This window comes from Lithobates pipiens, unplaced genomic scaffold (genome assembly GCF_037356315.1).
Source record: "Lithobates pipiens isolate NorthernLeopardFrog02 unplaced genomic scaffold, aLitPip1_a1.2 Scaffold_8, whole genome shotgun sequence".
Classification (NCBI taxonomy): Eukaryota; Metazoa; Chordata; class Amphibia; order Anura; family Ranidae; genus Lithobates; species Lithobates pipiens.
The window spans coordinates 565,101,382-565,389,739 of NW_027507903.1; the positions used below are offsets into that span (position 1 = coordinate 565,101,382).

Here is a 288,358-nt window from a genome sequence, read left to right on the forward strand (position 1 = left end):
CAGGTAGGGGGGGTTTTAGTCACTTTGGGTATGTCTTTATCATACCATGGGACTATTTCCCTGGGATGGAGTCTGGCCCTCCTTCCTCGGTTCAGGATTCTGACTTGGCTGTTAGGTCTCTGAATGAAGCATGACTCGATCGTATCCAATGGGACCAGTGTCTTGTGTCTGGCATGGTTTCTCCACAGTTGACGATGTTATTGCCATGGTGCATGGGCCTTATCCGCTTACTCCATCACGTCCATCAGGTATCCAGCATTTCGCACTGCTGCTTGTAGTCTTTTTTGGCACTTGCCCTCTCACTACTCATTCACATGTGTAAATGTATATGACCCCAGTGCTAAAACATTAATTGTATATCTATTAGTAAATACCTTCAAACGGTAAATGGCAAAAATGGTGCCCAACATGGGTAGAGCCCCTTTTCCTTCTGTCTAAACTACCCGACCTTGTCAGTATTTCTTATTAATGTCTGATGGTCCATTTTGCCCTAGCCCCCAATGGTGGCCAGGTCCCTGTAAGGCAACAAAACAACCTGTAGGGAACAAAACGTCCATTAGGTAAGAGTGTCTCTGCAAGCTTGTGTTCTTCTGTGGGGGCACTAAGCTTCCCTCGATACACACAGACTCGTGGGGTATGAGACCATATTACTTTTCTTTAGTATGAGAGTGTCCCCTTTACCGTCACACCTGTTAACCCCCATCTCCCCACACAGTGTGTCTCTCATGATCACATTCGGTTCCCGGATGTATTTGGTAAGTCTGCATTGTGATCCAATAAGAGTTTCTAGTTCAGGAGTTCCATTGTGGGTCATATGGAGTTTATGTGGGGGGGAGGTTTTTCTTTGTGTCCACCACAAGGGCCGGTTCCAGGTGTTCGTTGCACCTGGCAAGAGTATAGGGGGGGTAGTTTCAGTAACAGTTACCCATTCTTGCCTCCATCTCTATTCCCCGATGTCCAATCACCTCCCACAGGCTACTACCCACCTCAAGTGTCAAATCAGTGGTTCAAGTGTAAACTAAGCAGCAAGGATTATGATGAGTTTTTATCCGGGGGAGTCGCCACCTAGTATAGGTGGCCCTAAGTTGGTACACAGAGGAGTATAACAAGAGGGTATAACAAGAGGAGCACTGGGGGATGAGGCACTAGTGGCTGTATTTGAATGTGTACAATCTCACCCCTGCGGTAGCTGTCACTAGGTTTCCCTTGCTTCTTCTGGCGATGTGATGCGGAATCTACGTCGGCTTGTCTGTGGTCTCAGTGAACGGGTTCTCCACTGACTTGACCTACCCGGGTGGGGGATGAAGCGCGTTGAGCGTAGGGTGAAAGACTGAGAATGCTTCTTGAATGTCACTGCTATGGGGAAGCCCCATCTATATGTAATGCCGGAGTGCTGAGCAATTTCCAGAACATGCTTCAGCATTGCCCTTTGTGGCAGAGTGGCTCTTGAAAGATCCGGCAAGATCTAGATGACAGATCCATCAAATTCAGTGTCTCTTACCTCCCATGCCTTTTGGAGGGTGATTTCCTTATGTGCATATTGATGAACCCGACAGATCACATCTCTCGGGCGATTCAGGTCTGCAGATCATGGCCCCAGAGCTCTGTGGATCCGATCTAAAGAAATAGTAGCTGGGAAGTTGTCTCCTGCTATGTTATTAAATATGTCTAGGGTGGTTGCTGCCAGGTCTTCTGTCCCAGTGCCCAGTTTGGGTAAGCCCCCAAGTCGCAGGTTGTTCCTCCTGCTGCGATCCTCAATTTCTTCCAGGTGCATTTGCTGAGTGAGCACAGATGCTGCTTGTGTGGCCCGGGTGTCTTCTACTTGCTTCAATCTCCTCTCCAGTGCTGTCACTGTGGCTCCTTCTGTACACATCCACTCTGTCAGAGAGGTGATGCCCGTGCATACTGCCACAATGTCTTTGCAATGGGAAGCTTCTAGCCTGCTGGCCAGGGATTCTATATCGGCTCTCGTAGGCAGGGCTTTCAGCAGCGCCCACAGCTCCGCATCCGCCTGTAGGGCGGGAGGTGTAGGGTGCAGGTATACCGAGTTCTGGGAGTCGAGGCAGAACACCGCCGGTGTATCAGGCTCTCCCTCCAGGGTGTGTGAAGCCATGGGCGAGGTCTGTGAGTCGCATAGCAGTGAACTCATGCCATGCCTTGTGGTGTTCGCCATCTTAGGTGCCGGAGACAACTACTGTGAGCTGGGGAAATATCTTTGAATTTCTCCGGTTGCGTGTGGTCTGGAAAGTGACTTCTTTCTATTTTTCCCCCTTCGCTTCCTAGCAGAGTACATGCCGTTTTTTCAGAAATAGATGACTGAAATTAGGGCTGGAAAGGCCAGGATGGGCCTGGAGCTCCACAGAAACACGTCCTTACTCGGCCATGTCCAGACCACGCCCCCAATGAAAGTAGTCTAGGGGTGTAATTGGTGCGGATGGGTAGAGAAGGAACATAAAAATCAAAGCGCTCATTAATGCGCCCTCTCTCTTAGCCTCATGACCGGGTTCAAGCATGGACACGTAAGGTCTGACTGGGTATTGTCACCACCATTCTTTGTTTAGTTTGAGGTAACTTTCTTTCCTTTATATATAAGTAACATTCCTTTTTTACATCGCAACATCCTTTTTTTGTATCACTTACTTACTTTGTATTTTATTAATAACATCATTGCTTTAAGAGTTTTATAAGCTACGTTATATTTGGTAATATCTGATTATTCTAATGTTTCTCTTCTGTATAAATAAATTGGATAGGTTATCCTTTTTGCAAGTTATCATTTGTTACTGATTTTATTGGTTATAGCTGCAAACACAGTGGTTGATTCTTATATAGACAAGGTTGTACTCGTTATTGACTTATTTGACGTATTATTAGGCACATACAGGACCGTCTTTAATTTTGATTGGGCCCTGGGAAAACATTTTCTTGGGCCCCCCTCCATTCTGAGACATACAAAAAAATAGCAGGTAGACTCAAAATCAGTTTACTGCAGCAGATCACCCAGCGATTGCAACTGTTTGCCAGAAGTTACAGCCTATCCTTACCGCTCACTGGCTGGTTGCTAGAGGTTGCAACACATACTTTCTGCTTGCCGATTGGTTGCTAGAGGTGAATGCACATTATTACCGCACACTGATAGGTTGCTAGGGGTTACATCACATCATTACCACTTACTGATTGATTGCTAGAGATTAAAGCAGATCACTACTGTTCGCTGATTGATTGCTACAGATTAATGCACATCATTATCACTCACTGAACAGTGGAGCAATCCCAAATAAAAAAATGGCACATTAATACGCATACTACAGGAGAGGGTCAGAGACTACGGACATACTGTAGGAGACAACCAGAGACTGCGACATACTGCAGGAGACAACCAGAGACTGCGGACATACTGCAGGAGACAATCAGAGTTATTTATTACTTATAAAATGACATGATTATCCAATCCTTTCTCCCTTTTAAAAAAAAATATATTTTGTATGTCATTTTATATGTAATAAATAACTTATTTTATATAAGTTTTATGTTGTTGTGTATCAGTACCGAGATAGTCCACCATACCCAACTGGGCAGGAATTATTTGTAGGGTTAGCCTCAGCAACTACCCTTCTAGTCCCACCAGGGCCGTCTTTAAGGCAGGGCAAAAGGGGCAGCTGCCCTGGGCCCTATCATTGTTGTGGGGCCCAAAGCAGCTGCCTCATACTTGCCAACTATCCCAGTTTACATTCCCCTGTCCCTTGAGGTTTTAGTCCTGATATCTCAGTGTGAAGTGCTGCTACTAATGCTGCCCAGCTCTGCCCTATTGTTGTGTACAGATGACTCACTCGCAGACCCTGTGTTTACATGTAAATAACCGGCATTCATATGTAAATAGCTGAGGCCAACGGCATTGATATGTAAATAAGGCAGCATTCATATGTATATCATGCCCCCTGCAGTGAGGACAAGTTGTGCTGTAATCTACAGCAACCAGTGAGCAGTATTACTGTACAGTAATCTCTAGCAGCCAATCAACAAGCAGAAATCATGTGCTGTAACCTCTAACAACTAATCAGTGAGCCTTAAGGAGTGCTGTAACCTCTAGCAACCAGTCAGTAAGCAGTAATGATATGCTGTAACCTCTGGCAACCAATCGCAATCGTTGCCTGATCTGATACAGTAAACTGATTTTAAGTCTAGCTGCTATTTATTGTATGTCTCAGAGAAGGTGGAGAGCGAAATTGCATGGGGGGAGGGGGGGCCCTAAGAAAATTTTTGCCCAGGGCCCAATCAATATTAAAGATGGCCCTGAGTCCCACACTCCCCTGTTTCCCTCCCTTTAGATTGTAAAGTTCTGCACAACCTGTTGGCACTATATAAATCAATAATATTAATGAAAAAACTACAAGTACTGTTTTCCGCTGCGATCATGCTCCTCAGCACACAGTTCATTCAGTTTTCCTCTAGTTTTGTAATAGAAAGCACAAACGCGTATACAGGCAGATCGCAAGAGGAAGACAGGAGCCTGACATTGCACCTTCAATCTGCAGATCGCATGTGCAATGCTCTGCACAGGTTGCAGTTAAAAAAAAAAAGCTAATTTTATTTACCTGAAAAAATACGTCCATTTGTTTTTTTATTTGGAAGGTAAACTTACCCTTTAAGATCTTTGATTCAGTCATGTGACTGTTGTTTTATAATCTCATTGGAGCTGACAACATAACTTAAAAATAAAAATGATGTGAATATATATATATATATATATATATATATATATATATATATATATATATATAAAAGAGTAAATTATCAGCACTATATATGTACCTCAAATAATCAGGATTGTTATCCTCGTGAAATTGTCAGTGCAGCCCTGCTCACACCATGTGCTCCATGTACACAGAACCTCACTGGGCGAATACATACAAAAGATTTAAATAGATGAGGTTTGATCAAGAAGTAAAATGGTACCACATCCCAGGATATGAATTTTTTAAAGATACAGGGAAGAAACAAACAGGGGACTGGAGGGCAACCAACCCCCGGACATTGCAGCGTGTACAGTTACACAGAGAAACTGAAAAAATGCAAAATAATCAATAAATTTATTGAATGCATCTCAAAAATTTGAAACACATATTTCTATTTTAGACTAAGTGTCTGCTCTGACCAACCTCAGTTGATCAAGGCAGATCTGAACTGAGGTTGGTCAGAGCAGACACTTAGTCTAAAATAGAAATATGTGTTTCAAAGTTTTGAGATGCATTCAATAAATTTATTGATTATTTTGTATTTTTTCAGTTTCTCTGTGTAACTGTACACGCTGCAATGTCCTGAAGAAGCTCAGGAGAGCGAAACGTGTAGAGAAAAATGCAGCATATATAATGTACAAGTTCAGTAACGTGTGTAGTTTTGTATGACTCTGCACCAGTTCTTGTACTTTAGGACTTGTTACATATATTTATATATTTTCCTTTTCCGGAAATGTTTTATGTATTTGTACTCTTAATAAAATTATATTGATTTTATTTTTTGCATGTGATTATCTTGCCTTCATATCGGGTACCGTCTTAAAAGTCCCGGGGGTTGGTTACCCTCCAGTCCCCTGTTTGTTTCTTCCCTGTATCTTTAAAAAACTCACTGGGCGAATGACAGCCCGATGGGTGTACCTTCCCCACCCCACAGGCTGCATGGGGCGGGTCAGAGCGTCAGTGGAGCTCCCGGCCCCGCCCCTCTCTGCTGGCTAGCGTGGGAATACAGCCTTCTGTGCACTCTGCAAAGCTGTCATTGGGGGCCCCAATTCACAGGTAGTGTGGGGCCCCCAACAAAGATTGGGCCCAGGGCAGGTGCCCCGTTTGCCCTGCGCTAAAGATGGCCCTGGGCGCATAAGTGAGGCAGGTAAAAATCACCATGATACCCTCAGCCTCCGTAAGCCTCCATCTGATCTTATCTAGGTCATGGCATATTAAGGTATATTTAGACACCAGGTGATCTATATGGACCATCAGCACAGCCTTGAACCCCTCTATGGCCTTTTAGATAGGCCTCGTAATAGTGTCCAGAGCTGTCTTCAAGAGCGGAGGGGAACTAGGGGCCTCCAGAGCTGGAGAGGGAGACACCATGTCTGAGGAGAGCACCGCTGGACTCTGCTCCTTCCTCTGCCCACATTGTGCTCTGGAAGCAGAAGATGGCGCCGGGAGAGCACGTGACCCACCCCTTCCCAGAGCACTGGGTCTTTGGGTCTTGGGACGACTTACCCCATCCTTTTGCAGACATGATCGCTGTCACATGGGGATACAGGAGGCTAGGAAGAGCAGATGGATACCACAGCTGCATGATTTGGGTCAGTATTCAGGGTAAATAGGAGTCCACATGTCTTTCCCGATTCACAAATCCCAGCCATGCCCCCTACACTAAGCGTGACGCAGGTCTTGTCACTTCTCCATTGTCCCTCCTTCTGAAGTTCAAAAGTTGGGAGGTATGTAGTAGGGTTGGCATAGTTAAATTTGGAGTTGGAGTCTTAAGGTGTTTGGAATTATTGGGCAGAAGTGCTGTCGCTAAGCAGATTGTCCAATTGTAGGCTATCACTAAGGGCGGCCAGCTATGGATCAAAATTCGACTGGTTCAGCAGACCTGATGGAGGCTACAAGTGGCCATTTTAAAACACATTATGAAAATATGGTCTACTGTTGTTACCATCATGAAGCTTGTCTAACAAATCTCCAGCTTAATCTTCTTCAGAAATTGACACTTCTGGGAATGTCAATCTCTTATTCCCTTGCAATTATTCATTGATTTGTCCCAGACCCCTACATCACTACAGGACACAATAGGGATGTAAGGACCAGCGGAGGAACCTCTGAGCAGACCAGGGAGGGACCAGGTATCTGGCACTTGTTTTTTTAATTACCTTCGGATGGAGATTTCTTTTCAGTGGAGTGGTGTTCGGTGACATAGGTCATAGAATAGGTATCTACTTATACTAGTAAAAGCTTTTAACCGCAAGCATTGTTTGTCAAAAGTCAATTTAAACGCTCCAGCAGTTTCAGGAAACTTTATGAGATACAGATGTACATCATGCAAACATCTTGTGGTAAAGTTGAGATTTCACACGAGCACCAAAAACGGGAAGTAAAAAATGTCCGTGACAATATGCAAATCAAGAGGAAATAAAGCAGACAACATTAGATAACAAAGAAGGAACAAACTGTGTGACTGTATGGATGTTGTACACACTTCCCGTGTCATCTGAATCCCTGTGCTGTGGATAGGGATGAGCCGAACACCCCCCGGTTCGGTTTGCACCAGAACTTTCGAACGGACCCCAAATTTGTACGAACGTTAGAACCCCATTGAAGTCTATGGGACTCGAACGTTCGAAATTAAAAGTGCTAATTTTAACGGCTAATATGCAAGATGCTGTCCTAAAAAGGGTTTGGGGACCTGGCTCCTGCCCCAGGGGACATGGGTCAATGCCTAAAATGTTTTTAAAAATGGCCGTTTTGGCGGGAACACTGATTTTAATGACGATTAAAGTGAAAAAAAAGTGAAATATTCCTTTAAATATGGTGCCTGGGGGGTGTCTGTAGTATGCCTGTGAAGTGCCACGTGTTTCCCGTGTTTAGAACAGTCCCTGCACAAAATGACATTAAACGGAAATAACATCATTTAAAACTGCTTGCGGTTTTAATGTTATATCTGGTTCCTGCAATATGGTTGAAAATCATTGAGAAAAATGGCATGGGTAGCCCTCCTTGCCCATTACCAGCCCCTTTGGGTCTTGTACGCATATTAACCACTTCAGCCCCGGACCAATAAACAGCCTAAGGACCAGAGGTCTTTTTACAATTCCGCACTGCACTGCTTTAACTGGTAATTGCGCGGTCATGCAATGTTGTACCCAAACGAAATTTGCGTCCTTTTCTTCCCACAAATAGAGATTTCTTTTGATGGTATTTGATTGCCTCTGCGATTTTTATTTTGCGATATAAATGGAAAAAGACCGAAAATTTTTAGAAAAAATTATATTTTCTACTTTTTGTTATAAGAAAAATCTAATAAATTCAATTTTAGTCAAACATTTAGGGCAAAATGTATTCAGCCACATGTCTTTAGTAAAAAAAAATGTCAATAAGCGTATATTTATTGGTTTGCGCAAAAGCGTCTACAAACTAGAGTACATTTTCTGGAATTTACACAGCTTTTAATTTACGACTGCCTATCTCATTTCTTGAGGTGCTAAAATGGCAGGGCAGTACAAACCCCACCAAATGACCCCATTTTGGAAAGTAGACACCCAAAGGAAGTTGTGGAGAGGCATGTTGAGCCCATTGAATATTTTTTTTTTTTTGTCCCAAGTGATTGAATAATGACACAAAAAAAAAAGTTTACAAAAAGTTGTCACTAAATGATATATTGCTCACACATGCAATAGTTATATGTGGAATTGCACCCCAAAATATATTCTGCTGCTTCTCCTGAGTACGGGGATATGACATATGTGGGACTTTTTGGGAGTCTAGCCGCGTACGGTTGTCACGGTCCCTACCGTGTATTTTGGACAGCCAGGTGTAGTCACGCCTCAAGTGGCTCTGGGTGGTATTGAACTCATGACTGCCAGTAGTTGTTCCCGTTACCTTACCTCTGAGCCTACATCTCTGCAACATGGACTCCAATCTAGGTAAGCCCTTACATAATGAACTGACCAACAGGGAGTCCGCAGAGATGTACAGGATGCTCACCTCCCTTGCTCTACAAATCTCCAGCTTGGGCCAGACCATTGCTGAGCTGCAGCAAGAAGTCCGTTTGTTTAGAGGCACAGTACACCCAACCCTGGAACCTGCATGTCCAGAACCGTTTGTTTTGATGCCTGAGAAGTTTGATGGTAATCGTGCATCCTTCTTTTGTTTTAAGATGGATTGTGAGCTGTTGTTTGCCCTTAAGCCTAGGACCTATGCCACTGACTTTATTAAGATTCGTGCTTCCATCAACCTGCTCACTGGACAATGCAAAACATGGGCTCATCAGCTTTTACAGGAAAGGAGTCCAGTCTTGGATAGCTGGGAGGCATTCATGTTTGCTCTGGATTCTTACATTCGTGTTTCTAAGACCAGAGTTCCCAAGTCTACTCTTTGCTCACGTGGCCTGCGGGAATCCAAGGACAGAAGTACCCGGTACAGATACGACTCCATGCCATCACAGTATGTTCCAAGTCATGAAGCTGAAGTCCTTACCCCACAAAGCCTAGACGCTCCTAAGGTCACACGCACACCTTCCCTGGGAGACGTAGAACCCATGGAGATAGGGGCCATCCGGCTCAAGCTATCCCAAGGTGAAAGAGAGCGGAGGAGAGACTGTGGTCTTTGTTTTTACTGTGGGGGGAGAGGGCATCTTATATCTCTCTGTCCAATTCGCCCACCTCGGTCTAAGGTTCTCCAAGTGGGTACTTCTAGGATCCTTCCTGCTGTCCCTGAATCTCTGCCTGCTATCCAGCTCGAAGTGTCGGTGCCTGTTTCTCCTGTTGAAGTGCCGGTGTCCCCGCTTGAAGTTCCTGTGCCGGTGACCCCGCTTGAAGTTCCTGTGCCGGTGACCCCGCTTGAAGTTCCTGTGCCGGTGACCCCGCTTGAAGTTCCTGTGCCGGTGACCCCGCTATCTCCTGACTGTACGTATGCCTCAAATGGCACCATAGTCCGTAAGCAGGACCTGAAGACTTTCGAAAGAGCCTTGCGAGCGACGAAAGTCTACCCAACTGGAACTTCTAAAACTAAGAAAGCCCAAAAGAAATAGGATGTTCCATGCTCTGAGGGCATTCCTAAGGGGAGGGAACTGTCACGGTCCCTACCGTGTATTTTGGACAGCCAGGTGTAGTCACGCCTCAAGTGGCTCTGGGTGGTATTGAACTCATGACTGCCAGTAGTTGTTCCCGTTACCTTACCTCTGAGCCTACATCTCTGCAACATGGACTCCAATCTAGGTAAGCCCTTACAACGGTACCCCGAAAACCAATCACTGCCTTCAGGATTTCTAAGGGTGCAAATTTTTGATTTCACTCCTCACTACCTATCACAGTTTCGAAGGCCATAAAATGCCAAAATAACACAAAACCCCCCCAAATGACCCCATTTTGGAAAGTAGACACCCCAAGGAAGTTGTGGAGAGGCATGTTGAGCCCATTGAATATTTTTTTTTGTGCCAAGTGATTGAATAATGACACAAAAAAAAATAAAAAAAAAGTTTACAAAAAGTTGTCACTAAATTATATATTGCTCACACATGCCATAGTTATATGTGGAATTGCACCCCAAAATATATTCTCCTGCTTCTCCTGAGTACGGGGATACCACATATGTGAGACTTTTTGGGAGTCTAGCTGCATACGGCACCCCGAAAACCAATCACTGCCTTCAGGATTTCTAAGAGTGCAAATTTTTGATTTCACTCCTCACTACCTATCACAGTTTCGAAGGCCATAAAATGCCAAAATAACACAAAACCCCCCCAAATGACCCCATTTTGGAAAGTAGACACCCCAAGGAAGTTGTGGAGAGGCATGTTGAGCCCATTGAATATTTTTTTTGTCCCAAGTGATTGAATAATGACACCCCAAAATGAATTCTGCTGCTTCTCCTGAGTACGAGGATACAACAAGACCGGGCCACCGCCTGTAAAAGAGCTATAAGAAGGCGCGGTGGCCCGGCAGAAGAACCGAAGAGGGGGACAAGACCCTCGAAGTCGGAAGAAGAGGCCGGCGGCGAGGAAGAAAGCCGGACTCCTCCGCTAGCAAAAGAGCTACAAGAAGATAGCGGAGGAGTCCGGCGAGAAGACCCCCGAAGACGGAAGACCCCCGGAGCTGTGCAATTAAGTATTTTATCTCGTGTTTTGTGTTTTGTTTTGTGTACCCTGGCCGGCCGGGTAGCGTGCTCGAACAAGGGTCTGTTGTGGACTTGGGGGGGAACCCCACGCCGATTTTTTTTCGGCGTTGGGGTTCCTCTTTAAGTCCGTACCAGGCGGCGGGGCCAGCGACGTCTCCTTCACGGGCCTCGCCTACCTGGAGACGCGCTCGAAATGAGCGGACGTGTGTGGGCGAGTCCGTTCATTTCGAAAGTACGGCGGACTTAGTACGGCGAACTTAGTACGCCGTATTAGTCCGCTGAAAAAGTGCCGTGTGTGGGCAAGTAGCCCGTTCGGAAATTCCGACGGACAGTCTGGCGGAAGTCCGCCAGACTAAGTACGTCGGACAGACGGCTACGTGTGTACGCGGCTTTAGGGTGCAAATTTTTGATTTCACTCCTCACTACCTATCACAGTTTCGAAGGCCATAAAATGCCAAAATAACACAAACCCCCCCCCCCCCAAATGACCCCATTTTGGAAAGTAGACACCCCAAGCTATTTACTGAGAGGCATGTTGAGTCCATGAAATATTTTATATTTTGCCACAAGTTGCAGGAATTTAAAAAAAATTTTTTTTTTGCACAAAGTTGTCACTAAATGATATATTGCTCACACATGCTATGAGCATAAGTCAAATTACACCCCAAAATAAATTCTGCTGCTTCTCCCGAGTACGGGGATACCACATGTGGGGGACTTTTTGGGAGCCTAGCCACGTACGGGACCCCGAAAACCAAGCACTGCCTTCCGGATTTAAATATAAAATGCTACCAAAAAAACTGTTAGCGATCGCAGGGATCAGGCCTGACTCTGCGATCGCTGCAGTTATGTGTTTAGTGTTTTGTAAGTGACAGTGATCGATCGATACTGCAATTGGGTGGGCTGGGCAGAGGGGCAAAACGCAGGTGCTAGCAGGTATCTGGGCTGATCCCGCTAACAATGCGTTTTTCTTTGGAACCCTAAACTGCTGGGGATGCTAGTATAGATCTGATCAGATCAGATATTGATCTGTTCAGATTCGATACCACTACGGGAGGTTTATGCTTTGCGTGTGGGTGTTAGCGGTACTGGCACTAACCTAGCGCTGCCTGAGGCGACGCAGACCCTGACCCTAAAACCTAATTGATATCACCCGCCGGATGATCAGGGGGTTAAACCTTTATTGGGTAATAAATGGTGGGTGCCCTGATGCTATAAAAAGCAAACTAACCAGAGTCACCCGTAACACTTATACGGTGATCACTGGTGAAAGGGTTAACTAGGGGCAATCAGGGGGTTCAAATTTTTATTAGGTAGTATATGGGGGTCCCTGGCGCTATATAAAAACCTGACGGGGAACCTAAATAACTAACTGGCTAACCAGCGTCGCCAGTGACACTTATACTGTGATCGCTGGTGAAAGGGTTAACTAGGGGCAATCAGGGGGTTAAAACCATTATTGGGTAGTATATGGGGGTACCTAACGCTATAAAAACCTGGCGGTGAACCTAAAAAAATAACTAGCTACCTAACGACACTAGTGACACTAATGCAGCGATCAGAAAAACGATCACTTAGTGACACTGGCAAAAGGGGGTGAAAGGGTTAACTAGGGGCAATCAGGGGGTTAAAACCATTATTGGGTAGTATATCGGGGTACCTAGCGCTATAAAAACCTGGCGGTGAACCTAAAAAAATAACTAGCTACCTAGCGGCACTAGTGACACTAATGCAGCGATCAGAAAAATGATCGCTTAGTGACACTGGCAAAAGGGGGTGAAAGGGTTAACTAGGGGCAATCAGGGGGTTAAAACCATTATAGGGTAGTATATGGGGGTACCTAGCGCTATAAAAACCTGATGGTGAACCTAAAAAAAAACTAGCTACCTAGCAACACTAGCGACACTAATGCAGCAATCAGAAAAATGATCGCTTATTGACACTGGCAAAAGGGGGTGAAAGGGTTAACTAGGGGCAATCAGGGGTTTAAAACCATTATTGGGTAGTATATCGGGGTACCTAGCGCTATAAAAACCTGGCGGTGAACCTAAAAAAATAACTAGCTACCTTGCGACACTAGCGACACTAATGCAGCGATCAGAAAAATGATCGCTTAGTGACACTGGCAAAAGGGGGTGAAAGGGTTAACTAGGGGCAATCAGGGGGTTCAAACCATTATTGGGTAGTATATCGGGGTACCTAGCGATATAAAAACCTGGCGGTGAACCTATAAAAATAACTAGCTACCTAGTGACACTAGCGACACTAATGCAGCGATCAGAAAAATGATCGCTTAGTGACACTGGCAAAAGGGGGTGAAAGGGTTAACTCTAGGGGCAATCAAGAGGTTAAACCTTTATTGGGGGGTGGTAGGGGGCTACCCTGGACCTAACACTAACTGCATGACAGATTTTACTGTTACAACTGACACTGAATGCAGTGATCAGTAAATAAATGATCACTGCAATCAGTGACACTGTGACTGGGGGGGGGGGGGGGGGGGCGGGGGGCGATCGGGGGGGGGATCGGGGGGGTTTGTGTGCCTGTGTGTGCCTACATGTCAGTGTAGTGTTGGTGCACACTTACTTTGTCTTCTCCTCGTAGTCCGGTCAAAAAGACCGCCCCGAGGAGAATGACATCACTTCCTCCCTGCCTGTGTATACAATTTACAGTGGGAGGAAGCTTCTCATTCGCCAGGAGCGATCGAGAGGGGGTGGCCAGAAACCAACGGCCATCCCCTCATCTCGGATCACTCCTGAAGCGAACCGGACCGCCGTATCCAGCGGGAGGGGGTCCGATCGGACCCCCCACCCGCTGGAAGGCAGGCGCGTACATGTACATGCTTGTGCCTGCCGGTGCCATTGTAATGACGTACATTGGCAATACGGCGGTCCTTAAGTGGTTAAGGGGAACCCCGTACCCATATTAAAAAAAGGAAATGCGTGTGACCCCCAGGCCCTATATACTCAGAACAGCAGTATACAGGCGGTGCAAACAAGACAGGGACTGTGTAGGTTTGTTGTGTTAAGTTGAATCTGTTTGTAATTTTCAACTGGTACATTTTTAAAGTGTAGCTCCAGTCACAAAAACTATTTTTAAGCTTTTTGGAAAACATAGGGAAGGGTTATCACCCCTGTATAATTTGTTTTGTCGTACATCTTTTTTCATCTCACTTGCTGTTGTCTCCTTCCGTTTGCAAGTAGGAGATGTTTGTAAGTTGGATGTTTGAAAGTAGGGGCCTGCCCTATATGCTCTGCAGAAATGGCGGAACAAGGTGTTGGTTTTGCCACAACATTGTAAGCCCTCAAAGTGACTCTTGGTGGGCGCTGGAGCGCCCTGCTGTGAACGATTATATCAAGAATTGTAATTACATGCCATTGTTGAACAGTGGTAGAAAAATTGACCTTTGGTGGTTGTGGTGCTGGTGCCACAACACTATAAGTCCTCACCGTTACTCTGGGTGGGCACAGGAAGGGGCCCTCCTGTGAAATATTATATCAAGAATTGTAATTACATGTCCCTGTTAAACAGGGGCAGAAAAATTGGGTCTTAGGCACTGGTGCTGGTGCCACCACACTGCAACCTCTCCCATATACTCTAGTTTTATTGCAGGAATTAGCCCTGCTGCAAAGCATTGCACCAAAAATTGTAATTAAACGCCCCTGTTAAACAGGGGCAGAAAAATTGGGCCTTAGGCACTGGTGCTGGTGCCACGACACTGCAACCTCTCCCATATACTCTAGTTTTATTGCAGGAATTAGCCCTGCTGCAAAGCATTGCATCAAAAATTGTAATTAAACGCCCCTGTTAAACAGGGGCAGAAAAATTGGGCTGATGGCACTGGTGCTGGTGCCACCACACTGCAACCTCTCCCATATACTCTAGTTTTATTGCAGGAATTAGCCCTGCTGCAAAGCATTGCATCAAAATTGTAATTAAACGCCCCTGTTAAACAGGGGCAGAAAAATTGGGCTGATGCCATCACCCAGAACCAGAAATGTTCTTCTAACATATCAGCGGAGGAGGAAGAGGATAGACAATCAACATAACAGGACAGTCACTCAGCATCAGCATAGGCAGTCTTGAAGGGATGTGATATTTCAAAAAAAATTATTCGGTTACATCAGCTTCAGGTGCTTGGTAGCTGTGGGTTATCCAAGACTGATTCATCTTGATGAAGGTCAGTCGATCAACTGATTCGGTGGACAGGCGCACCCTGTGATCGGTAACAAAGCCACCAGCAGCACTGAAGGTGCGTTCCGAAAGAACGCTGGATGCAGGACAGGCCAGTAGCTCAATTGCATACTGTGCAAGCTCTGGCCAGTGATCCATCCTCAAGACCCAGTAAGCCAGAGGATTTTCGGTGGGAAAGGTGTCCAAGTCTGACCTTGCCCCTAGGTATTCCTGCACCATGTAAATCAGACGCTGGCGATGGTTGCTGGAACCGATCATACCTTGGGGCTGCGGACTAAAAAATTGTCTGAAAGCATCAGTCAGACGGCCACCTTCTCCACCGTTCCTTCTGACCGATGCCTCAGCAACACGTTGTCCAGGACCAGGAGTTTGTAACCTCCCAGTCTCTGGGAACGCGTTGCACAGACCTTTCTGCAAGGCCTACCGGAGATGTCTCATCCTCTGCTCCCTCTGCGATGGCAAGATAAGGTCGACAACCTTACCCTTGTACCGTGGATCAAGGAGAGTGGCCAGCCAGTAATGGTCCCTCTCCTTGATCCAAAGAATACGAGGATCCTTCCGCAGGCTTTGCAGGATCAGGGAGGCCATGCAGCGTAGGTTAGCTGAGGCATTCGGTCCGGAGTCCTCTGGGTCACTAAGGACAACATGATCCGCAGCTACCTCCTCCCAGCCACGTACAAGTCCACGTGTTTCTTGGGACTCTAAATCATCCCTGCAAGACTGCTGCTGATGCTGAGTGCCAGCCTCCACCTCCATGCTGACACAATCATCCTCCTCCTCCTCTTCCTCCTCCTCATCCTCTTCCTGTGTGATGGGTGGCACAGCAGGAACACTGTCTGGATAAAGGGGGCCTTGAGAGGCAAGGAAGTCCTCCTCTTCCTGCCTCTGTTCTGCCTCAAGTGCCCTGTCCATTATTCCACGCAGCGTATGCTCCAAGAGGTGGACAAGAGGTACAGTGTCACTGATGCATGCACTGCTCACCATCCTTGTGGCCTCCTCAAACGGTGACAGGACAGTGCATGCATCCCTGATCATGCCCCACTAGCGTGGTGAGAAAAAACCGAGCTCCCCTGACCCTGTCCTGGTGCCGTAGTCGCACAGGTACTCATTGATGGCCCTCTGCTGCGCGTGCAGCCGCTGCAGCATGGCCAACGTTGAGTTACACCTGGTGGGCATGTCACATATAAGGCGGTTCTTGGGCAGGTTCAACTCCTTTTGGAGCTCAGACAGCCGAGCACAGGCATTAAATGATCGGCGGAAATGCACACAGACTTTCCTGGCCTGCTTCAGGACATCCTGTAAGCCCGGGTACCTGCCCAAGAACCGCTGCACCACCAGGTTAAGGACGTGAGCTACACAGGGCACATGGGTCAGTTGTCCCTGTCGGAGGGCGGAGAGGAGGTTGGTGCCATTGTCGCAAACCTCCATTCCTGGCTTAAGCTGGCGTGGCGTCAACCACCTCTCGGCCTGCCCCTGCAGAGCTGACAAAACATCCGCCCCAGTGTGGCTCCTGTCCCCCAAACAAACCAGCGCAAGCACGGCATGGCATCGTTTTGCCTGCGTACTTGCGTAGCCCCTGGAACGCCTACGGAGCACCGCTCATTCTGAGGACAGAGCACTGGAAAAAGCCATGGAGGAAGAAGAAGAGGAGGGGGTGGAGGAGAGAGGTGTGTCACAACCAATAGTAGCATTTTGGAGGCGTGGTGGCGGAACAACCTCCAACACTACTGCACCTTGTCCTGCATCCTTCCCAGCTGCCAGAAGAGTGACCCAATGGGCCGTGAAAGACAGGTAACGTCCCTGTCCATGCCTGCTGGACCATGAGTCAGCGGTAATATGCACCTTACCGCTGACCGCCCTGTCCAGCGAGGCAAGGACATTGCCTTCCACAGGCCGGTATAGAGCCGGAATCGCCTTCCGTGAGAAAAAGTGGCGTTTGGGGACCTGCCACTGAGGAACCGCACATTGTACAAACTCACGGAAGGGGGCTGAGTCTACCAACTGAAAAGGCAGCAGTTGAAGTGCTAGCAATTTAGCCAAGCTAGCATTCAACTGCTGGGCATGTGGATAGCTGGGAGTGAACTTCTTTCGCCGGTCCAGCAGCTGGGGCAGGGACATTTGCCTGCTATAATCGGACGTGGGTGTACTGCTAGCAGAGTGCCCGGAAGCACTTGGCTGTGACACGCTTAATTCTACACCTTCATTCCTCTCAGAGCAGGTTTCAGAGAGGACTGAAGGTCTAGTGGGGTTGGAGATGCCAGCTGATGAGGAGCAAGGAGAGGTCCGCTTTGTTCTTTGGTGTGGGTCTTTGAGGTACGCTTGCCAACGAGCTGCATGGCAGGTCAACATATGTCTGGTCAAGCATGTGGTGCCCAAGCGGCTGATGTTTTGGCCACGCGAGATACGCTTGAGACATATGTTGCAAATAGCAGCGGTGCGATCTGATGCACTCGTCTCAAAAAAGGCCCATACCAAAGAACTTTTAGAATAACGCGCAGAGGCAGCGCCCTGCACAGGCGGAGCTCTGCGGTGTGATTCAGTCGGTGTGCTGCCCCTAAGCTGGCCCCCGGAGGACATCCTGCCTCGTTGGACATGTGCCTCCTCCTCCTCCTCCTCCTGCTCTCTCCTACCAGGCACTCATGTGGAGTCAGTGCCCTCATCATCCCCTCCCTCTTCATCGCTGTAGCAAACCTGGCAGTATGCTGCAGCTTGTGGAACATGACTGCCAGATTGCTGTCCTTCTTGAGCATCCCCTCTCTCTGCATTCACGCTACTGCCTTCCTCTAGCTGAGTGTCATCATCAGAGCCTACAAAACACTGGGCATCCTCCTGGAGCATGTACCCATCACTGCTCAAAGAGTTCAGGAGACTCCTCAGGAGGACGAGGTGGGTCTAGGGAAGGAGTCACTGATGATGACATTGAGACGAGGGAAGACGATGCGTTGGCAGCTGCTTTGCTAGTACCCTGAGACTGGGTGAGAGGAGGATGAGGAGGGCTTGGTCATCCACTCTACCAAGTTGTTGGCATGTTGGCTCAACATGTCCAGCTGCCGAAAAGAAGGACAAGCGTGTCCCATGGCCACGTGCTGATGACAATGCACCGCGTCCACGATCAGCACTGTTGTCTCTAGACACAGAGCCTGCTTGCCCTCTTTTATTGTCTCGCGCCTGTCTGCCTCTCCTTGCTGGCCTTCCAGACATGGTAATGGCCTGAAGGGAGTTGGGTAAAACAGCAGTTGGGTAGTGTATATTGTGCTGGAGGCACACAACACCCACTAACTCCTGCAGATGCCTTTATTATAGAACACCAGCAATAAAGGGTAGATAAAGGGGTATACTGTACTGGAGGCACACAACACCCACTAAGCCCTGCAGATGGCTCTATTAGAGAACAGCAATAAAGGGTAGATACAGGTGTATATTGTGCTGGTGGCACACAACACCCACTAACTCCTGCAGATGCCTTTATTATAGAACACCAGAGATAAAGGGGTACTGTATTTTTTGGCGTATAAGACTACCTTTTACACTTAAAAAAAATGCCCAAAAATCGGGGGTCGTCTTATACGCCGGGTATACAGGTATACAATGCTGCCTGATGAATGTCAGCCCCCCTAATACTGTATGTGGCTTCAGCTACAAACAGTATACGCCGTTGAGCCAATCCCGGCGAGCGATGTATTCTATTAATGAATACAGAGCCTGCTTGGATTTGAGTAACAACCTCTGCCAATCTGAGCAGGTTACATAGAGTAGCCTGCTCGGATTGGCTTAGAGAGAGAGAGAGGCAAGGGCTGATGATGCTACAGCCTCTGCCAATCCAAGCAGGCGTTGTATTCATTAAAATAATACACTGCTCACCATACTTCCCTGGGTAAATCCATTCACTGATCTCCTACTACTATACATCCTGCTATTTGCCTTTGAGGTCCCAGGCACCCAAGAGGGACAGGTAAATCTGGGACATATGACAGGGGGGTTATTAAATGCATTTTGGTGGACAATTCCCATAGACTGTAACCCAAAAGTGGTATAGGTTTGGTTAGTGAAAAATTCTACTTTTCAGAGTTGTGGCATTCAATAGATCTCTGTTTGTGTTTATTATTGTTTGATTTACTTTATGACATATCACAGCATGGCGGATGAGTAGTTAGCATTCTTGCTTTGTGTTTTTTAATGGCTGTAATGTTTTTTTTAAATGGTGTTGCCTCAGAAGGGGGGTAGTCTTATACCGCGAGTATTGCCCAAAACCTATGTTTTCACTTGAAAAATAGGGGGTCGTATTATACGCCCAGTCGCCTTATATGCCGGCAAATACGGTATACTGTACTGGAGGCACACAACACCCACTAAGCCCTGCAGATGGCTCTATTAGAGAACAGCAATAAAGGGTAGATAAAGGTGTATATTGTGCTGGAGGCACTCAACACCCACTAACTCCTGCAGATGCCTTTATTATAGAACACCAGCAATAAAGGGTAAATACAGATGTATACTGTGCTGTGCTGGAGACACGTACATCTTCCAATAACTCCTGCAGATGGCAGATGGCTCAAATAGAGAAGAGCTATGTAGGTGGATATAGCGGTGTGTACTGGGTACAGAGCACGCAGACAGCACGCACAAGCTCCTAACACTGACTGCAAGCTCTATTATAAAAGATAGATATATCGCTAGCTATATAGGTGAGGTGAATATAGCGGTGTATACTGCGGTCAGGGCACGCAGACAACAACCACTACAGAAGAGCAAGATCAAAAAATCGGCCGATAACAATGGGTGTATACTGTGTTGAAGGTACACAGAACACCCACTAACTGCTTCAGACGGCAACAAATATAAGGCGCGCTGGCGGCCTTATATAGTGTGGGGCGTGTACTACACTGCCTGAGCTATGATTGGCCACAGGCATCCTGCCTGTGGCCAATCATGGCTCTCCTCGCTGCCGGCGCTGTGATTGGCCAAGCATGCGGGGTCACAGTGCATGCTTGGCCAATCGTGAGCCAGCAATGCACTGCGCCATCGCAGTGCATTGTGGGCCGTGAGCGCCACACGAATTTGGCGCGAACGGCCCATAACGTTCGGAATTCGCCGATCGGGCGAACAGCCGATGTTCGAGTCGAACATACGTTCGAACACGAAGCTCATCCCTAGCTGTAGATAAGAAGACAGTAAGAGTGATTGTATAGCTTAGCAAAAAGACAATGGGCAGGGCTGACACCATTCCATTCACAAAAATGCTGTGTGTTGTCAGCCCACAACAGGGTTTAAAGGATAAGTTTGCCTTTTGACAAAAAATAATAAATGTACGTTTTTTTGGAGGTACAAAAATTTGCATTTTTTATTTTCTTTTGGAACCCTGTAAAGCATTGGACCAGCGATCAGCAGATCCCTAATGCCATTCAGGTCTCCTGCAGATCTGTCAGTGTATCAGCTTGCTCATACCTTGTACAAGAAAAGCGATACATTCTGACAGGAAGACTCAATGAACTACCGCAGCACCATGGTAGTTCATTGAAAACTACAAGGCAACAGCTGCAAAGGCTACCGAACCATGTCGTTTTCCATTCACAGAGGGCGGTGAATAAGTGACGCGGCTGGATGGGTGGAGCCCCGGACAGGCGCATCTTTTTGGAATTGTGGCAGTAGACACAGGGAGAACATCACCGGTCTGCTATCACAGCTGGGATGGGGGGGGGGGGGGGGTGGGATGTGGGGCCACTGCATTCAGTTACATCCTGAATATATCCCTGGCTCCAGAGCGCGGTTGCTATGCATATTTCCATTTCCGGCCCTTACCATATATATATATATATATATATATATATATATATATAAAGTGACTTGTATGTGCGTGACCATGCCCCGATGATGTCTTTGTGTGATGAAACGCGTTTGGTGGAGTCTAGTCATGTGACATCACCATGCTTGATAATCAGCCATCTTACTGGTTGGAAATATTCCTAGTGATACGAGAACTTACATGCGTTTTTAACTATGTTTGTGAGTATTTTGGCTTCTTTTAAAATAAATATTTTCATCAGTAATACTGCGCAGTGAAGTCTCTTCTTGCCTATCCCTATATGTTTATGCCGTGAGATCTTGTCCGTATTGGATCGTGTTAGTCCTTAAGAAACCTTTTATCCTACATGTGCGGAGGGCTGGAGCTGACTATTTTCAAATGCATTTGACTGCTTTTGGTTAAAGCGAAGTTCCACCCAAAAGTGGAACTTTTTCTTATCTGATCCCCCCTCCTCTGATAATATTTGGCACCTTTCGTGGGGGGCGTATACCTGACAGGTACCCTGTCCCCACTTCCGATAGACCAGGCTGTGGTGAAGTACGTCAGCAGCTCGGTCCCCCTCCTCCTCCTTCTGCCGGGCCAGTAAGAGAGCGTATCACGCTTTGCGCATGCACATTAGGGACCCGACTGTGAAGCTGAAAGTCTACATTGCTGGGTTCCCTTACCAAACCAAAGCAGCGGCAGCACCCGACAGCTGATGGAAATATCAGCTACGATGCCGACATCACTGAACTCCAGGACAGGTAAGTGTACCAATGTTAAAAGTCAGCAGCTACAGTATGTGTAGCTGCTGACTTTTAATTTTTAAAGGGGTGGGCGGACTGCCGCTTTAAGTAGTCCAATTGTTAGGGTAAGGGTCAGTGTGTACTTCTGCTCTTGGTGACAGATCCTTTTTAGTACCCTTTGTGTGAACCTGCACTTACTGGACCCTTATATGAGACCTCTTCATCTTCTACTTTACATGGACTATAATTAGTGTATAATAGCTGCATTTATATTTTATTGTTGTTGTTTTCTATACCAGGAAAATTGTACTAGCAGCTTTACCATACTACTTTTGATATTTTGTGAATTAATGAGCACGGGGGGAATTGTTAGTTTTTATGGGTGTAACATGTTATGAAAAGTGAACTTATCCTTTAAGAGCTAAATGCATTTCTGGCAACAGGTATTTTCTGTGCTTGCAGGGAAAAAAAATAAAACATGACATTTTAAATGTGTTTTCAGAGATGTGTTTGCAGAGATGTACTGCATATGTGATTTTTTTATTTTGCCGTGACAAGTACTTTTAAAATTTTCCGCGAATTAAATGTAATTTTTAAAGCTCATCAGAGATCAGCTTAACCACTTAAAGACAAGCCTTTTTCTGACACTTGTTGTTTACAATTTAAAATCAGGATTTTTTGCTAGAAAATTACTTAGAACCCTCAAACAATATATATGGATATATTTTTCTAGCAGAGACCCTAGAGAATAAAAAGGTGATCGGTTTTGCTCAAGCAACACAGACAGTTCTTAATGCATAAAATTAAATACATACGTGTTGCGCTACAATGTACTATTACTAAAGTGTTGCTTTAGTAATAGTTAAGGATGATAATGATCAGGGATGATAATGACCAGGGATGCCTGAAAAAACTACATAAAATTCTACTGTGATTTTTTTAGGTTAGTTCAATGCTGCCTGTTGATTTTGCTAAATCAGCACATTGTTATACTGTTCTTTATGCATCATGAAGCAATTTTGTATTAGACCAATATATAAAAAGCTGCATATAAGAATATATTGTCAAGATATTAGACAGTCATAAATTTTATAGGGGAGAAATAGAAGCATATTACCTGGTGGTTGAGCAGACAATGTACAAAAAAAATGTGTGCTCCTTGAGGGCTGTTACATATGGTGAAAAGGTATGACATTATCTGGGAAAAAGAGGCAAATTGGAAGTAGCCAATACTCCAGGTACAGCCAAGAATGAAAGTTTGGGCCAAGGCTTTGAATGTCAGTAACCTAAGAAGATGGAGAACCAATTGGGAAATACGTTGATATGTGTTTTACGTACACTTTATCATTGCTCATAACAGGTCTAAACCTAATCACTAAAATATCATGTAAGCAGTAAATCCCCAAATAACTTTACATTTAAATCAGTTAAATATATTACAGGTGCATTTAAATGAAAGTTGTTCAAAGTCTACAATTAAATGGATTAAAATTTTTATTTGAGATTTTAAAGAAAAAGTTGCTTTTAGCTTTCATCAAAACAATATCTGGTGTTGTTGCCATGAAGGTCCATGTTTAGGTCCTTCCTGCTATAAGGTGCCACCTGTATCCCAGTTGTGCTAAATACAGTCCAGAATAACTCCAGAGAGAAAACTGAAATGGTGAACCAACCGGTGAAAAAATGTTATATTCTGACAAGTGTTGTTCAATGGGTGAAAAATAGTAGATGATCCTCCACCATAGACATATAAAGAGGCTTACCAGAATGATTGGACACAGATGGGCATGTACCCAGATCCAGTCTGGAGATGCCCGAGAACATCCGAGTGCCTACTACAGCCATTGTGAGCGGCGGATGCAACGAGGCAACATCTAAAGAGAAGAACAGAAGAACAGAAGAACAGAAGGCGGCAACGACAGCAGCGACAGAAGACCGGGCCACCGCCTGTAAAAGAGCTATAAGAAGGGGCGGTGGCCCGGCAGAAGAACCGAAGAGGGGGACAAGACCCCCGAAGTCGGAAGAAGAGGGCGGCGGCGAGGAAGAAATCCGGGCTCCTCGGCTAGTAAAAGAGCTAGCAGAAGATAGCGGAGGAGTCCGGCGAGAAGACCCCCGAAGACGGAAGACCCCCGGAGCTGTGCAATAAACTATTTTAACCCTTGTGTGTTGTGTTTTTTTGTACTTTATTTTACAGGTGAATGGGTAGGGGTACATTGCACCCCATACTCATTCACATAGGGTGCGGGGCCGGTATCCGGGGGCCCCCTTATTAAAGGGGGCTCCCGGATTTCGATAAGCCCCCCGCCCGCAGACCCCGACAACCAACGGCCAGGGTTGTCGGGAAGAGGCCCTTGTCCTCATCAACATGGGGACAAGGTGCTTTGGGGTGAGGGGGCCACCCCCCCATGTTGAGGGCACGCGGTCTGGTATGGCTCAGCTCGCCTGCTCGTCCCCCCCTTTCCTGGCCGGCCGGGTAGTGTGCTCGGACAAGGGTCTGATGTGGACCAGGGGGGGACCCCCACGCCGATTTTTTCGGTGTTGGGGTTCCCCTTAAGTCCATACCAGGTGGCGGGGCCAATGATGTCTACTTAGCGGGCCCCGCCTACCTGGAGACGTGCTCAAAATGAGCGGACTTTCCTCCGCGTGTGTGGGCGAGTCCGTTCATTTCAAAAGTACGGCGGAAAGTATGGCAGACTTAGTACGCCGTATTAGTCCGCTGAAAAAGTGCCGTGTGTGGGCAAGTAGCCCGTTTGGAAAGTCCGGCGGGAAATCCGTCGGACTAAGTCGGCTACGTGTGTATGTGGCATTACTCTGGAAAATGCTGACCCGGGTATCGAACGAAGGTCATTGTGCAAACTTATCACTCAAACCAACTTGCTAGGAGCTACACAGTTCTTAAGGTTGAAAGCTTTTTAAAAATTTTCTTGCAGAGCCTTAGGTAGTATCAGAGCTCATTTCGGATCTTGCTCCAAAATGTACCTATATTTATTTAAAATGTGTATAATTTCTCTAAAACTATGATTAAATGTAGTAATATACCGACATCCCCTGATGATTTGAGGTCTCTTCTTATCTATAGGCAATAACAGGATAACGGTTGTAGACCTGCAAAATTAGGTTCTTGGGGTACCATTTTTCTTTGAATTTATTGACCAAATCTTGTTCTGTTCCTTATAATCATCCAACCTACTACAATTATTTTTAAGTCTACAAAACTGTTCGGTAGGGGTTTTCTTCTTCCAATTGGGGTAATGGGAGCTACCAAAGTGCAAATAAGAATTACCCCCCCCCCCTCCATTGGTTTAAAATGGTTCTTGGTGATAATTTTGCCTTGATCATGGGTAAGCTCTAGATCAGTGATGGCAAACCTTGGCACCCCAGATGTTTTGGAACTACATTTCCCATGATGCTCTTGCACTCTGCAGTGTAGTTGAGCATCATGGGAAATGTAGTTCCAAAACATCTGGGGTGCCAAGGTTCGCCATCACTGCTCTAGATCAAGAAACACCAAAGTTGAGGGGTCCAGTACATGTGTGAATTTTGGACTGTTGGGATTTTTGTTGCAGCATTGGACAAATGCTGCAAGGGTCTTCACATTTTACAGAGCCTGTAGTTCTGGGAAGCAGGAGAGGTAGCATTTATTTTCTTCCTATTTTAATTACAGGTTTGCTTTAAAGTAGAACTTCAGCAAAATTAAGAGAGAATCAAAGAGCTTATTAAAAACAATTTTTTTTTTTTTTAAGAACAGCAGTACTCAACCCACTTCCTCTATACCTAGGTCGTCCTGGACCTGCGCCTGCCTGTGACTGGACAATGAAAGAAGAAACAGCACAGTAATGAGCTTATCTTCTGTCATTCGGCTTTCTCCTCCTAATAGTATGCTTCCTGTGAACACATGAACTGATTGGCTCCTTGTGTACTACTACTAAGCAGGGTATCTTAAACTCGAATTGTACACCCTAATGTAATATGCTTTTATTGTATCTTGTGTTTATCTTTTCACAATGGTCTTTGGTCTTTTTATTTGTTTTGTAATAAAGTTTGGCATTCACTTTTTACATGTGTGCTACTCATAATTCTGCCTTAAGAGTCCCACTAGGTTATATATTTATTGCATTGGTTATCACTAGAGGGATTACTAGCAGGAGGAAGGATTCCTCTATGTAGATCCTTAGTTATCACAAAGGGGATCACCAGCAGGAGGAAGGAGTTCCAGATATCCCTATATAGATATTTAGTTAGACCTCACTTAGAATACTGTGTCGAGTTCTTGAGACTTAATTCATAAATAGATATTGATAATATAGAACAAATTCAAAGACAGAGAGCAAAAATTGTCAAAGGCCTGAGGGATAAAACATATCAGGAGAGACTTCAGGAACTTAATATGTACAGTCTTGAGAAAATATATATTGCTCTTCTGTAATAAAGCTTTCAGTCAGTTGTAGGAGATTGTGCGTGTTGTCTGCGTGCCCTGACCGCACTATACACCATTATATCCACCTATAGAGCTAGCTATATTGCTCTTCTGTAATAGAGCTTTCAGTCAGCTGTAGGAGATTGTGGGTGTTATCTGCGTGCCCTGACCGCAGTATACACCATTATCCACCTATATAGCTCTTCTCTAATTGAGCCATCTGCCATCTGCAGGAGTCAGTTGGTGTTGTGTGCCTCCAGCACAGCACAGTATACACCAGTATCTACCCTTTAATTCCTGTTCTATAATAAAGGCATCTGCAGGAGTTAGTGGGTGTTGTGTGCCTCCAGCACAATATACACTACCCAATTGCTGGTTTTCCTATCTCTCTTCAGGCCATTACCATGTCTGGAAGGCCAGCAAGGAGAGGCAGACAGGCACGAGCTGATGAAAGAGGGCAAGCAGGCTCTGTGTCTAGAGACAACAGTGCTGGTCGTGGACGCGGTGCATCGTCATCATCAGCACGTGGCCATGGGACCATGGGCATCATGCCGAAGACTTGGCAGAGTGGATGACCAAGCCCTCTTCATCCTCCTCATCCTCTCTTACCCAGGCTCAGGGTACTAGCAAAGCAGCTGCCAACGCATCGTCTTCCCTCGTCTCAATGTCATCATCAGTGACTCCTTCCCTAGACCCACCACGTCCTCCTGAGGAGTCCCCTGAACTCTTTGAGCACAGTGTTGGGTACATGCTCCAGGAGGATGCCCAGTGTTTTGTAGGCTCTGATGATGATACTCAGCTAGAGGAAGGCATGAGCGCAGAGAGAGGGGATACTCAAGAAGGACAGCAATCTGGCAGTCATGTTCCACAAGCTGCAGCATACTGCCAGGTTTGCTCCAGCGATGAAGAGGGAGGGGATGATGAGGGCACTGACTCCACGTGGGGCCTGGTAGGAGAGAGGAGGAGGAGGAGGCACATGTCCAACGAGGCAGGATGCCCTCCGGGGGCCAGCTTAGGGGCAGCACACCGACTGAATCACACCGCAGAGCTCCGCCTGTGCAGGGCGCTGCCTCTGCGCGTTATTCTAAAAGTTCTTTGGTGTATGCCTTTTTTGAGACCAGTGCATTAGATCGCACCGCTTCTATTTGCAACATATGTCTCAAGCGTATCTCGCGTGGCCAAAACATCAGCCGCCTTGGGCACCACATGCTTGACCAGACATATGTTGACCTGCCATGCAGCTCATTGGCAAGCGTACCTCAAAGACCCACATCAAAGAACAAAGCGGATCTCTCCTTGCTCCTCATCAGCTGGGATCTCCAACCCCACTAGACCTTCAGTCCTCTCTGAAACCTGCTCTGAGAGGAATGAAGGTGTAGAATTAGGTGTGTCACAGCCAAGTGCTTCCTGGCACTCTGTTAGCAGTACAACCACGTCCGATTATAGCAGGCAAATTTCCCTGCCCCAGCTGCTGGACCGTCAAAAGACGTTCACTCCCAGCCATCCACATGCCCAGCGGTTGAATGCTAGCTTGGCTAAATTGCTAGAACTTCAACTGCTGCCTTTTCACTTGGTAGACTCGGCCCTCTTCCGTGAGTTTGTACAATGTGCGGTTCCTCAGTGGCAGGTCCCCAAACGCCACTTTTTCTCACGGAAGGTGATTCCGGCTCTCTACCGGCATGTGGAAGGCAATGTCCTTGCCTCGCTGGACAGGGCAGTCAGCGGTAAGGTGCATATTACCGCTGACTCATGGTCCAGCAGGCATGGACAGGGACGTTACCTGTCTTTCACGGCCCATTGGGTCACTCTTCTGGGAAGGATGCAGGACAAGGTGCAGTAGTGTTGGAGGTTGTTCCGCCACCACGCCTCCAAATGCTACTACTGGTTGTGACACACCTCTCTCCTCCACCCCCTCCTCTTCTTCTTCCTCCATGGCCTCTTCCAGTGCTCTGTCCTAAGAACCAGCGGTGCTCCGTAGGCGTTCAAGGGGCTACGCAAGTACGCAGGCAAAACAATGCCATGCCGTGCTGGCGCTGGTTTGTTTGGGGGATAGGAGCCACATTGGGGCAGATATTTTGTCAGCTCTGCAGGGGCAGGCCAAGAGGTGGTTGATGCCATGCCAGCTTAAGCCAGGAATGGTGGTTTGTGACAATGGCACCAACCTCCTCTCCGCCCTCCGACAGGGACAACTGACCCATGTACCCTGTGTGGCTCACGTCCTTAACCTGGTGGTGCAGCGGTTCTTGAGCAGGTACCCGGGCTTACAGGATGTCCTGAAGCAGGCCAGGAAAGTCTGTGTGCATTTCTACAGATCATTTAATGCCTGTGCTCGGCTGGCTGAGCTCCAAAAGGAGTTGAACCTGCCCAAGAACCGCCTTATATGTGACATGCCCACCAAGTGGAACTCAAGCAGAGGGCCATCAATGAGTACCTGTGCGACTACGGCACCAGCACAGGGTCAGGGAAGCTCGGTTTTTTCTCACCACGCCAGTGGGGCATGATCAGGGATGCATGCACTGTCCTGTCACCATTTGAGGAGGCCACAAGGATGGTGAGCAGTGACAGTGCATGCATCAGTGACCCTGTACCTCTTGTCCACCTGTTGGAGCATACGCTGCGTGGAATAATGAACAGGGCACTTGAGGCAGAACAGAGGCAGGAAGAGGAGGACTTCCTTGCCTCTCAAGGCCCCCTTTATCCAGACAGTGTTCCTGCTGTCCCACCAATCACACAGGAAGAGGACGAGGAGGAGGAGGAGGATGATTGTGTCAGCATGGAGATGGAGGCTGGCACTCAGCATCAGCAGCAGCAGTCTTGTAGGGATGATTTACAGTCCCAAGAAACCCGTGGACTTGTACGTGGCTGGGAGGAGGTAGCTGCAGATCATGTTGCCCTTAGTGACCCAGAGGACTCCGGACCGAATGCCTCAGCTAACCTATGCTGCATGGCCTCCCTGATCCTGCAAAGCCTGCGGACGGATCCTCGTTTTCTTTGGATCAAGGAGAGGGACCATTACTGGCTGGCAACTCTCCTTGATCCACGGTACAAGGGTATCGCAGAGGGAGCAGAGGATGAGACATCTCCGGGAGGCCTTGCAGAAAGGTCTGTGCAACGCGTTCCCAGAGACTGGGAGGTTACAAACTCCTGGTCCTGGACAACGTGTTGCTGAGGCATCGGTCAGAAGGAGCGGTGGAGAAGGTGGCCGTCTGACCGATGCGTTCAGACAGTTTTTTAGTCCGCAATTTTTTTGGACACCTTTCCCACCGAAAATCCTCTGGCTTACTGGGTCTTGAGGATGGATCACTGGCCAGAGCTTGCACAGTATGCAATTGAGCTACTGGCCTGTCCTGCATTCAGTATTCTTTCCAAACGCACCTTCAGTGCTGCTGGTGGCTTTGTTACCGATCACAGGGTGCGCCTGTCCAGCGACTCGGTTGATCGACTGACCTTCATAAAGATAAATCAGTCTTGGATCACCCATAGCTACCAAGCACCTGAAGCTGATGTAACCGAATAATTTTTTTTTTTAAATATCACATCCCTTCAAGACTGCCTATGCTGATGCTGAGTGACTGTCCTGTTATGTTAATTGTCTATCCTCTTCCTCCTCCGCTGATATGTTGGAAGAACATTTTTGGTTCTGGGTGATGCCACCAACCCAATTTTTCAGCTCCTGTTTAACAGGGGCGTTTAATTACAATTTTTGATGCAATGCTTTGCAGCAGGGCTCATTCCTGCACCACAACTAGAGTATATGGGAGAGGTTGCAGTGTCGTGGCACCAGCACCAGTGCCTAAGGCCCAATTTTTCAGCCCCTGTTTAACAGGGGCATTTAATTACAAATTTTGATGCAATGCTTTGCAGCCAGGCTCATTCCTGCACTACACCAAGAGTGTTAGAGTATATGGGAGAGGTTGCAGTGTTGTGGCACCAGCACCAGTGCCTAAGGCCCAATTTTTCAGCCCCGGTTTAACAGGGGCATGTAATTACAATTCTTGATATAATATTTCACAGCAGGGCCCGTTCCTGTGCCCACCGAGAGTAACTGTGAGGACTTACAATGTTGTGGCAACACCAACACCTTGTTCCGCCATTTCTGCAGAGCATATAGGGCAGGCCCCTACTTTCAAACATCCAACTTACAAACGTCTCCTACTTGCAAACAGAAGGAGACAACAGGAATTGAGATGAAAAAAGACGGACGGCAAAACAAATTATACAGGGGTTATAACCCTTCTCTATGTTTTCCAAAAAGCTTAAAAATAGATTTTTTGACTGGTGCTACACTTTAAAAATGTACCAGTTCAAAATTACAAACAGATTCTACTTAACACAACAAACCTACACAGTCCCTGTCTTGTTTGCACCGCCTGTATACTGCTGTTCTGAGTTTATAGGGCCTGGGGGCCCAACGTCTTTCCTTTTTTTAATATGGGTACGGGGTTCCCCTTAATATCCGTACAAGACCCAAAGGGGCTGGTAATGGGCAGGGGGGGCTACCCATGCCATTTTTCTCAATGATTTTCATCCATATTGCCGGAACCAGATATTACGTGACTTTTTTTTCGGTTAAATGTCATTTTGTGCAGAGACTGTTCTAAACACGGGAAACACGTTGCACTTCACAGGCATACTATAGACACCCCCCCCAGGCACGATATTTAAAGGAATATTTCACTTTTTTTTTCACTTTAATCGTCATTAAAATCAGTGCTCCCGCCAAAACTGCAATTTTTTAAAACATTTTTAGGCATTGATCCATGTCCCCTGGGGCAGGAGCCAGGTCCCCAAACCCTTTTTAGGGCAGTATCTTGCATATTAGCCAGTAAAATTAGCACTTTTTATTTCGAACGTTTGACTCCCATAGACTTCAATGGGGTTGTAAAGTTTGCACGAATTTGCGGTCCGTTCTGATGCGAACCGAACCAGGGGGGTGTTCGGCTCATCCCTAATCCTTACCATATATTTATTGTATCCATATGTGATAGAGCCTAATCTGTGTGGAGGTGCATAATGTTTCTGTCCCAACAAAGAAAATGTTCACTATTTTCTGGTGTTTTACTTCTAGTGAAAATCGTCTTTTTTTTTGCAAATAGGAAACATCATAATATTTCAGTAGTTTATAATTATGTAGGTGAGCTCTAAACACAAAGGCAGAAATATGCATTATCATGCAAAGTACCAGCAAATTATTTTTTATTAGACCCACCCACCACAAGGCTTCCTGTTTGGATGCCAGCACCTACAACCAGAGCCTAGGGACGTTTCATCTTTGGGCTGCGATGTTTTAAAGGTCAGCAGCTACATAGGTGCTGATGTTTATTTGTTACCATGTAGAACTCCCTATGTATATTGATTTTTTATTTTTTTTATTTTACTATTTTTTATATTTTCTGAATTGTTATAAATTTAGTATTGCAGATACCTTGCCACTGGTGCCAGTTTCACCTCCCTCCATCATCAATTTCTCATGGGAATTTCCACCGTATCCACCATAGTGCACGATACCTGTGTTATTATATGGGAAGAACTGAAAACAGCTGTCATGCCCGAAACCAACATCCAGTCTGTGGGAGGAAATAGCGGAAGAATTTTGGGAGAAGACCAACTTCCCAAACTGCATTGGGGCGTTAGATGGGAAACACATTCGGCTCATCAAGCCACCAAAATCCGGTTTCCGCTTTTTTAACTACAACAAATACTTTTCCATTGTCCTCCTGGGACTCAGCGATGCTAATATGAAGTTAATCGCTGTGGATGTTGGAGCATATGGGAGTTCTGAGATTCCAGAATTTTCAGAAATTCAAAAATGGGCCAGCGGTTTGAATATGGCGAATTTAAGGTGCCACAGTCAAGGCCTCTACCTGGTACTGCTGGACCGGATCTTCCGTTTGTAGTGCTCAGAGATGAAGCATTTGCCTTATCAACCCACCTGCTCAGGCCCTATACCAGGCATGGTCTTACTGCCAGGAGGAAAATTTTTCATTATCGACTCAGCAGAGCTCGGAGAATGGTTGAGTGCGCATTTGGGATTTGCACTGTGTTTTGATGACAGCCATGCATCTGGAAGTCGATCATGCGGTCAATGTGGTTATGGCATGTTGTGTTCTCCACAATTTTTTGAGGGGTAAGGAGATTGTGACCACCGAATCCCCTGTTTCCGAAGAACCCATGGGTCGTGTTACTGGCTCTCGTCCCAGAAATCAGGCCCTAAAAGTACGTGAACATTTTACAGATTACTTTCTGACTGAAGATGGACAGCTCCCATGGCAATATGACTATGTCTAAATTTGTCTTTATTACCGGTGTTGCATGAACCTTACATCTCAAAGTTTTCATGTTCTTTATCATAGTTTTCATGTTCTACATCTCAGTTTTCACGTTTGCTTTAAATAAAGTAGTCGACAATTTTCTACAATTTAAATTTTTTTATTTCTATGTTTTGCTATGCAAAGGGTCTAAAAAAAATAGACAAACCCTAGAAAACATTGAATGCATGCAAGTATAGAAAACTGTTTTTATTTCCTTTGGAATATATAACATTTTCTTTTAGTTTCAAGTATAAATTGACTCAGTGTAACAGATAATGAGTCCCCAAAATCCCCCCCCCCCCCTAAAAAAAAAAAAAAAATACCATATTCCTGAAGTGCTGTTAAACATTTTTTGACTTTACAGCTGGACACTGAGTGCAGTAAACAGCTCAGAAATATTTGGCTAGTTGGAGAAAGTGCAAAAGATGTCTCCATATACACTGCACTGTGTAGATGGGATAATCTCCCACTGGGCCAAGTTTCAGTATCTAGTCGGCCCCGCTGGCTCTCAACCTAAACAATGGTAGCACCCAATCAGTACAGTTCAGTGTAGATGGAAGAATCTGGGGTTGGCTTTAAACATTAGTTCGTGTAGGTAACAATTACAATAACATTAAATAACATTAAATTAACACAACAAGAGAAATAACACTGTCATATGACTGCCATATGAATAACAAATTAGAAGGACAAAACTATAAGTTTTCATACACTGGATAATTAGGGTTACGCAGGGAAGAGTGGCTTTGTTCACTGCCAACATCTATGGGTGATCCTGAACGGGAAGATGAGGGTGAAGACACTGGGTGTGGCTGCACATGCATCCTTTGATAACCAGGATTAGATGGGTAAGGTGTATACAGCGGTGGGGGTCCTGCATAAGGGTTAAGGGCAGGTGTGGTGTCATGGCACTGCTGACTGGGCATTGGTCTACTGAAAGAGCCACTAGGTGAATTAAAACCCATAGCCCATGGCTGAAATTTTGGATATGGGCGTTGCTCTTTGCAAGCGGACACGATATACGTTAAATAGGCATGTATATCACCCCTGACCTCAGTGCACTTATCTGGAGGAATCTCCCTGATTACACAAAGCAACATTCTCAAGAACATAACATCTGGGTCTGAGATGTTGAGGAATTCATCATCTTTGGCCTGGTTTTGTGATTGTGAATAAAAGTGGTGTTGCGCTCCGGCTAAATAAATGTGATATACTAAAATAAACTAGCTAGTACCTTAGTAGCAGCAGGAAAGTAAGAGATAAATGTTAAACTACGTGTTTAAATAAACTCAGACAATGTGCGTAACCTCTTGGGTGCAATACATCAAATAGTGCTTTTGACAAAAAAACAAACTTACCGTATATACTCGAGTATAGGCCGACCCGAATATAAGCCGAGGCCCCCAATTTACCCCCAAAAAAACTGGCAAACTTATTGACTCGTGTATAAGCCGAGGGTAAGACATGCCTGTCCATCCCTGTGTGTGTGTCCGTCCATCCCTGTGTGTCCGTCCATCCCTGTGTGTCCGTCCATCCATCCCTGTGTGTGTGTGTGTCCATCCATCCATCCATCCCTGTGTGTGTGTGTCTCCATCCATCCATCCATCCATCCCTGTGTGTGTGTGTCTCCATCCATCCATCCATCCCTGTGTGTGTGTGTATCCATCCGTGTGTGTGTGTGTGTGTGTGTGTGTGTGTGTGTGTGTGTGTGTGTGTGTGTGTGTGTGTGTGTGTGTGTCCAGCCTACCTGTGTCCCGAGCCTTTGTCCCGAGCCTCCGTCCCGTGCCTTGCCTCCGTCCCGTGCCCTCTTCGTCGGCGCCTCGGCGGCCATTGTAAAATTCAAAAGCTGCGCCGCCGCCTTCGCCTGTGATAGGCGGAACACTGAATTTCCCAGCAGCCTGTGTTCCGCCTATCACGTACATCGTATCATCCTCGTCCGTAGTACGAGGATGATACGATGTCCGTGATAGGCGGAACACAGGCTGCTGGGAAATTCAGTGTTCCGCCTATCACAGGCGAAGGCGGAGCCGGAGGCGCGGCTTTTGAATTATAGAATGGCCGCTGTCTGTCTGCTCGACACGCTGATCGAGCGGGCAGACAGCGATGACTCGAGTATAAGCCGAGGGGGGCACTTTCAGCCTCAAAAAAGAGGCTGAAAATCTCGGCTTATACTCGAGTATATACGGTAAATCAGGTGATATACAAAATCCTCCATATAGAATCCAAAATATCAGTGAATCAACGTGCAATCCACATAAATTAGTAAATTATATAGTGTAAAGAACAAAAATAAAAATACCTATATTAGTAGAAATAATGCTAAAAATAACGAATGAGATGAGATTTATAAGTGCTAAAAGTGCAACTTGAGGGGGTGCAGTAGACAATGGTGATTAATCAGAAAAAATGCACAAAGTGCTAATAATAATATTTGGACTCCAAGCACAGTGAAGATGTGCTCTAAAACACGGCTCCAATGTAGCTATTAAAATAAAAGTTCACTATAATCATGCAAAAAAATGTCCATTCAGTGGTAAGCAGAGCGATATTCTGCGTGCCCGGAGAAAAACGGGGAGTGAGTTCCACCAGTGCTCCTGTGCGTATTGTATCCTCACAATAGGTGCAGTAATTACCTTACCTTACTGCTGTAAGGTAAACAGCATTCCCAAAACAACACTTGTTATCCGCTGGTGTGGGTTCAATAAATAGCACAACTCTGGACACTCATTCCACCGTAGGCACGATGTATCATGCAGAGGAAACAAGGGGAACACTCCAATGGTGAAGTATGTATTTACAATTTTATTTAGATACAAAACGAAGCTTGGGTACTCACATTTAAAACGAATAAAAATAAGCACAGTAAAAACGAACGAGCGCCACGTTCGTACTTCCGGACGTCACTTCCGGTGTCCTCACTAACCAATTGCGTTCCTACGCGTATCGTCATGTGACTTCATCAGGGAATCCTCAATTAAAAGTCCCGGGGGTTGGTTACCCTCCAGCTCCTCTTTCCTCTTCCCCTATCTTTAAAAGTTTATATTCTGGGATGTGGTACCATTTTACTTTGATCAACTTCATCTATTAAATCTTTTTTTTATTCATTTCAATGAGCAATGGGCAGGGGTCGTGGAGGAGCGGTGTCAAAGATGCTGCTTGCAGGACTTTTTTTTCCGTCCTGCAAGCACACGGCCCCAGTGTGAAAGCACTCAGGTTTTTACACTGGGGTGGCTTGAGAGGCGTTTTTCAGCCACTTTACAGGGCTAAAACCCCTGAAAAGAACCCCAGTGTAAAAGGGGTGTGACCAGTGTGTTGGTCTATCACATAAAATCCCAATAAAATATCTTTGCGTTTATGGTTGTAACATGACAAAATGTGGAAAATGTCAAGGGGTAGGAATACTACCCCTTGACATTTATAGCACTGACCCCCGAAGGAGCTGCTGGTTTGATTGGGATTACTACTACCTTCTTGACCTCTTGTACGTCTATGAGTATAGATTCACTTAGTGTCCTTCAACTGAGCCTCCAGGCTCCTTCTAAGAAAGCCAGCCTTATGCGTGGCCTTCTTCCGAAGAGTCCTCCCCTGGTTGCTTCTCCAGTTGCTGGGCCTCTCCACAGATGAGATGGCACCGGACCACCTTTGAATCCTCCTCCCAGTTACTTTTGCCTAGGGCTAGCCAGCCCCGAGACTTGGAACTGGATGGATCCGCACCTCAGGCCATGAGGGCCACGGGGGCTGGTCAGGAGGACCAGGACCAAGCAGACAGAAAGATCCTCTGGACCGGAAACCCAGAAGCACGTGATGTCAGTACCTTAAGTACCCTCTCCCAGAATGCACAGCAAGATGACACTCCCACTGGGCTGGTCTGAGAAAGAATGGCACTCAATACGCCTAGCTAAACTGCGTTCTCACACTTGCCAGTGGTGACAGCAACACCGGTGGCCAAGCAGAACCCAGTGCAATCCAGCTAGACTGGTACTAAAACCATAATTTGGTGTAATTAACCCTAAAACCCAACTGTGGCTTTAGGAATTTTAAATAGAAAAAACACATAGCGCATGCTCTTTAGGAACCGGTGCTACATATATAAAAAAAAAATATATTATATATATATATATATATATATATATATATATATATATATATACACACTAAAATATTGCCCAACTGAACTTTTAGTTTAAATCAAATGAATATATACCAGGTGCATCAAAACAAAAGCCATACTGTTGATTTTCTTTACAAAGCATCCACATTATGTGAAGGAAAACCTCTTCCTTGCCAGCATGGTGCACAGAAGCACCATTGCTTTCTGTGTGTAAGCAGTGGCCTTTATTTTGTGGTCCAACACACTAGAACTAGAGCTCTCCAATCAGCAGGGAGCATGTGCATATGGGGTGTGTTGGACTTCTTTGGCTGCTTTCTAACTGCAAGACTTTGTACGCTTTTTGTTTTAATGTACATGGAATGCATTTAGCTGATTTAAATAGAGAGTTGAATTGGGATTTTAGTGGAACAATTTAGGTCTGGCATAGTAGCCGGATGTAATCTGTGGCCTCATCATGGAATCTTTTATCCCATATCCACTTCCAGGGCCGCTGATAAGCCAGTACAACTGGCCCTGATGTACCGGGGCCAGCCAGCAGGGGGGCCCGGCAATCAGAGAATAAAAGAATGCAGAGTAAAAAAAAAAAAAAAGTATTTTCTTCTTTCTGGGTGCCTCCGTATTCATGTTCTTGTGGATGTGTGGTGGATGTGAGGTACTATTTTTTTCTATTTCAGGCACTTGTCACTTCCACAGCCGCTCCACAACTGGCTCAAGTCCTGCTCTGCATATTCCGTTCCCATGCGGAGTGATTCATCTCCCTCTGCTCAAGGCAGGGGCAGACATATAGGGGTCACCATTGAGCCTGGGCCCCATGCAGAAGGGGGCCCGTGTGGCCCCCTCATGCCTGAATTGTTAGAGAGGTGGCTGCCTGATCCTCAGCGGATGTGTAAATCGGCGATACAAGAACTTGATCTCACTGTTTACAGTAAGACCCCTTTCACACCAGGGCGTTTTGCAGGCGCTATAGTGTTAGAAATAGTGCCTGCAATCCGCCCCTAAAAAAGCTGCACCATTGTTTGTAATGTGAAAGCCCCGAGGGCTTTCACACTACAGCGGTGCGCTGGCAGGACATCAGGGAAAAGTCCTGCCAGCAGCTTCTTTGGAGCGGTGAAGGAGCGGTGTGTTTACCGCTCCTCCACCGCTGCTCCCCATTGAAATCAATGGGACAGCGCTGTAATACCGCCGGCAAAACGCCGCTGTTGCGGCGTATTGCCGGCGGTTTTAACCCTTTCTCGGCTAGCGGGGGGTAAAAGCGCTCTGGTAGCGGCCAAAATGCGCTGCAAATCCAGCGGTAAAACACAGCTAAAAATAGCAGCGTTTTACCGCCCACGCTATGGGTCGGTGTGGTGTGAAAGGGGTCTGACACTGAAAGTGAAAGCAAAGGAAGAGATGCCTTGCAGTGTGTGCTGTGTAGAGATGGACGAACTTCCGACGGGACGTTTTGCAAACGCGAACCGCGAACGCGGCCGAAAGTTTGCGAACCGCAAAGTTCACGGCGGGCCCCATTGACTTCAATGACAAGCGAACTTTGAAAACCTACAGGTCATATTTCCAGCCACAAAATAATTACTAGCTGTGCACACATAGTCCCACCACATTGCCACTGACATAACACATGTATGAAGTGAATCTGGGATCGACAACTACAAGCATTCTTTTTTTATATGTGAAATTTTGACAATTCAAGACTCAGGAGCGCATGAAGGCAATGGAGGAGAGGAAAGGTCAGGGTAGGCTATGACGAGGGTGCAGGAGATGATCACCAGCACCGTGATAGAGTGCACTGACACCAGCACCGTGATATAGAGCACTGACACCAGCACCGTGATAGAGTGCACTGACACCAGCACAGTGATATAGAGCACTGACACCAGCACTGTGATATAGAACACTGACACCAGCACTGTGATAGAGTGAACTGACACCAGCACCGTGATATAGAGCACTGACACCAACACTGTGATATAGAACACTGACACCAGCACCGTGATATAGAGCACTGACACCAGCACTGAGATAGAGTGCACTGACACCAGCACTGTGATATAGAACACTGACACCAGCACTGTGATATAGAGCACTGACACCAGCACTGTGATATAGAACACTGACACCAGCACTGTGATAGAGTGAACTGACACCAGCACCGTGATATAGAGCACTGACACCAGCACTGAGATAGAGTGCACTGACACCAGCACTGTGATATAGAACACTGACACCAGCACCGTGATATAGAGCACTGACACCAGCACCATGATAGAGTGCACTGACACCAGCACCGTGATATAGAGCACTGACACCAGCACTGTGATATAGAACACTGACACCAGCACCAGGATATAGAGAACTGACACCAGCACCGTGATAGAGTGCACTGACACCAGCACCGTGATAGAGTGCACTGACACCAGCACAGTGATATAGAACACTGACACCAGCACCGTGATATAGAGCACTCACACCAGCACCATGATATAGAACACTGACACCAACAATGTGATATAGAGCACTGACACCAGCACCGTGATATAGAGCACTGACACCAGCACCGTGATAGAGAGCACTGAGACCAGCACTGAGATAGAGTGCACTGACACCAGCACCGTGATATAGAGCACTGACACCAGCACCGTGATAGAGTGCACTAACACCAGCACCGTGATATAGAGCACTGACACCAGCACTGTGATATAGAACACTGGCACCAGCACTGTGATATAGAGCACTGACACCAGCACCGTGATAGAGTGCACTGACACCAGCACCGTGATATAGAACACTGACACCAGCACCGTGATATAGAGCACTGACACCAGCACCGTGATATAGAACACTGACACCAGCACTGTGATATAGAGCACTGACACCAGCACCGTGATAGAGTGTTCTGACACCAGCACTGTGATATAGAACACTGACACCAGCACCATGATAGAGTGCACTGACACCAACACCGTGATATAGAGCACTGACACTAGCACTGTGATATAGAGCACTGACACTATCACCGTGATATAGAACACTGACACCAGCACCATGCTAGAGTGCACTGACACCAGCACCTTGATATAGAGCAATGACACCAGCACTGTGATATAGAACACTGACACCAGCACCGTGATATAGAGCACTGACACCAGCACCGTGATAGAGTGCACTGACACCACCACCGTGATAGAGTGCACTGACACCAGCACCATGATAGAGTGCACTGACACCAGCACCGTGATAGAGTGCACTGACACCAGCAACGTGATAGAGTGCACTGACACCAGCACCGTGATATAGAGCACTGACACCAGCACTGTGATAGAGTGAACTGACACCAGCACCGTGATATAGAGCACTGACACCAACACTGTGATATAGAACACTGACACCAGCACCGTGATATAGAGCACTGACACCAGCACTGAGATAGAGTGCACTGACACCAGCACTGTGATATAGAACACTGACACCAGCACCGTGATATAGAGCACTGACACCAGCACCATGATAGAGTGCACTGACACCAGCACCGTGATATAGAGCACTGACACCAGCACTGTGATATAGAACACTGACACCAGCACCAGGATATAGAGAACTGACACCAGCACCGTGATAGAGTGCACTGACACCAGCACCGTGATAGAGTGCACTGACACCAGCACCGTGATATAGAGCACTGACACCAGCACCGTGATAGAGTGCACTGACACCAGCACAGTGATATAGAACACTGACACCAGCACCGTGATATAGAGCACTCACACCAGCACCATGATATAGAACACTGACACCAACAACGTGATATAGAGCACTGACACCAGCACCGTGACATAGAGCACTGACACCAGCACCGTGATAGAGAGCACTGAGACCAGCACTGAGATAGAGTGCACTGACACCAGCACCGTGATATAGAGCACTGACACCAGCACCATGATAGAGTGCACTGACACCAGCACCGTGATATAGAGCACTGACACCAGCACTGTGATATAGAACACTGACACCAGCACTGTGATATAGAGCACTGACACCAGCACCGTGATAGAGTGCACTGACACCAGCACCGTGATATAGAACACTGACACCAGCACCGTGATATAGAGCACTGACACCAGCACCGTGATATAGAGCACTGACACCAGCACCGTGATATAGAGCACTGACACCAGCACTGTGATATAGAACACTGACACCAGCACTGTGATATAGAGCACTGACACCAGCACCGTGATAGAGTGCACTGACACCAGCACTGTGATATAGAACACTGACACCAGCACCATGATAGAGTGCACTGACACCAGCACCGTGATATAGAGCACTGACACCAGCACTGTGATATAGAACACTGACACCAGCACCGTGATATAGAGCACTGACACTAGCACCGTGATATAGAACACTGACACCAGCACCATGCTAGAGTGCACTGACACCAGCACCGTGATATAGAGCAATGACACCAGCACTGTGATATAGAACACTGACACCAGCACCGTGATAGAGTGCACTGACACCAGCAACGTGATAGAGTGCACTGACACCAGCACCGTGATATAGAGCACTGACACCAGCACCGTGATAGAGTGCACTGACACCAGCACAGTGATATAGAACACTGACACCAGCACCGTGATATAGAACACTCACATCAGCACCATGATATAGAACACTGACACCAACACCGTGATATAGAGCACTGACACCAGCACCGTGATATAGAGCACTGACACCAGCACCGTGATAGAGAGCACTGAGACCAGCACTGAGATAAAGTGCACTGACACCAGCACCGTGATATAGAGCACTGACACCAGCACTGTGATATAGAACACTGACACCAGCACTGTGATATAGAGCACTGACACCAGCACCGTGATAGAGTGCACTGACACCAGCACCGTGATATAGAACACTGACACCAGCACCGTGATATAGAGCACTGACACCAGCACTGTGATATAGAACACTGACACCAGCACTGTGATATAGAACACTGACACCAGCACTGTGATATAGAGCACTGACACCAGCACCGTGATAGAGTGCACTGACACCAGCACTGTGATATAGAACACTGACACCAGCACCATGATAGAGTGCACTGACACCAGCACCGTGATATAGAGCACTGACACCAGCACTGTGATATAGAACACTGACACCAGCACCGTGATATAGAGCACTGACACTAGCACCGTGATATAGAACACTGACACCAGCACCATGCTAGAGTGCACTGACACCAGCACCGTGATATAGAGCAATGACACCAGCACTGTGATATAGAACACTGACACCAGCACCGTGATATAGAGCACTGACACCAGCACCGTGATAGAGTGCACTGACACCACCACCGTGATAGAGTGCACTGACACCAGCACCATGATAGAGTGCACTGACACCAGCACCGTGATAGAGTGCACTGACACCAGCAACGTGATATAGAGCACTAACACCAGCACCGAGATAGAGAGCACTGAAAGCAGCACTGATACCAGCAACTCACTGATGGGCCCCAAAAATATGACACCACTCAACCTCTTCAAGCAGGCGGGTACGAGCATATAGTACGGTGTGCTTTTTTTGTACAAGGAAGTGAGCCAAATGTAGAAAAAGGGTCTGTGTGCCCGATTAAATAAATTGTTTATAGAGATATACATGGTCTACTGGTCACATGTGTTGAATTCCTCCGCAATCCATGCCTCATTCATTTTCAGAAATGTGAGGTAGTCAACACTGTCGTAAGCTAGGCGAGTGCGCTTATCGGTCACGATCCCCCCTGCTGCGCTGAACGTCCTTTCAGACAGGACACTGGACGAGGGGCAAGCCAACAGTTCCATTGCAAATTGGGCAAGCTCTGGCCAAAGGTCAAGCCTGCCCACCCAGTAGTCCAGGGGTTCATCACTCCTCAGAGCGTCCTCTTCTTGCAGGCGCTGTTGGATTGGTACCCGCAACTCTTTCTCTGGGAGTGGGAATTTCACCTCTGCCAGCGCACGCAAAAGCAGAATGCAGCCTTTCTGGAAGCAAGGCCTGGAAGTGCTCCATTCTGCCAGCCCTCTGTGACGGTGGTAACATTTGCACTATTTTGTGTTTGTACCGGGGGTCTAAGTACGTTGCCACCCAGTACTGGTCCTTGACCTTTATGCTTTTTATACGGGGGTCCCTGTTAAAACACTGGAGCATGAAGGCCCCCATTTGCACTAAACTGGAAGCGGTGTGGTGGCCAGGCTCCTGCTCATCATCCAGGATAATGTCATCCTCCTCGTTCTCCTCTCCCCATCCACGCACAACAACAGGGATCCCAGAAAGGTTTAAAGCATGCTCTTCTTGCTCTTCCTTATCCGCCCCGGCACCATCCTCCTCTGACTCCTCTTCAGACTCCTGTTGTTCACTTGTCTCAGATAGAGTAGCCCCCCCTGGGAATTCATCCAGCATTGCGACTTCCTCATCTTCCCGCTCCTGCTCCTCCACCGCTTGATCAATGACACGACACGACGCAATGCACACTCCATAAAGAAGGCATAAGGTACCATGTCACTGATGGCGCCATGGCTGCAACTGACCACTGATCTCATCAAATGGCCACAGAAGTTTGCATGTGTCGCGCATGAGCAGCCACTGGCGCGGTGAGAAAAACCCCAGCTCCCCTGAACCTGTTCTGCTGCAGAGGTAGACGTGAACTGCACGTTTCTGTTGGAGCAGCCTATCAAGCATATAGAAGGTTGAGTTCCATCGCGTCGGGCAATCGCAAATAAGATTTCTGACCGGCAGATTGTGTCGCCGCTGAATGTCAGCAAGGCGAGCCATGGCCCTGTAAGATCTTCTGAAATGGGCCGAGATTTTCCTTGCCTGCCGCAAGATGTCCTGGACCCCAAGGTATTTGACAACGAATTGCTGCACGACCAAGTTTAAAACGTGTGCCATGCATGGCACGTGCGTAATTTTGCCCTGTTTCAACGCGATAAGCAGATTGGCACCGTTGTCACACACCACTTTACCAACTGTCAAATTGAGCGGTGTTAGACACTGATCTGCCTGTGAACGCAAAGCTGAAAGGAGTGCCGGGCCAGTGTGGCTCTTGGCTTCCAGGCACAACAGACGCAGCACGGCATGGCAACGTCTCACCTGGCATGCCGAATAGGTTCTGGGGAGCTTGGGCGGCGCAGCGGAAGAGACCCTAGCAGTGGAAAAGTCAGCCGAGGAGGAGAGGGAGGAGGATGGAGTAGGAGGAGGAGGAGAAGAAGAGCCAGGCCTGCATGCAATCCGTGGCAGTAAAACCAAATCTACACGGGTGCCACGGGTTACATGCTTGACGGGCGCCAGAAGGTTCACCCAGTGGGCAGTAAAAGTGATATACCTTCCCTGCCCGTGTTTGCTAGACCACGTGTCTGTGGTCAGATGTATCTTGGCACCGACACTGTGTGCCAGAGATACATTCACTTGCCGCTGAACATGGCCATATAGCTCTGGGATGCCCTTCTGTGAGAAATACTTCCTTCCTGGGACCTTCCATTGTGGTGTTCCAATGGCCACAAATTTTCAAAAGGCCTCCGAGTCCACCAGTTTATATGGCAGTAGTTGGCGGGCTATGAGTTCTGACAAGCCAGCCGTGAACCGTTGGGCAAGAGGGTTATCCGGCATCATCATTTTTTTACGCTCGAACATTTGGCCCACGGAAGCCTGCCTTTTTGCAGAAAAACGTGAGGATGGCGTGATGGAAGGTGGAGTGGAGGACAATTGTGAGGAGAGAGGAGAAGGAGAAGTAGAAGACGAGGCTGGACGGTGAGAGCCTGGAGTGTGGCTTTGTGTGTTCTGTTGCTCCCACTGGGCTCGGTGATGGCAGCTCATGTGCCTTCTTAAGGCGGTCATCCCTAGGTGAGTGTTGGGCTTACCGTGACTTATGCGTTGACTGCAAAGATTGCAGATGGCAACACTATTGTCATTAGCAGACACGTTAAAAAAAGCCCACACTGCGGAGCCATGTGCCGGCATCCTGGGAACGCCAGATGTGACCGTACATGGTTGATGCCTCGCTCCTGATACATTCGCATTCTGCTTTGTCCCTCCTGTGCAATCTAAGTTCTGCCCGCTTCTCCTCCCTATCTGCTGGTCCATATCTCCCTCTGAACTCCCCTCCTATTCCTCTCTTGTGGGCACCCACGTGACATCACTAGACACATCATCATCGACGTCACCTTCCCCACCGCTATAATTAGAGATCTCGGAGTAGGCAGCAACAGCGGGGACAAACCTCCTCCTTGGTCTGATCTGGGTACTGTCGTCAGACTGCTGAGCGGTGGTTGTTGCTACCTCCTCTTCCTGATCCAATGCCAAGAGTGGCTGCGCATCGGAAATGTCTTGGTATGGATCAGAAAATAATTCCTGTGACTCAAGGGGAAGGTATATGGTGGTGGTGGTGGTCTTTGGGGTGCACATAGCAGAGAGTGAAGAAGAGGGTGCAGATCGAGAGGATGAGGAGGGTGCAGAAGAGTAAGGCTGAGTGAGCCACTCAACCAAGTCTTGTGCGTCCTTTGACGTAATCGCACGCACCTTCTGCAATTTTCTACTTTGGCTCAAGTCTGTTGCTCCTGCCCTACCCCTACCACCCCTGCGGAAGGGCCTGCCTCTTCCTCTGCCTGTCATTTTTTAAATGACCCTGTGACAAAAGTCTCTAGAGAAGTGCAGCATGTATGTGGAAGAAGGTATATAACACTCTGATTCAATCTGTTGTTTTTGGGGGCCACTGGTCTATCACACCAGTTATAATACTTTTTTTTATTGCGTTTGTCGCTCTCTGTAGTTTCGCTGCAGAACCGCTCAGCAGTCACAATGCTGCACAGTGGAAATGAACTATACTATGCTTTCTATATGTGCAAGTATTTTATACGTGTATTACACACCTATATACCTATATACTGCACACCAAATAGGACACCTATACCAGTCCTTACAAGGGCCTTTGTGGACCAAGCAGCTAGTGATGTGCAGTCTGTACCTCAGTCCCTAAACTGATAAAGGACTGCTGCAGAATAGGGCAGCAATCTGCAGCAGTGCACCACAACCCTATATATTATACAGATATACCAGTCCTTACAAGGACCTTTGTGAACCGAGTAGCTAGTGATGTGCAGACTGTACCTCAGTCCCTACACTGATAAAGGACCACTGCAGAATCTGCAGAATAGGGCAGCGGTCAGCAGCAGTGCACCAGCACCCTATATATTGTACAGCTATACCAGTCCTTACAAGGACCTTTGTGAACCGAGTAGCTACAGACTGCACATCACTAGCTACACTATATATTGTACAGCTATACAAGTCCTTACAAGGACCTTTGTGAACCGAGTAGCTAGTGATGTGCAGACTGTACCTCAGTCCCTACACTGATAAAGGACCACTGCAGAATCTGCAGAATAGGGCAGCGGTCAGCAGCAGTGCACCAGCACCCTATATATTGTACAGCTATACCAGTCCTTACAAGGACCTTTGTGAACCGAGTAGCTACAGACTGCACATCACTAGCTACACTATATATTGTACAGCTATACAAGTCCTTACAAGGACCTTTGTGAACCGAGTAGCTAGTGATGTGCAGACTGTACCTCAGTCCCTACACTGATAAAGGACTGCTGCAGAATAGGGCAGCATTCAAGTATAATATTATTTTTATATTTGGAAGAAAGTATATTATACGTGTACAACCCTATATACTGTACTACACCTATACCATACCAGTCCTTAAAAGGACCTTTGTGGACCTAATAGTAACAGCTAGTGATTAGACTGACTGTCCCTGCTGCACTGACAAAAGACAAGCTGCTCCAATCACAAGCACAGCAGTGCACTGAACCCTATATACTGTACACCAATACCGGGCGAACAGCTGCAATAGTTCGCCGATCAGGCGAATCGCGAACACGCAAAATTTGCCGCGAAACGACCGCCGGGCGAACAGTTCGGCCATCCCTACTCCTAATATTCTAAAGCAGAGCATTTTAAAGTCTGGGTTGCAGTCAAGCTGAAGTGTTCTAAAATAACAGAAATTTATGTTTCTTGAAATCATTATATGTGTTACTTGTCCAAACTTTTAAGTGATTGTATTAAAATGTAAAATAAATAATAATAATATCTCCCTGTGCAAGGTACTAATAAATATCAACAAAGTATAACATAAATATATAACTAAGTACAAATATGAGTGAAATATAAGTGAACAGAGCTGCACATCTTCAAGCTTCAGAAAAAGCCATAGATGTTTCTTTAATGCCTCGTACACACGATCAAACAATCCGGTGGAAAAGTCCGGCGGACTAAGAAAGTATTTTTGCACTCCAATCTGTCCGGACTCGCATTTTGGCGGACAGTACGGCCGTGTGTGTGCCAGTCCGCCGTACTTTTGAAATGAATGGACTTTTCCCGCCCGGAGAAAAGTCCGCTCATTTTGAGCGCGTCTCCAGGTAGCCTGGGCCAGAGAGGGAGGCGTCGCTGGCCCCGTCACCTGGTATGGACTTAAAGGGGAATTCTTACACCGAAAAATCGTCGGTCTTCTGTCGCCACTGCCGCTGTCTTCTGTTCTTCTCTTCTTCTCTTCTGGAGATGTTGCCTCGTCGCTGTCTCCGGTCACAATGTCAGGGACGCGGCGTGCGGCGACTTATATAGGGACATCACCGGATGATGTCTCCGCCCATTATGATGTCACAGTCCCAGAGGATGCTGGGACTGTGACATCATAATGGGCGGGGACATCATCCGGTGATGTCCCTATATAAGTCGCCGCACGCCGCGTCCCTGCCATTGTGACTGGAGACAGCGACGAGGCAACATCTCCAGAAGAGAAGAAGAGAAGAACAGAAGATGGTGGCAGAGTCAGCGGCGACAGAAGTCCGGGCCACCGCGCCTTCTTCTAGCTCTTTTGCAAGCAGTGGCCCGGACTTCTGAAGAACCGAAGAGGGGGACAAGACCCTGAAGAGGGGGACAAGACCCCCGAAGTCGGAAGAAGAGGGCGGCGGCGAAGAAGAAAGCCGGGCTCCTCCGCTAGTGAAAGAGCTAGCAAAAGAGCAGAAGATAGCAGAGGAGTCCGGCGAGAAGACCCCCGAAGATGGAAGAAGATCCCCAGAGCTGTGCAATAAACTAACTTAACCCTTGTGTGTTGTGTTTTTTTTTTACTTTTTTCACAGGTGAATGGGTAGGGGTACATTGTACCCCATACTCATTCACATAGGGTGGGGGACCGGGATCCGGGGGCCCCCTTATTAAAGGGGCTTACAGATTCCGATAAGCCCCCCACCTGAAGACCCCGACAACCAACGGCCAGGGTTGTCGGGAAGAGACCCTTGTCCTCATCAACATGGGGACAAGGTGCTTTGGGGTGGGGGGGCGGGCGTACTTAGTCCGCCGCAAAAGTGCCGTGTGTGGGCAGGTAGCTCGTTCGGAAAGTCCGGCCAACAGTCCGATGGAAAGTCCGCCAGACTAAGTCCACCGGATAATCTGCTACATGTGTACGCGGCATAACCGCTTCAGCCCCAGAAGATTTTACCCCCTTCCTGACCAGAGCACTTTTTGCAATTCGTCACTGCGTCGCTTTAACTGACAATTGCGCAGTCGTGCGACGTCGTACCCAAACAAAATGACGTCCCTTTTTTCCCACAAATAGAGCTGTCTTTTAGTGATATTTTATCACCTCTGTGGTTTTTATTTTTTGCGTTATAAACAAAAAAAAGCAACAATTTTGAAAAAACGCAATATGTTTTACTTTTTGTTATACTAAATATCCCCCAAAAATATATAAAAAACTATTTTTTCTTCAGTTTAGGCTGATACGTATTCTACATATTTTTGGTTAAAAAAAAACGCAATAAGCGTATATTGATTGGTTTGCACAAAAGTTTTAGCGTCTACAAAATAGGGGATAGTTTTATGGCATTTTTATTATAAATGTTGTTTTTACTACTAAAGGCGGTGATCTGTGATTTTTATCGGGACTGCGACAGTATGGCAGACACATCAGACAATTTTGACACATTTTTAGGACCATTGCCATTTATACAGCAATCAGTGCTATAAAGATGCATTGATTACTGTAAAAATGTCACTGGCAGGGATAGGGTTAACACTAGGGGGTGATCAAGGAGTTAATTGTGTTCCCTAGTGTGTTTTCTAACTGAAGGTGGGAGGGGACTGTGTAGGAGATGGAGATGACAGATCGCTGTTCATACTCTTTATGAACAGACGATCTGTCTCTTCTCCCCTCAGAGAACCAGAAACGGTGTGTTTACACACACAGATCCCGGTTCTCTGTGTGTCAGCAGCGATCGCAGGAGCCCGGTGGTGATTGTGACCACTGGGCACTCGCATCGGCACCGGGGGCAAGCAGCGGGCGTGTGCACGCCCCTAGTGGCCACAGGGTGAAGCGACGTTACATAACGTCAGTTCGCCCAGCCGTACCATTTTGCTGCAGTACAACTGCGGCGGCTGGTCGGCAAGTGGTTAAATTAGGAAAACTGTACCACGCTCAAATAAATACAAAAATTACATATGTGTTAATCAGTCCTAAAAAGTCCCAAAAAATGTTCTTATAACAGGTGACAAAAGTGTTGAGAATCCTGTCTTGAAAGAGAAGTGACTCCCAGAAGAAAACAGTGCTCTTCCTCTTCTCCCAGATAGAAACACTTTGCATAGGGTAAGTATATCCCAAATAAGTAGCAAATATATTCGATCCATCAATGAAGTTTTAAGCCTCTGACGTGTCTCAGAAAGTCCTTCCCAACGCATTTGTTCGGTGTCATCTGACGTCAGCAGGGGTCATATGTCCGGACACGTCTCACTCATTATATATACCCCTCTTATTGCCCACAGAATCTTTCTCAATCAAATTCAAATCGGAACCATCCTTTCATTAAAAACCAACCTTTCATTAAAACACAATTAGTGACTTCTATATGTATAATTAGCAAATATATTATTTATAATTAGCACAATTTATGAAAAGATTCTAATATATATGCTCAAAGCCTTCAGTCACCATAAAGAACCAACACACATAGATCTCAATTGAGACATCTAGTTGTCATAAATATGTAAAGCTAGTAAAAAAATATATAAAAATCTAATATATAAACCACTCAATAATTATATCAAGGTCTTACTCCCTATGAGAAAAAGCATTAAGGCTCTGTTCACACTATTGTGATGCGGCAATTCAACTGCAGGTTCCCTCATCACATGTCTCTGGCAGGCAGTTCAGGTCGCAGTGGAAACTGACAAATTGTGTAGGAATCGGATAGCATGGGTATGAACACCCTTGTGATCCGATTCCAGTGCGAACCAAAAAAAGGGTCCTGCACCATTCTGGTGCGAATGCGATGCAAATTCAGCCTTTAATCTGTATATGGCTGAATTCACATTACGCAGACATTGCATGTGATCTGCACAGCAGTGCGGTGCCAATCACATGCAATGTCTAACATCGCACCAGTGTGAACCCAGGCTCAATGTTTATTTTTATTTTTTTGTATATTATCTTTTTTTATTATTATAAATTCTTTAAAGAAATATTTTTATAAGTCAATTCAAAACATTTAACGTGAAAGTTCTAGTACCCCTATCCCTCCCTTCCCCAAAAAAACAAAACATTAAGGGTTTATAAAAATGTTCCAAGTTGACTGAGTTAATGATAATACCAAAATCTGATAAAAAAAATTTGAAATTAGAAATAAAACAATTTAAACTAATATCCACGTTCAAGCCAGCTGGACATAAAGTATCCAACTCAAAGATCCACTTGGTTTCGTGGAAATAACGGAAAATTCCTATTAAAATACTTACCGTAATTTTCCTTTCCTGATGGACTCCATGGCAGCAACGTGTGGGTTAAGTCCCGCCTCCACTACCCTATAGGACACTACTCCCATAAATCTTTGCTCCCTGCCCATGGCCGTGTTCGATAACTAGCCTACTCCAGCCATTTTGGGAGGGAACTCCTGCTGCCATGGAGTCCATCAGGAAAGGAAAATTACGGTAAGTATTTTGATAGGAATTTTCCGTTTTCCTGACAGACTCCATGGCAGCAACGTGTGGGAAATAACTCGCCAAACACACTTGGGTGGGCAAAAAAAATGCTGAACAAAAATTTATTTAACACTGTCCACCGACAGCACCTTTAAACCAAAATCAACAGAAGATAAACTGGCAGGTTCAACACAATAGTGAGCCATAAATGTATGAATGGATGACCAAGAGGCAGCCTTGCAGATAACCTCAGGAGCCACATGACGTGAAGCTGCCCAAGAAGTAGAGAGACTTCTCGTGGAATGTGCCGTAACCGCCTCAAGAGGAGCCAAGCCCTTCTCATTATAAGCCCACTGGATCGCCTGAACCACCCACGTGGAGATGGATCTGACCGAAGCCCTAAGGCCTTTGCTTTTACCATGAAAAAGAACAAAAAGATAATCTGATTGCCGGAAAGAAGCTGTCGCCTCCAGGTATCGTTTCAGGATAACTCCCATGTCGAGAGGATGAAGATCCTGACTCCCAGCAGAATTAAAGGTAGGAAGGGTAATGTCCTGATTTTCGTGAAAGACTGAGGTAACCTTTGGGTTCGAACCCAGCATTGGCACTAGGACCACTCTGTCAGGGAAGAATGTGAGGAAAGGTTCCTTTGATCCTAAAGACTGAATCTCAGAGACTCTTTTTGCTGAGGATATGGCTACCAAAAAAGATGTCATTAGGGACAATTCTTTGACTGAAAGTGTTCTGTCCAGATGAGAGAAGAAGTCGAGAACTAGCGGTAAATCCCACTTGGGGAACCTAGGTTTCCTCTGTGGTCTAAGTCTAATTGCTCCTTTAAAAAATTGCTGAACCAAGGGATGTTTAGCCCAGGATACTCCAGAAAAGGCCGAAATTGCTGAGACTTGCACACGAAGAGCGCTGACAGAAAGGGGAATGTCTAGTCAGGACTGTAAGAAACCCAGAACATCCTGAACCGTCAAATTACCACTGGAGCAAGACCTGGAAGACATGTGACTTGTGAATCTAGACCAAATCCTCTCATACACCTGGTTGGTACTTTTCCTCCTTGCACTCATGAGAGTAGGAATGGCCTCCTTTGGACAACCCAGAGCCTCTAACCTTCCCCTCTCAAAAACCAGACCCTCAGACATAGATGGGCCGGGCAGGGATGGAGCTTCGAGCCCTGGGATAGAAGATCGGGTCTGAGAGGTAAGGGAATCGGATCTCTGACACTGAGGAGCATTAAAAGCGGAAACCATGGCCTGTTGGGCCAATAAGGTATTACAGCTATCACCTCTACTGCTTCTGTTTTGAGTCTCCGCAGGAACTGTAGAATAATAGGAGTTGGAGGAAAGGCGTAAGCTTTGTTGAACCACCATCGATCCGTCAGAGCATCCACTCCGTAGGCCTGAGGATCCCGAAACCTGGAATAATACCTTGCCAGTTTCTTGTTGCAAGGGGAGGCAAATAGGTCGACCTCTGGGGAGAACCACAACGTTAGAATCCACCTGAAAACTTCTTCGTGAAGGGACCATTCGTTGTTGTCCAGACTGACCCGAGACAGAAAATCCGCTTGGACGTTCTGCGTTCCTGGAACATAAGTTGCTGTAATGTTGACCAGGTTCTTCTGAGCCCAGGACATGATTGGCTCTACCTCCTGAAGAAGGGACAGACTCCGAGTACCTCCTTGTCTCCTTATATATGCCACTGCTGTTGTGTTGTCTAGTCTGAGTAGGACCGAGGTTCCTGAGACCAGATGACGAAAGGCTAGGAGCGCCTGGAAGGCTGCCCTCAATTCTAGAATATTCGACACCATCCTCCTGGAAGGAAAGTCCCAGGTGCCTTGTGCTACTTCCGTCAAACAGTGGGCGCCCCAGCCCCTGTTGCTGGCATCTGAAGTTATTGTTACCCATGAGATGGGGAGAATGGAATGACAATTGAATAGGTTCTCCTTCCGAAGCCACCAGAGCAGAGAGATTCTCATTGAAGATGTGATCCGGATAGGTTGAGTCTTGTTGCCTAGCCATTGGTGAAAAAACCCTTTTTGGAACGGTCTCATCTTCCATTGGGCCCACTTCACCATTGGAATCGTGGCCACCATGGTGCCAATAATTCTCAGGCACTGAAGAGCCGGAAGATGGGAGGCTGAGATGGCCGGACGAATTCTGTCTCAAATTACCACTACTTTCTCTTCGGGTAATGAGATGGTACCCTTCACTGTGTTGAAGAGTGCGCCTAGGAACACAAGAGACTGGGAAGGAATTAACTGACTCTTTTCTAGATTCAGGATCCAACCGAACTCTTGAAGAGTGGAGATAAACTGACCCTTGTGCAATAACAGACGGTCTCTGTCCTGGGCTAGCAGCAGAAGATCGTCCAAATAGTGGTGAAGACGAATTCCCTTGGTTCTCAATAGAGCCACTACGGCCAACAACACCTTTGAGAACACTCGGGGGGACGTTGAAAGTCCGAACGGGAGACATACGAACTGGAGATGTAGTTTTCCTACTGAAAATCGCAGAAACTGCTGAAAATCTTCTGCCACAGGGACATGAAAGTAAGCATCCTTTAGGTCTATTGAAATCATCCAGTCGCCTGACTGGACTGACTGTTGTATTGTTGACAAGGTTTCCATCTTGAACCTTTCCTTCTTGATAAAACGATTCAGATGTGTAAGGTCTATGACTGGTCTCCAAGAACCATTTTTCTTTTGGACCATAAAAAGAGGAGAATAAATTCCTCTCCCTCGTTGATCGTCTGGCACGGGTACGGCAGCGCCTTGAGCCAATAAAGATCTCACGTAGGCCAACAAGATCTGCCTTTTTTCTTCTGTGGCTGGAAATGAAGTGGGAACATACTTTAGTCTTGGGGACCTGCTGAAGGTCCAAGAATGGCCTGAAGAGACCGTTCTGACGGTCCAGAAGTCCTGGATTGAGGCCGCCCAGACATGCCGAAAATGTAGAAGACGAGCCCCCACCTGGCCTATCTGAGTGGGCCCAAATTAAAAAAGATTTGGTTGGTTCCCTCTCTCCTGTCGCACTGCTCTTGGCGGATTTCTTGAAGGATGACTGCCTTGATTTCCATGATCTGGAATATTCCCGACCCGGTCTATAGCTACGGGCCTCCCTGGCCTGCTCTTGATACTGCTTTTTAGGAAAAAATCTCCTCTGGCTTTTTAAACGTCTATCCTGAGGAAGAAACCCCCGACTTACCACCAGTGGCCCGGGTTATGACATTATCCAATTTATTCACAAAAAGGGAAGAACCCTCGAAAGGGATACGGCACCACACCTGTTTAGATGCTGGATCAGCCAGCCAGGGACGGAGCCAAAGGGCCCGTTTGGCGGTTACAGCTGAAAGCATGACCCGGGACACTAGGCGGATGATGTCAATCGAAGCCTCCCCCAGAAAAGCCGAAGCAAGCCGTAACTCCTGGATAGGAGAGTTTTTAGCGACTTCATCCGAAATGTTTCTGAGGGTATCATCCACACCGTCCGTCCAGACTTCCATGGCTTTGGACATTGCCGCTAAAGCCAATGCTGGCTTGCATGCCATACCAGCAGTGAGGTAGACTCTCTTTAAATCGGAATCAATCCGCCTATCTAAGGCATCCTTGAATGAAACTGTATCCTCCAATGGAAGGGTCACATGTTTTACTAGTCTCATCACCGCTGCATCCACGAGTGGAGCTGATTCCAGATACTTGACCTCATCCTCCTTAAAGGGATATAACCTTAGGACTTTTGAGAGCATACTATTCTTTTTCTCAACTTTACTCCATTCATCCGTGATGACCTCACCAAGTTCAGACAGGAATGGAAAGTTAAGACGCTCCCTTTTAAGTTGCTTGAAATACTTCCTTTGTGTGGAAGGATTAGCCACCTCATCTTCCCAGTTCAAAGCCTCTCTGATGGCCTTTACCAAGGGGGAAAGTAAGGCAAAGTCAAACCCCACACAGGGACTATCTTCCTCAGATTCACTGTCTGAAGCAGCAGCTGAATGGTGGCTTGTTAAAGAGGACTCCCAGAGCTCTTGAGCATGCGACTCCCTGACTGGTGACTGAGGTGATTCTGACTGAGGAACAGGGGTCTGATTGGCCCCGATCCCCTTGAGGGATTCTTTCACCACTTTTTCCACAAGGGATCTTAGTTGCTGGTCCGTACCCCCTCTCTCACTAGAGGCTTTGGAAAAGCAGAGGTCACACAGGGATTTCCCAATAGGAACTTGCGATCTGCATCCCCAGCAAATATTAATAACAGAGTGGCTGGAATGAGCCCTGGAGGAGCGAGATCGATCCTCGCTACGGCGCACAGATCTTGAGGGTGAGCCGTGATGTTTAGACTTAGAATATGAGTGCCGGTGGTAAGACTTAGAAGAATCGCTTCCTCTGTGCGTTGAGCTGCGTTGCTGTTCTGATCTAGATGGGCTAAGACAGAGATAGAAGAGACATACAGATAAGGAAAGATAACACACTGACTAATACCGGACCCCCCCCCCCCCTTACTTCCCCCCCAGACAGTACCTATTATGAGAGGGTTGGCCACATACAGGCGGAGGTGAGTCCATATCTCTAGGGGTTTCCATAAATGCTGCAAAGACATATAAGTAAGGCTGAGGGCACCATACACACACACACACGCCCACCCCCTTCTTCCCAGAAGGCCACCTACCTCCACAGCAGAAAACCTGGACAAGGGGAAGTCACTTAATAACCTGCAAGCATTCCCAAAGCTTGCAGGCTATTTTCTAAGTTTAAATAAGGCGCCTTAATGACGTCATCACCGCGTCCTGTGCACCGCTACTGCGCCTGCGCGAATAGCGTCATTTTGCCGCTATCGTGCATGCGCGAACCAAGCCTCGATCCTGTGCCATACGCGCGCATGCGCAGAACGAACGTATCAACGAAAACCAGGAAGTGAGCGGCGGCTGGAACGCAGGCTAATCCGACCGCCATGCCTATACCCACATACATAGGCACAGAAAAACGAACGGAAAATGAAGGAGAAAAGGCAAGGAACAAACACAAACTGCTGCCATGAAAAAGAGGAACAATCTTACCGCTCCCACACGATCGTCTCCAGGCCGAAGGTAAGCACAATACATACCGGACTTCTCAGGGCAAAATAGGTCACCTGCTATTTAGCTGGGCTATCCGACCGAATGCGCAGCCTGCCTGCCAGTGGCTAGGCTCCTGGCTTTCCTCCAGCGCTTATATCCAAATGCCCACTCCATACCCTGCTAGTAGCTAGGGCTTAACGGAGTTATGCGACAATTCCATCCACAGTCGCTCTTCGGCCAAACCAACAACGGAATCATGTGGGAGCAATCTTCAGGTAGAAAGACCGTAATGGGTCCTACGGAGGAGGACAAAAAAAGAACACGGCCATGGGCAGGGAGCAAAGATTTATGGGAGTAGTGTCCTATAGGGTAGTGGAGGCGGGACTTAACCCACACGTTGCTGCCATGGAGTCTGTCAGGAAAACTTGTTTCATATTGAATCCCCTCTAAGCTCATTCAATCCTATCAATACCACAGAATGTTAGAAAACTCTGATCTTTATTGTGGTTTAACCTGAAATGGTTGGATACACTGTGTTTAGGGAATCCCTTTAAAATATTCTTAATATGTTCATTTATTCTAGCAGGTGATAATTATTCTGGCAGATGATAAACCTTTTTATTTTATATTCCTTCCTCTATTAGATTTAAACAAAGTCGTTTTCCTTACCCTGTTTTTTACTGTTTTGCATGCTTTACACCTTCCACAAGAGAAAAAAACACTTTGATTCATTTTTTTTTTTTTTGGGGAGGATCAGGTATATTACAAGCTATTTTATTCCTTAGGTTGGAAACTCTCAGATAAATACATTTTGGTCTTGCAGGAAGGAGATCAGCAAGGGTTTTATCCATAAGGAGGATGGGCCAGTGCTTTTTAATTATACCTTCAATAGATGTATAATCTCTATTAAAATCAGTTAAAAAGGCTATAGCAAATGATTTGTTTTTATCTCCGTTACTATCCTCTAAAGTCTCTATTCATCCTATAAACTGTGTCTTTAACAGATTGCAACATATTATTCCTGTAGCCTTTCTCCCTAAACCTATTCAATAATACCTCTAATTGCTGGTGAAAGGCATTGATATTACTACAATTATGCGCATGAGTTGACCATTTGGGATTCCTCCAAACCACTTAGGGTGGTGGCAGCTCCCAGTGGGGATGTAGCTATTGTGGTTTGTATCCTTAAAAAAGGTCTTTGCTACTATTTTGTCTCCCTCTTTGGTCAACACGAAATCCAAAAATGTACTGTTTTTCGATTTCATCCACCTGAAAACACCAATCTGTGCTGATTGCTATTGATATCTTAAAAAAAAATTCTTTGAGACTCTCCTCTGATCCTTTCCATAAACTGACAATGTCATCTATTAACCTCTTATAGAAGGTCAATTCGGGTTGGGTTTTGCCACAAAAATCTCTCTCTCTCCTCCCATTTTCCCAACATAATGTTAGCTACACTGGGGGCATACTTTGCTCCCACAGCCACTCCTTTCACCTGAATAAAGAAGGAACCACTTGTCCCTTTATCACATATCAGGTGTGACCATAACTGGGTGGACAGCAACAGAGGAACCCAGATATATGTAAATGAAAATATTATGATCTATTAAGATAAGTGAAGATAACCACCTCCAATACAATACAGTGCACAACCAACCAAATACAGAGACCCAATAATAATAATAATAATAATAATAATAATAATCAGACAGATATATATATATATATATATATATATATATATATAAGTAAGGCTGACCGCAGGTCAGCCTGTATTTGTGGGAGGAGTCAGGCTGCATAAAGCCTGCCCTCCTCTGCCTCCTCCTTTTGTGGATGCTGGCTCTCGTATCGGCTCGTTCGGCTCCACGAGAGGACATCTGCTTGTTTCTCCCTCTCCTGGCGTGCTGCCGGGGGAGGGGGAGGTTCGTCTGCTTGGCAGCTCCGGTCTTTTCGAGGGAGCCGCTTCTCCCGCCCGCCTCCTTCTCCTGGTGTTTCTGCCGGGGGAAGGGGGAGGTCTGTCTGCCTGATGGCTCCGAGGGAGCCGCTTCTCCCACCCCCCTCCTCCTGGTGTGCCTAGGGGCTGCGGGGTGGGGGGGCTTCTCCCGCCCGCCTCCTTTCTCCCGGTGTTTTGCTTCTGCCGGGGGGGGGGGGGGGTCGTCCGCTGGGGGACTGCGGAGAGCCGCTTCTCCCGCCTGCCTCCTTCTCCCGGTGTTCCGTCGGGGGAGGGGGGGATGCTTCGCCTGCAGATGGGGGGGTTTGTCCGTGGGTGGCTGCGGGGGAGCCGCTTCTCCCGGTGTTCTGGAGGGGGGAGCATGCGTTAGCCTGTCTTGGGAGACAGATGGGGACAGGGAACAAACAGGACAAGTAGAGGATGGATGGATAAGGCTGCAGGGCAAGGGTAAGGGTAACAGGATCACAGGAGGGACAAGGTTCAGGTGCAGGGTTCAGGGTTCACGTATACAGACAGGATCAGGTTCAGATACAGTTACAAAGCTGTCAGGTTCAGGTCAGGGCACAAGGAAGATACCAAGGCAAGGTCTGTGTGCTTGTCGGGTATTTATACACATCTCCTGCAATCAGGTTTAGGTGACGCCTGATTGCAGGAGATGATGTTGGCTCCACACTGTACCACCAGCAGGGGAAAGCTCCCCTGACAGTTCCAGACTGGCAGAAGACACCTGCTGGCGGACATCAGTACTGCACACCAAATGTCAGACAGTGCCATTAGTGGGTGGAACCTTTCCTAACAGTACCCTCCTCAAAGGAGTGGCCTCCGGATGCTCCAACTAGCCAGGCAGTGGGCAAAGGCATATTTAATTGGGCGAGAAGAAAGTCCAAGGCATCAAGCTGGGCAGCGGGCAGAGTCAAATCAAGCTGGGCATGTGGAAGGTCCATGGTTTTAAATCAGGCAACTGGCAAAGTCACACCAAGCTGGACATGAAGAAAGTTCAAAGCATCAAGCTGGGCAGTGGGCTGAGTCACATCAAGCTGGGCATTTGGAAGGTCCATGGCTTTAAACCAGGCAACGGACAGAGGTAACTCAGGTTGGGCAGCGGGCAACTACATATCAAGCTGGGCAGTGAGCAGTGGTTCATCAAGTCGAGCAGCGAGCACAGACATATCAGGCTGGGCAATGGGCACGTCAAGCTGGGAAGCAGGCATAGACATAACAAGTTTAGCAGCGGGCACAGGCACATCAAGCTGGGCAGTAGGCACACCAAACTGGGTAGCAGGCACAGGAACCTCAAGCTGGGCGACAGACAGAGGCACATCAGGCTGGGTGGCAGACAAAGGCATGTCAGGCTGGGTGGCAGACAGAGGCATGTCAGGCTTTGCAGCAGACAGAGGTACGTCAGGCTGGGCAGTAAGCACATCAAACTGGGCAGCAGGCTCGTCAGGCTGGGCAGCAGGCACATTAGGCTGGGCAGCAGGCAGAGGCACATCAGGCTGGGCAGCAGATAGAAGCACATCAGGCTGGGCAGCAGACAGAGGCACATCAGGTGTTGTAGCAGGCTCCGGGTCATCTAGCAGGGCAGCAGGCTCTGGGTCATATAGCAGTGCAACAGGCTCCGGGTCATCTGGCAGGACGGCAGGCTCCGGGTCATCTGGCAGGACGGCAGGCTCCGGGTCATCTGCCAGGGCGGCAAGCTCCAAGTCATCTGGTAGGGTGGCAGGCTCTGGGTCATCTGGGAGGGCAGCAGGCTCAGGGTCATCTGGCAGGGCAGAAGGCTCCGGGTCATCTGGCTGGGCAGCAAGCACCATATCAACAGGCTGGGTAATGTGCACCGGCCCAGTAGGCTGGGTACCGAGCATTGGCTCAGCAAGCTGGGTGACGGGCACCGACCCAGCAGGCCCGGAAACGGGCACCGGAACTTCAGGCTGGGACATTGGCACCAGAACTTTAGGCTGGGACATTGGCACCAGAACTTTAGGCTGGGACACTGGCACCAGAACTTCAGGCTGGGACATAGGCACCGGAACTTCAGGCTGGGACACAGGCACCAGAACTTCAGACTGGGACACTGGCAACAGAACTTCAGTCTGGTACACGGGCATCAGAACTTCAGGCTGGGACACAGGCACCAGAACCTCAGGCTGGGACACAGGCACCAGAACTTAAGGCTGGGACACAGGCACCAGAACCTCAGGCTGGGACACAGGCACCAGAACTTGGCTGGTGAGGAGGCAGGTTGGGTTACTGGCAAGATTGTGTGAGTTGGAAAGAACTTCAGTTTCTTCTTCGGCTTAGTTACTGAAGTTGTGTAAATAATTGCAGGACTGTAGGTAAGGGGTGAAGCAGACTGGAGAGGAGGGTTGGAATATGGCAGGGAAGAGGGAACAGAGGCTAGTGGAAGTTTTTGTGGGGTTGTTGTGGGCAGCAGAGAAGAGGCAGGTGGATTAAAGGCAGGATAGGTGAGGGAATTAGAAACAGGGTATTGGTATTTGGTGGGAAGCAGAGTGTATTGGGCTAAAACTGAGGTTGCTATGGATGATGGGGGAGAAGACATTTGGGTAGGCAGGTGTCTGGTAGCAGAATAGGTTTGTTGTGGGCTGGCTGAGGCTGATTGTAATATATGAGACCATGCTTGAAGCACTGGTTTTACAAAGAACAGCTCACATGCTGCCTGTCTAATAAGGGTCTTTACTGAGTTAATACATTCTATAAGCATTTGTTGAGGACAAGCTGAATAACGCTCAAAAAAGTCTGCAGAATCATCCTCTAACAGCCACACCAGAGACTCCACCTGATCAATACTGAAAGGGGGAGAAAAATCATCGTGGCCCTTTGGAACACAGGACAGGGCTAGCTCAACACACCTTTAGATTAAAGGCTGCACATCCCCAAACAGTATACAGCCCTGATCAACCAGGGAGTGAGCCAAACGAATGATCTCTAGCAGCTGGTCACTAGTCCACTCTTTCAGTGTCTGGCGGAGATATTCGCCACTCTCTGACACCAGCATATCATAATAAGTAATCACATCAGTATTCATCTCAGCAAAGCCAACAGAACCGAGTTGGTTCCTCTGTGCAGCCACTTCTGGTCAGGGATGGCCTTGGTATACTGTCACGTATCAGGTGTGACCAATATTCTGTGGACAGCAACAGAGGAACCCAGACGTATAAAAGTGAAAATATGATTTATTAAGATAAGAGAAACATAAACACAACCATATATATATATATATATATATATATATATATATATATATATATATATATATATACAGTGGTGTGAAAAAGTGTTTGCCCCCTTCCTCATTTCCTGTTCCTTTGCATGTTTGTCACACTTAAGTGTTTCGGAACATCAAACCAATTTAAACAATAGTCAAGGACAACACAAGTAAACACAAAATGCAATTTGTAAATGAAGGTGTTTATTATTAAAGGTGAAAAAAAATCCAAACCATCATGGCCCTGTGTGAAAAAGTGATTGCCCCCTAAACCTAATAACTGGTTGGGCCACCCTTAGCAGCAACAACTGCAACCAAGCGTTTGCGATAACGTGCAATGAGGCTTTTACAGCGTCCTGGAGGAATTTTGGCCCACTCATCTTTGCAGAATTGTCCTAATTCAGTTACATTAAAGGGTTTTCGAGCATGAGCGGCATTTTTCAGGTCATACCACAACATCTCAATAGGATTCAGGTCAGGACTTTGGCTAGGCCACTCCAAAGTCTTCATTTTGTTTTTCTTCAGCCATTCGGTGGTGGACTTGCTGGTGTGTTTAGGATCATTGTCCTGCTGCAGAACCCAAGTTCGTTTCAGCTTGAGTACACGAACAGATGGTCGGACATTCTCCTTCAGGATCTCTTGGTAGACAGCAGAATTCATAGTTCCTTTTATCACGGCGAGTCTTCCAGGTCCTGAAGCAGCAAAACAGCCCCAGACCATCACACTACCACCACCATATTTTACTGTTGGTATAATGTTCTTTTTATGAAATGCAGTGTTCCTTCTACGCCAGATATACTTGGACACACACCTTCCAAAGAGTTCCACTTTTGTCTCATCGGTCCACAGAATGTTGTCCCAAAAGTCTTGGGGATCATCAAGATGTGTTGTGGAGAAATTGAGACGAGCTTTGATGTTCTTTTTGCTCAGCAGTGGTTTTCTCCTTGGAACTCTGCCATGCAGGCCATTTTTGCCCAGTCTTTTCCTGATGGTGGAGGCATGAACGCTGACCTTAACTGAGGCAAGTGAGGCCTGCAGTTCCTTGGACGTTGTTGTGGGGTCTTTTGTGACCTCTTGGATGAGTCGTCGCTGCGCTCTTGGGGTAATTTTGGGCGGCCGGCCACTCCTGGGAAGGTTCACCACTGTTCCATGTCTTCGCCATTTGTGGATAATGGCTCTCACTGTGGTTCGCTGGATTCCCAAAGCTTTGGAAATGGCTTTATAACCCTTTCCAGACTGATAGATCTCAATTACTTTCTTTCTCAATTGTTCCTGAATTTCTTTGGGTCTCGGCATGATGTGTAGCTTTTAAGGATCTTCTGGTGGACCTTACTGTGTCAAGCAGCTCCTATTTAAGTGATGCCTTGATTGTGAACAGGTGTGGCAATAATCAGGCCTGGGTGTGGCTAGAGAAATTGAACTCAGGTGTGGACAACCACAGTTATAGTATGTTTTAACAAGGGGGGCAATCACTTTTTCACACAGGGCCATGATGGTTTGGATTTTTTTTCACCTTTAATAATAAACACCTTCATTTACAAATTGCATTTTGTGTTTACTTGTGTTGTCCTTGACTATTGTTTAAATTGGTTTGATGTTCCGAAACACTTAAGTGTGACAAACATGCAAAGGAACAGGAAATGAGGAAGGGGGCAAACACTTTTTCACACCACTGTATATATATATAAAAAAATGGGGAATACCGGAATCATAAACATAGCCAGGCCTGGGTCATCAACGGGAGGTCAGCAGATGGGTACAGGGAACAAACAGGACAAGGAGAGGATGGATGGAAAAGGCTGCAGGGCAAGGGTAAGGGTAACAGGATCACAGGAGGGACAAGGTTCAGGTGCAGGGTTCAGGGTTCAGGTATACAGACAGGATCAGGTTCAGATACAGGTACAGAGCTCTCAGGTTCAGGTCAGAGCGCAAGGAAGATACCAAGGCAAGGTCTGTGTGCTTGCCAGGTATTTATACACATCTCCTGAAATCAGGCTCAGGTGACACCTGATCGCAGGAGATGATGTTGGCTCCACACTGTACCACCCAGCAGGGGAAAGCTCCCCTGACAGTTCCAGACTGCCAGAAGACACCTTCTGGTGGACATCAGTACTGCACGTCAAATGTCAGACAGTGAAATTAGCGGGTGGAACCTTTCCTGACACCCTGCCAAGTCTAAAGCTTTCACCAAAAATTTATTTTGTGCTGATCTTAGATCTTATTTACTGTCCAAGGCCATTTTAACAGCAGCCAATGCATCTAATTGTATTATGCTGGAGTAAAGTGACTCAATGTCAATGGTTCCTTCAGTATATTCATCAAATGTTTACTATTGCTTAAATGTGAAGGATATTTTTGAGTTAGTGGCTGTAAAAAGTAATCTATGCTTTACCCAATCCAGGAAAAAATTAAATTTATCCTACTATGGTCTCGCTGGGGGTTTCTCTTTGTTCTTGTGTATGTTTGTTAATTGGTAAATTATAGGTACCTTGGGTGCCTCAGGAATAAGATACTTAGCCTCTTTTTTATTTAATATGCCTTTCCTTTTCACTTTACTATCCAGTTTGACTAGTCTGGCTTTATATATTTTTGTGGGATTGCCAGGAGGGTTGTTTTTTACGTTGTGTTATTTACTCATCTATTCAGTTCCATGTTATAATCATCTTTATACCAAACCCTCAATACCTTTTAAAATGTCTCCTTTTTTATGACATGGTGTAGACTCAAGCATTTTATTATCTTGTTCAAACATTACATCTTTATGTAAACAAATAACAAACATGTCATACTTACCTACTGTGCAGTGGTTTTGCACGGAGCAGCCCTACTCCTCCTCTTCTTGGGTCCCCTGCTGGCGTTCTGGGCCCCTTCCCCTTGCCGAGTGTCCCCATAGCCACTTGTTGTGAGGTCAGTCGTGCATGCTCGCTTCTGATCCGGCTCTCTGCATTCATAAGACACAGAACGTGGCTCAGATCCCACCACCCCCTCTCACTGGCTGTGATTGGCAGCAGCGGAAGCTGACCTGATGGCTTCTGCTGCTGCATCTCAGCCAATCAGGAGGGAGAAACCTGGGAGAGCTTCTGGTCTCATGCACATTGCTGAATTGAGATCAGGCTTAGGTAAGTATTAGGGGGGCTGTGGAGGGAGCTGTACACTGCTGAAGGTTTTTAACCTTCATGCATAGAATGGATGAAGATAAAAACCTTCAGTCTTTACAACCACTTTAAAAACTTCTAAAAACTGATTGGGAGGATTGCTAGGAGTGAACGTTAAACTATTTTTTGACCCACTGTTTTTATATTCAGAACTTTCTGTTTCTATGATTTGTGGTATTCCAGCAAAAAATTGTTTATTTAGTTTCCTTACAAATTTCTGTGTATCAATAAAAACCTTTAATTTGTTAACACCTTTATCTGGGGCTTATTCAGTCCCAGATCTAGAACCTTCAACTCTATTCTGTAAATTCGATATTGCTTAACCGCTTCCCGACCGCCTCACGCCGATATACGTCAGCAGAAGGGCACATACAGTCAAAATCACATACCTGTACGTTGCCCTTTAAGAGGCGGCGGGGCACGCGTGCGCCCGCGGGTCCCGCAGACTCGATCGCCACAGGGATACCCACGATCGCCTCACAGATAGGAAGAATGGGAAGATGCCATTGTAAACAGCATCTCCCTGTTCTGCCTAGCAACAAGTGACACTGATCTCTGCTACCTGTGATTGGAGCAGAGATCAGTGATTTGTAAAACATAGCCATGCCCCCCACAGTTAGCAACACGCCCCTAGGACACACTTAACCTCTACACTGCCAGTGTCATTTACACAGGAATCAGTGCATTTGTATAGCACTGATTGCTGTATAAATTACAATGGTCCCAAAAATGTGTCAAAAATGTCTGATGTGTCCGCCATAATGTTTCAGTCATGATAAAAATCGCTGATCACCGCCATTTAAAAAAAAAAATATATATATATATTAATAAAAATGCCATAAAACTACCCCCTATTTTGCAACCGCTAACTTTTGCGCAAACCAATCAATGATCGCTTATTGCGAATTTATTTACCAAAAATATGTAGTAGAATATGTATCGGCCTAAACGGAGGAAAAAATATGTTTTTTTATATATATTTTTGGGGGATATTTATTATAGCAAAAAAGTAAAAAATAATGCGTTTATTTCAAAATTGTCTCTCTTTTTTTGTTTATAACACAAAAAATAAAAACCGCACGGGTGATCAAATAACACCAAAAGAAAGCTCTATTTGTGGGGAAAAAAGGACGTCAATTTTGTTTGGATACAACGTCGCATGACCGCGCAATTGTTAGTTAAAGCGATGCAGTGCCGAATCGCAAAAAGTGCTCTGGTCAGGAAGGGGGTAAATTCTTCCAGGGCTGAAGTGGTTAAATTATAAATCCCTTGGCCTAATATATATATATATTTTTATTTCTTAAGCCCTCCTTGGCTCCCTCTATATCATTTTTTTGCTGATCCCTTGTTGGCCACTGGGGGGCATATGGGTAATTCCAATGTTGTCTTCCCCTTCTCTCTTTGTACATAGGTCTCCCCCTGGTTGGGTTCCATAGACCCCTCCTGTTGTAAACAGGGGAATCCCCATGTCCCCTCCATCGAAAATCCCAGATACTTAGGCCTTCATTGGTGGACCGAATATATGCTACTTATCTTGGATATACTTACCTTATACAATTTGGCCTTCCTAGAGAGAAGAGGTCATATATTTCTGGTGAGAGCGGAGTGTTTCTATCTAGTATATGAGGAAGAGCAATGTTTGTCTTCTGAGTGTCCCTTCTCTTTCAAGACACGATTCTCAACATTTTTCTTACTTTATGTTATATGATTTGCAGCAAGAGCATTTTTTTTTTAATTTTTATGAATTTAACACATATGTAATTTTGGTATTTTTTGTATTTAATTGAGAGCAGTACAGTCTTCCTATTTAAAATGTAAAATGTTTATAATTTGAGGGGTCCTGTTTGACAATTGTCAAAGATTGGAGCTTAAAGTGGAGTTCCACCCAAAAGTGGAACTTCAGCTTATCTGTCTCCCCCCCTTCCACATGGGAGTGGGTAGCTGTTTTTGGCAGGTACCTGTAGTGATATAGTTTTGTAGTGGGTATATAATTAATTAGTAGTTATTATAATCTTGATGTAAGTACTCTTCCGCAGCAACCCAATTCTTCCAGAGAGATGCACTTTTTGACTTCCAACACAGAACAAAGTCTTGCAACAGATGATAAAATCCAACAATAAATCTGAAAACACTAGTAAATATTCAGAGTCCCATGTTTCCTAGACCTTGGTGCCTTCATAATCACACACTGAGAGAGAATAGACTGAACGCAAGGTTATATTCAGCTGCAGTGATAAACTGCCCTAATTTGCATTCTTGCATATTAACATAGCCCAGAGTCACTATCTGTCCCCTTTGATATGGGGATTAAATCTTGTCTGTCCACTTCCCCTTTGATCAACAAGTCCCATTTGATATGTGTAATTGAGTTGGCTTAGACAACTCAATTATTGTCAACTGAAATCTGACCTGGTCAGTCTTGTACTGTGTGTGTACATACATATAATAATTAATAATAATATAAAATCCCACATATATCGGCCAACATATTACAACGGTACTGGGTACTTAGCCTGCTGGCAAGATTTTCCACGCATCCAGACGGCAGCTTTGTTGTTGTTTTTCTTTTTTTGTACCCCTCTTCTTTGTGGGCTTGTACATGCATGTATTTCTAAATTTTATATATTTTTTAATAAACTTATTTTTTTACTGGATTTAATCTACTCTATGAGGAGGCCTTTTGCTTTTTTCTTTTCCCCTTTCTTATTTTTGATACACCTACTACGATGTGAGTACTTCCTACGTTGGAGTTTAAGCTGAGGATATCCTACATTGGACACCCCGTTTATACAGAGTACGGAAGGTGGCTTGGCGGAGTGAAGGTTCACACCATCCCTTTGAGAGGATTGCTGTTCATTACAGCTTGACGTCTGACTGACTCACCACTAAGGTGTGTGGGTCCACACCTTCGGGTAAGAGTACCCATTGCTTATCTCTGTTTATCCAGTACGCTGTATTACCTGCATGAGGAGCTTTGGAAGGGTGTCGCTATGATGGTACCTTCAGTGTTCCATTTTACATTTACTGGAAGTTGGACACTCCTGTCAATTTGGATCACTCCTTACTGAAGAGGAACTATTTGTTGCTTTAGGGGACGATTATTTTCTTACGTGTCATAGGATAATTTTTAGTTTTTTGTTTTTCACATTATTTGTTTGATCTACGTGGTACAGTTCTATTATTTATCCACATATATTGTGGGGATCTTTACACATTGTTCACGTGGATCTCTGTATTGTTTATCTATACATATTGCATTTGTGTTATTTTTATTATGCTTGGCTTATGCTATGCCACTGTGCAAAAATGTTTTCACCTTTTTCACAAGTAGGTGATTTTTTTCACTTTTAGCACTGCATTTTTTGTTTTTTTGTTTTCTATGCAATTGTATCATTGTTGATGCTGGCTGCTTTATACATTGTTTCTATTTGGTAGCGCAATTATATATATATTGGGGATATTATAACAGTACCCTGTCCCCACTTCTGTCAGACCTCGCCGCGGCGAGGTCCGTCAGAAGTTCTGCCCACTCCTCTTCACTCCTCCTTCCCCTGCTGCCAGGCCAGTAAGAGTGCAGCTACAAGCTTCCTAGCCGGGTTCCCTTACCGGTAATGGCGGTGGTAGCACCCGACAGCCAATGGAAACATTGGCTGCAGTGCTGACATCGCTGGATTCCAGGACAGGTAATCCTATGTGTCCGTACAGTAGTCTAAAGGCATTTTTTAAACTAGCGTTTAGATGGAGAAAAAAAAACTATTTTGCAATGTTGAGTGTGTTTTTATGGCAGAAAAAAATAAATGAAAAATGCTCCTAAACGCTAGCGTTCTTTCTGCCAAGAGCACTGCGTTTTTTTAGGCTAGTGTGCATGGAGCCTCAAAACCTCAGTTTTCGTGAAGATGTAAGGTGTTGGCTCACTTACTAGGTCCAACCTCCATGTGCATGTCAATCTCTCTACGCTCTACTTTATACTCTCTACTCTACTTTATAACCCTTACATTTATTTTTTAACTCTTCTCTTGTACATAAACTTTCAAAATGTTTCATTATGAGTAGAGGTAGTTGTTTTTCTTATAAGATATCCACCCCAGGGATTGCATTGGTTGCATGGGTTTATTTACTAAAGGCGTATAGGCTGTTCACTTAACTAAGTTCATTTTTTAATTAACTTAGTGAAGGAGATAAAGATGTGTGACTGTTATTTACAAGCAAAAATCCTACTTTCCTTATTCCTGTACATGATTGGGTAGTCAAAGTGACACAGTATCTGTCTTGTCATAAAAATTCAGCCGGGTGCCACAGCAAATGGGATATATGTCACCAAAGTACTGACAGCCTCAGAGTCACTTTCCTTACACCGACCTCCTTGGAACATTGGGGCGATTCCACCCTTCATTCCACCCATGCCGGGCTGATTCCACCTGTTCTCCTTGGTCTTTTCTGTTTTAGTTGTGTTATTTTGGACTGGTGCTTTACATCTGTCCTTCGATTAGTGGTACCATCAACCCATTTACGGAATTGATCTTGCAGTTATTTGTGCATGATGTATACAAGCCCTCTGTTAACTCTTAGCTCTAGCAAAATGGTTGTACTTCTGCGGTCTATTCTCTATATATGCTTTGGAATTGTCCTCACCTTGAGATAGTTAACTTTCTTTGTTGGAAACCCCAATAAAAAAAAAAAAAGTGACACAGTGAACACAGTTTCACTTGGGCATTCACTGAGCTAAGTGAAAATTCACTCTGCTAAGTGAGCATGCTGTACTATACATGTAAATCAACTCCAAAAGTCCTCCATTGTAATAATGTCAATTATTATGTAGCTCTGAAAAGCATAAAGTAGGCCTAAATATGGCTGTCCCAAAGTATATATTTAATTACAAAAATTATACAAATGTTTTTTTCTTATAAAATAGACAAACATTAATAACTATATTCACATCCAACTGGTGATTTTTTTTACTTGTGTATCTAAAAAATTATTAAAACAATTATACACGTAGCAGTGTTTTGGAAATGAGGTTGATTAGAAAATATACAATTCGTATATGGTTCTTAGCCAGCACTTACAGAATTGTCGTATATAAAAGTTTTGTGTTTTTTTTGCATTAACAGTTGTGTTTTTGATCCCTGTAAAGAATTGTTGCTGGTCCTTCTTTCACAATTCCATCATATATTATCTCCAAATGTCCTGGTAATTTACAAAGTCCTCAGTCTTTTCATTTACACTGATTTATTTTCAGATTTAACAAAAACATTTCTTCAGAGCTCATACTGATTTTCCACAACCCAAGCTGATTTCCCCCCCGGATTTGATACCTCCGAGGCTTGACTCTGCAATAAAGTAAAATATTTTATCATTATTATCAGTTGTGAAAATACTAGCAGTGCAGACATGATTCATTTTCGGAATTTGTTTATATATTCAGATTCATTATCAATGCATTGTGTATGGGTTGGATGGGCATGGATCCATCAGAATCATAACATAATGGAATGGAACAAAGTACATTTTGGATTTGTTTCTTATGTTTTGATTCAGAGATTCTGATGGATTCACCTACATCCAACCCAAACACAATAAGTAGGAAACATCAACTTATTTTACTTTTATACCTTACTGCGTTTATTGCAATATGTTCCCATTTCATATGTAGTATGTTGTTATAATAATGAAAAATGTTAATGCAACATAAAAATGAAATGGATCCAAATCAGAATGAAACAAATAAATGAGTTTTTTCATTATAATTTATTTTGTAGAAGTTGAAATTCGTTACTATTGTGATTCGGAGACCTGGATACCTCTAAATCTGAGTAACGAAAATTTCGTCCAAAGTTTGATTCGTAACGAAAACGAATCACTCATGTCTAGCAGAAGGAAGGATTGTGATGACGGAATGGATGTGGCTCATGAAGATTATAGATGAGTGGAGTGATTTGGCAAAAAAACATATTTTACTGTGGAATTACTGATTTCGCTAATGGTGAAATTATACAGAATTGGAAGCTCAATTTGGCTCATTGAGCTGTTTAGCAGAAATTTGTTTTAACAAAAAAAAATCATTATTTTTTTTAATTTAGAAAGTGTTGGCTTTCGTGTGTGTGTGTGTGTTGGGGGGGTTACGCTGGGGCAGAAGGCCAGGGGGACTGCATTTAGGGTAGTTCAGTTTATTCTATTTAGTGCTCTTTGTATTTGTAATTTCTTTTACTTTTTCTGTATTTGATCATTATTGGGCACTAGGTTTTTAATGTTCATGTTTTCTTTTATGAAGCTAATGAGGGGAACAAGAACAGGTCCAGAATAGTTAAAAAGAGATTCTTACACCCTCAGGAACCAGTTAAAGACCACTGCACCATCCAAAACGACCAAAAACACCTTCCTTCCCTATAAAATGACTCCAGTGCTTTAGACAAGATTGGCAAAGTTTTTTGGAAATCACCTGATTTCAGAAAAATGGGAACTTTGTTTTATTCATCCCTATTGATAGTCTTTTGAAAGATGACAGGACATTTGGAGAAAATAATCATTAGTATGCTTTTGAGTGTATGTAAACTATGAACTTCTCTTATTTGCCCAGTTTTGTACTGTAAAACATTGCATTGAAAGCATTTTGTTACACCTGTTCGATACGTGCAAAAAAGTACCTGTTGATCAATCGGAAATCCTATGAGCTCTGCACAGTTCATAGTCTGCAGTCTTATTATGGAGAGGTGGAGGGACAGGTGTTCTTTAGTCCTACGGTAACAATGCTTCTTCTCCATAGATTTGGTACACTGAGTAAGTATTGTCACCTTAGGACAGGAACTGGCAGGATACCAGGTGAAAATAAAGGGTAAAAAAAAAAACTAAAAAAGAAACCTAAAAAAGAAATTGAATGCAGCCACCTCATCTATTGACTGGTAAGCTTTAATATTTTCTTGGTTTTAGATACATTTTATCATATCTCTATTAGTCTGTTTGCAATTTTTGTAGTGTATGCTGAACACTAAAACATATGAAGGTCAGAACTTACAGACTTTATAGTCATAGGCATTGTACTGCCAGATGTGGCTTCCGAGTCTGACTTCTTGGAATGGAATCTTCGGAATCCTCTTCTATACTCTTCTCTTACCTGGACATGTAACAAGGAAACTGTTATTTAGCAGAGAACTATGGAATAGCACCATAGACACAAAGCTTGGTAAATAAATTTATGTCACATGACCTGGTGGTTGAGCAGACAGTGTACACAGAAGATATATAATCCCTGGAGGCTATTGCAGATGGTGAAGATGTAGGACATGACCAGGGAGCCCGACCCAAACTGGAAGATCCCAATAATCCAGGTACAGCCCAATATGAACAGCTGAGAGAAAGCCTTAAATGTCAGAAGACTGTGGGGGGAAAGTAATGTACATAAGTTGAAAAAACCATAATGCAAATGTGTCTCAAATTAAAGTTCAACTCCATCCATCCAATTTTTTTTTCCTTAATAGAGTGGGGAGGGTTTAGAACCAGTCTTTTTTATTGCTGTATGTGTCAATGATTTCTTCTCACTTATAGTCCCTGTGACATTCTGTCATTCCCCATGAGAGGCATAAAGAGCAAAAACAATTTGAGGTTCTAGTCCTTTTACAGCCTTTTTAAAACTTTGCAATGTAATTAGGTTTTAAGCTCAACACTTGACTATTTACATTCCAAGCTCAGATGCTTTCATTTCTTTCAGCTTTAGATGAGATAATACCTGTATAAAATGAGGATGGGACATGTAAACAACTTTATTTTCAATGCATATATTGTGTGATGATAAAGTTAATTCCAATACTGCCACTGTAACTATTCTTGCCTCAACCTTTACAAAGAGTTTGCAGCTGGACAAAAATCTAAGTGCCAGGAAACTGATAAAGATTATCACTGGGTTGGTTAACTATGCATTTAACCCTATAAACACACACACATTCAGTAGTGCCAAAACAAAGAAAACATGGGTCCGTCCAAAACCCAGGTTAAGGTGGAAAAACCCAAAAATGGGTCTTTAAGTTTAGCCAAACTTGGAGATACAATAATGTATAAACATATAATAAAAACACAATGTTTTATTACAAAGTTTAAAATGTTACATTAAAAACCCAATATACATCCAATGCCATATTGCTACGTATTTTTTACAATAATAACCAATCGGCATCTTTTATAAGTGTGTAGGCTCGACATCGCTTTTTCGCATAACTTCCTTCCTCAGGATCCACTCTTGCACAAACAGAATAGTTTGTAAAAAAGGATCACCCCCTTGTATCAGTATTTTGTTGAACCACCTTTTACTTTAATTACAGCCTTTATTCTGTTGGGATATGTCTCTTCTAAATTGCACATGTAGACTTTGCAATATTAGCCCACTATTCTTTGCAGAACTGCTCAAGTTTATTTAAATTTGATGGTGACTGTTTATGGACTGCAGTCTTCAAGTCATTCCACAGATTTTTAATGGGGTTTAAGTCCGGGCTCTGACTAGGTCATGCAAGGACATTCACCTTTTTTTTCTCCTTCAACCCCTGTGTAGTCAATTTTGCTGTGTGCTTTAGGTCATGTTGGAAGGTAAACCTTCTTTCCATTAACAACTTTCTGGCAGAGGGCAGCATATTTTCCTGAAAAATGTGATGGTATTTTGCCCCATCCATTTTTTCTTCTATCATTACAAGCATATACGGACCCCCGTTTTCCTCATTTTGGCAATGTTTCATTGGGATGGTGCCCGAGTGGGGATGGTATGTAGAGCTCATTTCACAAATTAGATTTTCAACAAATACAACAGCTACTATCACATAATTTAAAGACAACAAAGAAAATGCAGCGCACAAAACAAAAAATATAAATGCATTTAAAGTAACACATTCATGTGTAAAAGTCCAAAACAGGTACTGAAAGTTCAGTGAATCCACAACAGATCTCCCGCCACCTCATTCAGCAGAGATAAGGATAGTAGGGATCCCATCACCATCACCCAACATGACAGACCCTTACCATCAGTGCAACGATAATGCACAGGATAGAAAAGCTACTTTGCTCCACTACTCCTCACAAGCAGTACACTGGAACCAGAAATATCTCCAATCATGAACAGGTATTAAGATTCCCATGCAGTTCAGCAGTCATGTGGATATAGAAAAATAACAACGCTCATTGCGCAGATATCTTAAAAAACGATGCCCAATTTATTAGGAAAAAACAATTCCACTCACATTTAAGTTGATTAAAATAGGCAAAACAACTGAAGCGTCCAGCGCTTCAGTGATAGTCGCTGTAGTGCAGTCTGTCCAGGTCCCACATTAAGCCAGGCTCTGCCCAACGTTTCGTCACTTCAAAGTGCATCATCAGACCCCTGGTCACTTCAAAGTGCATCATCAGACCCCTGGTCACTTCAAAGTGCATCATCAGACCCCTGGTCACTTCAAAGTGCATCATCAGACCCCTGGTCACTTCAAAGTGCATCATCAGGCCCCTGATGATGCACTTTGAAGTGACAAAACGTTGGGCAGAGCCTGGCTTAACGTGGGACCTGGACAGACTGCACTACAGCGACTATCACTGAAGCGCTGTTCATGATTAGACAGATTTCTGGTTCCAGTGTACTGCTTGTGAGGAGTAGTGGAGTAAAGTGGCTTTTCTATCCTGTGCATTATCGTTGCACTGATGGTAAGGGTCTGTCTTGTTGGGTGATGGTGATGGAACCCCTACTATTCTTATCTCTGCTGAATGAGGTGGAAGGAGATCTGATGTGGATTCACTGAACTTTCAGTACCTGTTTTGGACTTTTACACAAGAATGCGTTACTTTAAATGCGTTTATATTTTTGTTTTGTGCACCGCATTTTCTTTGTTTACATTGTGCATATTGTTCCCTGCAATATAGTTCGAGCTGCCATTTTATTTATTTTATTTTATTTTTTATTTATATATTTTTTTTGAGTTAGCGCAACAATCTTTATTTGTATAATTTAAAGGAAACAAGCACCATTTAAAAAATCTGGTGTAGTGATTCTGACCTTTAAGAAATACTTGTGACACTCAATGCCACATCAGACAGGAAGGTAAGAAAGTTAACAATATGGCAGATTTCTTTGAAGAGGCGAAGATTCTTTCATTTTTTATTACATATTTAAAAAAAATTAGATTAATGATTTTTTAAAATCATGTTAATGAAAAAAATTTAAGAAAAACTGTTTTTACAGATATTACAGAAATTTTAAAGATATTATAAAATAGACAATTGCAACATTAAAATAAAATAGAATAACAGTAAAAAATGCTTATACAAAATTTGGCTGGTCTTTGGTTCCAGCAGAATCCAACCCCCCATAGAGTAGGTCTATGTATTAAGGTATCAGCTTTCATGAATGACCTTTAGCGATCCATCACAATTTTGGTGGAAAACGCTGAAAATTGCAGCAGCTTTGTGTTGACCCTTCAAAGGGTGTTTATGGAAATGAAATAAGCAATCAAAGGGTCTGAGTGGTATGCTGAAGGGTGTGCTGATGGGTATTGAAGTGTTTTTATAATACTTTAGATACACTCCATTAAAGCAGAGTTCCAACTACAATAAATAATGACATTTTTTTAACCTTTCACAAGCATTTCAAATGGCATTGTAACACTCACATCTTCTGTAAAATTTGTCCCCCGATTTCCGCTTTCATCTGCAAAAAGAAGTTTAATAACGGTATTCTGGCCGTTTTCATTTTGCTTGCGGGCGTGTGAAGCCCACAAGCATCCTGTTCCAATCCTGTTCCAATCCTGTTGCGGGATATGGTGCAGCATGCACCGCCTATTCTCTCCCCGATCTCGCGCATGCGCATTCTGTCATCACAGCACCGTCAACTACTCATTGCCATCACAACGGGTGTCAGCGCCAGAAGTGCCTGCGCCGTTGTAATGGCAACAAAGCCCTCGGCAAAAAGAAGTAAAAAAAAATTTCTCCAAATATTTTTTTTTGTTTTTTATATTATTTCATGCACATCAATGATTTTTTATTTTTTGGGGTGGAACTCCACTTTAATGCCAGTTATTCTGATTTTAACAATATTTCTAGATATAAAGGTTTCACAATGTGACAACTAATGTATTATTGAATAAAATGATATCTCAGTTTGATAGACATCAAACCTGTATAGATCTTATTTATAGTCTTCTCTGGAGGTAATGTGTCCCACCCACCTTCTGCACCTCATAATATAACCATATTTGGTGTGTAACTGATAGCTATTTTCTAATATCTGTGCAAATGCTATTTATGAGTGTGGTTTTTATCATAGCAGGATTTATGGAATATAAGTAGATTTTAGCAGGATGAAAAACACCAGACCAAGATGTGTGTTAAAAAAAAATACTGCATCTTAAAGCCTTTTCTGGTAGCAGAAGAACATGCTCGCTATACATTTTAAGGTTGCCATTGGTTTCTGAACTGCACCACTCAACATTCTGGGTGAATTGTGCAGTACATATTTGTAGTATTATACCGTCAGAACGGTCCTTCGGTCTTTTTTTATTTACACCCTATTAGTGATACTCAGAAGTGTCTCTTGATGCCTCCCTGTGACAATACTGACATTGATATTAACAGTAGGCAGGTAGCAGGAGAGCTGTCAGCATAGTCAGGGACCAGTGCTGTGGATATGATTTGTTAGGGAAGAGGGGGGCGGAAGTGCACCAAATTACCAATGTAAACAATAACTTTTTTCTAGCTTACTACAGTAATCTGTTCTCGGCAGTTCACCAGATTTTTATCATTAAGCAAAGACTAAAAGACCAAATGAACAAACACTTACAATTTATCTACAAAATTAACTACCAGAGAGGGATAGGGAATAGTAAAGAAATCTCTAGGCTCAAACAACATATTAAGGATTAAGGCATAGGTAAGACATCATTGCAACCCTGGCCAGCATATTCCAGAAACAGTTTAATGTACATCATCTGCCACCATAGCAGCCGTCGGGCATCATCTAACCAACAAGATGAGACTTTCTGGAACTTACAGGAACAACCTCTTTTAGTATAAGTGGCTTGGTACAGAGGCAGATTAGAATTAATTAAACGCATTCAAAAGGACCTTGTGGGAGGAGAGATTTGTTTCCAACACATAGTGATTGTCTTAGGGGCATAAAATAACAGGAGGTTGACAAGGGTCCTTTACGCCACCATAGCAGCCAAGGATTCTACCAGACCCAGTAAACAATATTGTGGTTCAAGGGGAATTGCAATTTGCCTCACATGACTTATCACTTCCAATACACCTTGCCAATACTGTACTTAAGTGAAAGAGATATTCAGAAAGAGTCCACTTGTGTAATGTATCTTCAATCAATAAATCAAGTGACGATGTGATCCCTTCACCATTGAGCAAGTTGAACTCTCACCTCAACAAGTGGACCTCTGATAAATCAGATAGGTCAAAAACGCATGTTCCCATCAAGGGTAGATCATAAGATTACAGCAGACCAAGCGGAAGCATTTCCAGGTAAGGTTCTCCTCCGTATCATCAGATCAATGTGATATCATATAAAAAAGAACAGGCAAATCTAGTGCTCTCCGTTGATGTAAATGTATTAAACAAATAAATAAAAAACAAATACCACTCACATTTGAAGGCACTGATCTCCAGTGCTGAGTGCTCAGATAAAAAGTACCATGACCGCTGATGAAGTCCCGCCTACTTTCTGGGACGCAACGCGTACGGACCACGTGACCTGCGTCGTGACGTCATCCGCCAGCTGACACACTGATCCATGCATGGTACTTTTTATCTGAGCACTCAGCACTGGAGATCAGTGCCTTCAAATGTGAGTGGTATTTGTTTTTTATTTATTTGTTTAATAAATTTACATCAACGGAGAGCACTAGATTTGCCTGTTCTTTTTTATATGATATCACATTGATCTGATGATACGGAGGAGAACCTTACCTGGAAATGCTTCCGCTTGGTCTGCTATAATCTTATGATCTACCCTTGAGGGGAACATGCGTTTTTGACCTATCTGATTTATCAGAGGTCCACTTGTTGAGGTGAGAGTTCAACTTGCTCAATGGTGAAGGGATCACATCGTCACTTGATTTATTGATTGAAGATACATTACACAAGTGGACTCTTTCTGAATATCTCTTTCACTATATGGACTTTTTATTTTATTTTTTTTCACTTTATGATATTTACTGTATTATTTTGTATTTGCGCTGTACTGATATATTTTTTGAATTTTGAAATGTGGGATTTGGTAATTTGACCTACAGTATTCTAGCTGCACTTTTATATTTCTTTTCACTGTATTTGTTGTGTTTCTTAGCGCTGGTTGATTTTTCACTTTATAATACTGTACTTAACCAGACAGGTACAAAAGATGTAAAAAAAACACGCACTGTTCTGGTGCAAGCAGTACCAGCGTTCTGAGGAAAGAGATGAAATCATCTTACGGAGTCTGTACGGGGTGTAGTAAGCTCTGTGTAAGATTTTAAATTGAATCATGTTATCCCTAGTGGAGAAAAAATTAGAAAAGGGAAAGTCCCAGATCTCTTTTCAGTCTTCATCGTCCAGTCCAGGAATATCCACAGTCCATTTCTGCCATAATAAGGATAGCTCGGGGCCGGACCTCTGCAATCTTTAATGATCTCTATGCCTGTGTTATCAGGTGCAATAAAATTTTCTGTGTTTAATTTGCCTCAACAGTCTCTCTAATGGGTCCCCTCTCGCCCATCACAACAGTTACACCACTGTTCACACTTTTAAATTTATGAAACAAAGTTATTAAAAAAGTAATGAGGGTATGGAATGTGCAATATTGCAAAGCAGTCAATCAAATTTTAGTTTGGAGATATCAGAAAAAAGTTGCATTTTTGTTGGCTGCTGTGTGTTGCTACACTTTGCACATTGTACTTTCCCTAACCTATATATGCCATACCTACCGGGTGTGTTTTAAAGTTGAAATATTTTTATTGAGAGATGCCAGCTTCTTCTTAAGGAGCACAAATGTAAGAACCAAGAGGATAACATTTATCTAAGGAAACACATTGAAAGAAAAAAGTTAGCCAAAGATTTTTTTTACAATGGTCAGATCATCTTCTATCTAGATGGAACTTACACTGATCAAAATTCTGCCAATTCAGCAGGGACTGTTTGAATTTCAATCAGCGGGTGGGCTACCATGCTTGACAGTAGTTGTTTCTTTAATCAACTTCTGCTGAAGTGATATGTTCGAAATGTTTTATTGATTAACGGCTGCAGTCAATCAGCCAATGTATGGGGGGGGGGGGGGATTTCTCCGCCCACCTAAAGCTGGCTATACACTAGTAGATTTTCAAATGAAAATTTGGACAATGCTGTCTGAAAGAACTTCAAAATTTTGTTTGCTTTTAACAGTTGATTCTGGAATATATATAATTTCCCAAACAAAAATCACATACACTGTTAGAAATGTGTTTGTTCGAGAAATATTTTCCATCCTGTTCCTTCAAATTTTATCACTGCAGTCAAAAATAATCTTTTACTTGACCCAACTAACAATTATAAAATTAAATGAATGCTTTTAAAGCGAATAATTTTGAACAAAATTCTACTAGTGTATAGCCAGCTTTACAGTGTATGGCCAGCTCTACTATTTGTATCCTGCTTGCTTGCATGTTTTTTAGATCATAAATCCTCCCCCTTGAGCTGACACTTATCTGGGGGGATAACCGCCCACTGAATAAAATACTCCAACTTGGCTGATACCTCACAGGAGATATACAGAGGCTGTTGGAAATTCATAGATACAAAATGTTTTTTAGTTGTTCCTTCTAAAATCAGTGGTATTAAAAACAACCACCAAGTATGTAGGACAACCCAAAATGTAGCGATAAGAATACAGTCAGTACAAGGAGTCTCATTTTATATACTCACAGTAATAAGCACACACACTGGACCAAGGAAACTCCAGATGAGATCTTTTTTAAGCCAACAGCTAGAAGGAACACATAAGTATAGTTTGCAGGTTACTATGTGTAAATCTATATATTTTTAAACATGTTTACAAGGAGGAGAATCTCAGAAAGGTGATCTTTAAAAAGAGAAGCTCTGTTAATATGTTATGCTATGTTAATAATTGAATACAATAAAATATCAGGTAATCAGTGAAAAAAAGAATCTCAGGGAAGGTTCCTGAAGAAAGAGAGAAGATACTCAGAAAGCACAACAGCTGAACAGAGGGGGCATCTTAGGAAGCATAGTTGGTACAGTGTAGAATATCTGGAAGGTGAAATAATGGAGAGAGGAGAATCACGGGAAGAGTTAATAATGGAGAGAGAAGAATTTCATGGTTTATTAGCAGATAGAGAAGAACCTTGGAAAGGCTGATTACTGAAAGAAGAGAATCCTCTGAAACGCTAATTAGTTGGAGAGCACAATTTTGGAAAAAGTCATTGGTGGAGTGGAACATTCTCAGGAAGGGTAATTGGTAAAGAGAGCAGAATGTTGAGTAAATGATGGAGAAGTGAGAATTTTAGGAAGGGTAGTTAGTGCAGAGGATGGTAAGAGGCACAACTTTGGAAGGAATAAAGATTGTTCCCACAGTGGGATGAACAATCTGTGAACAGAGGGATGACTGCAGAGAAAATCAAAGAGATGATATACTCTGGAAGGATGATTTGGAAAGTTATCAGAAATGAAACAAGGGATTAGTCTTTTCTATACTGCCATACACAACTTACTAATTTTCTGTTCCATATGAGCCAGGTCGCATTGCTGCAGAGATAATAATGATGATGACAGGAATTCCAAATCCCGCTATACAAGTGTATGGGAAAAGTTGGCGTTGAGATGTCATGTAATTCATGGCCTGCAGGTTTCGGACTGTCATGAAGAGTAGAGCGCTCTCCAGAGACATCCAGCAGAAAGCACAGAGGAAGGAGAACTGGAGGAGACCCGCAATCACTGCACAAAGGACCTGAAATGCATGAAGCAATAGTAGAGACACAGAGAATACGTCCATTTCCCTATGAGTGAGCTCACATACACATGGGAATTTGATATACTTCAATTTATACTGTATAATACTGTATAATTCATGTTATTTTATTGATGTATAATTTAATAAAAGTTATGTAGGTAGGCCATGTAGATATAATACGTGGGCAAGCGCATCCCCGTCCTTTCAATTGTAACTTTATTTCTTGACTACTTTATTTCTGGTGGACTTGAGAGCAGGGCCGTCTTTAGCGCAGGGCTCAATCTTTGTTGGGGGGCCCATGCTACCCGTGAATTGGGGCTCCGATGACAGCTTTGCAGAGGGCACAGGAGGTTTTCCCACGCTAGCCAGCAGAGAGGGGAAACTGGAATTTGCGTTAATGCATTTCGCCCTACCACAAGGTGTCATCAAGGTCCTTGATGACACCCTTTATGAGGGCGAAATGCATTGAGACAATTTCCGGTTTCAAATCCATACGACGTCACTTCCTTGATGACACCCTGTGGGAGGGCGAAATGCATTGATGCAATTTCCTGTTTCAACGTCACTTCCGGTTTTCGGTGGAATGCACGTCAGCAGTGGTGTTTCTCATTGTAATCCTTTTATAAATCTATGCCTATGTCTATGTAGATTTATGCTTTAAACCTACATTTTGTAAGTTCCTTTTTTATCTGCGCAATAAATAATTTTACCAAGCAGTCCTTTATGTAGTTTTGGGAACTATGATCCATGCTTGATTGTCATGAGTATTGGAGATTTCCCTGGTATCCTGACGTGAATAGCCATCCCTGACCAACACTCTGAAATTACCCCTAGACTGAAAAGCTGGGGGTCTATTCCATCTGGTGAGTGGGGACACAGGAGGGAGTGTGGTGCACTTGGAGTTTGGAGCACGATTGCACTTTATGAATTGGAGCACATCATTCACTAATATATGGACATTCACTTACTTATGAATTGTTTTCACTGTATTATTTATTATTTTTTGATACATCATTGCACTATTGCAAGTACTGTAATATATTCATTTTATTTTATTTGTCGAGTGTGCAGAACTTTGTGTACAGCAGCTGCAAACTTTATTCATATTTTATTTGATTTAACATATTCATATTTTTTACTTCTGGAGCTATTATCAGGCAGCTCAGGAGGGTGCACAACCAAGCTTGACTCTTACAGTAAAAGTGAATATTTACATATACATTCACCTGCCTATATCTCCAGTTCTACTAATTGTTTTGGTATGTGGTTTTCACTGAAGGTCGCCTATGTTTATTCAATTGCCTATCGAATGCATAGGGTTTATTGCTCAGGTCTATCAGGTTAAGCAAGAGATATCACAAATTTACCTGATTCCCAGTCTGCTGCAAGCCAAACAAAGCAAGTAGTTGTCCAAGGAAGAGGCACCCGCACAGAGCTGTCAGGATGGAGGTGTGAGGACTCTTTATAGACTGACACAGGATGAATGTGAGGAATGATAGGCAGAGACAGATAAGAGACACACTCAGGCCAATGCGAGAGATCAGAATTAAGCCATAATCCTCCTGTAGATGAGATAAATTAAACTTTCAAAGGGTTGTCCACCTGTAGAGGATTTGATATTTCTTAATAGGATATTTGCACAATTTGTGTGGCAAAATGTTGGCCATTGTTAGCCATTACATACTGAGGTTCTGCTTCCTACTTTGCAGTGCTGTACAATAATTGTACAATAATTGTGCTTTACTGCTCCTTCTCATAGTGTGTCAGCTGACCTATTGAAGGCAAAGCGTTCCCTGTCTGAAAAATATCTTTTCTCAACAGTTCTTAAAGCCTAAATTTGGCTAAAATCAAAAAAATTTAATTCAGCACAAGGAACATGCATTAACTTACAGTTAGTACAACATGTCCCTTGTGCTGAGTCTTCTCCTTTTAGGAAAAATGTCCTAATACCCACCCGCGCCAATCACCCCCACTGCCATAATCTTCAGGTGCATCGGTAGTATATACAACTAAAGGGCTGTCAAGATCTCTCTTCAAAAGAGTTTGACTTTGCCCATCGTTTCCTGCCAGTTCCGCCATTCATAAAAGAATTAGAATTAGAAGCTTCTATGAATGAATGACACAGGATCACTAAATGGAGGGGGGCAAGCTATCAATCATCTGCTTTTTGATTTTAGCTAAACATAGGCTTTAAGAATAAAGGCAAAGGGGTTGCAAACTGTGAGCTTATTCATTATTATTATCCATTAATAATTAACCTACAAACATATATATATATATATATATTTATAGTTAACAAGAATAACATGAGAACTGGTTATTTATCAATGGCTTCGTTGGAGCCAAAGTGCTTGGGGGATTGTTCTTACAAGAGAACCTGCCATTTTGCTCTGATAGGGTAAAATTACAAAATCTCCCCAATGTTTCACAATCCTTATTTAGCGACATCACAATTTATATCACCTGGATGTCACCGGGTGCCATAAGGACAGCAAAGGTGGACAGGTGGTTGCAGGCACAAAGAGTGTTGTTCACTCTGTCAGATTTCCTTGTCTTGCATCCACGGCTTGACCAAGTCTTCAGCTCCATGTCCAGGTACACACATTGTAAAATAAAAGAAGGTGGAACAACCTATTGGGGAAAATATAGTAGGTATAATGCAGATATTTAAAGGTGCTTTACTTCTACACCCATCTAAATGACATACCTTAAACAAAATACCACTAATTCCAATGAGTACTGATGGCATTGTTTGTTTACCTGTTTCATTCTTAGCTACTCTGTTGAACAAAATCATGCTAATGTCAGCAATCAATAGCCCAAACTCAAAATACACTGTCTCTCCTGCTCTTTTGAGCTTCTGCGCAGTTTCAATCGAAGAATCGAGAAAAGCAAACAGCTTCTGTTCTGCTCTTTAGAAAATCCATAATGCTGTATAATCAATTTTATTGATGCACCGTGTATTGGTTATAAAAAAATGAATTTAAATAATTACTCCAAAAACTATCAAAGATTAGTGTCAAGTATAAACTTAAAATAAACTTAACCCCAAACTTGTATAGTTTCCCTTTAAAGATAAGCTTGAAGCCTAAGGCCTCCTTCACATGGGCTTTCTGATCAGGTCCGCCTGTCAGTTTTTCAGGCAGACCTCACTGGACGCTCCATTCACTTCTATGGAGCTGCGGATGTCAGCTGTGACATGTCCGCTGACACCCACTGCTATCTAATCCTCTCCGTGAAATCCAGATAGATGGTGACCCTATTTTCCATCTGTCTGGTGGACAGGCAGTCCATTTTCATCTGCTCTCCCCACAGAGGAATATAAAAATGTGTTTTGTTTTTGTCTGTGTCCTCATTACAAAAATGTCTCACCAATTCGTGTACTGACAGGATCTTCTTTAAGGTGGGAGTAAACTACCATGTCTGACTTTTACCTTTAGGTAAGCCTATAAAAAGGGTTATCTATAGGTAGTGTAACTATCTCCTAAACATGCACCGTTTAGGGGGTATTTACTGTAGATGCAGCCGGTGAGGTCACCAGCACATGCGCTCTGAAGGAACAGCCACCCAAGCAATTCCTTCAGAGTCCTGTGCCGTAAATAGTGGCTCCTGCACATGCGTGGGATGATGTCATCGGGGCTCCGGCCAGTCACACAGCCAGGGTCCGTGAACCCAGAAGGAAGAATGGGTGAAGATGGGAGTGCCTGCAGCAGTGGTAGCTCAGCTCTGAAAGGGCTTAGTTTTAAGGTAAGGTTTTAAGGTAAGATGCATACTAGCACATCTTGGCTTTACCTTTCAGGGTACAAAAAAGAAAAGGCCCAGCAGTTTACTACCGCTTTAAGCAATGCAATTTGCTAAGGGATAGAGACTTACTTTCCTGCTTGTCAAAAAGGAAATAAAATGTTTTGGCTGGTGTTGAACCTAAATTAAGGGGCTTAAAGCAAATTAAAGGGCTTATCAAGCTTAAAGCAAAACTCCAACTTTAGCTTTTTTATTTTTTTTAAAGCTGTTGTTAATATATAAAAAAACACTCTAAGGCCTCATGCACACGGACGTTTTTACAGCCGCTTTTTTGAGCTTTTTTTGCAGCTTAAAAACGGCTGTCCATGTTAGTCTATGGCTTCATGCCCACCTAGGCGTTTTTGAGCTGCAAATGGCATAGGCGTTTTTAAGCTGTAAAAAAAACCCAGGACCAGTGCGTTCCGTGGCGTGGAGCTAGAGCTGTAAAAACGCGAATCGCGGGAAAACGCGCAAAAACGCGCATAAAAGCGCAACATATTTTCTTTGTTTTCTGAGTGCTATAGCCAAGAGATGTGTTTCTTAAAAAACGCTACTTAACGCTAACGCTAAAAAACGCGCAAAAACGCGCAAAAACGCCAATGCAAAACGCGGTAAAAATCACGTTTTTAACAACAATTTTTCCAGGCATCGGAGCTAGCTTTGCAGCCAGTTTTTTAAAACGTCCGTGTGCATGAGCACTAATACTTCACACTGGCAACATTTTTCAGATATGTTTTTGTCTTTCAAAGGCCAAATATACACTCCTGTTGGTAAATAACCATGAAAGGTATTTTGCAAAGAACTATTAAGGCCTCATGCACACGAGACGCAGATGAAACCTCTGTTAAAAAAAAGCTGAAACGCGCGTTTAGAAACGCGCGTTTTGCCGCGTTTGCATGTCGCGTTTAGACACGTTTAGACGCGTTTAGACGCGTTTAGACGCGTTTGCGTTTAGACGCGTTTATAAAGATAACATCATGTAGACCCTCCCCAAGCTCTCAAAGCATTTTTTTTAACTATTTCTGCTATTTTGATCAGAGTGAGCAGCAGCAGCATAGAGAGTAGTTGTACACTTGCATTTGCCGTGTCACTTGCCACGGCACCTGCCACAAGTTGTGGATTGTCCACTTGCCACGTCACTTGCCACAAGTTGGGGATTGTCCACTTGCCACATCACCTGCCACGTCACCTGCCACAAATTGTGGATTGTCCACTTGCCACGTCACTTGCCACATCACCTGCCACGTCACTTGCCACGAGATGTGGATTGTCCACTTTCCACGTCATCTGCCATGCCACCTGCCACAAGCTGTGGATTGTCCACTTGCCACGTCACCAGCCACATCACCTGCCACAAGTTGTGGATTGTCTACTTGCCGCGTCACTTGCCACATCACCTGCCACGTCACTTGCCACGTCACCTGCCACAAGTTGTGGATTGTTCACTTGCCACGTCACCTGCCACGTCACCTGCCACAAGTTGTGGATTGTCCACTTGCCACGTCACTTGCCGCAAGCTGTGGATTGTCCACTTGCCACATCACTTGCCACGTCACCTGCCACATCACTTGCCACGTCACCTGCCACAAGTTTTGTATTGTCCACTTGCCACGTCACTTGCCACGTCAGCTGCCACGTCACTTGCCACGAGATGTGGATTGTCCACTTTCCACGTCATCTGCCATGCCACCTGCCACAAGCTGTGGATTGTCCACTTGACACATCACCAGCCACATCACCTGCCACAAGTTGTGGATTGTCCACTTGCCACGTGACTTGCCACATCACCTGCCACGTGACTTGCCACATCACCTGCCACAAGTTGTGGATTGTCTACTTGCCGCGTCACTTGCCACTTCACCTGCCACGTCACCTGCCACAAGTTGTGGATTGTCCACTTGCCACGTCACTTGCCACAAGCTGTGGATTGTCCACTTGCCACATCACTTGCCACGTCACCTGCCACGTCACTTGCCACGTCACCTGCCACAAGTTTTGGATTGTCCACTTGCCACGTCAGCTGCCACGTCACTTGCCACATCACCTGCCACGTCACCTGCCACAAGTTGTGGATTGTCCACTTGCCACGTCACTTGCCACATCACCTGCCACGTCACTTGCCACGAGATGTGGATTGTCCACTTGCCACGTCACTTGCCACGTCACCTGCCACGTCACTTGCCACGTCACTTGCCACAAGATGTGGATTGTCCACTTGTCACATCACCTGCCACATCACTTGCCACATCACCTGCCACAAGTTGTGGATTGTCCACTTGCCACGTCACTTGCCACATCACCTGCCACGTCACTTGCCACAAGATGTGGATTGTCCACTTTCCACGTCACCTGCCATGCCATCTGCCACAAGTTGTGGATTGTCCACTTACCACGTCACCAGCCACATCACCTGCCACAAGTTGTGGATTGTCCACTTGCCACACCACTTTCCACGTCACCAGCCACATCACCTGCCACAAGTTGTGGATTGTCCACCTGCCACGTCCCTTGCCACGTCCCCTGCCACGTCACCTGCCACAAGTGGATTGTCCACTTGCCACATCACTTGCCACATCACCTGCCACAAGTTGTGGATTGTCCACTTGCCACGTCACCTGACACAAGTTGTGGATTGTCCACTCGCCACGTCACTTGCCACATCCCCTGCCACAAGTGGATTGTCCACTTGCCACATCACTTGCCCCATCACCTGCCACAAGTTGTGGATTGTCCACTTGCCACGTCACCTGACACAAGTTGTGGATTGTCCACTCGCCACGTCACTTGCCACATCACCTTCCACAAGTGGATTGTCCACTTGCCACGTCACTTGCCACGTCCCCTGCCACAAGTGGATTGTCCACTTGCCACGTCACATGCCAGTCACCTGCCACAAGTTGTTGATTTTCCACTTGCCACGTCACCTGCCAAGTCACTTGCCGCGTCACCTGCCAGGTCACTTGCCACGTCACCTGCCACAAGTTGTCTATTGTCCACTTGCCACGTCACATGCCAGTCACCTGCCACAAGTTGTTGATTTTCCACTTGCCACGTCACCTGCCAAGTCACTTGCCGCGTCACCTGCCAGGTCACTTGCCACGTCACCTGCCACAAGTTGTCTATTGTCCACTTTCCACGTCACTTGCCACTTCACCTGCCACGTCACTTGCCACAAGTTGTGGATTGTCCACTTGCCACATCACTTGCCACCTGCCATGTCACTTGCCACAAGTTGTGGATTGTCCACTTGCCACGTCACTTGCCACAAGTTGTGGATTGTCCACTTGCAATTGCAATTGTTTAAAATATTTTTCTAATGGTTTTTCATCATTTGCAATCATTTTTGAGATTTTTAATGTAAAAAAAAAGGTCACCTTTAAAAACGCATATAAACGCAAACGCGGCTAAACGCGGTAGCGGCGTTTTGCCGCGTTTTACCGCGTTTTGCCGCGTTTTGCGTCTGAAACGCAGAAATTTTTGTTTCTGAACGCATTTTTTTGCTTCTGGAAAAACGAGATTAAACGCAACTGCATATAAACGGAAAAAAACGAGACTGTGTGCATGGACACATAGGATAACATTGAATGAGTTCAGGTGCAGTTGAAAAAACTGTCCAACTGCATCTGAACGCGCGTTTAACTGCGTCTCGTGTGCATGAGGCTTAAGACTATCTGGAATTGGCTCTAGAGAACCTTGCCTTAGAGATATTAAAAAGCCTATTTTACACACCTTGATAAATTGTGTGACTATGTGAATGTATTTTTCTGGGTAGGTTTTATGATGTCGCATGTTCATAAATATTTTTTTCAGTGTTGTTCTGAAATTACATATTAGACAAATTAAATATATGCAGTTCATTCACAGGAAATGAGGCAGTTCACTTTGCAAAGTAATCCTCACTGTGCAAGGAAATATTCCCTTAGCTTGTGGTGACAATTCACATGGCAAAGAATTCTCAATCACAATCAAGAAGAACTAAAAAATACCTGTAATTTTACTTGCATATAATTGGATAATAGAAGTCATTAGAGCTTTACCTCATTCACTAAGCTCTGGAGAATTCCTTTTAGTAAATCAACCCAAATTCCGAGAAAATTGTGTTGGCACCAGGACACATATCACTGTATATCACTTTTTTTTAAAACATAAGTGGTTGACTTAATTATGAATTAGTTGCAAAGTACATTAAAAAAGATGTTTGGGATTTTTTTTTCAGAATCATACTTACCCAGCTGGATGCAACATTATTCCAATGATGCATCTGTCCCCTGCCGGCTCTAACACTGAGAACCGAGTGATCTAACACTGCAGATTGCTTGGTTCTCGGGGCTCCCAGAGCAGAAAGCTGGTGACTGTCAGTCACTGCTCTCCCCACCACTCACTGGAGCGATGAGCTGTGGAGAGTGCAGGATTGGCATGTGGGCGGATCCCGACTTCATTCTCGCGATCTTGCCCGAGCCCGGACCGGTGTCCCCCCCTGTACTGCGCAGGCGCAGTGCTTACGCAGTATGTACCACAACGGAGCCACCAAAAATAGCCGAAGATGAATACCAGTGAGTCAGCTGTACATGGCGCCTGTAACAGGGCCTCTCGCAAGCTTGCTTCACTCACCACGCTTCGGGCACAGCCTCGTTGCGCTCGGCATATTTTTATTATAAATCTATGTCCACTTGGATGGTGGGGCTTGAACCTGGACTTAGGGCAGAATGTAGTGCTCAGGTGCCGGGTAGAGCTGATGATCAGCTGTTTATCTTTGGAGATTTTCGGCGGCTCCGCAGTCGTTCGTACTTCGCAAGTGATGTGCCTGCACAGTATGGGGGGCATTATCCACCGGGGGGACCTTTTTTGGCAAGACGCCCGCTCTGTGGTGTCAGCAGACAGTGGACTTCAGCCTGTTGTCTGCTGAAAGTAGGTCACAGGAGTGCAGGACGAACAGCACTCCTGTGATCCATAGGAAGATTAGAGTCAAATGAGCTTTATGCCGCATACACATGACTGGACTGGAAGTCCGTCGTAACTCCATCAAAAGTTAGTCGGGAAGACCGTCGGACCTAGTCTGCCGGAAAGTCCGGTCGTGTGTATGCGGCATTAGCTGTACTTCTCCTTTAAAGGTGGCCATACATTATACAATTTTACATTTTACGTTTGTTTGGAAGTCCGTCGTAACTCTGTTAAAATACAGTCGGGAAGACTGTCGGACCTAGTCTGCCGGAAAGTCCAGTCGTGTGTATGCGGCATTAGCTGTACTTATCCTTTAAAGGTGGCCATACATTATACAATTTTACATTATACAGATTTACTAAAACCATTTATTATAGGTCAAACCTAAACACTCAATTTGTATGCAGGCAGGTCCTTACACTACATAGTTGAAGATAAATTTAAAGGAAATTGAATAAGAACATTGTATAATGTATGGTCAGCCAAAGTATTATAAAATAGAGTGGGAATATACAAGGCTAATTTATCAAAGAGACAAGAGAACAGTAGGGTAATAAAGGAATTTGTTCACCAAAGGCAAATGAGCCTCACTGTGCAAGGGATTTTTTCCTTAGCTTAATGAATGAGGTGAAGCATTATTGACTTCCAACATCCAATCATGTTTTTTTATTTTCTTGGCATGCCATTGGGTGTAATTTGCAAAGTGAATTTTCACTAAGCTAAGGGAAAATCCCCCTGCAAAGTGAAAATTCCCTTGCAAAGTGAATAACCTACAGTATTTTCCTTTATTAAATAAACCTCCAAAGAGCACAAAGTGTGAGAGCCTACAATAAGTCAAATTGACCAGTAGTGGGGGCTAGTTAAAGAAGTGGGGGGCTAGTTAAAAGAAATGTAAAAAAAGGTGGGAGAGGAGGAAAAGAGATATCAATGGAAAGAAGAATTGAAGGTATAGGTTGTAGATTGTCTATATAAATTGTTTATTGAAGAGAGTGCATAGCTTCTTTAGATAATGAGGGCCATATGGTCTTCCAAGGAAGCTAATGCTTTCCAGGTCAATGTGCATTTTTTTTATTATTTACATAAAAACAGACTTGACTTCTTACTACTTTTTAAAAATAGCACAAAAGCGTCAGAGGTGAGTGAACATTTAAAAATGTACCTTTATGCTTTGTGAACAGTTGAGTTTAAAAATTATATCTGTTTGAACTGGCATTGGAGGTCCAATGTACCCCCAATGCTATTTCACCAGTTCACAAAGGTAGCTTGCTTCTGTATGATTTTGTATAAGCCACCTGCCCCCCCTGGAAGGCAGATGCTAATAACTAATAACACCAGGGTGTAATGTTTAGAATTTTTGCCTCAATTTCCATAAAAGATTTTAGCCGACTGCTGGCTCGTATACCTTGTGGAATCAGAAAACCAGGATAATTAAACCTAGTAAGCATTTTATCATCCTCTCAAAGGGGTCCTGGTTGTTTCTGCCACCAAAACAAACTTATGACACCAGCAAATATGTTGACACTAAAACGCCATAAGAAAAATAATTAATACAAAAAAAAAACTCCAAATAGTTCTATTGTATTCTAGCTACAGTGATATCTGCAGATATGCTTGTAGAACCAGTTGGTGGTGCTCCAATAGTGAGAGGATACTCGATATAGAACATATTAATAAATTATCCGTTTGATGCCTTTTTTGTACTGACCTTTAGTTGTTTCAGGTAGAAGATCACTGGGGGTTCCAGGTGTGCTACATTGGGACTAGTGATGGCTCCACTTATAATGGGGGAATTGATATCCCCCCTATCTTTGTCACTTCCTCCTACAGCCCCAAGAAGGCTGGCGTTCAACTTAGATTCCAATCCTTTATAGGAAATGAAGATTGCTCCATCTAGGAAGAAATATGTACATGTGATAAAGATGTCTATATTGTTCACCAAAGGCATATTTAGCCTATACCCTTTAACACAGATGTGTATCTTTTTATACAGTAATACCATCTGACACATGGACCCTTATTGAACAATGTGAAAAAGATGTAGTAAACGGCGCACTCTATTCCTTTAACAAAGCATATATAAATAATATAGAAGTGCAATGATAATACACAACCACTAGGTGTCCCTAGCGAATTAACAAGCACACAGTCAATGTGCAAATTAGCAATATAGACATCAACATATAATACCACCACATATCCCCAGTGTGAATAAATTGTATGGATTAAACTTTTAGTACAATGTCCAGTACAGTTTAGTACAGTGTCAATATATTGTGAATAGAGCAATGTCCATACAACTTCCATCACATAATTTCCAATGGTGCATATGGCTCAGTTGATCCAACAATAGATGACTAGAGATCTTCCACCAACACTGGTCACAGCTTACTGACCAGATCTATATGACTCCCATTACAGGAGTCACATACAGCAAAATTGTCTCAATTGATTCCCAATGCTTGTTCAGCAAAGGAAGCCTCCAAGGCCAATTGGGATCAAACACCACCAAACCTTCTGGCATTGGTAAGGCATAGGTAAGAAAGAGGCATACTCGCATGGTGAAGTACGTAAATTTATTTAAAAAAATGCTAAAAACACAATACAAATGCATACAAATGTAAAAAAGAAAGTGGAAACAAGGATGCCGATTAGCGCTCCACCTGCGTTCCACTGTGGGCGGAAGTGACATATCATGCTAGACCAGGGTGTGGTCTATCATGGTCTAGAGATTTGGCATCTCCCCCTACTATGTTTTAAATAGTTTAAATGTTTTTAGGTTTTCTGGTTTTAAATGTTTTCAAAAATGGATGTGGATTTTTTACTGTTGTGGGAGATTTTTTTTTAATAACAATCTATAATATGTAATTTAATATAAAAGTGTGATGCTGGTTTTGTTTAGAAGGGTTTCTTTTGAGCTATGCAGTAAAAGGTAATTTTTGTACAACAGTAATGGACTCCTGCCACTTGAATATTGCTCTTTGCATTATTACATAAAATTGTAACTCACCCCTGTCTCCGTTAACATGTGTACAAGGAACCTGCATGGTGTTCTCCAGCACAGTTAAGGTTATGGAAGTTCCACCTCCACTACATATGTCTATGGCAGCCTTCATGTGAACCTCTGGAAGAAAGACAAAGAATTATGGAGAGACCATAAAATCACAATAATGTAAATCTAACCTAATGCTTAATCTGATGTCTGATTATTAAAAAATGATTTGCCCATCAAAAAATGAAAATAAGCTTTTACAACTGACTGTGTCCTCTCTGAGGGATTTCCCCTTGCTTCCAGTTCTGTCTTACACCCATAAAAACAGCCAGGAACTAAAGAAATATTTTCTCATTTCCCCTTCTGTCTAAAACTTGCCAAGTAGACAAGAAATGTGGGTAAATCTCAAAAAAGGGGGCAAAGACAGAAATAAAAAGTTGACAGCATTTGTAACCCTTAATACTTTATAAAAACCATGAAAATATTTGGCTAGAATTTTAAGGGCTTTAAAGTGGTTGTAAACCCTTACAAACCACTTTGACCTACAAGTAAGCCTAGATTAAGGCTTACCTGTAGGTCCAAGAAATATCTCCTAAACCTATATGGTTTAGGAGATATTTACCTGAAGACAGCCACCACTGTCTACGGCACATGCACCGTAGACAGCAGCACGCAGGTGCACTGGGCAAGCCGCAGATCGCGGCGATATGCCGCAGATCGCGGCGATATGCCGCGAGTGTTGGCTCCTGTGCGCATGCGCGGGAGTGACGTCATCGCTGCTCCGGCGAATCACAGCGCCGGAGCAGCGAGACCCACCAAGAAGATGGACACTCGGAACTACAGGGGACAGCGGTGACATCGCTGGCTCCTGTGTCAGGTAAGTGACACATAATGGACTACTATGCGATGCATAGTAGTCCATTATGCTTTACCTTTGCAGGGAATCAAAGAGGAAGTAAACCCATCAGGGTTTACTTACTCTTTAACCCTTAATAATAATTGAAACTATTCTATACCTAAAGTATATCTAAAGCTAAACCTTATCTAAATAAATTATCACAGCACATGCTTTCATTTTATAAAATGAGCATTGTAACAGCAATGATGACAATAATTTTTTTGACAATCCAATATAAGTTTATTTAAAAAATCCCCTTATATGTTGTGACTGCTGCCTGTCTGTTGGCTATCTCTTTCAACAACTTTCTGGATTCCCTGCATACTTTGCAGCTTCTCCTCTGTTGTTTAGTTTCAGTTCCTAAGGACTGCATATCCCATGGTACATGCAAGCAGTGGTTTTGCCTCCTAGTTCAGAAGGCAGGCTCTGTGAAATGTGTGACACAGCATTGCCTACTCACAGGACATAGAGACTACCTGTCGCAAAATGTAAAGGTACAGTAAATGTGTGGGGATATTCACAGAGTAAGATTACAAGCTACCAAATTGTTCAGATTATTATCTGTAGGCTAGAACTAAAATACAATGTGGAAAAAAAAAATATGACTTTACATTTTGACTTCTCCATGAAAAGGAAATTCTCTCATACAGTTATTATTGATACAGTGAGATAGGTAAGAGGAGAAAGAGCAGAGTCACAGATGCCACGGGAGGGGAGTTTTTGTGGGTCGTCAACTATATCAAAAGCAACAGAGAAGTCTGAGAGTAAGAGTACATAGTAGTGAGCATTGATTTTTGCAGTTAGTAAGTCAGAATTGTGAGGTTAGGTTTTAGGAGCAATTGTGGGCAAAATTCAGACTTAAATGGGTCGAAAAGGTTGTTATCAGTTAGGTGGTAGCTCAGATGGTTGTAGACTAGGCGTTCTATGAGTTTGGAGGTAAACTGGGAAAGGAGATGGGTCTTAGGTTGTTAAAACTGGTGGGTCCAGCAAGGACTTTTTAAGTATGGGAATGACTAATGAATGTTTTAGTGGGTTGAGGATGATGTCATTAGAGAGGGAGAAATTGAAGATGTGAGCTAGGGGTGTAGAACAGTGCAAGAGGGTAATCATAGTAGTTGTGAAAAAACAGGGTCCAGGGGCCAGGTGGTTAATTGTGCATTAGAAAAAAAGATACCTATGGTAACAGATACCTAAAAAAAGATACCTATGGTAACAGCGTTAAAAGAAGTATTGAATGTGGAAGGAAGAACTGTAAGGAAGAACACTGTAAGTAATAGTTTTCAATGCTTGACTTTTGTGTGCTTTACCTGCATTTGTTTAGGTTGGTGACAGGCTTTCAGTGATTGCCCATGGTTATGTATGTGCAATACCAAATGATAAATGGTGTAAGAAGCTGTATGATGTAAAAGTATTGAGTGTATGATATTATAAAGCATATTTGCTATGTATACAGTGGTATCAGCAACCATTTTAATAGACGTTTGAAGCCATTTTGTCCATCCACTTACCCAGCTCGGGCGTACTGATATTTTGATTCTTAGGGTGTTTTGAGAATGTTGTCAACAGTGAGGTCTCCACACTCTCCACTATGGAGGACACAGCTGAACGTAGCTCAGAAGCAGTCATATTGTTCAAGATCGTGTGGTTAAGAATCTCTGTGAAATCATTAGCAACTTGCTATGAAAATAAAACATGAAAGGCAATGAAAGACATACAGGAACAGAAGTCTACAGAAATCTACATATACATATAAAGAAAGCATTTGCCCAACCAGGTCACTATATTCTTAAGCAGCCCATAGATGATTAATTTTTTGTTAAAACGAAAACACAATGACCCAATTCCCCCATCCACACATTCAAGGTGAATAGGGAAATCCTCCCACTGTGCCTTTGTATTCTGACTTCGCCACCATCAGAATACACTGATCAGCATTGCTGGGTATAGTGAGCAGCACTGATCGAGCAGCAAAAATGTGACAAGACGGTTGTGCAGAAGTAGATCAACTTCTATGCAACCACCGTGTGCATACATGGATTGAAATTCGACCAGTCTCTGTCAAATCGGACAAATTTTGATCCATGTATGGCCAGTTTTATGTCTTTATTCACCTTGACCAGAGTAAAACAGAAAAAAATCAGTACAGCTAATAGGCAAAGAATGGAATCAGAAGGAATAGGAGACCGTTTTCTTTACGGTCTTATTTCCCAGAGTGTCACCAGAAAGATACCTGTGTGAAATGTCCTCTATTTCCCTGCTCTTGAAACTAATCTTTTGTCAGTGAGGACCCCCATAAAACAAGGTAATGTAGTGACCTTCTAAGATGACAGTGGTGCCATCACAAAAGGGGATACCTTACTTGCAAAGGCTAAAATTACAGATGAACTATATCAGCTGAACTGCAATGAGATGGTTAACACTACCAAGGTGGAAAAACATTCAAACTGCATTCACACATGGCACAGACAACTGGAATAACATGTACCAGAGAGAGTTGAACAGTAATTTATCTCAAGTAAGCAACTAATTTGGCAAAATGTAGAGGGTATTACGCACAGAAAATGGAGCTGAATATACAGGCGTTAACACACAGGCAATTCTCAGAAAGCATGCCATAATATGTCAAACTACAGTACCATACAACCTAGAACAAAATGGGGTTGTGGAAAGAATGAACCGTATTCTGTGAGAATGGAAGAACCATGCTGTTTGATGCAGATATACCTACCACATATTAGGGGGAGGCAATTATGTCTGCATGCTATCTCCAAAATCAAGAACACTCCATATGAACTGTGGAATGGAAAAGCCCTGAATTTGAACTAAAACAATTTGGAAGCAAAGCCTATCTGCATATCCTAAAAGAAAAACACACAAAATGGGATGCTTGCACAAAGGAAGTTGTACTTATGGAGTTCAATGAATCTCAAAAGGGATACAGAATTCTACACCAAGACATAACCAAAGTAACCCTCAGTAAAAGTGTAATTGTTGATGAAACTTTGAACTGTGCTCAAAATATCATGAACTAGTACAAACCCTTTCAACTGAGGGAAATTCCGCATCAGTGTCATAAGTGGCTTCAATCAGGAAATCCACCAGAAGCAATAAAGGTATCCCAGCCAAATGTCTGTCCTATGTTTCCCCCGTAGCATTAAAACCAGAACCAGATTTATGAGATGAGATACAAAAACTACAACCCATAAGAAACAAATGTGGATCAGATGCTTTGACAAAACTGCTCACAAGAAACAGATTTAAAGAACTAAGATCCAAAATGGGACTAACATAAGAAGCAGTTGTTGAGTGGGGGTGTTGGAATACAATGTTCATGTATTTTTGTACAACTACATCACAGTATTCACTATTCAGTAGAGATTTATTCTTCAGCCAGAAGTTTGTAGCTGCTCTATGGTAAACTCTTTTCTCTGAATAAAGTTTCCTGTTGGCGGAAGCAGGAGAATTACACATGTGGACTGTTTGTTCTTCAGGGGGGGGGGGTGGCGCTCGCTCGTCCCCCCCTTTCCTGGCCAGCCGGGTAGCGTGCTTGGACAAGGGTCTGATGTGGACCTGGGGGGACCCCCATGCTGACTTTTTCGGCGTTGGGGTTCCCCTTTAAGTTCATACCAGGTGGCGGGGCCAGTGACGTCTCCTTCGTGGGCCCCGCCTACCTGGAGACCCGCTCGAAATGAGCGGACTTTTCTCTGGGCGGGAAAAGTCTGTTCATTTCAAAAGTACGGCGGACTGGCATACGCACGGCCGGATTGTCCGCCGAAATGTGAGTCCGGCGGGAAGATTGAAGTGCAAAACTACTTTCTAAGTCCGCCGTACTTTCGGGTCAAAAAAGTCTGCCGGAGGCTACACACGGGGGGATTGTCCGGCGGACTTGAGTTTGCCGGACTTTTCCACCCGATTGTTTGATCGTGTGTACGCGGCATAAGAAGCAGACAGATTCCTCAGGCCCAGCACTGACACAGTGAGTTGTATTACCCTGCATTGCTGCGAGCATGGAGCTCCAGAGAACAAAATCGTTCAACCAATCCCTCCAGGCTCGTATACTGACCCCAGCAAGACCTGTGATAAAGATTGTCTGTGGGGCAAACAGAACACAGACAGACTGAATTCCTCTCTGCCAGCACAAGTCGTATGGTACTTACAGTGACTCTCATAGGGAGAAAATAATCTGTGATGTCTGAGTGTTCTGTCCATCCATCCATCATCTTTAACATAAATGTTGCTGGTGTCATAATAAAAGAATGCCCTGTACACACAGTCGGAAATTCAGATGGAAAAGGTCTGATCGGATTATATTGTTGGAAAATCCCATCGTGTGTGGACTTTTTCAGTCGGAAATTTAGACGAAAAAAATTTGAAAGCAGGATCTAAAATTTTCAGACAAAAAAATCCGATCAGACTTTTTCCGCTCATTTGTAGAGAATTCCGATCGGACAAAGTGCCACGTATATACTCAGAACAAATTACGAGACCAATCCTATTGGCTACTAGACTCTATGTAGTCCCGTCGTACACAACGAACGTTACCACGTTCTGAATGATCGGATTTTCCGAAAAACATTGTCCGACCCTGAGTGTATGCAACACAAGTTTCAGACTAAATCCTTCGGAAAAAATCAGACGGATTTTGTGGTCGGAATGTCAGACCGTGTGTACAAGGCAAAAGAATGTATTGAAAATGACAAGATATTGTCTGGTGGCATTCTACTAAACCTATGCTTACCACACTTTAGTAACAAGGGCTCTTGAATGTAGTACTCTCCTGATCCCTCCCTTGTGTACATAGTGTCCTCCTAATCCCTCCCCTGTGTACATAGTGCACGCCTGATCCCTCCCCTGTGTACGTAGTACAAGCCTGATCCCTCCCTTGTGTACATAGTGTCCTCCTGATCTCTCCCCTGTGTACGTAGTGCACGCCTGATTCCTTCCCTGTGTACGTAGTGCACGCCTGATCCCTCCCCTGTATACATAGTGCACGCCTGATCCCTCCCCTGTATACATAGTGCACGCCTGATCCCTCCCCTGTATACATAGTGCACGCCTGATCCCTCCCCTGTGTATGTAGTACACGCCTAATCTCTCCCCTGTGTAGGTAGTGCACGCCTAATCCCTACCCTGTGTACGTAGTGCCCTCCTGATCCCTCCCCTGTGTATATCGTGCCCTCCTGATCCCTCCTCTGTGTACGTAGTGCCCCCCTGACCTCTCCCCTGTGTACACAGTGCACACCTGATCCCTCTCCTGTGTACGTAGTGCACACCTGATCCCTCCCCTGTGTACGTAGTGCCCTATTGATCCCTCCCCTGTGTACATCGTGCCCTCCTGATCCCTCCTCTGTGTACGTATTGCCCTCCCGATCCCTCCCCTGTGTACGTAGTGCCCTATTGATCCCTCCCCTGTGTACATCGTGCCCTCCTGATCCCTCCTCTGTGTACATCGTGCTCTCCTGAACCCTCCCCTGTGTATGTAGTGCCCTCCTGATCCCTCTCCTGTGTACGTAGTGCTCTCCTGATCCCTCCCCTTTGTACGTAGTGCACACCTGATCCCTCCCCTGTGTACGTATTTCCCCTCCTGATCCCTCTCGTGTGTACGAAATGCATGTCTGATCCCTCCCCTGTGTACGTAGTGCACACCTGATCCCTCCTCTGTGTACGTAGTGCCCTCCTGATCCCTCCCCTGTGTATGTATTGCCCTCCTGATCCCTCCCCTGTGTACATATTGCCCTCCTGTTCCTTCCCCTGTGTACGTATTGTCCGCCTGATCCCTCCCCTGTGTACGTAGTGCATGCCTGATCCCTCCCTTGTATACATAGTGCACGCCTGATCCCTCTCCTGTGTACGTAGTGCACATAGTGCACGCCTGTTCCCTCCCCTGTGTACGTAGTGCACGCCTGATCCCTCCCTTGTATACATAGTGCACGCCTGATCCCTCTCCTGTGTACGCCTGATCCCTCTCCTGTGTACGTAGTGTACACTTGATCCCTCCCCTGTGTACATAATGCACGCCTGATCCCTCCCTGTGTATGTAGTGCACGCCTGATTCCTCCCCTGTGTACATAGTGCACGCCTGATCCCTTCCCTGTGTACGTAGTGCACGCCTGAGCCCTCCCCTGTGTACGTATTGCCCTCCCGATCCTTTCCCTGTGTACGTAGTGCCCTCTTGATCCCTCCCCTGTGTACGTAATGGATGCCTGATCCCTCCCCTGTGTATGTAGTGCATGCCTGATTCCTCCCCTGTGTATGCAGTGCGCGCCTGATCCCTCCCCTGTGTACGTAGTGCACGCCTGGTCCCTCCCCTGTGTACATCATGCCCTCCTGATCCCTTCTCTGTGTACATCGTGCCCTCCTAAACCTACCCCTGTGTACATAGTGCCCTCCTGATCCCTCCTCTGTGTACGTAGTGCACGCCTGATCCCTCCCCTGTGTACGTAGTGCATGCCTGATCCCTCCCCTGTGTACGTAGTGCACGTCTTGTCCCTCCCCTATATACATAGTGCACGACTGATCCCTCCCCTGTGTACGTAGTGCACGCCTGATCCCTTCCCTGTGTACGTAGTACAAGCCTGATTACTCCCCTGTGTACGTAGTGCATGCCTGATCCCTCCCCTGTGTACATAGTGCCCTCTTGATCCCTCCCCTGTGTACATAGTGCCCTCCTGATCCCTCCACTGTGTACACAGTGCTCTCCTGATCCCTCCACTGTGTACGCAGTGCCCTCCTGATCTCTTCATTGTGTACGCAGTGCCCTCCTGATCCCTCCACTGTGTACACAGTGCCCTCCTGATCTCTTCATTGTGTACGCAGTGCCCTCCTGATCCCTCCACTGTGTACGCAGTGCCCTCCTGATCCCTCCCCTGTGTACGCGGTGTCCTCCTGATCCCTCCACTGTGTACGCAGTGCCCTCCTGATCTCCCTGATCTCTTCATTGTGTACGCAGTGCCCTCCTGATCCCTCCACTGTGTACGCAGTGCCCTCCTGATCTCTTCATTGTCTACGCGGTGCCCTCCTTATCCCTCCACTGTGTACACAGTGCCCTCCTGATCCCTCCACTGTGTACACAGTGCCCTCCTTATCTCTGCATTGTGTACGCAGTGCCCTCCTGATCCTTCCACCATGTACATAGTGCACTTCTAATATCTGCATTGTGTACCTAGCGCACAACTCATGATCTCTGCATTGTATGCATAGTGTACTCCTGACCTCTTTACTCTGTACATAGCGCATTCCTGAGCCCTTCAATCTGCATGTAACGCATTCCTGAACTGTGCGTAATGGACTCCAGAATCTTTCTGCACTTTGTATAACACACACTTCCATAGTTCGTGCAAAACCATTTGTAATGGAATTTCTTCATTCTTTTTGAGTGTCCCTCATTCTGAAGTTCAAAAGTTGGGAGGTATGCACTATGGTCACTGGTAAAGCACTTCCTCCTGTGCTTTACAATTGAATACTGAGCTCCTGGTCCACTCAGTCTTTACAGTCCCTTCCCTTTCTGATGTGTGCTTCATCCAGTGTGCATTATCTGCAATTCAATACTGAATAAGTTTATGGTGATGTTTTTAACATGATAAACATTTTAGTGTGATAAAGCAAACTTAAAGATAACATTAGATCTGTTGTCAATGTTTGACTTTCAATATACTTTATGACTATTACGGCCAAAATTTTATTTTCTTACCTGCACAGTAATATTAGTGTCATTTCTTTGACATGAATTTTCTTGAATACGTGCATTTTGCCTCAACAAATTGCAAAATGCATTCTATAGTAAAAAAAAAAAACATAAATGTCATATTATCACATATCTTGGTGGTCGTAATGAAGCAAGGAATGGTAAGTATAAAACGAGTATAAAGTGGGCATGGGTGGCTTTACATCTGAATGGGAAATAAGCATATAGTGTATTGTTTTATTTATCTTCCATCCAGCAGTCATACACACGCATTCACCTTCTTAGTGTTTCAGAAACCCACCGTTACGTTTTTTGGGTTGGAGGAAACCAATGAATACTCCATATGAATCCAGCATCACAAATCACAAAAGACTTAAGGCACTGCACCAGAATGGCCCATGGTCATCTTAGGCTTCATTCACACTTATGCAGATGTGATGGTGCATTTGCATTTTGGTGCTAGGAGTTCAGGGCAGCCCATTTATTTAAAAAATTGCACCAAAGAGGTGCAAGCACTGTTTTTTAATTCAACCCACACCAAAACACATGGGTACTTTGTTACGTTTTGGAGTGTGATTTTTGCTCACAAGTTAGCAAGGTGTGCCTGGGGTGCCATTAAAAATGAATTTCTCCGCCATGTCTGCTGGCGTGCAAGAATTAATCACACCGCCAAGTGGAAAAGAGATGTGCATTTTTGTGTGTTTCGGGAACGCGCACAATTTTGCATGTTATTGCATCACATAAATATTAACTTAGCCTTACAGTTTCATTCAGAATCAATACACACCTGGTTCATGGACTTCTTACATTCCTCTAGCTCATTGCTATTCTGTGAATGGCATCCCTTGTAATCTGAGAAAATAAAAGAGAATCTAAAGGTGAGCTAAACTCTCCCAAAAGAGTACTTCATACCTTTTAGTGTGGAACTATAGCCGTACTGAGAAAAATTGCTGACAGGTAAGCTTTTATTGCAGAAGAGGTTCTGTATGTTTCTTCTGCAGTAAAAGCTCATCTTCCGTCTGCCACATCCTCTTCTGCTAAATGAACAAAGGAGTTATGTCACCCCACAGTGGTTCATCAAATTGGCCAAAGCCATCGAACCTAGAAGACTGGGCAAAGATGTCAGCTGCAAAAGAAGCTTGCTGACAGGGGCGGACTGACCATTGGGGCACTCGGGCACTGCCCGAGGGCCCCATGCCACTAAGGGGCCCCATCAGGGTTGCCAGCCTCAATAAAACCAGGGACAGTATGTAAAAATCTGTAAAAAAAATCCCAAGATTATAGCTGCCCTGACCTATCCAGTACCTTTTCATTGTGTTATGTATATTCTGTGTATACTTTGTGTGTATATTGTGTGCGTGTATACTGTATGTTTGTGTGTGTATATACTGTGTGGCCCCATAATCTATTGTCTGGGGGCCCCATAATCTCCTATTGCCTGGGAGCCCCCCATAATCTCCTATTGCTTGGGAGCCCCCCATAATCTCCTATTGCCCAGGGGCCCCATAATCTTTTCCTTTTGCCCGGGGGCCCCATAATATCCTATTGCCCAGGGGCCCCATGAGTTGTCAGTCCGCCCTTGCTTGCTGATGTCACATTGCTGGAGTGGAGGTAAGTACAGCAGATATTTTGAAGTAAAACAAGATCATATCTACATAGCCAGGTGCTGGCACAGGAACCCTTTAAGGACAATAAATCTCGAGCAGTACAGTTCAGGTTTACTGGTGCTCAAACCATCGATCCTTGAGGGGCTCCTCCGCCGTCAGCATCCACAGCTGAAGTTGAGGATTGGTGAGAGGATTGTCAACCCAGTAAACATGCTCTACAGCGAAACTGAAACTTTAGCCCAATGCAGTTTGCCCTTCGGTTCCTTAGATATTGGGGGTGATTTACTAAGCGCAAATAACGATAATAAATACCCGCATATGTAAACTGCAACTGGCGCTAAGGTAACTGCGGTTTTCTCATTGATAATAGCGATCGTCCAGTATAACTGGTTAATTTCATCTCACTGGATGTGTCTAGTTAGGCAACTAGTAGGTGTACGCACTGATGCAGGAAGCAATATACATTGGCCCTGAAGTGAATATGTACACAGGAAGTAGGTGGGTGTTTTGAGGCAAAATAATTTAGACATACACACATTAACACCACCCCATGTAAAAATAAATCAAAAATTATCTTAATTTGCAAATGAGGATCATCTCTTCCTCTGAGACCAGTGAGTGGGACATGGTGGTGGGAAGAAATTAGCAGCAGTACAAGCAACTTCCTGGAGGGGCGTGATGTCATTCCTGTGTGCTGGCCCCCACTTCCGGGAACCAGATATGCAACGCGGGTACATACCTCCGTGCACACAGCAGTTGCACATCTCACATACACAGCGGTCACGCAGCTAGATGCGCCAAATGCATCTAGGTGCGTGACCGTTGTGTATGTGAGATGCGCAACTGTTGTGTGCGCAGAGGTATGTACCCAATTTTTATGGAAATTAATAGTAAAGTGGATGCAGATTTCCAGGACTGGACTAACAAATGTTTATAGTGAAAAGCAACTGGTGTTTTCTATTAAACAAGGTCTAAATGGGCCATTGACATGCATCACAGTTGAACTTAGGAATGTGTCTTTGCAAAGTTAAACTAAATGAAATCCTTTCTTATTTTTGCTTGGGGATAGAGTGCAGAGGAATGAGAAGTCTTGTCAGTTTTTGGGGATGTCTGCACCCCTGATAGGATGAAGACACCTCCCAAATTTTGCCAGTTTCTCCTTCAAATTTATTCACTTCCTGTCACATAGCCAAACAGGAAGTGAGGGTAAAACCCTACCAATGTCTTTCCTTGGGGACACAAAGGTCAATCTAAATAGTTTGCCCATTAGGGAAATTGCACTCTAGCATTTTGCTCTGTACACCCCAAATTATTAGGTATCTTGGGGTTTATTTACTAAAGGCAAATCCACTTTGCACTACAAATGCACTTGGAAGTGCAGTTGCTGGAGATCCGAGGGGGATATGCAAGTATAATAAAAAAAACTGTTTGCTTCTACATGATTGGATGATAAAATCAGCAGTGCTTCCCCTCAGATTTACAGCGATTGCAATTTGCCTAATGGGGACACTAATTAGCTTGACCTGTGTGTCCCCAAGGAAAGACATTGGTAGGGTTTTACTTTCACTTTCTGTTTCGCTATGTGACAGGAAGTGAAGCCAATTTTCAGAAAAGGGACACAAACCCCAATCTAAAAAAGACAACAGGGGTTCTAACACTCACTTGGTTTTCCTCAAATGCCCACAACTAATATAGGATCGTCTTGAGCTAGATTTTAGCTCAGTGCTCAAAATCAGTGGTTCTCAACCATGTCTTCAAGTACCCCCAACAGGTCATGTTTGCAGGTTTTCCTTCATCTTGCACAGGTGCTTTAAATCAGAGTCAATGGTTTGGTATTTAGACAGCTATTTAGCTAAGATAAATTCACAAAACATGTCCAGACGGGGGTACTTGAGGTCTGAGGCTGAGAACCACATCGCTAAAATGGAAAACTGAATATTTACCTCTCTGTAATTTCCCTTTCCTGGTGCCTATCCATGGCAGCATACGCATGCATATGTTGCATGGAAATTGTTTGGGGGGGGGGGGGGGGAAGAGTGTAAAATGCATTACTTGGATTGGGCATGCATCTGCAAAACAATTTATTAACAAAACACATAAAACATAAAAATTTGCTACAAATTTTATTGGTCAATAAAACAGGACTTGGAAAAGAGCAAGGAAAGCAAAAAACACATGTATGTTAATTTGAGACACTAACAGAATATGGTTTTGAGGTCTGACTGTTTTTCAGAGGAAATTAACAGGAGTTAAAAGGACTGCGCCCACAAACGGACAGTCTCTTAAGGATTTAAACATTTAGTAGTCACAAAAGCTTGAGGAAGCTTTTGCTAAATAATGCAGCAGACAATTAAATAAAAGTGAAACTAACAGCCTACAAACAACACAGATTGACAACAAAAATATTTCAGTGAAAAATATCCCCGTCCTCCGGCGTCTTCCCCCTCCTCCAGATCGGTGGTTGGGAATTGGAGGAGGGGGAGACGCCACACTGGAGTCTCTCTGGTAATAACAGCTGGAAACTTGAAGGGGGGAAAAGACGATCTGGGAACTGGAACACCCGACTGAAACCCGGGACCGGAGGGTGGTCAGTACCCTCATGTAGGTCTACAGCCATCCAGATCAGAGGGAGATCATGGTGAATGTGGACGGCAGCATTTGGATACTGTTGTTACGCCTGTTACCCCTGGAGGGGTGAGGTGCTCTGGTGAGTACAAACACAAGAGGGAGAAGCTTATTAAAGAGGGGAGCACTGAATAGTCACCTTTTTTCTGCTGGTTTTTGCACAGATTACTCACAGACTGTGTGTTTTTGCACAGAATACACTAGACTGTGTTTTTACTGTTCAGGACTCATAATTAATTATTACTATTTTTTGAAGTTTGCCACTTGGGACTTTTGGGACTTTATATGACACGTTTGTGTTCTATGATGCTTTTGGTACATTATTGGTCACTTTATATTATTTTTTATATATAATGAATTGTTTATTTATATGCAGATTGCACTTTATAGATAGTGCGGTATATATATACTTATCTGTATATGCCCTGATTGCGTTTTAGTTAATATTGATTTCACTCACTTTTCCCCGGTGCACATGCACTTGCATACATGATATACACCAGTTACATGTGAACAGTGCAATTTTCCCCTTTTAAAGTTACTTAAACCCCACGTGAAAAATACCACCCCAAACCCAAAAAAATTGTGCCCCTCCCACACACTAACAATCCCCTAGCCAAACACACAACAAGCCAGCCCATGAAAGGGGAGTGGATGCTTGGGGGCAGGAGGGGCTCGGGCACCCCAAAAGTCAACCACCTTGTTCCCATATTCAGGGGGACAAGGGCCTCTTCCACACAACCCTAGGCTGGGGTTGTGGGGGGGCTGCAGACAGGGGACTTTATGGAATGTGGAAAACCCCTTTAAACTAGTGGGTACAAGGTGCTTTGTGGTTGGTATTGGGCTGAGCCCAACATGTCCCAAGAGCAGCCAGCTATGTTGAGTGCATTTGGCCTTAAATGGTTCAGGAGGGGGTTGGGTGATCGCTTTCCTCGCCCCTTTCCTAGCTGGCCTTGTTGTATGCTCTGAAAAAGGATGTGGTTTGGATTGGTCAAGGCAACTCACAGCCTTTTGAGAATAGAGTGGAGTGTGGAGTTCCCCTTTAAAAGCAAAAGTTAGCCCATGAAAATCCAAGGGCTTAGAGGGGGGAAACAAGAGCATTGTAGAATGGAGTGTGGAGTTCCCCTTTAAAAGCAAAAGTTAGCCCATGGAAATCCAAGGGATTAGAGGGGGGAGACAAGAGCATTGGAGAATGGAGTGTGGAGTTTCCCTTTAAAAGCAAAAGCTAGCCCAAGGAAATCATATGCATTAGAGGGGGAAAGTTAAATGCCCTTTTAGAAGGAGCTAGTGGAGCGAGAGTCTTTTTACATAATTTTAACAACGTGCATGTCACATGTTGGCAACGTAGCATGCTAACATGACCTGTGTTCAAATTTTCTTTAAAAAAATACATACAAGGTGAACTAGCGTTAAAAAAATGTCAAGTTTAGAGGTGTGCCCATTCAACCCATGCAATTGCATGTACGTTGTTTAACATTTACTAAGATTTTAGCCACGCAGTGAACAAGCGCATGTGAATGAGCACAACAGCCGCTTGCGCATGCGCACTGCTTAGATTGATTTCACGCAAAATGTACTTGCGGCAGGCTTTCTCTGAAAAAGTTACTTTCTCATTCTATTTTGGGCATACTTGTTACTTGGGCAGTTGTTACTAAACTTCCTCACGTCACCCCATAATATTGGCACCTTTATCTTCTGTCAATATTGATTTGGAGATGTCGTGCGCCATGTCCATAGTGGTGCACAGATTGCATTCTCCCAATCGCTGAGATCGCTATAGTAAATGGGGGATTTGTGCTCTGTTACTGGAGCACCATTTCGTAAATATTGAAATGTGCATTACGCCTCGCCGTGCACCTCTAGTGATGGCACGCGGCTTTCGGAAATCACCACCACAGTCTCGCTCACCTAGCAAACCAATGAGCATTGCCATACCACCTATCCAGGATTTTTCCCATTGACCCATAACCACTTTAACTTTTCATCAAACTTGCTTTTTTCACTATTGTTTCAACATTTTCTGCAAGTTATTTCTACCAAAGCCCCTCCTCAAAATGATGCCCTCCGGAACTGGAAGCAGCCAGAAGCCACCCAATATGACCATCAGTGCACCCAAGAAAGCCGGCAGAAATAACTACTCTTTTTTTCAAACTATCCCATTCTGACTCATAGTATTTTGTATAGATTTTGTCAATTTCTACCTTCCTGGAATAGTGAAATCCTGGTGGCAGACTTGGATCTAGCAGAGTCACTCCAGGGCCTGAAAGCAGCATAGCTTCCAGGGGTTTATACTATCCGTGTTCAGGCTGTTCTTATGACACACTATAGGTGACTCTGTTATAGGTTAAGCTGAGTAGTAAAACCTGAGCCCAGTTATTTTTGGCACTAATCCCCGCATACAAATTTGGTATAGAAGTACTCTGTATAGGAATTGGCATTATCTCATTCTGGTCACAGATTGTGTCATCTTGCCTTACTTGACTGATTTATTTCTAATACAAAGAGTGTTTATCTAATCTGGTGTTGTCCATTCTATTGAGAGGTGTGCCAGACCAGTATGGGCTAACATGAGAAGGAAACAAAATTCAGAGGGTCCATTAAACCAACGTTTCCTTAGGGGGTGTGTTAAAAAATACAGCTTTCCCTTTCTTTGTTCATGTGTTGCCTTCCTAGGAACAAGTGCAATCAAGCAGGTAATGAACATCACCATTTTACAGCGGGGCCTGCACTGCAACATCCCACTGCACATTGGCACAACTGTTTGCAGTATAACTTGAGAGCATGACAATGCCACAGTTGATTTGAGTAAGCATTGTCACCCTAGGAAAGGAAGTGGCAGGAGATACACCTTGGTAGTAGCATCACCAGATATAATTTAATTGAAAGCAGGAAATAATAAAAATACATTTTTAGAATTTACAGTAGCATGTGCAGCAAAATACACTATATTGGCAAAAGTATTGGGACAGCTGCCTTCACACGCACATGAGCTTTAATGGCATCCCAGTCTTAGTCCGTAGGGTTCAAGATTGAGTTGGCCCCGCCCTTTGCAGCTATACCAGCATCAACTCTTCTAGAAAGGCTGTCCACAAGGTTTAGGAGTGTGTCTATGGGAATGTTTGACCATTCTTCCAGAAGTGCATTTGTGAGGTCAGGCACTGATGTTGGTCGAGAAGGCCTGACTCACAGTCTCCGCTTCAATTCACCCCAAAGGTGTTCTATCGGGTTGAGATCAGGACTCTCACCTGACACATTTTCCAGTTGTCACAAAAAAAGGAGTAGGGAAATATGTCTGTAGATATGCCTGTGCTGATGACAACTGTCCAAGAGAGAATTCCCTCTGGCTTTGAGAGAAATTAATACAGCCAGAACATCTAAACAATGGTGAGCTGCAGTACAATACATTTTGGTTCTTAGGTGTAAATGTGCTTTAAGAAGTTAATGCTGTACTTCACCTTGTCTTGATAAAGGGCTTTTTGATTTGCTTTAGCCCCGTCATCAAAATTTGACTGGTTCTACTGTCTTGTTGCTTCCCAAGACTTACTCTACATATTTAATGTAATGGAAATAAAGGATAATGATGGCGTTATACTTTGAGCTACCACCATGGCATATTACAGAAGAAGAGGTAATGAACTGCTCACCTGTCTGTGTTGTCTGTGGCTGCTGTGGGGACGTTGAGGGTTTTTGAGAAGTGACATGTAAAGTTGATGACCTTGATGTAAAGACTGCTGTTGTTTTCATCTCTACGCTTGGTGTCGTTTGTGTTGTTTTCATCTCTACGCTTGGTGTCGTTTGTGTTGTTTGCGCAGAGGTGAGGGTTGGGCCTGATGAACAAAGGTTTTTTACTAGTCATTTGAGAATTGCAATTAAAAGGTCTATTGATGCAAGTTATCCATATTATGAACTTTTAAAAAGACCATGTAGTGGTTTTGTATATATTCCCTTTATTAATTATGAGCAGGGCAAAATATAACATTTAAATTTGGTTATCAGGCAGGTAACTAAGAAATATTTTAAATTACTATTTTGTAATTTCATATGCAGTCAGCAGGTGGCGTGTTTGGTTTATTTTTACATGATTTCCAGAGTTTCCTTATTGTCTCTCAAGCTGAAATTTAGATACACAAGCTTCTTTCTATGTCCTTATATACAGTATTACTTTCTATGAGTTTTTCAAACAGAGGGGGAGGGAGGGGATATTTTTGCCACAATTTTTAGACACTATGGGGTTTATTTACTAAAGCTTAAGAGTGCAAAATCAGGCTCTCATCTGCACAGAAACCATCAGCTTCTTTGCTCAGCTTGACCAATTAAGCTTTTGCAATAAAACCTGGAAGCTGATTTGTTTCTATGCAGACGTGATCCTGATTTTTCACCCCCCACTTTAGTAAATAAACCCCTATGTGCCCCACAGAAGTGTATTTGGGGCAGGATTGCACATTTTTTGGCCCCATAGCTGTATTATGAAAGGGCCTTAAAACTAGCACATCACACTTTTTCAAGGCACTGTACAGGCATACCCCACCCCCCACCCCACCCCAAGTACACAATGGGGTTTATTTACTAAAGCTGGAAAGTGCAAAATCAGGCTCACGTCTGCATAGAAACCAATGAGCTTCCAGGTTTTATTACAAAGCTTAATTGAACACGCTGGGGTTAGAAGCTCATTGGTTTCTATGCAGAAGTGAGTCTGATTTTGCACTTTCCAGCTTCAGTAAATAAACCCCAATGTGTACTTAAAAGTGGGGTATGCCTGTAGGTGACACAGTTCCCACTCAGACAATGCTTTGATTTACCAGAGATCCCACCCAGCTCAGACTGTCCAGCCCAGTCTGCCAGCCTGGGTACACAAAGTGCATTACACATTATCATAAGCATGAGCACATAACCATCCCACAATGGTTAGATAACGAGGTAGAGTTGACACAAGGCTAATCACATCATGGGAACCTCAAAGAGGTAGCCAAATTAGTCAACAGACAGAAACATTAGGTGACTTAATTAACAATAGGAATTCGCACCTAGGAGGTTCACAATGGGAAAGACAAAAACTTGTGTAATCTGTCATCAGAAGGCAAACACTGCTCCACCAGTCTGATACAGGGGAATTAATTTATCTTCATAGATCTCTTGAGGGATATTGTTGACAAATATTTCTGTCCCAAGTCGAGGGTTTTCTCCAACCCAGTCTGCAGCAGGGCCTCCATATTCCCTCTGACCTTTAACCTGTACAATATTAATATTACATCTTTCCATCCACTGAACAAGGGATGCTTTATTGTCCTTATCAGAGAATTAATCCAAGCCTCACTCCCAGTGTTCATCACATTGTCCATCGTTAGAGAATGATCTGCTCTCTACATGGGCCATAATCAGTGGGTAGGCGGCTTGCCCCTTGTCCCCTCCAAAAGTTCCTGTCCCTGGTTGGGTCTGTCATACATATTAGGATATATTTATAAACATTAACATAGCAATTCATCAAGTGAAAGTGCATGTGCATTTGTTTTATGTGACTTGGGGAAAAAAACAAAAATGATGAAAACAAACAATGCTGAAATCAGACCTGAAACGTTGAATGGGGGCGCACTGGACCCCCTGCTGTGAGCCGATTCGTGCTGCAGTGTGAACCCAGTCAAGTGTAGAGATCAGTATACTTGGCACATACGGGTTTTGGTGCATCTATTACAGTGCCTTACTTGGAACACCCCAATGAAAAATAGGTAAACCTTATTTCTAAGAACTGCTCACCTAACTGTGTTGTTGGTTCGTTTGTGACCAATGGGGTTCCCTCTGTTGGCTGTTTAGTGGTGATAGTTAAATCTAAAAAGAAAGACTTATATTAATTTGGGTAATATAAACGAAAGATAACAAAGTGAGGACTTGAAGTGTATCCCCAGATAAAACTTTTTTCTTAGTTTTAGAAGGAGTGTGAAAAGATTAGAAGCCCTGTCAGGTTTTTACTGTTATCCAAAGTTTCATTAGAGAGATGTATCCTCACTACCTATCCTGGTAACATTTATCAGATAGGAAGTATGGGGAATTCAGACAGACAGAAATAAAAATGTTTATCTTCAACAGGAGGAAGGCTACAACCCCTGTCTGATTTTTATTTAATTTGTAAGTAGAATGGTGAAGTAAAAAAAAGTGATAAAATCTGTGCTTGAGGTGAAATAGTTCATAAACAGTAGCTATGCACCATGCCTCGATACCAGGCACTGAACATAAATCCAACAGTGTAGCGCTTACCTGAAGAAAAGTTGTTTCACCATTATGGGAAAAAATAATAATTGCTTCATACATTTGTAGTAACAAGTATCATAGATACGCCCCTTTTTAACTAATGACACCACCAAGCTTCTAATTCACTCTCTGGTTGTTGCTTGCATTGCACTCCTCCCATTATCGCCTCCAGGATATCTCCAGAGCTTCACCCATCCTTTGGAACTCCCTACCCCAATAAACCTGACTGTCCCCTAATCTATCCATCTTTAGACGATTCCTGAAAACCCTTCTCTTTAACCTCCCTTGACGATATTCCTGAGTCTGGCTCGGGGTGAAATTTCAGAACCAAAAGCGGTAATCCCGAGCCAGACTCGGAATCGCATCGCAGGATCCAGGAAGAGCTTACTTACCTTGTCCCCTGGTTCCTGCGATGTCCCCCCGCAGTGTGAGAGGCTCGTCCTCCGCTCGATTCATCACTGGGCCGGGCTCCGTTCCCTGCGAGTGTTGTGACGTACGAGGATGGAGAACGGTGCCAAATTCAAAAAGTGAAACACACACTAAACATACAGTATAATGTAATCTTACAGATTACATTACTGGATGAAATTACTTCACATCCCTTTTGTCCCTAGTGGTTTGTCCTGTGCCCTGCATGTAGTTTTATATTATAAAAACTGTTATTTCTGCCTGGAAACTGGAGATTGTCCATAGCAACCAAAATCATCCCTTTATATGAAAAGTAGTAAATTAGAGTCACTCGCACAATTGAGCGATAGAGTTTTGTGGGGAGAGCCGTCATCAAACACTGAAAGTAATGACAGCGACAATTCTGCAACTGAGTAAATTTCAGTGCTTTTGATTTGATTACATTATTGAATTTTTTTAATTATTATTATATTATTATTTGGTATAATTATCTATAGTTATTATATTATAATTTATGATTTCGTTTTTCAAACTTTATCATACCCGAAATGTCTACTAGACTCTGGTTTGGACAGATTTAAGTGAGTTAAGTGAGTTATTACTAAGAATTACAGGACTACAACATAAAACGCCAAATTTCCATGCAAAATAATTGTACCGCTTTCAGCACCAAAAATCTGAAATAATCATACCGCCAGGCAGGTTAAAGAAGCCTATCATGCTTATAATTTAATACACTGTTTTACTTCCTCCATCAGCTCATCCCCCATCCCTCCCTTTTTTATCAATTGAGCCTCCCTTTTTAGATTGTAAGCTCTAACGAGCAGGGCCCTCTGATTCCTCTTGTACTAAATTGTAAAGTAACTGTAATGTCTGCCTTCATTTTGTTAAGCCCTGCACAACCTGTTGGCACAATATAAATCCTGTATTATAATAATAATAATAATACTCACGAATAAACAGTACATATCACAGTGATTATATTACAAACAAAAAAAATGTGACTTCAGATAAAAATAATAAAGAAAATGTCACTAGAAGTCCACAAGAGAAAAGGCTAATGTGAGGAGTCAAGTTTTCAGACCCAATTAATTTAAAATAAGGTCAGCGCTATATTCTAATAAAAGTGTATTAGCCGCTAGCAATAAAAGTCTAATATACAATACCTTTTATGAACAATAAAAATAAATTTGCAGGGCTTATGAAAATAAAAAACACAAATATTTGTACAAAAATAGTTCCACTTTGACCAACTATTCCATTATATTATTAGATAGTGTATTATGATGTCAACCTGGAAAATCTAATTCTAATTTCACAGGTATTGGCATCCCAAATAAATGGATTGGCAACTCAGCAAAAGTACTGTATATGCTGCATCACACTAGGACTCAGCATAAATGCATCAGTTAACAATTATCAGGTCCTCAATCCATCCTTTCCATCTAAGGAGATTTATTCCAGCAACACCAGCCAGCTCAAAAGTAAAATATAAACTAATATAGTGTAGTAATTAGGGATGGCCGAACTGTTCGCCCGGCGAATTTTGTGTGTTCGCGATTCGCCCGTTCAGCGGACTATTGCCGATGTTCGCCCGGCGGACTTATGTGTTTACAGTGTGAAAGAACTTTGACCCATGATGACACATCCATCATGGGGTACAGGACAGCCAATGGAGACATTTCAGCACATGGACAATTGGACATTCCCCTAACTTATAAATAGACCTGATCTGGCTGCCATTTTACATTCTTTCTTGTGTCATTATAGGGAGAGGTTGCTGTGTGGAGCAGGGAGAGACTGCAGTGACACAAATCGCTAGCTATTAGGTCCACAAAAGTCCTTTTAAGGACTGGTATGGTATAGGTGTAGTACAGGATATAGGGTTGAGTGCACTGCTGTGCTAGTAATTGTTGCAGCAGCCTGTCTTTTGTCAGTGCAGGGAGGGACATGACACTGTGTGCAGCAGGGACAGTCAGTTTAATTACTAGCTGTTACTATTAGGTCCATGAAGGTCCTTTTAAGGACTGGTATTGGTGTACAGTATATAGAGTTCAGGGCACTGCTGTGCTTGTGATTGGAGCAGCCTGTCTTTTGTCAGTGCAGCAGGGACAGTCAGTTTAATCACTAGATGTTACTATTAGGTCCACAAAGGTCCTTTTAAGGACTGGTATGGTATAGGTGTAGTACAGTATATAGGGTTGTACACATATAATATACTTTCTTCCTATTATAGAAAGAATATTATACTTGACTGCTGCCCTATTCTGCAGCAGTCTTTTATCAGTGTAGGGACTGAGGTACAGTCTGCACATCACTAGCTACTCGGTTCACAAAGGTCCTTGTAAGGACTGGTATAGCTGTACAATATATAGGGTGCTGGTGCACTACTGCTGACCTATTCTGCAGCAGTCTTTTATTAGTGTAGGGACTGAGGTACAGTCTGCACATCACTAGCTACTTGGTTCACAAAGGTCCTTGTAAGGACTGGTATAGCTGTACAATATATAGGGTGCTGGTGCACTACTGCTGACCTATTCTGCAGCAGTCCTTTATCAGTGTAGGGACTGAGGTACAGTCTGCACATCACTAGCTACTTGGTTCACAAAGGTCCTTGTAAAGACTGGTATAGCTGTACAATATATAGGGTGCTGGTGCACTACTGCTGACCTATTCTGCAGCAGTCCTTTATCAGTGTAGGGACTGAGGTACAGTCTGCACATCACTAGCTACTCGGTTCACAAAGGACCTTGTAAGGACTGGTATAGCTGTACAATATATAGGGTGCTGGTGACTACTGCTGACCTATTCTGCAGCAGTCCTTTATCAGTGTAGGGACTGAGGTACAGTCTGCACATCACTAGCTACTCGGTTCACAAAGGTCCTTGTAAGGACTGGTATAGCTGTACAATATATAGGGTGCTGGTGCACTACTGCAGACCTATTCTGCAGCAGTCCTTTAACAGTATAGGGCAGTGATGGCGAACCTATGGCACGCGTGCCACAGCTGGCACCCAGAGCCATCTCTGTGGGCACGCGAAAGGGTCCTGGTTCACGGTGGGGAGAACATGGCAGCAAACAGCGGCGAGGTACAGGAAATTAACTGCACGAGTGAGTGGGTGGCTCCGCAGCCTCCGCGCGGAAGGCTACAGACCTGAGAGCGCGTGAGGGAGAGAAGCAGGCAGCGGCGAGGTGTGGGAAACTGTCTGCACGAGTGAGTGGGCGGCCCCACATTCTCTGCGTGGTAGGCTACAGGCCTGACAGCACGCACGGGAGGGAGAGAAGAGCTTCACTGCTTCATTGTATGGCTGAAGAGGGGCGCAGCATCCCTGGCGCCTTCCAGAACTTGAACTCCTCAAACCTCCTTCAACAGTGAGGCCCGGAGAACAGACTGACTGTGGGCCTAGTAGACAAGGACAGGCGAGAGGCACAGGCTGTGAGGGAGCCGCTGGATGGAACAGGGATGGAGACAGGTACCGGGCACAATTATACACTGAATACCTGCAGACGAAGACTGGGGCAGGGAGGCAGAGCAGGGATTGCAGATAAGGACATAGCTAGAGGTCTCCCCTTCTCTCAGCTCTCCACTTTTTCAGCCCCCGTGTCCCCCCCTCTCTCTCTGTGTCCTCTCTCTGTCCCCTCTCTCTCTCTCTCTCTCTCTGTCCCTCTCTCTCTCTCTCTGTCCCCCCCTCTCTCTCTCTCTGTGTCCCCCTCTCTCTCTCTCTCTTTGTGTCCCCCCTCTCTCTCTGCCCCCCCTCTCTGTCTCCTCTTTCTCTGTGCCCTCCCCTTTATCTCTGTCCCATATCTTTATCTCTGTCCCATATCTCTCTCTCTGCCCCCCCTCTCTCTCAGCATCTCTCACACTCCTCCCCCTCTGTGTGCCCCCATCTTTCTGCCCCCCTCTCTCTCTGCCCCCCTGTGTGTCGCCTATCTCTATCTATCTGTCCCCCCTCACTCTCTGTCACCTTTCTCTCTCTATGTGTTCTCTCTCTCTCTCTGCCCCCTCTCTCTCTCAGCATCTCTCACACCCCTCCCCCTCTGTCTCCCCTCTGCCTCTCCGTCCCCCCTCTCTCTCTGCCCCCCATGTGTCCCCCCTCTCTGTGTGTGCCCCCTATCTCTATCTATCTGTCCCCCCCTCACTCTCTGTCACCTTTCTCTCTCTATGTGTGCTCTCTCTCTCTCTGTCCCCTCTCTCTCTTTCACTGTGCCCTCCCCTTTATCTCTGTCCCATCTCTCTCTCTGCCCCCTCTCTCTCTCAGCATCTCTCACACCCCCCGCCCTCTCTGTCCCCCCTCTCTCTCTGCCCCCCTCTCTGTGTGTGCCCCCATCTCTATCTATCTATCTGTCCCCCCTCACTCTCTGTCACCTTTCTCTCTCTATGTGTCCTCTCTCTTTCTCTCTCTATGTGTCCTCTCTCTCTCTCTCGCTCTCTCACAAACCCCTATCTCACAACCCCCTCTCTCTCACACACAACCCCCTCTCTCTCTTACACACACCCCCATATCTCTCACACACCCACTTTTTTTTTTCAGCACCCCTCTCTCGTGAATTGCCGTGTTAGCACTTTACAACACAAAACCAACTTATTTATTTCAGTTTGGACACTCAGACTCAAAAAGGTTCGCCATCACTGGTATAGGGACTGAGGTACAGTCTGCACAATACTAGCTACTCGGTTCACAAAGGTCCTTGTAAGGACTGGTATAGCTGTACAATATATAGGGTGCTGGTGACTACTGCTGACCTATTCTGCAGCAGTCCTTTATCAGTGTAGGGACTGAGGTACAGTCTGCACAATACTAGCTACTCGGTTCACAAAGGTCCTTGTAAGGACTGGTATAGCTGTACAATATATAGGGTGCTGGTGACTACTGCTGACCTATTCTGCAGCAGTCCTTTACCAGTGTAGGGACTGAGGTATAGTCTGCACATCACTAGCTACTCGGTTCACAAAGGTCCTTGTAAGGACTGGTATAGATGTACAATATATAGGGTGCTCTATATCACGGTGCTGGTGTCAGTGCTCTATATCGCGGTGCTGGTGTCAGTGCACTCTATCACGGTGCTGGTGTCAGTGCTCTATATCACGGTGCTGGTGTCAGTGCTCTATATCACGGTGCTGGTGTCAGTGCACTCTATCATGGTGCTGGTGTCAGTGCTCTATATCACGGTGCTGGTGTCAGTGCACTCTATCACGGTGCTGGTGTCAGTGCACTCTATCACGGTGCTGGTGTCAATTCTCTATATCCTGGTGCTGGTGTCAGTGTTCTATATCACAGTGCTGGTGTCAGTGCTCTATATCACGGTGCTGGTGTCCGTGCACTCTATCACGGTGCTGGTGTCAGTGTTCTATATCACAGTGCTGGTGTCAGTGCACTCTATATCACAGTGCTGGTGTCAGTGCTCTATATCACGGTGCTGGTGTCAGTGTTCTATATCACAGTGCTGGTGTCAGTGCTCTATATCACGGTGCTGGTGTCAGTGCACTCTATCACAGTGCTGGTGTCAGTGCTCTATATCACGGTGCTGGTGTCAGTGCACTCTATCACAGTGCTGGTGTCAGTGTTCTATATCACAGTGCTGGTGTCAGTGCACTCTATCACGGTGCTGGTGTCAGTGTTCTATATCACGGTGCTGGTGATCATCTTCTGCACCCTCTTCATAGCCTACCCTGACCTTTCCTCAACTATACAACTGAATCCTATGCTTAGAGAGATCTCTCTTGTGGCTTTTCATCCCTCTTTTCCTCCTTGTGTCTGGAGCACCACTGACTCAGTTTTGTAGACTGGAAGGGGTTGGAAAGTATAATCTCTTCTGTGTACCACACAAGTTACTCCATATTTATTACTTCAATAATAAACCTACAGCTCAATGAGAAACGAATGTGCCACAGGCTGTAGATATAATAAGAGGTGATCCTTAAGCCTGAAATTTATTTTAAGGGGTTCTCCATGGTAATAGGATTAAGAAAGGCTGTTGTAAGCGGACTAGTCATGACAACTGTTCGCCAACATATACATTTACTGTTAGCTTTTGTATGTGATATACTGTAACATGCTTACCTATGCATTCTTCATCTAGTTTAAGCAGTTTGAGGCACACTGATAAACTTTTGGAATTACACAAATCATCTTTACAATAACAATTGTTGCTTTGGCAAGTCGCACCTACAGGGCAATCCGTATCATTTGCGCATTTATCTGCATGAAAACAAAATATATGAGTGCAATTAGTTTTTTCTCTTTAAACATTTGAAACAGAGTACCATCCCTTCTGCATGACACCTTGTTGAAACTCACTAGCCTTCATATTTCAATAGTTTTTATCGTTAAGAAAGAAAGGCTTTTTGTTGTACAGTAAACAACAATCTGGAGAAAATAAAAGAAATAAAAAAATGATGAAAACAATGTTGACAGTAGAGATGTGCACAACGACATTAGTTTTGTGTCATTTTGGTTTAGTTTGTTAAATAAATCTTTTTGTTTCTTCATAATCATTATGTAAAAATGATATGTAGGGATGCGCCAATACCATTTTTTTTAACAGCGTGTACGAGTGCTGATACTTTTATTCAAGTACTCGCCGATACCAATTACCAATACGTACCTACCTGTACAAACGTTAAGTCCTGCATTATTTTTTGTCTTTATTGATCCGGGGCCACAGGTACAAGGAGCACTGCTTCCTACTTTAGGACAGATGCCTGCTGGTTAAAAAGAACAGGACAGTCAGTGTGATCCATTTACCAGCAGAATGCCTTGGATGTATAGTATAGTGATATAATATGACTATATACAGCATACTGTGTGTATGGGAGTGTGTACTTCTGTGCATATCATTGCAACATTAATATATTATATCTCCAAATTAGCAGAATAACCTAACTTACAGGTAACAAAAAAATTTAATATTTTATATTATAGGTAAGGGGCATGTTTTAAATGTAGCTCCCTGCTCCTAATGAGCAGACGCTATTGTTTTTGCAAATTTAAGTTGTCCGAAGCTGCAGTTTGGCTCAGGCTAATTATTTCAAATTTCTTGTTTCTGTACCAGTTCAGCTGGGTTGTGCTAGTTTCCACTTGGCCGTAGGTGTCGCTGTCACCACCGGCAAGTGTTGGAAATGCAACAGGCTGAATGCATTGAATACTTCTTTTACTCGGAAGTAGCCCAGTGGGAGTGGTCCACCCGCTGTGCATTCTGGCTGGTGGTATTTAAGGTACTGATGCCATTTTTGAGTTGTCTCTTTTCCGGGGTTTGTTATCCCGACCTCATGGCCCTCCTGACCTGGGGTGTGTGTTGCCTGTTCCTGTGTCTCGGGGCCAGCTAGCCCGAGGCTTTGTAACTTAAAGGATAGGCCCAAAAGTCTTGGAGCCTACTGATCCAGGGGTGGTCCTGTGCTGTCTTGCCTGCGGGGAGAAGCCAAGCGACTGGAGGATCCAGGGGAGGACTTTTTCAGGAGAAGACTGAGCAACAAGCCTCTCTGGAAGAGCCTGGAGACTCAGTTGGAGGACGCAACCCGGGTCACCTACCACACAGTATCGCAGGATCGGCTGAAGGAAACTGGTACTGTGTGACAATTCTTTATTTTTAAATTGACAAGTCTGTGGCAGAGACTTTGTTGGAGCATCTCACCGGCTGCTAGGTCAGTGAGAGAGGCCTATCTGGTGATTGCTAGATCCAGTCTGTGGAAGCTGTTTGTCCTCTGGATCAAGAAAATACCTCTAACCCGCAATTTACCAGGTACCTGAACTCCCCTTAATCCTCTATCCCTCTATTGAAAAACTTTTTGTTTATCTCAAATAAATCTTGGAAAAGGGACTAAGTGTCGGAGCTAACATTCTTTGATTCACTTTACAATGGGACCCCAAGACGGAGGTAACGCTAAGCCCAAAAAAAAAAACAACAGCTCCTTCGGGGTCAGTGCTACAAAAAAAAAGAAGAAAATATTGGATTTTTATTGTATTTTTGCACAATTTATTGAGATTATATTTGAATATCCTGTTGGCCTTCAAGGCTTACTCCACAGGAGACATGATATCCAGTGTTATTGAAATAAAGGTACTGATTGAGTTTTACTTTCATTTCCTATATCATATTACAGTAAATTAATTAATAAACTGCTTACCCATCACTGTTTTCTGTGGGGACTTTGAGGTTTCCAAAGAAGTAATGAGTAAGGTTGGTGATATTGATGTATGGATTGCTGTTTTCTTCTCCACATTTGGTGTAATTTGTACTACAGAGGCAGGAGTCGGGCCTGATAAAGAAGGTTTTTTTTTACTGCTAACTTGAGAATTACAGTTAAAAGTTTTTTTTAATGTTAGAGGTTAGCTCCTGAAAATTATCCCTGTTTTATAAAGGTATTATTTTAAAGGAATAGTATAGCAGTTTTTTTTTATATAGTCCCTATTATATATTATGTACCGGACTAAACATACACATACTTTTTTTACTATTTTTTTTACTATTTTTACAATTTTTTTTTGTATTTTTTTAGCTGCGTTAATAGTAAATGTGGTATATGAATAGTTTATGTTTTCATATGCAGCCAGCAGGTGGAGCTTTTGGTTCATTTTCACATGCTTTTCAGGATCATCTGATTTGCTTCTAATGTGAAATTTACATATATAAGTGAATGAATCAAAATATTGACATCTCCCTCCTCTTTCCTTACATATGTGTCTGTATGATGTGCCAATCAGAGACAATGAGGTTTATTTACTAAAACTGGAGAGTGCAAAAAAAAGACAAAGATGTTATACTTACCTGCTCTGTGCAGTGGTTTTGTACAGAGCAGCTCGGATCTTCTGATTCTCTCCTTTTCGGGTCCCCTGCCAGCACTCCTGGCTCCTCCCCCTTAAGTAGTGCCCCCTTGGCCTGGGGGCACTGCTGCATGCTCGCTCCCGAGTCACTGCTCTATGCGTCCATAAGACACTTAAAGCCCCCCGCCCCCCGCTCTCTTCTCATGGGCTGTGATTGATAAAAATAGGTGAAGAGGATGCACTAGTCAATTGATTATGGAAACTGATGCACCTAAGACTCCCTGAATACCGGGAGATAAAAATTATAGAAAAGAAATAAAATGCGCTGTCTCAAAAATACTCAATGAGCTAAAACCAAAGCTCACAAACACAAATATTGGTGCTCTTTAAAAAACGTGCACAACTGTCACTAGTACCTTGAAACATGTGATGCAACACAACATCAATTAAAAATGAACACAATGTGAGCAAACATAAGTTGCAAAAGTGACATGTGTAATACCATGGGTGAGTATACATCAAAGATGATAAAATATAAGGCTCCATGCACACTGGAGCTGATAAACTGCAGTTTATTGGAGTTTGGGCGTTTTTTGTAAAAGACCATAAACTCCACTCTATGTGAGGCTATGTGTCCATGCACACATGGAAGTTTTTTAGATTTAAAGTGGTTGTAAACCCTTACAACACACTTTGACCTACAGGTAAGCCTAGATTAAGGCTTACCTGTAGGTCCAAAAAATATCTCCTAAACCTACACGGTTTAGGAGAGATTTACCAAAAGACAGGCACTGCTGTCTACGACGCATGCGCCGTAGACAGCGGCGCGCAGGCGCACTGAGCGCGGCATCGTCAACGACGAAGATGCCGCGTGTGTCGGCTCCCGTGCGAATGCGCGTAAGTGATGTCATCGCGGCTTCGCCGAATGACAGCAGCGGAGCAGCGAGACCCCACCGAGAAGATGGATGCGCCGGACTACAAGGGACAGCGATGCATAGTAGTCCATTATGCTTTGCCTTTGCAGGGAATGAAAGAGGAAGTAAACTCATCAGGGTTTACTTCCTCTTTAATGAGCAGTGGAGTTTATGGGCTTTTTTCTGAACGCCAGAAATTCACATTCAAAGTGCAGTTTTTCACCGCCAAAAAACGACAAACGCCGATAAACGCTCATAAACGCTTATAAACGCTCATTAACACGTGTTAATTAGTGTTTGGCATTCTATTTTTTCAATGCATTATGGGAGTTTGGAATGCACTGTGGGATTTTTGGAGTGTCCTCTGTGTATTTTTATTGAAAATGCCCATAAACGCGAGTACAAAACAATGTTAAAAGCAGGTTTTTCAACCAGCGTTTTCTGCCAGCAATCTGGCGTCCAGAAAAAGCTTTTTTTTGAGCTTCAGTGTGCATAGAGTCTAAGTGAATATCTGAAACAAAAAAAATGGGCCAAATAGGACTCTATTGAAGGTTGATAAAAGTCCAAAATAATGTAGAGTGCTGCACGGATGCTATTCCAAAACCTTCAAAGTGCTGCATGCAACACCAACGCGCTCAAATAATAAATGGACGCTTACCAGACCTCAAAGATCAATGGGCCTATACACTGCTCTCAGCTGAGAGACTTCGATCTGTATCACCATCTATGTGGAACTCCGGATGGTCAAAGACTCCCGGCTCACAGATAGGAGTGAAAATGAAAAGGAGGACCGATAGTGCATTATCTTTTTAAAACCGTACATTTATTTAAAAAAATAATCGCACTTACAGAATTTAAGTCTGCAAGTAAGGCTAGCCAGGAAGCGGGAGATTGCAGGTGGCGTTGTGTGCACAGCAGCTGAACAGAAGTCTACAACAGGACAACAGATGCTTCAATCAAACTGTGCTCCTGGGACCTGAAAGCACCCTTTTAAAGATTACAGATCAACAACCTTCATAAAAATAAGGAATTGCTTTTTTTTCCAGGAGGAACATTTTTGCACTGGTCACATCACGAGATTCTGTGCTAGATTCAAGCAGTCTGTAAGTGCGATTCTTTTTTAATAAATGTAAGTTTTTAAAACGATAGTACACTATTGGTCCTTCTTTTCATTTTCACTCCTATCTGTGGGTTGGGAGCCTTTGACCATCCAGAGTTCCACATAGACGGTGATACAGATCGAATTCTCTCAGCTGAGAGCAGTGTACATGCCCATTGACCTTTGAGGTTTGGTGAGCGGCCATTTATCATTTGAGCGCGTTGTTGATGCATGCAGCACTTTGAAGGTTTTGGAATAGTATCTGTGTAGCACTCTATGTTATTTGGGACTGTTTCATCAACATTCAATAGAGTTTTATTTGGGACATTTTTTTGTTTTTGGATATTCATTAATATTTTATCCTCTTTTGATGTATACTCACCCATGTTATTGCACGTCACCTTTGCAACTTATGTTTGCTCACATTGTGTTCATTTTTGATTGATGTTGTGTTGCATCACATTTTTAAAGATACTAGTGACAGTTGTGCATGGTTTTTAAAGAGCACCGTTTGTGAGCTTTGATTTTAGCTCATTAAGTATTTTTGAGACACTGGCTGTGATCGACAGCAGTGTGAACCTATGGGCTCCCGCTGCTGTCTCAGCCAATGAAGAAGTAGAATCCCCATACAGCCGAAGCTATCGTGAACATCACCTGAACTGTATTTTAAACAACAATCATGTTTCCTTGATGGATTTGCAGCAAGCTGGAATCAGGTCACGGCCTCCAGGTACGCTCAGCTGAGGATGCGGAGACCACACCTGTACGCAGAGTACAAGCAGCAGCAGACAATAGGAAATCCAAGACACAAACTGGGGTCAGGGCGGGTAACAAAAAGGCATACACGGTAAACGAAGCAGGGGTCGGTACTAGGGTTGCCACCTGTCCAGGATTCACCCGTACAGTTCAGATTTTGAATCATGTGTCCGGGTTTGAGGTGGACTGAAGCCCGGACACATTGTTCAGACTGGGCTGTGGCTTCTCAAGTAACCAAGATAGTTACACACAAATCTGTTGCCATCCGGGAGCTGTTTGGGGATAGGTTTGGCATCACTGGGAAGCAGGGTGATGATATCAATAGAAAATTGGCCACAATTGCTGTTCACTGCGGCACACTATACGCACCACTTTACTACTTTCCTTGGGGCACCCAAAGGTGTCCCAGGTTGCTAAAGTGTTCGGGTTTGACTTGAAGGAAAGGTGGCAACCCTAGTCGGTACATGGGTAGTCAGACAAAGTATACACAAGAGACAAGCGAACGAGAGCTCAGAGAACTGTGAAGTTGCTGAGGTAATGAGGGTTACACTGAGCATGTCTTATATAGGCAAGCAAACTAGGAGGTGTGTCAGGAAGTGATAGAAGGGAAGGAAATAAAGGCCCAGGGGAGAAACAAAAACAATAAAACCATCACTTTAAAAAACAATATACATTAATGGAGTTTTAGAGAGCTCTGTCTGCTAAGAACTTGTAAATGATTTTTTCCAGTTTTTTGTTTTACTCATCTGTTGTGCTTGTGTTACTTTAGATATCTATATACTGTTTTTTTTTTTTTTTTTGAGGCCTTACTTTAACAAGATTGTCTTTTGTCTCTCAAGAGAACTGTATTTCCCTGTTGTTGCCTTTCGTTAGTATGCTAAAATCAAATGTTGTGCATTGTAATTAAGTTAATAGTTGTGCATATGTGACTGCCCCTTTGTCTTCTGGGAGCAGCTGAATAGGTGGAGGTCAGATAAAAAAATGGGCGTCTCAGTGGGGTCATATGGCTTTGGTAGGCTAAACTGTGCGATAGGTAAAATTTAGTGATGGAAATTTACTTCCACTTTAATCCCCACCACACCGGATGTTTATAGCAGCGGTGGTGGGGGGTGCAGTTTGGAATAGGAATATTTCAACTAAAAAAGGGGCCAGCAGCACAAAGGACACATCAGATAGTAAATCATGTCCCTTGTGCTGATTTTTTTAAGCAAACAAATAAAGCTTTAACCACTTCCCACACGGTCAATAGCATATTGACGTCCAGGAAGTGGTTCTGTTATCCTGACTGGGCGTCATATGACTTCCAGCAGGATAACATGCTGGCGCTCGCCCACGAGGGTGATCGCAAGTGCAGCGTGTCAGTCTGACACGCAGCATCTCCTATTGTGATAAGAAGCCTTTGTCAGAGGCATGAACCAGGAAGTGCTAGTAAATGGCATTCCTCGGTTCACGCTGACAGGGAGAGCCGATCGGAGCCGATCGGCAGCTCTCCCTGTTGGAGGGGGCGTCTGTGCTGATAATCAGCACATTGATTATCAGCACAGCCCCATCAGATGTGGAAAAAAGGTACCCAGTCAGTGCCCCCTCAGGATCGGCTATCAGTGCCCAAAAAAGTGGCGATCAGTGCCAATTAGTGCCCACCACAGTGCCAGTCAGTGCCCATCAGTACCTCATCGTCAGTGCTGCCCATCAGTGCCACCTGTCAGTGCCAATCAGTACCGCATAGCAGTGCCAATCAGTGCTGCCTGTCGGTGCCCACAGTCGCCTGTCAGTGCCCATCAGTGCCGCCTATCAGTGCTGCATATCAGTGCCGCCTATAAGTGGCCATCAGTGCTGCATATCAGTACCGCCTATCAGTGCCCATCAATTCTACATATCAGTGCCTCCTCATCAGTGCCCATCAGTGCCACCTTATCAGTGCCAACTCATCAGTGCCCATCAGTGCCGCCTCATCAGTGCCGCCTCATCTGTGCCCATCAGTGCTTCCTCATCTGTGCCCGTCAGTGAAGGAAAAAACAAAATTTTATAACTGAAACAAAGAAAAACTTTTTTTTTTTTTTCAAACATTTCGGTCTTTTTAAGTTTGTTTAACAAAAATTAAAAACCCCAGTGGTGATCAAATACCACCAAAAGAAAGCTCTATTTGTGGGGAAAAAAATGATAAAAATTTAGTTTGGGCACAAATTCAAAGTGCAACAGCACTGAAAGCTGAAAATTGTGCTGGGCAGGAAGGGACGAAAGTGCATGGTATTGAAGTGGTATTGAAATTGCAAATAGGTGTTTAAGCCAAACATCAAGCATAAACAAATACACAGTTAAAATAAATTTATAAGAGCTGTTTGACCAGCCAAAGAATTTGCATTTCTGATAAACTACCCTTGCAATTTACGCACCCCTGCTAGACAGCAGAGCCAGGATAGTGACCCTATTTTTCTCTATATATAATACCCTGGTCATATCTCCAAACTCAGCTTGTGACTGGATAGTGAAGGTGCAGCAGAAGCACTTGAATGGTGGTTTCCCCATATCTTTAATACAAAAAAAGTCTGGTATTCAGAGAAGAGGATCCCAGCACAGTATTACTATAAAACCAAGGGGTTAGATTTTTAGTACGGAAGGGTTAGTGTGAAAGTTGCAGGACGTTTTGGTGGTAGGGTTGCAAGGAGGAATAATGTTAAGGTTACAGGGAGGTTAGTGTAAAGGGAAGGATATTATTATTATACATATTATATTATACAGTATTATACAGTATTTGAATGGTACCAACAAATTGAGCAGCACTTTAGAAAATGAAAGCATTCAATACAGTTACAATTGAATTCAATACAAGAGGAATCAGAGGGTCCTAAAGGTTAGTGTTAGAGTTACAGGGAGGGTTAGTGCAAAGATTAGAGGGAGGGAGCGTACAGTGCCTTAAAAAAGTATTCATACTCCTTGAAATGTTACAAGTAAAAAATTATTTTATTGGGATTTTATGTGATTGACCTTGGAGTCAGCACACACTTCAGAAAGAGCAGCAACGCCCGGAGTGGATTCAATACTTTTTAGAAGCATTTCAGTGGAACTGGATAGGTGGGGACAGCGCCGTTCTTTATATATATTTTTGCATATGTGATTGACCAACACAAAGTTGCACATAATTGTGAAGGAAAATGATAAATGGTTTTCAACGTTTTGTACAAATAAATATGTGTAAAGTGTGGTGTGCTTTTGTATTCAGCCCCCTAAATCAATACTTTGTAGAACCCCCTTTTGCTGCAATTACAGCTGCAAGACTTTTGGGGGATGTCTCTACCAGCTTTGCACATCTAGAGAGAGACATTATTGCCCATTCTTCTTTGCAAAATAGCTCAAGCTCCATCAGATTGGATGGAAAGCGTCTGTGAAGAACAATTTTCAAGTCTTGCCACAAATTCTCAATTGGATTTAGGTGTGCATTATGGATAAAAAAGCCTTTTGTATGTAGCAGCCCCTCTCAGCCTCTCTAATGCCCCGTACACACGAGAGGACTTATGTCCGACAGACTTCCAAAGGAGTTCCGCCGGAGTTCCGACGGAGTTCTGACAGACTTTTCGGCCGAACGGACTTGGCCACACACGATCACACTAAACTCCGACGGATTCGAACGTGATGACGTACGACCCGACTCGAATAAGGAAGTTCATAGCCAGTAGCCAATAGCTGCCCTAGCGTCGGTTTTAGTCCGTCGGAGTAGCATACACACGAGCGGATTTTTCGAAGGGGACCGGGTCCGGCGGAGTTCCGTCGGGAAAATTTGAAGCATGCTTCATTTCTAAAGTCCGTCAGACTTTTGCGAAGCTAAAGTCCGTTGCAGCCCACACACGATCGGATAGTCTGACGGACTCGGTCTGACGGACTTTGGATGTTGAAAAGTCCGCTCGTGTGTACGGGGCATAATACTTACCTGAGCCCCATCTAGCTCCCCATCTAGCTCCAGTGATGTTGTAGCAGAGTCTCGGCTGCCCAGAACTCCCCTCCTGATTGGCGCCATTCGCTCCCACTGCTGTCGATCAAAGTTAGTCAGCCAATGAGAAGCGAAAGGGGGTGGGGTTGTGCTACGGCTCTGTGTTTGAATGGACACAGGGAGCTGTGGTTCGGCTCGGGTGCCCACATAGCAAGCGGTTTGCTGTGGGGGCACTCAACAGAGGGAGGGGTCAGGAGCACCGAAGAGGGACAAGAGAAGAGGAGGATCTGGGCTGCTCTGCAAAACCACTGCACAGAGGAGGTAAGTATGACATGTTTGTTAACTAAAAATAACAAGACTTTAGTATCACTTTAAGGTTAGTGCTAGAACAACAATTGGGTTTGTTGTGAGGGTTAAAAGGATGGTTAGTGTTAGGGTTGCAGTAACAGTATTAATTTACCAGTGGAATGCATTTACATGCATACATTTTAAGGGCATAGTGTTTAAACACGTTTAGATGCATTTAGACATGTTTTTGCACATTTTTCTGCTAATACGCTCCTCACAAGAACACGCCTTTGGTGGGTGTTTTTGTCTATAAATGCTCCACTTCGAATAAACCAGTAAATGCCTATGTGTGCATGGACACGTAGCCTTACACAGAGGTTCTTTTACAGAAATTAAAACGGTTAACGCCAGTGAGACCCGGAGAACAAAATGGACGAAGAGTCTGCATGACTAGGGGAGGAACTGGGTCAGGGAAGGGTCAGCTAGGTTAGTCGGGCAATGGGGGGGGGGGGGCAGATAGACTTACCTGACTGGACGCAGCAGGCCGGGGGGGGGGGGGGGTGTGCTGCTATAGGTGGTATGTGGAAGACAGGCAGATCAGGCATTTCTGGGAGTTTTCAGGCAGAGAAGAAACTTCCCTGACATCCACCCTTTATGTAAAATTTTTATGAGGTGTCAAGTTTGGGGAGTATATGTCTTGTTTTGTGTTTATATTTGTAATAAAAATAAATAAATAAATAAATGAAATTAAAAACCCAGCGAGCACTTTTGTTGGTGGAGATTTTGTCATATCAGCTTGGCGGGTCAGGGGGTCTTTGGGGGGTCAGTGATTATTGATATTCTTGCTAAATTGTAGGGTCCATCCAAGGTATGGCACCTACAAGTGGTTGGAAAGTGGTACCCACCCCCCCAGGAGCTAGTATGGTGAGTTCGTATGTCTTTGAGCCAGTTGGGGTGCGACTGAGGACATGGACGTTTTCAGTAAAATTGTGCCTTATGGACAGCCAAAGACCCCTTGTTTACATTTTTAGAATTACATTGTTGAATGATATTTTCGTTGTTATTTTATTTATTCAGTGTTAATAAAATTGGCTGCTGTGGCCATATTAAAACTCATGTCGCGCAGTCTGTGTCTTTATTTTAGGACCAAATTGACTAATCCATTAGTCATGTATAAGCAAGTTTTTTTAAACTTTGTATGTATGAGCATACCTCCCAACTGTCCCTGATTTCGAGGGACTGTCCTTGATTTGGAGGAATGTCCCTCTGTCCCTCATTCCTCCTCATTTGTCCCTCATTTTGTTCTGATCTATATAGTTGTATATAAAATGCACTTTTTATCATTCAAAAAGTGTTTCCCACTTTCATCCAATTTCTAATTTGCTGCATTTGTACATTTTAAAAGCCAGAATAGTTGTGGTAAAAAAAAGCACTTGGGGATTTAATTAACCTTTTTTTTGGTTAATTCTCCTTTAAGGGGGTGTGACGGGGGCGTTTCCTATGGCTACATACATTTTCTAGTAGGTGTCCCTCATTCCTATCTCAAAATGTTGGGAGGTATGATATGAGGTCTTATGCTGAGTACACACGACTGTAATTCCGGCCAGAAAAAGACAGATGAGAGCTTTTCATCGGAAAATGCGACCATATGTATGCTTCATCGGAATTTAGCTGTCCGAATTTCCGCCAGCCAAAAATTGAGAGCACGTTCTCAATTTTCCCGACGGAAAAACTTTCTATCTGAAATTCCGATCGTGTGTATGCAATTCTGACATGCCAAAAATCACGAATGCTCAGATTCAACTACGAGACGGAAGCTATTGGCCACTGGCTATTGAACTTCCTTTTGCTAGTCCCGTCGTACGTGTAGTATGTCACGGTGTTCTAAATGATCAGAATTTAGTGTGACCGTGTGTAGGCAAGACAGCTTGAGCGGAATTCCATAGGGAAAACCATCAAAGCTTCTTCCGACGAGAACTCTGATCGTGTGCATGCTGCATTAGTGTAACAGGGAAGATTAGTATTAGGAATTCAGGGAGGATTAAGGGTTACAAGAAGGGTTAGTGTGAGGGTTCTAGATAGACAGACAGTGTTAGTACCCTGTTTCCCTGAAAATAAGACCTAGCATGATTGTCGGTGATGGCTGCAATATAAGCCTTACCCCCCCAAAAAAGCCCTACCCTGTTTCCCCGAACTAAGCCCTACAAGGACTTATTTGGGGGGTAGGGCTTATATTGCAGCCATCACCGACAATCACGCTAGGTCTTATTTTCGGGGAAACAGGATATGAGAGTTATGCCGCGTACACACGATCAGACTATCCGGTGGACTTAGTCTGGCGGACAAACCGCCATAAAGTCCGCTGGACTGTCCGAACGAGTGGACCTGCCCACACACTGGACTTTTCCGGCGGACTAGGTCCGCCGTACTTTTGAAATGAACGGACTTCGGCAGCGACATGTCGCTGGCCCCGTCACCTGGTATGGACTTAAAGGGGAAGCCCTACGCCGAAAAAACGGCGTGGGGGTCCCCCCCAGGTCCATATCAGACCCTTATCCGATCACGCAACCCAGCCGGTCAGGAAAGGGGATGAGCGAGAGGCCCCCCTCCTGAGCCATACCAGGCCGCGTGCCTTTAAAATGGTGGGTGCTTTGGGGAAGGGGGGGCTGCGCGGCCCCCCCCACCCCAAAGCACCTTGTCCCCATGTTGATGAGGACAAGGACCTCTTCCCGACAACCCTGGCCGTTGGTTGTCGGGATCTGAGGGCGAGGGGGTTATCGGAATCCGGGAGCCCCCTTTAATAACTCATCCACTATCTTCTGCTAGCTCTTTTACTAGCAGAGGAGCCTGGCTTTCTTCTTCACCGCCACCCAGGGGTCTTCTTCAGACTTCGGGGGTCTTGTCCCCCTCTTCGGTTCGTCTTGCCGGGCCTCCGCTCCTTCTTCCAGCTCTTTTACTGGCGGTGGCCCGGTCTTCTGTCACAATATAGAGTATGGGATTTCAGATCAGCTGTGCCCAGTCTTGCCACAAAGAGTTAATCCAGCTCTGAGCAATCCTCATATCTTTTTTCAGTGAAATAAAACAGACAAACTGTGAAAGCTTTGTCCATTCTTCCCCCTTGCTGTGAGTGAAAGGTGATTTACATCTTGTGCACTAGCCTAAGACATGCATTATTTTGCAAAAAAAATTTCGGGTTTACATCCACTTTAACTGTACTAACAATGCAGCAAGGAGAATTATTTTTGTCACTAAAAATGTCATTAAACCCGCATCATTAAAACTGTCAGTTCATGCTGTATTACGTGTTGTTCATAATTACTCAGTCATTATGGGATTCACTTTCTGTATTCTGCAAAAAAAAAAACTGGTTGATCCTGCCATTCACTGTCCCTCCCTCCTTGTCTGTACCTCCGCTACTACTTAAAGTGGAGTTCCACCCAAAAAGAAAAAATTGCATTATTGTGCATGAAAAAAATAAAAAAGAAACATTTGGAAAAAAATGTTTCTTCTTACCTTATTATGCCTGTTGCTATGTGGTCCCTCGAAATCTGCCTCCTTCAGCATCCGGGCTCCTGGTTTCACTTCCCTCAGCGCAGGCAGGGAGATAGCCTCTGCCTCCTCCCTCTAGGCAATCATTTGGGTCACGTGACAGGTCCCAGATGATTGCGCGGCCAGTCACGGCGAGCGGCATGGCTCGTGCATTTGTAGTGGGTTCCCAGCTGTGAAGCCACAGCCGGGCGCCCACAGTTAAAATGCCGATGCCGCAGAGCAGGCATGTACTGGCCATCGGGACTACCGGGAGATTCCCGGTGGGCCGATGGCTCAGTGGGCCGGTTTCAGTGACAGCCTAGCCAAATGAATGGCTGCGCTACTCGCACAGCCATTCATTTGAGCACCGCTGTACTTCCGAGAACAGCGCGGCGCACTTCGGCTCTTTCCGCCCCCACTCGGCGCTCTCATAACACATCTTCGGCCACCTCCGGCCCACAGTCGTCCTTTTCCGCCACCGCTCGGCTTCCCCCGCCCTGCTCCTCTCCGACAGCGAACAAAACTCGGCTATCTCCGGCGGCCCCCGCGGTAACGGACGCTGTGAGTTTAAATGAGCCGGGGGCCGCCATGAGAGCAGCCGACAGGCAGAGAAGTCCCTGGAGCAGACGAGGGAGCCTGGAGGATGGCGGTGCTGCAGGAACCCATCCAGGTAAAGGGCCGGCCCATTGAATACTGTATATAGCACATGGCTGTATATATATATATATATATATATATATATATATATATATATATATATAGCTGTATACAGAATATGGCTGTGTGTATGTGTATATATATATATATATATATATATATACATAGCAAAGGATGTGGTGCTAAATAAAATAACATAAAAAATTCATTTGGTGAAAATAATGGTTAAAATAATATGCAAAATCCAACATAGCTAAAAGTTCACCAAAACTGTCAATTAATATTAAAATGTGCATAAAAATATTTTCAGCAAAAAAATCATATATAAAAATGCTTATAATTAAAAAACCCCCCTTTTTTTTGCACTCTTTTTGCACTTTAATACCAAGGACATAGTTTGGATAAAATGGTTTTAATTATAAGCATCGTTTATATACAAATTTTTTGCTGAAATTTTTTTTATGCACATTTCAATATTAATTGACACGTTTGATGTACTTTTAGCTATGTTGGATTTTTTGTATTATTTGAATCATTATTTGCACCAAATGGATTTTTTTTATGTTATTTTGGTTAGCATCACATCCTTTGCTATATATTCAATTTATCTGTGGCTTTGTGTTAGGCCCCTTTCACACATGCGGATGATATGTCCGTATTTCATCCATCCGTTTGCAGATGAAATACGGGCATACATTCATCCCTATGGGATAGCGGGTGTCTGCGGATGAACATCCGCAGACACCAGATTTCATCCGCCTCCGCAACAGTCTGCACAGCGGATCGGATGAACATGGACAGACGGTCCGTGCGCATCCGATCCCCATAGAGGAGAGCAGAGATCTGACAGGGCGGTCCCTGCACAGTGTGCGGAGACCGCCCTGTCCGCAGCCAGCTCAGCGGGGACAACGGAGCGATCCCCGCTGAGCGAGCGGATCATCACGGGGCGGATCATTACTGATCCGTCCCGTGTGAAAGGGGCTTAAACCTGTTTGATGTTGGCAGCTTCTCATTACTGCGGTTGATCAAAAATAGGTGTGCGCATTAGTTGTTTATTTTAAAATATATAATGCAGAGCCAGACTTCGGGCAGGTGACAGGGGGACACCAGGGGGTGGGGGGGCTGGAAAATAAAAGATCACCAGCAGTGTGCTGTCGGCTTCTGAGTTTGCATACTCCTGCTATGTGTCTAGCCGGGCCGTGATGACGTCACTCTCGTGCAAGTGCGCATTATACTGTTTTTGTGCGTGTTTGCAAAATTGGAGTGGGCCGGTCTGGATGAAGTCCAGGGCCAAATTTTTGTCCCAGTCCAGCCCTGCCGCAGAGCGGAGGGGGAGACAAGCGGAGCTTCGATCCCCCCGCATCGCTGGACCCTGGGACAGGTAAGTGTCCGATTATTAAAAGTCAGCAGCTGCAGTATTTGTAACTGCTGAGTTTTATTTTTTTTTGTGGGAACTCCGCTTCAAGATTGTGTAGACCAGCCATTGCCACATCTACTGAGCATGCTCCAGTTTTAGTTCCCTTCTAAGCTGGTAATGTCCTCTTTTTTCTATCTGTTACTATCTGTGACTATATGTAACTATAGCGTCCCACATGTGGGAGTACACACAGGGATAAATGACAGTCCACTCCCTCCCTCCTCCAATCCCACTAAACTAATCACTACGGGGGCAGGATATTACTTGTTGATTGATGGAGGTATCACTTTCCTGTAATTCTAAGCACATAGAAAAAAATATACACAGGCTGGAGGGGTGTGAAACAGGCTTTGATTAGCAGAACCTCCCTCTAGATAGCTCACACCATGTTTTTGCACAAAAATAATGAAGATTTATGCAGTGATAGCCTGCATTGATGGGCACTGATAAGCGCCGATGAGGCTGCTCTGATGGCCACTCATGAGGTTACACTGATGGGTACTGATGTGCTTTATGTTAAGTTGTTAATATTTATTTGTAACTTGATTCTGCATAAAACATTTAACAGTGCAATTTCATGAGATAATTTACAAGGGCGTGTTTAGGATAGGAGCAGGGTAGGGGTTGGGTGGGGCAACTGGTGACGCGTGACTCTTAAGGCCTGGTGCGGCTAGTAGCCCAGGACTTGAAATGTTAAGCCCTGCTTTAATATATTATACTAAATTACAGAGTTTTGCATTTGTGATGAAAAGTGATGTCATGTAAATATCTTCACAGTATTTTGAGGGCTTTTTGGCTTCTTTAGGCACTTCGACTGTAATCTCTCTTAAAGCGGAGTTCCACCCAAAAATGGAACTTCTGCTTTAAGGGAAGGTGACCCCCTGACATGGCATGTAATTTTTTCGGGGGGTTAGCGGAAACCAGGGTTCCAGCTACCACTTCCTCCCGGAGCACTGCGGAGCACCGCGGCGCCCCGCAGCGCAGGAAGGGAGATCACCTCTTCGCCCTCCCTCTCGGCAATCATCTGGGACACGTCACAGGTCCCAGATAATTGCCCAGCCAGTCACAGCGTGCATGCACAGTGCGTGCCTGGCTGTGAAGCCACAGCCAGGCGCCCACAGTGACAATGCTGGTGCCGCAGAGAGGAGGGGGAGACGAGTTGGGCTTCATTCCCCCACATCGCTGGACCCTGGGACAGGTAAGTGTCTGATTATTAAAACTTTTATTTTTTATTTTTTTATTGTAACTCTGCTTCAATATAACATTGGTCTGCTGAATAAAACATACTACTGCCTTTAATATAGGATATTGTCATTTGTTTACCTTTGCATTGCTCATCCAGCTTTACCAGGTCCACGCACTGTGTTGAGTGTTTGGAACTGCACAGTCCTTGGGCACAAAAACAATCCCTGCCCTTACAAAAGGCACCTGCAGGGCAGTCCGTATCCTGTGCACATTTATCTTCATAAAAACAAGGAGGTTATTGAGACATTAGTTCTTTAGTTATATATTTGCAGACAGTGTGACAAAAAAAGAGACAAATGGTTCAACTACACTGCGATTTATACTGGTTAGGGCCGATCTTCAGCTGGCAAATGTTCACCACTGATTGTCAATCTAACCAAACAACCCAATCTACATCTTTGTATACTAATATAGTAAAGGGGTTCACGGGAATCTATGAATTCATATTCTGGCTGACATTCTCAGGAAACCTGCTCTTCATGCCACATTGAGGACTTCTTGGCTAACTTCTAGTCAGCTGAGAGCAGGACCTAGTAGGGATTAGGGATGAGCTCAGGCGTGTTCGCATGGAATACGCGCAGAGCCCGCCAGGAAGTCGGTGCAGCGCTGCTCCAATCACAGGCAGTGAGACATTGCCCGATGTGCGGCTACAGAGATCGGGCAATGTCTCACTGCCTATGATTAGCGCAGAGCTGTGCCGACTTCCTGGCGGGCTCTGCGCGTGTTCCATGCGAACACGTCTGAGCTCATCCCTAGTAGGGATCAAGCCTTTATTGACTGACAAAGAGCATGGGAAATTTTGGAACAAATTCCAACCCTTGTGGCAGGTTCATTGTTGTCCTACTATATATATATTATAATTAAAATAATTTGTTTTTAAAGCATTGATGTTACAAGAGATGGAGAATCCTCTTCACATTCTGTCAATCAATAAAATTGGGATCCCCTTTGGGCCAAATGCACTGAGATAAAGCACAGGCTTCCTAAATGCACTGTTAAAGCTGAAATCTGGGCACAAAAAAAATATATATATTTGAATCTCTTAGCCACAATGAGAAAAATCCACTTTGTGTGCACCAGATACTTTACCAACCCAAATATTACCTTATAAATGCATGGAGCTTCTGAACGGGTCCGCTTGCAAAACTGACAGGTGGACCTGATGGGAAAGCCTTTTTCCTGACCTGCAGGGCAGCCATCAGAAATTTTGGGGCCCCTTACACAACTTTAGGCCTGGGCCCCCTCGGGCCGACCACCAACATTCCTAAGGGCCTGCCCACTGGCTGTCCCACCGAATCCGTCCACATTGTGGAGACTGGAGGAATGGATAGATGGATGGCTGATGCTGGGCGTGAAGGTGGATACTGGAGGGGTGGATGGATGATGCTGGACGTGGATGTGGATACATTGTGGTGACAGGAGTAATGGATGGATGGATGACTGATGCTGGGCGTGAAGGTGGATACTGGAGGGGTGGATGGATGATGCTGGGCGTGGATGTGCATACATTGTGGAGACTGTAGGGATGGATGAATGATGCTGGGTATGAATGTGGATACATTGTGGAGACTGGAGGAAGGGATAATGCTGGGTGGGGATGAAGATGATGGACTTGCATTGCGTAAAATAGATGAGGGTGACTCTGGATGGGGATGAGAGTTACATAGTGAAGAGGCTCTCCATAGTGTAACGCTCATCTCCACTCAGAGTCATCCTCATCCATTTACACTATGCAACTCAATCATGCCAGCTTGTCAGCCTCAGGTGTCCCATCCAAGGAGAAGGAGATTAAAATAAAGTTCAAATATACAGAACAGGGAGCACAGCAGCACACTAACTTTTTGTGACTTACCATCCCACGCCACTCTCTTTTATGTTCCTATCTGCATGCACCTAATAAGGCTGGGTCGTTCACCGCTGATGAACTGACCACACCCCCTGCTAGCGTCCCGGCCAATCAGAGCGAACCTAGCAGCAGCAGCCAGCAGGCTTAACCTCAGCAGGGAAAGAAGCGGAGCGAGTAATGGCCTCAATCCCCTGCGGGGGGGCTGCTAGTGAAAGGGTGGCAGTGGTGGCTCAGACTTGTAAGCTCCCTCCCTTATTCTTCTCTATAGCGGGCACCAGAGGGTTGGATGCTAGTCAAAGAAAGGCGGCGGCTCATCAGACTTGTGTATGATCCCTTCTCCCTCTCTATAGAGAGGGGAAGGGGGGCCCAGACAGCTGGGCCTCTTGGGACACTCGGGCCCCTTACAGGAGTACTGCCTGTACCCCCCTAATGGCGGCCCTGCTGACCTGCCAGGCTGTATGCCCGGATAAAGGTCTGGTATAGATTTTTGGGTGTACCGCTCGCTGTATTTTTTTTACATTTTGGCATGAGGTTTCCCCCATGATCCATACCAGACCTGAAGGGCCTGGTGTGGACTAGGGGGGGACTAGGGCTGCCACGTTTTCTTCAAGCCAATCCCGAACACTTTAGTGGCGGCATTTTTTGGGGGGTATACGCTATAAGATTGTAAAACACCTGGGACACTTTTAGTGGCCTGAAAGAGAGTAGTAATGTGGCCCATAACTCGTCGCAGCAAACAGTGCACATGGCTGAATTGTAAGTGTTCTGATGAAATGCAGGGGTCAGATATGTCCAGGGGAGAGGGCTAGTGCTAGCATGGGGGTGGGGAGAGTTAGATATGTGCTTGGAGGCAGTGTTGCCTGGTTCTCAACAATTTGGGGGGGAGCACAAAGAAACTGAGGGCCACATGACAAGGCTTGGCAGGCTGGATTCGGCCTGTGGGCCTTATGTTTGACAAATGTGCTCTATATCTTGGCTATTTTCTGTCCTTGTCCACCTGGATAGACTTACAAAAAGTAAATATGTCTGTCAAATTTGTATTGTTGTCCTATGGCCTTCCTGGCTGGGAAAATGTTATCTCCCATGCTGTCCCTCTGACAGCCTGTGACAGTCAGGACCGGGCCACCGCCTGTAAAAGAGATATAAGAAGGCGCGGTGGCCCGGCAGAAGAACCGAAGAGGGGGACAAGACCCCCGAAGTCGGAAGAAGGGCGGCGGTGAGGAAGAAAGCCGCGCGGCCCCCCCTTCCCCAAGGCACCCCCCATGTTGAGGGCACGCGGCCTGGTACGGCTCAGGAGGGTGGGCCGCTCGCTCACCCCCCCTTTCCTGGCTGGCTCGGACAAGGGTCTGATGTGGACCTGGGGGGGAACCCCCACCCCTTTAAGTCCATACCAGGTGGCGGGGCCAGCGACGTCTCCTTCGCGGGCCCCGCCTACCTGGAGACCCGCTCGAAATTAGCAGACTTTTCTCCGGGCGGGAAAAGTCCGTTCATTTCAAAAGTACGGCGGACTGGCATACACACGGCCGGATTGTCCGCCGAAATGCAAGTCCGGCGGGAAGATTGGAGTGCAAAACTACTTTCTAAGTCCGCCGTACTTTCGAGTCAAAAAAGTCTGCCGGAGGCTACACACGGGGGGAATTGTCCGGCGGACTTGAGTTTGCCGGACTTTTCCACCCGATTGTTTGATCGTGTGTACGCGGCATAAGAGTACCTGAACTTTTCACCTAACCCTCTAATCCTATACTGAGAGACTGTTGTTAACTACATTTTTTGCAAATAAAAATCCCTTTAAGCGGATCGGTCGTCAGTCTCTATAATATATGGACAATCTACCACGGGAAACCCCTAGACACAAATCGAGGTGAGGAAGAAGGTAACGGTAAGCCCAAATCAAACCAGCCGCTCCTTCGGGAGTCAGTGCTACATATATATTAATATTAATATTATTATAATTAGGGGGCGGAGCTGAGGTAGCCCTGGCTAGGAAAACTCCACTGTGAGCATTAGCAAAAGCATCATTGGTTGCTAGAACACTGGTCTTAGCTGCCAATGACTTCTACGCAGATCATGCGGATAGGAGGGGGGGGGGGCATCAGGCGCGGGAGAGATGAAAGAGGGACACAGGGGTGCTGGATATATGCTGTGCCCGGGTTTCCAGACGACAGAAACCTGGGTAGTAGAGATTTTTTCGAATCTGCAGCAGACCATTTTAAAGGGCCATAGTGCCAAGAAACAGTCCTTATTTCTTTATTGCATTCCCCCAATATATCTGGACTTGCCATGTTGATCATGTAAGGGGTTTGCCAGTTAACAATGGGGGGGGGGGGGGGGGGGACATAAAAAGCGGGAAAAGAAATGCAGAAATGTGAATTGGCCCTTTGTAACCAGTTTTCTCATGTAGCCCTATCAAACCCTAGAGTCCTATTCATTCTGTGAACTCAATTAATGGAGCCATATCAACTTAGAGAGCTCTTATAGGTCAAAGTAGCAATGTCCTACCTTTACAAATGTAAAGTCCTTGGTCATTTGCTTCTTCTATAGATCCAAGGGGACAGGCACAAGGAGTGCTGCTTGCTGCTTTAGGACAGACAACTGGTTGTTGAAAAGAATAAGTCAGTGTGATCCATTTACCGGTAGTAGCAAATTGCAAACAGATAAATACACTTTTAAAATACATATGTATGGTTGTTTTTCCTAGCAATGGATTTGTATTTCTGTATGTCCAGCCCTGAGATTTATACAGCCTCCTTACACACTATAGCCAGTCTCATCAGCTGATGTATTCTCTAGTTAAACACAGCTACGTTATCTGTCAACCTGTGATTGAACGGTAATCAAGCAACAAACAGCACACTATTGTGGTCATCTTTTTGTTCTCTCTTCCTTTCAGCATATTCCTTGTCAGCACATGTGCACGCAGGATACTTGATTGGCCATAAATGCAGCTCCTCCCTCTCCAGGTCTTAGTGCTGCTGTACAAGGAATTACAAGAGGCAGACTTAAAGTAATTTTTTGGGCATTTACACTAGCTATAGGTATCGCTACCCCCGTAGGGGCTGCTGGATATTGTGGTCCACCTGTCACCCTGCCCAGCCTGGCATTCACTTCCCATACACTCCAAGACAATGAACAGTCCGTTAACTTTGTTTTGTGTTTTTATTGAGGGATTAGAACTTGGTTAGGGTTAAGGAATTCATGGGATGGACAGAAAAAAATGTTTCATAGCTTGGGACAAATTACAAACTCTCTTCTTCCTCCAGCACATCTCTTTCTGCAGACTATTCCTTCCTCTTCCTCCAGCACAGCTCTTCAGGCACAGGTAGTACATGGTTAGGCCTGACACTGGCTTCAGCCAGGCCCTAGCAACAGCCCTTTGCAGGCAGGGACCGCGGGCCCCTTTGGTGTAGCAAAAGAATGGAAAGTTCTGGTGCTAGATGTCCTAGCATTGTACTGATCCCAGTCAGCCCTCTTCAGGCCCTGCCAGCCCTCCTGGCTGCAGCTGCCTGTCTCCACTGCCCGGGACACCACAGTCCTCACTGGCACTACATCCATCTCAGATTGCATCCTCCCAATCCTCTCCAGCATGCCCCCCTAGCGTTCCTGGCTGTGTGTCACTCACTGACAAGTAGTGGATCCCTCCTGACCGGCAGTACTCTCCACTGTCCTCTCCTGCTCCTGGTCAGGACACCTCTGTGGTTTTGTACGAGGGCCCCTATCCACTCAGGTGTCCCCACCCTAGACTGAGAAGCTTCCCCAAACCAAAGGCCATGACAGCTAGTATTCCATATCCCAGTTCTTCCAGTTCTTCCACCTGACAACTCCTCCCCAGCTGGGCTGACCCTGGGTATTTCAAAGGAGCCTGCCCCCTGCTAATCCTAGTTAGGGATTGGTCAGGGCCCACTGAGACACCCCAAACAGCCCGACCTCTCTTCCCTTCCTTCCTTCTAGAAGTCTCTAGAAGCAGAAGGGAGGTAACCGAAAGATGACGCTGTCTGTGAGTCACCAGCCTACTCTAGGCCACTCCCAGCCCACACAGATCAAAAGACACAGGTCTAGCTTGCAGCTATATTTAAAATGTATTTGATTATTTTTTTTAATAAATAGAAACCTATATGTATTCATGTTTTCACAATATCTGGTTCGATTTCAGGTTTAAAGTAGTAAAGCTATGTTTTGAAAAATCTGTCATAAAAGCTTCCTTCTGCCTTTCAGCCATCGTGAACATTGAGCTGTGCATGTGCAGCTCAGTGTACATTTTACAGCCTCTGAGATGTGCTGGGGCAATGTGACCCCCGCATGCATGCCTGGGGGGTGACATCATCACAGCCTGGCTATTTAAAGAGGAAGTAAACCCTGATGAGTTTACTTCCTCTTTGATTCCCTGCAAAGGTAAAGCATAATGGACTACTATGCATCGCATAGTAGTCCATAATGTGTCACTTACCTGACACAGGAGCCAGCGATGTCACCGCTGACCCCTGTAGTTCTGAGCGTCCATCTTCTTGGTGGGTCTCGCTGCTCCGGCGCTGTGATTCACCAGAGCAGCGATGACGTCACACCCACGCATGCGCACGGGAGCCGCCACTGGTGGCATATCGCCGTTGACAGCGGTGTGCTCAGTGCGCCTGCGCGCCGCTGTCTATGGCGCATGCACCGTAGACAGCGGTGCCTGTCTTTTGGAAAATATCTCCTAAACCGTGTAGGTTTAGGAGATATTTCTTGGACCTCCAGGTAAGCCTTAATCTAGGCTTACCTGTAGGTCAAAGTTGGTTGTAAGGGTTTACAACCACTTTAAAGAGGAAGTAAACCCTGATGAGTTTACTTCCTCTTTCATTCCCTGCAAAGGTAAAGCATAATGGACTACTATGCATCGCATAGTAGTCCATTATGTGTCACTTACCTGGCACAGGAGCCAGCGAAGTCACCGCTGTCCCCTGTAGTCCGGCGCATCCATTTTCTCGGTGGGTCTCGCTGCTCCGCCGCTGTCATTCGGCGAAGCCGCGATGACGTCACTCCTGCGCATGCGCACAGGAGCCGCCACTCGCGGCATATCGCCGTTGACCGCGGTGCGCTCAGTGCATCTGCGCACCGCTGTCTACGGCGCATGTGCCGTAAACAGCGGTGCCTATCTTTCGGCAAATATCTCCTAAACCGTGCAGGTTTAGGAGATATTTCTTGGACCTACAGGTAAGCCTTAATGTAGGCTTACCTGTAGGTCAAAGTGGTTTGTAAGGGTTTACAACCACTTTAAGCAGGTGACAACATGGAACCTGGAAGGAAGACCGGGCAAAGATGGAAGCACCACTGGATTAATCAAGGACCCACCAGATCGATTACACCACAGCGCTGGAGGGCTTCTTTGACACTTAAGTCTGCCATATTGTGGTAAAATGCTGTGCATACTAGACCTGTACCTGCAAGAAGCTGCTAAAAAGAAAAAAATATAGCATACATTACTACCATTTTAATGATTCACTGGTGTTTAAAAAGAATGTGTCATGAAAAATCATGGTGGCCTTGTTGGTATGCTGACTCTCTGGTTTCAATACTTCACTAACCCAGAGCAAGTATGCAGATAAGTTTGGACTTTTATCTGACTTTCCAAATCTGTATCTGTAAGTAGTAAATTTGAACATTTCCTACATGAAAAGTAACAGTTTTTTTTACAATACGTGTTCTGTTTTTAATGTCATTACAGTAATACCAAGGATTGCGAGTAACGCGGTTTACGAGCGTTTCGCAATACGAGCTATTTTACTTTTGCGAGTGTCTCCCAAAGTGAGCAGAATTCAAGCCTCTGTGGTGTGCAGTACCGCATTTGGCCAGAGGTGCGGGGGCCCTGGTGACACTTGGAGCCGTTTCGGAGCTGTTGGGCGCTGCTCAGATGCACTCGGAAGCACTCCGTTCCTAAGTGTTTTCCGTGCCTCTCCAAGGCTTTTCGAGTGCATCCAAACAGCTCCAAATGGTCTCTGAGTATTTCCAAATCTCTCTGGCACCCACGTCTGGCTACATGCGGTACTTAGAAGTCAATGTGGAACTAATTATCTACATTTCCATTGACTTCTATGGGGAAACTTGGTTTGATATGCGAGTGCTTTGGATTACAAGCATTCTCTTGGAACAGATTATGCTTGTAATCCAAGGTTCCACTGGATATGCAAAAGTTATTTCTCCCGGAGACCTAGCCTATATGCACAGTATGGCACTTTTCTGACTTGACATGAAGCACCACACCACTGCTAGGAGGTCCAAATACAACTTTACTTCAATAAAAGTCAGAGGGCCAACCCAAAAAGTAGCCATAGTTTTCCAGGTCCAACAGCATCCCCTTCTTCAGGACTTGTGTGGATAGTGTAGGTGTTTTTTTTGTTTTGTTTTGTTTTTTTACAATTGTAACTTTTAAATATCTATATAAATAACAATTCTTTTTCTTTTTTTTATCAGCCCTGTTGGGGGGTTTTTGGTGACATATCAGGGGTCTAAAAAGACAACTAACATCTCCCCTTTGAGACAGGGAAAGAGACTGAGAACACAGATTCCCCACTCCCTTTCTCAGCAGCTCAACTGGTCCTGTTGTACTGGGCCTGGCCAGCAGGGGGGCCTGGGCAATTTGACAGAAGAATGCATGCAGAATAGAAAAAAAATAATTCTCCAACCAGCGCCCCTCCTGCAGCGGCACACAGGGCCGATCTAAGTGCAGAGTCCTCCCTCCTCTCCCTCCCTCCACTTGTGTAACTAATCACACACAGAGGGAGATGGAAATCTCCCTCTGTGTCATGGAGCTGGGGTCTGAACTGCTTGGTGGCTCACTGAAACAAAGCCCCGCTTCCTATATTGTGATAGACAGAACACTTGTCCATCTGAGGCTGCATATTGACATGGTGAGACTGCAGATTGGCACAGTGAGGCTGCAGAGGGCACTGTGAGGCTGAAATTGGCACAGTGAGGCTGCAGATGGGCACAGTGAGGCTGCAGATGGACACAGTAAGGCTGCATTGATGGCACAGTGAGGCCGCGGATGGGCACAGTGAGGCTGAAATGGGCACAGTGAGGCTGTATTGATGTGCACTGATGAGGATGAAATGGGCACAGTGAGATTGCAGATGGGCACAGTGAGGCTGCATTGATGAGCACTGATAAGGCTGAAATGGGCACAGTGAGGCTGCAGCTGGGCACAGTGAGGCTGCATTAATGACTTAGTGAGGCTGCATTTATGGGCACTGATCAGGCTGCAGATGGGTAGAGGCGGCTCTCTGATTAGGCAAAGTAGGCGGTGGCCTAAGGCCTCGCCCTCCTAGGGGCCTCACTCCCGCCTACTTTGCCTAAAGAGCCGCCTCTGGCTCTGGCTATCCTCATACATCCTCATACATCAGTCCCAGCCAGGTGCCTCCTCGTTCAGAGTATAGTCAGCCCGCCTCCTCTCTTCTCTGTAACACCCCGCCCCACTCCTGTCAAGAAAACTTCACTGGAAGTGGAACTGCAGTGCAGGTGTCCTTCCAGTCAGAACACAGGATAGAGACCATCAACTGCCCTGCCCCCCCCCCCCCCCGCCATCAAATCCTGTCCGTCCTTTCTTGTGCAAGGGCAGGGCACAGCTAGCATCTGAGCACAGAGTCTACCCTCCTTCCAGGGCGGGGCTTCCGTGATGGAGGCAGAGCCAATTCAGCCTGTCTGTGTGCACTGTGCAGCCGACGGACTGAACTATGAGGGGACAGAGCCTTGCTTTATGTGAGGTAAATGTGACTAGGGGGTGAATGTGACTGGGGGGGTGGTACAGTGGTGTGGTGTCAGTGTGCTCTATCTCAGCCCTGGTGTCAGCGTGCTCAGCGCTGGTGTCAGTGTTCTCTCAGTGCTGGTGTCAGTGTGCTCTATCTCAGTGCTGGTGTCAGTGTGCTCTCAGTGTTGGTGTCAGTGTGCTCTCAGTGTTGGTGTCAGTGTGCTCTCAGTGTTGGTGTCAGTGTGCTCAGCGTTGGTGTCAGTGTGCTCAGCGCTGGTGTCAGTGTGCTCAGCGCTGGTGTCAGTGTACTCAGCGCTGGTGTCAGTGTTCTCTCAGCGCTGGTGTCAGTGTTCTCTCAGCACTGGTGTCACTGTTCACAACGCTGGTGTCAGTGTGCTCTATCTCAGCGCTGGTGTCAGTTTTCTCTCAGATCTGGTGTCAGTGTTCTCTCAATGTTGCCATCAGTGTACTCAGTGCTGGCGTCTGTGTTATTTCAGTGCTTCAGCGTGTTTTGCTCTGGTGTCAGTGTTCTCTCAGCGCTGGTGTCAGTGTTCTCTCAGCGCTGGTGTCAGTGTTCTCTCAGAGTTGCCGCCAGTGTACTCAGTGCTGGCATCAGTGTGCTCAATCTCAGCGCTGGTGTCAGTGTGCTCAATCTCAGCGCTGGTGTCAGTGTGCTCAATCTCAGCGCTGGTGTCAGTGTGCTCTATTTCAGCGCTGGTGTCAGTGTGCTCTATTTCAGCGCTGGTGTCAGTGTGCTCTATTTCAGCGCTGGTATCAGTGTGCTCTCAGCGCTGGTATCAGTGTGCTCTCAGCGTTGGTGTCAGTGTACTCTGCGCTGGTGTCGGTGTTCTCTCAGTGCTGGAGTGCTCTCAGTGCTGGTGTCGGTGTGCTCTCAGCGCTGGTGTCAGTGTGCTCAGCGATGGAGTCTGTGTGCTCAGTGTCAGCGCTGGTGTCAGTGTGCTCAATGTCAGCGCTGGTGTCAGTGTGCTCAATGTCAGCGCTGGTGTCAGTGTGCTCTCAGCGCTGGTGTCAGTGTTCTCTCAGTGCTGGTGTGCTCTCAGTGCTGGTGTCGGTGTGCTCTCAGTGCTGGTGTCGGTGTGCTCTCAGCGCTGGTGTCGGTGTGCTCTCAGCGCTGGTGTCAGTGTGCTCAGCGCTGGAGTCCGTGTGCTCAATGTCAGCGCTGGTGTCAGTGTGCTTAGCGCTGGTGTCAGTGTGCTCAATGTCAGCACTGGTGTCAGTGTGCTCTATTTCAGCGTTGGTGTCAGTGTGCTCTCAGTGCTGGTGTCAGTGTGCTCAGCGCTGGTGTCAGTGTGCTCTATTTCAGCGTTGGTGTCAGTGTGCTCTCAGTGCTGGTGTCAGTGTGCTCAGCGCTGGTGTCAGTGTGCTCAATGTCAGCGCTGGTGTCAATGTGTTTAGCGCTGGTGTAAGTGTGCTCAATGTCAGCATTGGTGTCAGTGTGCTCTCAGTGCTGGTGTCAGTGTGCTCAGTGGGGTGGACAGAGCCCCCTCTGCCCCAGACCCCACGCAATTTTTTTCATATTTCTTTCATTGCCAGCATTCTTTTCACAAGTTGCACCCAAGTCGCATCTATATCATGCAGGTGGGACTTTAATGCAACTTTAGAGGTTTACATGGATGTCTATAGACCTCAAGTCGCATGAAAGTCAGACCAAAGTAGTGCGGGAACTACTTTGAAGTCACTGAAACCTGAAGTCGCACAGATATGAACGGCTATCATAGGGAAACATGGGGTGTGATTTGTCATGTGACTTTGGGATCCAAAGTCGCAAAAAAGTCGCACATGTGCCTGAACCTCCCTATCGGAGACATAGTCATCAATAAAAAGCTGGAATGGCATCTAACCCCTCATCACTATGTTCAAAACTAATAGAAACTAATAGAAAAAAAAATGTTTTACGTTTAGATTAACTTTTTTTGCCCAAGTGCATGTCACTGAACAATGGACCTAATGGATGCAAAGCAGCAGGCAAATTATGACTCAACATAAGAGCAAGATGCATTCACTCTGCAATTGCCTTTGCATGAAGATGAACTAAAGAGATCCACATTTTCATTTGTCAGTCCATCAGGCACAAAAGGCATTCTGTACTTTTAAGATTGTTTGCATATAAAATAGGTAGAATAAAGCTAGCCTCTGTTAAAATTGACAGGACTGCTAATATATACAGTGCCTTGAAAAAGTACTCATACCTCTTCAAATTTCCCACATTTTGTCATGTTACAACCAAAAATGTAAATGTATTTTATTGGGATTTTATGTGATAGACCAACACAATGTAGCACATAATTAATTTAATCCATCATCTGAAAATGGAAAGAGTATGGCACAACTACAAATCTATCAAGACAGGGCTGTCCATCTAAACTGACAGGCCGGGCAAGGAGAGCATTAATCAGAGAAGCAGCCAAGAGGCCCATGGTAACACTGGAGGAGCTGCAAAGATCCACAGCTTAGGTGGGAAAATCTGTCCACAGGACAACTATAATGCCGCGTACACACGATCGGACTTTCCGGCAGACTTGGTCCAGCGGACCGGAATCCATCGGACAATTCGATCGTGTGTGGGCTCCATCAGACTTTTTCTTCCGAAAAGTCAGACGGACCTAGAAATAGAACATGTTTTAAATCTTAGTATCGAGAAGTCCGTTCGTCTGTATGCTGGTCCGACAGACCAAATACGACGCAAGGGCAGCTACAGCACCTGCGAGAATCTTATCGTGCTGGTTCTCGGCTGCAAGATACTGTACATCTCGCGCTCGCTGCAATAGGAAAAACACATTTTCCTATTGTAGCGAGCCCGAGAGATAGGCGGCAATGTCCCTTGGGTCTGGTATGGATTTTAAAGGAAACCCCCCACGCCGAAAGAATAAAAATGGGATCCCCCCAAAGTCCACACCAGACTCTTATCTTTTTTTTTTTTTTTTTTTTTTTTGCATCAGAGGACAGCCAGCATATTATACTGATATCAGCAGCAGCCGTAACACGAATGCCCAGTATTAATAACCAGTATATTATCACCACTTGTGTGAAATTGGCTGGGCTGCTGAACCATCATATGCATTTTTATTTATTTTTATTATTTATTTTTTTTTTTTTTTATTTATCCTTTATTATTACTATTATCTTTCCTTTTAAAATCTTTTTGTTTATTTTACTTCATAATAAAAAAAAAATTAGAGATAAAGATAAGAGTTACATGAAGTAGATACAGGTTAACTGCGTACCGGTAACACGGATATTTCTTTTGTTAGGTAATTCCAGCATTTTCTATTTTTACTTGACCAATATTTTATTACTCCCTCCTCCCCTCCCACCCCCCCACCCCCCCCCCCCCTCCAGATTGAACACAGGCCTCCAATTTCACCCTCCATAGTTTTTAAATTACTTTATTCTACATCCAATTTTTTATTGATCAGGTGGGTACCCTATTTCATTCAGCCATGGCCTCCAAATTTTCTCAAACCTCCTGAGGTTTCCCCTGCGTATGTATACCGTCTTCTCTTTCCAGATTGTATCATTGACAACTAGGGTCCATTCACCCAAAAGAGGCGCCCTCTCAGATTGCCATTTCTGCGCGATCAATTTCCGCGCTTGAAATAAACACCGTATAACTGCCAACGTAGTATTTTTTTGCTCCCCCGTTATTTTCCTATATCCTAAAATACAGGTTTTGGGGTCTAGATCTAACTTAGTCCCAAAAGTTTTATTTATAATTTCTACTATTCCTTCCCAATATCGAAAAAGCTTTGGGCACCTCCACACCATGTGTATAAGGTCCCCATATCCTCGGCATCTAGGGCAGTCGGCATCCTTCCTCTTTCCAAATAGTAACAGCCTCTTAGGGGTGAAGTAGGCCCTGTGTATCAACATTAAATGTGATACTTTCTGTGACGGGGAGACTGATACCCATGGGCCTAATTCCAATATTCTCTTCCACTGTTCCTCTGTGATTTCGCCTATATCCTCCTCCCACTTCTTCTTTTGCTTAACTAAGCCTGTCTCTGTTTCAGATGTCTTACATAGTAGTTCATAAAGGGCGGAAATAACTCCCCGGGGTTTATCTACTTCCATTATCTTCTGGGGTAGGGATATCTTATCCCGTTCCGGGTATCTGTGGACCAAACTGCGCTGTCAGGGCGTGTCGGAGCTGCAAGTATCGATAAAATGTTTTTTGCGGGACATCAAATTCCCTTTTTAAATCCGTAAATGTTTTCAGAGTTGTACCGTCATAGATTTGACTTAACCTGGTTATACCCTTCTTCTCCCAGATACTAATTTTCCCAATTGACAGTACTTCTTGTAGATTCATATTGTCCCATAATGGGGTATAATCTGTCCATCCTTTACATCCTAACGTCATTTTTGCCGTTTTCCATATTTTGCATACCATGTTTATTATGGGGTCCTTATGGTGGAAAGAACTTGCCTCTAGTACCTCCATCATGGTTTTATGTGGGGCACCTATCAGCATTGCTTTACCATTTGGGTTAACCTCTCCCTCCTGACCACCACCCACCAGGTGTTGCATCTGAGCTGCTAAGTAATAATTCCTGGGGCTAGGCACCGCTAAACCCCCCCTATCTATTGGCTGCTGCAATGCCTGGAGTCGAATCCTCGCCTGTCCCCCCCTCCAGATTAACTTCCGGAAGAGGGTCTCAAATTTTTTAAACCACTTTTTCCCTATCCACACTGGGGCATTGTGCAGAACATATAATAATTGTGGCAGCCATATCATCTTTATCAGACTACATCTGCCCGCTACTGACAGTGGGAGTCGACTCCAGGCATCACAGCTTCGCTTAAATTTACCAATTAACGGGGCCAAATTTTTATCAACATATTGCTCTAGGTCCACTGTTAAATATATGCCGAGGTATTTCATTACCTCTACCACCTCCAACTGCGGAATCCCCATTGCAATTCCCACACCTGGTTTATCTAATTGAAGCAGCTCTGACTTTCCCCAATTTATTATTAGACCCGAGAATCCTCCGAAATTTGCCACTAGTTTAATTGCCCTTACCAAAGATTGATCAGTGTCCCCTAAAAATAGGAGAACATCGTCCGCGTATAACGCAATCCTTTCCTCCCAGCCCTTTTCCATTTGAAACCCTGCTATCCCCGGATCTAATCTAATAGCGGTCGCTAATGGCTCCATTGCAATAGCGAAGAGCATTGGGGAAAGTGGGCACCCCTGCCTTGTCCCTCTGCTCATTTCTATCCTTTCAGATTGTTCTTTATTTATTCTTACTTTCGCACTGGGAGCACTATACAACATTTTAATCCACCCGATGAATGTGGGTCCAAACCCACATCCCTCCAAGACACGCCACAAGTATTCCCATTCTAAACTGTCAAAGGCTTTTGTCATGTCCAAAGACAGGATGGCCCTCGAGCCCACGCCCACCGGGGGTGCCTGAATGTTTAAAAATGCCCTTCTTATATTCATACTAATTGATCGCCCTGCAATGAAGCCTGTCTGATCTATATGTATAAGCTTCTTAATTACCTTATTTAGCCTATTTGACAATGCCTTAGCTAAAATTTTTGCGTCCGAGCATAAAAGTGATATTGGTCTATATGAGGCTACCTCTTGGGGGTCTTTCCCTTCCTTTGGTATCACAATAATGGTCGCCTCCCTCATAGATGCGGGTAGTCTCCCCTCTAACTTAGCCCCCTTTAGTGTCCTAAGTAGTTCTGGAAGTAGGATATCGCTATATTTTTTATATATCTCCACCGGCAGGCCATCTGGCCCTGGAGATTTTTGATTGGCCATACCTAACACCGCCTGCTGTATCTCACTCAAGGTTAAGGGGGCTTCCATGTCCTCCCTCTCCTCTTGTGTGAGGGTTGGAAGTTTCGCTTTCTCCAGAAAAACACCCATCTCAACTTCATTTCTCTGACCTCGGGCTCTATATAAGTCCTCATAGAAGGCTCTAAATGTTTCTACAATCTCCTTCCCGTTTGTGAGAACTGTTCCATTCATGGACTTGATCACTGGGATTATAGATGGGGGGGAGTTAGTTTTTACTAGCTGAGCCAGCATCCTACCCACACTCTCTCCTTCTCCAAAGCGACATTGCTTCTGGAATAACCGCTTATTTTCTTCCCTTTTAATAATTACCGATCTGTACCCCTGCTGTTTATTCAACCATATCCCTTTCTTTTCATAAGTAGGGTCTTTAACATAGTTCTCCTCTGCCTCTATTACTTCCTTCCTAATCTTTTCCTCCCAGCTCCTATTTTTCTGTTTGATTTTAGCTACCTGCTTGATCAAAATGCCTCTGACAAACGCTTTTAATGCGTCCCATGTTATATTATCCGGAGCCGTACCTATATTAAATACCAAGAACTCTTTTATATTTATTGGGATTTCTTCTACATCCGTCAATAATTCCAACCAGAATGGGCTAATTCTCCAACCCTCCGCTGTTATTCTTTTTTTTTCCCCTATACTCAATACTATTTTCAATAAAGAGTGATCCGATATCCCTCTAGGCAGATACTCTATATTCCTTACGTCCTGTAGTACTTCCTCATTTCCCAGGGCCAAATCTATTCGGGAGAGTGTCGAATGCGAACTTGAGAAGCAGGAATATTGCTTAGCGTTCACATTCCTCACTCTCCATATATCTATCAGTCCCACTTCCTTCAGGAAGTGACACAGTCTTGTTGACCCTGTCTCTCCCATTTGACTTTTAATGGGAAATCTATCAGTCCATCTATCAAGGACTTCATTGAAGTCCCCTAGTATTATAACTGGAGCCTCCTCCTTATCCACCAGGAAATCCATAAGTTTGTACACCACCTCCATCTTAAACGGGGGCGGTACATAAACACCTGCTAAGACATAAGGTTTATCCTCCAAACTACCATATAAAAAAACATAGCGACCGAATTCATCAATACTGGCCTGTCTGCAAGAGAACCTCACACCCGTACCTATCAACACACTTACTCCTCTCGAGTAAGATGTATAAGTAGAGTGGTACTGATTTTGATACCTCCTATTTTTAAGTTGGGGTATGGTTAATTTTGTTAAATGTGTCTCCTGCAGACAAGCCAATCCGATCCCATGCCTCTCCAACATTGAAAAAACCGCTGCTCGTTTAATTGGGGTCCCCAGGCCTCTTATATTCCAGGAGGCGACATTAAGTATTTTATCCTGCACCATTTAGCATCCAAAAACAATAAAGTAAACGGAGGGGTGAGGATACACTATTCGTGCTCCATCCCCAACCTCCTAAAATATGAGATCCCCATAATTGTGTCATCTTTATAATGTTAACTTCTGAATTAACTACTATTTGTGCACCCTCTATACAGTGTTCAACCTTCAACTTCTTGTAATCCCCTAACACCAAAATTTCTTGATCCAATCCTTCCTCTCTCCCTTCCCACCCATTTCTAATAACCCCCTCCCTCCCCACCCCCCCTGCCCTCCACCTATCTAGGCACTCCCCCAAGGGGGTACTCATGGCCTTCTCACACTCCACCCTACCATCCTTCCCATTCTTCCCTTCCCCACTCTTATGACCTTCTTCTTCCACCAAGAAAAGTGCAGAAACCAGTAGTGATGATAAACAAGTAACAAGAATTACCACAAATTTTGCCCTTATCTCCCCTTCTATCAATATTTCATACCTCATTTAGACCAATCTCATCTCTCTCCCCGTGCTCCCAAAAAAAAAAATACTCAGTAACAAAAAGTGAAGCGTAAGAAATCCCACTTCCCCCTTCACTCCTCCCCCACCCCCCTAATATGTCTATAGTGACTCTTTATTAGCCTCCAACCATAAAACTACATCACCCGGGGATTCAAACAGCTGTGTTCCCCCCAGCGCCGCTATTCGCAAACGCGCTGGGTATAAGAGGGCATATGTGATCCCATGGGACCGTAATGTACGTTTAACCTCTAAGAACTCAGCCCTACGTCTTTGTAATTCTGGCGAGTAATCTGGAAAAAAAGAAATCTTCACATCATTATACATAACGTTGCCCAAGTCCCTTGCCCTACGCATCAATACCACTTTGTCATTATAGTTGAAAAATTTCAGAATCATTGGCCTGGGACGACCCCCTGTAGGTGGGGGCTTGAAAGGGACTCGATGTGCCCTTTCTATTGAAAAAAATGCTGAGAATTTTTCTCTGCCAAACTTTTCTATAAACCATGATTCCAAGAATTTTATAGGATCAGGTCCTTCACTTCCCTCAGGTAGTCCCAGCAACCTTATGTTATCTCTGCGGAGTCTATTTTCTATTTCATCCACTCTGGTATATTGATTGACTAGTTGTTTCCTCATGCTAACAACTTCTTGCTGCACTGGGTGCAAATCATCTTCCATTTGGCTTATCCTTGTTTCTAGCAGTGCTGTTCTTTCTGCTGCTTTTTGCATGTCCTGTCTGATCAGTGAAATCTCCTCCTTCATACTCTTAAACTGGCCGCATAACTCTCCCAATGACTTTTTGCATGCATTAACCGCCTGAAGAACCTCTCTCAAGGTTGGGTCCTCCTCGGCGGGTATAATACTCTTAGCAGAGATTTCCGCTTCCCCATGGGTTACCCCTTGACGTTTACTTGCATTCTTTGTACCTGGTGCGCCAGTAGTATTTAATGCTGAGGATTGGCCCTGGCTTTTTCTGTCCCCTGAGCCCCCCTGTTGCGGCTTCGTATGTGTAGGTTGAGCCAGCGATATCTGTTGCTCTCCCCTTGTTGGAGACTGACCTGATGTGCGAGTGTACCGTTCTAATTTTGCTGCAGCAGCTTGTGCTACTTGTAAGTTCTTTTCTTTTGAGGAGCGAAGATGCTGGGCTCCTTCACTCTCCACTAGCACATGTTCTTCTCCTCGACGCCTCGCCATCTTTTATTCGAGGATAAAAAGAAACAACCCCAGAGGCCAATATTATAGTCCAAAGAATCTTAGAGAAGTTAAGTGAGTGTTCCCCTACCACCTCAAAAGAGATCCAGGGTAAAAGGGAGGGGGGGAAGGGAAGGCAATAATGGAAGGGGGCAAATAAGAAAATCCCGTGTGCTGGGTTGCTAGATAATCAACTGATCAACATCAATCATTTTTCCTTCATTTTAAAAAAAAACGTTATTCAATACCGAGGCCAATGTAAACAGGATATATCTCGCTATACCTCTCTTATGCGATTTCAGAAGAGGAAAAAAAAAAGAAAGATCCCAGCGGTTCAAGCATACACACAGATCTTATACTTTATAGTTCACAAGTCGGGCTGACCATTATTAACCAGCATGGAGTGTTTAGAGATGGTAAAGTATCAGTCCACATTATATATAAGTTGGAGTCTTCCTTAATACGTATCTCTAATGTGTACTTATACAGATCTTCTTACCACTGCGCAGCTAGGACTGGGGTCTGGGGTAGAGGGAACAGGTAGCCCCTTTCGCTGCTGTTGAATATTCTGACTCCTCTTCCTCCGTCCGATCCTCCCATCCCCCCTTCACATACCTCAAGCCTTTGGGGATTTTAATCTCCTCCACTCCACAGCCATATGCAGCTCCTCTCACCACTCTCAGCGTGTCCCCCGAGACCCTCAGTACTCGGCCATAGCGTATCCCGTGGTGTTTCTCATACCGCGAGTCCTTCCGGCTTGACTCGGCGTGCTTCGGCGGGACTCGGCAACTTCCGGCGAACCTCGGAATGCCTCGGCTCCCCTCGGCAAACTCCGAAGTCTCCCCTGTCTCCTCGCTTTATCCGTGCCCCGCCACTCGCCGCTCCGCTCAGCCGCTCAGTCGCTCCATCTCCCCAGCCACTGTGTGCATAGCAATGGAAGCACAGGGAGAGAGCCTGTCAGACCCTCACTCACATCTCCGCGCACACCCGCCGCACCTTACACATCCGGCCACTCCCCCTGTTCAGCCCCCCACACCAGACTCTTATCTGAGCACGCAGCCCAGCTGGTCAGGAAGGGGGTGGGGATGAGCGAGCCCCCCCCCCCGAACCGTACCAAGCCGGATGCTCTCAACATGGGGGGGTGGGTGTTTTGGGGAAGGGGGCGCCCAGCAGCCCCCCCCACCCCAAAGCACCTTGTCCCCATGTTGATGAGGACAAGGGCCTCTTCCCGACACCTCTTCCCAACCGTTCTCTTGCTAGCGGTGGCCCAGTTTTCTCCTTCATCTTCGACATCGCCACCATCGCCTTCTTCTTGTCCCGGTGACCCCGCCCCTTATGCCTATATAAGTGGTCGCGCACCGTGTCCACAGCATTACAACGGGAGAGAGCATGTCAACATCGGAAGAACAGAAGAAGGAAGAAGAAGAAGACGGCGACGACGAAGACGAAGGAGAAAGCCGGGCCACCACTAGCAAAAGAGCGGCAAAAGAGCAGAAGATAGCGGAGGAGCCCGGGCACAAGAAGCTGAGAGCGGGAGATGAACCGGAAAGCACGGAGAAGTCGGAAGAGACCCCCGAAGTCAGAAGAAAACCCCCGGAGCTGCCTAATAAACTACTTTAAAAACCTCTGTAGTGTGTCTTTTTATTGACACTTTTTCCCCCAGGTGAATGGGTAGGGGTACAATGTACCCCATACTTATTCACATAGGGTGGTGGGCTGAGATCTGGGGGCCCCCTTATTAAACCTATTCTGCGGGAAAATCCATTCGTGTGCGCGCAAGTCCGCTCGTTACGAAAGTCCGTCGGACCTCCGCCAAAAGTCAGTCGGGAAGACCGTCGTACCTACTCCGTAGAAAAGTCTGATCGTGTGTATGCTGCATTAGTCATGCACTCCACAAATCTGGCCTTTATGGAAGAGTGCCAAGAAGAAAACCATTGTTGAAAGAAACCCATAAGAAGTCCCATTTGCAGTTTGCAAGAAGCCATGTTGGGGACACAGCAAACATGTGGAAGAAGGTGCTCTGGTCAGATGAGACCAAAATTTAACTTTCTGGCCTAAAAGCAAAACCCTATGTGTGGCAGAAAACTAACACTGCACATCACCCTGAACACACCACCCCCACCGTGAAACATGGTGGTGGCAGCTTCATGTTGTGGAGATGTCGTTCTTCAGCAGGGACAGGAAAGCTGGCCAGAGTTGATGGAAAAATGGATTGAGCCAAATACAGGGCAATCTTAGAAGAAAACCTGTTAGAGACTGCAAAAGACTTGAGACTGGGGCAGAGGTTTACCTTCCAGCAGGACAACAACCCTAAAAATACAGCCAGAGCTACAATGGAGTGATTTAGATCAAAGCATATTCATGTTAGAATGGCCCAGTCAAAGTCCAAACCTACATCTAACTGAGAATCTATGACTTGAAAATTGCTATTCACAAACGCTCTCCATCCAATCTGACAGAGCTTGAGCTATTTTGCAAAGAAAAATGGACAAAAATGTCACTCTCTAGATGTACAAAGCTGGTAGAGACATCCCCAAAAAGACTTGCAGCTGTAATTGCAGTGAAAGGGGGTTCTACAAAGTATTGACTCAGAGGGGCTGAATACAAATGTACACACTTTTCACATATTTATTTGATTTTGAAAACCATTTATCATTTTCCTTTCGCTTCACAATTATGTGCCACTTTGTGTTGGTCTATCACATAAAATCCCAATAACATATGTTTTTGGTTGTAACATGACAAAATGTGGAAAATTTCACGTGATATGAATATTTTTCAAGGCACTGTAGGTCAGTTCCTCCTAAATAAGGCTGGGTATAGATGAGTCAGTTCTTTTTGTTTTACCAGCGGGTTGAACAGAAAAACAGGCCCAATTTCCCCATCATACATTCAAGATGGATTCTCCCCACTGTGTCTTTATATGACTACATTTTTCTAACAGGGTGGTTGAACAGAAGTTGTTCTCTTCAACCACAGTGCCCACACATGGATCGAAATTGGAACTAGCTGAGTTTTGGTCCATCTATAAATAAATAAATAAATAAATCTATGGGCTGCCTAAAAGCTAAAATGAATGTTTAGTGTTTTTTCATATCATGCCTTTTTCTTTTCAATGATAAAGACTACAAAAATGTAAAAACATGTTTTTAGTCATAATATACACTCACCGCCCACCTTATTAGGTGTACCTGTTCAATTGCTCAGTAACAGAAATTGCTAATCAGTCAATCACATGGCAGCAACCCAATTCATTTAGGCATCTAGACATGGTGACGACTTGCTGAAGTTCAAACCAAGCATCAGAATGGGGAAGAAAGGGGATTTAAGTGACTTTGAATGTGGTATGTTTGTTGGTGCCAGATGGGCTGGTCTGAGCCTTTCATAAACTGCTGATCTACTGGGATTTTCACGCACAACCATCTCTCGGGTTTACAGAGAATGGTCTGAAAAAGAGAAAATATCTAGTGAGCAGAAGTTGTGGGGTGAGAGGTAGTCAGGAGTATCGTCTTGTGATACATTGTTGTTACATGCTCTTTTATTTTGAATCACATTGTAAGTGTGCAATCTTAAGGAAACCTATAAAAAATACCTTTTTAGTTCTGGATTGCTTGTGACGAGCAAACCTCTAGATGGATTACATGGAGAGAGCTGACAACACCCATTGCAAGCCACGTGTATAACCCAGGATCATCTGACGGAGTGTATGCAGTGAGCAGACATCATCCATTGACAGATAAGCGTATAACCCAGTATCATCTGGTAAGTGCATTTCCTAGGGATTGTGACACATGCAGTGTGGAGGAGGTGATTGTTTTGAATTACTATCTGCAACGTTTTTTCTGTGATGGACAATCCTACATTTACATCTGCCTCATTTTATATATAAAGTGGACTTCATACTTATTTAACTATTTTAGTGAACTTTTAACAAATCCTAAAACATTTGGATTATTTTAGCGCTGCTAATGTTATGGTATTTGTTGCTGTGACATATTTCTGCTTTAGTGTTTTATTATTATAGTAGCTGCTCTTGTTATATTAAAATAACACACTTTCCATGAGCACTGAGGGAGAGATACCAACTGAGTGTTAAAGTATTTCTCATTTTTCTGCCAGTTGTATGGAGGAAAAGGCCTTGTTAATGGAGAGGAGAGGATGCAGAGGAAAATGGGCAGACAAGATGATATAAAGGCAACAATAACGGAAATAACCACTTGTTACAACCAAGGTATGCAGAATACCATCTCTGAATGCAAAACACATCGAACCTTGAAGCAGAAGGGCTACAGCAGCAGAAGACCACACACACTGGGTGCCACTCCTGTCAGCTAAGAACTAGAAACTGAAGCTACAATTTGCACAGGCTCACCAACATTGGACAATAGAAGATTGGAAAACGTTGCCTGGTCTGATGAGTTTTGATTTCAGCTAGGAGATTCAGATAATAGGGGCAAAATTTGGTGTAAACAACATGAAAGCATGGATCCATCCTGCCTTGTATCAACAGTTCAGGCTGGTGGTGGTGGTGTAATGCCATGGGGGATATTTTCTTGGCAAATTTTGGACCACTTAGTACCAATTGAGCATTGTTTTAATGCCACGGCCTATCCGAGTATTGTTGCTGACCATGTCCATCCCTTTATGACTACAGTGTACCCATCTTTTGATGGGTACTTCCAACAGGATATTGCACCATGTCACAAAGCTCAAATCATATTAAACTGGTTTCTTGAACATAACAATGAGGCCACTGTACTCCAATGGCCTCCACAGTCACCAGTTCTCAATCCCACAGAACACCTTTGGGATGTGGTGGAACGGGAGATTCACATCATGGGAGTGCAGCCGACAAATCTGCAGCAACTGCGTGATGCTTTCATGTCAATATGGACCGAAACCTCTGAGGAATGTTTCCAACACCTTGTTGAATCTATGCCATTGAGAATTAAGACAGTTCTGAAGGCAGAAGGAGGTCCAACCCAGTACTAGCAAGGTGTACTTAACCACTTAAGCCCCAGACCATTTGGCTGGCCAAAGACCAGAGCACTTTTTGCAATTCGGCACTGCATCGCTTTAACTGACAATTGCGCAGTCGTGCGACGTGGCTCCCAAACAAAATTGATGTCCTTTGTTTCCCACAAATAGAGCTTTCTTTTGGTGGTATTTGATCACCTCTGCGGTTTTTATTTTTTGCGCTATAAACAAAAAAATAGCGTCAATTTAAAAAAAACGCATTGTTTTTTACTTTTTGCTATAATAAATATCCCCAAAAAATATATATAGAGACAAATTAGCTGGGAAGTCCTATAACATTATTGTAGCAGCACTGTCTTCTATTTCAGACTCCCCCAGACACCCCCAAACCCCTGGTGAGGTTGATCCACTCTATCTGTACTGCCATGCACTGGACAATTGTCTTTCACTGGAAAACCCCAGTGGTCCCATTTGCACAGGTTATGTCGCGCATAGACCATATGATGCTAGCCGGAAAAAAAATTCACAAACTACACGATACTATTCCTGCATTTGATGCAAAATGGAATCCCTGGATTATACTCAGACTTCAAGATTGACCACATTCCCCTTTTCCCCTTTTTTTTAACTTTTCTCTTTTAGACAGTTTTCTTTTCTTGTTGACACACCCTTCTAGTCTAATGTTCTCCATGTATATGCTTTCATCTAACGTATATCAAAGATTTTTATATGTTTATGTAATAAACACTATGATGAAAATGTATTGTATACAATGTACGGTTAACTCTATGTTATGGCTTCTATATAAAAGGACGTTGTCATTCTTTTCTGTATGGAAATTCTGTTACTTTCAATAAAAGCTTTTGAAAAAAATAAAAAATAATATACGGTATTTATGGCCCAGAGCCCTCTGACCGATACGGATAAGGATGACAAACAAGGTTAACACAAACTCGCTTACTTGAACCGGACCTGAAAGTGTGCCCTGGCCTAACGTAGGGTATACCAAAATAAGGGGGCATACCCTTGATAGAGAAATGAGTAATAAATGAAATGAAAATGAAATGGAGTGAAATGAGTACTCGCCCGGGAGTACAATGCTTGAGAAATGCCCTGACAGGGGATGGGTGGGTGGGTATCGCGCACCGGAACCGACGAGGGAGCCAGGCGAACGGGCTGGTTATATACTCCACCGGGCTCCACCCATAATTCCAGGCCACCATACTGGCCTTTCCATTTATGGCCCAGAGCCCTCTGACCGATACGGATAAGGATGACAAACAAGGTTAACACAAACTCGCTTACTTGAACCGGACCTGAAAGTGTGCCCTGGCCTAACGTAGGGTATACCAAAATAAGGGGGCAAAAACATACAGGTAGGGAATGCCTTTATTGATTCGAGTTTGTTACTGGGTGAGCTTGACGAAGGCCTGGGCCAACTCTACTTGCGGATTGGGTATGTAACGGGCGAAACAGGCGGACTTCCACCTACCCAACTTTTTGATAACGTGGACCGGGACCCCTTGGCGGGAGGCAGTTGAAGCCGCTCCGATCCGAAATGAATGTCCGGAGTAGTGAGCCGGATTGAGGTGAAGGATGCCCAGGAGTATCCTGACATGCTCCATGAACTGGGCTGCGTTCAGTGGCTTACCGTGGAATGGCAGAAGCGGGCCAGTTCCTGGTTGATCGGCCAGAAGGGTCAACAAGCGGGTGAGCATGGCGACCGGGCACCAGCGGTTGTTAGTTTTATAAAAATGTATGTCCGTCCCCGGGCCAAGCTGCTGCGTCTTGGATACTGCTATATGTAGGATGAAATGGTCTCCGTGCCTGACCAGGTGGTGCTTGCATAGCGTGCGAGCTGAGGGGCTACTGGAGGTAAACTCGCCTGGCCGCAAGAAGCCGTAGAAGGCCAGGTGTATGGCTGCTTGTATAATGGTACTAGTGTGGAGTCCGAAAGGTGCAGTGGCCAGAATATCGGACATGTTTCTGAAAACGTCTCCTGTGATAGGCAGGCGTTTGAGGGAGGCCGCAGGCTGGCGTTTCTGGATGCCACGCATGACGGCCCGAATGGCGTGAAAAGTGAACAAGGAGGGTTCAGCAGGGTCCTGGAGGGACGTAAAATGTTGTACCCCGGCCAGGTATAGTCGGATCGTGTTGAAGGATAACGCCAAGTCCGAGTGGCAATGGGCAATGAAGGCCAGAACTTGCTTGACCCGGGAGGTCTCTGTGGAGTGAGATGTTTAAGAAACGGTTAAAGGCCCTCCAGGCTGTTTGGTAGGCCTTGCGGGTATTGTCTGCGAGGGAGTGATTGATGAGTTGAGTCGCGGCTACTAGGTGAGGGGTTAATCCAGGGTCAGTTGAGACCAGTCCGGGATAACTGCTGACGTTGGTCCGGCTCCGGGCACCTGATCAAAAAAGGAAACTAAGTTAAAGCGGGAGAGGGCGTCCGCTGCCCGATTACATTTACCGGGGATAAAGGCACAATGAACATTAAATTGAAACAATAACGAGAGCTGGACCAGTCGCCGCAGGAAGGACATAATCTCCAGAGACTTGGACCTGCCTTTGTTAATGATTTCCGCAGTGGCGAGATTGTCCGTTGAAAAGGTCACTGTTTGACCGGACCAACTGCGGCCCCACGTATGGGCAGCGGCTACGATGGGGTACAACTCGAATAGGGAGGACGTCTCGGTGAAGCCCGGAATAGCCAGTATCTGAGGAGGCCAAGGGGCTGCGAGCCAGAGGTGGCCAAAAATTGCCGCAAAACCCGTGGAGGCCGCTGCGTCGGTCACGACCTGCGGTGAGGAGGAAGACACGGAGGGAATGAACAGGGACACACCATTCCAGGATGTCAGGAATTCCTCCCACATGGCAAGATCTGCTATAGCTGTGGGGTCCAGGCTGAGGATATGCTCCGGGTCTTGTGAATGAGACAGTAGGACTAACAGGCGTGATATGAAAGCGCGACCTTGAGGGATGATGCGCATGGCAAAATTAAGCATACCGAGAAGGGACTGTAACTGCCTCTTGGTACAAGTTCTGGTGCGGGTGAAGTCCCTCATGACCGACCTGATGCGGCTTAGTTTATCCGGGGGGAGGCTGGCCTGCATAGTGCTGGTATTTAAGCTGACCCCGAGGAAGGTGATTGCCTGCGCAGGGCCCTCCACCTTGTGCTCAGCAATCGGGACGTCAAGGTTATTGAAGACCACCCTTAGTTTATCCAAATCCCCTGGAAGGGAGCCAGGTGACTCGACCAGCAGGAAGTCATCCAAATAGTGTATGACTCCCTGGCACTGGGCTACGTGCAGCAAGATCCATTCGAGAGCCTGCGCAAACGAGTCGAAGAGCCAGGGGCTACTCTTGGACCCGAAGGTTAGCTTAGTGGCAAAATAGTAGAGCTCCCTCCATTTGATGCCATGCCAGCACCAGAGAGTTGGATGGATAGGAAGGAGCTTGAAGGCGTCCGAGATGTCGGCCTTGGAGAGCCATGTTCCTGTGCCTGACTTGAGAATGGCCTGGATGGCCATGTCTACGGACGCGTATTTAAGGGAGAACTCCTCAGAGGGGATAAGAGAATTGAGACTGGGGACAGAGGAAGAATAAGGCGCTGACAAATCGTAGACCAACCTAAGTTTATTTGAGAACTTGCCCTTGACAAGCCCAATAGGGCTGACTCGCCAGGTGTTAAATGGGGGCTTCGTGAAAGGGCCTATGATGAAATCCCGGTCTAGCTCTGCCTGTAATAGCTGGTCGATGGCTTGTACGTCGGTGGCTGCTGACCGCAGGTTCTGGCACTCGTGTGTAAGGTGAGGGAGGGAAATAAGTCCTGTATGAAAGCCCTGCGTAAAGCCCTGAACTAGGTAGGTGGCAAGTGAGGGGGTGGGGTGATTGGCGAGGTAGACACTGAGCCACGACACGTTGACCCGGCTTAGTCACGATTTTCTAGCCTGCTTGACCTCGCACATGAGCCTGGGATGAGCTCTATTACATCGTGAGCATACATGGAGCAGCCTGCACTGGCTGAAATTGCACGACCCGCTGTTGTAGTTGTTACAGATGGCTGCGCCTCCCAAGGTCTTGACCGGGCGCCCCAGTTTATCTGTCTGCGGCAGGCGTACTGGTGCCGGTAGGGCCTGGGCAGTACCTGAGGTCGATGGACCGTCTACGGGCGGGGTTGCCACTGAGCTGGCACACCAAGTCGCGGTGTGAGTAGCCGACTGGCAAATGGCACAAAGAGGAGACCGCAGCCCTGCGAAGTGTCGGCAGAACAACTCGGTGTCCAAGACACTCCAATCCGTAGGTATCTGAAATTGAGAGAGCCTGGCGGCCGCCTTAGCGGAGAAGGAGCGGTGATAGTCATAAAATGCAAAACCGCCGTATTTGTACCCCAGGTCAACTACTACGTGGAGGTAACGATCCAGTTCCTCCCTCCTGCCGGGGGAGGCCGAGCAGATGACATCCCTCAGCATGCCGAAGGCCAAGGTGAACTCGGTGACTGAAAGCTTCCTGTCCAGCCTGGGGTCTTTGGCTTTGAGGACCACCGACACGTCCCCCCAAGTGTAAGCTTTATTTTCTGCCAGCTCATGAATGGATATCAGGAGCGAAGCCAGATTGACGTCCTTTCCCTCTAGGATGTCCTTCCTGATGTTGGCTGATATTAAATGAGAAGGGTACACTACTGGTGTACACCCGGGGGTACCTGCGCTGGTGTTCTCCACTGCTTGTGAAGCTGGTATAGGAGGAGAAACGACTGGGCGGGTCTCGAGGAGGGCCACCCGACTCTGAACTTCTGACATTGAGGTCGTCAGGGATGACACCAGCGTGTGAAGCTGCGTGATGGAAGCAGCGATAGAACCCAGGGAGGCCTGCTGGGCACTATCCTCAACCGCGGCTGGGGGAGGAAAGAGGAGCCCGAAAAGCTCGGCCTTTCTGGCTGTAGCTGGGAAGGGTACACCCCTACGCCTCAACTCGGCCGTCAGCCTGGGGATGGTCCATGTTCTGAAGGACCTTTGGCTACCGCTCTCTGAGACGAGAGATGGAGACAACGGAGCCGTGTAGTCCTCGCTGCCAGCCTGGGACATGGTGGCAAAATCCAGGCTTGGTGAGCCTATTAATCCCTGGGACCGGGTTTTTCTCCTATACGAAACCTAAGAAGGCACCGTCCGACCCGGTGCAGGTTGGACCTACTGAAAACTCGACTGATCTGAGGAGATGAAGGTAAGTTTTGTATGAGACTCCTATACCTGCAGAGAGATGTCTAGCTAAATCGTGGAGGTAAGACTGGAAAATGTGAAGAAAGACATAACTGAAACGAGCTGCATAATGAAACGAGCAGACAACCGAATTTAGAATAACGTGCCTATGGCGACCGAGACGTGACTTGGTTGCGTCGTAGATGCAAGATTTCCTTTTCCCTTCCCTTCCCCGTTTTTTTTATTTTTTTTTTTTTTCCTTTCCAACGCAAATGCGCATAGAACGTGGGGCTTAAGCGGAGGTGGACCCGCCACGTGGAGCTCAGGCGGAGGTGGAGCCCGCCACGTGGAGCTCAGGCAGGGGAGGGGGGGGGGGCTGCCGCGTGGAGCTCGGGCGGGGGGTGAACCCCGCCACGTGGAGCTCAGGCAGGGGAGAGGGGGGGGGGATCTGCCGCGTGGAGCTCAGGCGGAGGTGGAGCCCGCCACGTGGAGCTCAGGCAGGGGAGGGGAGGGGGGGGGGGCCTGCCGCGTGGAGCTCAGGCGAGGGGTGAACCCCGCCGCGTGGAGCTCAGGCAGGGGAGAGGGGGGGGGGGATCTGCCGCGTGGAGCTCAGGCGGAGGTGGAGCCCGCCACGTGGAGCTCAGGCAGGGGGGGGGGGGACCCTGCCACGTGAAGCTCAGGCGAGGGGTGAACCCCGCCACGTGGAGCTCAGGCAGGGGGGGGGAGGGGACCCCGCCGCGTGGAGCTCAGGCAGGGGGGGGGGGGACCCTGCCACGTGGAGCTCAGGCAAAAAAGGGGGGGGTACTGAAATGAGGCGTGCAGCTGGGCGCACCAGAACGAATCGATGCATGAGGAATGCGATGGGATTCGAATTGGAGCGTAATAAGTGACAGAAATGATATGCCATGACAAAGACTAGAAACAAGGACCATGCTTGGACCTGCGAGTGACTCAGTCTCTGGAGCATGTACAGAAATGAGGCCAACCTTGGGGCACTTCGAAGCGAATCGGTGCGTTAGAGATGCGACGGGATTCGAATCGGAGCGCGGTAAGTGGCAGAAATGATAACATGGTTAGAAATGGCAGAAAATGAAATGATCCGACATCACCGACTGACATGATTGAAGTGACTGAAATGATTGACATGAAATGAAATGACATGACGGACATAGTACAAACGGTATGACATGATTTTTTTTTCTTTTTTTTTTTTGGTTTTTGAACAACCTGAGATTGACATTGGCCGGACTGCTCAATTTAGCGCGACAAGCAGACGGCTGTGATTTCGAGATGGTTCGATCGGTTCGAACACAACAAAAGAGTCGTTCGGTTTAGCAATGACGTGCTACGAAACGAAGTGCCTGTTGGCACGAACGACATGTACCGAAAAGGTGACAACGACTTCTACGAAGAAGGGGTAGTGACATTGAGGTACCGAATACAAGTGTCGCGGTTAAGCCGTTCGTGTGACCTAGAGTGAGTGGTTCGTGAGTTCAGGAATCTAGTTTACGTGACTTAATAACACATGAAACGAAAAGGGTGCCGAAGCCCTACCTGCGACAGCCGGCCCAGACGTGTTGTACGACAACGGAAACTTTCGATTAGAGTATAGCGACTCAGACGGCGACCAGACGGACGCTGACGAACGACAAGGCTTTGTCGACACGAGGCGGACGAAAACGTAGGAACTCACGAACCCGGCTCACTGTAAAGTCACGTGGATAGTCGGCCCTTGATTTCTGACGTATCAGATATCGCGCACCGGAACCGACGAGGGAGCCAGGCGAACGGGCTGGTTATATACTCCACCGGGCTCCACCCATAATTCCAGGCCACCATACTGGCCTTTCCATATATATATATATATATATATATATATATATATATATAAATTTCCTCAGTTTAGACCGATACGTATTCTTCTACATGTTTTTGGTAACAAAAAATCTCAATAAGCGCTTATTGATTGGTTTACGCAAAAATTATAGCGTCTACAAAATAGGGGATAGTTTTATGCCATTTTTATTATAAATTAGTTTTTTTACTAATAATGGCGGTGATAAGCCATTTTATTGGGACTGTGACATTATGGCGGACACATTCTTCCTCTCTGTGAGACGATCGCGGGTATCGCAGCGGACATCGAGTCAGCAGGACCCGCGATCACGCTCTCACAGAGCCCTTTAAGCCGCCTCATAAAGGTCAACGTACAGATACGTGATTCTGCCTGTACGTGCCCTTCTGCCATAGTATAGCTGCGTGAAGCGGTCGGGAAGCAGTTAATAAAGTGGCCGGGGAGTGTACACTATATACAGTATGTCATTGCGTATGAATATTTAGTATTTTCTCATGCAGTCAACTGGTAAAGCTCTCTTTTTTTGTGTTTAAGAGTATCCTCTTCTGAGCCCATTGTTTACAAATCTCACTAGCTCAAGCTGAAGCATATGCACAAAAGTGTATGACTGTATGCCTAGGCAAAGCCTTTTTTTTTGGATAGTTTTCCATTGAGAGGGGGAAAAGTTGGTCGTTCTGTAAAGTTCCTAATGCTGTCTAAGCCCTTGTACACACGGTCGGACATTCCGACAACCAAATCCGTCTGATCTTGTCCGTCGGATTTTGTCAGACGGATCTTGTCCGAAACTGTTGCATACACACGGTCGGACAAAGTTGTCGGAAAATCCGATCTTTTAGAACATGATGATGGGACTACGTTCAGGCTAGTAGCCAATAGCTTTGATGTAGGAATTTGATCTGAGCATGCGTGGCACTTTGTCCGATCGGAATTCTCTACACGTGATCGGAGTATGTCCGATCGGAGCAGTTTGTCGGAAAATATTTCCGGAAAGTTGGAAAATTTGGTCCGACGGATATTCCGACGGAAACAGTCCGATGCATACCACACACAGTCGGAATATCCGACAAAACGCTCCGATCGGACACATTCCGACTGAATCTCCGACTGTGTGTACAAGGGCTTAGTCCCTCGTTGTAGAGATTTACTCTTCTATCTGTACTGGTGATTATTGTCATCAAGAAATAAAGTGAGAGGAAATCCAAAATTTGCACTCTGGGACAGGGTGTCAAAGCAAATTTTCCCAGTGATACACAGGAGGAAATGGCCATGTGACTGCAGGCTCTTCTCTTCTACCCTATGGTCTTGGAGAAAATGTTTTAAAGGAGCTGGTCGTGGAACTTGGATGATATGGAGAATCAGCCTTGACACTGCAGGGATCTTCTGTCCAGGGTATACCCACAGAGGAGGTAAAGAACACATCTGTGTTATACGTCTGTTGATTCACTACTAGACCCATCTGGAGTCTATCTTTAAGGTGAGAGGCTAGCACACAGGGTGTGGATTGGAGAAGGATAATTACAAGTTATCATTTTATCTTCAATGGGACTCTTTCTTCTTCCTTTTGCTTCACTTTTTTGCACCTATTTTTATTTTTTTATAAGAGACTATTGCATAGTACCTTGAGATATTTTAGAAAACACTTTATTCTTGGATCACCTATCCTTGTATTTCCTGGCTTAAAATTTATTTGAAGCCATTGTTTTGCACATTTGGGAAGTGAGATATTGTTGGCACTTTATGATTAGCACTTTATATCAAGGGATTGCTTTAGAGTTATTTAGCGCTGCTTCACTGTATTTTACTTTAAAAAAAATTATCTGGTAGGGGTTTTAATCCTTCCCTACTCTATCCAAAATGAAAAAATTACTTTTGGCTATACACTTTAAAAAAGTATTAAACCAGAAAGCAAGCATTAATTATACTGCAGCTTAGCTGTAGGCGGGGCCTGGGCAGCATCGCTTGTGACCATAGCGAGCAGCCGGGTTACCCTACATGTTGTACCAGTTTCCAGGGCAAACAGACTTTTCAGCCCAAATTGTACTCCCCTGTGTGAGGATGGTGGCTGGAGACTGTACCCCTCCTGGCGATGTCTGTTCAACACCTCCCTCCCAATGGTATCTACATGCTGGTCCCACTCGTTTCATTTGGTAACCGTTTGGCTATGTTTTGACTACGTTTACTATTTGTACCATTTTTATCACTATATTAAAAGGTGGGATTTTTACTGCATTTTCTGTCTGATTCATGATTCCTGACAGAAAGTTTCCCTTTAAAAAATAAATTTAAGTGGCTTTACCAAGTGGATAAGTAGTCGATGTTTATGTTTACGTTTCCCTGATTGTTATTATTTTAATTGTTAACTGTAGTTTTAAGGTACTATTGTGTTTTTTTTTTTAAAACAAAGAACAATAGCAAGTAAAGAGTGACAAATTTCACACCTCCCTGCCCCTCAAGTTCCTTAGGCAAGTGCCTACCTTGTTTATTTAATCAATTAACTAAACAGTGACTAGAGGGCAGTACATTACCTGTACAGTTTCCTTTGGGGTAAGTGATTGTCAGTCGGTCTCTGTCATTGATGAATCCATTATTACATGCACAGTAGTAGAATCCATTATGTGCTTCTACACAGGCAGAATCCTTAGGACAGTCATCTGAAGTTGAGCATTGTTCAAAATGAATGGCCTCTGTAGGTATGTACCGTTTTCCTGCAACACCAAAGAGAAGTAAGCACAACATTATTTACAGTATTATTTGTTTCATATTGAATATATTTCTTGTCCATTGTCTCTCTATTAAAGGGTTAGTCCACACATGGAAAAGGGGCCCTCTTGAATGTCATGGTGAGAGAGAAGACCAGAGAAGTCAGGCATAGAAATAATCACTCCAGAGGTGGACTGGATTTATTAAAAGAATAGGGAATGTTCATTTAGCCAGGGTTTTCTGTTAGAAATGACAGGGCTCCCGTACAGCCTACCTGTTAAAAATGATATTATGGGAATGGGTGGCCATTGTTTTTGAGCCTGGTTGGCTTAATTTCTCCATGATTCCTCCCCCACTAGGTGGTGTTGCGGTGGTGGCCATCTGTGGTGCCTCTCCTCTTCCGCTTCAGGGATTTGTTATTGGGGCTGAGTTTCCTTGTGGGGAGTGGTTGGGGTGGGCTCAGGCAATGTGAACATACATGGTGGCGTGTTTTTCATCTGCATTCAGGAAGTGAAGTTGCACGCCACCAAGAAGTGAGGGGTATATAAGGGGAGGACCGCTAATAAGGGGGTACAGAACAAAATAGATTACAGCGCACAGATACACGTATTCAGGTGTTTTAAATTTATATGTAATTCTTGTATGTGTGCGCTGTAATCTATTTTGTTCTGTTTGCGGTCTTAGCCCTTGTACACACAGTCGCACATTCCGACGGAAAATGTCCAATCGGACTGTGTTGTCGGATAATCCGACCGTGTGTGGGCTCCATCTGCCTTTTTCCGTTGGAATGTCCGACCAACAAAGTTTGAGAGCTGGATATAAAATTTTCCGACAACATGATCCAATCGGACTTTGTCCAATCGTTTGTAGAGAATTCGGATCGGACAAAGTGCCACGCATGCTCAGATCAAATTACGAGACCAAAGCTATTGGCTACTAGCCTGAACGTAGTCCCATCGTAACGAACCAACGTCATCACGCTCTGAACAATCGGATTTTCCGACAACTTTGTCCAACCGTGTGTATGCAAGACCAGTTTCGGACAAAATCTGTCGGAAAAAATCCGACGGATTTTGTGGTCGGAATGTCCAAACGTGTATATAAGGGCTTACAGCAGCACCATTTTGAATGTAAATGCATTTTTAGGGTTTGCCCCCAAGTTTGTTGTTTGTACATTGTAAGGGTCTTGACCACATCCCTTGGGCCAGACCACACCATCCCCCCTTAATTACCTCTTATTAGTGTGCACCTGTGTTATAGGAGGAGTCCTTATAGAGCTCCCATAAAGAGGAGTTTGTCTCCCATGGTTGAAACGCAGGAGCTTTCATTCTATGAATACTGTGGGAGCTATTGATAATGGAGTACTTTGATGCCATATTGGGCTTAGCACTATATGGCCATATGGTGTAACGAAATCCCAATATTTTTGACTATGTTCAGGTGTTTTAAATAGCCTAGTAGGATTTAAATGTCATTTTTAATGTATGCACTGTAATCTATTTTGTTCTGTTTGCGGTCTTATAGCAGCACCATCTTGAATGTAAATGCATTTTTAGGGTGTGACCCCCAAGTCTGTTGTTAATAAGGGGGTGCAGGCTTCATCAGCAGCTGAAAGCAGGCAGGGCGGATAAGAGGGGAAGTTGTCTTTCAGGCTGCAGAGCTATACAGGGGATCGGTTCCAATAATTGTCCCCTCTGCAGCATTGATTAACTCCTTCTGTTCACAATTCGATTTGCTCCTCATACAGGTAGGCCTGGCTGTACGCCCTTATCAGTAGCCCTGCACTTAGCAATGGGAATGTGTTAACTTTAATCACGCAAGGCAACAAGGTCACATACATGCATGTCATCCCTCAATTACTATGCACCTCCATTGTTCCATTCAGACACATATATCCCAACTGTCCCTGATTTTGAGGGACTGTTCCTGATTTGGAACAAAATCCCTCATTACTCCTCATTTGTCCCTCATTTTGGTCTTATCTATATACAGTGGAACCTCAGATTGCGAGTAACGAGGTTAATGAGCGTTTTGCAATATGAGCAATTTTTTTTTAAAATCCTGACCCGGTTTGCAAGTGTTGTCTCACAAAACGAGCAGGATTCAAGCCTCTGCAGTGTGTAGTACCGCATTTGGCCAGAGGTGCGGAGGCAACGGTGACACGCGGAGCCGCTTGGAAATACTGGAAAATAATGAGAGACCACTCGGAAACACTCGGAAACTGAGTATTTCTGAGCCTTTCCGGGGGTTTCCGAGCAGTCTCTGAGTATTTCGGAGTCTCTCCAGCGCCCCCCCCACCCCTGGCCACATGAGGTATTGCATGCAATAGAAGTCAATGTGGAACGAATTATCTTTGTTTCCATTTACTTCTATGGGGAAACTCACGTTTATATGCGTGTTCTTTGGATTACAACTATTCTCCTGGAACGGATTATGCTCGTAATCCAAGGTTCCACTGTAGTTGTATATAAAATGTCCTTTTTATCTTTCAAAAAGTGTTTCCCAGTGCTAAACCTTTCATCCAATTTCTAAATTGCTGCATGTGTAAGTTTCAAAAGCCAATATAAAAGAATAGTAGTGGTAAAAAAGAAGCAATTGTGGGTTTTACTAATCATTTTTATTGAATAATTGTCCTTTAAGGGGGCGTGACAGAGGGTGTGTCCTATGCTTACATAGATGTCCCTCATTCCCATCTCAAAAAGTTGGGAGGTATGCATACATATACTGTACAAACCTTCTCTAACCGGTTCCCGACCAGCTGCCACAGTTATACTGCGGCAGGATGGCTCCACTGAGTGAGCCACCGTAACTGTACATTGTCCCGTTAAGATGTTGTAGGAGCATGCGCGCCTGCAGCGTGTCTGCAGAGCCTATGCGAGTGCCCGATGGGCGCAATGACCACCGGGCACCCGCGATCGCTCGTGACAGTAAACACAAATCCCGGTTCTCTCAGGGGAGAGGAGGCGATCATGTGTTTATACTAAGTATGAACACCGATCGGTCTCCTCCCCTAGTAAGTCCTACCCCCCCCCAGTTAGAACACACATAGGGAACACAGTTAATCCCTTGATCACCCCCTAGTGTTAACCCCTTCCCTGCCAGTGACATGTATACAGTAATCAGGGCATTTTTATACCACTGATCGTTGTATAAATGTCACTAGTCCCAAAAATGGGTCAAAAGTGTCCGATCTGTCCTCCGCAATATCACAGTCCCGATAAAAATCTCTGATCACCATTACTAGTAAAAAAAAAAAATATTAATAATAATAATAATAATAAAAATGGCATAAATCTATCCCCTATTTTGCACACACTATAACTTTTGCGCAAATCAATCAATATACGCTTATTGTGATTTTTTTACCAAAATATGTAGAAGAATACATATTGGCCTAAACGGAGGAAAAACATTTTTTTCTTTTCTAAATTAGGGATATTTATTATAGCAAAAAGTAAAAGATATTGCGTTTTTTTTCATAATTGTCGCTCTTCTTTTGTTTATAGCGAAAAAAAATAAAAAATGCAGAGGTGATCAAATACCACCAAAAGAAAGAGTCGCATGACCGCACAAATGTCAGTTAAAGCGATGCAGTGCCGTATCACAAAAAAATGGCCTGGTCAGGAAAGGGGTAAATTCTTCTGGAGCTGAAGCGTTTAATTAAGAAATCTACCCCGTGACACAAGAAAATGTTAGGTGATATAGCTGTCTACAATCCACCAAAAACTAAAATATCATACATGAATAGTCTGATCCTTCAAAGCTGAGATTTGTTCTGCATGTAAAAATGCAATTTTGGTAGCTCCCTCTTTTATTTTTCTCTATTAATATTTTTAATTGAAATTTTAAAATAAAATAAAGGTACGGTATATGTCAGGATTAACAATCAGGGTTGGACTATATCCAGCATATCAAGCAATGATTGTCAAAGAGAAGACTAACTAGAAAAAAACAATTGTATAACAGCCATACAGAGATATAAACGCTATACAGCTTACATTTGCAGAAAAAGTATGTCCTTTTTGTCAGGCTATCCTTCATTTAACCACAATTTCCACCTTTAATTGAAACTGGGATCTGCTGGTTAATTCTTTGTATGTGCTTTTGGTGATCTATACTGCCTTCAATTTCTTTACCTCTTTCCATATCACAGTGCTGTTTATTTTACTTTCTTATTGTCTATACCTAAATTATGAGCTGTTCCTATCTTTACGGCTCTGACCTTTCTGCTCTCTTGCTGTGTCTTGTAGTGAGCCTTGGTGTGAGAAGTTCATTCTGTTAGCCATGTGTTCCTCCTATGCAATCCTGACTAATTAACCACTTGAAAACTGGGCACTTAAACCCCCCTCCTGCCCAGACCAATTTTCAGCTTTCGGTTCTCTCACACTTTGAATGACAATTACTCAGTCATGCAACACTGTACCCAAATTAATGTTGTGGCCTTTTTTTCCCACAAATACAGCTTTCTTTTGGTGGTATTTGATCACCTCTGGGCTTTTTATTTTTTGTGCAATAAATGAAAAAAGACCGAAAAAAAAAAAAAAAAAAAAAACACATTTTTCTTTGTTTCTGTGATAAAATTTTGCAAATTATTATTTTTTCTTCATAAATTTTGGCCACAATTTATACTGCTACATATCTTTGGTACAAATAACCCAAATTAGTGGATATTATTTGGTTTTTGTGAAAGTTAGAGATTCTACAAGCTGTGGTGCAAATCATACAAAATTTATCACATCTGATGTACTGTTGGCCGATCTCATTTCTTGCGACCAAGCCAATAAAAGTACAAATACCCCCCAAATGACCCCTTTTTTGAAAGTAGACATTCCAAGGTATTTAGTAAGAGGAATGGTGAGCTTTTTGATGTTGTCATTTTTTCCCACAATTCTTTGCAAAATGAAGATTTTTTATTTTTTATTTTTTCCACAAAATTGTCATTGTAATAGGTTATTTCTCTCACTTGGCATGTGTATACCACAAATAATGCCCCAAAATAAATTCTGCTACTCCTCCTGAGTATTATGATACCACGTGTGGGACTTTTCCACAGCCTGGCCACTTAGAGAGGCCCAACATGCAGGGAGCCCTGTCACGTGTTCTAGGAGCATAAATGACACATCTAACTTGTTGACTACCTATTACACTTTTGAAGGCCCTGGAGTACCAGGACAATGACACGTGACACCGAAGTGGCACTGATGACAGATGGCACTGATACGTGGCACTGAAGACAGATGCCACTAATAGGTGGCACTGATGACAGATGGCACTAATATTGTGACACTGATGACAGATGGTACTTATACGTGGCACTGATGACGCGTGGCACTAATACGTGGCACTGATGACACATGGCACTAATATGTGGCACTGATGACAGATGGCACAAATACGTGGCACTGATTACACGTGACACTGATGACAGATGGCACTGATACCTGGCATTGATGACACGTAAAAACTGATAACAGATGGCACGTGACACTGACAGGTGGCACTGATGACAGATGGCACTGATTCATGGCACTGATGACAGATGGCACTAATTTGTGGCACTGATGACACGTGACACTGATATGGCACTGATGACAGATGGCACTATGTGGCACTGATGACATGTGGCACTGATGACAGATGGCACTATGTGGCACTGATGACAGATGGCACTTATACATGGCACTGATGACAGATGGCACTTATATGTGACACTGGGGACAGATGGCACTGACGACAGCTGGCACTGGGGACAGATGGCACTGATGACAGGTGGCACTGGGGACAGATGGCACTGGGGACAGGTGGCACTGGGGGCAGATGTCACTGACAGGTGGCAGTGGGGGCATCTCTCTTAGCGGTTCATCTCTCCCTCCTCACATGCTGTCTCTGTGTGAGGAGGGAGAGCTGGCGATGAGAGATGATCTCATATGTTTACATGATCTCATATGTTTACATGGCGCACAGAGGGGAAGTAAACAGGAGGACATCCAGGGACACCCTCCCGGCAGTTAACATCCACGCTGTAGCCGTCTTTTGACTATAGTGCGGGCGTGAAGTGGTTAATTGGCAATACCCCCACCAAATTCAGTATAAATTCAAGCCTTACGTAGGGGATGCACAGGCAGGAGTTTGCACAGGCTGGGATTGCATTGACAACTATCATCTTAGATAAAGTATTCATATTGGATTAAGTATTGCACTTCCACTCAGCACTTCAGCACAAAGCAAAAATACACAACAGACTTCTGCAGAACAATACCAGAAGCCTCAAAAAACGTAGCCGTGCTCTTGAGCGTCTGTGGCATAAAACTAAGTCACAGCAAGATTTCACCCAATATAAATCTGCCCTCCAAAAGTACCATTCCTGCCTGCACGCTGCCAAACAGACCTACTTTATCACTCTCATTAACACCCTCTCACGCAGTCTCCTCAACTCTTTTCTACCTTTACCACTGTACTTCGTCCTCCATTACCCCCACCCACTAACTTACTCACTGCCCAGGAGATTGCTAATCACTTCAAAAATAAGATTGAGACAATTTGTCTCGAGATCTCTGCTCTACAGACATCTTCCCTCACCTTAAGCCCCGTACACACGAGCGGACTTTTCAACATCCAAAGTCCGTCAGACCGAGTCCGTCAGACTATCCGATCGTGTGTGGGCTGCAACGGACTTTAGCTTCGCAAAAGTCTGACGGACTTTAGAAATGAAGCATGCTTCAAATTTTCCCGACGGAACTCCGCCGGACCCGGTCCCCTTCGAAAAATCCGCTCGTGTGTATGCTACTCCGACGGACTAAAACCGACGCTAGGGCAGCTATTGGCTACTGGCTATGAACTTCCTTATTCGAGTCGGGTCGTACGTCATCACGTTTGAATCCGTCGGAGTTTAGTGTGATCGTGTGTGGCCAAGTCCGTTCGGCCGAAAAGTCTGTCAGAACTCCGGCGGAACTCCGGCGGAACTCCGGCGGAACTCCTTTGGAAGTCTGTCGGACATAAGTCCTCTCGTGTGTACGGGGCTTTACACTCCTTGTCCTCCTGCACAATCAATACTTCCCTCTTTTAACCCAGTTACTATAGAGGAAGTCACTAAACTTTTTTCTAATGTCCACCTAACCTCCTGCCCCCTGGACCCTGTTCCTTCTCAAATACTACGGTCACCATCTGACTCAATCCTACACTCCTTAACTCATATCTTCAACCTCTCACTCTCTACTGGCATCTTCCCCAACCCTCTAAAACATGCACTAGTCACTCCCATACCAAAAAAGGCCTCAGACCCCACCAATCTTAACAACTTAAGACCCATCTCTTTACTCCCTTTTGCCTCCAAACTCCTTGAACGTTTAGTCTACAACTGACTGGGTGACCACCTCATTGAGAATAACCTTCTTAATCTCCTTCAGTCTGGATTTCGCCCACAGCACTCCACAGAAACTGCCCTCCTAAAACTCACAAACGACTTACTAACAGCCAAAACTAACAGTCATTATTTCATACTCTTACTCTTGGACCTTTCTGCTGCCTTTGATACAGTCGACCACCCCCTCCTCCTCAAAAACCTTAATTTGCTTGGTCTCCATGGCTACACTCTCCGTTGGTTTGAATCTTACCTATCTCATCACACCTTCAGTGTCACTTACAACTCCACTTCCTCTTCTCCAACTCCCCTTTCTGTTGGGGTCCCCAAAGGTTCTGTCCTTGGACCTCTACTATTGTCAATCTGAACGTCCTCCAGGGGTCAGCTGATAGCCTCCCATGGCTTTCACTACCATTTATATGCTGATGACACCCAAATCCATCTCTCTGCCCCTCAGCTCACCCCATCAATCTCTTCACGCATCACTGGTCTACTAACAGACATATCAGCCTGGATGTCACACCACTTCCTCAAACGTAATCTATCTAAAACCAAGCTCTTAATATTTCCTCCCCCACTTGCCCCTTCCCCTGCCTTCTCTGTCAAGATCAATGGCACATCTATCAGTCCGTCCCCACATGCCAGGGTGCTAGGGGTAACCTTAGACTCCGAACTGTAATTTCAGGCCCACATACAATCCCTGTCCAAATCATGCCACCTTAGCCGCCGCAACATTTACAGAATATGTCCATTTTTAACTAATGACACCACCAAGCTTCTAATTCATTCCCTGGTCATCTCTCGCCTAGACTACTGCAACTCCCTCCTCATTGGATTACCTTTACATAGACTATCCCCCCTTCAGTCCATAATGAATGCCGCTGCCAGACTCATCCACCTTACCAGCCATTCAGTGTCCTCCACCCCTCTCTGCCAATCCCTCCACTGGCTTCCACTCACCCAACGAATAAAATTCAAAGTAATAACAATAATTTACATCACTAACCTAGTCCCAAAATACCAACCAAGCCGCTCTCTTCAGTCCTCCCAAGACCTCCTGCTCTCTAGCTCCCTTGTCATCTCCTCCCATGCTCGTCTCCAGGATTTCTCCAGAGCTTCTCCCATCCTTTGGAACTCCCTATCCCAATCTGTCCGACTGTCCCCTAATCTATCCATCTTTAGGTCGATCCCTGAAAACCCTTCTCTTCAAAGAAGCCTATCCTGCTTCTAATTAACACTGTTTTACTTCCTCCATCAGCTCATCCCCCCCACAGCTATTACCTTTTGTATCAATTGACCCTTCCTTTTTAGATTGTAAGCTCTAACGAGCAGGGTCCTCTGGTTCCTCTTGTACCAAATTGTAATGTAACTAATGTCTGCCCTCATGTTGTAAAGCGCTGCGCAAACTGTTGGCGCTATATAAAACCTGTATAATATTAATTTAAGGCATTGGGCAGGTACCACCAACAGCTTATGAACTTACTACAGCAGAGAATAGCAAACCAAAATCCATAAAGACTAGACATTGATCCTTGAATAATGTAAAGTAGCATGTAAATAATACAGAGAGGGAAAAAAGAAAAAGAGATTGGGGTGAAAAAGAAAGAGGTGCTTAAGAACAAAAGCAAAAGAAAAGAAAGAAAATAGTAGGCTGTAAAAGGTTGTTCCTTCAAATTCGGCATCTCAACCTTAGGAGTTTGTATATCCGGTTCCCGACAAGCGCACGCCGATGTACGTCGGCAGAATGGCACGGGCAGGCATATTGGTGTACAGGTACGTCCAATGTTTAATGCCGCCCTGCCATAGCGAGCGCACTGCTGGCGGCACGCTTGTGTGCTGGTCGGGACCCCTGTGAGTCCGGTCGCGGATTCGATTGCCGCGGGCATACCCGCGATCGTCTCACGGGGCGGCTGAACGAGGAAATGCCGTTGTAAACAGCATTTCCCTGTTCTGCCTAGCAACTAGTGACGCTGATCTCTGCTCCATGTGATTGGAGCAGAGATCAGTGTTCACTAAATTAAAGCCCAGCCCCCCACAGTTAGTAACACATCCCCTAGGAACACTTAACCCCTACACTGCCACCCACTGGTTAACCCCTTCACTGCCAGTGTCATTTACACAGGAATCACTGCATTTATATAGCAGTGATTGCTGTATAAATGTCAATGGTCCCAAAAATGTGTCAAAAATGTCCGATGTGTCCGCCATAATGTCGCAGTCACAATAAAAATTGCTGATCGCCGCCATTACTAGTAAAAATTATTAATAAAAATGCCATAAAACTATCCCCTATTTTGTAAGCGCTATAACTTTTGTGCAAACCAATCAATAATCGCTTATTGCGATTTTTTTTTACCAAAAATATGTAGAAGAATACGTATCGGCCTAAACTGAGGGAAAAAAATGGGTCCGGGGCTGAAGTGGTTAAAGGGTTGCCAACTTTTCTTCATGTCAAACCCGAACACTTTAGTATAAACTATAAATATATATTTCTATTAAATAACATTTCTAATCATATAAAGTTAAGAATAAGAGTCCCCCTTTACATCAGAGTCCACAGAGTTCCCCTTTTACATCTGAACTTGCAGAGTTCCCCTTCACTGCAAGAGATGACTCTGCAGACTTTGATGTAAGGGAGAACTCTACCATAAGGGATACTCTGGGAACCCGGATTAATGGGGGAACTCTGATGTACGGAGAAGACTCTGATGTAAGGGGAAACACTGTGACCTCTAGTATAAAGGGGAAATCTGATGTAAGGGGTGCTCTGAGAACCCCGATTTGCCTTAGTGTACTTACTCAGAGGCATGAGAGAGAAGGGGGGAGACTTCAGTCACAGACAGGGATGGATGGTGAGCTCGCTCACCCCTTGGCAGTCAGCAGCTCTCATCCAGATGTATCTGAGGCTGCTGGACTTCAAAAAGGGTAGGGGTGGGGGGAAGAGGCGCAGATTGCGCCCGCCCTCCTCTCCTGTCTGTGTGTATGCTTGGGGTGGTGGTTGTTAGTGTTGGCTTTGGGCAGTGTTAAAGTGTGTAACACACTCAACAGCAACCCTGCTGTGAAGCCATAGTCCAGTCTAAATAATGTGTCTGGGTTTCAGGCAGTCTGAAACCCAGACGCATGATTCCAAACCCAAACTGTCCGGGAGAATCCTGGACAGGTGGCAACCTTATTTGTATAGGGGATTGTATCTACTGTATCTTATATAGGGGTTCCAGATTTTCCTAAATCAAATATAATCCCAGAAGATACTAGTCAATTTCTCATGAAGCATTATCCAAGAGATTTTATTTTTAGTTGTAGCTTTATTTACCACTGGAGTTTCCATGTCTTTTCAATAGACATTTTAGCAGCTAAGGCAGGCTGTAGATGGTGCAAATTTCTTCCCTGGGTTGCAGGAACAAAATTTGCACGATTCTCCCATCAACGCAGACAGTGCTGACAGGGAAACCTTCTTGCCAAAACATTGTCTTCTCCAAGCTGGGGGGGAGCGGCTTTTTATTGCTAGCAGCTATAGCAGCGGCTAGTGATAATCACAAGTATAATCCGGCAAGCTGGTTGTACCCAAGTTGATCGACCAATCAACTTGGTACATTCAACCTTAAAGTGTTACTAAACCCAGTAATATGAAAATAGTTCAAACCCCCCCCCTTCCCCCCCTTCTCCCACTCCTTCCACAGTACCCAGAGCTTATGAATCTTCTTTCTATACTATAATACTGCCACTATACACCTTTTTGGCTGATCTGTATACCGCGGTCTTGTGATAAACTGCAAGGTCCACCCAAGTGCTGAGTGTTCGGGTAGGAGGAGATTTCCACTACAACCGTGTCCTCATGTTGTTATGGAAGGTGGATCATCCATGAATCAAGATGTGACATCCCACCCACTGTATTATTTTTTAGTTACTGGGCATGTGTCATGGTTATGCAATAGAGTTCGTCTGCTTGACTGTCTCCATGTGTTCATTTCTAGAGACCAGCTGACCCTCACCTGACTGCTTTTATAATCCATCCTCTGGCATGGCTCCACCCTAGTTCCTATCAGAGAGCTCTTTATTAACCTGTGCACTTCAGGCCAGCCCTGCTGATCAACCTTTGTGTGTTAGCTTCCTGTTTCCTGCCGTGTGCTCTGCTACTGTTTTCTGTGTTTTGGCGTGTCTTTGACTATCCCTGTTTGCCTGTGATCCTGACCTTTTGGCGTGTCCCAGACTATTCTTGTCTGCTTGTGGCCCCGACCTTGGCTTTGTCCCTGACCATCCCTATCCTCCTGTTGCCTACTGTGGGTGTGAGCTGGGGGACCCTGGGGGTCGTGACCTGGAGCCAGTTGCAGCCAAGTCCATCCTCACCACTAGAGGCGCTGGTGAACACCTGCTGGCTCTTAGACTCCGCGCCCCAGGGAATCTTACGCTCTAACCCCAGTAGGATCTGTCCCCCTTCTGCAGCAGTCAGCCGTAGGGTCCACAACCTTGCGGTGCACTCCTGATCCCTACGGTGTGCACCTGTCACCTCGCCTCAAGGTGACCTGACAGCATGGAGGAGGAGGGAGGAACTGTGATGTCATTTAAGATCTGTATACATGCCCACATGTGTGAAGTCAATACCATGTGACCTGTAAAAGCTCAGCTCAACAAGGAAATATTCTCTCCAGCTATAGAGACCAAACTGCAGCTTTACTACTCTGACTGTGTCTTATCTGGAGACCCTGCAGGAGGAGAGGATCTGTGCATACAGGATAAAACAGCCGTTTTACACAATACAGAGGATTAACCCCTTAAGTTCCACAGTGAGTATAACAAGCATGCTATTCTGCATATACAGACAGATTTTACTGTTGAGAAAGGCACGGAATGACACTGCAAGTGATAATGGAGGGCCAGGCATGACAGTGTGACTAAGGGACATTGAGGGTTAATATTTCGTGCAAGGCAGAGAGGAAGTCAGGTGGCTGGACATCAGTTAACTTTGTGGAGGAAGGGGAGGAGCCTTATAAAGGGTGTGGGCGGAGTAAAAATTCAGTCCGTGGAGAGAATCTGGAAGAGGAGGCAGCTTTTACCACTGCTCCTCTCACAATGGCGGACGTGGCCGAAATCTTGGCGGGCTTGAAGCGGGCGGCGGCGGTGATGGGTCCGGAGTGGCTGCGGGACCAGGTGGCATCGCTGGCGGTGGAGTCGGGGAGTGATCGGCGGCAGGGTGAGCGGACACATCGCGCGCGGAGGTCTCGGCCTCCGGCGCGTTACTCGCCTGGGCCTGCCTCGCGGCCGCATCGTGGGGTTCGGAGCCCTGGGGATGATGGAGCGGTCCCCCCTGCCAAACGGGTGCTATGCGAGGCGGTGGGCTCTGGGCGGTTGGGACGCCGCCAGCTCATCACGGGGGGCGGGGCCACGGGCCGACTTGGCGCCGCTTCCCCGCGGGGGGGTAGAGACTGGGGGACGGGGGGAGGACTTGGCGGGCCCCAGCAACACAGGAGGGTCGTCCGGTGGACTGGCGGGAGGGGGCCATGGATCCCGGGGGACCGCCAGCAGGATCGCGAGTTCCGCTCGCCCGGCGCGGGGGCGGAGCTTACCGGATGGTCGGTCGACTGCAGCAGCGGAGGCGGGACCTTCACGAGATGCACTCAGGTCTGGTCTGTCACGCCGGTCTGAGTCGCGGAGTTCAGTCTGCCGGGGGCGGGCCCCATCGGAAGCAGAGGAGACGGCCTCGGGAGTCCCGTCGCTCGGGGGGCTTCGTGCACCATTGGAAGCGGAGGAGACGGCCTCGGGAGTCCCGTCGCTCGGGGGGCTTCGTGCACCATTGGCGGAGGATCGTTCGGATCGGTCTGAGGGCGAACTTTCGGAGGAGGAGGAGCAGACTGCGCCTGCGCGGGAGAGCAGCAGACCGGCTGGGGGGCGTGCCCCTGGTCAGCCTGGTAAGTCCATTGTTCCTTTGAATGTGTCTCATGCTTTGCAGGATTTGCTGGGGGTGGTGCGGGTAGGCACAGGGGTGTCGGTGGTTCCGGCCGCGGGGGAGGGGTCGGTGGCTGCGGTCGAGTCGTCGGTGGGGACTGCCCCTGCCGGGGACGGAGCCGCGGCTCAGGTTCACAAGCTTTTGGAGGGTCTGCGGGTGTTGGTGGCTAAATTTGATGGGGGACGGCCCTCAGCGGGGCCAGCGGCGCCGTGGTCGGCGCCGGGGGTGGGGACCCCTGAGAAGGGTGATCGGCAGGCGGTGGGGGGACGCCCTCCCTGGCCCCTGTCGTGGTTCAGGCGGGAGTGGGCTCGCCCACACAACAGGTGGGGGAGGCGGTCGCCAAGGAGGCGGCCGTGCGGACCGACGTGGCCAGGATCGTGGATGCAGCCCGGTGCGAGGTTTACGTGTGCTTTGAGGGGCCGCTTGGAGCGCACTTGAAACCGGAGGTTCGCGCGATGATAGCGAACGGTGAGTATGTCGAAATCTTCTCGCTGCTCCCCTTGGAGAAGTTTAACCTGGACAGGGTGAAGCCGGATAGCTCTAAGAAGGATGATGAGGAGAAGCGGCGGTATCGGTTGATTCCGCTGACTTTTCCGAACTGGCTCCAGGCATTCGCCATCTTGGCTAGCGTGATTGGCGAGACTCACCCCGAGCAATGCTCGGCCCTCTTCTGCTATATGGATGCCATCGGGGAAGCGCATAGGGTGTATGGGGGAGTTGCATGGCTGCGGTATGACGAGCAATTCCGCCAGCGGAAGGCAGTCCAGGCGGAATTGCGTTGGGATCACAAGGACATCAGCCTCTGGATGAGGCTTATGTCTTCGGCGCGGGCCCCGCCCCAGTTTCTTCAGGGGGGGGCCGGGAGTGCGTCGTCCTCAGGACTGCCGGCCGGAAAGAAATGGGGGGTCTGCTGGCAGTACAATGAGGGTGCCTGCAAGTTTGGGAGTGGGTGCAAGTTTAAACACGAGTGCTCCGGGTGTGGGGGGGCCCACATGCTGTCCAAGTGTTTCAAGCGAGGAAAACGGGCTGGAGACGTTGCGCACAAGAGGGATGACGCCGGTGAAGGTGGAAAGGATGCTTCCTTTTCTACGTAAGTATCCGGATAGGGCGGCGGCGAATCTGTTGGCATTGGGATTTCGGGACGGGTTCAGGATTCCTTGTTCTTTGGCGGTGGTTCCGCCGGAGGCGGGGAATTTGAAGTCGGCTTTGGAGCACCCGGGGGTGGTGGACGAAAAGTTGGGGAAGGAGATGGGTCACCGTCAGAGATCACCAGGATGGGCAGGTTATGGTTGTTGTGTTAATGTTGTATATATATATATTTATTGATTATTTATATATAGATATATATATATTTTGTTGGAGTGTTGATAAGTTGTTAATAAAGGCTGTTGTGGCCATTTTACTCCAAAGAGAAAGTGTGGTCTCATCTGTTAATGGGTTGAAAGGTAACGGGAAGGTAAAAAGGGGTGGGGGACTAATTAAGTTGGGGTTACAAAGGAACCTTTAGGCTACACGGGTCATGGGTTTAGTAACACTTTAAGTTGGCCAGAGTTTTGATAGGCAACATCAGCATATCATCTGCAAAAAAAAGCACTCTTGCTTCTTTAGGCACTCTGAATGACGTGATTATCAGGATTAATTTGAATTGCTATTACCAACATCTCTATCACAACAACAAATAACAGTGGAAACAGGGGTCTTCCCTGCCTAGTGCCTGTCTGTGTGTGGATTATTTTCAATGTATGACTTTGCATGATGTTATTGGCATTAGGATTCAAATATAGGGTATGTAATAGGGTGCAAAACATAGGGCCAAAATTCCATTTCGTTAGAATATGGAAACGAGAGGGCCAAAACATTTGAAAGTGAAAAGCCTTATGTAGAGCTAAAGATAATAAAGTGAATAAAAGTGATAAGGCCATAAAAAAGAAAATTGAATAAAAGCAGATCTGCACCCTCAGGGGAGACTTTCCACCTCTCCACCCCACCCCCTACTCCTCACCACTGCCAGAATAGGGGTGTCTTTTTTTTGTTTTTTTTGTAATCAATCCACTCTGGCCCCATCCTCCCTTTGCATGTCACTTGTCTAGGTAAATTCTGTGCAAGGTCCTCCCATTGCCTCCTGCAATATGCACATCACATATTCCAGGAGGCATATCAATTCATTCAGAAAAGGGGGTGGGGGGCGCCGTATCATTAGGAGGCTGAACTAGAAAGACCCAGGGCACCTCCCGATTAGGTGACACAAAACCATGGTGGCGCAGGACCGAGAGGATCTCAGTGGACAATGTTGGTTCCTCTGGGCGGATGAGTACCAGAAATGTGCCACCCGGACCACCTGGTAAGCGGAGAGGAGGGGGGGGTTTGTCGGTGGCGGCTGAAGATCCTATTTAAAGATGGCTTCCAGGTATGGATTTTTTTTACAGGTATAATGATCCATTTTGGACCAGTGTAAGCTGCATATGTCATACCTGGCCAATCCCCCTGGAAGCTGTAAATCTATTTAGTAAGCTATGGCACTGCTACTTTAGTGATCACCCATATATGGCACATATATACTTACATTGGCCCAAGTTGGACCAATAAAAATATGCAAAAATACACCCATACCTGAAAATCTGCTTTTAACATTAAAATTATTTTCTATTGGCTTCCACCGCCTACCAGCACCCCCCAAATCTGCTATAAATGATGTGTAGAAGCGCAGACAGGAACACAAATTCAAGTTCTACTCTTGCCTTTTACCAGCTAAGCAGTATACTGTGCTAGCCACCAATGAAAAAAAGAAAATTTGGAATTATACTGATTTGATCTGATCTCAATAGGCAAGCTTTCAGAATATGTTAGGTTTCATCAGACATGACATTGTATGCATCTTAGTTCCAAAATGAGATTTTCTGGTGCAATTTTTGATACAAGAGCACCCATTCTGAAAGTTTAAAAAGACTGTCACCAACTTAAAAAATATATATGGATGGAACCAAAACATGAGGTGTTTTTCATTTCCATAAATTATTTTTTAATCACTGGCAATGTGCCTTTGAACATGCTAAAAAGTGGGACTACTGTACAGTATATCAGAAAGATTACTGTAGTGGGGACACTTTGGACAAAGTATCATTCATGTGTAAATTTAGTTTTTTGCCTCAGAACAGTAGTGGGGTTCTGAGGGATAAATATGTAGGTTAACATCAGTTTGGCTGGGCTGTGTTGGAGTTCTGCTTGGTCACGTGTACGGTGAGGGGCACATGATAGGCCAGAACCAGGCCTGGTTGGGCGTTTTGGGTATCAGCTTCCTTGGAGCCAATCAGTGGTTGCGCCAGGCCCCACAGAGGAGTCTGGGGAAGGGTACTTAAGATGTTGAAGTCACGTGTTTGGGTTGTTCGTTCGTAAGGCCCTAGCAGTCTGTTCCTGTTTTCTGGACTGGGGTAGCCCCGCGAGGGGTCCCGGTCACGGAGCGTTTGATGCTCCGCAACATGCTTCAGTTGGTTAGCCCCAATAGACCCGCCTGGTCTGGGGTAGGGATCCGTCTGTTCCCGAGTCTCGTAACCAGCTGGTCCGAGGCGCAGTAACTGAGGGAGGATTCAAGGCGTCCGGATGTGCTCTCGGTTTGGAGGGACACCGCAGCTCGTGTAAGTGACCGGGGGAGGACTCTTCGGAGGAGGGCCAACAAGCTGGCATCCTGAGAAGTGCCTGGTTACTGACTTGTGAAGGACATAGACGAATCCACGCTTTTTCCAGTACTGTCAGGGAGACAGAGAACGTTCCAGGTACTGAGAAAAAAGGTTCCTGTTCACTTTCAGTTACAACTTGTTCAAGGTCAGAGATTTCTCAAGTTCTGAATTAACGTGCTGATTGCCATAATCTCTGGCTAGAGATTTGTTAAGCCTTGAACCGCCCAGTTGCGAGTGGCTACTCTCTGGGTGGTAATAGAGACTTTGTTATACTAGCAGTTCAAGGTGCCTGAGTTCTTTACCCTTGCCCTCTGTTCCTATACGAGACTGTGTTTGTTGGATGTTACCCCTGCAAATAAAAACCTTTCAAAAGGACTTTATTGGTGGCAGTGTCCAAAGTTGTTGGGTATCAACCCTGGGAACCCCTAGATGTGGAAGAACAAGCCAAGCGGAAGTAACCGGTAAGCCCAAAAAGTTAAGGCAGCCCTGCCAAGGGTTATGGCCGCTACATTACATTTCCTAGCCACAGCCACAGTCCCCCCCCCCTCCTGTCGTGTCATAGTGTTTTCCTTTTTTGGGAGTTTCTATTCACTGTGAAGGAGTGAAGGTGAATACTGAACTGCTACTTCAGTCTACTGTGGTCACTGGCATCAGAGCCAAGATGGTGCCACCCAGCAGCAGTCTCAGGGCTTTTGGATGTATATGCAAGGAAGACTTGTACAGGTAAATAGCTTGCATAAAACATGGTGAACGCACATATAATCTTATGGAAAGATTTTTGTTGAAGTGAAGGGTCTGGCGACAGGATCTCTGTAAGACCACCACTATTTTAGACTATGTAGAGTACAAGCTAGATCACTATTAAGCTTGTACTTTAAATGTTTCATCAAAGCTCTCTTTGCAAGAGTTGTTAAAACTTTTTGTACATATTGAAGCCCCTTTTAAAAGGACTAATTACAGAAATCCTTTATCCAAGAGGACCCTGGGGCTACCAAGAAAACAAATAAAAGGGGTGGTTAAAGGCTGAATTTGCACTTGAGTTGTGTGTCTTCGGTTGCTTTGCATGTTTTTTGGTTTTTTTTTTTTGAGTGTTTACACGGGTATTTTTTTGCGGGCATTTGAAGCTTGAGCGTTTCTTTTTAATTATTTGTAGCCAATGAAAGGCTGAATACTAGGGATAAAAATGCTTGTTATATTTGTTTTCACACATTTTATTTTCTTTGCATGTTCAGGCAATTTTCAGAGGCTCTAAGGCTGCTTTCACACTGGGGCGGTATTCAGGCGTTACAGCGCTATAAATAGCGCCTGTGTAACGCCTGAAAAAAACCGGCCCCTTTAACTCCAGTGTGAAAGCCGGAGGGCTTTCACACTGGAGCGATGCGCTGGCAGGACGGTGAAAAAAGTCCTGCCAGCCGCATCTTTGCAGCGGTGAAGGAGCGGTGTATTCACCGCTCCTATACCGCTGCTACCCATTGAAATCAATGGGACACCGCGGCAATACCGCCGGCAAAGCGCCGCTGCAGCGGCGCTTTGCGGGCGGGTTTAACCCCTTTTCGGCCGCTAGCGGGGGTTAAAACCACCCCGCTAGCGCCCGCACACCGCCGCTAAAACGACGGTAAAGCGCCGCTAAAAATAGCGGCGCTTTACCGCCGACGCTGCTCTCGCCCCAGTGTGAAAGCAGCCTTAATGAAGTTTTTTGGGGCCAAAAACACTTGAAGCTCAAAAGAAACTCATGTTCGTTTTCAAGCTAAGAGCTTCCAGCTTTATATAGTTACATAGTTACATAGTTAGTAAGGTTGAATAAAGACACTAGTCCATCCAGTTCAACCTGAGTGTCTACAATTGTCCCTATCCCTGTACATTGCACACTCACATCAATCCCTACCCTCAAAGAGCCCAGGATCCAAGGTCCCCATTCATATACTAAGGTCAATTTTGGACAGAAGCCAATTAACCTACCTGCATGTCTTTGGAGTGTGGGAGGAAACCCATGCAGGCACAGGGAGAACATGCAAACTCCAGGCAGGTAGTGTCGTGGTTGGGATTTGAACCAGCGACCCCTACTTACTGCTAGGTGAGAGTGCTAACCACTACACCACTGTGCCGATACTATATGTGATACTATACTCAGTTGTGAACCCTTATGCCGTGTACACATGGTCGGACTTTCCGGCAGAAAAAGTCAGATGGAATAATTTTATCGGATATTCTGATCGTGTGTGGGCTTCAGCTGACTCTTTTTTTTTTTTTTTCGAAAATTCGACCTAGAAATAGAACATGTTTTAAATCTTTCCAACTAAATCAATTCCTATCGGGAAAACCATTCGTCTGTATGCTGTTCCAACGGACCAAAAACAACGCAAGGGCAGCTATTGGCTACTGGCTATTGAACTTATTTTTCTAATCCCATCATACGTGTTGTACGTCACCGCGTTCTAAACAATCAGACTTTGGTGTGATCGTGTATAGACAAGTCCGTTTCAGCTGAACTCCTTCGCAACTCCATCGGAAAAAACGTCAAAAGTTTATTCTGGTGGATAAACTGGTCGTGTGTACGCGGCATTATCAATACAAAATCAATAACACACAATAAAGAGATTCATTTTCCCAGGAACTTACCAATTACACCAAACAATTGTATTGCAATACAGGCACCTGAGGAAAAAAAAAAAATAAGTTTCTTGTTGTGCATTCTGTGTCCAGGGTTACACCGCCCCATGTACATTGCCCTATTGGTGTCATGCAGATCTCTCTTTTACTTTAAGGCTACTCTTACACTGAGGCATCCATCATCGGTGGTAATGCGCCACTATTTTTACCAGCGCTATATCGTCGTTTTTGCAGAGGTTTTAAGCTGGGCACTTTTAGGGTTTCCCTTTTTTGGCCGCTAGTGGGAGTTAAAAGCTTACCTCTAGTGACCCGAAAACCTCTGCAAAAACTACAATAAAACACAGCTAAAAATAGATTTAACGCCGACGCCCCCAACGCCCTAGTGCAGTGATGGCGAACCTTGGCACCCCAGATGTTTTGGAACTACATTTCCCATGATGCTCTGCTACATTGCAGAGTGCATGAGCATCATGGGAAATGTAGTTCCAAAACATCTGGGGTGCCAAGGTTTGCCATCACTGCCCTAGTGTGAAAGTAACCTAAATGTTTCGTGGTCACTAAACATGCCTCTTACTTATTAATTCCATCTAGACTGCTTTAGCACTCAATTAAAACCCATTCCTCATTAGTATGACTGCAGAAGGAATTTGGTTACACCTTAGAATTCATTAGTAAAGAATCCAGAGATGTTGTCTTTTAAATGTTCCCCCCTGAGGGGCAGCCACCTACCAAAATACTTCCTGTTTTTTTGTGTGTGACTATGCAGTTATTGTAGAAAGATGCTCCAGCCTTGACCAGCTCTTACTGTGCACATGTGTCACTAAGCCCACCAATTACTATGGCTAAAGCTTTACTGCTTTGAATGGCTGGGGGCCACCATGAGTATGGATCTATGTCATAGAGCCTTTTTTTCTGAAAAGGCTGGGTGGCTCTTGGCAAGGAACTTAGGAGAAGAGCTCAGGGTAAGTATTTAGTTGATCAGGGCCATCTTTAAGGTAGAGCAAAAGGGGCAGCTGCCCTGGGCCCTATCATTGTTGTGGGGCCCAAAGCAGCAGCCTCATACTTGCCAACTATCCCAGTTTGAATTCTCTTGTCCTTTGAAATTTTAGTCCTGTGCTGTGTCCCAACATCTCACCCTGTGTTTACATGTAAATAACCGGCATTCATATGTAAATAGCGGCGGCATATATAAGTAAATAGCTGCGGCCGGTGGTATTGATATGTAAATAAAGGCAGCATTCATATAGATCATTCCCCCCTGCAGTGAGGAGATAATGTGCTGTAACCTCTAGCAACCAATCTGTGAGCAGTAATACTGTACAGTAATCTCTAGCAACCAATTAACAAGCAGAAATCATTTTCTGTAACCTCTAGCAACTAATCAGTGAGCGGCAATGTGTGCTGTAACCTCTAGCAACCAGTCAATAAGTAGTAATGATATGTTGTAACCGCTGGCAACCAATTGCAATTACTGCCTGATTTTAAGTCTAGCTGCTATTTTTGTATGTTGGAGGGGGAGCCCAAGAAAATTCCAGGGTCCAATCAATATTTAAGACAGCCCTGAGGTTGGTGGCTGCAACTTGGGGGGGGGGGGGGTGGTTGGTAGAGACATTTAAGGATCAAATTTAACAAAGTTCCTGTCCATTATTACAATGCACACACAACTTTCTGTCCACCTTGGCAATGTACATCATCCCTCTCTCCATTATAGCAGGGTATACACAGCCCTCTGTCCTCCTTGGCAATGCTTACGCATCCCCTGTCCACCATAACCATGCATATAAAGCCCCCTGTCCACCTTAGCAATGCACATGCAACCCCTATCCATGATAGAAATGCACACTTAGTCCCTTTTCCACCATAGCAATGCACACTTAGTTCCTAGCCCAACCTAGCAATGCACACTTAGTCCCTAGCCCACCATAGCAATGCACACTTAGCCCCCAGTCTACCATAGCCAGACCTGGACTGGGACAAAAATTTGGCCCTGGATTTCATCATGACCGGCCCACTTTAATTTTGAGTGTCTCCATCAGCACTTCCCCCTTACATCAGAGTGTCCTTCCTCTCCTCCCCCTCCCACGTGTACTCGAAGTTTTGAAGGCAGCTTCTCGTTCCTCTCCCCAGTCGTGTGATAAGTGATAAGGGGAGAGAGGATGGAACGTCTGCCGGCTATCTATCTATCTCCCCCTGCAGGCTAAAGGGAGCAGAAAGCCTAATGCTCTCTCCAGCAAGTGACGGCAGCTGCTCCTCCTAAGCCCTTGTACACACGGTCGGACATTCCGACAGAAAAAACGTCCGATCGGACCGCGTTGTCGGATAATCCCACCGTGTGTGTGGGCTCCATCGGACTGTTTCCGTCGGAATATCCAACGGACCAAGTTTTCCAGCTTGGGTATAAAATTTTCCCCCGACAACATGATCCGATCGGACCTTGTCCATTCATGTGTAGAGAATTCCGATCGGACAAAGTGCCACGCATTGCTCAGATCAAATTCCTACACCAAAGCTATTGGCTACTAGCCTGAACGTAGTCCCATCGTAACCAAATAACGTCACCACGTTCTGAACGATCGGATTTTCCGACAACTTTGTCCGACCGCGCGTATGCAACAGTTTCGGACAAAATCCGACGGATTTGCTTGTCGGAATGTCCGACCGTGTGTGCAAGGGCTAACAGGGGTGACATCACGATCACTCACTGTCAGAGAGGAGCGGCTCCAAGACTACACCTGAGTGGCCCACTGAGCCATCAGCCCACCGGGAAACTCCCTGTAGTCCCAATGGCCAGTACATGCCTGACCATAGCAATGCACACTCGGCCCCCTGTCCACCATATCAATGCACACTTAGTCCCTAGCCAACCATAGCAATGCACACTTAGCCCCCAGTCTACCATAGTAATGCACACTCAGCCCCCTGTCCACCATATCAATCCACATTTAGTCCCTAGCCCACCATAGCAATGCACACCAGGGTTGCCAACCGCCAGTAAATTTACTGAGCGTTTGTAAAAATCAGTGATTTTTTTACAACTGCCAGTAAATATCAGGGGCTAATAATTTCATGCTGTGTTGACTTTTTAAGTGCTACTTAAGCAAATTACTTTGTTATAGTTATTGTCAGTGTTACCATATCATGTTTATACTGTTCAAATATCTTTTCAATAGGAGTTCTGTAATTTCTCAAGTCGCCAGTAAAAAATGTGCTTCGTCAGTAAATTTTCTATGTTTTGTCATTATAAAATGCTGCGGGAGTATGGCAACCCTGATACACACTTAGTCCCTAGCCCACCATGGCAATGCACACTTAGCCCCCAGTCCACCATAGCAATGCACACTCAGCCGCCTGTCCATCATAGCAATGCACGCTTAGTCCCTAGCCCACCCTAGCAATGCACACTTAATCTCTAGCCCACCATAGCAATGCACACTTAGCCCTCAGTCCATCATAGCCATACACACTCAGCCGCCTGTCCATCATAGCAATGCACACTTAGTCTCTAGCCCACTATAGCAATGCACACTTAGCCCTCAGTCCATCATAGCCATGCACACTCAGCCCCCTGTCCATCATAGCAATGCATGCTGAGTCCCTAGCCCACCCTAGCAATGCACACTTAGTCTCTAACCCACCATAGCAATGCACACTTAGCCCTCAGTCCATCATAGCAATGCACACTCAGCTGCCTGTCCATCATAGCAATGCACACTTAGTCTCTAGCCCACTATAGCAATGCACACTTAGCCCTCAGTCCATCATAGCCATGCACACTCAGCCCCCTGTCCATCATAGCAATGCACACTTAGTCCCTAGCCCACCCCAGCAATGCACACTCAGCCCCCTGTCCACCATAGCAATGCACACTTAAGCTCCATACACACTATCAGATTTTCTGCTGACTTGTCTTCAGATTTACCAAAACCATGTAGTAGAAGGGCCTGCCTGATTGCATACACATTGAAACTCCTAAGGTTTGACCTCATATTATATGGTTTTGGTAAATCTGAAGGAAAAAATCAGCAGAAAATGTGATGAAGTGTGTATGGGGCTTTAGTCCCTAACCCACCCTAGCAATGCACACTTAGCCCCCGATCCACCATAGCAATGTACACACAGACCATTGTCCAGGCACTCACCCCATAGCAGTTGTCCTCTTGAGCTAGTCATTGTGTTATGATATACAGATACCGGTAAGCACTGAACTGAAGATGTCAAATAGAGAAGTTATCTCTGCACCTAAAAGGATGACCACGCACTAATTACATCATAGTTCCTTACTTACAATTTCAAAATAAGGAAATAAAAATTCTTGCAGGGTGATCAGTTTATTTTTCCTTTACAACCTTATGACATTTTTTTATAAATAGGATTAGGATCTGAAAGACAGAGCTAAAAAAAAAACTTGTATAGTTAGATGAATACATTTATTATAGGTTTCAATTAATAAAAAAAAATATTCAAGAAGAAAATAAAACTGCATGTAAAGCCAACATTTTTTTTTCTTTAGCTTTTGAGTGGAGCAGTGGTGTTTAATTTATACAGAGCATAAAGGTCAGATACATATCCACAAGTCAAGTGGAGGGCTGCCTCTAACCCTCTTTTTTTTTTTTTTTTTTTACAATTTCCAACTTAAAAACCTTTAGGCAATAACTACACAAATCATAATAAAACCAGGCATTTATAAATAGAAAATCTTTGTTCCTTGTCAGTGAAAATAACCCTCAGTGCTGTTGTCAGTGGTAATAATAATAATAACCCATTCCTTTATGGGTGTCACTGACAGTGGCAGTAATAATACCCCCTCCACTTTTCGGCCACATACCCACAATTCCAGTCACTGACACTGTCAGTCACTGCCACCTAATTGCACTTGACCATTCTGCTTCAACCTACCTATCCTCCACCACTCTGGTTGTGTGACGGACTGGGGTTTATATGGTCACAAAACAGACACCCCAAAGCAAAGTACATATTCATTTTTTTTTTATATTTCTAAACATGTCCCTTCTATTCTATTAATAACCAGTAGATGGCAGAGAAGGTACACAAACAGAGTCTATATAAGGCCACACACCATGTGACTGGAAATTAAACTACTTCCAGCCATAAAGTCAGTGGTCATATCTCATGCTGTTTGTGTGATTCTTTGCAGGTATGTACTCTAAATTGTTCCTAATCTGTATTAACCTGTGATAGAAAGATTCCTAAACATCTTGAGCAGATGCAGAAAAAGTCTCAGCAGATTTTATGCTATAGTTTTGCTGTAATTAGAAGTTTAGAACAGCATGTGTCAGAAACAAGTGAAAAGTGCATAAGAACATGAAAATACTGCATTAGTCAGAACAAATGTCTATGATAAACACTAAACCTTTCTAAATAGGTATATTTAAAACTGATATATTGGAAATTGCATAGATTTATAGAAGCACATGTTTTCTGTTATTTAATATAGAGAAAAAAACCTATTGTATGTAAAGCTTATGTATTGCATCATACAGACATGCAATGTGCACCATCTAGTGGTTAAAAAAGAGTACTACCATGAAAATATTTGTATTAAAGCAATACATTGCCAGTATGATTATTGCACACTTAAAGTGTACCAGAGAGATAAAGCTAATTATCTATAACACTGAATAACAGGGATATATATGTTATTAAATTTAGTAATGTTCATTGTTGTAACTACGTTTTAAAATACTTTAGTTAAAATCTGTATTATATATATTGTTAATGGTTATAAACATGTGACTATAAAAATGTAAAAGATGTATTGTTATGTAAAAATAAAACTACTTCCAGCCATAAAGTCAGTGGTCATATCTCATGCTGTTTGTGTGATTCTTTGCAGTCCACGCCAAGCTGATCACCTTATCTCATCGCGTCTACAATCATCGGCTCTCTTAATTTACATTTTGAGGCCGGTAACAGTTGCACTGACATTGTACCTGGCTGTCACCTAGCCTCCACCATTTTGGTGATAGAAGTGAACCAGGCTGTCACCTACCTATCCTCCTCCACACTGTTTGCATTGATGTTGTTCCTGGGGGCCACCTAGGCCTCTGCCATTTTGGTGACACTGGCATTGTGGCAGGGCCGCCATCAGGGGGGTACATCCCATACACTTGTAAGGGGCCTGAGCGTCTGGATGGGCCCAGCCGACTGCCTGTGTGTGTGTACATGCCCGTGTGTGTACGCGAACATGCCTGTGTGTGTAGTTGTGTGTCATATATACATATGTGAGGGGGGCTGAGAGCGTACAGGTTTGAGGGGGGATGTGAGGGGGGGCTGAGAGCGTACAGGTGTGAGGTGGGCTGAGAGCTTACAGGTGTGAGGTGGGCTGAGAGCTTACAGGTGTGAGGAGGGCTGAGAGCGTACAGGTGTGAGGGGGGCTGAGAGCTTACAAGTGTAAGGGAGGTTGAGAGTGTACAGATGTGAGGGAGGCTGAGAGCGTACAGGTGTGAGGGGGCTGAGAGCGTACAGGTGTGAGAGGGGCTGAGAGCGTACAGGTGTGAGGGGGCTGAGAGCGTACAAGTGTGAGGGGGGTTGAGAGCTTACAGGTGAAAGGGAGGCTGAGAATGTACAGGTGTGAGGGGGGCTGAGAGCGTACAGGTGTGAGGGGGGCTGAGAGCGTACAGTTGTGAGGAGGCTGAGAGCTTACAGGTGTAAGGGAGGCTGAGATCGTACAGGTGTGCGGGGGGCTGAGAGTGTACAGGTATGAGGGGGGATGTGAGGGGGGCATAGAGCGCACTGGTGTGAGGAGGCATAGAGCGTACTGGTGTGAGGGGGGCTGAGAGCATACAGGTGTGAGGGGGGCTGAGAGCGTACAGGTGTGAGGGGGGCTGAGAGCATACAGTTATGAGAAGGGGGCTGAATGCATACAGGCGTGAGGGGGGCTGAGTGTATACAGGTGTGAAAAGGGGGCTGTGAGCATACAGGTGTTTTTTTTTTTTTTTTTTTAACTCCATTTTTTTTGTACTGCACTGGTTATAGTCCATAAAAGAAATTAACAGTCTGCCAGTGTGAAAGGAGTCTAACACAGCTGTGCTCTGTACCCAATTAATGTGCACTTCCAACCCACAGCACATCTCTGTACCCCCCCCCCCCCCATGGTCACTGACCCTAATGTTGATGACAGTCTATGGTCAGCATCCCCCCCTGCACCCCAGATTACTAATGTTGCAGTTTAGTATGCAGTGGGGGGAGGTGGGAGGGTCCCTCCCCTCCCCTCCCCTCTCCACTGTATACACTCAGGAACAGAACTACTAGCCCCAGGGAGATCCCGAAGCTCACGGGCACCATAGAACTGCTGATCGCCCTGCCCCCCCACTGCATACCAAACTGACAGCCAGAGGTGCAAGGGGAGATGCCAGGTCTTGGGCCCCTCCTCCACAGCTGTGGAATGCCAGGGCTGAGTCGCAAGTGGGACTGCTGCGACCCTGGTAGCCCTGTCACTGGATTGATGCCTTGGGAGCACACACTCAAGCCATGAGCACTGGCCCTTAACAATCTTTGTTCAGTTTTTTTTTTTAGTTTGCCACTGGGGACAGTATGTAAAAAAAAGTGAAAAAAACAAATGTTATTTAATTTCATATTCCAAAAAAATGTTACAAAAAATGACAACTTCAAAAAACCCGCCATGCCCCTTACTAAATACCAAAGACTGTCTACTTTCCAAAAAGGGGTCATTGGGGGATATTTGTACTGTCTTGGCATTTTATGGACCTCAAGAAATGAGATAGGTTATCAGAACATCAGGCTTGATCAATGTTCAAATATATATACACTATATTACCAAAAGTATTGGGATGCCTGCCTTTACACATGAATTTTAATGGCATCTCAGTCTTAGCCCGTAGGGTTCAATATTGTGTTGGCCCAACCTTTGCAGTATTGCTGCACGGTTCTGGGCAAAATGAGAATCGCAATTTATTTTTGCTTAGAATAAAGATCACGATTCTCATGGTGTAACATCTTTCACATTATACAAAAAAAATTGCGCTAACTTTACTGTACTCAAATTACATTTGAAAGCCTGCTGCGCAAAAACAATGTGACAAAAAATATTGCAACAACCACCATTTTATTCGCTAGCGTCTCTACTAAAAAAAAAAAAATATATATATATAACTAAAACTATAAAACTACTGTTCCCAGAACCCCGCTGGTTCCCAGGATGCTTTGAGTTATGCCCCAGAGACTTATGGGGGAGGAAATATAAGGAGGGGGAGAGGCCTAGTTCGCTCTCTTTGGACACCCCCCTCTCTCCTAGCAAGAGGAGGTCTGTGCTGAACTGCTGAAAGCACAAGGCCTGAAGCCTGGGCCTTGTGCTCTTTTCCAAAGAGCTCTCTGCCAGCTTAGTTGCACCTGAGAGACATTTTCTCATCTTTGCTGCAGTACACCAGAAGGATTGAAGACTGGGAGGTCGGTGGATTCCTGTTCCTAGACGAAAAGGCAGAGAAACTGGACTTGGACTTGTCCGGGTGGTGAGAGCTGTTTAAAGACAGATGCTTTATCTTTATTATACGTTTGGATTACAAAGTTGTTCTTCAAGTGCACCACCGAAAGATTGCTAGCGAATATTGTTTTACTGGACTTCCATTTAGATCAGTCAGGCCTGACTGCATAGGTAGACAGTGCTGGGAGTTTACCCATGTGGGGAAGTAGCTGAAAAAGGGCAGCGCTAGAGTTGCATAGCAATACTTTATTATGCTGATTACTCTGTTTATCTTTATTACTGGTTACTGCAGGGACCTGATTATGTGTTGCAATCCAAATGTTTGATTCATGTTATTCCTTTTATAAAAACAATAAGTAAAGTCAGTTATATACTTTCAAGGATTGTCTATGAGCTTGAGTTACCCACGCACGCACACACACATATTTAGAGTATAAGCGATTTAATGTGTATTGCTAGATACTAACTGTGCCAAAGTGGGTAGTGCAGATTGCCGGGGGGTTGGCGGAGCTGTGCTCAGGACCCAAACCAAACTTGCGGCCCTCTTAAGTGAGGGTATCGCTATACATATATATATATATATATATATATATATATATATATATATATATATATAATATGTCTAGGGGTTCTAAGTAATTGTCTAGCAAAAAATAATGACTTTAACTTGAAACCAACAAATGTAAGAAATAGGTTTAGTGTTTAAACTTCCCTCATTTATACACTGACGCGTATTCCTTTGATCTAAAGGACAAGTTGTTACTGTGTTTATATTTAGTTCCTTAGCTAAAGAATGTTGTGATACTTGGCAGACTGCCCGTTTTTTTCCCCCCTTTATTTTGACGGCTGTCGGCTTTAGCAGAGCAGAGAATTCTCTGCATTGTAAAAAAATCGGCAAAATACTTTGTCAAGATCGCAAGGGGGAAAACATTGTGATAACAATTCTTAACAATTAATCGTGCAGCTCTACTTTCCTGACACAGCATGACAACATATACATATGGGTAGGCTCCGCCCCACTGCCCTATTCCAGGACCGGTTATACTATATAGGTAAGTCTCCTCCCTGCAGGCAGCATTCTCTTTTTTTTTTCCTCAGTGTTACAGCCGGTTATGCTGCTGCTGAAAGCAGGATTTTTATTTTCCCTCAACTCTCCGGATTCATCTGGCCAAGCCACACAGGTTTAAGCCTCTCCTGTGACGAAGCTCCCAGCTGTACAGGCAGACATGAATGCCTATATGGGGGAGACTCCCCCCTCCACCTCAAGATCCAGTATGAGAGGGGCGATGGTATCTGGTCTCTAGGGATTGCTCCTTCATCATGACTCCACGGATGGACATTCATTGGACTTCCTGTTTTATCATGAAGGGTGCAGATGGTAAGGTACAAATCCATAGTATTCAGTTACTGTTGAAAGCATATGTCACACATGCAAATTTTCTGGCTTGTGCATAAGTTTCAGTCTGTTTACTATTGCCTCACATGTTGTGGTTTGTGTCTGTAATACTGCTAATGCTGATAGCAGGTGTGCTGTCCTGGGCTGAAGGCTTGACTTATTGTCTGCAGGTATGCTGTTAGCTTACACCACTGAAAGTGTAATATCACACATGAATCTTCCTGGCTGTCCATAGTGCCATTCTGTTTACTAATGCTTCACAGGTTGTGGTCTGTGTCTGCAGTATTGCTAATGCTTAGGCTGATTTCAGGTGGTGCTGAGCCTTTCCTATTAATGCAGGGCCTGGCCAGGCTGGGCTAGGTGTGTATTAATGCTTGGTTGTGGTATGGACCCCTTCTTTTTTTTTTTTTTTGGGCGGTACATGTGTCTAAGGTAAGTTTAAAGTAGTTGTAAACCCTTACAGACCACTTTAACCTACAGTTAAGCCTAGATTAAGGCATACCTGTAGGTGCTTGAAATATCCTCTAGACTTACATGATCTAGGGGATATTTGCAAATCGCCATAAGGCAATTTATTCTGCTCATGCGCCGGAGTTAAAAAGGGTACGCTATGCCATTTCTAGCTGGGGTCATGCCGTGACTGGTGGCTCCTGCATGCATGCATGCGCGGGAGTGATGTCACGCGACTCCGGCCAGTCACAGAGCCAGAGTTTGTGGCCCCAGAAGGAAGAGGGGTGAAGAAGTGACGCTCCCTGCTAGCGAGGAAGACGGGGACATTGCGGGCTTCTCCTGCAGGTAAGTGTCACATAATGGGCTACTATGCGATGCTTAGTAGCCCATTAGGCTTTACTTTTGCAGGGAAACAAAGAGGAAGTAAAACCCATCAGGGTTTACTTACTATTTAACCTGCTAGTGCTAATTGTCTGATGACTAGTAACCTGCACTGTTTGCCTGTGATTACATTGACTTGACAGTACTAATGTCTATTATGCATTTATCTCTATGCATTTACATGCTGATCTTGATACTGAAATGGAAATGAGGATCTGCTTAGTTACACTTCTTTAGTCCTTACCTGTTAGCAATGTGTAATTGCTTCTGTATTGTGGTACACCACAGAGGGATATGTGGTTTGCTGTTAGTAGTGGTTACTACTGATGGATTATTTAAACAAATACTCCCAGGCTCCAGTCTTTCAGCTCATCTGTGGACCAGTAGTAATCAGCCTTCCTAGAGACCAGCAACGTTCATTAAGGCGAGGGCAGGTAGGTATATTCATTATCCTAAAAGATTGCACATTATGGGCATAATGGATTGTAAATCTCTCCAGCCCTCAACACCACTTCTCAGGAAGAGGAGAATCAACCTGCTTCTGCAACAGGGACAGGTCCTCTTTAGCCCTGAAGCAACCACTATGTATTTAACTGCCAGAAGAGGCAGACCAAGGAAATCTCTACAAAAATCATAGTGGACTGGTGTATCAGCCAAAATGCAAAACCAAGTTGCAGGCCAGAGGCAGTAGCAAATGGGCAGAGGCTAAGAAGGCCTACAGTCACTAATGATTCGATGCCAAGCATAAATCAAACTACTGTGTTTATTTAAAGGCAACCTCTACCTTAGAAACAGTTGGCCAGGGAGTCTTTATCAGACTGGCCAGATGTGTCAGCCTTGGCTTGCTTCTAGGAAGTTGCTATGGCAAGTTGGCATATCAGAAGCAAAAAGTGGATGTGTTAACTTTGTCCAAACTGACTGTGTGGCTCTTTATTGCAATACTGCTCGGGTACTAATCTAATCAACTAAGTTGTTTAAAGGATACCTCTGCCTCAGAAGCACCCGGACAAACAGGCTTCATCAGATCAGCCAGGGGTGCCATTCTGCCAGAAGAAAAGCAGTATTCTTTGCAGAGACCCTGGGACAGCGAATGGATCTGGAGGTGAAGAAGGTCCATACTACTATTAAGTAGTGTTTTGTGACCTGCTGTGGAGCTCACTTCGGTAGCCAGACTGTCAGGATCCCAGACAAGATGAAAGCAGGCCTCTGGTCAGTAATAAACTCTCTATGATGGCTGATCCAAGAGTAAAAATGAAGTAGCCAGTGATGCAGTTCAGCCACTGTGGATACAAAACTGTATGCTGTTTCTCTGGTAGCCCGTGGTCAGTTAACTCTTATGGCTCATCCCACAAGTATCACATAACTATTTTAGGTCAGAGGGATGACTGTTCAAGTCGGATCCGGTGATATCTAAAAGGGGGATCCCTTGTGGTAATCGCCAATGACCAGAGGATAGCCAAAAGGCAAAGTAACAAAGATTGAATGACAGGTTAAACCTGGGAAAACTATAGAGGAGAATAAAGAATCAATAATCATATTTATTTGTCTACCTAAACCCAAGTTGCCCAGTAGGGTCAGCAGACAGAATTTTATGTAAAATCGGAGCTTTAGGATCCGTGGGTCCTGTGCATTAAGGAAGCCATTGGAATTTTTCATTCCTCTTCTCCAACTCATTGCTTTCCCTCCATGACACATTAGAGCTCAAGGGTTGTGACTGCATGTTCAGTCAAAAGTAGGACTTGGTCAACAAGCAGAAGGATTAGGATCCAAAACCGCACATGGCATCATTGCAATCAATCTCTCCAGCCATCACTAAGGCTTGGCTTCCACAAATCATTCCCCATTATTTCCAAGGAGTATTGTTAATAGTGGTGTGACTTCAAATCGCTGTGACTTCAAAGAAGTCCCTGCACTACTTTGATCCCACTTTGATGTGACTTGGGGCCATGAACCTCAAGAATACACAGGCATTGCTTCAAGTCTCAGAAAGGTTGCATCAAAATCGCACAACTTTTTAGGTCGCAATAGTGGGAACCTAGGCAAAGATTGTAGATGGTCTTTAGACCAAGCAAGTGTGTGTGTGTGTGTGTGTGTGTCTGTACTGTATACACACTTCGAGACACCCATGTTTCGGCAAGTACCTTCATTGGCCGTTTGAGAGTTCACTACTAGTTCATCTGGCAGACTGTAACCTTTCCACAACCTCTGGGCCTTTCCCAGCATATTAGGTCTAGTAGTGGCCGTCTTGCGGGAGCAAGGACTTCTGGTGAGCCTTGTTTGGGCAACAGCCTGGTGCAATGTTTTTCCAGGTCCTGGGAAAAAAGTTCTAGTTCAGACTCTAATCAAACTGGGAGGAGCCATCATGAGGGACCAACTAGTCTCATTAGAGCAATGACCTACCTGGAAGCAGTTCTGAATCTCTGAAGAATACAGTAGAATTACCCTCAGAGAGAGTAAGTATTTAACTTGAACAAGTTAAAGCTCTTTCCCATTGGTTGCATCCCACGGTCGCATAAAGGTTAGGAAATAGCCAATGGAAGGTTGACAACGGTATTACCTGGTTTTTGTAGTAAGGGAAGATTTGCTTCCTGCACCAGGAACAGTGTCTCCACAGAGGAGACAAGTCCCTTTTTGGAGGGAGCTAAGCTAACTAATCTTTCAGCTCATCAGCTACTAGGCATACCAGTCATCACAATCTATTACTTGTAGGGTATTTCATGACAATGGAGGACAAGATGTCCAAAGTAAGAGTTGTAGTGGTCGCAGACTGAAGTCCTTCCAAAAACGCATCAAATAGTGCCTCAGCTATGCTGTAAGGACTCAGCAAAATGGGGAAGTCCTATCTTCATTGTCAAAGGAATGCAAGCCTAGTTTACCTCTATCAGAGGTGTCTCCCAGTCAGGTCTGCCAGCCCTTTAGGTTTGGGTTCGTAGAACTCCCTGCAAGACGGTGTAAGGTACAAAGCCGTTGGATGTCAAGGGATGGTCTCCAAACCAACAAACCGTTCAAGGGTTCAGCAACAAATAAAGCTATCAGGATATTAATCTGACAGTAACCTTGCTGGCTTCCCAGGGATGGAAGCAGTGAAAACTTCTGAGATCCAGCTGGGTCTGCAGATTAGCCAATATGTATATTGAACAAACTTTAATAGTCTCCAGGATCCTTATCAGGATCCGCAGTCATTCAGAGGTGATGAGGACAATAATTGCCCGGTTTCAGGTCCAAGAACCTCCTATTCTCCTTTCTGAGATCCAACAACTCATACAACGTGGCCAACGGTATCTTCCAAAGTCAGACAAGTTATATCTAGATGCTGGAGACCAAGAAGCGAAGGCTCGCATGGAGGTCTCACATTTAGTGTTTGAAATCTTATGGAGGTCAGGGCGCCTACTCCAAACTTCAAGTACATTAGAGCAGGGAAAACCCTACAGAATTTAAAAGATGGAATCTTCTGTTCCATGGTGTAAGAATTGAATTGTATACAAGTAAGCCTAGAGACAGCATTAAAGGATATATGAGAATCAGTCATGTCCTCTCTGGGAACCAGTAACTGTTACATGATTCCAGAATTTTCAGAAATTCAATAATGGGCCGGCGGTTTGAATATGGCAAATTTAAGGTGCCACAGTCAAGGCCTCTTCCTGGTACTGCTGGACCGGATCTTCCGTTCGTAGTGCTCGGAGATGAGGCATTTGCCTTATCTACCCACCTGCTCAGGCCCTATACCAGGCATGGTCTCACTGCCAGGAGGCACATTTTTAATTATCGACTCAGCAGAGCTCGGAGAATTGTTGAGTGCCCAACAATATGGGAAATGGTCTTGAAGGCGCTGCACCAAATCCGTAGGAAGATTGACGTTCAGCGCCGTGGTGTTGGAAGGGTTAATTTGCAGACCAGAGAAGGCTGAGAATCGATCTAACACATGTTGCAGGTTGGGCAGGGAGATGAGAGGGTTTGAGAGAATCAAAAGCGCATCGTCTACAAAATAATTGGCTTTATACTGGGTTCCAGCGTAGGGGACTCCTGTAATATCACCGTTGGCCCTGATCGCCGCCGCCAGCGGCTCTAGTGCCAAGATAAAGAGCGCTGGGGACAGGGGACAGCCTTGCCTCGTACCCCGAAATATGGGGAATGAGACGGAAAGGAAGCCAGCATATTTTACCGACGCTGACGGTGCGGAATAGAGGGCTTGGATACACGATAAAAAGTGTGTCCCAAAGCCCCATCTGGTCAGGACATATTGGAGGTAGTCCCAAGAAAGCAAATCAAACGCTTTGTAAATATCCAGTGAGAGCAAAAAGCCCGGAATTTTTTACACTGGCAGAGGATATGTAGGAGGTGGATTACTTTGCGGACATTATCCCCTGCTTGGCGACCGGGCAGAAAACCCCCCTAGTCCCTGTGAATGAAGACCTGAAGGTGCCTGTTGACCCGCGTGCTCAGGACTTTCCCCAGGACCTTCAGGTCAACATTCAACAGGGAGATAGGATGGAAGGATTGCGGGTCTGTGGTCTCCGCAGATGACTTGGGGATCATGGAAATGTGAGCCTTAAGCGAGTCAGGCGAGGGCCGTGCGCCCTCACGCCTTGAGTTGAAACAAGAAGTTAGATGGGGCGCAAGCAGGGGTGCAAATGTTTTATAATACAGATGGTGAAGCCACCTGGGCCTGGGGCCTTGGACAGCTTAAGGGACTTGAGAGCTTGGGCGACCTCCTGCTGGGAGATAGGGGCATTCAAGTTGTCTTGGGCTGCCGAGGGCAGGGGAGGAAGACTAAATGTTTGGAAGAAGCTCTCGGCCTTGTCCCGATCAAAGGCAGCTGGTCTACTGTATAGAGATGAGAGAAAGGAGGCAAAGCCGGAAACTATCTTGGATGGATTTGAAGTGAATCCCCCTCCTCTCACCTGTAGCCAAACTGGCCTACTTGGGCGCCCAACTGAATTAAGTTTCCTAGCCAGCACAGGACCAGGTTTGTTTGCGCTACTATAAAATTTATATTTGGTCCAGCGCAAGGCCTTTTCAGCCTGAGCAGAGGAGAGCAAGTCCAACTCAGTGACCAGGTTGTCACGAGCCTTTCTGTTGGCCACCGGTGGGTGTGCTTTCCAGGTCGCATCCGCTACTTCTAGCAAGGAGGTCAACTCCCGTATTCATTGCTCTCTGGCTCATTTTACGGGAAGCGATCTGAATCAAGTGTCCCCTGACCGTCGCCTTGTGGGCTTCCCACAAGGAGACCGGAGATTCAAGCTAGCCCACATTTTCCGTGAAGTAAGTTTGGATGTGTGTTTGTACCTGAGTACACTTATACCGTGTAGTCAAGAGGGACTAGTTAATCCACCAGAGATAAGCTGGGCGGGCCGGGCAGTGATTCCAAGACCCAGGGGGTCATGGACAGACCATGGGGACGTGGAAATAATAATCTTATGCACCAATGGCAGAGAGCTGAGTTGCAGAAACACATGATCTATTCTGCAAAAACTATGGTGGGGGTTAGAGAAGAAGGTGAATTCCCGAGAAGTCGGGTGCTGCTCACGCCACACATCCACCAAGCCATATGATTGTAAAAGAGCGCACAGCGCTTGTTCTTGAGAGGCATCGTGGGATGGAAGCACTTCCCTGGAGCTACGTCTGTCAAGAGTAGAATTGAAGACAGAGTTTGAGTCTCCCATCATAATTAACAGGCCCTTCTGATGCCTGGTGATCACTTGAAGCAGATGTGAGAAGAACCTCTAATGAGTTAGGGGCATAATAGCCGACTAAGGTGACCTCTTGATCCCACAGGGTGCCTTGCAAGAGTAGAAAGTAGGGTCCGCTACTTCTCTAGAGCAGTTGAATGGAAGATTACACCGAAATGCCATCAGCACCCCTCTGAGCTTCTTAGTAGCAGAGGCCGTGTAAAATACTGAGTAATGGGAGGACAAGTGAGGATTGGGAGAACCTGGTTTCCTGCAGACAGACCACATCTATTGATTGAGATTTTAAGTGGCGGAAGACCTTTGATCATTTGATGGGGGAATTAAACCCATGGATATTCTGCGAAAATATTTTCAACGTATTTTGCGCCATCTTGGAGGAGGAACAAGACTCCTATGATCATGAGAGGTCAAACGGGCCAGATACTTACCTTGATCTCGCGGTGAGGCTGTCCAAGCCCGAGTGGAGGGGGGAAAGAGAGAGGGAGCAAAGAAAAGAATAGAGAGAGGAGAAAGAGAAGAAAAAAACATGGTATTTAGTACACATAGTTGGCATGCTTGGTGGGCAATTTATCCTGACTATAGGACACTTGGGGGGGGTGGCGGCTCTACCACCAACCACATGGCTTTAGATTAAACTAAATATAATAATACCGCCCCTGAAAAGGGGGCTATTAAAACTAAAATGAGGACAAGGAAGATGGGCTAAAGCCCATCTCAAGGATCAACAGCTAAGTTGAGATGAACATCAAAAGTAATGCAACTTAGAACCTTTCCGGTCAGGCGTCCCCAGACAAGGAACGCCTGAGAGAAGACATTAACAGTGGTCCCCAGCTGTGATTCCCACGCTGGGGGGCCACAGAGCCTTCAGTGGTCCAAAGGGGAAGTGGACCCACCGAGGCTCAGGGCAGCGATCCAACGGGAAACCACCAGAGGGAGAGATAAAACAAAAATAAAACTTGAGAGGGGGCGGGGTGGGAAGAAAAAAAGGGGGGGAGATAAGGGAAGGGAGGGAATGGGAGGGGGGAAGGGAGGAGGGGGGAAAGGTGGCAGGGAAGGGGAGGGGGGAAGGATTGGCGTTGCTGGGCAAGACCCCAGGTCCTGTAACTAACAAGCATATATAAGAGTAACAACAGTGCACAAAACTGTTCTTGACATAGGCCCCTAGAGAGGCTGCGCCAGTGTCCCCAAAGATATTGTTCTCCAAGGGCAGTAAAGGGCCCAGGTTGAGGCCCTTGATTTATCTGGGAAAACCTGAGCAAAAACAGTTAGTCCTGGGAGGGCCAGTACACTGATAAGGCAACAGGTCATAGAGGAAGGCATGCAATATATAATAAATCTGTGAACCAAAATATACGTGACAAAACAGAAAAGAGATAAACAAGGAAGAAAAAAATATATATTATTAGTAGTTCTCTCCTATACCATCAAGTGCACACAATTTACATGATACGTGTAGAATAGATGAGTTTAGATGAAAATCAATATAAGAAGTCCATGATGTGTGAAGTGAAGTCACAAAAATTATATATAAAGAACCATCCAAAAGTGCTTCTTCAAAACGCTTCACCCGAGTGTTGATACCACCACCTTAAAAGATGTAGGCTTACCGAATGAAGTTGACCCAATTGAACGTATATTCAAAGGGTCCTGAATGCTTATCGATCCAATCTGGGGCACAAAACTTTTAACTCACTGAACAATAGGTCACACTGATGTGACCGGATAGATCCCGACATCTACACACTGGAAGACATGAATGGACACATACTGGGATGGACAGACAGATCATCACTGACTAGAGGAAGGCATAGGGAGACCTGCTAAACTGGGCAAAAAGAAAAAAGGGGAGAAAGGGAAGGTAAAAGGGATACAGTCATTACAACCAGGTAGGAGCCGAATTCTCAGCAAGAGAGAACACATCTGGGGAGCGGGAAAGGCAGCTTCACAGAAGAAGAGTAGCAATCGGGCTCACCCGTGCCATGTTCATCCGGGATCCGAGCGAGGGGATCTTGAAGACGGTGGGGTGCCAGGGAGGGTCCGTTTACGACTGCTGACCGGTTCCCATACACCGCCCACTTGCCTGCAGGAAGACTGGGGGCCCGTTGGAGTTATCCAGAGGGGGAAGCAGATGTAGTACTTCGAAAGTCGCCTGGGCTTCCTCCACGGTAGGAACAGTATGGCTCCACCCTTGGTAAGTGAATGCGAGGCGAAAGGGGAAGCCTCAAGCACACTTAATGTGGCGTTCCATCAGGACTGAGGTGCATGGTTTCAGCTGTCGCCTCTTTTGCACTGTAGTGGGGGCCAGGTCCGTGAAAAGTTGGTACTTGTGTTCTTGGAAGCATAAATCAGGCTTGTCCCGTGCTGCTTTAAGGAGGGTTTCCTTGGTGTGAAAATAGGTAAACTTAATGATAATGTCCCATGGGGGGCCCTCTTCTTTCCTTGGCCCCAGAGTCTGATGAATACGGTCAAACTCCATACGCTCTATGGGGATGCCTGGGACTAGTTCCTGAAACAGGGCCGTGGCAGTGGAGGTTAGATCCTCAATAGTTTCGGAGAGTCCCCGCAGTTGGAGGTTCCCCCGTCTGGACCTATTCTCATGGGTCCTCTAATTTCAGGAGGGCTGCGTCCAGCTCCCTGTGGAGGTCCTGCAGGTCCTGTTCATGGTGGTCTATCACTGTCACCGTAGCATCCATTCTGTCCTTTAAAGCATTTATGCGGCTGCCCAGCTCACGGATCTCCTTCGTTAAGTGTTTGGCCAACTTGGAGGTGGCAGCAGACAGTTCACCCTGCAGCATGGTTTTAAAGCGAGCCAGCAAGTCAGCATCTCTCAATGCCGGTGTTATGTAGGGCTTCTGGGTTCCCTGCAGGTTCTCCGCATCAGAACAGGCCTCAAGCTCACCTGATAGTGATGGGGGCGAGGGCTCCATATCCGAGGCCTGTGTATCCGGCGGGAAGGCCGCGAGATTTGTGTGTGCGGCTTGTCTCCTTGTGGAGCTCCGAGCTGTGCCCGATCTGCGCCCCATACGATCCGCGGGGATTCCGGGGGGTATTGTGGCCATATACTCGTGCAGGGGCGGCGGTATCACTGCCGGCATGGTTGGTGGCATAGGAGCGCGATTAGCTTGTGGCCATCTTAGTGCCACAAAATGACATTTCAAAAGGAAAAAATGTCATTTAAAAATACTTGCGGCTGTAATATATTGTGGATGCCGGCAATATAGATAAAAATCATTGAAAAAAAACAGCATAGGTTCTCCCCTCAGTCCATTACCAGGCCCTTTGGGTCTAGTATGAATATTAAGGGGAATCCTGCACCAAAATTAAAAAAAATTGCGTGGGGGTCCCCCAAAATCCATACCAAGCCCTTCAGGCCTGGTCTGGATATTAAGGGGAACCCTGCGACCAAAATAAAAAAAAATGGTGTGGAGGCCAAAATCCATACCAGACCCTTATCCAAGCACGTAACCTGGCAGGCCGCAGGAAAAGGGGGAGGGACGAGAAAGCGCACCCCCTTCTGAACCGTACCAGGCCACATGTCCTCAACATCGGGAGGGTGTTTTGGGGTCCCCCCAAAACGCCTTGTTCACATGTTGATGGGGACAAGGGCCTCTTCCCCACAACCCTTGCCCAGTGGTTGTGGGGGTCTGGGGGCCGGGGGATTATTGGAATCTGGAAGCCCCCTTTAACCAGGGGGCCCCCAGATCCCGGCCACCTCTATGCAAATGGGTATCAGGTATATTGTACCCCCAAACATTCACCAAAAAAAGTGTAAAAAAAGTAAAAATGACAGACAGTTTGGGGCAAGTCCTTTATAAAAAAAATAAAAATGTCCCGCAATGTCCACTCATCTTCGATCACAGCATCCAATGACCCGAGAAAGGAAAAAAAACGGAAATACTCCACCTCGATGGCAGGCTCCCGCTGACTGGAGGCTTTTTGCTTTGACAGCTGTTCTATAGCTCAGGGCGGGGGCCATCCTGTGAAGTAAGTGGTTGACCCTGTCCCCGTCTGATGTCATGTGACGTCACATACCATCAGTGGGGGCAGATCCCCATTTGCCTCACTGGATGGCCCCGCCCTCAGCTATATAACAGCTGTCCAAGCAAAGAGCCTGCAGTCAGCGGGAGCCTCCCATCGAGGCAGAGTTTTTTTACTTTTTTTTCTTGGGTCGTCGGACACTGTGATCAAAGATGAATGGACATCGCGGGACATTTTTGTTTTTTAATAAAGGACTTGTCCCAAACCGTCTACTTTCATTTTTATTTGTTGACACTTTTTTTGGTAAATGTGTAAGGGTACAATGTACCCGATACCCATTCACATGGGGGGGAAGGATCTGGGGGCCCCCTTGTTAAAGGGGGCTTCAAGATTCCGATAAGCCTCCAGCCCGCAGACCCCCCAAATGAAAACATGTGTGTGTGTGTATATATGTATGTATGTGTGTGTGTGTGTGTGTGTGTGTGTGTGTGTGTGTATATATATATATATATATATATATTATACATATACAAATTGCGGTTGGCAAAAGGTTTTTGGTCTAAAAGGGAGTGCAGTAGATTGCACATGGGGCTCGGGGGGGGGGGTGTAGTGATGTCCGCAGACACAAGGAGAGGCAGAGAGGTGGAGGCGTGAGCAGTTTAAATAATCTGTAGGGGCAATCTGATGGAAACAATTAATTGATGGGACAACTAATCAATGTGGGCATTCTAATGGGACAACTAATCAAGGGGGCACTATGTTGGGGTCAACTAATCTATAGGGCACTGTGATGGGGCAACTAATCCATGGGTGCATTCTGATGGAAACAACTAATTGATGGGGCAACTCATTTATGGGTGCATTCTGATGGGGGCAACTAATCTATGGGGGGCACTCTGATGGGGACAACTGATATATGGGGTACAGTGATGGGGGAACTAATCTATGGGGGTACTCTGATAGGGCATATAATCTATGGGGGCATTCTGATGGAAGCAACTAATTGAAGGGGCAAATAATCAATGTGGAAACTAACCGATGGGGGTATTCTAAATTGGACAACTAATCAATGGAGCACAACTGATCTATGGGTTACTGTGATGGGAGCAACTAATTGATGGGGCAAATAATCTTTTGGGGGCATTCTTTATGGGACAACCAATCTATGGGGGCACTACAAGGGGGGCAACTGATCTATGGGGCACTGTCATGGGGGAAACTAATCTACAGGGGCACTCCAATGGGGCAACTAGTCTATGGGGGCACTCTGATGGAAGTAACTAACTGATTGGGCAACTAATCTACAGGGACATTCTGATGGGAGCAACTGATCTATGGGGGCACTTTGAATGGAAAACTTATGAATGGGGCAATATGATGGGGCAACTGATCTATGGGGGCTCTGTGATGGTCCAAACTGATCTATATATGAACTCTAATGGGGCAACTAATATATGGGGGCACTATGATGGAAGTAACTAATTGATTAGGCAACTAATCTATGGGGGCATTCTGATGGGCAACTAATCTATGAAGGCACTGTGATGGGGCACTGTGAACGAGAAACAGATCCATGGGCAGTAGGATGGGGAAACTGATAATGGGGGCACTATGATGGGACAACTCATCAATGGGACACTGTTTTTTTTATGGGGTACTCTAATGGGGCAACTGATCTATGGGAGTGTTCAGATAGAGTAAACCAATCTATCAGGGTACCTCGATGGGGACAACTGATCTGTTGGGGCACTCTGATAGCAGCAACTTTTCTATATGGGGACTTTGTTGGGGGAATTTGATCTATTTGGAGACTCTGATGGAGGCAACTGATCTTTGGGGGCACTCTGATGGGGAAACTGATATATGAGGGTATTTCGATTGGGGTTCCTGATAGAAGGGGACACTGTGAAGGAGAACGCAGCCGATCTATGAGGTTAATCTGATTTTGGTTTCTGATTTATGGGGGGGTACTTGTATAGGGGGACACCCTGGGGCACCTGAAGTAAGGTGCCACTCTGATGGGTACACCTGATATAACGGTGTTCGTTGATTGGGGTAATTGATCTAAGGGGATATTCTGATGGAGGCATCTGATATGTGGGGGCATACTGATGGGGGTGTTAGAATATCAGAATTATGAATGGATTGGGTCTCTGAGAATAATGGACTTGGATACATTTATATATTTATATTTGCATTTGGATATGGAAAAGTGAAATGTATAGACTTATATATTTATGTAAGTATACATTTTGTTTGAAGCTTCATAAGCAGTTCTATGTAGAGCTCACATATGGCAGTATGTTGACCTCACACCCCCCCCCCCCCCCCATCACATGAGAAGAAAGGTCTCATATTTCTTTGATCTCCTTCACACGGACATATCCGTGTACGAAGCCCGCTCTACTCAGCGGGGGGTCACTCCGTCGATCCCTGCTGAGCAGGCAGATGACAAGTCTATCTCTGCAGCTATATAACAGGGACGGACCTGTCAGAGTGCCGCTCTCCCCTATGGGGGGTAGGATGTCAGCGGAAATTTTTAACATTTCTAATATCCATCCCTCCATATACCTCTATGGAGTGTCCGTTCAGGTCCGCCTAAAAAACTGGCAAGTGGACCTGAATGGATCGTCTGCGTGAAAGGGGCCTTTAGATGCTAGAAGTTTCAAAGTTTTCATTAAAGTTCATAATTTCTTTATATTAAAATATTTCTTGATTAGGATTACTATTAAGAACATTGCATTTAAATTAATAATAAGTCAAAAGAAACTTATATTGTGTATATATTTAAATTTTTATACTTACACATAGCAGTTTTGCTCAACACCCTGTGTTAGACTGAAGGACCCCCACCCTTGTCAGAAAGGTGGGAGGGAACCTGCTCATTGAAAGCCTGGGAATTTCTATAGGACTACAAGTGAAAAACAAACTTTTAAGCCAGCCTTTATGGGAAAAGATGGGGGCTGATTTTAAGAGTAGGAAGTTAGTAAAAAGTACAGACAGGTTGTTTCTGGGGTAGACATTCACTCCAGCACACACGAGAGACATTGAAGGAGACTGACAAATCTTCTCACACACACACAAAGATACATTTATACAATCTAAATTTCAATAATAAGAGCCGGTTCACACTGCGGGCGATGCGAGGCGACACGACTCGCCTCGCTCTCGCAAGTCGCCCCCGTTCTGTACAATGGAACCGTTCTGAGAGGAGCGACTCGAGTCGCTCCGACTCAGAAAAAAGGTTCCTGTACTACTTTTGGGCGACCTCGCCTCGCCTGCTGTGTGAACCGGCTCTTAGAAACTTATTGATGCTATTTTTATATTCTACATTTTGACATTGCTTTTGTAATATTTTGCTATTTTCATTATTAAATACATTTTTGAGTTTTTACACAAGAACTGAACGGATTTTCTTGGAACTTTCCTCATCAATATGAATTATTGATTATATTGTTATTATTATAGTAATAACTCGAATTGTAACAGGGAGCAACTGATATATGAGGTCATTATGATTGGGGTTCCTGATTTATGGTGCACCTGATGTAGGGGGGTACTCTGATCGGGGTTCTTGATATAAGGTGGTTCTATTTTCTTTTACTTGAAATGTGGATGTGATTGGACTAATTTTTATGTTATTTATTTGTCTTACATCTTGTTTCTGTAAAAGATAAATGCTTTGTGTAAGGCCAGAATAAAAGGGCATAGCTAGTGAAGGTGAAGAAGCTCAGAGTCATGGAGATCACATGAAGGATACAAGGGATGTCCAGAAGGCAGAATCCAGGCTTGGAGATAACCAGTCACCATGAACAGCTCCAAGGCCAAGACACCACTGGAAGCTCTGAAGCTCATTAAGCAGCTGCACCGATAGGAGGTAAAACTTCATCTACTAACAATTAATTTGCTACAAGTCACTCCCCAGTCTGATCTGCTGATACTCCAGACTACCCTTCAATTCAGTCCGCTTACAGTACAGGTCATTCTCCAGTATAGTTGGAGAATACTCAGGGTCGGTGCAGGTTTTTTTTGTCTACTTAGGCTTGCCCCTTAAAGTGGGGTGCCCCCTAAAAGAAAAAATTTAAAGTCAGCAGCTACAAATACTGCAGCTGCTGACTTTTAATAATCGGACACTTACCTGTCCTGGGGTCCAGCGATGTGGGGGAACAAAGCCCCCCTCATTCCCCACTCTGCTCGCGGCACCGGCATTCTTACTCTGGGCACCCATCTGTGGCTTCACAGCTGGGCACCCGCTGCGCATGCGCAAGCGACGCTGCGCTCCGTGATACACCACACAGTCATCTGGGACACGTGACAGGTCCCAGATGACTGTGTGGCGCCGAGGGGAAGTGATGTCACCAGCCCGGGCACTGAAGAAGGCAGACTACGAGGGACCCCCTAGCAACAGGCATTTAGAGGTGAGTAAAAAAATTATATTTTCCAATTATTTTTTTTTTATTTCTTTATGAATTTTAAGCTTTTTTTTTTTTTTTTTTTTGGTGGCAACACCACTTTAAGCATTTTACTGCCCACGCTTCCCCCACCCACTGTTTTAAATTTGTTGCTTACATGTTTTAAAACATAAATTAATTTTAGGCCTGAAGATTACTTAAAACCTCCAAAATATTATTTTTATTTTTTGGAAAGCAGATACCCTAGAGAATAAAATGTTGGTAGTTCTATTTTTTTAATGTTACATGACATTAGTAAAATTGTTTATGAAACACAACAATTTCAGTAAAAAATACAATAAACTTAATTTCTGGACATATAAATGCAATGTATTAATAGAAAAGTGGAATACTGTGCTGTCCTAAAAACAGTGAACAAATAAGAATTAACTGCTGCAACTAAATTATGTGAGATACCCACACCAAAATAACAATTCCTAAACTTGTTAGCTGCACTGAAAAAACTTTACATGAATTACCTCAGAATATCAAATGAGATTAATGAGATATTTAAGTAATATATCAAAACAAAACATTCAGTGAAATACCATAATCCAAAAACAAATGATTGATTAGAGCTAGGGATGAGCCGAACACCCCTCGGTTCGGTTCGCACCAGAACTTTCGAACGGACCCCAAATTCGTACGAACTTTAGAACCCCAATGAAGTCTATGGGACTCGAACGTGGGAAATTAAAAGTGCTAATTTTAACGGCTAATATGCAAGATACTGTCCTAAAAAGGGTTTGGGAACCTGGCTCCTGCCCCAAGGGACATGGGTCAATGCCTAAAATGTTTTTAAAAATGGCCGTTTTGGCGGGAGCACTGATTTTAATGACGATTAAAGTGAAAAAAAAAGTGAAATATTCCTTTAAATATCGTGCCTGGGGGGTGTAGTATGCCTGTGAAGTGCCACGTGTTTCCCGTGTTTAGAACAGTCCCTGCACAAAATGACATTAAACGGAAATAACATAATTTAAAACTGCTTGCGGTTTTAATGTTATATCTGGTTCCTGCAATATGGTTGAAAATCATTGAGAAAAATGGCATGGGTAGCCCTCCCTGCCCATTACCAGCCACTTTGGGTCTTGTACGCATATTAAGGGGAACCCCGTACCCATATCAAAAAAAGGAAATGAGTGTGGCCCCCAGGCCCTATATACTCAGAACAGCAGTATACAGGCGGTGCAAACAAGACAGGGACTGTGTAGGTTTGTTGTGTTAAGTTGAATCTGTTTGTAATTTTCAACTGGTACATTTTTAAAGTGTAGCTCCAGTCAAAAAAACTATTTTTAAGCTTTTTGGAAAACATAGGGAAGGGTTATCACCCCTGTATAATTTGTTTTGTCGTCCATCTTTTTTCATCTCACTTGCTGTTGTCTACTTCCGTTTGCAAGTAGGAGATGTTTGTAAGTTGGATGTTTGAAAGTAGGGGCTGCCCTATATGCTCTGCAGAAATGGCGGAACAAGGTGTTGGTTTTGCTACAACATTGTAAGCCCTCAAAGTGACTCTTGGTGGGCGCTGGAGCGCCCTGCTGTGAACGATTATATCAAGAATTGTAATTACATGCCATTGTTGAACAGTGGTAGAAAAATTTACCTTTGGTGGTTGTGGTGCTGGTGCCACAATACTATAAGTCCTCACAGTTACTCTGGGTGGGCACAGGAACGGGCCCTCCTGTGAAATATTATATCAAAAATTGTAATTAAATGCCCCTGTTAAACAGGAGCAGAAAAATTGGGCCTTAGGCACTGGTGCTGGTGCCACGACACTGCAACCTCTCCCATATACTCTAGTTTTATTGCAGGAATTAGCCCTGCTGCAAAGCATTGCATCAAAAATTGTAATTAAACGCCCCTGTTAAACAGGGGCAGAAAAATTGGGCTGATGGCATCACCCAGAACCAGAAATGTTCTTCCAACATATCAGCGGAGGAGGAAGAGGATAGACAATCAACATAACAGGACAGTCACTCAGCATCAGCATAGGCAGTCTTGAAGGGATGTGATATTTCCAAAAAAATTATTACATCAGCTTCAGGTGCTTGGTAGCTGTGGGTGATCCAAGACTGATTCATCTTGATGAAGGTCAGTCGATCAACTGATTCGGTGGACAGGCGCACCCTGTGATCGGTAACAAAGCCACCAGCAGCACTGAAGGTGCGTTCGGAAAGAACGCTGGATGCAGGACAGGCCAGTAGCTCAATTGAATACTGTGCAAGCTCTGGCCAGTGATCCATCCTCAAGACCCAGTAAGCCAGAGGGTTTTCGGTGGGAAAGGTGTCCAAGTCTGACCTTGCCCCTAGGTATTCCTGCACCATGTAAATCAGACGCTGGCGATGGTTGCTGGAACCGATCATACCTTGGGGCTGCGGACTAAAAAATTGTCTGAAAGCATCAGTCAGATGGCCACCTTCTCCACCGCTCCTTCTGACCGATGCCTCAGCAGCACGTTGTCCAGGACCAGGAGTTTGTAACCTCCCAGTCTCTGGGAACGCGTTGCACAGACCTTTCTGCAAGGCCTCCCAGAGATGTCTCATCCTCTGCTCCCTCTGCGATGGCAAGATAAGGTCGGCAACCTTACCCTTGTACCGTGGATCAAGGAGAGTAGCCAGCCAGTAATGGTCCATCTCCTTGATCCGAAAAATACGAGGATCCTTCCACAAGGTTTGCAGGATCAGGGAGGCCATGCAGCGTAGGTTAGCTGAGGCATTCGGTCCGGAGTCCTCTGGGTCACTAAGGACAACATGATCCGCAGCTACCTCCTCCCAGCCACGTACAAGTCCACGGGTTTCTTGGGACTGTAAATCATCCCTACAAGACTGCTGCTGATGCTGAGTGCCAGCCTCCACCTCCATACTGACACAATCATCCTCCTCCTCCTCTTCCTCTTCCTCATCCTCTTCCTGTGTGATGGGTGGCACAGCAGGAACACTGTCTGGATAAAGGGGGCCTTGAGAGGCAAGGAAGTCCTCCTCTTCCTGCCTCTGTTCTGCCTCAAGTGCCCTGTCCATTATTCCACGCAGCGTATGCTCCAAGTGGTGGGCAAGAGGTACAATGTCACTGATGCATGCACTGTCACTGCTCACCATCCTTGTGGCCTCCTCAAACAGTGACAGGACAGTGCATGCATCCCTGATCATGCCCCACTGGCATGGTGAGAAAAAACCAAGCTCCCCTGTCCTGGTGCCGTAGTCGCACAGGTACTCATTGATGGCCCTCTGCTGCGTGTGCAGCCACTGCAGCATGGCCAACGTTGAGTTCCACCTGGTGGGCATGTCACATATAAGGCGGTTCTTGGGCAGGTTCAACTCATTTTGGAGCTCAGCCAGCCGAGCACAGGCATTAAATGATCGGCGGAAATGCACACAGACTTTCCTGGCCTGCTTCAGGACATCCTGTAAGCCCGGGTACCTGCCCAAGAACCGCTGCACCACCAGGTTAAGGACGTGAGCTACACAGGGCACATGGGTCAGTTGTCCCTGTCGGAGGGCGGAGAGGAGGTTGGTGCCATTGTCGCAAACCACCATTCCTGGCTTAAGCTGGCGTGGCATCAACCACCTCTCGGCCTGCCCCTGCAGAGCTGACAAAACATCCGCCCCAGTGTGGCTCCTGTCCCCCAAACAAACCAGCGCAAGCACGGCATGGCATTGTGTACCTGCGTACTTGCGTAGCCCATGGAGCGCCTACGGAGCACCACTGGTTCTGAGGACAGAGCACTGGAAGAGGCCATGGAGGAAGAAGAAGAGGAGTGGGTGGAGGAGAGAGGTGTGTCACAACCAATAGTAGCATTTTGGAGGTGTGGTGGCGGAACAACCTCCAACACTACTGCACCTTGTCCTGCATCCTTCCCAGCTGCCAGAAGAGTGACCCAATGGGCCGTGAAAGACAGGTAACGTCCCTGTCCATGCCTGCTGGACCATGAGTCAGCGGTAATATGCACCTTACCGCTGACCGCCCTGTCCAGCGAGGCAAGGACATTGCCTTCCACATGCCAGTAGAGAGCCGGAATCGCCTTCCGTGAGAAAAAGTGGCGTTTGGGGACCTGCCACTGAGAAACCGCACATTGTACAAACTCACGGAAGGGGGCCGAGTCTACCAACTGAAAAGGCAGCAGTTGAAGTGCTAGCAATTTAGCCAAGCTAGCATTCAACCGCTGGGCATGTGGATGGCTGGGAGTGAACTTCTTTCGCCGGTCCAGCAGCTGGGGCAGGGACATTTGCCTGCTATAATCGGACGTGGGTGTACTGCTAGCAGAGTGCCCGGAAGCACTTGGCTGTGACACACCTAATTCTACACCTTCATTCCTCTCAGAGAAGGTTTCAGAGAGGACTGAAGGTCTAGTGGGGTTGGAGATGCCAGCTGATGAGGAGCAAGGAGAGGTTCGCTTTGTTCTTTGGTGTGGGTCTTTGAGGTACTTGCCAACGAGCTGCATGGCAGGTCAACATATGTCTGGTCAAGCATGTTGTGCCCAAGCAGCTGATGTTTTGGCCACGCGAGATGCGCTTGAGACATATGTTGCAAATAGCAGCGGTGCGATCTGATGCACTCGTCTCAAAAAAGGCCCACACCAAAGAACTTTTAGAATAACGTGCAGAGGCAGCGCCCTGCACAGGCGGAGCTCTGCGGTGTGATTCAGTCGGTGTGCTGCCCCTAAGCTGGCCCCCGGAGGGCATCCTGCCTCGTTGGACATGTGCCTCCTCCTCCTCCTCCTCTCTCCTACCAGGCACCCACGTGGAGTCAGTGCCCTCATCATCCCCTCCCTCTTCATCGCTGTAGCAAACCTGGCAGTATGCTGCAGCTTGTGGAACATGACTGCCAGATTGCTGTCCTTCTTGAGCATCCCCTCTCTCTGCATTCACGCTACTGCCTTCCTCTAGCTGAGTGTCATCATCAGAGCCTACAAAACACTGCGCATCCTCCTGGAACATGTACCCAACACTGTGCTCAAAGAGTTCAGGAGACTCCTCAGGAGGACGTGGTGGGTCTAGGGAAGGAGTCACTGATGATGACATTGATACGAGGGAAGACGATGCATTGGCAGCTGCTTTGCTAGTACCCTGAGACTGGGTGAGAGAGGATGAGGAGGATGAAGAGGGCTTGGTCATCCACTCTACCAAGTCGTTGGCATGTTGCGGCTCAACATGTCCAGCTGCCGAAAAGAAGGGCAAGCGTGTCCCATGGCCACGTGCTGATGACGATGCACCGCGTCCACGACCAGCACTGTTGTCTCTAGACACAGAGCCTGCTTGCCCTCTTTTATCGGCTCGTATATTGTGCTGGAGGCACACAACACCCACTAACTCCTGCAGATGCCTTTATTATAGAACACCAGCAATAAAGGGGTATACTGTACTGGAGGCACACAACACCCACTAACCCCTGCAGATGGCTCTATTAGAGAACAGCAATAAAGGGTAGATACAGGTGTATATTGTGCTGGAGGCACACAACACCCACTAACTCTTGCAGATGCCTTTATTATAGAACACCAGCAATAAAGGGTAGATAAAGGGGTATACTGTACTGGAAGCACACAACACCCACTAAGCCCTGCAGATGGCTCTATCAGAGAACAGCAATAAAGGGTAGATACAGGTGTATATTGTGCTGGAGGCACACAACACCCACTAACTCCTGCAGATGCCTTTATTATAGAACACCAGCAATAAAGGGTAAATACAGATGTATACTGTGCTGTGCTGGAGGCACACACAACTTCCAATAACTTCTGCAGATGGCAGATGGCTCAAATAGAGAAGAGCTATGTAGGTGGATATATCGGTGTGTACTGGGTACAGAACACGCAGACAGCACGCACAAGCTCCTAACACTGACTGCAAGCTCTATTATAAAAGATAGATATATCGCTAGCTATATAGGTGAGGTGAATATAGCGGTGTATACTGCGGTCAGGGCACGCAGACAACAACCACTACAGAAGAGCAAGATCGAAAAATCGGCCAATAACGATTGGTGTATACTGTGTTGAAGGTACACAGAACACCCACTAATTGCTTCAGACGCCAACACACTACACAAGGCCGCCGCGCTGGCAGCCTTATATAGTGTGGGGCGTGTACTACACAGCCTGAGCTATGATTGGCCACAGGCATCCTGCCTGTGGCCAATCATGGCTCTCCTCGCTGCCGGCGCTGTGATTGGCCAAGCATGCGGGGTCACAGTGCATGCTTGGCCAATCATGAGCCAGCAATGCACTGCGCCATCGCAGTGCATTGTGGGCCGTGAGCGCCACACGAATTTGGCGCGAACGGGCGAACAGTCGATGTTCGAGTCGAACGTATGTTCGACTCGGACACGAAGCTCATCCCTAATTAGAGCAATAAATAAATTATAAAGTCATGGAAGAAGCCAGTCCAAGAGTAAAGGTGCACCAAATAGATTAAATCCTTAATATTCTGTTAATCGTGACATCACACAAAAAGCACCCGAGAAGCAGTGACAAGTTCCAAAGGAAAGTCCTCCACCACTAATCACACTGTCGCTTACCAGATTCAGAGATCTCTTTTTAGGGAGATCTACAAAAGCCTGTAATTCCTTTCCCAGCCAAGGGTTCACTTTAAGAATCAGGAGGGTGGTTCCATTTACAGCATCCCAGATGGTAATGACATATTCTAGGCAATATTCCTCCCCCATGTAAAAGACAGAAGAGCCTCCATAGTGTAACTCTCACACAAATAGTTTATTAAATAAAAAAATATATCGCACTTACAAACGTTCATTCACAAGAGCACTTCTATTAAAATCATCAAGCCGGCCGGCTCTCGAACGCTGCCCGTGTCTTCCGGGTCCAGCGCGGTATGCACTGGCTTGATGATTTTAATAGAAGCGCTCTTGTGAATGAACGTTTGTAAGTGCAATATATTTTTTTGGGGCTGGCATATATACGGGTCGGTGTGTCTGTGTTAGGGTTGCCACCTTTTCTTCAAGTCAAACCTAAACACTTTAGCTATAGTATAAACTATATATATATTTTGCTATTCAATAACATTTCTAATCATATGAAGTTAATAACAAGAGTCCCCTTTTACATCTGAGTCCACAGAGTCCCCCTTTTACATGTGAATTCACAGAGTTCCCTTTCATTGTAAGGGGGGACTCTGCAGACTCTGATGTAAGGGAGAACTCTGGGGACTCTAACATAAGGGATGCTCTAGGAAACATGACTTAACCACTTAAGGACCGCCGCATGGCAATGTACGTCGGCAGAATGGCACCGACAGGCACAAGCACGTACATTTACATGCTTGCCTTCCAGCGGGTGGGGGGTCCAACCGGACCCCCTCCCGCTGGATGCGGCGGTCCGTTTCGCTTCAGGAGCGATCTGGGATGAGGGGATGGCCATTGGTTTCTGGCCATCCCCTCTCGATCGCTCCTGGCGAATGAGAAGCTTCCCCCGCCTGTGTAGTGTAAACACAGGCAGGGAGGAAGTGATGTCATTCTCCTCGGGGCGGTCTTTTTGACCGGACTGCGAGGAGAACAGAGAAAGTAAGTGCACCAACACTACACTGACATGTAGGTACACATAGGCACACAAATCCCCCCCGATCCCCCCCCCCCCCCTCCCAGTCACAGTGTCACTGATTGCAGTGATCATTTATTTACTGATCACTACATTTAGTGTCAGTTGTGACAGTAAAAACTGTCAGGGCAGTTAGTGTTAGGTCCAGGGTAGCCCCCTACCCCCCCAATAAAGGTTTAACCCCCTGATTGCCCCTAGAGTTAACCCTTTCACCCCCTTTTGCCAGTGTCACTAAGCAATCGTTTTTCTGATCGTTGCATTAGTGTCACTAGTGCCGCTAGGTAGCTAGTTTTTTAGGTTCACTGTCAGGTTTTTATAGCACTAGGTACCCCGATATACTACCCAATAATGGTTTTAACCCCCTGATTGCCCCTAGTTAACCCTTTCACCCCCTTTTGCCAGTGTCACTAAGCAATCGTTTTTCTGATCGCTGCATTAGTGTCACTGGTGCTGCAAGGTAGCTAGTTATTTTTTTAGGTTCACCGCCAGGTTTTTATAGAGCTAGGTACCCCCATATACTACCCAATAACGGTTTTAACCCCCTGATTGCCCCTAGTTAACCCTTTCACCCCCTTTTGCCAGTGTCACTAAGCAATCGTTTTTCTGATCGCTGCATTAGTGTCACTGGTGCCGCTAGGTAGCTAGTTATTTTTTTAGGTTCACCGCCAGGTTTTTATAGCACTAGGTACCCCCATATACTACCCAATAATGGTTTTAACCCCCTGATTGCCCCTAGTTAACCCTTTCACCAGCGATCAGCGTATAAGTGCCACTGGTGATGCTGGTTAGCCAGTTCATTATTTAGGTTCCCCGTCAGGTTTTTATATAGCGTCAGGGACCCCCATATACTACCTAATAAAGAGTTTAACCCCCTGATTGCCCCTAGTTAACCCTTTCACCAGTGATTACCGTATAAGTGTTACGGGTGACTCTGGTTAGTTAGTTTGCTTTTTATAGCATCAGGGCACCCACCATTTATTACCCAATAAAGGTTTAACCCCCTGATCACCCGGCGGGTGATATCAATTAGGTTTTAGGATCAGGGTCTGCGTTGCCCCAGGCAGCGCTAGGTTAGTGCCAGTACCGCTAACACCCACGCGCAAAGCATAAACCTCCCGTAGTGGTATAGAATCTGAACAGATCAATATCTGATCTGATCAGATCTATACTAGCGTCCCCAGCAGTTTAGGTTTCCAAAAAAACGCATTGTTAGCGGGATCAGCCCAGATACCTGCTAGCACCTGCGTTTTGCCTCTCCGCCTAGCCCACCCAAGTGCAGTATCGATCGATCACTGTCACTTACAAAACATTAAACACATAACTGCAGCGTTCACAGAGTCAGGCCTGATCCCTGCGATCGCTAACAGTTTTTTTTGGTAGCATTTTATATTTAAATCCTGAAAGCGGTGCTTGGTTTTCGAGGTCCCGTACGTGGCTAGGCTCCCAAAAAGTCCCCCACGTGTGGTATCCCCGTACTCGGGAGAAGCAGCAGAATTTATTTTGGGGTGTAATTTCACTTATGCCCATAGCATGTGTGAGCAATATATCATTTAGTGACAACTTTGTAAAAAAATAAATAAATTTTAATATTCCTGCAACTTGTGGCAAAATATAAAATATTTCATGGACTCAACATGCCTCTCAGTAAATAGCTTGGGGTGTCTACTTTCCAAATGGGGTCATTTGGGGGGTTTTGTGCTATTTTGGCATTTTATGGCCTTCGAAACTGTGATAGGTAGTGAGGAGTGAAATCAAAAATTTGCACCCTTAGGCCGCGTACACACAGGCGGATTGTCTGCCCAACTTAGTCCGCTGAACCGTGTTTCAGCGGACAATCCGCTCGTGTGTGGGCTTCAGCGGACAGTCTGACGGACTTTGTCTTTCGGAATTTCCGTAATTTTGTCCGTCCAAACTTGGTTTTGTCCGTCCAAACTTGGTTTCAGCGGACAGTCCGCTCGTGTGTAGGCAAGTTGGACGGACTAAGTATGGCGCATGCTCAGAAAGGATTTACACGGCCGAAGGTTGCATTGCAGTGTATTGGACGTCGTTTTTCTAGTCCCGTCGTACGTGCTGTACACGTCATCGCGCAAGTTTTCAGCGGACTGTCTGTTCATCGTGTGTGGTCAAGTCCATTCATTCAAAATTTGGACGGACTGTCTGTCGGATTGTCTGACGAACTTAGTTGGGCAGACAATCTGCCCGTGTGTACGCGGCCTTAGAAAACCTGAAGGCAGTGATTGGTTTTCAGGGTCCCGTACACGGCTAGACTCCCCAAACGTCCCACATATGTGGTATCCCCGTACTCAGGAGAAGCAGCAGAATATATTTTGGGGTGCAATTCCACATATAACACTGGCATGTGCGAGCAATTTATCATTTAGTGACAATTTTTTGTAAACTTTTTTTTTTTTTTTTTTTTGTGTCATTATTCAATCACTTGGGACAAAAAAAAATAAAAAAATATTCAGTGGGCTCAACATGCCCCTCAGCAATTTCCTTGGGGTGTCTGTTTTCCAAAATGGGGTCATTTGGGGGGGGGGGGGTTTGTACTGCCCTGCCATTTTAGCACCTCAAGAAATGAGATAGGCAGTCATAAAGCTGTGTAAATTCCAGAAAATGTACTCTAGTTTGTAGACGCTATAACTTTTGCGCAAACCAATAAATATACGCTTATTGACATTTTTTTTACTAAAGACATGTGGCTGAATACATTTTGGCCTAAATGTATGACTAAAATTTAGTTCATTCAAAAGTAGAAAATATCTTTTTTTTTTTTTTTTAATTTTCAGTCTTTTTCCTTTTATATCGTAAAAAATAAATATTGCAGAGGCAATCAAATACCATCAAAAGAAAGCTCTATGCATCTGGAATCCATAGTCTGGTCTGAATAATGTGATCGGGTTTCAGGCAGTCTGAAACCTGGACGCATGATTTCAAACCCGAACTGTCTGGGTGAATCTTATGCCGTGTACGCACGTAGCCGACTATCCGACGAACTTAGTCTGGCGGACTTCCCAAGTGTGGGGACATTGAGGGCCTGCCCACATCCTTGGAGGGAAAAGGAGAACGTTGGCAATACCTCCCAACATTTTGAGATGGGAATGAGGGACACCTGCTGGCAAATGTATGTAGGCATAGGACACCGTCACACCCCCTTAAAGGTGAATTAACCAAGAAAAAGGTTAATTAAATCCACAAAGACTTTTTTTTACCACTACTGTTCCTTTATAGGTTTAGCACTGGGAAACACTTTTTGAAAGATAAATAGTGCATTTTATATACAACTATATAGATCAGGCCAAAATTAGAGACAAATGAGGAGGAAAGAAGGACAGGGGGAAATTGTTCCAAATCAGGGACAGTCCCTCGAAATGAGGGACAGTTGGGAGCTATGGCGTTGGCTGGTGGGAGGAGCGTGGGATAAGATAAAAAAATGTGCTTTTTAATGGTACCCTAGACAAAATCAAGCATTTAGCCCTGCAGTGCGGGGGAGAACTACTACAAGAGTAGTTTTGACATTTTTTCTGGAATTTCAGCTTTAAAGAGGACGTTTCTCTTCCCCCCCATAATGCTGTCTGAATTTGGCAATCTGTTATACTAAGGGATGCAAGGATAGAAGTTCACACAAGTAAATCACACTGAGACTATTTTGTTTTTTTAGATGACTTGCAAGCATTGGGTAACTGTTCTAAAAGTAATATAAAAAAAGAGGAATTACTTGTAGTCAAAGGATTTCCAGTTAAAGAATTTTCATTATATTTATCATAAGAGATCCTATAATGTTTCATCTGCACTTTCTTCCTCAAATTGAAGGTGACTCTTGCTTCAATGAAAAGTGTCAGCAGATGTGCGTCACCGGACTCCTCCTCCCTTCCCCAAGTGCCTCCATCTGCATAACGAAGGGAGTCCGGTGACGCCGATGTCCGTGACATCACCGGACAGCCTGGACAGTGATGGTAAATATGGACGTGGTTAACTGGGATGATTCAGTGATCTAAGTGTAGGCAAATTTGATAACCTCCATTTTTAACCACTTACAGACCGGACCATTTTGCTGGTCAAAGACCAGACCACTTTTTGTGATTCGGCACTGCGTCGCTTTAACTGACAATTGCGCGGTCGTGCAACGTGACTCCCAAACAAAATTGACGTCCTTTTTTTCCTACAAATAGAGCTTTCTTTTGGTGGTATTTGATCACCCCTGCGGTTTTTATTTTTTGCGCTATAAACAAAAATAGAGCGACAATTTTGAAAAAAACGCATTATTTTTTACTTTTTGTTATAATAAATATCCCCAAAAATATAAAAAAAAACATTTTTTTCCCTCAGTTTAGGCCGATACGTATTCTTCTACATATTTTTGGTAAAAAAAATCGCAATAAGCGATTATTGATTGGTTTGCGCGAAAGTTATAGTGTTTACAAAATAGGGATAGTTTTATAGCATTTTTATTAATAATTTTTTTTTTTTTTTACTAGTAATGGCGGCGATCAGCGATTTTTATTGTGACTGCGACATTGTGGGGGACCCATCGGACATTTTTGACACCATTGTCATTTATACAGCAATTACTGCTATATAAATGCAGTGAAGGGGTTAACCAGTGGGTGGCAGTGTAGGGGTTAAGTGTTCCTAGGGGTGTGTTACTAACTGTGGGGGGGTTGGGCTTTCATTTAGTGAACACTGATCTCTGCTCCAATCACATGGAGCAGAATCAGCGTCACTAGTTGTTAGGCAGAATGGAGAAATGCTGTTTACACGGCATTTCCTCCATTCAGCCGTCCCGTGAGACGATCGCAGGGATGCCCGCAGCAATCGAGTCCGCGGGTCCCGCGACCGGACCCACGGGGGTCCCGACCAGCACGATGGCAGGGCGGCATTGATGATTGGACGTACCTGTACGCCAATATGCCTGCCCGTGCCATTCTGTCGACGTACATCGTCGTGCGCTGGTCGGGAACCGGTTAACATTGTTGTAAAAAAAACAAAAAACGTAAACGCTATGATATGTCTGTGTGACTGGCTAAAGTGATGCCTACATGCCTACTATAAAGTGACTGACAGTCAATTTACTAGATACATTTTATAATTAAAGTTAAACGAACTTTCTAAGTTTTTCTTAAAGTTTAATAAAAAAGATGACTTACATCAGTGCTACAGTTTGAATTTAAAATGTATTTGTGTGAACTGTGAAGTTAAGTCATGGATTGTGGAAACTAACTAGTGTCAGGTGATTGTATATTGTGTATACCACATTGACCACTGACTAATGCAGAGTTGCAATGCAAGGAGATCAGCTAAAAGTAGTTGGATCTGTATGTGCGTTATCATTAATCAAAATTAGTCGATTAATCAATTTTAAAAAAATCGATTAATCAAACATGAAAATTTTAATTAGTAACAGCCCTCGTTTATAATCATCTATGAAAATTTGTAATGGTGGAATTCTATATGATGCACAGAGAATGCTGATTGTTGACAATGTCATATCAGATGGGCTATGCAACTGATTTGTTTTCTAAATGCTTTTAAAGAATTTGTTGAATAAAGTATAACGCTGGTCATAGACTGGTAGATTATCATATGAAAAATCTCACCAGTACATTCAATACTACCATCAGAGACTGAAGGAATGTCATTCGAGAGTACTTCAAAATTTCATTTGCTTTTAACCACTTGCTCACTGGGCACTTTTACCCCCACTTTTACTCCCTTCCTGCCCAACTTTCAGCTTTCAGCCCAGTTACACTTTCAATGACTATTGCGCCATCATGCAACACTGTACCCAAAATGAAATTCGGATCATTTTACACCAATAGAGCTTCCTGTTGGTGGTATTTAACCACTTAAGGAAGGAAAGGATTTTCCCCCTTAATGACCAGGCCATTTTTTGCGATACGGCACTGCGTCGCTTTAACTGACATTTGCGTGGTTGTGCGATGTTGTACCCAAACAAAGTCTATGTCCTTTTTGTTTCCCCCCACAAATAGAGCTTTTTTTTTTTTGGTGGTATTTAATCACCTCTGCGGTTTTTATTTTTTGCACTATAAACAAAAAAAGACTTACAATTTTGAAAAAAAACAATGTTTTTTAATTTTTGCTATAATAAATATCCAAAAAAAAGGAAGAAAAAAAAAGTCTTCATCAATTTAGGACAATATGTATTCTACTACATATTTTTGGTAAAAAAAAAATCACAATAAGCTTATATTCATTGGTTTGCGCAAAAGTTATAGCATCTATAAAATAGGGAATAGAATTATGGCATTTTTATTATAATTTTTTTCTACTGGTAATGGCGGTGATCAGTGATTTTTAGCGGGACTGCAACATTGCAGTGGACAGATCGGACACTTTTGACACTTTTTTGGGACCAGTGACATTTATACAGCGATCAGGGCTATAAAAATGCACTGATTACTGAATAAATGACACTGCCAGGGAAGGGGTTAGACTAGGGGGAGATCAAGGGGTTAAATCTGTTCCCTGGGAGGTATTTCTAACTGTGAGGGGAGGGGACTGCCTGGGAGTACAGAGAGATCGCTGTAGCTAATCACTAGGAACAGACAATCTCACTCTACTCCCCTGACAGAACGGGGATCTGATCCCCATTTTGATGCTCTGTGGAGAGATCCGGGTGGCCCGGCGGACATAGAGTCGGTCAGGCCTGCTAATTGGCTCCGCCGCTAGTGAATGAGTATGCGCGCGCAGATCGGCGTGCAATGACAGCGATTCGCGCAGCCGAGCCAACCTGCCACAGTACAACTGTGGCAGCTGGTCGGCAAGAGGTTAATCAGCAGTGGTTTTTTTTATTTTTTGCTAAATAAATGGAAAAAGACCAAAAATGTAGAAAAAAAAAGGACTGATTTATTTTTCACTTTTACTTTTCTTAGTATTAACACCATTTCAGCACACTCTCTCATGCTGATACACTTCTTCTGTGCCAGATATCGTATCCATTTATTTGCCGCCTCAGTGCCCGCATAGTGGGTTTTGTCCCTGGCCCGCCTGGCGCCCATCGCTGTGCGTTGCATTTGACGCCTGGACTGGTGAGTCTGCCCTAACCAAACTATCTATCCATAACATAGTTTTATGTACTTACTATCTTAATTTATTGGTCAGTATATTATTTGTATAATTTTTATTTTATTTTATTTTTTTATAGAAACTCTGTGGTAGCATCTGCTCCTGATGAGTGGGGAGATACCCACGAAACGCGTCGAGCTTTGTATTTTGATGCTCGGGCTATACCTGTATACGAAACCACATTTATAAGTTTCGAATTACTTATTTAGAAGCCCTTGACCATTTATTACAAATTTAACTTTGTTTATAATTATGGGATGCTTTTCTATCATGTGCATACATGTGTTGATGTCGGATATGCTGTCATGGGCATCATTCTGCCATATTACCTAACTAACCTATCTATTACTGCTATGTATGATTATATGTGGATACTATACATTATGTCATATACTATGTTTCTTCTGTATCATTATTTATATATATCATCAATTGGACTTATTTATAATGAGTAGTTCCTTTGAACATTCAATTAAATAAATTAATATGGTCCAATGAAATATTTTTGTCGTTTACTATCCAAGTGCTTCATTTAAAGTCCCAAACTTCCCTTTTTATATGCGTATTAATTACCGGGATGGAGGTACTCAACTGTACTTCATTTAAAGTCCCAAATCTCCCCCTCTGTTGTTTATATTTCATATATACCGGGATGGAAGCACTTGGATAAAAGGGTTTGGTAGTGTTCCCCTACCTTCCCTGTGTCAAAACTGTCAATATAGTGTTTTTCTTAATACTGAATTGTTTGTATCTACATATATTTATTATATTCTTTTATTCATGCACATACTGTATAATGACAGCATTCACCGACACCGTTTAATATGCCGTAGATGGATATTCAGTTATTAAGGTTTGACGTATACCCACTGGCCGGCCTATTGTGCTCCGTGTGAGGCGATTGGGAGGTTGGGCGGTACTTGGTCTTTTCTTTCTTGTGGGCACTGTGATGCGCCAGCGGGTCCTCCCCTCCTCCCCTTTCGTTTTGATTGGGAGGTTCGGGCGGACTCCACTCTGCGCATCAACGCCATGTTACCTACGCCGTGCGTGTAACGTTCGTTTGAACGACATCACGCCGGCGTTTTTGGTCTTTCCATTCTCCGTGTTTCCGGAAAGGGAGGGGGTTTACGTGCCTGTCGCTGGTTGATGACCGGGGCTGGGCGCGGCCCCTCCCACCCGGTCTCACGCACATGGCGTTGGCGGCATATTTAAACCCCCTTCGGGGATGGCTGCTTGTCTGGCCATTCTCTGTATGGGGCTCGAACACACCAGTTGGCTGGTCAGCCGGCTGTTGTTCCAGGATCGTTATCATGGTACATACTTGTCCACTCTTTTCATTTGTTTTTCTTTCTTTCTTTTTATCCTCACTGACATATCCTGTGTTTATCGCTTATTAATTATCCCTCATTGTTTATTATTACCTACACTTACCTTACTCTTCATTATCACATTTATCATATCCCTTGCACTCACACTCCCACACACTCCTACACACTCATTCTTTTCAACCCTCCCATACTTTTTCTGTTTCCAATATGTCAGCTATTTTTGTATAACCCCTACTCATCTTCACTCTGCTTTGTGTGCATCATCTTGTGAAGCTTGCTGTGGACTGATTTATTTTTCACTTTTACTTTTCTTAGTATTAACACCATTTCAGCACACTCTCTCATGCTGATACACTTCTTCTGTGCCAGATATCGTATCCATTTATTTGCCGCCTCAGTGCCCGCATAGTGGGTTTTGTCCCTGGCCCGCCTGGCGCCCATCGCTGTGCGTTGCATTTGACGCCTGGACTGGTGAGTCTGCCCTAACCAAACTATCTATCCATAACATAGTTTTATGTACTTACTATCTTAATTTATTGGTCAGTATATTATTTGTATAATTTTTATTTTATTTTATTTTTTTATAGAAACTCTGTGGTAGCATCTGCTCCTGATGAGTGGGGAGATACCCACGAAACGCGTCGAGCTTTGTATTTTGATGCTCGGGCTATACCTGTATACGAAACCACATTTATAAGTTTCGAATTACTTATTTAGAAGCCCTTGACCATTTATTACAAATTTTACTTTGTTTATAATTATGGGATGCTTTTCTATCATGTGCATACATGTGTTGATGTCGGATATGCTGTCATGGGCATCATTCTGCCATATTACCTAACTAACCTATCTATTACTGCTATGTATGATTACATGTGGATACTATACATTATGTCATATACTATGTTTCTTCTGTATCATTATTTATATATATCATCAATTGGACTTATTTATAATGAGTAGTTCCTTTGAACATTCAATTAAATAAATTTATATGGTCCAATGAAATATTTTTGTCGTTTACTATCCAAGTGCTTCATTTAAAGTCCCAAACTTCCCTTTTTATATGCGTAGAAAAAAAAAGTATTGCATAGTTTGATATAAAATCTTGCAAACAGGTAATTTTTCTCCTTCACTACTATTGTGCGCTGATGAGGTTGCACTGATGGGCACTTATGCGCACTGATGAGGTGGCACTGATTGGGCACTAATGAGAAGGGAACTGATGAGGCTAAACTGACAGGCAGCACTAATGGGCACTGACAAGTCGGCACTGGTGGGCACTGATGAGGCTGCACTGATAGGTGGCAGTGATGGGCACTGATAAGTGACACTGATGGGCACTGATAGATGACACTGAGGAGGCACTGATGAGCACTGATTGGCAGCACTGAAGAGCACGGAGTGGCAGCACTGGTGGGTATTGATTGGCAGCACTGGTGGGCACTGATTGGCAACACTGATGGGCAGTGAATGACAGCACTGGTGGGCACTGTTGGGACTACACTTATAATCAGGACATTGATAAATAATCAGTGCCCTGAATATCAGTGTACATGTCCCTTTTACACAAGCCAGTTATAAGCTCCCCTCTCATGCTGTGAGCGCGAGGAAAGGAATGCTGATAACCAGTTTGTGTTTACATCCTGATCAGCTGTGATTGGACACAGCTGATCATGTGGTAAAAGGCTGCTCTGATTGTCCCTTTACCCTAATCTGTGATCAGCTGTGTCCTAAGGACACAGCCATCACACAGCGAGCTGCCCGCGTATCTCAGTGGCTCAATCACAGAAGGACAGCTGGCTGCGCTGTAGCTGTCATTTGGCTGTAGCGTGATCGGGAAGTGGTTGACATTCGATTTCGGAGATTAATGGATTTTTCAGAATAAAAACCACATTCATACTTAGAATTTCGTCCTCCTCCTCCAGTTCTTTACTTCACTATGGTCGAAAATGATCATCGATGTAACCCCCAACTATTTTTACTATCGACCATTCAAAAATCGAATTTTTTCACAAAAAAATCTTCCTGTGTCTTGGCGGGGGTTAATCGCCCTACTGGGGACACTGCAGAACTGCACCCACTAATGCCTGAAGCACAGGCCCAAATCCGATTTCATGTGAAATCAACATTAAGGTGGCACTCCAACTTAGAAGTAGGTAGCACTTGCACAGTTAACTCTCTTGCTCCGTGGCTGTTACACTTGACACTTTCCTCCATAAAAGGACACCACTCTCAGGTGTGCAGCATTTAGGGACCGGTACCACTGAGCCTGTACCACCAATCCAGCAGTTCATGTGACTTCTCTGCCAGTGACTAATCCCATGGTTACTATGGGATACAGGAAGTGCTCTCACTCTCTCCATTCTCCATGCTAGCTCTCTCTCTCTCCTGGGGCCCCTCTGCATCTTTCCTTCCTCCATGACTTCAGGCTGGGTCCCTAGGCACTCTGTGCTGGGGGTCTGGTCCCAAAGAGTGGGAAAGCAGCCACTATTGGAGTTGCCCAGTGCTTAACCCCCTCCACTACCAGAGTGATTGGCTGATTGGCTGCCTTGCATATAACATATACACTATGGGGGATATTTACTAAAGGCAAATCCACTTTGCACTACAAGTGCACTTGGAAGTGCAGTTGCTTTAGATCTGAGGGGGACATTCAAGGAAAATAAAAAACAGCATTTTAGCTTGCACATGATTGGATGATAAAATCAGCAGAGCTTCTCCTCATTTCAGAGCCTCCCCTCAGATCTACAGTCATCTACAGTAACTGCACTTTCCAGTGTACTTGCAGTGCACTTGCAGTGCAGAGTGGATTTACCTTTAGTAAATCAACCCCAATATTTCTTAGAAACACACATTAACTTCCTTTGGACAGCACTCTGTGGGTCAGGCCCATGCACTGTGTCTTCTTCTAACTCAGTCCCGAGGTGTGTTGCAAGCCCTGTTTTATTGTTACTCTGTGCATGCACCCATTTAAAGCGGGAGTCCGCCGGGACTCCGCGTTTTTTTTTTTTTTAAAGTCAGCAGCTACAAATACTGCAGCTGCTGACTTTTAAAATAGTGACACTTACCTGTCCAGCGCGCCCGCGATGTCGGCACCCGAAGCCGATCTCTAGATCGACACTCGGGTGCTGCCGCCGCCATCTTGGGTATGGGAATCAGGAAATGGAGCCTTTCGGCTTCATTTCCCGGTTCCCTACTGCGCATGCGCGAGGCGCGCGGCGCAATCAGGACGGTCCCCGCTGCCTCTGGGATCTGTGTGTTTCCCAGCAGGCAGCGGGGCACTTGCGCAAAGGGGCGGGCACTTGCGGAAAGGGGCGTAATCTACGCCCCTTTCCGCAGACAGCTATCCCGGAAGTGGGTGCAGTTACCTGGATTATCCAGGTAACTGCACCCCCCTCCCCCCTGAAAGGTGCCAATTGTGGCGCCGGAGGGGGGGGATTCCGATGAGCGGAGGTCCATTTTAGGGTGGACCTCCGCTTTAAGAGACTTCAGGCCAGGCAAAGCTATAGTAAACAAACAATATCCTTTTCTGAGGTAGTTGCTGATAATAGTACCTTCTCATGAGACATTCTCAACACAGTTCCTATGCAAAGCTCTTCTAGAGCCCCATAAAGTGTGCATACCTTAGGAAGAAGGCAAGTTCATGAAGTAACCCTTTTTAGGCAGCAAGTTCATTCAGGAAAATAATGCACAAGAGGTACTGCAAGTCTTTAGAGTCTATGCTTTGACATTAGTCCATAAAGGCAATAAGTCTATTATTGTCAGTATAAGTCCACAGGGGTGTCTAGGCTCCAGACCCTACCTGGAGCCCCAACTGGGCTACAATCACACCCCCTGCCTTCCCAAGAAGGTGATCCCTCAAGAGTAATGCCCTGTACACACGATCGGACATTCCGACCACAAAATCCATCTGATTTTTTCCGATGGATTTTGTCCGAAACTTATCTTGCATACACACAGTCACACAAAGTTGTCAGAAAATCCGATTGTTCTGAACGAGGTGACTTACAACACGTACATCGGGACTATAAACAAGCCAGTAGCCAATAGCTTTTGTCTCTTAGTTTATTCTGAGCATGCGTGGCACCGTCGGCATTGTCTACACACAATCGGAATTTATACAATCGGATTTTGTTGTCAGAAAATTTTAGATCCTGCTCTCAAACTTTGTGCATCGGAAAATCTGACAGAAAAAGTCAGAGCCCACACACGATCGGCTTTTCCGACAACATAATCCGATCTTTACTTTTTCCATCCGAATTTCCGACCGTGTGTACAGGGCATAACAGGTTACATTCTGTCAGGATTTCCCCAGAAACTCCGCCAGGGGCTTGATGCCAGCCCCTTTTATGTTAGTTGACCTGTAGGGGACATCAGCCTTCCTGAAAATGGCGGGAAAAAAGCCAACCGGCTGTTACCTTCAGCTCCCAAGTCAACCTCAGGACACACATTAGTCATCAAGACATTGTAACATTTTGCACCTGGCTGGATCAATTAACATGAGGGCACGAGCACAGACAGGAAAAACAATAACTCACACAGGAGGACATGTTAACCCTCTTGTAGGGACCTACGCACACGTGTATGGTCAGCTTAACCACTTACAGACCGGACCATTTTGCTGGTCAAAGACCAGACCACTTTTTGCGATTCGGCACTGCGTCACTTTAACTGAGAATTGCGCGGTCGTGCGACGTGGCTCCCAAACAAAATTGACGTCCTTTTTTTCCCACAAATAGAGCTTTCTTTTGGTGGTATTTGATCAAAAATATATAAAAAAACATTTTTTTCCCTCAGTTTAGGCCGATACGTATTCTTCTACATATTTTTGGTAAAAAATCGCAATAAGCGATTATTGATTGGTTTGAGCAAAAGTTATAGCGTTTACAAAATAGGGATAGTTTTATGGCATTTTTATTAATAATTTTTTATAATTTTTTTTTTTTTTTACTAGTAATGGTGGCGATCAGCGATTTTTTATTGTGACTGCGACATTGTGGCGGTCACATCGGACATTTTTGACACATTTTTGGGACCATTGTCATTTATACAATAATCACTGCTATATAAATGCAGTGATTCCTGTGTAAATGACACTGGCAGTGAAGGGGTTAACCAGTGGGTGGCAGTGTATGGGGTTAAGTGTTCTTAGGGGTGTGTTACTAACTGTGGGCTTTCATTTAGTGAACACTGATCTCTGCTCCAATCACATAGAGCAGAGATCAGCGTCACTAGTTGCTAGGCAGAATGGAGAAATGCTGTTTACACAGCATTTCCTCCATTCAGCCGTCCCGTGAGACGATCGCGGGTATGCCCGCGGCGATCGAGTCCGCGGGACCTGCGACCGGACTCATGGGGTCCCGACCGGCATGCGAGCACGCCGCCAGTGGCGCGCTCGTGATGGCAGGGCAGCATTGAAGATTGGACGTACCTGTACGTTAATATGCCTGCCCGTGCCATTCTGCCGACGTACATCGGTGTGCGCTGGTCGGGAACCCGTTAAATAGTGTGTTGATATAATCACTGGTTGAATTCTTTTGTACTAAAGGGATGTCCTTTACTGCCCTCTGCCAACATTACACATAAGTGAGGCAGCAAAGAGGTTGGGCTTTAAGGACCACATGTTACACATATGTGTCCATAGATGGCCGAGGTTTCTATTCTGTTTCTGCACACTCCCAGCACAGTGACTGAGCTGTCACAACTTTTGCCCTTTTGCGATGATCGGAAGCCGATGAGACAGACTGAGGGCCTGGAAGAATTTTGACTGGAAGATATTAGCTGGAAGGCATCACCTCTGGAAGCTGGGTTGAGGAAGGACCTAATTTCTCACTGAAGAGTTTTGTCATGGAAGTTGTTGAACAACAGTTATCCTTGGACATTGTGACTAGGACCTTTGCCAAGGGCTCCAGTTGTGCATGTGCTTTGGGGGTTCATGCTTATGTTGCTGCAAAGACTGAGACTACTGTTGCTGCAAAGACTGAGAATGCATAGTCTCAGGTTAGCTGACTATCTCCTCTACCTCTAACAAAGGCTACTGATATAGCATATGAGCTTGAGAATCTGTCCTCCTGTACCCATTTTATCTTTTAGAGCATTTAGCCCCCTCATCCCTTCATCCCTCTTTCCTGTTAATTACTGCAATAAATCCACAAAAAAAAACATCTCCTAGACTGAGCCTGTGTTTGTTGGCGTGCTTGGAACTGGTGTCTGGGCCTGGCAGCCTCTAAACAGGAAAGAAGAACAGGGCATGTTCTCAGCGGTGCCTGCGGGGTGTGCGCTACATGTTCAAGTGGCATACATGCTTGTATAAAATTGTGTGTAGCACTGACCCCCGAAGGAGCATATGGTTTGATTGGGCTTACCATTACCTTCTTGACCTTGTGTACGTCTAGGGGTTTCCTGAGGTAGATGGCCCAAAGAATTGCAGAAACTGACACTGGATCCACTTTTGGGATATTTATTTGAAAAGTAGTAAACAAAACAATCTCTCAATGAAGGCTAAAGGGTTAGGTAGGGAGTTCAGGTACTTTTGGATCTGCAAAAGATAGGAAGTCTCTCACTATAGAAATCCAGAGAATTACCGCTCACAACTGGATTCTCACAGCTACCGGATAGACCTCCTCTCACTAGGCCTAGCAGCCGATAGAGTGTTTAGGTAAAGCAAAGTCTCTGCCACAGACTTGCATGTAGAACACTTGAACAAAGTCTCTGCCACAGACTTGGATTTAGAACACTTGAACAAAGTCTCTGCCACAGACTTGGATTTAGAACACTTGAACAAAGTCTCTGCCACAGACTTGAATGTAGAACATTTGTGAATAAAGTCTCTGCCACAGACTTGAATGTAGAACACTTGTGAATAAATTCTCTGCCACAGACTTGAATGCAACTGAAGGATGTAGATAAATTTAGAGAGCTATCATACGGTACCAGTATCTCGCAGCCGGTCCAGCGATACCGTATGAGTGTAGATTCACTTGGTGTCTTTCAACTGAGCCTCCAGGCTCATTCTGAGAAACCAGCCTTATGCGTGGCCTTCTCCCGAAGAGTCCTCCCCTGGTTGCTTCTCCAGTTGCTGGGCCTCTCCACAGATGAGACGGCACCGGACCACCTTTGAATCCTCCTCCCAGTTACTTTGCCTCAGGCTAGCCAGCCCCGAGACTTGGAATTGGATGGATGGAGGCCATGAGGGCCATGGGGGCTGGTCAGGAGGACCAGGACCAAGCAGACAGAAAGATCTTCTGGACCGGAATGCAGACGCACGTGATGTCCGTACCTTAAGAACCCTCTCCCAGAATGCACAGCAAGATGACACTCCCACTGGGCTGGTTCAGAGAAAGAATGGCACTCAATACGCCTAGCTAAACTGCATTCTCACACTTGACAGTGGTGACAGCGACACCTGTGGCCAAGCAGAACCCAGTGCAATCCAGCCAGACTGGTACTTAAACCACAATTTGGTATAATTAACCTTAAAGCGGAGGTCCACCCTAAAGTGGACCTTCCGCTCATTGGATTCCTCCCCCCCTCCGGCGCCACAATTGGCACCTTTCAGGAGGGAGGGGGGTGCAGGTATCTGCACCCACTTCCGGGATGGCTCTCTGCAGAAAGGGGCGTAGAGATCGGCTTTGCGGGCGCGCTGGGCGGGTAAGTGTCACTATTTTAAAAGTCAGCAGCTGTAGTATTTGTAGCTGCTGGCTTTTAAAAAAAAAAAAAACGCGGACTCCCGCGGACTCCCTCTTTAAAACCCAACTGTGGCTTTAGGAATTTTAAATAGAAAAAACATATAGCGCATGCTCTTCAGGAGCCGGCGCTACATGTGTGAGTGTAATGCTTCTATGTATTCATCACCCCTTACTGGGATCATCTGACAAGGCAATGCCTTTTCGGTAAGTTGAGCCATCATCCAGTCAACTTTTGCTTCCTGGACAGAGGTGCATGTTTAGAGATGACACAATCATGTTGCATTCTGATTACGGGGGGAGAGGAGACTGAGGAAATATTTCAGATGGATAGCATCATCTCAGCCTAGGCAAAATCACTTGTTTGAAGATCAGGGATCACCTCTTAGTCTAGGTTCACATCTATGTGGCTTCGATTAATGCATTTTTCAGGCATGTTTTGCAGAGCTTTTTTTGTTTTTAAACCCTCGCTTTAAACCCTTTTATCTTTAAACACATACATTGCTGGTTGCTAAGGAGTGGGCTCAGAAGCCAGCCGCTGCATCCTTAAAGTGGAGAGCCACCATAAAAAAAAATGACATTAATATTCTTAAAAAAATATTTTAAAAAATGAAAAAAAATGTATTTACTCCTCAGACACCCCTGTTGCTAGGCAGTCTTCCTAATCTGCCTCTTCCTATTCCGCAGTGCTGTTTCTTCAATTCCTCCTTCTAGGACATTTGTGTGTCCCAGGAAACAACAGGGCCAATCACGAAGAGCCTCGCAGCTTGCGCATGGGCAGTAGGAAGCGGGCAGTGAAGCCACAAGGCCCCACTGCCTGTTTCCCTTAGTTAGGATGGCGGCACCGGTAGCCGATCCGATGGACGGATCGGCCTCGGGGTGGCCGACATCGCAGGCTCGCTGGGCAGGTAAGTGTCCTTATTAAAAGTCAGCAGCTACAGTGTTTGTGCTGCTGACTTAAAAAAAAAAAAAAGACCAGAACACCCCTTTAACAACCGATGAGTCATCAGCTGTCAGTGGGGTTCCCCGCTAACAGTTAAATGTTAAAAAAAAATTGTCCCCAAAAAAAAAATCATTTTAAAAATGGAGTGGCCCCCCCCCCCAAGATCCATAATAGACCCTTATCCGAGCATGCAGGTCAGGGAAGGGGGGGACGAGAAAGTGCCCCCCCAACCATACCAGGCCCCCCCCCACATGTGAATGAGTATGGAGTACATTATACCCCTTCCCATCCATCCTAAAAAGCAGTAAAGTGTTAAAAAAATTGACTTTTTTTGTTTATTAAAAATAAAAAAATGTCCTGTAGCTCCAACGATGCTTCTTTCTTCAGTACTGATATCGTCTTCCTCCGGTAGTTTCTTCTCCCTCTCGTGCAGTCTTCTCTCCCTGGTGCTGTCTTCTCCTCGATCTTTCTTTTCCTCGATCTTTCTTCTCCGTGTGCTGTCTTCTCCGTGTGCTGTCTTCTCCGTGTGCTGTCTTCTCCGTGTGCTGTCTTCTCCGTGTGCTGTCTTCTCCGTGTGCTGTCTTCTCTGTGTGCTGTCTTCTTCGTGTACTGTCTTCTCCTTGAGTTGTCTTCTCCATGTGCTGTCTTCTTCCTCGCCACCGATTACACGCTAAAAACAAAAAAAGCTGGTCTTCTTCTAATGCTGTCTTCCTCCGGTGTGTAGTCTCCCACTGTACTCCATTTCTTATATAGCCATGGGGCGTGGCCCTCCGGTGACGTTACCTGGAGAACCGCCCCTTGTGATAACACATGGTGTGTATTTTTTTTTTGCCAGTCTTTTTTTTTTTAGCTTTAGCTGTCAGTGGGAAACCCCGCTGACAGCTGATGACTCATCAGTTGTTAAGGACATGGCAGCCAGCTTCTTGGCCCGCTCCTTAGCAACCATCTATATACAGTGTTTAAATGGATAAATAAAAAAACGCCAAACACATCAAAAGTCGCGCAAAACGCTGGAAAAAGTCCCAGACCCTTGCCAAAAATGCCCCGGCTGCAAAACACATATATGTGAACGTGTAACATAGGAAACCATGTTAAATGGACTGTGAACCTAGGGTTATTGATAATAGGTGTATATTTATTAGAAATAATCCTTTCGCCAAATGCACCTGTGTTTTAACTATTTGCATTAAAGTATTTAAATTTGACATAAAAAACCCTTCCAGTTAAGTCACTCTACATTGCAAGGGTTAAACGCTTGTTTAGTCTAGGGGTAGAGAAATAAGATGTAATATTTGTCTTACATAGTTGGCAACATTGCAAAAAAATTATAGGGGCACTTTTTTGTCTGTAGGCGAAGTCTTGCTATAATTAGGAGGTGGGGCATTCATTTGAAGGCGGGATGCAGGAAGGAAAGAAAAATGTAGTTAAAATGGGTATGGTTTAAACTGGAAATTGGGTATGGCTTAAAGGGGCGTGTCTCGAAGGGAATGTGGTTAGAATCTGAGATGAACTAGGGATGGAGCGAGAAAGTAAGGGAGAGAGAAAGAAAGAATGAAAGTAAGGAAAAGGGAGGGAAGAAGAGAGAAAGAAGGAAATAAAGAGAGATGGAGTGACAGTAGGCCCAGATCCTACACCACAATAGAAATATGTGTATTCCAGAACGTTTAACAATCAGCAGATAAAGATACTTCAAACACCTGGTGTTGGTGCTTCAATCATCACCGCACCATTGTTGGTATGGTGTCAGGATGATTGAAGCGCATTATTTCTATTATTATATTGTAATATAAAATTAAATAGTTCAACTCACCATAATGCAGAATCAGTGGGAGCCCTGAGTGTTTCACTTGCCACGTCACCTGCCACCAGATGCCATCAGGTGTCCCCAGTAGAGTCCCTCCTTACACCAGGTATTCCCAGCAGAGTCCCTCCTTACATCAGATGCCCCCAGCAGATTCTCTCTTTACATCAAGTGTCCCCAATGGAGTCCCTCCTTACATCAGGGCCACCAGCAGAGTCCCTCCTTACAACAGGTGCCCCCAGCGGAGTCCCACCTTACATCAGGTGCCCCCAGCGGAGTCCTTCCTTACATCAGGTGTCCCCAGCAGTGTCCCTCCTTACATCAGGTTTCCCCAGCCAGCGAGTCCCTCCTTACATCCAGTGTCCTCTCTTCACCTGGGTGTGGGCCGCTGGTGATTTGGCCTCCGTACCATTACAGAAGACAGCTCGTGGATGCCGAAGGGAAGACTCAAGAGGCAGAGCCTAGGTTCCGCCTCTTCTTTTTTCCTGACGATAGCTGGTCTTCAGTAAAATGGCAGCTGCAGAGACATTCTACCAGTGCTGGTCGCGGACCTTTAGCGGCAGAAAAAAATGGCGATTTCCCAGGACATTTCCCAGGAAACGGTAAGACCGGAAAATAAAGGTCTAAATCCTGGGAATGTACTGGGAAATTCTGGACATTTTTCAACGATGGTCTTATTCTTTACTCCTCCAGTAGCTGCCATTCTCCTCTTCTTTCCATGGCACTGGAATCTGAGTGAACCTTCATCATCCTCATGTACTATGCAGGACTGCTGATCCTGCATTATAAATGATGTCAGAAAGCTTGTGACTGACGAAGGGTAAATCGCGCAGTATGATGGAAGCCTACCAGACTGAGTTATAAAATAAACATTACAGCTAAACCTTCTGGGAGGCCTAACTGCAGAGATTATTTGTGTGGGGCTTTAAGAAGAAGTAAAAGAGCTTCATACCAATCCAAAGGATCATGCTTTTGGCAAAACTAGACAGAATCAGGCACACAAATTCCCAAACAAAATACTATTTCAAAACCCAGTCCAAAGCTCTTGTAACAGAATTAACCCAGCAACAACTCAAGGGAATCATGAGCAGGTTTCAGCATACAACTTACCCTGTTTCCCCTAAAATAAGACCTAGCGTGATTGTCGACGATGGCTGCAATATAAGCCCTACCCCCAAATAAGCCCTAGTTAAAGTCCTTCTATGTCTTATTCTCAGGGTAGGGCTTATTTTCGGGGAAAGAGGGTGGGGCTTATTTGGGGGGTAGGGCTTATATTGCAGCCATCACCGACACTCACGCTAGGTCTTATTTTAGGGGAAACAGGGTAGTATTGAAAAACTGAAAGGCACCCTGTGTAGATTAGAGGTCTTCTAAAAGAAGGCTAGGTGTAGTTGGATAATGGACACCCCAAATTATTGTAGAAATCACCCCTACACAGCCTTGATCATAATCTAAGCGTAGCACCCTCCAGTTATGTAGGTGCTAGAGTGAAGATTGTTCTAGCAGAGTAGGAAAACTGGCTGGTGGCTAGGCCTGTTTGTTTTTATTCTGGACTGGGAATGGCTCAGGGTGGGGCTGGATGACTCACTGGTAGCATCGCTGTCACCTCCCTCTTCTTTCTTGAAGGTGCTAGAAATAGAAGAGGAGAGGAGAGGTGGAGCTGCCTGGGGTATTTTGAGGAGCCTTGATTAATTCCCAACTTGGATTGGCAGGGGGCCGGCCTCCTTAAATACCCAGGTTCAGCCCAGCTGAGGAGGAGTTGTCGGGTGGAAGAGATGGAGTGAGAGAGTGTGGAGGCTATCAGGGGCCACAGGGAGCTCCCCAGTCGGGGGGGGGGGTGACCTTGGGCTGGGGCTCGGGTGCATCCTGGAGGAGAGGCAAGATCCTGGAGGAGAGGCACATGAGAGAGCATGGAAAGAACAGTGGGAGAGAACACTGGTAAGAGACTTCAGGGAGGACAACTGGTGGCAGCCAGGAGGGCTGGTGAGTAAAGCACAGTTGGGAGGACTGGGAAGGCACACCTGAGAGAACTGTGAGTTTGCAGTTTGGGATGGCTGCATTTGGGGGCACCTTTTTCACATGAGCGCATTCATCGATGCTCAGGACTAGGCAGGGACCGCATTCATCTGACATCAAACATTATGGTGGTTCTTTGGCTTAGAAATGAGCCATAGACTGTGTGCAGCAAGAGTCCTACTGTAGAGTGCTGTCCTGTGTCACTACACATCTTCCTTGTTGTACATTGCATTTAAAAGGGACACAGCTGAGCCCATATCCTCTCCACCAGGTCAGTGTACCTTTGTCACTTCACTCCCAGTGACAGAATGGGGTCCCGCCATTCGCCTCACGCATGCATTTTCTTAACTTCCTCACTCTTCCATACCATGCGGCTAAGCTATAGGTCCCCGTAATGCAGGTTTAGTCCCGACACCTTCAGGGAACTGACTGCAGGGGAGGGAGCCAGATCATCTAACCCCTCGTTACTAGAGGACCCTCTGCCATGACAGATACCATGCTTTATGACCGGCTGCAATGCATCTTGACCTAGTTACTGGTTACCTTTAAAAACAGCTTTCCTCCCCCTGTTTGTCATACCAAGTAGACCTTTTGTAGTGGCTTTGCTTCATACCCAACATGTGCTTCATTGACCCTGTTCTTTCATATGTCAGAAACCATCATGCACTCCTTAATGACTTCAGACCAGGCTTAAAACAATGTCTACCCGCCTTGGATGATGTGGTCCGGAGCCTCTTATGGCTCTGCATCACCCAACCATCACTACCTCTTCTGAATACATTTATTGAGGAAGATCAAAACAATTTCTTATTCATTTGGTTTTCAACCAAACTAGTAGTGAACAGAAAAGGTTTAGAGATACAGGGTTCAGGCAGAAGAGGCAGCCACATTAGGCACTTAGATGGGGGGTATATCACCCCAGCTGTTTCTTTTGTTCTGTAGAACCATGCAGTGAAAATGACAGTACATAATGGCCCTTTTGTTTATACTTTGGTAGCATAATTCCCCCAATGCAATCAATGTGGTTCCTTTGTCCATGTGACAGCAGAAAGTGTCACTGGGGAGCCACTCTCCAGTGTAATTGTCAGAAACTATGAATCAGACCAAGACAGAAGTAGAAATTAAATCACACTTGTTTATTAAATAAAAATAAAAAGGTAACTAGAAAAAGCGTAGTCAAAGCATAGCCAGAGTCCAATAACCGGATAGAGTAGTCAGCCAGGCCAGAGTTCAATAACCAGATCGGGTAATCTGCCAGGCCAGAAGTCAGGGATCCAAGTAGAGCAACAGCAAGCAGGATAAGGAGCCAGAAGGGATGTCAGCAAGCCAGTCTTTAAACAGAACTGCAGGAGATGGTTTCTTGTGATGTGACCAAGGCGAAGAGGTTTTGGCCAGAGGTGAAGTGAGCTGGACAGCTTTAAGTAGGCAGGTCAGACGAGCAGGATCAGGAACAGCTGGTAACCGTGGAGAGAGATGAGAGCTGGCAATTAGCTGACAGCTGAGCAGCCAGCCCAGAGAAGGAAGGGCTAAGCCAGCCCTGACAGTAATCTTCATTAATTTATAAATGAATGCCACAGTTGTTGCCTTCCTTTTTAAATTATTGTTAGGCTTGAATTTTTAAAAATATAATCTTAGGGCTGTAATTTTTTGCCTCCTGCGCCAGCCTGGCCACTGTACATGTAAATGGGTAAGGTCTATCTTTCTCAGCTCGTGGGGTGGTTGGCGTACTTTGGCATCTTGCCCTGAATCCTAGGACTAGAGGCAGCACACCTGTAGACAAGCAGGCAAACTCCAAAATTCCTGGGGACTTACAAATCATGAGAGCGCTGCCACATCATTGATAGAAGGAGAGAATAGCAAGCAAAAGTCATGTGGATGGAGGAATGGGCTATTAAAAATAAAATCTGATGAGAGTTGTGTGCTTATATCATTGCAGCCAGGTTATATGTGTCATCTTAGTGCAGGCTTCAGCAGGACATGAAAAACCTGAATCCCTCTATCGTTAATTGAGGGACACAGCTGCATTCAGGAACCAGTGGTTTACATCACCATCTGAAGAAGGACACCCAAAAGGAAAGGACATCTCTCTCCCTGCTCTATGGTTTGAGAGCTTTTTCCTCTCGTTCCTATCCCCTCTGCAAGCTTGCCTGATATACATATATATATAGCAGCACCTGTGTATGCTTCCAATATGGGATTTCATATGGCCAGTAATACTTAATTGTTTGTGACAATAGGGGCTGGTGATGTACCAGTAATTGCCAGTCGCCCTGTGTCCATTGTACTATCCTGTTCAATGGCACAATGAGGTTATAGTCTACTATTTTCTGATTAAATTGTTTTTATGTTCTTCCGTTTGCTTGGCTTTCATCAGGTGTTATTAGCTTATAGATTTATAGTCTGCTATATTTGGCCTCATTTGAGGAAGATTTTGTTTGGCAATGAACTATCATTTGAACTATCAATGAACTAAATGGCCATTAGGGACATTAGGTTAGATAATTAGCTTTAAACAATGGACTACTTTAGAAAGGAAATTGTTACCTCTGGGAAATTAGGGAATTTTTTGAACCTGTTCTTAAAATTGCCTTAATTGTTTTAGCCTTATCATGCTCCCCCATCGAGCCTGACTCACTTTAGCCTACTGTAACTTCCTTGAAGCATTTCCTAGATCTCATTTGTAACAACTAATTGTTATTGGTAATTTTTATCGTTGTTATTGTATCTTGTTTCTGTTCGTTATTGTGATTTTGTGTTGTCTTTGTTAAATGTAACCGTATCTTAATCATTTCCTTTTGGGATTTGGCCCTGGTTCACACTGAACACGGCTTTGAAATCGTGCTACTTCATATGAACTTGACTTGGAATGGCTACAAAGCCGCATTTTAGTCCGACTTCAGAGCCGACTTGAAAGACATCCTTGGGGGTTCATGCACAGATGTCTATTGAAGTCGCCCCTGAAGTCTCCAAAAGTAGTGCAGGAACTACTTTTGGAAATCGGTGTGGTGCCACAAAGTCGGTGTCGCACCAATTGGGACGCTCCTATTACCAGCAATAGGCTGCAATTTGACATGCGTTTTGACCTGTCAAATCGCTTGTCAAATCGCGCTGATGTGAACAGGGGCTATATAAAGTATTCTGAATCTGAATGAATCATATTAGCAGTAATAAAAATTTCTACTCTCCAGTTCATTGACTTTTACATTTTGATCATTTGTCTAAGTGTATGAAGGTGGTCCTGACAATATAACTTTACATTTTGAATAGTATGTATTGCCAAACACATTTTTTCAGTTTTAAATAGAGTAGGGAATGGTTAAACCCCCTGATCAGTTTATTTATTGCTCTCCATACTTTACCAAGATCTCTGGTGTCATATCACTAGCTCTGCTACATGGCGTTGGCACTAGAACCATACAGGTCCATACAGGTCAATCAGCCACAGCAAAGAAACCCCTAGCAACCTCTGGAGGAACCCTGGTTGAGAATGGTTGCATTTGATTGTAAACAATAACTTGAAGAGCAATATAAATGGGCGTGGAAATTTACACAAGCCGCAAACTTTGAGATGCTTTGATAACACACTTCAGCTTGAGTCTGGAAAAAAAAGATTATCTGTAGTTAACGCTTTAGATTCAAGTTTCAGGAGGCAATTAAGGCTTAATATCATATTAAAGTCCAAACTCTAGCCTCAGGATTCCCCTGTTCTTTGTAGTCTTCAGGCCAGTCCGGTAACAGCATGGGTCCCTACTCACCATGGTCCATGGTGGTGGTGGGCAGTCAGATGTGATTTGGGCTATGCTGGGATATATTGGCAGCTCATTCAAAATGATACTGACTTTAATGGGCTTAAAAAAGGATTACATAGTTGTAAAATGTCCATGATTTTCAAGCATTATTATGAGAGCCATCTATCTGGAATGCGTCTTAAGCAACAAAGTGCCTTTTGATTCTATCAGAACAATTATGTGAGTAGGTGTGTTTGTCAAGAGTATGAATATTGTTATTTATACCAACCTTTACCTTCTAACCATACACTTGACAGTTGACATATACTGGCTTGCTATCAAAAAAAAACCCCAACAAAAACCTATAACTAGATTACATTTTGTAATATCTTAAGAGGAAACAATGATGTGAGTAAATAATGTGGGGTGACAGCCCTACTTTCATAAAATGGTTCTTAATTATAGGTTACTGGCGCTACCTCCAACCACCTTATTCCAATACCACTATTTATTTCCTCAAACTTTTATGTCTATTACCTCAACCTGTCCCCAGGGACTAAGTGCATTGAACCCGTGTTCCGTGTTTTAATTCAGCACCACCCCACTTATCCAACACCTCAAACTCAAACCAAAAGTGATTAAGCACCACTTTATATCTCCTCTACTAGGTGAGCTGATACCACTTATTCTACATATAATTTCATTAGTACTTCAAATCAAAAAATGTAAGTATAAGTGAAAAAGTGATAAATGATTAATAAAAACCTCTACCGCAAAAAAACCAAAACCAAAAATTATTTTATTTTTTTTAAATCCAAACAAAAAAGACAAAAATACACAAAAAACCCAAAAAAGAAGGTAAAAAAACCAGAAAAAACCCCCAAAAAAAGGGGGGGAAAAAAAGACTTCCAGGTGTTATATAGTGCAAACACTTCCTAACTGGGAAGCAAAACTACCTTCAATTTTTGTACAAATTACTTGTGCTAATTATTAAATATCCCAAATACCCTACATTAGTAAATGTGAAAAATATAAAGAAATATATAAAAAGTCCGATTACATCCAGTGATATATATACCAATCCAAAACCATATAAAATTGTGAAAGGATCAATAAGGCAAATATATATACAAAATAACCAGTGTATGTATCATAAAAATATTTCAGTCCACAGTGAGTCTTCTATAGCCGTATCAATGTGCCATTACACCTCTTCAAAATACAGGAAAGGTGACTTTCGTGAGAGTGCCTGCGCTTTATTAGTGACTTTCGTGCTTGTTCCCCCTCAAGGATCCCCACTCACCAGATCCATTCACCCCCTAAGGGGTTATACGCCCATAATCTGTATCACGTTTGTCCGGAGATTCCACCAACTAGTTGTGTCTTCAGCGGATCCTTCTCAGGGTTTTTGTAAAGAGATGCAGGAAGATCCTTATATCCACTAGTAATTCCTCAAATAAAAGAAAATTTCCTCATGGTGTAGTATTTTTGATTATACTTGGGGAAGAGGGGAGGACAGTCTGATATTCTTCTTTAAGGCAGGTATTTTTTAATTATGTAGAAACAGTAGGAGGCTAGTATCCACTTAAAAAAATGCTTTATTACCAAAAACTTTATACAACACTGTATGCAAAACAAGGGTTTTTTTATGCAAGATGCAGTTTAACAAACCATACATCAGCATACACCGTATATGAATTGTATTATACGGCTAACGAAAAAAGAGAACCAACCCTTTTCAGCAAAAAAAGAAAAACAATATATCTTTAAAAAATGTAAAAATAAAAACAAAAATACAAACCAAACAGATAAAAATAAATATAACGCACTGATTCCGGAGTGCAAAAAATATATATATATATACCAAAAAATCCACAAATTGTAAGAGTAAAAATCCTTTTTTCAAATCCTTTTAACCTTTATGTTTTTTTTCATCCTATATTGGCTGTTTTCACCTACATAGCCCCATTCTTAACCTACTTAAGCCTGGTAAACAGTCCCCTGGGGAGACCATCATCTAACTCCATTGCAGTAAGGGGACTCTAGCACTGGGGGAATAAGGCTTTTTTGGGACGAAGTGCAGTTATTGCTGCAAGGGCTGTAGGTGACTTTGGATTTTATTTTTATTTTACAATTTTTACTCTTACAATTTGTGGATTTTTTGGTATATATATATATATATATATTTTTTGCACTCCGGAATCAGTGCGTTATATTTATTTTTATCTGTTTGGTTTGTATTTTTGTTTTTATTTTTACATTTTTTAAAGATATATTGTTTTTCTTTTTTTGCTGAAAAGGGTTGGTTCTCTTTTTTCGTTAGCCGTATAATACAATTCATATACGGTGTATGCTGATGTATGGTTTGTTAAACTGCATCTTGCATAAAAAAACCCTTGTTTTGCATACAGGGTTGTATAAAGTTTTTGGTAATAAAGCATTTTTTTAAGTGGATACTAGCCTCCTACTGTTTCTACATAATTAAAAAATACCTGCCTTAAAGAAGAATATCAGACTGTCCTCCCCTCTTCCCCAAGTATAATCAAAAATACTACACCATGAGGAATTTTTCTTTTATTTGAGGAATTACTAGTGGATATAAGGATCTTCCTGCATCTCTTTACAAAAACCCTGAGAAGGATCCGCTGAAGACACAACTAGTTGGTGGAATCTCCGGACAAACGTGATACAGATTATGGGCGTATAACCCCTTAGGGGGTGAATGGATCTGGTGAGTGGGGATCCTTGAGGGGGAACAAGCACGAAAGTCACTAATAAAGCGCAGGCACTCTCACGAAAGTCACCTTTCCTGTATTTTGAAGAGGTGTAATGGCACATTGATACGGCTATAGAAGACTCACTGTGGACTGAAATATTTTTATGATACATACACTGGTTATTTTGTATATATATTTGCCTTATTGATCCTTTCACAATTTTATATGGTTTTGGATTGGTATATATATCACTGGATGTAATCGGACTTTTTATATATTTCTTTATATTTTTCACATTTACTAATGTAGGGTATTTGGGATATTTAATAATTAGTACAAGTAATTTGTACAAAAATTGAAGGTAGTTTTGCTTCCCAGTTAGGAAGTGTTTGCACTATATAACACCTGGAAGTCTTTTTTTCCCCCCCTTTTTTTGGGGTTTTTTTCTGGTTTTTTTACCTTCTTTTTTGGGTTTTTTGTGTATTTTTGTCTTTTTTGTTTGGATTTTTTTAAAAAATTTTTTGGTTTTGGTTTTTTTGCGGTAGAGGTTTTTATTAATCATTTATCACTTTTTCACTTATACTTACATTTTTTGATTTAAAGTACTAATGAAATTATATGTAGAATAAGTGGTATCAGCTCACCTAGTAGAGGAGATATAAAGTGGTGCTTAATCACTTTTGGTTTGAGTTTGAGGTGTTGGATAAGTGGGGTGGTGCTGAATTAAAACACGGAACACGGGTTCAATGCACGTAGTCCCTGGGGACAGGTTGAGGTAATAGACATAAAAGTTTGAGGAAATAAATAGTGGTATTGGAATAAGGTGGTTGGAGGTAGCGCCAGTAACCTATAATTAAGAACCATTCCATGAAAGCAGGTTGTCAATTCAGCCTGTGTATACTAGGGTGGCAGCAACCTCATAAAATCAGAGAAAACTCCTAATAAAACTTTTTAGGATAAAGAATTAGAAAGTAGAATTGTAACCAATAAACATCATAAAAAAATCATACAAAATACAAGGTTACAGGTATAAATTAACACCTATATATATTCCTGCTGGCCAGAACCCATTCCATAGCGCGGTTTCACCTGCTTAATCCTACTTTCATAAACATTACATTTGTCAGCATTAATAAGGGGTATCTTTTCTCTAGAGAATGGTTTTATGAAATCATTCATTTCTAAACGTTGTACCCAAACTGTCATGTTTGACTCTGGATTGTAATTGAATTAGTAATGAACAGAAAACATTTTTTTCACAGATTTAGCATGCATTCCTGGCTAAGCCTGATTTTACCCCCTTGCTGTCATCAGCAGAAACATGAACTATTGGCTGGCATATCAAAGAAATACAAATTGTAACATATGAGACCAAAAGGTCTGTTACTATTTACCTACAGTCCAACTCCAGTCGGAATAGATTTCTTAGTTTTGAATAGGATGTGAAAGGGTTAGCATTTGAATCATATTTTCATTGATATCTGTGACTCCACGAGGAAGATTTACTAAAACTGGTGCACTCAGAATTGGTGCAGCAGTGCATGGTAGCCAATCAGCTTCTACCTTTAGTTTGTTCAATTAAGCTTTGACAAAAAAACTGGAAGTTGACTGGTTTCTATGCAGAGCTGCACCGCATTTTGTATTCTCCAGTTTTAATAACTCTTCCCCATGTGTATTTGCTGCTGTTTTTATAGCCAATTGACAGATTTCCCATCACTGTCCTCTGAGACAGAAAGGTAGAGGAAATTTCCCCAATGGAGACACAACAGCAGTAAAACCCAAAGGTGTTAACTCTACTCTATTCTAAACAATAAATGTTTTGACCCCTGCATATTGATAACACCACTGAAAGTATTCTATATTTGCCACCCCAAATGCTAATTTGAAAACCACTTGGTGCCTTCTCACATGGAAACAAAGTGCAAGTGGCTGCGATTGCTTGTCTGCTAAAAGTACAAACTAACTCATATACCTAGAGCTATCATGTTGTAAATGCCTAAAAAGTGTTCTCAATTCTCAATCTCTATGCTTTTTTTCAGGTCACTGACTTTCAAGTTAATGCAATGAAAACGGCAGCATGTAAGTCACCATTTGCTAGCTGCCTAAATTCATTCTGTAAAGGAAAGGACTGGGCTGGGGGTTAGGATGACATTTGCCAACCTGGGCCACAGTTGATAGGATATGTTGGGCTGGATGCCATGGGTGGAGACACTTCACCCTTCAGATATTGAATAGAGTGGGGCCCATGGTCAGTGACACATAGCGGGGCATTATATGTCTACCTGCTCCATCTTCAGATAACAAAAGGAACCCTTCATCTTTCTTCGAGGCTCTAAGATGTCATATGATCAAATGTGGAGAGCTGTAAAGGAAGCTGAGGCTGAAAGATGTAAAAAGATGTGTCTTTATAAACCTCTTTAGGAACTTCCACCTTTACCCATGGCCACCCATTAACGTGACACCATGACACAATTTGTGTAGTACACTTTCTTTAGCCCACAGAAATCTGTCACTACCATGAAAGGGCGACTTGATTGTAAGCAACCTCCTGGACAAAGGTTCTCAGTCCTCCCCTGCTTGGAGTAGCTTACAGTTCTTGTGTTATTCCATATATACAGTGCAATAAAACCATCAGCAGCTTGTACCAGATGAAATACAGATCCTGTGTTGAAGGTTCAATGATAATTGTTACTTGATAATATTACCTCTACTCATAAAGAGAATGGATTGGAACTGCCAACTAAAATTACCATTTGTTAGATTTTCTGACTCCACAATTAAGAAGTCACTAGGCAAAGGTGGAGAAGACGTTTAAAGAGACTCTTGTGGGGTAATTCAGAGTTGAGTGCCTAATCTATAATCAAAGTAAAGCTGTGTTCTGTGGATGAAGAGTTCCAAGTAAATGTTGTACAGCAGAAAGTAGAGTGAAGGTCTCTTAAATTAATCTATGCTAACAAAGTATCTGTGCTATAGGAAGTGAAGTGAGTGTCAGTTGGGTGATGCATGTTGAGTCTAGTGCAGACGTAACACAGAAGTGGCCCAAACGGAAGAGGACAGTACACCTTTCTACTAAAGCTGCGGAAATTAATGACTAATTCCTTGATTAATCATTCATTTTTACCCAAGTGCCTCCGTCTGCTAACAAAGGGAAGGAGGGAGGAGTCTACCGACGTCGATGTCGATAAGTCTGGGTGACTGGCTAAAGTGATGCCTACTTGCCTACTACAAAGTGACTGACAGTCAATATACTAAATAAGTTTTATAATTAAAGTTAAACTAACTTTCTACGTTTTTCTTAAAGTTTAATAAAAAAAATTACTTACGTCAGTGCTACAGTTTGAATTTAAAACGTATTTGTGTGAACTGTGAAGTTAAGTCATGGATTGTGGAAACTAACTAGTGTTAGGTGATATTATATAGTGTATACCATATTTACCACTGACTAATGCAGAGTTGTAATGCAAGGAGATCAGCTAAAAGTAGTTGGATCTGTATGTGCGTTATCATTAATCGAAATTGGTCTATTAATCGATTTTAAAAAAAAAGCGATTAATCGAACACGATAATTTTAATCAGATAGAGGTAATAGGCCTCCCATATTGAGTAATGAGACAAATGGGTAATAACTGGCCCAAGCCTGCAGAAGCTGGGCCCAAGTACCAGATGTCGTCACTCAGAGACCCCAAGGAGTGCTGCAGGATGTGACCCGAGGCACTAGCTAATAGAGTTCCCATCCTGAAGCTCCTCATGGTGTCTTGGAAGATGTAATTGTGTTAAAGCAAATGTATAATGATTCTCTCCTTCACTTCAGGTTTTGTCTCTTCAGGTTTGAAATGGAAGTTCCTGACTTTCCAGAAAAAGTATCTTACAAGCAGCCAACATAGTTCACTTATTACAGGTGCATTTTAAATGTAAATAATCTTCTGTCTAGCATTACATTTCCTCTTTCTTGCTCACAAAACCACAAGGTTAAAAAAGGACACACACAATTTAATGACAAATGTAGCAATAACTTGTGAAAAACTTTGTACTGTGTTTTCCAGCTGTGTAACTGAGGGTCATAGTACAACACTACCATCAGGGCAAATTGGACATCACATGGCAAGACAGTGAAATAATCATTTTACTAAAACCCTACATACATCTTTGTATTACAAAGATGTTCTGATGTAATATGGGGAGTTTTTTTCTTCTTTTTTTTTTTCAACACATGTACATTTTGTTATTGGTTTACTAACTGCAACTATGTCAACTATGTGAAAAGGAAACATAGCAATATCTCAGTGCTATAATTTCATTATGGGTGTGGATAGAAAACTGGGTTACTGAGGACAACCCAAGCAGATGGTATTCTTGCCTCAGCGAGAATTAAAGAAGTGGAAGGTAAAAAAAAAGGTAAATGCTCCCCAAAAAAAGAGCAAGCCCTATTTCCTTTTAGCATGGCCAACACACTGTAATACGTGTCAGTGCAGAGCAACACGCATCAACCTACAGAGAGAACCACAGGCCAACAGCAGTTTGGCTCCTCTACCATGCAGTGCCCTGTCCGAGACTAGGCTCTGGATCCGCCCCTGGCCGTAGATCCCTTGCATTTTCCAAGAAGTGAGAAACAAAGTGCATGTTAAAATGCAATGCACATGTTGGAGTGTGAGTGGACCCATAGAATGATTGGAAGATGAAATTATGTCAGTAACATCCTATTGGTATATTGCCTTACCTTACCTTCACCTATTACCAAGGTATGGTCAGCAGTTCTGATCTTAAATCAAGCTGTCAACTCCCCTCCCTTTATTGCAGCTTTACATTAAGTTTGGGTATTGTTGTCCATATTTGTGGGTGGACAGTATTTCAGTTGTGTTGTGGTGTTATGGTACAGTAGGTTGGTGATCAAGTATGTTTTACTTTAGGGTGGGTGTATTGTGAGGTTTTGAAAACCCATGCTTTTGGAATAATTAACCCTTAATAATTGCCCTTAAGAAGGGGAGGGCTCCCCCCAGGCATACCTACCCTCAATCTATTGATTATTATTTCCTGGACCTCCCCATGCCAGCCGACTATGGATCTGCTCTGCCCCCTCTGACCCCTCCAGGACCACCTTTTTCTTAGCCCATAAAGGGAGGCTGTCTGCCCACGCCAGTGTTCTTTTTTTCGCCCTCGCTCCAGACGCCTTTTAAAGTTTATTTTTATTTATTTTTATTTTATTTTATTTTTTTTCTCCATCCACCATCCATCCTGTTCGGGTTCAGCCTCAGCCTCTCCCGGATCAGAAGACCCCCCAAATAGGCTGTAAATCTCCTGAGGAGGTGGGTTCCCGTGGTGCTGGGATTGTATGGTACAGTATAAATTACTGTGTATTACTGGCAAAGGTCACTGGCATTATAAATGACTGTATATACCTTCATTAGGCAATGGGATTGGATGCTGTCAGACATGCTCTCTTAGCGTTACAACCTATGTTGCGAGGTCGAGCTGTCAAGATTCTTTGGACAACAACTACGGTGCCTTATGTGTCTCATCAAGGGGGCACAAGAAGTTGCCATCTCCTTCAGGTGGCATGTCAATCTTCATATGCACAGAGAAAAATCTTGGCTCTCTTACAGCATCTTATCTCCCAGGGCCTGGGAATGTTTTAGCAGATCACTTAAGTCGAGGCTTTGAGGATCACAACAAATGGGGCCTGAATCGATAGATCTTATGGCATTGGAGGAGAATTGTCAACTGCCTTGCTTCTTCTCCCGGACCTGGCATCCACAGGCGTTGGGTCAGGGTGCTATGTCCAGGTCTTGGAACTTCCCCTTGGTGTATGTGTTCCTGCTGCTTCCATTGGCTCTCAAAATCCTGCTGAAGATTCAGCGAGAAAGGATCACAGCAATAGTAGTCTTACCTTACTGGCTCAGGGAGCCATGGTTCCCTCTGGCTTGGAGGATAAAGTTGGGCTCGCCAATCCCACTGCCTCCTTGTCAAAATCTCCTTCTGCGGAGTGGGGCCTGACACCCAAACCGCAGGAGGATGAAGTTAATAACTTGGAAGTGAGAGGAAGGCTTTAACTAGCTTGGGTCTCTTGGGCGGTGTAGTGGAGACATTATTACAGGTTCGTATGATTCCCTGAAGGGTCAAATCTTTGTCAGCTATGTCATGTACAAGATATGCTCTACATCCATTGGTGATCTGATTTTTAGGGGCAGCCATAGAAATCAGACCTCCATTGAAATTATTTTTCCCAAAGGAGGACTTAACACTAGTCTTTGCTGGTTCTTCCATTTGATCAAGCCTTCTCTTGTTCATTATTTCTTTTAACAGTTTTTTGTTTTTTACTAGCCATTGCCTTGGCCAGAAGAGTCTCCTAGTTGTGTGCCTTCTCATCTAAAGAACCATATTGTTTGGTGCTCCCAGACAAGATCGTCCTTAGGCCGATACCAAGCTTACTACCTTAGGTTGCCATATAATTTTGTATGAACTGGGAGGTCATTCTCCCAGCCTTTCCGGTGGATACAGCTGATGATGAGTGGAGAAGGTTAGACCTGGTCTCTGCAGTTTCAACCTACCTGAAATGGATTAAAAACAGATCAGCTGTAGTTTTTCCCAATGGGGCCTAAAGGGTATGCAGGCATCCAGAGTTGTGTCTTCCTGATTTGTCAAAGACCATACATATTGCATACAAAATGCTGGGCCTTCCTCCTCCTTCAGAGATCAAAGCACATTTGACGAGGGGTATGGCAGAATCCTGGGAAGCATCCACAAAGGTCGGCCCTGAGGTAGTTTGCAGAGCAGCAAGCTAGAGCGCACCCAACACCTTTTCCTAGGCATTACAGGCTTAATTTGGCTTGCTGCCTGAGGAAGCATTTGGCTCTATGGTCATTACGGCGGCTGTTGCCCATTAAAACTTTGAGTAGCATTGCATTGAGGGTTTGGCTTATTTTTTGTCTTCCCTCCCTTTTTAATATTGCTTGGTACATCCCATAGTAGGCTGACATGGGGAGGTCCAGGAATAAGGAAAATTGTTATCCATACTTACCGTTATTTTCCTTTCCTGGATCCTTCCCATGTCAGCCGGAGGATTCCCACCCAGTTTATCTGTCACAAGGTGGTTATTTTTTGAACACTGGTGTGGGCAGACAGCTGGCCTTTATGGGCTAAGAAAAAGGTGGTCCTGGAGGGGTCAGAGGGGGTGGAGCTGACCCATAGTAGGCTGACATGGGGAGGATCCAGGAAAGGAAAATTACGGCAAGTATGGATAACAATTTTCCTTAATATGTGCTCCAATTATGGAGGCTCTCAAAATTTATAGCAGTAGGATTGCAGATAATACTGTGGTGCCATGGCCTCTGCAGCTTACGCATGTATTTGAAAATGTGTGCAAACTAAACCCCTGTTTTTAGCGTGCACTGTGCTATAGGACAATTTGGTCTGTTGCAGGCTGGCTACTAAGTTGAGCTGGGAATTTTTCTTTGTTGCTCTTGTAATAATAAACACAATAGATGAAGATGAAGAGAAAATGTAGCTGAAGTAGATTAGAAAATGTTCCAACAAAAACATTACTTGTTGACCTTTGCAACCATTAAACTTCAGTGCAGTATTAGAAAATTGAAATAAGGATTCAAATTGTTTGCCATAGGCAACAAGAACATTTTTTGTCAGCACACTTTTTATACATCAAAACAACACAAAAGACAATACCAATCATAATTGTAATACAAATAATAATAACTGCACAAAGACTAGGCAGAGTGAACTGAGCAACATTCAGTGTACAGGCAGTTTGGTAAACCTAGTTATAAATAAATAAAATAATACTGTTCAGGAGGGAGATGTTAATTTGCACCTTAAAAGGCAATATTAACAATATATAGGCATACCCCACTTTTAAGTACTGTATACAACGATGTTTACTAAAGCTGGAAAGTGCGAAATCAGGCTCACTTCTGCATAGAAACCAATGAGCTTCCAGGTTTTATAACAAAAGCTTAATTAACCAAGCTGGGGTTAGACGCTCATTGGTTTCTATGCAGAAGTGAGTCTGATTTTTCACTCTCCAGCTTTAGTAAATAAATCCTATTGTGTACTTAAAAGTGGGGTATGCATGTACAGCTATTTAGAACAATATGCTTTGGGGGTGTCTTAAACATAAAATGTGAAGTTGCAAAGCAATAAGTTACACAGTAAGTGACATTTACAAACGGTGGCCAGCGATCTGTCATTTAGCCTCCACCAGTGGCGGCCGTTCCATTAGGGGTGCAGGGGCGCTGCCCCCCTAATCCATGCGCTGGCCCCTAATCTACATGCCAGACACATAGACTTCAATGGGTTTTTTTTGTTTGTTTTTAAGCACATGATTGGGGCTCTGGGGCTCTAATTGGCTTCAAAAAAGGGTGAGCCAACCCAGTTGTGTGATAATAGCAAATTGTCCCTATTGTCTTCCTGCTTCGTCCAGCCAATCAGGAAGCGGGTCTTAATATTCGACTGGCCAAGAGGAGAAGCAAGCTTATTGTCTGGGAGTAGAAGCTGGGGGGGGGGTCGCTGAGGAGAGATGGGGGGGCGCCAAGACTGCCTCGTAACCTGGATGGGGTAGGTGCGGAGCTGGTGGGTGGATGGACGAGCAATCGGGGGGGGGGGATTTTGGTCGACCAATGATTGATCGACCGAAAGGGGGGGCAGGAGATTTGTTTAGAGCTCTCCCCCCCAAAAAAATGGAACACCAGCCACCACTGGCCTCCACTAAATGTAAGCAAACCAGGAGATCTGTCATTAAGCACTGGTAGCACTACCCAGCAGCCAGCATCCCTGGCCCATTTGTTGACATACATAAGCTGGCCAGGTATCTGTGACAGGAGTAGCCATGAGTGCATATTGTTATTTGGTGCGTCACTGTGTTGGTGGGGGATATGGGTGACCTGCATGCCATCAACTTTATATAGTATAATTACTTTTGCCAAGTCTTAGCTTAATGGTATTGCTTGCTCTTGTGTGAGTTAATGACCCTTGGGGCCAGAGGTCTTACTACTGTACTGGGCCCCCGGAAAGAATAACGCCTGTTTACCTACCAGTGACACCTTTCCTGGCACTGACTAGTCATTTTGAGGGAAATAGCATTAAGCACTGATTTTCTACCACCAGTTCTTTTATATACATTACACTTTACACTTAAACTTGAAGGCAGGAATGGAAGCTGCTGTATAGTTCACGAGGCCTCAAACACCCAAGGTCCAGGCCCAGTCCTGAGGATAGATCTGCTATGCAGCAGGCCCTGACTTAAAGTGGTTGTAAAGGCAGAAGGTTTTTTATCTTAATGGATTCTCTACATTAAGATTAAAGCCTTCTGTGTGCAGCAGCCCCCCTCAGCCCCTCTAATACTTACCCAATGTCCATCTAGATCCAGCAATGCTGCAGAAGTGTCCTTGGCTGCCTGGGACTTCCCTCTATTACTTTTCTGGGGACAACCCAACAATTGGTATTTTCTTTTTATTTCACATTCAATGATAATAGTAAACAGGACAAATAGAGAGGGCGAATCTCCTTAACGGGGGGACAGACAACAATAAAAACTGACAGGTGTTATAATCCATCTCCACTCTATCCAAAACTAAAAAAAAGTTTTGCCTTTAGTTATACTTTAAGAAATAAACATGATTTTCTTGCTATGTTGTGGTGTCTTATACTTTTGCTTGTATTAGTTCCCATTCATCGGTAATTTGCTCGCTATAAATTCCCATTTTCAGGGTCCTACCAAAGTGGTGACCCACAAAAGTGTAACACTACATCCTTATGGTCCTTTTCACTCCCTCAGCCAATCTCCAACCACTAAGTCTCCACAAACCAGCGCTAGGCCCAACCTCTTCTCGCTTTAATACCCCAGCTATTGGAATATAAACAGAAAGATGGATGGAGCCAAATACAGGGCAATCTTAGAAGAAAACCTGTTAGCCCTTGTACACACGGTCGGACATTCCGACAACAAAATCCGTCGGATTTTGTCCGAAACTGGTGTTGCATACACACAGTCGGACAAAGTTGTTGGAAAATCTGATCGTTCGGAACGTGATGATGTAATTTAGTTACGACGGGACTACATTCAGGATAGTAGCCAATAGCTTTGGTCTAGGAATTTGATCTGAGCATGCGTGGCACTTTGTCTGATCAGAATTCTCTACAAATGATCGGAGATCATGTTGTCGGAAAATTTTATATCCAGCTCTCAAACTTTGTTGGTCGGACATTCTGATGGAAAAAGTCAGATGAAGCCCACACACGGTCAGATTATCCGGCAACACGGTCTGACCGGACATTTTCCATTGGAATGTCCGACCGTGTGTATAAGGGCTTAGAGTCTGCAAAAGACTTAAGACTGGGGTGGAGGTTCACCTTACAGCAGGACAACGACCCTAAACATAGCCAAATCTATAATGGAAGGGGTTGGATCAAAGCATATTCATGTGTTAGAATGGCCCAGTCAAAGTTCAGACCTAAATCTAATTGAGAATCTGTGGCAAGACTTGAAAATTGCTGTTCACAGATGCTGTTCATTCAATCTCACAGAGCTTGAGCTAATTTGCAAAGAAGAATGGGCAAAAATGTCACTCTCTAGATGTGCCAAGCTGGTAGAGACATCCCCAAAAAGACTTGCAGCTGTAATTGCAGTGAAAGGCGGTTCTACAAAGTATTGACTCAGGGGGGCTGAATACAAAGACACACCACACTTTTAACATATTTATTTGTAAAAAAAAATGTATAAACATTTATCATTTTCATTCCACTTCACAATTATGTGCCACTTTGTGTTGGTTTATCACATAAAATCACAATAAAATACATTTATGTTTTTGGTTGTAACATGATAAACTGTGGTAAATTTCAAGGGGTATAAATAATTTTTCAAGGCACTATACTTGGCCCACACATCTACAGAGTCTAAATTATTTTCGTTCCAGAAGAGATAGTTAAGACTGTCCTAAAAGTGGATGTTTATCATATGGCTTATGTTGTAATGCTCACATGTAACATTCAAAAAAGGAAGTAAATTAAAGAAGTACTAAAAAGAAAATAAATACAAAAAGGAAGAAATTGCATAAAATTCTCCATTCTGGTTGTTAAATATGCAGAAAGATGTAATCTGGTACATCAAATGTATTTTGTTTTGTATAACGTATTAAATGGTTAAAAGCTCCGTCATTTTTATTTTTATTTTCATTTTTTGCTTCTTGTGTCCCATCAAGGAGATTTCTTTAACTGTACCATGAACACAACAAGAAGTGAAAGAAAATCCATCCAAAATGACAGGAAATTGCCTTTTGGGCAGCTGTGTCTGGAACAAGTATCCTTTCTTGAAGACCCCCCTTCTAATCCTGTTCTGATGACATCTATAAGGCTTCTTTCAAACAGATGTCCAGAGCCGTCTTTAAGGCAGGGCAAAAGGGGTCGTGGGGCCCAAAGCAGCTCCCTCATACTTGCCAACTATCCCAGTTTAAATTCCCTTGTCCTTTGAAGTTTTAGTCCTGTGCTGTGGCCCAATATCTCAGTGTGAAGTGCTAGTACTAATGCTGCCCAGCTCTGCCATATTGTTGTGTACAGATGACTCACCTGCAAACCATGTAAATAACCGGCATTCATATGTAAATAGAGGCGGCATTACTAAGTAAATAGCTGCGGCCCGCGGCATTGATATGTAAATAAAGGCGGTAGTCATATGTATATCATGCTCCCCTGCAGTGAAGAGAGTGTGTGCTGTAACCTCTAGCAACCAATCAGTGAGAAGTATTACGGTACAGTAATCTCTAGCAACCAATTAACAAGCAGAAATTATTTGCTGTAACTTCTAGCAACTAATCAGTGAGCCGTAATGTGTGCTGTAACCTCTAGCAACCAGTCAGTAAGCAGTAATGATATGCTGTAACCGCTGACAACCAATCACAATTGCTGCCTGATCTGACACAGATTTAAGTCTAGCTATTATTTATTGTATGTCTCAGAGCAGGTGGAGAGTGAAATTGCATTGGGGGAGGGGGCCCAAGAAAATTTTTGCCCAGGGTCCAATCAGTATTAAAGACGGCCCTGCAGATGTCAACACATGTCCTGCGTGTGGGTTCCTTTTGTTATTGCGTATGCTGATGCAACGGCTGCATAGACAAAGACAAATGCAGCTGCATGTCAAAATCTGACATACAGGCAATTACAAGTGTATGAATCCAAATGTAGACAGTGTGCCTTTGGATCTATAAACCGCTGCTGCCCGTATGTAAAATTTTGGCATGTGGCTGGGCCTGTGCAGCCGCTGTGCTTGCATCTACCTCCATAACCTGCCCACATGGGGCCTGGGGTGGGTACACGTGCAATAACAAAGAGAGCCTGCATATAAGACAGGTGTCAGCACCCATCTGAACGAACCGTTAAATGGGTTTTTACCATAGCACACCCTATCAAAAATTTAAAAATAAATATACTTTGACCCTTTTGCTGCCAATGCATAGGTGGTAGCAATGGCATTTATAAACATTCTGCTATGCAGTGCATCTGGAAAGTATTTACAGCGCTTCACTTTTTCCATAATTTGTTATGTTACAGCTTTATTCCAAAATGGATCAAATCATTATTCATTATTTGCCTCAAAATTCTCCAAACAATACCCTATAATGACATGAAATACGTTTTTTGGAATCTTTGCAAATTTATTAAAAAATAAAAAAATAAAAAAATCAGATGTACATAAGTAATCACAGCCTTTACTCAATACTTTGTTGAAGCACCTTTGGCAACAATTACAGCCTCAAGTCTTTTTGAGTATGATACTACAAGGTTGGCACATCTATTTTTGGGCAGTTTCTCCCATTCTTCTTTGCAGAACCTCTCAATCTCCATCAGGTTGGATGGAGAACGTCATGCACAGCCATTTTCATATCTTTTCAGAGATGTTCAATCAGGTTCAAATCTGGGCTCTGGCTGGGCCACTCAAGTACATTTACAGAGTTGCCTCATAGCCACTCGTTTGTTATCTCGGCTGTGTGTTTAGGGCCTTTGTCCTGTGGAAGATGAACCTTTGCCCCAGTCTGAGGTCCACAGCGCTCTGGAGCAGGTTTTCATCAAGGATGCTTCTGTACATTTCTGCATTCATCTTTCCCTCGATCCTGACTAGTCTCCCAGTTCCTGCAGCTGAAAAACATCCCCACAGCATGATGCTGCCACCACCATGCTTCACTGTAGGGATGGTATTGGCCAGGTGATGATCGGTGCCTGGTTTTCTCCAGACATTATGCTTGCCATTCAGGCCAAAGAGTTCAATCTTTGTTTCGTCAGACCAGATCTTTTTATTTCTCATGGTCTGAGAGTCCTTCAGGCAAACTGTCATGTGCCTTTAACTGAGGAGCGGCTTCTGTCTGGCCATTCTACCATGCAGGCCTGATTGGTGGAGTGCTGTAGAGATGGTTGTTCTTCTGGAAGGCTCTGCTCTCTTGACAGAGAAACGCTGGAGCTCTGTCAAAGTGATCACCTCCTTGACTAAAGCCCTTCTCCCCCTATTGCTTAGTTTGGCCAGGCAGCCTGTTCTAGGATGAGTCCTGGTTGTTCCAAACTTCTTCCATTTACGGATGATGGAGGCCACAGTGCTCACTGGGACCTTCAATGCTGCTGTGAATACTTATGTACATGTGATTTTTTTTCGTTTTTTATTTTTAATAAATTTGCAAAGACTTCAAACTTCTTTCAGGTTGTTATTATTATATTATTTGTAGAATTTTGAGGAAAATAATAATTCAATCCATTTTGGAATAGGGCTGTAACATAAGAAAATGTGGAAAAAGTGAATTGCTGTGAACACTTTTCGAATGGACTGTGGGTGTGTACTTCTTCAGCAAACTGTTGGCAGTTTTGTGTAAGTGGTTCAGGCAGCCTTCACTTCTACAGGTATGGCAACATGTCTACCAACCCCCTCCCCCCATGTATCAGGGGCTGTGCTATCCCTACTGGGTGCTTAGGATTGCCATGGTGGGTGCTAGCCATTAGAGCAGATCGTCTCTGCACTGAATGCACCCAGGAGTGACAGGCATTTTGTCACTTGCCGGGCTTGGAACTGTCATTCTGGTTGCTGTGGCTGGGAAGGCTTCTCATCAAGCACCATCTGTGCCTGATCAGCTTAAAAGGGGTACAGAGGTGACATTGGGGGTCTAATATTTAGACAGTATTGCAACTTCAACTTTAACATAAAAAATAAAAAAACTAAACTATTGTGTTTCTGTGCACTAAAATTACCTTTAAGTGTATTTTTTTTTTAAATATGATTTTGATAAACTGTTGCGCTAATATTTTGCGACATTAAAAACTTGCATTTGCCACCATCTATACCACCTATTGGGCTCCTGATTTCAGAAAATATATAATGATTTAGGTTTTTAACTAATCTCCAGGTCTAAAATTTGTATTTTAACAACAATGGCTCTGGCGGTGAGCAGATTAAAGTTTTACTAAACCCAGAACAGTAAAATCAGTTTGTATATGCAGTAAACCACATGCTTGTTTTACTCACTGTGAAACCTAAGGGGTTAATAATCCACATTGTTTTAAAAAGGCTGTTTGATCCTGTCTTCTCTTATCTTCCCCTTCTTCCACTGCCCCCAATCCATCTAGATGCCTTTGGAGTCATTCTGCACATGCTCAGTTTTGTATGTACTACTAGAGAGTTCTTTTTTTCTTGGGAGATTGCATGTGATCAGCATAGGGCCAGTCAGCACTGTCCAGACAGAGAGTCAGGGATCCTGCAGCCTCATGGGACAGTCAGAGTAGAATGAAAACTCCTCTTCCAAGCTTTAACCAAACACTGATAGAAGTCACAATACTGCTATATACTGGTGATGAGAAAAAATATTTAGCAGTTTATATTTACTAAAATAATGACATTTCCATGTTTTATGTACTGTGGCAAACCAGCTATAGAGAATGCAGGCTCCTGGGTTCAGTAAAATTTTAAGGTCATTATACAACTTAAATGTTCCTGTTTTTTGTAATTGTTGTTAAGCAAAGTTTCCATTACTTTGTGAAATTTGGAGAACGACAGCTGAAGTTAGTCAGTGGTTTACATTTGGTAATGAGAAACTTCTCACTATGTTTCTCACTTGTGAAAGAAGAACATTTCCCGGAAGACTTCAATACTGGCTAATAATGATGAGTGTGAGGGAACATTTCCTTTGCTCATCACAAATGTCTAGAATTATGGTAACTTGTTCCTTTTTTCTGTTTTTCATAAATAAGGTAGTGAATGACAGACACACTCACTGGGATCACCAGCTATAATGCAGCACAATATACCATATCACATTTTACTCTTAAACAGAGAGAGGATCAGTAATAGAAAGCACTCTTTCGCCTTGATTATCTAGTTCTCCCCTGATTGAGTATTTGATTTTATGTGGACAAAATGGCTAACATTCATTATTCTCCCTCCTTGTTGCTGCTACCACACTCATCCACATTACCAATTGTTCAGTGTCCACCACTCTGCTAATTCCTCCATTGGCAACAAATAAAATTCAAGACAACTAACAACAGCCTACAAAGCTATCTACAACTCTGCTGTCAGCTACATCACCAATCTCGCCTCAAGGTACTAACCAAACCGATCTCTTCACTTTCCCCGAGACCTTCTGCTCTCTAGCTAGTTTGTCACTTCCTCACACAATTACCTCCAGGACTTCTCCAGAACTTCTCCCATTCTCTGGAACTTTTTACCCCAATCTATCCGGCTATTTCCCGCTCTGTCCACCTTTAGTTGTTCCCTGAAAACCCATCTTTTCAGAGAGGTCTATCCGTAAAATTAACCGCTTGCCTTCCAGCCACCGTCAAATGATGGAGGGGCGGTTCGGCTCTCGCTGTGGGTGGACGCCATATGACGTCGTCCCAGAACGGCTGCTCATGCGTGCCTGTGGTGATCTTGGCCATGCTGTGTTACTAGGATACAGCCGTGGCTCTTTGGCTGTGTCCAATCACAACCGGTCACATGTAAACACGGAAATACCGGTGATCTGCTCTCATCGCCTCACACTGACTGACTGGAGAGCCGATCAGCAGCATCTCCTCGCAGGGGGACATCCAGACATGTAATCAAGGCACTGATCATCAGTGCCCTGATTACAATACAGCGCCACCAGTGCCAGCAATCATTGCCCATTAGTGATGCCAGTCATGCTGGCTATCAATGCTGCCCATCAGTGCCACCTATCCGTGCCACCAATCATTGCCCACCAGTACCACCTATCAGTGCCTATAAGTGCGGCATATTAGTGCCTCCTCATCAGTGCCACCTAATCAGTGCCCATAAGTGCGGCCTCATCAGTGCCACCTCATCAGTGCAGCCTATCAGTGCCCATAGGTGCCACCTCATCAGCACACATCAGTGAAGGAGAAAAAATTACTTATTTACAAAATTTCCTGACAGAAAATAATAAAAACAGTTTTTTTCAAAATTTTCTTTGTTTTTTGTTTGTTTTTTTTTAGTAAAAAATTTAAAACCCAGCAGTGATTAAATACCACCAAAAAAAAACTATTTGTGTGAAGAAATTTTTTTTTTCACATGGTGTCAGTGTAACATGACCGTGCAATCGTCAATTCGAAGTGTGAAAGAGCTGAAAGCTGAATATTGTCCTGGGCAGGAAGGGGGTGAAAGTGCCCTGTAAGTAAGTGGTTAATAAACTGTGAGGTTACTTTCTCCATCAGCTCATCCCTAACAGTTATTTATGTTTGTATCACATGACCCTTCTTTTTTAGATTGTAAACTCTAGTAAGCAGGGCCTGCTGAACCCTCTTGTAATTATTGTATTGTAGCACCCTTCTAGATAAGTGCCAGGATTAGGTAAATTTAGTGATGGCTTACTGTACCCACTGGAGCTGATGTTCGTTGTTAGGCAAATTCTGCCTCAACGTAACCTGTGTGGTTGTGTTGATTGTTTTGGTCTGTTCTATGTTTCAGTAGTTTCATGATTGAATGCTTCCCCCTGATTAGACCAGAAGGCTCTGGAAATTGGTGGACAGGAAGAGTCTCATTAGCAGGTACTATTTATGCAGCCCTGGCCAGTCCCTTACCGTTTGGCAATAGGTTTTATCTTGCTTCTTGTAAGTATTCATTTTTAATCTATTGCCAAACGGTACTTCACTATAGTTCCCTCCTTGTATTTCGTTTTTGGGTACTAATTATCTCAGATGAGTTTCTGAAACAATTGAGATCTGCCTGATGATTTGATGTTAAGCTGCCATCCCTGGCCACCTTTATTAAGCCTAAAGTGACTCCTAGACTGAAAAGCTAAGGGTCCATTCCATCTGGTGAGTGGGGACACAGGAGAGGGTGCACTTTGAAAACTCTGGAGCACTTTACACTTTTTTGGATTGGAGCACATCAGTCACTTTATATGGACATTCACTTTTTATTGTTTTTGATTACCGTATTTATCGGCGTATAACACGCATAGTGATGGACGAACTTCCGACGGGATGTTTCGCGAACGTGGACCGCGAACGCGGCCGATAGTTTGCGAACTGGAACGTTCGCGGCGGGCCCATTGACTTCAATGGGAGGCGAACTTCGCAAACCTACAGGTCAAATTTGCAGCCACAAAATAATTAATAGCTGTGCAAACATAGTCCCACCACATGGCCAATGACATAACACATGTATGAGGTGAATCTGGGATCGACAACTACAAGTATTCTTTTTTTATATGGGAAATTGTTGTGACAATTCAGGACTGTGGAGCGCATGAAGGCAATGGAGGAGAGGGAAGGTCAGGGATCAGGGTAGGCAAAGAAGAGGGTGCAGGAGATGATCACCAGCAGCGTGACATACAGCAATGACACCTGCACCGTGATAGAGTCATCTGACAACAGCACCGTGATAGAGAGCACTGACATCAGCAGCGTGACATAAAGCACTCACACCAGCACCGTGATATACAGCACTTGACAGCAGCACCGTGATAGAGAGCACTGACATCAGCAGCGTGACATAAAGCACTCACACCAGCACCGTGATATACAGCACTGACAGCAGCACCGTGATAGAGAGCACTGACATCAGCAGCGTGACATAAAGCACTCACACCAGCACCGTGATATACAGCACTGACAGCAGCACCGTGATAGAGCGCACTGACATCAGCAGCGTGACATAAAGCACTCACACCAGCACCGTAATATACAGCACTGACAGCAGCACCGTGATAGAGCGCACTGACATCAGCAGCGTGACATAAAGCACTAACACCAGCACCGTGATATACAGCACTGACAGCAGCACCGTGATAGAGAGCACTGACATCAGCAGCGTGACATAAAGCACTCACACCAGCACCGTGATATACAGCACTGACAGCAGCACCGTGATAGAGCGCACTGACATCAGCAGCGTGACATAAAGCACTAACACCAGCACCGTGCTATACAGCACTGACAGCAGCACCGTGATAGAGAGTACTGACATCAGCACCGTGATATACATCACTGACACCTGCACCGTAAGCAGCCCCAGGAGGAAGTCAGCATAGCACAGGGATGGTGGGAGCCCCTCATAAGGAGCATAGCACAGGGATGGTGTGAGCCCCTCATAATAAGCAGCCCCAGGAGGATGTCAGCATAGCACAGGGATGGTGTGAGCCCCTCATAATAAGCAGCCCCAGGAGGATGTCAGCATAGCACAGGGATGGTGTGAGCCCCTCATAATAAGCAGCCCCAGGAGGATGTCAACATAGCACAGGGATGGTGTGAGCCCCTCATAATAAGCAGCCCCAGGAGGATGTCAGCATAGCACAGGGATGGTGTGAGCCCCTCATAATAAGCAGCCCCAGGAGGATGTCAGCATAGCACAGGGATGGTGTGAGCCCCTCATAATAAGCAGCCCCAAGAGGATGTCAGCTTAGCACAGGGATGGTGTGAGCCCCTCATAATAAGCTGCCCCAGGAGGATGTCAGCATAGCACAGGGATGGTGTGAGCCCCTCATAATAAGCAGCCCCAGGAGGATGTCAGCATAGCACAGGGATGGTGGGAGCCCCTCATAATAAGCAGGCCCAGTAGAAATATGACCCACCCCTGTATACCACCCCTGCGGAAGGGCCTGCCTCTTCCTCTGCCTGTCATTTTTTAAATGACCCTGTGACAAAACTCTCAGTCCCTATACCGATGAAGGACTGCTGCAGTATAGGGCAGAGGTCAGCAGTAGTGCACCTCAACCCTATGTATTGTGGACCTATACCAGTCCTTACGGAATAGCAGACTGTACCTCACTCAACCCTATGCACTGTAGCACCCTAGACCAAGTTACCAGTCCTTATAAGGACCTTTGTGGAACAAGTAGGTTGTGACTGATTAGCAGACTGTACGTCAGTCCCTATACCGATGAAGGACTGCTGCAGTATAGGGCAGCGGTCAGCAGAAGTGCACCTCAACCCTATGTATTGTGGACCTATACCAGTCCTTTTAGAATAGCAGACTGTACCTCACTCAACCCTATGTACTATAGCACCCTACACCAGGTTATTACCAGTTCTTATAAGGAACTTTGTGGAACAATTAGGTTGTGTGTGAGTGATTAGCAGACTGTACGTCAGTCCCTATACCGATGAAGGACTGCTGCAGTATAGGGCAGTGGTCAGCAGTAGTGTACCTCAACCCTATGTATTGTGGACCTATACCAGTCCTTATAGAATAGCAGACTGTACCTCACTCAACCCTATGTACTATAGCACCCTACACCAGGTTATTACCAGTCCTTATAAGGACCTTTGTGGAACAATTAGGTTGTGTGTGAGTGATTAGCAGACTGCAGCAGAAGGGCAGCAGTCAAGTATAATATTCTTTCTATATTTGAAAGAAAGAATATTATACGTGTACAGGCCTATTACCATACCAGTCCTGAAAAAAACCTTTGTGGAACTAATAGTAACAGCTACTGATTAAACTGACCCTCACTGCCTCACACACTGCTTCCTGCCTGTCCCTATATAAACTGACAAAACAGAGGCTACTGGAACAATAACTGGAATAGCACTTTTGTGGACCTGATAGTAACAGCTAATGATGATGACTAAACTGACTGTCCCTTTCTCTAAACTGACAAAAGACACTCAGGCTGCTGCAACAATCAGTAGAACAGCAAACCTATATACACCAATCTGGTAAGAGCATTTGAAAGTCATCTGCTGCAGGGTAATACTCACCTTTTATAATTGTTCCTGAAGTGCTGGACATTCTCTTGAATTTTTTAATTGAGTATGCCAGGAGGCGTTGGTGGTTTAGTCGGCTGCTTGGGAGATTCTGGGAGGCACTTGTGCACTGGTTGACTATTTAACCACTTACAGACCGGACCATTTTGCTGGCTTAAGACCAGACCACTTTTTGCGATTCGGCACTGCGTTGCTTTAACTGACAATTGCGCGGTCATGCGACGTGGCTCCCAAACAAAATTGACGTCCTTTTTTTACCACAAATAGAGCTTTCTTTTGGGGGTATTTGATCACCCCTGCGGTTTTTAATTTTTGAGCTATAAACAAAAATAGAGCGAAATTTTGAAAAAAGCATTATTTTTTACTTTTTGTTATAATAAATATCCCCCAAAAATATATAAAAAAACATTTTTTTCCCTCAGTTTAGGCCGATACGTATTCTTCTACATATTTTTGGTAAAAAAAAATGCAATAAGCGATTATCGATTGGTTTGCGCAAAAGTTATAGCGTTTACAAAATAGGGGATAGTTTTATGGCGTTTTTATTAATAATTTTTTTTTTTTACTAGTAATGGCGGCGATCAGCAATTTTTATTGTGACTGCGACATTATGGCGGACACATCGGACATTTTTGGGACCATTGCCATTTATACAGCAATCACTGCTATACAAATGCAGTGATTCCTGTGTAAATGACACTGGCGGTGAAGGGGTTAACCAGTGGGTGGCAGTGTATGGGTTAAGTGTTCCTAGGGGTGTGTTACTAACTGTGGGGGGCTGGGCTTTCTTTTAGGGAACACTGATCTCTGCTCCAATCACATGGAGCAGAGATCAGCATCACTTGTTGCTAGGCAGAACGGGGAGATGCTGTTTACAATGGCATCTCTCCATTCAGCCGCCCTGTGAGACGATTGCGGGTATGCCCGCGGCGACAGAGTCCGCGGGACCCGTGACCGGAGTCACGGGGTCCCGACCGGCACTCTCGCGATGGCAAGGCGGCATTAAAGATTGGACATACCTGTCGACCAATATGCCTGTCTGTGCCATTCTGCCGACGTACATCGGCGTGTGCCGGTGAGGAACTGGTTAAATTGAAGTTCATTTTGATGAATGTCTTATTAACCCCAGCCCAGATTTTGAACAAATATAACTATAAAATCTACAATTTCTGGAGAAATTGTGTGAAGTGTTCTTGCCTCCACTCACTGGAGTGGGCGGAGTAACTGGGTGGAGTAGCTTGATTAACTGTTGTGTGGTTGGAGTGGCTGGAGTAACTGTGAAAAGTGTTAAAAAGCTTAATATTTTAAAAAGTATAAATAGTAGTAAAAAAGTTGAAGAAGTCCTATCATTAGCTGAAAGAGCTGAACATTTTTCTCAAAAATGTTTTTTTTTTTCAAAAATGATTTTTTTCTAAAATTCGTTTTTTTCAAAAATGATTTTTTTTTCCAAAAAAAAATTTTCAATAATTATTTTTTTTCAATTTTTTTTTCAAAAATGATTTTCCAAAAATGATATTTTTTTCACATTTTTTTTTTGCAAAAATTATTTTTTTTCAAGAATTTTTTTTCAAAACTATTTTTTTTTTCAAAATGTTTTATTTTTTCAATTATTATGTTTTTTTTTCATGGGGTGAGGGCTTGGAACTGTCATTATCTGGCTGCTGTGGCTGGGAAGGCAGCTCATCAAGCACCATCTGTGCCTGATCAGCTTAAAAGGGGTACAGAGGTGACATTGGGGGTCTAATATTTAGACAGTATTGCAACTTCAACTTTAACATATAAAAAAAAAATAACTAAACTATTGTGTTGGCTGGTGATCATGGGGGGGGGGGGGGTCATAACGTTTTCTCTGGTTATAGTATTTTGGCTGATCATGGGGTTGTCAGCTTTTGTCACCTCCCATTCTAGTTTGGAACATTTCACCATTCATTCCTATGGGACAAATTTCACTGCCAAAAATGACGGTATTTCATGAACCATTCAGCGAAACGTTCCACAAAGTAATAGCACACCAATCGGGAACAATCCGCACGTTTCAGTATATTACTATGTAGTGTAAAAGCTGTGGGAGGAGTTGGGGTGGTAAATTTGGCTATAATAATAATAATATATATGTGATATAACAGTAAGTGGTCTTGCTATGCAAGAACACTTAATAACACCATAGCCTATAACAATGGTAAGCAATTACTGAATCGCATAAGAGAGGTGTAATAACAACAGAGTGTGTAATAGAAAGGTGTTAATGACAGCACAGTGTGGGAAAGTCAGAGAAAAGGAAAGAGCTGCAGGGGATTTTTTTAATTAGTTACAAGTCCTCAAAGATTTCAGTACAGGAAATAGTTGTATCATAATTGTCCTTTTAGATCTGTCTTACCTTCTTTATTCTGTATTATACCTTTCCATCAAAATGCCTAGACTGAATAAACAGTGCTGGTACATAAAGTACAGTCGCTCACATTTGTGCATATTATTATTATTATTATACAGGAATTATATAGCACAGACAGTTTACGAAGAGCTTAACAACATTAGGGCAGACAATACAATTACAATAAAATTCAATACAGGGGGGAATCAGAGAGCCCTGCTCGTTAGAGCTTACAATCTAGGAGGGAGGGTCAAGTTATACAAAAGGGTAATAGCTGTGGGGGATGAGCTAATGGAGAAAATAGTGCAGTTGTTAGATGGAGGCAGGATAGGCTTCTCTGAAGAGAAAAGTTTTCAGGGATCACCTAAAAGTGGATACATTTTGAGACAGTTTAACAGATTGGGGTAGCGAATTCCAGAGGATGGGCGCGGCTCGGGAGAAGTCCTGGAGGCGGATATGGGAGGAAGTGATGAGGGAGCTAGAGAGTAGGAGGTCTTGGGAGGAACTAAGAGGGCGATTATGTTGGTATTTTGAGACTAGGCTAGTGATGTAGCTGGGGGCAGAGTTGTGGATGGCTTTGTAACTTATTGTTAGTATTTTGAATTTAATTAGTTGGGCAAGTGGCAGCCAATGGAGGGATTGGCAGAGAGGGGTAGCAGACACTGTGCGGTTTGTAAGGTGGATGAGTCTGGCAGCAGCATTCATGATGGACTGAAGGGGGGATAGTCAATTTAAAGGTAAGCCAATGAGGGGGACCTTGCAGTAGTCAAGGCGAGAGATAACCAGGGAGTGAATCAGGAGCTTTGTGATGTCATTGGTTAGAAAGGGACGTCGTTTAGAGATCTTGCGGAGGTTGAAACGGCAAGCTTTGGAAAGTGATTGGATGTGGGGCTAAAAGGAGAGTTCAGAGCCCAGGATAACACCTAGCATGCTAACATGTGGGGATGGGTGGATGGTTGTGCCATTGCTCTTGACAGATAAGTCAGGGGAAAAGGCACGTGGGGGAGGAAATATTATGAGCTCAGTTTTGGACAAGTTGAGTTTGAGGAAGTGGTGTGACATCCATACAGATATGTCTGTTAGTAAGTTAGTGATGCAGGAGGAAACTGATGGAGTGAGTTGAAGGGTGGAGAGATAGATTTGTGTGTCGTCAGCATAGAAATTATATTGAAAGCCGTAAGAGGCTATCAGCTGACCCAGGGGAGAGGTGTAGATTGAAAATAAAAGAGGTCCAAGAACAGAACCTTGGGGGACCCCGACAGAGAAGGGAAGAGGAGTGGAGGAAGTAGAATTGTAAGTGACACTGAAGGCGCATTGGGATATGTAGGATGAGAGCCACTGAAGAGCACAGTCATGGAGACCAAGGGAGTAAAGTTTTTTGAGCAGGAGGGGGTGGTCAATCGTGTCAAAGGCAGCTGTAAGGTCCAGAAGTAGGAGTACAGAATAGTGTCCATTGGTTTTTGCAGTTAGTAGGTCATTTGTGAGTTTTAAAAGAGCAGTTTCTGTGGAGTGTTCAGGGCGAAAATCCAGATTGAAGGGGATCAAGAAGGTTATTCTTAATGAGGTGGTCACTCAGTTGGTTGTAAGGTTTCAAGGAGTTTAGAGGAAAAGGGGAGCAAGGAACTAGGGCATAGGTTGTTAAAATTGGTAAGGTCCAAGGATGGCTTTTTAAGTATGGGGGTGACCAGCGCACGTTTTAGAACATTGGTGAAAATGCCAGAGGTGAGGGAGATTGAAGATGTGGGTTCTAGAGTGTAGGATACAGTCAGAGGGCGACCGTAGTATTTGAGAGGGAGTAGGGTAGGGGGCAGGTGGTTAGGTGGGAGTTAAAAAGGAGTTTAGCAACTTCGTCTGTAGTAGTAGATTTGAATAAGGGGAGTGTCAATGGTACCTGTTGATATGGAGTCTTAACTGGGGGAGATACCTGAGTGGAGATTTCATCACGGATTGTATCAATCTTGTTTTTGAAGTGATTAGCAATCTCCTGACCAGTGAGTGAGTGGTGGAGGCCGTGGAGGACAAAGTAGAGAGTTGAAGATGCAGAAAATTTTACGGGGACTGGATGAGAAGGTGTTAATAAGAGTTGTAAAATAGGTCTGCTTGGCAGTGTGGAGGAAAGAATAGTATTTTTGCAGGGCGGATTTGTATTGGTTGAAGTCTTTGAGAGACTTAGTCTTGTTGCCACAGACGCTCAAGAGCGTGACTACGTTTTTTGAGAATTTTAGTGTCATCGGTTTGCCAGGGTTGTAGGGGTCGAGGCCTGATTCTGCATGTAGTGAGGGAAGCAAGCTTGTCCAGGGTGGGGGACAGGGATTTATTGTAGATGGAAGTGGCTTGGTTTGGGCTGAACAGGGGAGAGATTTTGTCATAGAGGTGGTCAGTAGCAGAATAGAGGAGAAAAGAGTTGAAGTTGCAAAGGTTCCTACTCGTGATGGTTAAGCGATTGGAGGGAAAGGTGGTGGAAGACAGGGAGAGAGAGAAACTAATAAGGTGATGGTCAGAGATTGGAAAAGGATTGTTTGAGAAGTTGCATGGAGTGCATAGGTAGGAGAATACATGGTCAATGGTGTTGCCATCAGAATGAGTAGAAGCCTGTACCCATTGCTTCAGGTCAAATGAAAAGAGGTTAGACTAAGAAGTTTAGAAGTAGCAGGAGTGTTTGTATTAGCAGGGATGTTGAAATCAGAGAGGATTGTGGGAATTTCAGAAGAGAGAAAATAGGGTAGCCAGGCAGAAAACTCATCAAGGAAAAACGATAATGGTGCAGGGGCCCAGTAGATCACACTTTCTTTTGACAACCTTGTGGAGTTTGTTCTCTCAGTCTACCTGTTTTTGATTTATGTATTATCTCTGTTAGATGTTTTGATCCCGTTGACATATGTTGGTTCTATTTCTCATGGGCCTTGTGGCCCCCTTTCCTCAATGAGTAGTATCCAATATCTACGCAGGCCTTGGGAGTCATATACATTTCACAGGATTTTTAATTGAAAAGCTCTGGAGTGAGAATGGGGATATGGGACCTCGTCAAAACTGGTCTAGCATAAGCTGGGCATTCTCCATTTGGCTTGGGAAACAAAGAGATGGAGACCTCTACCCCTCCAGTACATTTGTAATGACACCCTGGGAAAGCAGCTTTTCCATAGTTGCAAAGAAAATTGCTCCTTTTTGGGGCTCCGAAGATACTCTTGAGTGCATAAATCGTGGAGGGGGAAAGTAAAACTCCAGCTTGTAGCCTCTGCAGACCATGCTACAGACCCAGTCATCCATGACTTCCAGGCAGCCATGAAGGCCGATAGATGTCTCCACACCCACGGGAGTGGAAGTGTCCCTTCACTGTGAGAAGGATTTGCCTCCTGATCAGGACTAGGGAGTTGAGTTCTTCTTTTGGATATTGGCTTTTATATATATAGGCTTGTTGCTTATGAAAGAGATTTGGATTCCAAAGGAGTCACTGGATTCAGAACTCTCACCTATGCCTTCTTCTTTAGGGGTAAGAGCGTTCTTTTACCCAGTCACAAAGGAACTGGCTATTTGCCACTTGGGTGTTAGCCGGGTATCTCATAATTTCTGCATGTGATACACTACACTATAAAAAAAAAAAGACATGTAATGTGTTAGAAAAGTTTAAATGATTATTGTGTGACTATTAGAAAAACAATAACCCTGAGACTGATTTTTAAAATGACTTCTGAGCATGTTGTTGTATTAACTGCTGTATTGTTTTTCTTTAACTAATTCCATAGTAAGTTGTAGGATGATTAGGCTTAACTATATACAGTATGGTAGCATAAGATTGTACAGGAAACCTTAATTAGCCAAAATAAAGTACCACCATGTACCAGGCACGCTATGTGTGTTTCCTCAGCCAATAGAAGCGTAGAGGCTGTACTATTGTAGGTATTACAAGGGGGAATTTTCTATCTCTTATGCCACGTACACACGACCGGACTTTCTGGCAGAAAAGGTCAGACGGAATAATTTCATTGGATATTCCGATCGTGTGTGGGCTTCATCAAACTTTTTTTTTCAAAAATTCTGATGGACCTAGAAATAGAACATGTTTTAAACATTTCCGACTGAATCAATTCCTCTCGGGAAAACCGTTTGTCTGTATGCTATTCCGACTGACCAAAAAATGACGCAAGGTCAGCTATAGGCTACTGGCTATTGAACTTCCTTTTCTAGTCCCATCGTACGTCATCGCATTCTAAACAAACAGACTTTGGTGTGATCGTATGAAATTCAAGTCCATTTCAGCGGAACTCCGTCGGAAAGACCTTCAGAGTTTATTCTGACACAAAGTCCGGTTGTGTGTATGCGGCATAATGGGACGCAACAAGGGTGCCCCTTGTTCTTACTATGGAACATTTGGCTATTGCTTTACATAACAATCAGGCCCACTCTTACTAAACTCGCTTTCTTCACAGACGACCTGCTCCTATTCATTCACCACACACATCCTTGCCCTTAGCGTTACAGGAGTTCCAGAAATTTGGGGTAGTCAGTCATTTAAACATAAATTACAGTAAATCGGAAATCCTTAACATCTCCCTGCCTAAGTCAGACCTACAAAGACTTTTGACTACTTTTTCCTTCAAAACTTCCATGAGGTACCTTAGAATTCAAGCACGGTCGGATGCATCCCAGCTCTTTTATCAAAACTTTACTCCCTTGCTCCTTAGAACCCAAGCAGATTTATCTACCTATGTGTCTCATGGCTGGGTAGAGTGAATGCCCTGAAAATGGATGTTCTCCCTTGGTTTCTGTACTTATTCCAAACCATCCCTATACACATACCTAATTCATACTTCTGGAAACTATGCCAGATGTTTTCCAAATTCATCATGAATGCTGCCCGTCCCAGAATACGAGATGAAACATTATCTCTTCCAAATCACTTCACTAATACCATAAGGCAGCGGTGCTCACTCACATATTAGATTGCTTTCACCACTCTTTAGCCAAGCTTTCCAAGCACTTGGAAAGCCATATGAAACCCATTAAACTTTCCGCTCTCCCAAGAACCTTGCCCATGCATCAAGAGAGCTCGGGCCCCCTCAATGACCTTACCCATTAAATGTTTCAGATGGGGGATCGCATGCTGCCCAGAGGGGGCTTATCAAATCACCTGGGGCATATTGACTCCCTTCTTTGAGACCCCGGCCTTCCCACCGGCTATGTACGTAACAGGATTCGGACCATGGCGAAAAGAAGAACATTGGAGACTTGCCCAAGTCCTTAGAGCAGACCCCACTAAGGACAGATACCTCTTTTGGTTCACTTTCCCGACACCCCATGCAGTGGCTTCAGAAACAACAAACTACTTCTTACATGTGTACTTTCCTATCCATACCAGACATCCTAGCGGAACCGACAGGATTTGAGGAATTGCTCATGCAGGCAGGACCTTCAACGCATGTGGTCTCAACTTTATTCCCTTTTGATCAATATTACTTCTCCTGACCTTCCACCATTTACAAAGGCCTGGAAGGCAGAACTACAACACTCTATGCCCTTGTACACACGGTCGGATATTCTGACGGAAAATGTCCGATCGGACCGTGTTGTAGGATAATCTGACAGCGTATGGGCTCCATCGGACTGTTTCCGTCGGAATATCTGACGGACCAAGTTTGAGAGCTTGGCTATAAAATTTTCCGACAACATGATCCGATGCGCGTCAGTTCCGATCGTGTGTAGCCTAGTCCGAGGGACAAGGTGCCACGCATGCTCAGAATAAATTCTGAGACGGAAGCGCTCGGTCAGGTAAAACTACCGCTCGTAATCGATATAGCGCATTCGTCATGCTGCAATGCAAAAATTCTTTAACGTAGCGCATTCTCTTTTTCTTTACAATGCTACAAGAATGAAGTTGTTTTGCTGCTCATATTCACACACACTTCTCCCAAACTTAATTCTTTATTCTTTTTCCTCATTTCATGAATACAATATTTGAATTTGTCACATCTCCCCAATCATTTTTTATTTTTTTTTAAATTTGGTGGTTGTTTTTTTAATCAACATCTCCTTTTTTGACAGTTTGCTCATCTTCGCAATTTTTTTGGTGTGATTTGTGTGTCAACTTACCACAGCACCATTATTATCTTTTTATTTTATTGTTTTCTTTTTTAATCTAGAGGAGGTTGTTTGGTCTTGGTGTCCCTTGTTATTAATTTGACTTTGTATTTTTGAATTGTACCTGCCTACTCACAAATAAACTGTCCTTTTTGAAGTAAAACACATACGCAAGTATTTCTTGAACCAAAAAAACCCTTTATTTAGGTGTCAAACAAATAAAGAGGGAGGCAGCGCTGGAGAAACTGGTCAATTTGGCAAAGCCTTTGGCCCCCAGGGCAGACATGAACTAGTTTTAAAATGCAAAATTGGTGGCCTGAGGAGTACATATCTCAGGGAGAGCAGTCTGGTCCAGATGTCCAAGAGATTAGGAAGAGCAGATGCCATCTATGTCCCCAGGCTGTGGTCCTACAAGAGTCTGCATCTTCTGTCAGACCAGACTTAACCCAGGCCATCACTCTCTGGTCTTCCTTAGGCACTTCCCTCCAGGCTTCCTTCCAGGCTGTGGCTCGGCTCCTGTAGTTGTGGCAGGAGGAGGAGGAGGAGGGCAATGGTCGACCTCCCGGCTGCCACTTGCCACAGCCTCCTCCCGGCTGAGGTCTTCCTGTGTAGGAAAATGGGACATAGTTTTAGTTTTTTGGTCATCAGCCACACAATTTTGTGCTCATGACTGTTGCAAATTGAATGTTAACAAATAGAACAGACTTTCATTCTGACCCCAGCATTTTTCATTCTTGTCCCAATTATTTTTGGTCACTACTGTCTATTGATATGTAAACCAGTTTGTTAAATCACAACTTACTGATCAATAATACCATCTAGTTAACGTCATTAAATGTATGACAATAAATATGTTCAACAATGCTTTACCTGTCTCAAGCTGGGCACCTCCACATGTTGCTGCCTGGAAGGCCCAGGTTGGACGATGGAAGCCTCAGCTGGGGGTGAAGGAAGCCTTGAAGGAAGACAGTAGAGTGGTGGCCTGGGCTCCCCCTGATCTGCCAAAAAATGCAGCCGCTCGTAGTACACCATCCTGGGGACATAAGTGGCATCTGGATCTCCTGAACTCAGGGAATTCTGGTACTTCTTGCGCTCCCTGAGATATGTGCTCCTCAGGGCACCAACTTTGGCCTTCACATAGGTCATGCCTGCCGTGGGGATCATGGTCTTTACAAAACCAAGCAGTTTCTCCAGTGCTGCCTTCCTCTTTCTTAGGTCCTTATAAAAGGGGTTGTTCATCTGCCACAGGCAGGGCAGCTCCCTGAGCAGATCAAACCCATGCTAAACTCTCCTAATCTTGTCCCAACATAGGCCTATATAGAAGCAGTATAGGCTAGTGATGTACCAAGTTAAAATTGTACCGTCGTGTGAATGATCGGCGCATCAGCTCCTCACTCTGCTCACAGATCACACGACACACGCGTGTTGCGTTTTATATACAGCGCGCATGCGTAAAACTCCGCCCGCCCCTGAATTCTTTCTAGACTATTCCCCACCCCTTCTCTTTCGGCGCAGTGGGGAGAGCACATGGCGGAGACACAGCAGTGGCATAATAATTCCACTAACAAGGAGGAGGACGAGGAAAGCACGGAGCCAGAAATGTCCTGATCCCGGAGGAGAAGATTTAAGGCCTCAAATATGTCTTTTGTTGGGATGTTGGAGATGGTGGACATATTGAAGAGGAACAACTATGATGGGAAGTATGGAAGGTACCCAAGCCCAAATATCAGAAAGGCCAAGATCATGACTAAAGTTGTGAAGAGTCTTCAAAAGAATTTTGGGGTACGACGATCCAAGGATCAACTTAGAAAATTCTGGTCAGACCTGAAACTGAGGGAGCACGATCAGTACAGAAGGATCAAGCGAGTTCTTCAAAAAAGTAAGTAGTTGTCGTGTGTTCATATTATTATTATTGCTTGCATACTGCTCCATGTGCTTTGATTTAATGTTGTACAGGTTAAAATGGCCACTTTCATGTTCATGGGTTCAATCGTTCGTAATAAACATTGTTCGTTAGCCCACTCCAAAACCGGTGTTTTCCCAAATTACACTTGACTACATTTATTCACACTGCAGGTAAGTATTCCAGCTTTAGAAAGTGTCAAAAATAATGTTCTCACCTTTGAACTCGGCCAAAAAACACAATTGTACCACACTTCCAAGCAATGTTTCATATTCCTATTTCTGCCCTCTGTATGCTAAGTATTCCTTTTTTACATTCTCATAGGGGAGAGAGGACACCAGGGACCCCACACCTCCCAAAGAAGGGGAAATACCAACACCAGAAGCAGAGGAGGAGGAGGAAGGAGAGATTGGCAAAATTGGCAAAATTGTCACCACAACAGTGTCAGAGACCACAGCTTCAGGTAAGCTAATCAATGTATGTCTGCATATTTATAACACATGGTGTGTTTTATTTTTGTAATTTTTTTTTAGGTGATGTGGATGTTGTGGAAGAAGAATCACATTTTACCAGTGAAAGTGCCCAGATTCTCATTGGGGAGATAATGGGGTGCAATCGCAATTTAGAGAATATACAGAAAAACATCAATGATGTTCAACAAAAAATGAAGAACATCATTGATGTTTTGGGGAGAGTCTGAAACACCCCAAACTAGCTAGCACTTTTATATTTTTTGAAAAGCCAAATTTGGAAGATGCACACAGTGTGTCAACATGTGCTATCTCCCATCATGGGGGATCAATGTACGTGATTTGTGGATGCAACCCCTTTCTTGCTACAAAAGTGGCTGAGATGAAGGAGTTGCACCCCCAAAACAGATACATTGATACCCCATGATGGGAGATAGCACATGTTGACATTAGGCATGGGAACAGGAGGAAACTAGCCACTTTTTGATTCTCAATTTGTGTGCATTTTCAAATTTGGCTTTTCCAGGGGTGACACCCCATCCGATGAAGGCAATATCAACACAGTTTGTACATACCGTATATACTCGAGTATAGGCCGACCCGAGTATAAGCCGAGGCCCCCAATTTACCCCCAAAAAACTGGGAAACCTATTGACTCGTGTATAAGCCGAGGGTGAGATATGCCTGTCCATCCCTGTGTGTGTCCGTCCATCCCTGTGTGTCCGTCCATCCCTGTGTGTCCGTCCATCCCTGTGTGTGTGTCCATCCATCCATCCCTGTGTGTGTGTGTGTGCGTCCATCCATCCATCCCTGTGTGTGTGTGTGTGTGTGTGTCCATCCATCCATCCATCCCTGTGTGTGTGTGTGTGTCCATCCATCCCTGTGTGTGTGTGTGTGTCCATCCATCCATCCCTCCCTGTGTGTGTGTGTGTGTCCATGTGTGTGTGTGTGTGTGTGTGTGTGTGTGTGTGTGTGTGTCCGTGCAGCCTTGTGTGTCCAGCCTACCTGTGTCCCAAGCCTCCGTCCGGTCCCGTCCCGAGCCTCCGTGTCGTCCCGTCCCGAGCCTCCGTGTCGTCCCGTCCCGAGCCTCCGTGTCGTCCCATGCCAGGATCGCCGCTCTTCGTCGGCGCCCTGGCGGCCATTCCCCTGTTCAAAAGCCGCGCCTCCCGCCTCCGCCTGTGATAGGCGGAACACTCAATTTCCCAGCAGTCTGTGTTCCGCCTATCACAGACATCGTCTCATCCTCGTCCGTAGTACGAGGATGAGCCGATGTCCGTGATAGGCGGAACACTGACTGCTGGGAAATTGAGTGTTCCGCCTATCACAGGCGGAGGCGGAGCCGGAGGCGCGGCTTTTGAAAGGTAGAATGGCCGCTGTCTGTCTGCTCGACACGCTGTTCGGGCAGTCAGACAGCGGTGACTCGAGTATAAGCCGAGGGGGGCACTTTCAGCCTCAAAAAAGAGGCTGAAAATCTCGGCTTATACTCGAGTATATACGGTACTCATGTCTGATATTGTCTTCACTTTTCAAAGTTGAACTTTGTAAGTTCCTGTGTTCTGTATGTTATGCTTTGATACATGCCTGTTTACACAAAAATGCCAAGTTATAAAAATGTTACCCAAAATAATGTTTTATATCCACCAAATATGTTGGTTTGTTGTAAAACCCTTTTCTAAATGCACACGTGAATGTGCTTTGAGTAAAAAGTTAAATTATCAACAATGTGTGGCTTCCTTTTTCAATCTGCAAAAGCAGTATTTGTAGTAAAGTTGTTGTTTTCTGTGGCAATGGGTGTTATTTTCTAAAAGCAAATCCACTTTGCACTCCAAGTGCAGTTTCAGGTGCACTTTTGCAGTGCACTTGTAGTGCATAGTGGATTTGCCTTTAGAAAATAACACCCACAGTGATGTTTAAATTTCCACAATCACGCCATTTTCATGACCCCACATATTTCTGCCATGGTGCTGAAAATTTGCAATATTTTTGTCAGTAATGCACTACATACATTATCAACAAAAACAAGGTGCGTGTGTAGCAGACCCACAACATAATAAGATTATCTGAAGAAGAGACTGTCACCTCATCTTGCTCTGAACTTGGGTTTGCACTGTTGTAGAAAAAGGCCCAAAAAAAACACCAAAAAAACCTAGGAGACACCTAAAACAAAGCCAAGCAGTAAATGAAAACAAAGATTATTGGAGTTTCAATTTATTAAAAAAATGCCTCTCAGATATTGTCTGGCATATCAATGGCCCCCCCTACCCACAAAGTACTCCATGTACCATGGTTTCTGACCTCGCGGGCGCTTTGGGGGGGCAAGCCAGGACGAGCAGCTACAAGGGCCATGAGGTTCACATTTTCCATCAAGTCTGCATCAGGGCCAGCTGAGGCCACATAGTTTACGGAATGTTTTTTCAAAAAATTGCACAGAACGCAGCAGGCAAGCACAACATGATTTAGTTTATATTCCGTCATTTGTATTGGCGTCAAAAATAGGTGGAACCGGCTGGCTATTATCCCGAAAATGTTCTCCACTACTCTTCTGGCTCTGGCCAGCCACACATTAAAGATCCTCTGATCCGGGGTGAGGGTCCTCATCGGGAAAGGCCACATCAGATGGTTTGCCAGAGCAAACGCCTCATCTGCGACGAAAACTAACGGGAGACCTTCTACATTCTCCTCTGGAGGTGGCAATCCTAGACTGCCACTCTGGAGACGCCAGCAAACACTCCACCATCTGACATATGGCCATTTTACCCCACGTCCACATACAGGAAGTCATACGTCGCTGACACCACCGCCAACATCACGATACTATTATAGCTCTTGTAATTATAATAGTAGGACCCCGAGTTGGGGGGTGGGGTGATGCGGATGTGTTTCCCATCAATTGCACCTCCACAATTGGGAAAGTCCCAACGGCTGGCAAAGTGGGAGGCCACAGTCTGCCATTCCGGTGGCGTTGAAGGAAACTGTGGAAGTGAAACAAGAAAAAAAATTAGTAATTTTGCACATCAACATTGCAAGCAGATTAGACACAAACATTTTTGGACAATATCAGTATAACGTTTTTGGAAATGAGTATTTAATGCCTAAAATATAAGGTCCCCTTATCGCATTACTCACCCCCCCCCCCCCCCCATCTGATGGCCCATTGCAAAAAATGAGGGGGGGGATGTTTTGGACATGCAACCCTCTCCACTTCATTGAGAGCTGAATGCATAAATAATGTGTGATACTTTGGCCAGCCCCTCCTTACACTATTGGCAGCCCACTGGACAGGTAAGAAGTGTCATAATACAAAAAAAGGAACAAATGGAAGCACATTTTCACATTCTGCTATTACCTATCAAGATAATAATAGGAGCAAAAAAACCTTTAAACTGTAGCATTTAAAAGTATTGAGGCAGGCCCTTGCACTACATGCTTTGGTGAATTCATCCATAAATCTGACCAGAAAAAAGGTAGGTATAGTGTGTATTGGGTTTGGCAAAGTCAGCAGATAGAGAATTGCTATAAGCTGACCTAGCAGTTGGGGGAAGGGGGTTCCTAATGAGTTTGGCCCAACCAAAAAAAAAAAATTCTGGCACTCTGCATGAATTTAAGCACACACATAACATTTTTTTTTTTTAAACAAGATAAGGTTTATTGAGCATGAGCAAAACAAAAGGTTACAGAGGAGTATTCAACCCAAGAATGGTGCAACAGGCACCGAACATCAGAAAAATAAGGATACACTCCATATCTGACCACACATAACATTTTTACACATTTTAGGGGGTGTTTAGGGGAAAACAATAATATGGAGCTGATAAAATACATTGCTAAGTGACAAGGCTATAGGTTTATGGCCCCAGAAGAGCATGCTGGGGAAGTTAGTGAAGGCAAATATGTATGAAGAAAAAAAAAGGAACTTGAAAAGCTTCCAGCATGCATGAGGACAAAGGGGCACAGCATATCAATTAGAGCATATTGCAATCATGGTAATTAGGGAATGAGGAAAGAAATACAACACATTAGCAAACATTAAATACATAGAATGTGATGTTAAAGGAGAAAACCAACCTTCTGCAGGACCTGAATGATGGCAGAACAGGTCTATGGAAAAATGATTCCCAGAGCCTGGGGGGAGATGCCTGTCGAGTACTTGAGGTCCTGAAGACTTCTTCCTGTGCCAAGTAGCGCAACGTGACGATGAGCCTCTGCTCCGCAGTGATGGCTTGCCACATGCAGGTATCCTGCTTGCTAATATAAGGGGACAACAAAGCCAGCAGATGGTGAAAAACGGGGTCGGTCATCCGGAAATAATTCCTGAAATCATCAGGATTATTCTCCTGGATCACACGAAGCAAAGGCATGTGCGAGAACTGGTCACGCTGGAGCAACCAATTCTTGATCCACGAACTCCTCCTCGCCCTGTTTGGGTTCCTTTTCCCAGCTGCTGTTTTGAGATCTCTCTACAGATGCTCTATGGCCATTGCTGGCCACCATTTTTAAATGTTTGAAGGCTGAGTCAACTTTTCAACATTTTAACTGGTTGCCGGTGTGATTTCTATATTGTCAGCACCTGTTAATTGATACAAGAGAGTTTAATTATAAATTACAGGAGCATCACAATCTTGGAATGCAATTATTTCTTACAATTTTGAGAAGGTGCCAATAATTTTGTGCAGTTATGGAGTTTTGTCGTGCAAAGTGTGAGATTTTGCTTTTTGCTTCTCCACTTTTTTGTCATACCAATACAGACAAAATAAATTAAAGTGAGAATGCCTAAACATTTGTAATTGCAACAATTTTCTGGTGGAAGTGGTGTATTATCTGACAAACATGCAGGGGTGCCAATATTTTTGGCCATGACTGTATGTTATACAAAAGAATCTACGGGGACACACGATATCTAGGTGACAAATTTATATTGCCATTTATGACCATTGATGATCAGAAGAGGTGTATTCTGTATCTACACTGGATTTGAAGATACATTTGTGGTCTTTGTGGACATTTGGCATAGTAGTCCTACACAGGGCTTCTCTGGACTAGCTGCTGGGTCAATTCACTGATTTGGGTGACCTGAACATACTACAAGCACACATCAAGTTATGTGGATAGAAATGTAAATTATATTTCCATTTGTGTGAAGCCACTTTCTAAAGTATACAAATTATAAAGTACTATCAGTGTCAATGGACATTTTAGAGCCGATAATCTGGAACAGTCTATGTATGCTTGACCTAATTTACAATACAATAATAGGATTTTTATAACAGCTTACATGTACAATCCTTTTCTTTTTAAGTACATCACGGTACACAGAGCCATAGTAATTACTATGTGGGTTATAGTCCACCTTCAGGTGCTGGACACTGGCACAGCCTAAACAGGAAGTTGCCTCCCTATATAACCCCTCCCACTACTGGGAGTAGCTCAGTCTTGTAGCAAAGCAATAAACGTGTATACTAGAAAAAGGAGCGGGACCCCTGTGTCCCATGATGTACTTCAAAAGAAAAGGATTTTACAGGTAAGCTGTAAATAAATCCGATAAAAAATCCTATTTTCTTTAATCGTACATCATAGGATACAGAGCCATAGTAATTACTATGTGGGATGTCCCAGAACAATGCCAACTGAGGGGAGGGAGACCCAACCAAAGTAGGGCACCATGAGATCAGAGGATTTATACTGCTGTCTGCAGTACACTACACCCAATGGCAACATCCTCATGTCTTTTTACATCCACCAGATAGAATCTGGTAAATGTAAGGATTGAAGACCAAGTTGTGGCCTTGCAGAATTGAGCCATGAAGGCCTGGTGATGCACTGCCCACAAAGCACTAACAGCCCTAGAGGAGTGCGCTTTGATTTGAGAGGGTACAATTACCTCTCAAACTCTTAAACCATAAGCTTGAAAGATTACTTGTCAAATCCATTTAGAAATAGTAGATTTCGATGCTGCCTATCCTGTTTTAGAACCTTCAGGCAACACAAACAAAATCAGTTTTCCGAATCTGAGCAGTCGCCTTTAAGTAGACTTTGACTGCTCTCATCACATCAAGAGAATGTAGCGATTTTCCTTCCATAGAACAGGGTTCTGGAAAAAATAAGGTAGAACAATATCCGCGGGGGGTGTGTCCGGATGTAGAAGGGGATAGACGTGCCGCTGTGGAGCTCCGCCGATCCTCCATCCATCCGCCGCCATCCTTCACCGCCGCTGGCCTGGAGACCCTCCACATCCTTCACACCAGCTACCAGACGGACCGGACATCTCTTCCAGGAGAAATTGGCCGGATCGGCCACACCGAAGAGTTAATACACGGCGGAGACCCGCCACCATCTTGAGGCCTACGAGGCCTCCGCCATCCGCGGGCTTGCGTACCGCGATCGGCGGACCGAGCGGCGCCAACCTGGGCATCTCACTGGCGGCGATCCCCCTGGAGTGTGCTGCGAGCTGTGTGTGGCGGCCGATTCTGAACGTCCGAGGCCCGCCGCCATCTTGCGGCCTACTGTGACCGGGACAGCCTCAGGTAATATGCATCTGCTGATCAGGCCTGCTTCCCCATAGATACCACCTCTGCACTAACCACAGCAAGCTGCGCTGCCTTCCCTGTGTCACCCCCTGAGATTCAGCGGTGTTGGGCTGCCTGCCTTGTGTCTGTGCCCAGCCATACTGAACTGCCTCCCTGTACTGCTATCTATGCTACAGCTTTACTGAACTGCACCCCTGTACTGCTCCCTATGCTACAGCTTTACTGAACTGCCCCCCTGTAATGCCATCTGTGTCATAGCACTACTGCTCTGCACCCCCGTGATGCTATATGTGCCACAGTAACACTGAACCATCCCTCTGGGCTAGCACCTGTGCCGCAATGTGGCTCTGCTGCCTCCCTGTGCCAGTCTCGTGCCACCGTCGTGCCGCACTGCATCCTCCAGCTACCGTCTATGCCATGACAGCGCTAACCTACCTCCTTGGGCTACCATCTGTCCCTCACCACTGCTGACCTGCCTCCCTGTGTTAGGCTTTGTGCCACAGCTATCCTGAACAGCCTTCCCGTGCTTCCACCTGTGCCACAGCACTACTGCGCTGCCTCCCTGCGCTATAGCCTGTGACATAGCGATATTGAACTGCCTCCCTATACTAGTGTCTGTGTTCCACTAATGCTGACCTGCCTTCCTCTGTCCACATCTGAGTCCTGGCATCATTGAACTGACCTTTTGGGCATGAGAGGGGGTAAACATAACTCCAGACGGAAGACTTCTTCTGCCCCGGTACTGTCCCCGCAGCACGTGCAGCAGCAACAGCCCCCGCCTGCTGGCTCCAACATGGCGACCCAAACCTCGCCGAAGGACCCGGCCACCGTGGAGGAGGACAGATTTCAAGCGCTGATGCAGGCTATTTCGGGGTGCAAAATGACCCTGACAGCAAAAATTTACCTCCTGCAGACAGATGTGGGGTTGGTGTGTTGCGATATGGACAAGTTCCGGGAGTGGGTGGGGGAGGTGGAGCGACGGGTGGGAGACACCGAAGATGCCCTCAGAGACCACCTTGCCTCCCTCCATACTCTTCAGGTGCGGGTGCGGGCGCTAGAGTCCCGAGTGGGGGACAGCGAAAATAGGAGAAGGAACAACCTCTGCGTGGTGGGCCTACCGGAGGGGGAGGAGGGACAAGACCCTGCAAACTTTGCTGAGAATCTTCTCCGCACTCTCTTACCAGCAGCGACGTTCTCTCCCCATTATGCGGTGGAGAGGGCCCACAGGATGTCATCCATGCGGGGACCGCCTGGTGCCCCTCCCCGCACCTTTATTATGCGACTACTAAACTTCAGGGATCGGGATCTGGTCCTCCGCGAGGCGCGGAAAATCCCTGAGCTACGGTTTGCCAATGCCCGTCTCATGCTGTTTCCGGACTACTCCGTAGAGACCCAGCGGCATACAAAGACTTTTGACCATGTCAAGGCCCAGTTACGTGCGAGAAATATCAAATATGGTATGCTGTTCCCTGCACGCCTTCGGGTGGTCGATGGGTAGTCCACCCGCTACTTTACTTCGCCGGAAGAGGCTTCACAATGGCTGGACACTCTACCCAGGCCCCGGTAACTATGGTGCCCTTTACAACCTACGCTTCTAATGTTGTTCCCTGATGTCTCCTGCTCTTTCTCCCCTCCCCCCTTATTTACTGACTCCCCTGATATAACTCTCTACTGAGGAGGACTGTGTGCCTTAGGCCCAGGTGTGTGTGGGCCCCGAGCTCTACTACTTGGGCCAGTTGTCCCCCTGCCTGAGACATTACTGCTCATCCCCCTTCTCCCTCCCCGGATCCTGGCTTCTACTAGTGCTAGGCCTAGGAGCTGTATGGACTCATTGCCCAGTTGAAGTCCTGGACACTGTGGGGGGGTGGTGGGGGGGAATACTCAGCGTCAACAGAGTCTTCATGCAAATGGAGCAAAATGCTGCAGTCATTGTTTTATGCCTTAATTCACTGTAATGTTTTTAAGTATGTGTTAGAAAAGTTTTAAATGTTTATTGTGTGACTATTATGCCGCGTACACACAATCAAACAATTGGGTGGAAAAGTCTGGCAAACTGAAGTCCGCTGGACAATCCCCCCGTGTGTAGCCTCCGGCATACTTTTTTGACCCGAAAGTACGGCGGACTTAGAAAGTAGTTTTGCACTCCAATCTTCCCGCCGGACTCGCATTTTGGCGGACAATCCGGCCGTGTGTGTGCCAGTCCGCCGTACTTTTGAAATGAAATTTTGAAACTCATTTCGAGTGGGTCTCCAGGTAAGCGGGGCCCGCGAAGGAGACGTCGCTGGCCCAGCCACCTGGTATGGACTTAAAGGGGAACCCCAACGCCGAAAAAAAATCGGCGTGGGGGTCCCCCCAGGTCCACATCAGACCCTTGTCCGAGCACGCTACCCGGCCGGCCAGGAAAGGTGGGGACGAGCGAACGCTCCCCCCTGAGCCGTACCAGGCCGTGTGCCCTCAACATGGGGGGTGCCTTGGGCACCCCAAAGCACCTTGTCCCCATGTTGATGAGGACAAGGGCCTCTTCCCGACAACCCTGGCCGTTGGTTGTTGGGGTCTGCGGGCGGGGGGCTTATCGGAATCCGGGAGCCCCCTTTTATAAGGGGGCCCCCTGATACCGGCCCCCCACCCTATGTGAATGAGTATGGGGTACAATGTACCCCTACCCATTCACCTGTAAAATAATGTACAAAAAAAACACAACACACAAGGTAAAATAGTTTATTGCACAGCTCCGGGGGTCTTCTGTCTTCGGGGGGTCTTCTCGCCGGACTCCTCCGCTATCTTCTTCTAGCTCTTTTGCTAGCGGAGGAGCCCGGCTTTCTTCCTCACCACCGCCCTTCTTCCGACTTCTGAGGTCTTGTCCCCCTCTTCGGTTCTTCTGCCAGACCACCACGCCTTCTTATAGCTCTTTTACAGGCGGTGGCCCAGTCTTCTTTCGCCGCCGCTGCCTTCTGTTCTTCTCTTCTTCTCTTCATCTCTTCAGATGTTGCCTCGTCGGATCCTCCGCTCACAATGGCTCTGACGCGACGCGCGGCGACTTATATAGGGACATTACCGGATGATGTCCCCGCCTATTATGATGTCACAGTCCCAGTGGACTTTCCTACGCGTGTGTGGGCAAGTCCGTTCATTTCAAAAGTACGGCGGATAGTACGGCGGACTTAGTACGCCTTATTAGTCTACTGAAAAAGTGCCGTGTGTGGGCAAGTAGCCCGTTCGGAAAGTCCCACGGACAGTTTGGCGGGAAGTCCGCCAGACTAAGTCCATCGGATAGTCCGCTACGTGTGTACACAGCATTAGAAAAACAATATTCCTGAAAGTGATTTTTAAAAACTTACTTCTGAGCACATTATTGTATTAACTTGTTGTATTGTTTTGTCATAACTAACTCCATAGTAAGTTGTAGGATGATTAGGTTTAACTATATATGATAGCTTAAGATTGTACAGGAAATCTGGATACCAAAATAAAGTACTAGTTTGTACCAGACACGTTATCTATGTTTCCTCAGCCAATAGAAGCATAGAGGTGGTATACTTGTAGGGAATAAGGAGGGGGAGACACATTCTTTTGTGAGACTTTACTGCAGCTTTTGTCCTGTAAGCATGTCTCCCTTTTGTGGGCCACATCAGAAATAAATTGTCTGCTTCTCAATACATCTGGAGTTTTGACTGATCACACGAGAAGATTCCTAACATTTTTGGTCCTTCGCAGCCGTAAACAACATGTTGGTTTTCAGATCAGACGGCCCCGACAAAACATCGGTGAGTATTGGACTTTGGAGCTCACTGAAAATAACAGTCCCCCCATTCAATGTTATTGGTGAAAAAGGGGCGGGGGGCCTATGATCTGAATTCCACTGTCTGTTTCCGAACTTAGTGTGATCCAGTCCAGGTGTTTGAGAGGTAAGATCATTTAAATTATTTGTAATTCTTTCTAAGAGTCTTTTCTTCTCTTTCTCTTTGATTCTGGTTTAATGTGTTGTAATTGCCGACATTGGTATTGATCGTAGAATATCTAGATGAACCAGTGCTCGTAGACAGAGACACTTGGGGACGTTGTCTAAGGTAAAAAATTACGTCGCCCGCTGTCCGGACAGATAACAAAAAGATTTGAGGTATACCGAACGCCAGAGGTTGATTGCCTGACGCTGTCGGAGGTTGAATGCCTGACTATTTAAGCGCTGTTTAGTTAAGTGATCTAAAAAGATCGCAAGGCTAACTTTCTTCTGTGTGCGTTTACTTTATCTTTGCTCATTTTTAATCTTTTTTGATTCTCTCTATAGTGTGGGGAATGCTGATATTTTTACTCTTGTATTCCTATTGTTACCGTGGATCGGGTACAACAGTCTTTGTTCATTTACATGTTTTGTGCTGCGTATTCCTAATGTGCCTTTAGAAGGAGATAAGAAATCATTCTTCACGTTCTCATGATCTGTGTGTCTGTAAAAAAAAAAAAAAAAAAAGGAACGCACTGAACTCACTCTCCCCCTCCCCCTCCCCTCATGAAAGCAGTGCTAATTCCTGTCTGAAAGCATCTGTAAAAGTTAACCCTTGACAAGCTATGACAATACAGAAGGGTTATATTGTAAATATTGAAACTTTGCATAAAAGAAAAAAGGTACACTGATAACACCAGGTTGCTTTATTATTTTAGCATGCCATGGTGTTACAGGAAGTAAGTGGCAGAAATTGTTGATGGTTTGGGTAGATGGGAAACATGAAGGTGGATTGCACTGTGGAGTGAATAGAATGTTGTAGAATTATTATCAGGTGGCTTGATGAATGTGAAAAAAAAAAAAGGCTGAGGATGTTTTCATTACTATGATGGTCAAGAAGCTGTTTCTCGGAAACAAGAAAATGCAGATTGCCTGACAGAGGTCAATTTG

At 44.9% G+C, this 288,358-nt stretch overlaps 1 protein-coding gene across 3 annotated transcripts; it reads right to left on the reverse strand.

Moving 5' to 3' along the window:
* Window positions 1–68,660: 68,660 nt before the first annotated feature.
* LOC143961005 (adhesion G protein-coupled receptor E3-like) lies at window positions 68,661–190,501 on the reverse strand. 3 transcript variants are annotated; one of them, XM_077470107.1, is made up of 23 exons: window positions 190,423–190,501; window positions 186,293–186,328; window positions 166,521–166,700; window positions 137,875–137,967; window positions 133,608–133,745; window positions 119,064–119,195; window positions 117,549–117,641; window positions 117,001–117,138; window positions 110,039–110,110; window positions 107,932–108,114; window positions 100,843–100,907; window positions 100,062–100,145; window positions 93,880–94,048; window positions 91,492–91,605; window positions 90,190–90,374; window positions 82,227–82,394; window positions 81,131–81,325; window positions 79,525–79,760; window positions 78,719–78,779; window positions 77,746–77,837; window positions 71,019–71,187; window positions 70,827–70,925; window positions 68,661–69,144 (listed from the first exon to the last, which is right to left on the reverse strand). In XM_077470107.1, the coding sequence occupies exons 1-23, from the start codon at window positions 190,451–190,453 to the stop codon at window positions 69,073–69,075; spliced, it is 2,805 nt and encodes a 934-aa protein (XP_077326233.1). In that variant the 5' UTR covers window positions 190,454–190,501; the 3' UTR covers window positions 68,661–69,072. The 3 variants fall into 3 exon arrangements, with proteins under 3 accessions (XP_077326233.1, XP_077326232.1, XP_077326234.1); XM_077470106.1 differs by having other exon boundaries at window positions 117,549–117,644; XM_077470108.1 differs by lacking the exon at window positions 119,064–119,195 and having other exon boundaries at window positions 117,549–117,644.
* Window positions 190,502–288,358: the final 97,857 nt, after the last annotated feature.

What these genes read in the sequence shown, in the direction of transcription:
- LOC143961005 (XM_077470106.1), bottom strand. Translation starts at nt 190,453, where the DNA reads ATGACTAGCTCAAGAGGACAACTGCTATGGG. An exon ending in CGAACCAACAACACAGTTAG is followed by an intron (nt 108,115 to 110,038) that starts GTGAGCAGTTCT and finishes TTTGTTCATCAG; the next exon opens with GCCCAACCCTCACCTCTGCG. An exon ending in TATCAGTACGCCCGAGCTGG is followed by an intron (nt 91,606 to 93,879) that starts GTAAGTGGATGG and finishes TCTTTCTTCCAG; the next exon opens with AGGTTCACATGAAGGCTGCC.